General features: G+C 33.2%; 8 protein-coding genes, 3 long non-coding RNA genes and 1 pseudogene across 31 annotated transcripts in view; 8 read left to right on the forward strand and 4 right to left on the reverse strand.

Annotated features, from left to right (window-relative positions):
- The window catches only part of LOC143253559 (uncharacterized), a 26,271-nt gene extending 20,967 nt beyond the window's left edge, over positions 1–5,304 (forward strand). For 4 of the 5 annotated variants that reach the window (XM_076507621.1, XM_076507619.1, XM_076507622.1 and 1 more), the window contains one exon: positions 3,186–5,304. In XM_076507621.1, coding sequence (XP_076363736.1) covers positions 3,186–3,665 — 480 coding nt within the window. In that variant the 3' untranslated portion in view covers positions 3,666–5,304. The remainder of the gene's footprint in view (positions 1–3,185) is intronic. The other variant, XM_076507623.1, reaches the window with a different exon arrangement.
- Positions 5,305–11,052: 5,748 nt separating this feature from the next.
- LOC143251714 (beta carbonic anhydrase 1 pseudogene) lies at positions 11,053–14,315 on the forward strand (annotated as a pseudogene).
- Positions 14,316–19,000: 4,685 nt separating this feature from the next.
- On the forward strand, positions 19,001–31,676 carry LOC143253560 (beta carbonic anhydrase 1-like). 3 transcript variants are annotated; one of them, XM_076507625.1, is made up of 5 exons: positions 19,001–19,495; positions 20,827–21,022; positions 25,642–25,866; positions 28,720–28,950; positions 29,211–31,676. In XM_076507625.1, exons 3-5 carry the CDS (start codon positions 25,666–25,668, stop codon positions 29,433–29,435), a joined length of 657 nt encoding a protein of 218 aa, XP_076363740.1. In that variant the 5' UTR covers positions 19,001–19,495; positions 20,827–21,022; positions 25,642–25,665; the 3' UTR covers positions 29,436–31,676. The 3 variants fall into 3 exon arrangements, with proteins under 3 accessions (XP_076363740.1, XP_076363739.1, XP_076363741.1); XM_076507624.1 differs by lacking the exon at positions 20,827–21,022 and having other exon boundaries at positions 19,001–19,025; positions 19,337–19,495; XM_076507626.1 differs by lacking the exon at positions 19,001–19,495 and adding an exon at positions 19,653–19,882.
- Positions 31,677–42,458: 10,782 nt separating this feature from the next.
- Positions 42,459–66,959, reverse strand: LOC143253562 (G2/mitotic-specific cyclin-B3-like). The gene is given in 10 exon segments (XM_076507627.1): positions 42,459–42,636; positions 43,139–43,269; positions 50,736–50,885; positions 51,918–51,974; positions 51,976–52,074; positions 52,710–52,940; positions 55,744–55,903; positions 56,270–56,583; positions 65,524–65,611; positions 66,828–66,959. Coding segments are annotated over 9 exon segments (1,245 nt in total). The 5' UTR covers positions 65,584–65,611; positions 66,828–66,959; the 3' UTR covers positions 42,459–42,593.
- An 11,410-nt stretch (positions 66,960–78,369) lies between these two features.
- LOC143253563 (amine oxidase [flavin-containing]-like) lies at positions 78,370–146,574 on the reverse strand. Of its 2 annotated transcripts, XM_076507628.1 has the most exons (16): positions 146,542–146,574; positions 117,312–117,402; positions 114,533–114,627; positions 111,628–111,765; positions 97,520–97,630; positions 94,590–94,681; positions 93,792–93,933; positions 93,110–93,170; positions 90,402–90,490; positions 88,495–88,654; positions 87,339–87,435; positions 83,011–83,122; positions 81,889–81,986; positions 81,099–81,210; positions 80,240–80,302; positions 78,370–78,747 (listed from the first exon to the last, which is right to left on the reverse strand). In XM_076507628.1, exons 1-16 carry the CDS (start codon positions 146,557–146,559, stop codon positions 78,601–78,603), a joined length of 1,626 nt encoding a protein of 541 aa, XP_076363743.1. In that variant the 5' UTR covers positions 146,560–146,574; the 3' UTR covers positions 78,370–78,600. The 2 variants fall into 2 exon arrangements, with proteins under 2 accessions (XP_076363743.1, XP_076363744.1); XM_076507629.1 differs by lacking the exons at positions 111,628–111,765; positions 114,533–114,627; positions 117,312–117,402; positions 146,542–146,574 and adding an exon at positions 108,221–108,282.
- On the forward strand, positions 113,542–119,104 carry LOC143253564 (uncharacterized). The gene is made up of 2 exons (XR_013029699.1): positions 113,542–113,945; positions 118,889–119,104. It is a non-coding gene; the product is annotated as an uncharacterized LOC143253564 (long non-coding RNA).
- Positions 146,575–151,462: 4,888 nt separating the features above from the next.
- Positions 151,463–190,239, forward strand: LOC143253565 (GTPase-activating protein skywalker-like). 7 transcript variants are annotated; one of them, XM_076507632.1, is made up of 13 exons: positions 151,463–151,485; positions 153,391–153,551; positions 155,565–155,706; positions 157,617–157,930; positions 158,219–158,326; positions 171,867–171,957; positions 174,479–174,511; positions 174,645–174,736; positions 176,967–177,119; positions 177,728–177,817; positions 184,763–184,921; positions 185,927–186,147; positions 187,847–190,239. In XM_076507632.1, exons 1-13 carry the CDS (start codon positions 151,482–151,484, stop codon positions 187,980–187,982), a joined length of 1,704 nt encoding a protein of 567 aa, XP_076363747.1. In that variant the 5' UTR covers positions 151,463–151,481; the 3' UTR covers positions 187,983–190,239. The 7 variants fall into 7 exon arrangements, with proteins under 7 accessions (XP_076363747.1, XP_076363749.1, XP_076363746.1 ...); XM_076507631.1 differs by having other exon boundaries at positions 151,465–151,485; positions 158,216–158,326; XM_076507635.1 differs by lacking the exon at positions 151,463–151,485 and adding an exon at positions 151,672–151,746 and having other exon boundaries at positions 158,216–158,326.
- Positions 190,240–197,394: 7,155 nt separating this feature from the next.
- On the reverse strand, positions 197,395–201,664 carry LOC143253566 (uncharacterized). The gene is made up of 2 exons (XR_013029700.1): positions 201,098–201,664; positions 197,395–200,235 (listed from the first exon to the last, which is right to left on the reverse strand). It is a non-coding gene; the product is annotated as an uncharacterized LOC143253566 (long non-coding RNA).
- Positions 201,665–203,771: 2,107 nt separating this feature from the next.
- LOC143253569 (ribonuclease H2 subunit B) lies at positions 203,772–221,369 on the forward strand. 6 transcript variants are annotated; one of them, XM_076507641.1, is made up of 12 exons: positions 203,777–204,146; positions 204,926–204,999; positions 210,068–210,178; positions 210,570–210,641; positions 211,389–211,496; positions 211,908–211,972; positions 212,864–212,975; positions 215,617–215,787; positions 219,168–219,249; positions 219,615–219,666; positions 219,751–219,831; positions 220,229–221,369. In XM_076507641.1, the coding sequence occupies exons 3-12, from the start codon at positions 210,103–210,105 to the stop codon at positions 220,319–220,321; spliced, it is 912 nt and encodes a 303-aa protein (XP_076363756.1). In that variant the 5' UTR covers positions 203,777–204,146; positions 204,926–204,999; positions 210,068–210,102; the 3' UTR covers positions 220,322–221,369. The 6 variants fall into 6 exon arrangements, with proteins under 6 accessions (XP_076363759.1, XP_076363758.1, XP_076363756.1 ...); XM_076507640.1 differs by lacking the exon at positions 204,926–204,999 and adding an exon at positions 205,429–205,721; XM_076507644.1 differs by lacking the exons at positions 204,926–204,999; positions 210,570–210,641 and adding an exon at positions 205,429–205,721 and having other exon boundaries at positions 203,772–204,146.
- Positions 221,370–223,108: 1,739 nt separating this feature from the next.
- On the reverse strand, positions 223,109–225,123 carry LOC143253567 (leukocyte elastase inhibitor-like). The gene is made up of 2 exons (XM_076507638.1): positions 224,963–225,123; positions 223,109–224,740 (listed from the first exon to the last, which is right to left on the reverse strand). Exon 2 carries the CDS (start codon positions 224,736–224,738, stop codon positions 223,467–223,469), a length of 1,272 nt encoding a protein of 423 aa, XP_076363753.1. The 5' UTR covers positions 224,739–224,740; positions 224,963–225,123; the 3' UTR covers positions 223,109–223,466.
- Positions 225,124–243,936: 18,813 nt separating this feature from the next.
- LOC143251447 (uncharacterized) lies at positions 243,937–253,140 on the forward strand. The gene is made up of 5 exons (XR_013028563.1): positions 243,937–244,088; positions 244,954–244,979; positions 250,473–250,529; positions 252,043–252,081; positions 252,961–253,140. It is a non-coding gene; the product is annotated as an uncharacterized LOC143251447 (long non-coding RNA).
- Positions 253,141–259,601: 6,461 nt separating this feature from the next.
- Positions 259,602–274,758, forward strand: LOC143253570 (uncharacterized). Of its 3 annotated transcripts, none has more exons than XM_076507645.1 (4): positions 259,602–260,646; positions 262,930–263,167; positions 265,905–266,027; positions 269,956–274,758. In XM_076507645.1, exons 1-4 carry the CDS (start codon positions 260,098–260,100, stop codon positions 270,327–270,329), a joined length of 1,284 nt encoding a protein of 427 aa, XP_076363760.1. In that variant the 5' UTR covers positions 259,602–260,097; the 3' UTR covers positions 270,330–274,758. The 3 variants fall into 3 exon arrangements, with proteins under 3 accessions (XP_076363760.1, XP_076363761.1, XP_076363762.1); XM_076507646.1 differs by having other exon boundaries at positions 259,608–260,646; positions 262,930–263,137; XM_076507647.1 differs by having other exon boundaries at positions 259,608–260,646; positions 262,930–263,113.
- The last annotated feature ends 13,600 nt before the right edge of the window (positions 274,759–288,358 follow it).

The raw sequence follows: 288,358 nt of genomic DNA on the forward strand, positions 1-288,358 counted from the left end.
TGTGGCTTGGACATCATTGGATCATCCAGCACAATAATGACCCTAAGCGCACATTGAAATATGTGCAATCCTGGTTGCAGCGGAACCATATAAGCATTCTGGAGTGGCCATCGCAGTCACCCGATCTGAACCCAATTCAAAACTTTTGGCATGAGTTGAAGATCAGGGTTCATCAGCATAATCCAAAAAACTTGCAAGAGTTGAAGGCCTTCTGTAAAGAAGAATGGAAGAAAATACCAATCGAGTACTGTCAAACAATCATGGAGGGCTATGAGGAGAGATTGCACCAAGTAATTCACCTGAAAGACTACACAACTGACCATTAAAGTAGATGCACAAATAGTTTATTTGTCATTCAATTTACATAACAGTTTATGTAGATGTGTGTTAGTATGATATTTATAATATTTTATACTTTCATTATCGTAATTGTGATACTTTTAAGTTATGAGCAAAACACTACTTGGGACGCAGGCGTACAAACACTTTCTGTCGTGGCTGTAGGTGCTATAGGAGAGTTTTCAAAATAGTGAGTGACATTACAGCTCTGTGGTTGCCCAAAAGGTGTCCATTTGTTATATTTGTGGATTTCATTTGAAGTGTTAGTTGTATTATAGATCTTTAATGGATTAGAGGGTGTGTGTGTGTGTATACACGTGCAGTATTGGTGACTTTGAATGGGCAAAAGGTGTATGAATGAGTGGTATTGATGACATCTAATAGTAAAAACAGGTGTGAATAAAGAATACTGTAAACCTTTAATAAATCAAAAAGGTAGATTTGAATAACATTTGACTTAATGATTGAAAAATGTATGAGTGAGGTGATATGGCTTACCTTTAAATGGAAGAAAATGAATACCATTGATGCTTAGCTAAAATTTTTAGATGTGTAGTCTTATTACTAAATTTTAAGATCTTTCCTGTTGCCTGACCAGGTATGCTTCTCAGTCAAGTCCCCCACTGTCAAGTCATGCTGACTGTTGAGATGGTGTGTTCTACAAGATAGGTTGTAGTTTGGCCTTGCTTCATGGATAAAAATGGAAGGGGATAGTTGTCCTTCCTTGCTATCACTTAGATTGAATAATAATTCATGCATGGTCTGCTTTTCAAAGTAAGGTTTATTTTGTCATCAGTTCCACTGTCTCTAGTTTTAACTTTCCTCTAGACTCTCCATTGCATTTTTTCTCTCCTTTACCTTTTATCTGCCATGGTGGTATCCTCATGAAAGGTTTAATGAAATGGATTATGAAACCAAAGAGTTGGGAGGAAGATGGCAATACTCCTTGGGTGTAGATGATGTAAAGTCCTCCAACATGAAATATAACAAATGGAGCAAGACATCAAAATTGCAGTTCCACCTTCTGGTGGGATCTCTCATCCTGCCCCACATGGAAGTCTGTTCCCAGCAGTTGGGTTTTGGATTCATAGATAGCCAGTCAGTGTAAGTCCTCTGTGTTTCTGGTTCTTCCATCTGTATTGTAGATCTTGAGGTACTTGCAGATTTATATGGTTTTTGTTCTTATGCTATACCTCAAGGATTTTATTATACATTCCACTGGAGATAGTTGCTGTCAGATCAGTTTTGGGTAAGATGGTTTTCATTACAAAGTCAACTTTATGATCATCCAGATATGAATCCTTACATTGGTCAATCACTTTCTAACATTAATATATGTTTTATTCATAGATTGGGGATACAAGATTCTCTCCAGTCTGCTGAATTAGAGGCCAAGATGGTATGATCCTCCTTCTGCCCCCCACCAGTTGACTGGATTTTGATGCAGTTGTTTTGCCGTGTATGGTCACTCTACACAGAGGACCACATCCTTTTCTTTTCATCCACATTCCAGTACTTATTGGGGTTGATGTTTATTATATGGTGATTTGGATCTCTATCCCACCATTGTTCTCTCCTATAGAGATGTGCTCCTTACTTTTCTCTGCCCATGTCTGTACACCCCATTCCAAACTGGACAAATAGTGTACCTGATACAGAAATGGTGTGGTTTCCTATGTGTGATCCTTTAATGCAAGAATCTCCTCTTTTAAGGCATTCTTTAGATGCTTTCAAGGAAAGGACCAGTCCTTCAACCTGTTCAAAGTGGGATTCTAACTATATGAATGAAGTTAATGTACAGTATCAGAAAGTATAATTTTCCTACACTGAACATATATTTCTAATAATTACTTGCCTTTTCTTACACTTCTGACCCTTCCTGCTCTATGAAAACCTGTACATCCAGTTTCTATCAGAGCTGAATAAAAATAGAGTTGAATAAAGGGAGTTGTCCATCAGGAGAGTGTTTTGCACTCTTATTGGTGAAGGATGTCACATGATAGATTTACATATGAGATTCTGTTGAACCACTTGATTGTTAGATATTTGGAGCTCTATACTTATGGCATGTAAAACAAAGTATTCCATATAGAGGATAGCACTGAATGAGAATAGCTATTTAAATGAGAGGACATAAGTACTCATTGGAGATATTTTAAGTATAGGAAAATTGCAACTTTCACTTGAAAAACTACTGCACACAGAACAATCAGAGTCCATATATTCATTGACAAATTTATAGACAAAAATATTTAATACTTTTATTTCTTTAATACATGAAAGACTCTAGGTTTTCTGTAACAAATTTTGTGAAAACAACCAAAACATTAAGAGTTGTAGTATGGAAACAAATGGCTACTTTAGGGTCACATGGTTGTTTGAATTGACCAAGCTCATAAGAATGATATTGTTGAGAGAAATAAGTCGTCTTCAGCAAGATACTAGCTACGTGAAAGATGTCTTATCTTCATGGAGAAAATTATATAACTTTTATAACATTAACAGTAATTGTGTTTTAGTGAATCAATTGGGAATATACATTGGGTAGTGGTAGATAACAAGACAAGATGCTACTAGTTAAAATTTTGGACATACAACTTGCACACATTTACTGAAATAATCTCCTAGTGTGTAAAAAACACCTACACATTGAACTCATTTTAATCTTAAAGATATTTACATTATGTATTTATTTCATACCTGTAGTAATAAGTATGAGTAATGTTTTATTTCTGTCAGCTAGTACAGTAACAATATTGTGGGTTTTATCTTAATGCTAGGTTATTTAAATCTTTTTGATATAAATGTGTTGCTTTCAATATATCTCTTTTTTTTTTTTTTTACAGAGGTCATGTGGTCATGCAGATATCGAACCCCACTGGTGCACTTGCCTGTCTTGGGAAGACATGTTTGTCGGTGAACCAATAGCAAAGGAGGTAGCACAAGCTGTTATTGATTTTATCAATGACTACACCAGAGAGAAAAGACATTTATGTGCTAAACTTTCACTGGATAAAGTCACTGTTTGTGAACGACTTCTTCCAAATAAAGCATTGTTGAAATTTAAGAAAAGCAGTGATAAAGATGGCTTCGTTGCTGATCTGAGTGACAACACTGTCATATCTGAAGCCACATATCAAGTACAGTTCCGTGCATTTCCATCTGGTGGAATCTTTGAAGCTTCTGTGAAACATGATATATCACGTGGGACTTTTCACGTTCGTGAACAGGAAATAAGCCGTGTGAATATTTATGGTCCACAATCACATTGCGTGCAAGACAGCTACCCGCAGTTTCGCAAGTATTGTTACTGCAAAGTTCAGTAGCAGTGCTTCCTTTGTAAAAGGATGACACATAAAAGTAGAGATCATACAGAATTTAAACAGGTATTAGGTAAAAAAGAACATGCAAGTAATCTAAAAATTGAACACATCAGTGCAATAGTAGTTGAAGGTTACACATAAATCAACTACAATCTACACACTAGAACAAAAGTAATACATTGGAAGTACAATAGAGCTGTATATATTTTTGGTGTGCTTATGTTTGCTAGTCATAAGGTTTGTTTTGTTTTGTTTTTTTGTTTAGTGCTAAGTTTTTGAATATTTTAAAAGTCTACAATGGGTAGGTATTCAGTAAATATTTTTAAGTTGACAATTTATTAGGATGGCATGTGTTGAATGTAAGAGAAGTAATTTTAAAGAACAATTGAAAACTTAAATGTTAGAATTAATAAGGTTAAATCATGAATGGTAACAATAGGTATTGACTATGTTCCCACATTTCACATCTACTTACCTTTAATTTTTTGATCATTTTTATAATCTTACTTTTTGGACATATATGTATTTAAGATGTGAAACCTCACAAATCAGGTGTTTAATATATTCTATTATTTTTTGTTATTAGTGATTGTATTTTACACGATCTTTGTTTCAATACCCTAAAATCAAGATAAAGGGTTTATTTCACTTCAATCAAGTACTAAAAGGTGCCATCTTGTGGTTCCTTAAAGAAAGTAAATTAGGTATTAGAAAAAATGTATTGTTTCATGTTAAATAAGCTTAGGTTTTATACTTCAAGTTTTACCACTTTTATATTATAAACTCAAAGATTTAACACTACCTCAGCTGCTATTTCCAAATAAAGAACCACATCAAGCTAACATAATAATAGGTAGGCAACATGGGAAGGATATGCTACTTAATTATACGGAGTTCTTAAAGATGTTAAGACCCAGTGTCACAGTTTTCACACACAAAATATAATTGAACAGTTGTTAATGTGAAAAAAAGATAAAGCTAACACCAATGTATACAGGAAACTCCATTTTGTCACCATAAGATCTAATTACCTCTCACCACATAACACACTTCACCTGCATCAGTTGTGCTACACTTATACCTTTCATCTAAATAAAAAGACTATTCGAATTCCATTTGTGCCAGAAATGGCAAACTTTTTGAATACCTTTAGCATAGTATAGAAACTATCCAAATCTTCAAATAAATTTCCAACTTAATAAGGCATTTAGTATTCCAGGTGAAAGTCAAAATAAATATGTAGGACACAAAGAACATGTGTAGAGTTGAATTCCAGATATCGACTTTAACATATTAGTAATTTGAAACAGGTCACAAAGTACTTTGTGATAATTCTCATACATCAATCTAAAACTAACAAAGAGACTGTTTAGAAATTATTAAAAAAATAAATCACCAAAGTAAACCGTGATAATCAGCTGTATTTGGTCTATTCATCGTTCACACATTTGAACTTTTTCTGTATCTTGCCAACAGTTTTTGTTTCTCCCCTATCACACTTGATCGCTGTGTATCGATTCTCTGTTCCAGTACATAAATACTGTATTGCTTAGGACTGATCATAAGTGAAGAAGATACACCAATGTTCTGTAGAAACATCTAGTATGTTCAACTATCAATAAAGCTTTCTTATGCTTATAAATTGCTGTTTGCATACTCATTTTCTTTCCTAAAGTTTACATTGTCAATACATTTAAATCTGATATTAGGTGCATTGCGACAAAGGTCCAATGTGTTTTTACACTGGTGAGACATATCTCTAGTACCTCCAATTTTTATATACTCTGTTGAGGCTTGGATTCTCGTTCAATTCACCCAGAAGCCAGAACTGAATCATCTCAGAAAGCGGTATTTAAATACTCTATTTGAGACGCACTCTTGGGAGAATGTTTTACGTCTTAAGTTATTTCTATTACCATTCTTTTAAATCCAATTTTCTTCTCCAACATATTTTATTATAAAAACTTCCAAAGCAATCCAGCTGCTTCTCATGGTTTGTGTGTGCGCGCGTGACTTGAGCAAGGAAAGCCAGACACAGACCAAGTTAAGATAACATTAAATTACAGTAAGTATTTTAATAATAGCCTGCTTTTATAACATTTGTTGGAATTGTTTCTTACAAGTACAGTTTTTCTAAGAAACTTAGCATATTTTGAAACTCGATGTAGAGTTGCTGGACATTTGTATCCCTGGGTTGGATAGGTTTTATTTAGTGTTGAAGCAAGGTTAGATTTCAGTAACACTAATAGTAAAAAATAAAAAAATCAACCTCTAAGACAGCGTACAAAAACAATTTTTTTTTTAAATAAATCGTTAAAAATTTGTTTACAGAGTTACTCAGACCTACGGTTAGATTATGTGCTGCACATTAAGTGTATTTTGGATGTAGTACTTTGAACATGTGAATACAAATTCTTTTGTGGGTCCATGAAATTGGTTTACAAGATTGATTGTATTATTCTTATTCTTAAAATGATTCATGGAATTTAATTTGTGTTGGAGTGCATGTTTGGAGCTGATTGAAAGGAGATGCATGGACATGAAGGTTAAATTAGCTTCCCATTCTACGATCATGAAATTCCTGTGCACTACATGGCAATTACCACACTAGAAGTTGAACTTCCAGTGAAAACAGAAACGATGGTCATGAGTTCCAAGGAAAAGTAATCTACTGATACCAGCTAATAGTTCTTCATTCACTGATTGGACTGCAAAAGAACCAAAGAATTGATGAATGGAAGAGCTTTCATGGATATAAAGAATAAGGATGTCTGGAAACCTTAAATCATCCAATATTGCATTATTAAGTCAGTATCTTATTAGAGGTGGTTTCGTATTTTAGAGAATTACATTGGTATGTAATAAACTAGGGAAGGATAGGCATTTCAGGCACAAGTTAATTCACTGTATTCATATTTAGAAGCATGAGTTTAGTTTGGTTTGAATATTGCGTAAAGTTATTCGAGGGCTACCTGCACCAGTCATACCTAATTTAGCAACGAAATACTGAAGGGAAGGCAGCTAGTTATCGCCACCCATTGCCAACTTTGGGGTTACTCTTTTTACCAACGAATAGTGGAATTTGCCATCACTATTAACTCCCCACGGCTGAAGAGGCAAGCATGTTTGGTGGGCGGGGATTCGAACCCGCGACCCTAAAGTTCCACTAACCACCTGACCGTTCCAGACCCATTGAAAGCATGTTAGCGAGAAATTACCAATTGGGTTACTATAAAGAATAACCTGTTGGTGGAATATCAATTTGTGGATTGGATTAGAGCTCCTCTCAAGACTACTTCCATAGAATCATGGCGCAGATAGCCTAGTTGCTTTGAGCCATAAAACACCAAACCAACCACAGAATCTTTAAGAATGGAGCTGTAAATGGACTCACTCAAGCACAAGGCAATCAGTAACAAAAGATGAAACATCGTTGGGTCTCTTACATACCATGATCTTCGAAAGAGTAAACCATCAAACATTTCGTGAAATGGACAGTTTAGAGTTTTGTTTATTTAATTATTGTATTAGGGCTATTTATCGGACTTCACAATCCACAATATGGGGAAATCATAAGCGTTATTTGTAAGTATTAAAGAGAGAAAGAGAGATGGGGATCATAATGACTAAGTTAAGATCAAATACATCTAGAACGTTCTAGGGAATTTGACATCAGATTTTCTAGCATATTTGAGGATAGGTTAAACATAACTTTAGGATAACAGAGTTGTTTCGAGATGGTAGAGTGAGCCAATCAGTGTGGTTTTGTTTCCACCTAAAATGATATAAATGAATTAATTCTTCACATTAATGTAGTAAACTCATTGTCATTTGTAAACGTGGTGCACAAATTCCACAATGCTCAACCTTTTAAAAACGTTAAGAAAGAAATAAAATAAATGTGCTAGCGTTTACTAGATATTGGATTATTTTAAAGTACCCAGTAACGACATGCACAACATTATTTTAAATTTGTTCAGTGAAACGTATGCCAAAGCTTCAATAATAAATTTTCCACAAGACAACTTACGCACCTAAACACTTTAAATAGTAAATCCCGTGAAAAAGAAATCACGATTACCATATTCAAATATATTATATATGTATACCTGAAAGATGTGGGTGGTTTGTTTCAAATATCATGCAAACCTGTAAGAAGGTTATTTGCCTTAGTCGTTCATAATTTAGTAGTGACAGACTAGAAGGGAAGTAGCTAATTAACTGCAATTCTCGAAATACCTTATAAAGCGCCCACGGTAGAATAAGCAAGCATGTTGGGTGACGGAATTCGCAATTCTCAGATTGCAAGTCGAGTGCCTTAACCGATAGACCGCACATGGCGATGTGATCTTCTAGAGCTTAATAAATACATATAAATATTGAAATATACATACACATTACTGTAAATTGAGATTTTAAACATATTTAAAAGTTTAAAATATGTCTATAATAACAAATTCCTTAGAATTTTCTGTTGTACCCGTTTCCAGACTATGATGGAAAAGCCGACGTGGCGCTCGTATGTTACGAAGAATTATAGCCTGATGTCTAAAAGTAAAAAAAGTTATAATGATAAATAAATAATGCTAATGAATTACATATAACAAACAAGCTTCTTTTGGGTTTTTTTCATTTACATATTTTTCCGAGTGGTGGCGCGATTTCGAAAGTCGTCACTCCTTAGAAAATAAATTGACACGTAATTTTATTGTTTCACGTTTTTCTATTTCCAACCGAGTGACTATTGGTTGTGTGAATTTATAAGTCCGTATTTATACACCTGTTATCCCGAAGGGATGCGAGGCTAAAAGTTGGAACATATTTAAAATAGAGTTTGATTTGCAAATAACATATACTCTTCAACTAGCACTACAAGCTACAAATTCAGAAAGTGTAATTTCTAAATCTCACTCGAATGTTTCATACATATATGCATGTATAAAATCAAAGCAGTCATAAATTACATAATTTTAACAGAAATCATAAGCAGATACAACTTAATAGATATTTTAGCTGTACGTAGGATTTATCAGAAATGCGCTTAGTAATAAAGCATAGTCGTGTGTATTATAAGGGTAGTTCAATTGATATATCAGTATTTACTTAATTAATATACAGCTTTTTAAGAAAATTGAATTTGACTAGACATTAATTTTTCCCTACTCACAATTTATAATAAACACAATAAAGAATATTGTGTGTATACACATATGTATTAATTTGTTATAATTTATGAACAAGCCAAACCAAAAATAAACAGACACGCTGTACTAACTGAAAATATGCAAGGGTACAAGCTATAATGAGAGATTATAAAATGTACCTTAGGTTCTGGAGGTGGCAAAGAAAGTAGGACCCACATTAGGATGGGGATACAGCGTCTATTAGTCTTAACCTCAGTTCACCGGGTCTCACATATGAAATAAAAAAGTGTAGCAATAGATTTAGAAATTGAAATTAGGAAAGTTCAAGCTCGCAACGTTCCGCATCTATTTCATCCTTCACTGCCTGCAAACAGTTGTGAGAAGATGGTTACTCTCCCAAGTAATGAAGCAAAAAAATAAAATAAAATAAAAACAAGAAAAGAAAGTACTACCATTTTGCGGTAAGTAAGTTGAAAAAATTAGCATTCCAGCCCCCAATATGGTAGAAAGGCATAACTAACAGCACAGCAAACGGATTATACCAGTATGAAAGTCCTATTCAAACACATTAATATAATTCCCAACCACTTCCTGTTCACAACACCTAATATGACTATTATGTTCAAAACAAGCCTTTATATGCGGCAAGATGTACATCCGAATAAAGTACGGCCTTATTCATAACTAAAAATAATTATTAGAAATTGTAAGTAAAATTTGTCGAATTTTTATTTCATTATATTTATTACAGAATAATTTAATAATTTTATTTATAGTTCCTTTATTAAATCCATAAACTATTCATTTTTGTATCACTATTTCAACATTACTGATAGAATATTCTAATTTATTACAAATTTTACAAAAAATAAATACTTGGGAACATATAACATTTATAACAGAATGGTATGGTACATTACTATTAAAATAGGGTAAACCATAAATTGAATGAAAAATTTTTTTTCTTTTGTCAAAAATATTTACATTGATGTCATTATCAATTATTTTAATTTCTAAATCTAAATAATGTGTATCTGTATTAGATACTGAATTCTGCTGAATAAATAGTGTTGACAACATTATTTATTTCAGGATTATTTATACGAATTAAATCATCTATATATCTGTAAGTAAGGATTAAAAACATATGGATTTGTCTAGTTTTCAATAAATATATTTTTATAATAGTAAAGATGCAAACCTGCTTCCACAGTCACCTCCAAAACCTAAAGTACATTTTTTATCCCACATTATAGTTTGTACCCTGGGATCTTCACGATTATTTCATCGTTTTTTTGTTTTAAATCCTTTTGTTTCAGCTTCTTATTTTAAGTTATTACGAACTAATATAATTAGTCAGAGGTTTGGATTTGCAGTTTTTTTACGCAGTTCTTCCTTGTGATTAAAATGTATTAATTTTCACTAAAATATATACTACTATATGACCAAAAGTATGTGGACACCCGACACCCGTATGTGCTTGTTGAACATCTCATTCCAAAACCATGGGCATGAATATGAAGTTGGTCCTCCCTCTGCTATTATAACAGCTTCCACTCTTATGGGAAGGTTTTTCACTAGATTTTGGAACACAGCTGCGGAGACTCGCTCTTATTCAGCCACAAGAGCATTAGTGAGGCCCCCCGCTAGTACAGCGGTATGTCTCCGGATTTACAACGCTAAAATCAGGGGTTCGATTCCCCTCGATGGGCTGAGCAGATAGCCCTTTGTGGCTTTGCTATACCAAAAACACACAAACACACACGCATTAGTGAGGTCGGACGAGAAGGCCTGGTTCGCAGTCGACGTTCCAGTTCATCCCAAGAGTGTTCGATAGGGTTGCAGTCAGAACTTTGTGCAGGTCAGTCAAGTTCTTCTACAGTAACCTCGGCAAACCATTTCTTTATGGACCTTGCTTTGTGCACGGGGACAATGTCATGCTGAAACGTAAAAGGGCCTTGCCCAAACTGTTGCCACAAAGTTGGAAGCACACAATTCTCTAGAATGTCATTGCATGCTGTAGCATTAAGACCTCTCTTTACTGGAACTAAAGAGCCTAACACAAACCATGAGAAACAGCACCAGACCATTATTCCTCCCTCACAAAATTTTACAGTTGGCACTATGCATTCAGGCAGGTAGCGTTCGTCTGGCATCCGTCAAACCCAGATTCATCCGTCAGACTGTCAGATAGTGAAGCGTAATTCATTACTCCAAAGAACGCGTTTCTACTACACTAGAGTCCAATGGCGGCGTGCTTTACACCAATCCATTCGGCGCTTGGCATTGCACCGAATGATGATCTTAGGCTTGTGTGTAGCTGCTTGGCCATAGAAACCCATTTCATGAAGCTTCTAACGAACAGTTCTTGTGCTTATGTTACTTCCAGAGGCAGTTTGGTACTCGGTGAGTGTTGCAACTGTGGACAGACGATTTTTGCGCAGCAGTCGGCGGTCCCGTTCCGTGAGCTTCTGTGGTCTACCGCTTCGTGGCTGAGCTGTTGTTGCTCCTAGACCTTTCAACTTCACAATAACAGCACTTACAGTTGACCGGAACAGCTCTAGCAAGGCAGATATTTGACGAACTGACTTGTTGGAAAGGTGGCATCCTATGACTCCCACGTTGAAAGTCACATAGCTCTTCAGTACAACACATTCTTCTGCTAATGTTTGTTTATTGAGATTGCATGGCTGTATGTTTGATTTTATGCACCTGTTAGCACTGGGTGTGGCTGAAATATCCGAACCCATAATTAGAAGTGGTGTCCACATACTTTTCACCATGTAGTGTATTTATATTAAAACATATTAGCAGGTGTAAACTTGTATGTGTATCGGTTATATATATATAATTGTGTATATATCTATATCTATCTCACTTTATATAAGACATGTTATATATATAATGTCTATATATCTATATCTACCTCTCTATATATAAGACATATTCACAGGTATAAACATATATATTTATCACTTATATATGTATATATAATGACTATATATCTATATCTAACTATATATACATAAATATATACACACAAGACATTCACAGGTATAAACGTGTATATTTCTTGGTTACATATGTATATATAACGTCTGTATATCTATATCTATCTATCTATATATACATACACTGCTGACCAAAATCGTAAGGCCAATGATCATAAAGAAAAAATATGCATTTTGCGTTGTTAGATTCAACCACTCATTTGAGTAGAGCTTCGAAAGATGAAAATAAGAAAAGGGAAAAAAAAATTAGCATTTAATAGGGAAAATGTGAACGTCATGAAATTAGCCTAAATACTAGCTCGTCAACCACCAAGAAACCCAGTAAAGAACACATACAACATGTATCTAGAAAATATACATCTATATTTTCTAGGTGATCTTTAATATTCTCACTAGAGGATTTGATGAGCTTAGGCATAAAAGATACAGATGGTGATTAACAATCGAAAACCTTGGATGAGTTCAGTTTTCATTTGGCCATAGGTGTGGTAATGCTTTTACATACTTTAGGACTTGATTAATGAGAAATCATCACAATCTAGGTGTGTCGGTATTCTTCTTACTAGGACCACCAAACACTTTACGATGCCATCTGAGAGAATCTAGCCTTCTTATGTACTTGGTGTGTTTGATGGCTTATGACTGTAGCCGAGATCATTAAAAAATATTACCCTTTCTTCCACGTGCTGTTTCTTCATACCCAGACCACAAGGTAGGACTGTTTAACTTGTGATCATTTTACCTCTTCAGTCATCTGGCCTCTAAATTAGTACGGTATTAAGTTTGGACAAAACTCAGTGGGTTTCATGCTCATCATAGTGATTGGAACTATAAATGAATGTTGTTGTAGTACCTACACACATTTAAGATATTGTCACCTATTACTCAGAAAAAACCCATGTTTCTGGTCTAAGATTAGATGAATATGTTACCTAGCTGTGACATGTCTATAGTGGCTCAGAGTGAGGAATGGATGGTTGTGTCACTGAGCTGTGATATTCTTATACTAGTTCTAGATTAGGAATGGATGACTATACCATTTAGCTGTGACATCAGTATATTGGTTCTGAGTTAAGTATGGGTATTATAGATCTGAAATAATTGTACCTGTACTATTATATATGTTCAGGTGCTTTTCCACACCATATAATACCTATTCAGGACATTTATTAAATTTTAATCTATAAGGCAGGGAAATCTGCCGATATCACTTACTTGAGAGGAATCTTGGCCACCTTGCTTTCATAGAGATTATCACTCACTCTAGTCATTGCGAGTCAAGCAAGTGTGGGCTAAACCGTGTACTTATAGCACTCTGTAACCTGTTTTAGAGCCATGTAATAAAGCAGCATGTAGGCTTTGGCATATTTGAAGCTTAAAGTAGAAGCATTTCTATTGAACGTGAGGGGAATTGGCAGATTACCAGTCCGTAACTAACCAGTTTGTGTAAATAGCTCATATAATTAACATTACAGCACACTTATTTTATTACCAGTGAAGATTAAATTTATAAAACTGTGTGCATGTTTCTTTACGCCCTTGCCAACCACGTGGAAGATCACATGACATGAAATATGGAGTTAGAAAAGCCTTCATTTTCCATCCTGTATTATTATTCAGGATTGTACTATTATTAGAAATTTGCAATTTGTCTATTCTGTACTATTATTCAGAATAATAATAAGTTATCAACAAGTTATATATGGTTAGTGATATATATACTGGTGAAGAGTTTCCTGGTTCTCTATATATAATACATTGTGGGTAGCGTTACTTCCACTGCACAATTTTCTTTCAATATACAGCATTAAGATGTTATTATCAGTCAGTTATATGTAATTACTTTTACATTCACTAGCAATATTGCATAACTTTTTATAAAAATAAAATGTTTTTAACAACATATTTGTGGTTACTATCTTCCCACCAAGTTTTAAAATGATAATATAGCACCTACTCATTTTTAAAATTCTAGCTGTAGCATCCACCCAGTTTTAAGATATTAATTCAGCACCCACTCAATTCTAAAATATATGATATGCTACCCACCCAGTTTTAAAATACATGATGTAACACCCACTAAGTTTTAAAATGGTTGATACAGTTATACTTCTAATTATGGAATGGTTGTATTTGTAATTAACTGACCTCTTCACCAGCTTATCTTAAATACTGTACATATGTGTATTTTGTATACTACAACCATATAATACTACAAAGTATTGCTACATTTCATTAAAATTATTATATATCTTTTTCAGCCTTCAGCAATATTTGTCACCTGTATGGACAGTCGAATATCACCTTCTCAGTTCACACAAACAGAGGTCGGAGACATGTTTGTTGTTCGAAATGCAGGAAATCTGGTTCCCAGTTCCAGTCATCAATCAAAAAACTACTTCAGCAGTGAACCTGCAGCAATGGAACTAGCCTGTGTCTTGACTAATGTTAGACACGTTGTGATATGCGGTCATTCTGATCGTAAGGTATTCAAATGATTATTATATGAACATGTTATATCATGATTATAACTGTATGGTATACATTGCTAGTATATCTACACAGTAAGTGGTCATCATTATAAAATGTAGTGTATACATTACTATTGTATCTACATAGTATGTGGTTATCATTATAACTGTAGGGTACAGATATCTAGTATATCTACACGGTATGTGGTCATCACACTATTAAAAAAAATAAAATATGTTAGTTTAATCAAAATTATTGAATTTCAATTAACCTTCAATGTGAAAATTGGTGGGGGTTTTCATCAACAAGTTTCGTGAAATAGGCTTAATATCTACGCTCGATGAGCATCTTAGTTCTGCCTCTAAATTTATGTAAGTAAGCAGTGATCTGTATCTAGACCTCGGAAAATCTAGCGTAGCAAATGTTAACTCGCACACCCACATGGAAAATAATTTTGAAATTGCTGTCTTTAAATGTGGAATACTCATTTATCAGAATAGCGAGCCACAATCTCTCTGATAGAACTTTTTTGTTTACCTTTTTCTTAGCATCTTCACTTTCATGAGCGTTGTTAGTTCTGGAGAATAGGCAGTCTTTGGACCTCGTCTTTATTCTGTGCTGCTTTGATCTACTATTAATCTACAGGTACTTACCGGTGACTGTGGATTTCGTGTGGAATATAAAGATCATTGCACGTATCAATGGTATATTTCTTCTGTTTTCTGTTTCTTTCGTGAATTACTTTGCTAGATGTTACTTGTTCAGAAGATTCATTAATTATACAATATTGTCTGTAATATGTGCTATATTATGAATGTAACACGGATTATTTTTTACTAACATGTGAGATATTGATCCAATCCACTGGGAACATGGTATACACAATTCTGCAGACTACAGCATCCTACGAGTTACTTTGAAGTTAAATCACAGTGATGCCATTATGGTTCTACTAAAGTGGTTTTCTAATCGTGTTGATAGTGTAGGAATAAAACATTAAAATTATCCGTTTATCAAATTGTGCAACTAGACTTGTTATTATAATTACTTTTATATAATACAAACTAATAAAACACGAGACCTTTTTTACGCACAACCTACCATCGACAGTCGATAAAGCAGACACTTGAAAGATGCGTCGCCGGTGCCAAAAATTATCCAGAGTCACCATTATTTGCGGACTGAGGTTCGATTGGTCTTGGTCTAATAAATGCGCTCGTCCCGTGAAGTCGGAGCTTTGTTGCATGTATTAGCTCTAGAATTACCACAGTTATTCAAGTAGGAAAGTACGATCTAAGGAACAACGGCTGGATAATGAGCCATTCGCGGTTTCACCTTATTTCGGCATGTACTTAGACATGCATGGCTTAATCTATGGGACAAGCATATGACTACTGGCAGAATCAACCAGGTACTTTTTGTCTTTCGGCGTACTTTTCCTGCTCCTACGGCGAGTAGAAATACCTTTCTCTACGCTAATGCGTGGCTAGAGACACACCTGCCGTTTACGGTCTACTTCGTGCACCATTGCCGAGACAGCACTTTCACATTCTGCAGTTTCTATAAATCGAAACTACCTACGTCTTTTATGATCTATCAAGAACAACCAACCTTCGTAGAACAGCTCAACCCACACTAGAGTAAGTGACATTCAATGCATTTTCCGATGTTTCGATGTAGTTACCTGACAGGGTAAGCATCTCGTCTTCTAATCCACACTTACCAAAGACAGAAAAAATGTAATTTTCTTACTGAAATTTCCAAAGTCAAATTGAAATGGATCATGCAAAAATTCAAATATCAATTTCAATTTTTTGAATTCGGAGAAACGCGATTTAAATTTTTGACATAGATTTTTGATCCAGTTTACATAGAGATCATCTTTAGCATCAGAGAAATCATAGTCTTTTTTTCAACTTTGCAAAATGTGTCAAATCATTCTTTTGTAATTGTTCCACAAGAAGGTTTGGCTTTAATTGAAATTCATGAATAGACTGTGACTGCTCGCTTGTTATTTTACCTCTTTCCTAAAGCTTTGTATTTAAATTATTCAAGTGAGCCATCATGTTGCACAAAAAGTACAAAGAACATTGTCATGACAAAGTTTCGATTTCAGGGAGATTTTCAATGTTACCTTTTTCAACAAGATACTCTTTTATTTGAGAAAATAATGAAGTAAATCATTCCAAGACTTTTCCTCTACTTAACTACCTTACGTTTGCAAAATTAGTAAGATCATTAAAAGTACAGTCATTGCTCTTCTTCAGAGACTCAACAAAGTATCAATGGATGAGAGAGCTTCCACTTCTAATATAATTCACAATTTTTACAGCAATATCCATCAGATTTTTCTTTTCATCACTTTTGGACATCTGAGCACATAAACTTTCCTGATGCAAAATGCAATGGAAAGATGGCAGCATGGAATTCACATTATTTTCAATTAAATGCTGTTTCAAAAGAGAAACAAATCCTAATTTCACCCCATTCATGGCAGGAGCACCATCTGTTGTGACATAAACTAGTTTGTTTAAATCGATATTGAATTTTTTGACATTTCAAGAAACGTTTCAATGATCTTTTTTCCACACGTTCGATCTTGTAATCCACAAAGGCCAAGTATTTCTTCCCTCACTTGAAGATCTGAAGTTACATATCTAACCCAAAATATCAACTGTGCAGTGTCACTAACGTGTGTTGACTCATCTAGTCCTAAAGAAAAATACAGTCTTTTAGTTGTTCAAGCAACTGATTTTCTATATCTTTCCCTAACTCTAGCATTCTGCGGACAATTGTTCTTCGACTTAATTGCAAATTATTTACCTTTTGAAAAATATCATAATTCTCCAACAGAGTTTCAATGACCGTAATCAATATTTCTTTTGCTAGTTTAGCATCAGAAAATGATTTTTTTTTAGCTAGAATCTAAGATGTTTTATAGCTAGCTTAATTGACTAGTTCTATTGATGATAAAAATCTTTTTAAGCCTTTGTTTTGTTCATGAAGTCATGTTTTCAGAAGGCTAATTTCATTTATACGATTTTTGCTATCAGCTGGACATTTTACATGAAATTCGTTGTGAAAATTGTTAAAGTGTTGCTTAAGGTTGTTTACTTTATTATTCCTAAACACTTTGTTAAACAAAAGACACGTTATTAATTATTTACTTCAATCGCTGCAAATTTCAACTCCCAACTTACATTAAATTCTCGTTTCACGTTTTCCAGTCACGCGCCATTATCTTTTCGGCGGTAATGACAGAATCAGTTTAATTGTATTTATTTTCTGAGTGTTGACCATCATCTGGATTCTTCCGTTTTCGAATTATCCACTTATCCATATTATGAGATTAAAAACAAAATATATTTAAACACTTGAAAGTTGCACAATAAATATATGTTTGCAAGCGCATGCAAAACAACGAGCACTCGATATCAAACATCTGAACTAGACTGACATTACAAAATGAGCGGAGTCTGTGGCAGTGATGAAACTTGCGACATTAACGATGACGTGAGGCAGTGCGGTTGCTGATAACCAAATCTGTGATAAAAAATAAATGATGGAAAAAGTTGATTTCTAAACTCGAGCTGGCCACAAATGTGCTATCTACTGTCCACGGAGTTACCCACCCCTGTTCTAAATAGTAAATACCCTGAAAGAGAAATTATGATTACCACATTCAAACATATTATATGTATATCCGAAATACGAAGATAGATGAGGGTGGTCTGTTTCAAATATCATGAAAACCTATAAGAAGGTTATTTGCACTAGTCGTACATAATTTAGCAGTGACAGACTAGAAGGAAAGTAGCTAATTAACACCGCCATTCTTGAAATAACTTATAAAGCGTCCACGGCAGAATAGGTAAGCATGTTGGGTGACTGAACTTCCAACTCACTACTCTCAGATTGCGAGTCGCGCGGTGTGGCCAGGTGGTTAAAGCACTTGACTCGTAATCCAAGGTTCGCGGGTTCAAATTCCCGTCACACCAAACATGCTTGCCCTTTCAGCCGTACGGGCGTTATAATGTTACCGTCAATCCCCTATTCGTTGGTGAAAGAGTAGTCCAAGAGTTGGCGGTGGGTGGTGATGACTAGCTGCCTTCCCTCTAGTCTTACACTGCTAAATTAGGGACGGTTAGCGTAGATAGCCCTTGAGTAGCTTTGCGCGAAATTCAGACCAAACCAAACAAACCAGATTGCAAGTCGAGTGCCTTAATCAACAGGCTACATATGACAATGTGATCTTCTAAAGAATTAATAAATACATATAAATATTTAAATATACATACACATAATTGCAAATTGAGATTTTAAATACATTTAAGAGTTTTAAAATGTCTGTAATAATAACAACAAGAACAGATTCCTTGAAATTTTCTGTTGTGCCTGTTTCCAACCATGATGAAATTGCCCAAGAGGTGTTCCTATGTTCGGAAGCCAACTATACTGTGATGTCCAAAAGTAAAATTTATTATGATAAATAAATAGTACTAATGAATTACATATACAAATATGTGGAATAATAGTTTCTTCTGTTTTTTTTTTCTTTTTTACACATTTTCTGACTGGCTACGCGATTTCGAAGGTCATCACTCTTTAGAATATAAATTTACGGGTAATTTTATGGATATTTGTCGTGACTTTTATTATTTCGCGTTTTCATATTTCCAACCGAGTGACTACTGGTTGTGTGAATTGTATTACTCTGAAGGGATTTGAGGCTGAAAGTGGAGTATATTTTAAGTTGTGTTCCGTAATTTGTGTTTCAAAGAATATTTTTTCTCCAACAAGCACTAAAAATGATAAATTAGGGAAGTGTATTCTAAAGTTAAAGTGAAATTTTTAACTCTCACTCTAATATTTCATGTATCTATATATATGTATATAATCAAAGCTATCACTATAAATCATATAATTTTGATAGAAACACAAGTGGATACCACTTGGTTGATATCTTTCTTAGCTGTACGTTTGTGGAATAAATTAAACCAATATGCCTAATGTTGTAGTTTGATCAGTAATACTACTTGTATTTCAGTATTGGTAACTGTTAATTGTGAAAAACTGCAGAAACATTTTCGTCATGGGATTGGAAACGATACTTCGTGGCATTGTAAAATATCGTAAAAGCTCATGTCATTCTAGTATGCTACAAAAATTTCAGCACATAAAAGAAGTGTATAATTCATCCCCACGTGTAAGTATCTATTTAAAAATTATGGTTTGTTTTTTTTTAACTTAAAGAATTTTGACGTTATATAGGATTTATTAGAAATGCACGATTAGCAATAAAGCATAGTCGTGTGTTTTATAATGGTTTTGTTTGTTTGTTTGTTTGGGAATTTCTCACAAAGCTACTCGAGGGCTATCTGTGCTAGCAGTGTAAGACAGCTAGTCATCACCACCCACCGCCAACTCTTGGGCTACTCTTTAACCAACGAATAGTGGGATTGACCGTCACATTATACACCCCAACGGCTGGAAGGGCGAGCATGTTTAGCGCGACGCGGGCTCGAACCCGCGACCCTCAGATTACGAGTCGCACGCCTTACGCGCTAGGCCATGCCGGGCCACATTTATAATGGTAATTGCATTTGTATATTAATATTTACTAAGTTAATTAATATACAGCTTTTTAAGAAATTTTGATTGGATTGGAAATTAATTTTTCTCGACTCGTAACTTATGGTAAACACAGTATGAAATATTATGCAAAACATTAACAGGTGTAAACTTGTTTGTGTATTGGTTATGTATATACAGGGTAGCTCGTAAGTCCCTACCCATCCCTGTATCTTATGTATACAGTGTATCTGTGTGGTGTCACCAGTATTCTTGCGCTCATGTATCCATGTACTTGTCACAATACGCTCTTCACGTGTAAATGAGCTTACATCGGCCATATTTCTCTGAAAAAAAAAAAAAAAAAAAAATTTATAATACATGAGTAATTGAATGTAACATAACATATGGATGGGTAGGGACTTACGGGCCACCCTGTATATATGGCATTCACAGGTATAAGCTTGTATGTGTATTGGTTATATATGTATATATAATGTGTGTGTATATATTTTCTGTTTTATTTTATCAATTCACTCTTCTAATTTCATATTTATGGTTGTGTTTATAAAAGTATAATACAGAAAAGTCCATTTGATGTTAGTATAGTTATATTAATTACTGTTTTACACATTGTAAATTTTTAAGATACCAGAAAATGAATGTGGGAAGTTCTTTTAGAAGTATCCTTAGCAAAGGTTATTACAAGTAAATATAAGAAGTTGTTTCCAGGAGAGTTACATAACTCTTAGGGTAAAAATAACTGAAAAAAAAAACACTTATGGAAAATTTAAATTAAAAAAAATACCTTTCAAAAGAACAGAATATACCCAAATAACTTTAAAGATATTTGGAGGGATAAGTTACTGTAAAGAATAGTATTCTTTCTGTGATGTATGATTATCATATATAAACATCTTAGTGTGAAGATAACTTTGGAAAGGAACATAATTTCATTTTTCACAGCTTGTGAAAACTAGTGGGCTTCTGTTGGCATTGATGGTGGTGACCTCCTGACTAGAAGAAAGTCAGCCATGGCCACCCTTTTATTTTTAGATGGTGGGGAGCTGTAGACTGAAGGGAAAGTCGACTATGACAACACCTGCTACTTATCTTTTTTTTTTACCTTACTTTTGATGACAAACTACTGACCAGTGTGAAGGTAATTTGCTGATAGCACTTGTCACTATCCTTTTTTGCTTCCTTGTTGCGAAAACTAGGGCTAGAGGAATACTGTATAGTTGATGAGTAAATAATGGAGCCATTAATTGCCATATATCTTTATTTAACAATAGTTTTTCTTAACCTAAAAATATAACAAACATTTTAGTTACATCATGACAGCCTGTAAAATGGCTCCGAGTATTTCTTAGCCACATCATAACACCTTGTAGAACTGCTCTGAATGTTTTTCAGCTACATTGTAACAGCCTGTAGAAAGGCTCTGAGTATTTCTTAGCCACATTATAACACCTTGTAGAAAGGCTCTGAGTATTGTAACGGATCATAGAATGGCTCTGAATTTCTTTGTTATCTCATAGCAATTTATAGAATGGCTCTGATTTTTTTTTTCAGGTATAAACTTTTAACTCTTTATCTCTCTGTTTTCACTGGTTTGAAATATAATTACAGCCTTGCCTTTTCAGGATTTCCTCATGTTTCAAGTAGAAAAACAGACATTTAGACATAAAACGTAAACTATGGTGTAGGAATCTGAATGAGCTAGTTGTAATTTTAACTGTACAAACTCAACCACCAAGAAACCCAGTAAAGAACACATACAACATGTATCTAGAAAATATGAACACAAGGTGATCTTTAATATTCTCACTAGAGGATTTGATGAGCTTAGGCATAAAAGATACAGATGGTGATTAACAATCGAAAACCTTGGATGAGTTCAGTTTTCATTTGGCCATAGGTGTGGTAATGCTTTTACATACTTTAGGACTTGATTAATGAGAAATCATCACAATCTAGGTGTGTCGTTATTCTTCTTACTAGGACCACCAAACACTTTACGATGCCATCTGATAGAATCTAGCCTTCTAATGTACTTGGTGTGTTTGATGGCTTATGACTGTAGCCTAGATCATTAAAAAATATTACCCTTCCTTCCACGTGCTGTTTCTTCATACCCAGACCACAAGGTAGGACTGTTTAACTTGTGATCATTTTACCTCTTCAGTCATCTGGCCTCTAAATTAGTACGGTATTAAGTTTGAACAAAACTCAGTGGGTTTCATGCTCATCATAGTGATTGGAACTATAAATGAATGTTGTTGTAGTACCTACACACTTTTAAGATATTGTCACCTATTACTCAGAAAAAACCCATGTTTCTGGTCTAAGATTAGATGAATATGTTACCTAGCTGTGACATGTCTATAGTGGCTCAGAGTGAGGAATGGATGGTTGTGTCACTGAGCTGTGATATTCTTATACTAGTTCTAGATTAGGAATGGATGACTAAATGATGTCATTTAGCTGTGACATCAGTAAACTGGTTCTGAGTTAAGTATGGGTATTATAGATCTGAAATAATTGTACATGTACTATTATATATGTTCAGGTGCTTTTCCACACCATATAATACCTATTCAGGACATTTATTAAATTTTAATCTATAAGGCAGGGAAATCTGCCGATATCACTTACTTGAGAGGAATCTTGGCCACCTTGCTTTCATAGAGATTATCACTCACTCTAGTCACTGCGAGTCAAGCAAGTGTGGGCTAAACCGTGTACTTATAGCACTCTGTAACCTGTCTAGAGCCATGTCATAAAGCAACATGTAGGCTTTGGCATATTTGAAGCTTAAAGTAAAAGCATTTCTATTGAACGTGAGGGGAATTGGCAGATTACCAGTCCGTAACTAACCACTTTGTGTAAATAGCTCATATAATTAACATTACAGCACATTTATTTTATTACCAGTGAAGATTAAATTTATAAAACTGTGTGCATGTTTCTTTACGCCCTTGCCAACCACGTGGAAGATCACATGACATGAAATATGGAGTTAGAAAAGCCTCCATTTTCCATCCTGTATTATTATTCAGGATTGTACTATTATTAGAAATTTGCAATTTGTCTATTCTGTACTATTATTCAGGGCCCTATCATTATTTGGAATCTTATAGTATTTTTGTCAATGAGCTGCGACATGCCTACATGGTTCTGCATTAGGAGTGAATAACTGTGACGAGCATACACTGGTTCTGCATTAGGAGTGAATAACTTTGACGAGCATACACTGGTTCTGCATTAGGAGTGAATAACTTTGTCGAGCATACACTGGTTCTGCATTAGGAGTGAATAACTTTGTGAGCATACACTGGTTCTGCATTAGGAGTGAATAACTTTGTGAGCATACACTGGTTCTGCATTAGGGTGAATAGCTTTGACGAGCATACACTGGTTCTGCATTAGGAGTGAATAGCTTTGACGAGCATACACTGGTTCTGCATTAGGAGTGAATAACTTTGTCGAGCATACACTGGTTCTGCATTAGGAGTGAATAGCTTTGACGAGCATACACTGGTTCTGCATTAGGAGTGAATAGCTTTGACGAGCATACACTGGTTCTGCATTAGGAGTGAATAGCTTTGACGAGCATACACTGGTTCTGCATTAGGAGTGAATAGCTTTGTGAGCATACACTGGTTCTGCATTAGGAGTGAATAGCTTTGTGAGCATACACTGGTTCTGCATTAGGAGTGAATAGCTTTGTCGAGCATACACTGGTTCTGCATTAGGAGTGAATAGCTTTGACGAGCATACACTGGTTCTGCATCAGGAGTGAATAGCTGTGACGAGCATACACTGGTTCTGCATCAGGAGTGAATAGCTGTGACGAGCATACACTGGTTCTGCATCAGGAGTGAATAGCTGTGACGAGCATACACTGGTTCTGCATCAGGAGTGAATAGCTGTGACGAGCATACACTGGTTCTGCATCAGGAGTGAATAGCTGTGACGAGCATACACTGGTTCTGCATCAGGAGTGAATAGCTGTGACGAGCATACACTGGTTCTGCATCAGGAGTGAATAGCTGTGACGAGCATACACTGGTTCTGCATCAGGAGTGAATAGCTGTGAGCGAGCATACACTGGTTCTGCATCAGGAGTGAATAGCTGTGACGAGCATACACTGGTTCTGCATCAGGAGTGAATAGCTGTGACGAGCATACACTGGTTCTGCATCAGGAGTGAATAGCTGTGACGAGCATACACTGGTTCTGCATCAGGAGTGAATAGCTGTGACGAGCATACACTGGTTCTGCATCAGGAGTGAATAGCTGTGAGCATACACTGAGCATACACTGGTTCTGCATCAGGAGTGAATAGCTTTGTGGTTCTGCAGCATACACTGGTTCTGCATCAGGAGTGAATAGCTGTGACGAGCATACACTGGTTCTGCATCAGGAGTGAATAGCTGTGACGAGCATACACTGGTTCTGCATCAGGAGTGAATAGCTGTGACGAGCATACACTGGTTCTGCATCAGGAGCGAATAGCTGTGACGAGCATACACTGGTTCTGCATCAGGAGCGAATAGCTGTGACGTGCATACAAACTGGTTCTGCATCAGGAGCGAATAGTTGTGACGTGCGTACACACTGGTTCTGCATCAGGAACAAAAAACCATAGAATGACTATTCTTTGTGTTCATAAAATTCACAATCCTGTCGTAACTACTTCCATTCTACTGGAAGAGATGTTAGTTTTGAGTCAGTCAAGCTTCTTTCGTCACTATGAGAACACATCTAGTGCTGAGAGTAAAGACAATATTTATGTTGTTTTAGTTGTTCAGTTGATTATGAAGTTTTCTTATTGAACCGAGAGCAGATATAGTAGCTGAGACTTAGCTGTGACTTGCAGGTTAATTGTTTAGTCCATGGAAGACACACTGGAAACAGTGGTTTGCATTTTATATATAGTAGCAGTTAGCTGTGGTTTTAGTCCATTGGAAACAGTTTTGCTTGGGTTAATTGTTAGTTATTTTATTCTGTAGGATCATAGCACTCATGTTTTTATTTTCTCTGTTACTTTATAATGAATGTATTTATAATATCTGCAGCAGAGATGGTACTTGAAAGCCTTTTGCTGGTATAGTTGATTATAATTTTGTTGAGTAGATACATTACTAAACTTGGGAGATGTTTCTTACACGTGCATGAAAAAGATGTTATCAACAAGTTACATGTGGTTAGTGATATATATACTGGTGAAGAGTTTCCTGGTTCTCTATATATAATACATCACTGGTATTATTTATAACTGGTATAACCTACTGTGCAATTTTCTTTCAATATACAGCATTAAGTTGTTATTATCAGTCAATTATATGTAATTACTTTTACATTCACTAGCAATATTGCATAACTTTTTATAAAAATAAAATGTTTTCAACAACATATTTGTGGTTACTATCTTCCCATCAAATTTTAAAATGATAATATAGCACCTACTCATTTTTAAAATTCTAGCTGTAGCATCCACCCAATTTTAAGATATTAATTCAGCACCCACTCAATTCTAAAATATATGATATGCTACCCACCCAGTTTTAAAATACATGATGCAACACCCACCAAGTTTTAAAATGGTTGATACAGTTATACTTCTAATTATGGAATGGTTGTATTTGTAATTAACAGACCTCTTCACCAGTTTATCTTAAATACTATATATATGTGTGTATTTTGTATACTACAACCATATAATACTACAAAGTATTGCTACATTTCATTGAAATTATTATATATCTTTTTCAGCCTTCAGCAATATTTGTCACCTGTATGGACAGTCGAATATCACCTTCTCAGTTCACACAAACAGAGGTCGGAGACATGTTTGTTGTTCGAAATGCAGGAAATCTGGTTCCCAGTTCCAGTCATCAATCAAAAAACAACTTCAGCAGTGAACCTGCAGCAATGGAACTAGCCTGTGTCTTGACTAATGTTAGACACGTTGTGATATGCGGTCATTCTGATTGTAAGGTATTCAAATGATTATTATATGAACATGTTATATCATGATTATAACTGTATGGTATACATAGCTAGTATATCTACACAATAAGTGGTCATCATTATAAAATGTAGTGTATACATTACTAGTATATCTACACAGTAAGTGGTCATCATTATAAAATGTAGTGTATACATTACTAGTATATCTACACAGTAAGTGGTCATCATTATAAAATGTAGTGTATACATTACTAGTATATCTACATAGTATGTGGTCACCATTATAACTGTAAGTTATAGATAGCTAGTATATCTACACAGTATGTGGTCACCAATTTAACTGTAGGGTGTAGATAGCTAGTATATCTACACAGTATGTGGTCACCATTATAACTGTAGAGTATAGATAGCTAGTAAATCTACACGGTATGTGGTCATCATTATAACTGTAGGGTTTAGATGGCTAGTAAATCTACACGGTATGTGGTCATCATTATAACTGTAGGGTATAGATGGCTAGTAAATCTACACGGTATGTGGTCATCATTATAACTGTAGGGTATAGATGGCTAGTAAATCTACACGGTATGTGGTCATCATTATAACTGTAGGGTATAGATGGCTAGTAAATCTACACGGTATGTGGTCATCATTATAACTGTAGGGTATAGATGGCTAGTAAATCTACATGTGGTCATCATTATAACTGGTATGTGGTCATCATTATAACTGTAGGGTATAGATGGCTAGTAAATCTACGGGTATGTGGTCATCATTATAACTGTAGGGTATAGATGGCTAGTAAATCTACGCGGTATGTGGTCATCATTATAACTGTAGGGTATAGATGGCTAGTAAATCTACACGGTATGTGGTGTCATCATTATAACTGTAGGGTATAGATAGCTAGTAAATCTACACGGTATGTGGTCATCATTATAACTGTAGGGTATAGATAGCTAGTAAGTCTACACGGTATGTGGTGTCATCATTATAACTGTAGGGTATAGATAGCTAGTATATCTACACGGTATGTGGTCATCATTATAACTGTAGGGTATAGATATCTAGTATATCTACACTGTTGATGATGCCATGGAGTTTCAAAACATATTCTGAATAGAGCTGAGAATTAAGACACCTTATAAAAGACAAACGTTGGATTAAAACAATCAACCAACAAAAAGTTACTCAATATTCAGCTTCTAAATGTCATTGTGAGAATTCTGACATTTACTTGTGGACAACTTAATACATGTGTTTGAATGTTTTCAGTATTACCTGTTCACCAAGTTCTAGTCATCAAATGTTTTAAATCAGTTGTACATTTTCACTATTAGCTGTTTTTTTTCAGTATTGATTTGTTATTGTAACAAATGGCTTAAATAAGTAACTTTCCAACCACTACTGTGTTTGCTTTGTCTCAACTGGCCAGAAGTGTTTTGTTTTGAGTGAAATGTGTGAACAGTGGATACAGTAAACATAGTGTTGTTGAAATACATTTATTACAGACCTTTATAATTCTCAAAAGTCCATAAAAAACTATATAAAAATGTAGTGTTACACAAAATTAAAAATAGACCTCTATTTTTAATTTTATATGACAACTATAATTAATTTAAACAAGATTCTATTTGTTGAAAGTTGTTAGTATCATAACCCTTAGCATATTTTATGTATTTATATTTACATTTAAAACTTAATTAAATTACTTTGATATCAAGGTATATTTATGAATTTGACACCAAACATGGTTCATATTTCAAGTTTAGTATTATATATGTTAATTTTTTCAGCATCAACAGGAAATAATTCAATAAATTGTCATTCTCCAGCTGTGTATACCATGTTACTTCATTCGAAGTTGGCAGCCATTTTAATGTTCTTCCTCCTATCATACCTTGGAAATTTAAACTTATACAATGGATTTCTTTAACTTAAAATTTCTATTTGTAACCACCAGGCTTCTGAATTACATAGATATATCTAATAAGCACATCCTATTCTCAGAAATGTTCCTTACCATATACTGGATTACTTTTCACCAATAGACAGAGAATATTGCATAATACTGAATATAATTACACTACACAACCAGTTTCAAAGTCTTGTTATCACTTGATTAAATGCATGGATCATTTAGTTCAATCTTGACTTTTTAGAAAGTCAAATAAATGAAATTAATTTTAGAACATTCTTTTTTGTATTTTAAATTGGATATTAAAATTTCTGAAACCATGTTTCAAAAATTTAGACAAAGGCTTACATCATTAAAGTACAAACATTTATAAAAACAAGGTTTCAATGGAACCACATCTTTCTTGTTATGTATATTTTTACTTATTGTTAAAAAATCATTAAAATATATAAAAACAAGAAACAGGTTAGTTACGGAAATGTTTGTAATCAAAATAATCAAGTTAACTGGATACATTGCAAGCATAACTATGTAATTTGGCAAGTATTTCTTGACAACTTTCTCCATGAAGTCAGAAGAATTAACCAGTACAAGTACACTTAGTTTTAAGTAGAGAAAATGAAAGATAAAATATAAAGTTTTACTGAAACAACAATAATATTCACATTGGATGCTCTAGAGTTATACAAATATTGTAAGAGGAAGTAAGAAATGCCAAATAGTTGTACTTCTGGTGCAGTCCATCATGAGCTTACGTCAGCTGTGATTGTCACAGGACATGCTTATTTGCATATTAAAAAATAATTTATTACAACGTACTTAATTATTAGTAGTTGGACTCTATGGACTCTGATATATAACATCCAATTACTTGTTGTTTATTGAAAGCATTCTCACACATGAATGTGTTTTGACCAATAAGAATGTAATCTGTATTCTATAGATCAGTTGCTTATTTATAGGCAATGAATAGGTTGTACAGAATGTATGAAGAGGAGACACTTGTGAAGCCCAAAGGTTTACTAGATGGATGGCTGTGTCAGCATGGAGAGGATTCATTACAGAGGTATATAGAGCTGGAGAAGAACAGTTTTAAAAAACCTTTAGAATTTTTTGACAAAAATACAAGAAAGAAATTTAGAGCATTCATTGATCCAGACGACAGGTTTCGTCTTGCTGACAAGTTATCTCAGGTATCTTCTACATTCTCTGTTCAGCTTCTCTTATGAATACTGTATAATAATAACAAATACATAATTATTATTATTTCTACTGTTAAAATATTTCTAATTGTGCATTATTGAGTTTCAAAGTAGTGATTCTTTCTCTATGGACTCTGTTGTTTTACAGTATTTATTATGTTGTTAAAATAGTTTAAACTGGTTTACCACTCACTTTTTACACTGTTTAATTTACTTTACAGTGGTAATAATAAGATGGTAATTGTTTTCAGGTAAATTGTTTACAGCAACTTGAAAATGTCACTTCACATGCATTTCTGACACCATTACTGCTACAAGACAAGATAAGGCTTCACGCAATTTGGTTTGATGTAAACACAGGTGAAGTGCACTTCTTTAGCAAAAAAATGGAGCAGTTTGTAGAAATTAATGACCACAGTGTGGAAGGATTATTGGAGGAGAGTGACCAAAATATTTTTTCTGGTCCAAATATGTAAATCACTTTATTACCTTACAAGTTTTGATTTCAAGACAGTGAATATAAATAATTAACATTTTCTATACTATCCGTTATAATCTTAAATGTGTGTATAATTTACTAACTTATAGTGGTTTTAGTGTATAATGTTAATATAGAGAAATTATATCAATCTTGGACTGTTACTGATTACTTATAATGGTGTTTGTTTGTAATATTAACATACAGAATAGTTGTATGTATCTTGGACTGTTACTGGTTATGTATAATGATGTTTGTAATATTAACATATAAAATAGTTGTATGAATCTTGGACTGTTACTGATTACTTTTATAATGATGTTTGTGTGCAGTATTAACATACAGGACAGTTGTATCAATGTTGGATTATTACTGAGTACTTATAATGATGTTTGTCTCTAATATTAACATACAGAACAGTTGTATGAATCTTGGACTGTTACTGATTGCTCATAATGATGTTTGTCTATAATGTTAATATACAGAACAGCTGTATCAATCTTGGACTGTTACTGATTACTTGTAGTGATGTTTGTTTGTAATATTAAGAAAGGATTTTTTTTTAATAAAGTAACTATTTAATTAGTAATATTTTACTTATATCCTATACTTGATAATACTAGGTTTGACAACACTAGTTCATGTCTGCAATATTCAAAACGTCTTAGCTGTAAAAGAAAATTTGAACAAAAAAACATTTTGTGTAAATTAGTAGATTCAGTTGATGTGAGAAAAGGAATATTAAATTGTTTACAGTTAACAGATGTTTGTTCAGATCACTTCAAGGTTACAGATTCTGTCAAGCATCAGTTATACCTTCAAGGTACCAGAGGTGCTGATTTGCTTACATGCAGCAGTTGTGTGTTGAAGCCATAAGATGGCATGTGATGGAACTTTTATTAGCATACAGAACAGTTGTATCACTCTTGGACTGTTACTGGTTACTTATAATGATGTTTGTCTCTAATATCAACATACAGAACAGTTGTATCAATCTTGGACTATTACTGATTACTTGTAATGATGTTGTCTCTAATATCAACATACAGAACAGTTGTATCAATCTTGGACTATTACTGATTACTTGTAATGATGTTGTCTCTAATATCAACATACATAACAGTTGTATCAACTCCAGAAGAATTGAGATGTTATCTTGCAACAGTTGCATATTCAAATGAGTAGAGGGCTTAAGGTGCTGATGGATAATAGTTATGGCTCTTTGGTGTTACAGGATACTTCTGTAGTTGCCAGTTTTACTGTTGTAGCTTTATTTCTATAAAGGTTTTAACCATTAATTCATTGCAAACAATTTTGTAGATGTTAACGTAGCATGGTGAAGTTTCTTATATGTGTCAATCAGCATAATTCTTAAATCTGTTTGTTAAATTTTAAGTGTATTAACTGATTTTTATTAATATTTAACTAATGTTACCATGTTGTATTGTATTTATTATTTTTTTTCTCTTATTAGCCCACGTAGTTTTGTAATTGCTATACTTGCAGTTATTACCGCTTGCAAACATCAGCTCTAAAGTACAGGTCTCCTCACCTAAAGAAATTGTTTGTTTAGCTTTCAAATTGTTATACCTTGCAGTTAATGTATACTTTCAGATTTTTACAAGTTTTTCCATTTAAACAACTTGATGAACTTTATTTATGTTCAAGTATATCCTATTGCTTGTATGTTGCTATTTACCGTAACTAACTAAAATTTATCCCTTCCCTCAACTAGTGGTTTTCACCAGCAGAAATTTGTTGTTCAGTTTATTTATGCATGCATTATGTGTTAAGTGAATAAAGAATGACTGACATATTATTATAAACCAGTATTATTCCTTCAGTTTTTGTCATAAGTAGATGGCCATTGTTCCACAGAATTAATTTGGAGATCTATGTGAATGTAGGAACTCAGATACTGTAATTAATATTGTCACATAATTAAGCCAGAAAATAAAATTTAACTTTATTTCTAAACCTAAATTTTTATCCTTGGGAAAACCAATCACATAACTGTTCTACTCTCTTGGATAATGTGATCTGTTAGACAACTTTTGGCAAATGTATGAAATGTACAAAGTCCTTTTCACTCACCTTTGACATAAAATTTGTATAATTACTTCAGAATAATGTGAGACAAACTTTATTTTCTCAAGTGAGATTTAGTTACTTTAACTAAGCCTAAAGGATGTTATTGTTATTTCAAGCAAGGAGTTTAATAAATTTTGTTACACCTAAATAATTTTGTTGCTTTAGTAGTGTTGTACATTATAACATATAATGAAATAGGCTTCCCATTGATGCAGTGACAAAAATACTGAAATGAAATTTCATTCACTTGTAGGAGATTACAAGTGTAAAGTTACACATCCCCAAGTATTAATTTTTTATTTGATCCATGCAATGTTTTCACTTTCATTGGTCATACACAAAGAAGTACAGATAGATCTTGAATTCCCAACTGAGAAATCCAACCACAAAATGAAATTCCTTAAACAAAGTTAAATTCCTCAGGAATGTAATATTTTGATCCCTTTAATGAGTTCATTAGAAGGAGAAGAAACATAGGCCTGATTTCAAAATTATAGATTAATTACAAGAAAATTGGTGTAAATAGTTTGAACTAACATGACTTAAGTTTTCTTACACCAAGAAAAGTAAATTTTAGAAAATCTTTTCTGATGAATACATTTCGGTTACCACGAACCGTTTATTAGTTGTGCTTATATCAACGTTGTTATTCACTTGAAATCTACTATTTCTAGGTATATAAACCAAAAGGTTATTATTTATTTGAAATCAACTATTACTAGATGTGTAATTATCAAAAGGTTATTCAGGTTATTTCTTGGTGTGTGTTTATCGAAAGGTTGTTATTCACTTGACATCAAGTATTTCTTCCTGAAGTCATATAAGAATGTGATTAGTATTCTGTTTTCTCCAAAAATTACATCATTTTTAGAACACTAGTCTGATGATATTCCAAATGATGGAGTCTGTTAATATTCCTACAAGTGTATCATGATAATATATGAAAACTACTGACACATAAACTATAGTTGTTATTATTTGGTATTTATTGGCACAAAGCAACTAGGCTATCTGTGCCAAAACAACTGGTTAAAATGGTAAAAAGAAAAGAAAAGTAATATAAAAAGTGGAAAAAATAAATTAACAGTGTCTAAAATTCAGGTAAAAAGACCTAAATATATATAAGAATGCCATTGGTCCATAAAAAGTTAAAAACACGAAGGAAGCTGGACACTATCCAACAGAAAAGACAAAAATGGTGCTATCTCTCACAGTCATAATAGTAAAAAATGTAAAACTATTGTGACTTGAGTGTCACAAAGGTCATGCATTGGTGGATTAGTTTCAGATAAAAGAAAATGATAAGTTAAAAAATTGTGGCCAATGCATAGTCTAGTTAGGACAATTTCATCCTGGTGATTCTTAAGGAAATGAGACAACCAAAGAACAACAAAAGGTTTGACCTGGAAAATCTTGTTACAATACTGCTTACTGCAAGTCTGCTGCCAAATAGTGAGAAATTGAGCCTTCAATACAGGAATGTAGTCTATATATAAGATAGATGCAGCTGTAACACAACCAGAGCAGACAGGCTTAGCCATGGTGTCAGCGAATTTCTTCCTATGGATACCAAGATAGTCTGGTATCCAGAAAAAAAACGAATATAAACAAAAGATAAGGAAAAATGGGCCAGTCGTTTCAGAATAGCAACAAGAACAGTTCAAGAACTAAAGCTAAGCAATTCCAGGACCAGTAGAGAGATAAGAGATAAGTAGTACAACTGATATACTGCATAGCTTTTACATGAGTCTGTGTCAGAGAAATGGCATACATCTTGGCAGTGAACACGGAAACTGTACAGAGGATCCAAGTCACAACAAACCATGGCTGTGCCCACAAAGTTATCTGATTTCAAACCACAAGTATAAGTGGAACTAGAAGAATGATTTAAAAGATATTTGGCAAAAAGAAGACAATATTTTCAATAGTCTCCCTATGATGACTCAAAGGAAGGCCACAGGTGGGAAGGTAATAAGCTGTGGTGGAATGGGCTGACCTGTGGAGACAGCAACATCATCCAATGACAGACCTAACACAGCCAATTGCGTTTAGACGTGAAGGCCAAAGGAAAGAATGGCAGACTGTCTATTCTGAAAGAGCTTAGCCCACTGAGGAAGAAAGGTGCAATAGCAGATGGGCTGCTGTGGTAAGATATGAAGTTTGACAGCATACTGCAAAGAGAGTTGTAAATGATGGAGGTGAAGAGGAAGACTGTATACCAACTTTGAACTGTAGAAGTGTGGAAAGCCCCTGTGCAGAGTCAAACTCCCAGATGGTGAATATGGTCCACCATCCTCGAGGTCCTGCCAGAATGAGAGACCCATAGTCCAGTTTGAAGTGAATGAAGGCACCATAGATCCTGAGCATAGAACATTGATCTAATACCCAAGAAATGGAAGAGATGAAACAAAGGATATTTAGTGCCTTTGTACACTTGACACTTAGCTGCTTGGTGTGAGGGGTGAAAGCTTACAGACAGAAGATATGCCCCAAGAATTCAGGCACCACAGGAAAAAAACATCACTGAAAAGGAGTTCGGGATGCAGTACCTCCATCTAGTGTTCTAACCTTCTCAAGGTCAAAGAACACAGAAACAAGATGTTCTGTCTTGAGGAATGCTTCCCTGATTGATGTTTCAAGTTGAACTAGATGGTCCACAGTGAAACACTGTAGACAGAATCCACACTGGGTGGGCAAGAGAAGGTTGGTTGATTTGAAGAACCAAACAAGATTGGCATTAACCATCCTCTTTAAGACCTAAGAGACAGCTGGTCAAAGATATTAGACAATAGTTAGAAGGAATCTTGGAATTATTCCCAGGCTTAGGGAAAGGGAGGACAATAGCCTAGACCAAGTATCAGGAAAAATACTTTCGTGCTAGATTCAGTTAAAAACTACCCAAAGAGTAGCAAAATAGGTTGGAGAGTGTGATGGTTCAGCATCTCATAACGAATATCATCGGATTCATTTGACGTAAATCAAGACTGATGAAGAGCAATCTCAAGCTCCACCAGTGTAAAGGTGTGATTATAGTTCAAGAAACGATCAGCCCGAAGGGAAAGTGGTGATCTCTGCATGAAACTTGATGGTCGAAAATGTGGGAGAAGAAACATAAGCGCTAGATGCATGAGAATAGCTCACACCATAAGTATTGACAAATGTCTAGATATCAGCACCTTCCTGGTCATTGAAGAGCAAGGTGAAAAGTATACTTCCAACTGACCTTCTGAATCTTGCCTCGTATGATTCTTTTACTGGTAGTAAGAAGAGATGCTAGTTGTGTATTTAAATCAATATTCCTTTTGGCTTATGGCCAGGTGGTTAAGACGTTTGAATCATATTTTGAGGGTCGCTGATTCGAATCCCCATCACATTAAACATGCTTGCCCTTTCAGCCATGGGGGTGTTATAATGTTACAGTCACTCCCACTATTTGTTAGTGAAAGAGTAGTCCAAAAGTTGGCAGTGGGTGTGGATGACTACCTGCCTTCTCTCTAGTCTTACACTGCTAAATTAGGGATGGCTAGCACAGATAGCCCTCGAGTAGCTTTGTGCAAAATTCAAAAAATCAAACTTTTTTTCTAAGCCTACGTTTGTCTTTTTATGTGGAATTTATCTAGCTCATATTTTTTGGCTATTTCTGTAGTCTCAATCTCATGAAATATTGTATTTGTTTTACCTTCATTATGAAAAGCACTAGAGAAGGGATATTTTAGCAAGTCAAGTAATCTACAATGAAATTGTAAGACTTCTACATTTTCAATCCTACAGCTGTAAGTGGTCTTTGTAAGCATTTTAAATCATACTTTTATATCGTGCCTCAAAAGAAACTAGTTTTGATGTGGAAGTATCATCTGTCTAACTTCACATCTTATAATGTACCATCGAGAGTCAATTTCGGTTTCGTGGTCTATTTTGTTTTATGGTCTTAATGATAACTGTTAGTTTTTTGATTTGCAATTTTTTTCTAATTACCAATCCTTTAGGACTTACTAGAATGTTCAATTTTACTATGACCCAATCTCTAAATGTATTCCTAGTATGTTCTGATCATACACGTTACAATAACTGATCTTCTTATTGTCACTAAAAGTTCAGACTCTGGTGTAGTAATTGCTATATAGTGTACAGGGATTTTATCATCATCGACTGCAAAGGTATTTCAACCTATCCTAACCCCACATCCTTGGTTTTATTAACAGTTGTTAACATTTACAACTGTAGAAACGTTGTTTCCCACACTTCCCTTTTTCTGATATTTTGCAGTTCCTTGCATAAAAAAAAATGCACTGTGGTTATATTATGTTTTAATACTCTGATCATTCCAGAAGTTCTAGATGGTGCTTTTAGTTATTTGTGATTTTAATGGATGTAATTTTCATTACTCTGAAACCTTTCGTTGTTTTTACCTAATTTGTATATCCTTCTGCTATGACATCTATAATATGGTTACGTGCTTATAGATACATGATTTCATGTGGAGCTTTCACAAAAAATAACTGGGCAAAACTTGCAAATATTGACCAAGTTTCGGTAAGGTCCTCTCCTTCCTCTATATCCTACTCTGAAACTTTCTTTTAAATACTTTCTTGTTTACAGTATGTTAAAACATTCAACACTTATTGGATGAAGCAGTTATCAATGTTTGATGTCTGTTACATTTATTTGGAAAATTACTTGATATCATCAAGTCTGGTCCTTTTAAATGGTCATCAGTATAACTTGTTCACTATTCTCTAAAGAAGTTATTTCAAATTGAAATTGGTATGCCTCCCATCATTATCTACCATTTTCTCCATTGGGAAATGACGATTCGTTGGCCAGCTGAATTTTGTTACTGGATTAAATAGTGACATTTTCTCCATTGGGAAATGACGATTCCTTGGCCAGCTGAATTTTGTTACTGGATTAAATAGTGACATAGCTATAGTAATTTATGGGTGTCTTACATTTATAGATGACACAAAAGTAGATTTGTTTGTTTAAAGTTAAGTACAAAGTTACACAATGAGCAATCCATAGGTGTCGACGCCCAGTTTCTAGCGTTGTAAGTACATAAAAATACCAATGTGCCACTGGGGAAGCAAAGCAGTAGAAATAAGTATGTAGAACAAATACTCATTTTCCATATTTCATAATAAATGTTATATCAAGTTGAAATTATTTGCCAGATAAAGAGATGACTGTTTTAAGTAGTCAAATCTTTCGAAAAAAACTTTTATCTACAACTAAATCTGTTTTGAATTTCACGCAAAGCTACACGAGGGCTATATGTGATAGCCGTCCCTAATTTTACAGTGCAAGACTAGAGGGAAGGCAGCTAGTCATCACCACACACCTCCAACTCTTGGGCTACTGTTTTACCAACAAATAGCAGAATTGGCTGTGACGTTATAACACCCCACAGCTGAAAGGGTATGTTGATGTGATGGGGATTCAAAGCCGCAACCCTCAGATTACAAGTCGAGTGCCTCGACCACCTGGCTAATTAAGTGTTCAGTTCCTTTGACTTACATGAACTCAGCATTTAAACTGAATAATATGAAATTCTACAATGGCTAATTCCCATGCGATTGTAACATTGAGTCGGTGGCTACTTACGTATGAAGGTGTATTCATCCCTACTTTGTTTCTATAATTTTTGGCATTGTCATCCTTTCATTATTTTTTGTTTCCCCTCTGTTTTAAATATCAGTGAATGTCTGTTGCTACGACTGCAGTAATTTTAGCTTGATATCTCAAGTTGTCATGATGAACATTAAATGCTGAAGTCAGTAAAACGCTAAGTTAAAATGTAACGTGTTTGTACATAAATCACCCAACAACTAGAAACACTGGTGAACTAGCCATTTTGACGTCATAATAAGGTGTGATTGTTGTTACTAGCTGGTTCCCTACATTAGGAAGATAAGCTGAAGGTTTTAATAGCTTTTGAAAACCTAAGTCTGGTGTTTATAAAAGCTTCCGATTGTTAAAAGACAGATTTGAGACCATGATGAGCAAAACACTTTTTCCCCGACCCATTCTTACATACTAGCAAGGTGAACCTAAGTTGCTTTAAATTTCATCCTCCATTTACTAAAAAAACTGTACTGTTTTTCTAGCTTATTGGTTACAAGTTAACTTATGAGAAGTAAGAGTTAAAAAATAAATGTACAAGACTGCATATAATTATAAAAAGTTTAAATTCGATAAGTAGGGTTAACCTTTCGAGCTATGATTACATTTTATATGTATGCAAATATTTTCATGTCGTGACATAAATGAATATGTTTTATCACCAATTACATCCAAACAAGCCTACAAAACCAAAAATGTATTTGTTTTGAAAGGGTTAGGTGTTTGACTTAATCTCCCATCACTTGCCCTACAGTCAGGTGAGGTAAACATTGCTGGTGAGTAGTATAAAAGTAACATGTATTTAATGGACCTTCACTTTACAAAATCAAAAAGTTAATGTTAAAACAAGTTCTTGTGGATACGTTTTGTTTACCAGAGAAGTTCACCTTATAAACCAAAGTAATTCAAAGCTCATCAATAGTGTTATTGAAAGGATAATCGTTGATCGAGATATTCGCCATGTAAAGTGGTAAACGTACATAATACAATATTTATTACAAATATAAAAGGGATACTCGCCATGTAAATAACCTAGAACTCGTCAATACGATTAGCAAAAGGTTAAATCCATATTGTCCAAAGAAACTCACCTTGTAAACTCGGGTAATGTACATGAGAAACTAGTTGTATATATTTCAAAAACAGTAACTTATCCACTGAAATTCGTTTCATAAATTGCATTAATACTGGCAATCCAAAACACGTTATTCAGTCTATGAATATTTTCATATGCACTCCATCGCTATATGTAACCTAATCTTATTTTTTCGATTTGACCCTGCCCAAGGTTACTGGTGAGGGTTGGAATATCACTAAAACCAGTAAACTGTGCGATTGACTGGAGTTTCACATTTATTTTAAAAGGATAACTACTCCAATAAACTAGATTAAAAGACACTTAATAATTGCACAAGTTTTTCAGTGTTGAGACAAAAATGACTCAGTAGCAATACTGTTTTAATGACCAGATTTAGAGCATCTAGAGATTTAGTATAATGACATTAATAATGCCCTGCTCAAGGCCTCTTGAGAAAAAACTGAAATGACCAAATTCAACATTATGTACTTGAAAATATGTGGCTTCAAGTTCTAATATCAATTTTAACAACTCAACCAAAACACTTCATTTGTAACATGGAATATGCAAAGTTAACCAAAACATCACTTCTTTTGTAGCAGGGAATACATGAAGTCAACCAAAACACTTCTTTTGCAACCTCTCATTGAAACTAAGGTGCCTATACCCTCAACTACATACTTCTGTTGTTTGCTTTACATCTGTATCAACTGTAAGGTGTTACTAAATATATTAAACTGATTACTACACAACTAGTGTAAAACATTTCTTAGTGACACTTGTAAACCATATTATTACATTATGGAGGGTTTTCTTCTCTTTGTAACACTAAAACAGTGATATATTAGAGATTGTCTTTTATCACTAACACATGTAAACAGTACTACATTACAGAGATCATTTTCTTTCAGTAACAACTGTAAAAAGTGTTATATTAAACATTATCTTCTCTCAGTAACACTTGTAAGATGATCACAAAATGGTTGAAGAGAAATGGAATTTATCATAGAGACACCATTTGACTGCTAACTGAAGTTGGGACCACTAACAGATTGTCAACAATTTTGGGGGGTAAGAAACATTGAACAAGAATGAGGATCAAACAAATACAAGTTCATTTATGATAAGAAACCCACTTGAAATAAAAATGTATTATCAAGATGGCAGATATGGGTATTTAAACTAATTAAAATAAAGTACAGAACAATGTCTGACCTTTATGTAATCTTCAACAAGTACAAGAAAATGTGATCACATGAACAATTCTAAAACCCCAGATATCCAGAAAAGAGATTTTTTTGTGTGTATGGAACCATTATATAAATCCACCCAAAGAAAAGGAGTAGGATGTATTTGATCCAAGTTGGACTCATAAGAAGCCAGTTTAGTAAAAAAAGATATCAGAAAACAACAAGAGTCCAAATTCTCCACAGAATAACCATGATCAAAGACAACTTCAGAAGCCTAGGAAAAAACACACCAGGCTAATGTATGCCTCCATCTCCCAATTCATCAAAACACAGACAGCTCCAACTGAAAATGAACCCCTCTGTCCATAGAGGCACTAGATAAAAAGGATGAATAGGAGAAGTCTAATTAGCCCCTCTCCCTACAACAGCAATATGGGAGTTCATACCTGCAATTTTTTTTTTTTTTTTTTAATTGGAGGAATTTATAATTATATGGAAATCCACCAGGTGGTGTGAAATCTTAATCCATAACATGACAACGAGCAACACTATCAGAGAAAACTGAGACCATTGCTTTGTTGAGGAAAGGTGATTACCTCACCTAAGCGAGGTGGTTCTATGTAGTACCAGGATAGAGGGTATATTGATGTGGGTGGAGAGATTTACAAATTAATTATGAAGTAGATCTAAGTGGGGTTTAAAAGATTGAAGTGTGTAAGACTAAAGCCTAGATTGACAAAACTGATGTTGAAGAGTAGTCAAATTGAGCTGATGGTAAGTTTTGGAATAGGTAAGCCAACATTTGGAGAGTTTATCAGCATTTAGTCAGTGCAGTATTACACAGTTTGATCATGTTTAATCATAAGCCACAGCATTAACAACCATACACACTACACACAACTTAAATAAGCTTAATCATAAGTCACAACATTACAAAACATATTTAAAAATCAGAGATAGAACATAAGTTTTAAACTTCCCTATTTTAAAATTTAATAATTATATATATGTCATCAGTTTTCAACATCTTGAAGCCTAATTCAAAGTATTACAATTATTATAATAATTAGCACAAGTTTTTCACTCCAATGAGTAGTGTTACCCTATAAAATGAGACCTGTGCAAGTAAAGGATGAATGCATAATTTGGCTAACAGAAACCAAATCAGTGGTTGTGGTGCAGTTTAATTACATAAATCAGTACAAAGCTAATATCAACAATAATAGATGATATACCAGATCTAGAAATAATGCCTAAATAAATGATATGCCATGATAGTATCAAAAATAACAGATGACACACCATAACACAATTATAACAGCAAAGCAGATGACATATCTATTACCAATAAAAGATGACACCATACCTAAAATAACAATTAAACGTATACTACTACACCTACTTTTAGAGTTAAATGTGCTAATAAAACAGGGCTAGAACTATTTATTAAACTTTTACTTCGAAGTTTTACAATTACTTGTCTAACCCATACAGTTCATACAGAAAACAAGAAAAACGTGTGTTGGCAATAAAACACAGTCGGTAAAGAGTCTACTTACAATTTGTATTATATAAACAAAAATATACTAAACTCACTCAAAACATTTCATAGCCAATGGTACGTAACAAATGATTAATATATTAGACAGTTATCTAATTCTAGATGAACTGTAAACAATGAAATGTCCACTTACCAAAGAAGAAATATCCAAAAATGTAAATTGTTAAGAAAAATTAAGAGCTCTACATCTTAGTGACACCCTTCACCAAGGTATGTAACTAAGGCCATCATATCGTAAAGACACTCCTAACCATATGTAACCCAAGGCTCCCAGCTCTTAATCACACTCCCAACCAGATTGAACACACACCATCTAGATATTGACACCCTTAAGAATAACATGTTAACTCTTATGGACACTCCCAACTAGATCTAACCAATGATTCCCAGCTCTTAATGACACTTCCAACCAGATGTAACCTAAAGCCTCCAGATATTGATACCCTTAACCATAACATGTTAACTCAAGGTTTCCAGCTCTTATTGACACTCCTAACCATGATCTCTACAAACAATAAACAAACTTTCAAGAGGCCACTGTAAAAATAAGTATTTGAAGGTTATTGTCTAAACTTACAGAGCAAATTGTTTCACAAACCCAAGTATTATTAGTGTGTTTCAAACACAGTAATAATGAATATGTGACTAATAATAAAAGTGAAATTCTATGCCCATCTGTAAAACTTGATGAAATCCCATTACTTTATCTGCAATGACAGACTTTACCATGCAAGTTCAGATAATGCTTATATTGCTATAAATCAAAACCATTGTATTTATCAATCTATGTTGGATCTTTATATTAATATCATTAATACAGTATTTAAACTTTTGTGGTATTCTATTGTTATTTTTAAAGGGCTTTTTGGTTTAGTTTGAACACATATAAGGATGATAAAGAGGTCTTTATAAATTTCATTGAGAGGCATGAATAACCCAACACCTCTATAAACAGTAACACATGACATTATGCACAATTACATAGTAACTGACAGACAGAATGTTAAAAACATGGACACTGCAAATGACAACAGAATTCCAAATGTACACAATATGCAGCAAACATTCTGTACGGTATTTTCTTCAAGATTTCTCTAACAAACCTGTCCATGTAAACTAATACACTTGCAATAATTATTTAACTTAAAAGCAAGATTTACCACTTTCAGAAAATCTCAAATACATCACTGAAAAAAATTAAATTTCACACTTCAAATTTCATTTTGTAAAAAAAAAAAGTTCTTTATCTATTAAAACCACACACATGTAAAAAGACATAAAAACAGTAAATATGCTTTAAAATGTGTTTAAAATACTTCAAATATAGTTATTAAAAGTACTCCAGAAAAGAAACTACACACATTTTAGGCCATCACTAATTCTTTAAGGTAACATATTCCAAATTCTTGATCCTACGGCTATTATCTTTTCCGTCAGTGATGACCAAAGTTGTGTTTCAAATGTTATTACAAAAATATACATAAAAAAGAAACACAACATAATACACATCCACTAATAAAACAAATCAAACAATATTTTCAGTTGAAATCTTAGTTCTTCATCAGTCAAACTTGTTGTTTACACAAAGTTTCTGAATATGGTAATAAAACTTGTATTTCACGTTTCCAATGGAGGTATCTTAGCAACTTCAAAAAATACCCTGCATAAGAAGCACAATATCAAAAGTAGTTTTATACATATTATATACAATACAATAATAAACTAGTTCAAGGTATGGTTGTATTATCCAAACAACAGATACAAAATAATAATAATAAACTAGTACATAATATGGTTGTTTTATTCAAACAACAGATACAAAATAATAATAACAAACTAATACTTAATATGGCTGTATTATCCAAACAGATACAAAATAATAACAAACTAGTACACAATATGGTTTTAATATGCAAACAACAGATACAAAATAATAAACTAGTACACAATATGGTTGTAATATGCAAACAACAGATACAAAATAGTAATAACAGAAGCAAGCACAAAGTAAAACTATCTTATCCATGCTTCATGTAAATTAACAAGAGCTTTATAGAAAGAAAAAGATATGAATGACCCTCTCAACTGGTTCCTTACCTAGATTTGTCAACATGTTATATTAAAAGAATCATCTTGTATAAATGTGTAATAAAAAGGCTTACTTGTGAGAGTACTTCGTTCGAACTGTTTGGAGGTTTTTGTGCAGTGGAGTTGAAATTAGCTTATTCAAGTGAAGAACAAGCTTCTCCAAGTCCGAACTTTTATAGCACGAATAATACTCCAAGGTTGGACTCTATGGAAGAAAGCAAGAGATCTGTAGGGCACATTAAACCTAAATACGTACAATATGCATAACATTCTGGAGATAAAAACATATTTAACTTTGTATCATTTAACACCACCAGATGTCTATTTGAAATCAAAGAAGCTTAGAGTAGCTAGAAAACAAATCAACTTGTCAAAAACCTTTTTAATTTTATAAACTAAAAGGTCAATTTGCCAAAATTTATAACAATTACTTAGTAATACTGTTCTTATAATAACCAGATGTTTTAGTAGTTTCTACCAACTCTTTATAGAGTTTATAACAAAAGTTCAGCAGATGGATAGATGATAATAAGTAACTGATTAAACTTTCATTTTAGTAATTAAAAACATTCAACTGCCCAACAGTGTCTGTCAAGAGTAGCTCTTGTAGATAATATCCAATTACATGAACTGATAATTATAATGATCTGTAATGTCATATTATCTACCAAAAATAGATTTTTGCACATAATACACATTTATTAGAATAATGCAATTATAATGGTCTGAAATATTAGATTGACTAGTATCTAATAAAAATTGCTTTTTATAGATAACACCCATTTAACAGAACAATCTTAATTATGATGGTCCAGAATTTCAGACTGACCAGTGTATACCAAAAGTATATTTTTAGCCACAACATAGCAGCTTGTAGAATGACTCCTAGTTCTCTCCCCTTTTTTTTTCGCCTTTCTAAAATATAAATATTTAGCTCATAGCTCTGTTATCTCTTGACCAATTTGAGATCTAATTACAGTTTTGGACTCAGAAGGTCAATCCTTTTTGGCTAATGTATTTGATCATGCTCAAAGTCTTATAGAATGATATACTGAATCCTGCCTAAAAACATTTCAATTTGAGGTTAGGCTGGTAAGGATCCTGATGAGTAATGAAATCAGGTTTGTGCAAAAATATAGCTAATAAAAAGAGGCTCAGATTAACTCCTGTGTGAAAGAATTGCAAGTCCCCAGTTATTGAGGTTTCCTTTTGTAGATAATACCCATTTATTGGAACAGATGTAATTATAATGGTTCAAAACAGAATGTTCAAGTGACCAGTGTGTAAAAAGGGGTTAGCAAAAAACAAATTGAGCATGCATCTTAATGGAATGAAATCATAATTGTCAACCAAATTGACAGCTACATTTATAGCATTGACAAGTTTGCAACAAATATTTATTTATTAGTTACTTATTGTTATTTATTAGGTATCATGAATTTTTGTCACTATACGCCAACAAATCAGAGTAAACAAGAAAGTGGCATGACAGCAACCAATATTAGGCTTAGGATTGCAATGCTATTATTTGAAACAGATCTATACTTTGCAAAGCCAATGTATGGCCTCTCTAAAACAGTTAATAATTACCTTTATATTAATCCCATGGAATCTAGAATAACAGTTTCTTGCCATCACCCATACAATTCTTTTGAAAACTTGAGCTAGAAACTACAAACCAAGTTTGGTTGGCCTAATCAATAACTTACATACTTGTACATCCTTTCACTTCATAGTTGTGCTGCTCTAAATCAGATGTCTTTAATTTAAACGATAAAGAAAGTCCACCTTTCTTCTCAGATGAAACTTTTGTAAAAATTTCAGACTGATAGCTCGTGACTTTTTACATAGGCACGTGCAAAAGTTTTTAGTCAATTCAGCATTTTTTGATGAGTAACTTTGTACATGTGGCTTATATTCAGATCACCCTGTAGGATGGTAAAGACCTGTCAGTGTACCAAACTTGAACAAAATTTATAAAAGTTAAGTATGTTTAACTATCAAGTACATTTCCATACTTTTGGTACATAGAAAAAGAAATGGAAGAAATTTAATCAAAATTTGAGACTTTATAAATCGTGTGTTTCTTAATGGCTTGCCTTGAAATTTGGTATATAAAATAAGGGTCCAGAGAATATCCAAAGAAAATATATAACAATCTGGATTACTATAGTCTGAACTACAGAAAGTGAAAGATTGGTAAGCTCTCACTCTTGTTAATAACCCATTGTGTGTCCTGCCAGTTCTTGTAGCCACACAACACACTACCATGTGTCTTGGTCATTCCTTCATCCAATTCTTTCTTGACTGTATGAATGGGAAAGATATCATTTGCTATTAAAAGATAAAAGAAATATCTGCTTGCTAGTTTTTTATGCAATGTACTGAAAGTGTTCCTTGATATAATGAGAAGAGAATTAAATGCCAAATGGTTGTGTGTCCAAATGTTAGATCATAACAGTACTGCCATAAACAAGATGTAGAACTGAAATCACAAGATGAATGAGAAACATGAGGAAGTTTTAAATTTTCTATATTGAAAACGTATTTCCAAAAGATACTTCTCCTCACATTACCTATTCTTGTCCACTCTTGCTCTCTGTATGCAACCTTTATTCTTTATACATGCCACAAGCATTCTGTTCCCCCTATTGTAACTGAATGATGCCAAAATGCTTCTCATGCAAATCATCATGGATTACTTCTCACCAATAGGAGCATGATGTACTTACATGATGCACATGATCCCTAAGTACATCTATGCCAAACTATCATTTCAAAGTTTGACATATCTGAAAATTAGAGTGTCAGGTCCAAAGATTTGATAAGGGGAACCATACCACTTCTGAACTAAGTATACTTTTGCCCATCCATCAAATATGTGGGAGATAAGGGTGGCAAAAGAGAAAAGCACAACCACATTGAAAAAGAACTGTGGTAAGATAGTAATATCAATTAAGAAATGTATATGGAACTCAAACCCACATATTATAAAAGTGGGTAAATCAATGATGTGTCCCTAGGTGTACAGTGGCTAAGGCAAGATGTGTATTACTTAGTAAGTCACTTAACCTAAAACCTATGCTGCTGGAAATCAACATCCACATGGAGGTACAATCATACTGTGTTTACCAAGTTTAAAAGATCAGAAGAAAATTAGAATCACTCCATTTCCTGAGCATGACATGATATCTTAGATCTGTTGATTCAGAGATCAGACAGACATCTGGTATTAAAAGGATGTCTATATAATAAAAATAAACTTTTCCAACAGCAAAACTAACTGGAACCATTTAAAAATCAAAAACACCCTTGGCAACAAAGAACAGCAAAAAGAATAGAGCAATCCCACTCAACTCCACTGTGACGCACAATAGAGGAACATAATTGGCACAGTAATATATGACAATCCTAAACACATGTGAAGGCTTATGTTGATTGGCTCTACCCTAAATCCAACACATAGCCATGGGGTACTGACATCCACATGGGAGTAGAATGAGGACTCCCAATCAAAGGGTGAACTACAATTTGAAATTTCACTCCTATGTGATTTTATAACACACAAAGGAGGATAAAATGTCATCTACATCACTCTACACTGCATTTAGTGATAGTTTTTTTTTTATTTATGTGGAACCCATTCAGTAGGCTGCTTACATGGTTGACTACCCTAGTAGCTCAGAATTGGAAGTGTTAAAGACTTTCATACTCCACTTGATGAAAACGGGTGTGGATGGTTGGTTGATTTGGTGTTTTATGGTGCAAAGCAACTAGGCTATCTACACCAAACATCCAGTAAAAAGATAAAATTTTAGTAAAATTCATAAAAGGAAATTAAGATAAAATGAAACAGTTTAATTTTTGAATTAAAAAACAACACTAAAACCAATTTCTACAGCAGTAGGATAAAAACTACAGTAATACAAGTTGTAAAGGGCTTTCTGTACCATAACTGTAATTATTATAACTCACCAAGAAGACTAACAAGTACAAAAACTACTGTCCGTCACCTGAAGTTGGCCTTTCCAGTCCTAGTTTTGAGTTATTTGACATTTTCTAATTTCAAATTGCACTAGATGTGCTTTGTTTCTGAAAAGGGAATTACATTAAAAAAGGTATAATGTATAAATTAGAAAAACTTAAATAGCATTAAAAATATCAATGGCCTTTAAAAAACTAAAAACATTTCCAAGGTGCACAGTGTCACCATCGCCAACGACACTAGCTACCATTATGGTTAAACTTTGGAACAGAACATGTTTAAAATATTGCTGTTGTTTAGAGTCAAAATGATGGCAAAACAGTAAAATGTGGCTTATTGTGACCCAAGTATTACACAAACAACACATTGATGCGTCAGTCCCATATAAAAGAAAACAATGAGTTAAACTGTGACCAATGCATAGTCAAGTGAAGACAACTTTCTCTTTCCAATTCTTATGGAAACAAGATACCCAAAGTCCAATAGAGGGTTTTATTTGGAAAAGCTTGTTTTCAAATTGCTCATTCCAAGTCAACTGCCAACTGATATGTACCTGAGCCTTGAATACAGGACCACAGTCCATGTATCGAACAGGCACAGCTGTGATAGTGCCATTGCAGATAGATTTAGCTGTGGTGTCGTCGAGCTCATTCTCACAAATACCAACATGGCCCGGTAGCACGAAAAACTGGATAGAAGTAGATGTTAAAGAGAAATGAGCCAGTTGGTTTTGAATATCAGCAAGAACAGGGTGTAAACTAACGTGAAGTGATTCCAGGGCCAGTAGAGAACTAAGCAAGTCAATATAAATAGTGCAGTTTGAGTACTGCTTAGCTTCCATGTGATTCAGGGAAAGAGAAATAGCATACAGTTCAGCAGTGAACACAGAAGATGTCGAGGGGATTCTGCATGCAACCACAAAACCACAACAAACCATGGCAGAGCCCACACAGTCACCTGATTTCGAACCATCTGCATAAATAGGAATGGAAGGATGGTTCGAAAGATGTTCAGCAAATAGCAGACAGTATTTCCAATCAGGAATGTCTACTTTTCTCAGATGACTTAAAGACAGGTCACAGTTGGGGACTGTAAGAAAGCCATGGTGAGATGGGCTGACCATTGGATACAGCAATGTTATCCAACAACAGACCCAATTCATCCAACTGCACCTGGATACAAAGGCCAAAATGAGCAATGGCAGATCGTCTGTTCTGAAAAAGTATAGCTTACTGAGGAAGGGAACACACAACCCCAGGTGGGATGTTTTGGTTAGGAACGAAGTTTTGAAGCATATAGTAAAGATAGTTGCAAATGGTGGAGGTGCAAAGAAGGTTCATGAGACTATGTATAAGCTCTGAACTTCAGAAGTGCGGAAAGCCCCAGTGCAGAACTAAAATCGTTGATAATAAATGGGGTCCAGCGTCTTTAAGGCCGAGGTCCTGCCAAAGCCATTGACCAGTGATCCATAGTCAAGTTTTGGGCGAATAACAGCATGATAAATTTTTAGCATAGAACATTGATCTGCTCCCTAAGTAGTGGAAGAGACGACACGGAGGATGTTCAGTGCTCTTGTTCATTTGACTCGTAGCTGCTTGATGTGTGGCATAAAGGTCAACTTAGGTCAAAGAAAAGCCCCAAGAACTTTGTCTCAGGGACCACAAGCAGTACAACTTCACTAATTTAAGGGTGGGAATCTTATAAAGTATAGTAATATAGGATGGCCTACTTCTACTGTAAGAAAACTTCTGCTTATTTGTTGGAGCAATATGCCCTTTTTTGTACATCTTATAACATCAAAAAATGGTGGGGGTTTGGGAATTTCTCTTGTAGGAATTTAGGGTGGTTTATCTCTATTTTAAGGTTATATCTAAATATACAAGGTAACTACCTTTCCACAACTGGCCGCAGACAGCAAAAGGAAGTCAGAATTAAAACAGTGTAGGTGCAAGCATTCAACTTTTAACTGATTCTACATAGATAGATATTATATCCACAAACATTTTCTGCCGAGTTAATAATAGCAAGGGCTGGTAATAGAAAAGAATTTGATCTTTTTAAGTTTCATTCTGAATGTTTTCTATTTGAATACATATGTATATACAACATACATACCAATCACAATTGTACAAATATTAAACATTTTAATTTCATAACTAAAATTAACAAATGGAATTTAATTTTTCTGGCATTTTTCATGTATGCTAAATGTTTACATTATTCTTGTAAAATCAAAATAAATGATGCAAAACATATCACGAACTCTAGGCCTTCTACATTTCCTAGACTCTATTTGTCATGTCTGTCTGACATTAGTCTTAGACCTATACATATTTAATCCAATGGTGATCAGTGTTCTAACTGCAATGAAAAATATTCTGAGTTTGATTTAGTAAAACCGTTATCATTTACATTCATTCCTACCAAAGTTTTTGGGGTAAGAAGTTAAGAAAGCCAGATTAGTTTCATTATCCTAATCACCTATACTAAAAATTAATCTCACTAAATATTCTTGTTATTGGCTTTCCTCTATGTTGTGAATTCCAGTCTGTCTATATATTTGCATGATACAATATGTGGTATGTAAATAATTGAGCTGTGAATACTGTTATTGTATATTTCCTTACACATTCAGAGTCACATTATCTTGTACTAAATACAGTATTTTTTACACAAAAATATGGGCTCAAAGATATTTGCTGTGAAGGTTTAAGTTTGTAGTCAAGAAATTTATCAATTATTCTGGTTGAGGATCACAGTCAACATTACTTGTCTAGTGTGAGCATAGATAAGTATACAATAAACTGCAACACCCTACTCAATAAAGATCTATTCCAGGGCAGTAGTCATCTGTCAGATAACATGGAGATCTAAGCTGGTCATAAGATAAACTCAAGCCCTATTATTACAAATACAACATTATACTTCAGTACTATGCGATTCCAAGTATACAGGCATAATGAACTCTGTACTGACTTTATAGAGGGTTGATCAGTTAGAATGACTGAAGCCACAGTAAATATATTGTCATTTGTTTCTTTATAGAATGACTGCAAATTGTAACAAACAACCACAGTTCCTTATTCTAAATGGCTAAAAGCTCAAATTATGTATATTCATAAAATCGTTTGTTTTATTGACTTTTGAACTGTGTCAAACATAATATAAAAATCTGCTATGCAAGTTACAAATTATGTGGTGCATATACAGCTTACATTACCTTATCAAATAGCATAAAACTGGCCACCAAAGTAGAAATGCCAATCTTACTACTAGCATGCCAGTATTTTGTAAACACTAACATTTTGGTTACCATACATTACGCTAGGTGTGTGTGTATTAAATTTTTCAAATAAATTCTGAAATTTCAGTTGCTTTCTTAAAACAAAACAATAAAAATTAAGTTGTGTATGCATGTTTTAAACATTTAAGAAACAGCTTAACTATTACATAGCCTTGCAAACTTCAAACTGATGTTTCTAACTGACCCATAAAACTTCACATTTAGAGTTCAAAGGTCAAATGTGTTTATAAAGTTAATAGTTTCACCTTATGAACTATAGTATCAAACAGGTCATGACTTTCAACACAGCAATAAAGTATTGCAAGTGTCACATCGACCACACTTTCAAACAGAATAAATAAAGATCCAAGAGTAAGACTTAATAATTTGCATGAAAACTTACCCATTCAGTAATGTTCTTCATATTGAGGGCTAAAAAGAGGGCTGCTGCAGCAAGCAATGAATCTCTTACATCAACTAAATCATAGTCCATTAAAGCTGTCTCCAGTATATATCTGGCCAAAGTCAACATTTCCATACTTATCTTAGCACACTGGAGACAGAAATGAAAGTTTAGCCTGTAAACGTCTAAGTACTTAAATTGTAGATGAAACATTCTAACCATAAGTAAACAGGGGATTTACCATTAAAACCTGTATTCAGTTTCTAAGTAGTTTTTCTTTACAATTTTATGTTAATCACACAGTGTAAAAAATAGCTAAGTTTCCTCTAGACAGTTTTGACACATATGCAATCTTGTAACTACCCGAAACTATACTGTAGTTCATTAGGTTAGCTTTTATCATGTCTGTACTTATGTGATAAGGAATAATAAGAAAATCAAACTAATCAGTAAGAACCTCTTCAGTTAAGAAAAAATAATTCAAAAAGTAAGCTAGTTCACTATTTTCTATAAAAGTTTTAGAAATAAAATACTGAGACCAGGCACAATTGAAACAGTGACTTCTTACCGGATGACTAATTACACCCACAATCGTTGGCAAGTCGGCTGGTTGCACCCAAGAGTATTGACCAGATGGCTCATAAAACACATGCCAACTTACCAAACAACTGATTACACCCATGAGTACTTACCAAATGGTTGGTAACACCCACCAGCACTTACAAGACACCTGCTAACCTACAACTATTTAGCAAACAGTTCCTAGACCATGACTACTTAGCAAACAGCTGGTAACCTATGAATACTTGCCAGACAGCTGCTAATCAACAACTCTTTCCCAAAGAGATACTTACTCATAACTACTTGCCCAACAGTTGCTAATCTGTGATTGATTTCCAGATACCTTCCACTTCTCTAATGCTAAAAAATCTGTTTTTCACTTGCACATTTTTATGGATAGAACTCAACCATTCTTCAGCAATCCTATATGTTCCTTTACTATATGTTCCTTTATAGTTCAAAGTGCTGACTTAAAGTATTTTATAATTTTTAAAAAGAACACACTATAAATTCTAAAAAAGTAAAATCAATCAATTTAATTATTCAAACTTATTATATAAATACTATTTCTAATTTCATACACTACACAACTGGGATAAAAGTCAATGCAAACTATCTCACCCGAGCATAACGCCTTAAAAATCTGTATGAAAGTGGAATACCAAGATCAAAATTAATGTTTTTTAAGAAGTCTAATCTCCATCTGCAGAAGTTCCTTGCGGCTGTAGGCATCATCACAGATATATAGAAATTCATCAACCACTGGAGGAATCCGCTCCTAAAATGTATTAAATCAAAACACTTAAACTGAATACTGGTGAAAACTGTGTAAATTAATCAGTGAGTGTATGTCATAACATTAGTGAATACTAGTAATTGAAAGGTGTGTAACACAGCTGAGACTGAATAGTGAATACTGCTCTTAAGTAAAAGGCATAACAGTATGACTTAGAAAAAAATGAGACTTCACTACTTTAGTAATGAAATAGGTTATTTTAATGGTGAGACTGATTAACAGATATACTACTTGCTGATTCAGTTGGCTAAACACTTGCAGGAGAACTCAATGAATCTTAGCACTGATTGAAGAGCATGTTCCTATTATATTAGTATTAATGGTAAGATCAACTAATAACTTTAGTTCTTTAATACAATTTGAAGGTACATGGGTCATTATCATTAATATTTTGTGATTTAAAAGTTTTTATTGTCCTTCATAATTACTTGTATTATGAAAACAAGTATTTTCTTATAATTTATGTCTCCAGTTTGATCATCTTAGAGAAGAATGTAAAATAACAGCTGAGCATGACATTTCTTGGTTAATTTATGTAATTATGAAGACATAATAATGATTACAGATGCATGTGCATTTCAAAAATTTTTAATTTTAACTATATGTAATGTACTTACATCAAATTTACATGCAATAAAAATTGCCGTAGCTCCAACAAGTTGAAGTGATGCCTTTGGAACAGGATTGTTCATCAGGTAATGGTCGACAAGCTTTACTGCCAGGTACAAAGTTTCATGGTTCAATTCAAATGATTCTTGAACTTCCACCATCCAGTCCACCAGGATAGCTCTCATAGACTTGGATATTTCAGGCTGCTTACTCAGATACTTTTCAACATGGAACATCAACTGTTGTAAATATTAAAGATTAGTATCTACTGCCTGCTGTAGACAAGTTAATCAATACAAAACCACTGTATTATTATAACTAAGTTTCTTCCTGATAGCATGGTACAGAGGTTAGTAACTATTGTCTGCTATAGACAAGTTAATTAATACAAAACTACTGTATTATTATAACTAAGTTTCTTCCCAGGGTTATGAACAACGTGTATTATCTTGTATACAGCTCCACCAGTGAGATGTAACAGTGCTAAACAGTAGTTCAAGAAACTGAAATATTACATTTCTGAGGAATTTCATATTTTTAGTTGGTTTTCCCAATTGGGAATGTATAACCCATTTGTACTCCTTTAGTTACGAGCAGTTACAGTGAACATATTGCATAAAATAAATCAAATACAAATTCCTCACAAAATACAACTTTACATCTCTAAATGTAATCTTATTTCATTATTTTTATCCCCGTGTTCACACATTAATTTTAATTGACTTGCATACACCTTATGTACACAACTGGATGTCAAACTGTGCATGTCATAACATTTTAAAGAGCTACACTGAATGTTAATCAAACAACTTTATTATCAAGTTATATCAATAAACTTGATATGAAAACAGTTAGTAAATCATATTTTAATTTCTTGATTTCAAACAGAAATATTTCAATAGTGTTAATCTTTACTTTCATCATGTGACACTTGTTCACTCATTTAAACATTCTATTTGAGCTTCTGACTTTTAATTCAAATTACATATAAATACTGCTAAGACATAACCTAATCTTACATCACCTAATTTAGAGATAAAATAAATCCTACTTGGTAAACCCTTTTATCACATACTATATTATTTGTAACCAAAAGAAAAAGATTTTAATTTGATTTCCAAGTAAATGTAGTTCATTCTAACAACAGTTTTTGAATTATTTTGCTTACAATCTCATTCTGACTATGATAAGATCAGCTTGACCAAGTAAAAGAATTATTTTAATGCAAGTGCAGAAGGTCTTGGTTCTGCTACCCACAGAAAACAACAAACTCACCCTGCAGTTAAAACAACCTTTAGAAGTGGTCAACAAAATTAATCTCTAACATCCCAATCTCTTGAAAAGGTACTTCAGCAGGGAAAAAGATATAAGCTAGTAAGGCATGCATCTATTGCAGGTGTGTCTGCCATAGACACTGAATAATAAGATGGTCATTTTCTCATAAAATATATAGACTTGTTAGATCTAAGAATGCAGGGTGTAGAGGAGACATACAAATACATCTACATCAGTGAAGAACTGAATGACAAGCACAAGAAAGTAATAAGATACAATATGCTACTGCTTAGATATCTTCAAAGGCAGACCAAGTTAAAAAAAATCTTATACAACACAAAATTAAGACCATGATTATGGATTCAGTCAAGATGAAACCCTACCAGTTGCCCTACATGATAAGAGACCTGATCAAGCAAGAAGTTGAGGTAATGTTAGAAGTTGGAATCACTGTTCACCAGTGGTAATTGTGAAGAAGAGAGATGTAACACCTTGCATCTCCATAGATTTCTAGAAACTGAACATTGCAATAAAGTTCAACTCCAAACTTGTGGTCATCCCAGAGGTTATCATGGCAAAACTGGATGAAGCAGTTTTTCACCAAAACTGACCTCAGTAAAGGTCACCTGGCAAATCTCAATGGAAGCAGAAGCTAAACAGAAGACAACCTTCATGACAACAGGTAGATTCTACCAGTTCAAGAGAATGCCATTTGGATCAGTCAACTCAGCAACATTCAATCACATGATGAGGAAGATGTTTCACACCAACATCAAGCATTATGTGGATGACATTCTGATCTATGCAGCCAGATGAGAAGATCAATTAGAGAGTTGTTCAAGGTCTAACCACCAAACCCACTAAGAGCTACACCAGAGAGACACAGAAGAGAAAAATGTAACTCACATAAGATGCACCAGCTCTGATGACCATACAGCAAACAGATCCTTCCTGGGGTTATAGCAGGATGCTATAGCAAGTTCACCCCAAACTATACTGAAGTAGAAACAACCAATGGCATTCCAGAAGTTAAAGAACATTTTAAGAAGTTTGACAACCCTTAGAATGCCAGATTTCAACAAACTATTCATTGTTCATGTCAGTGCTATAGACATTGGAATTAAAATGGGGTACTTCTGCAAGAACATATCAACAAACTCCATGACGAGAAAACCCACTTGTAGAGAAAATTATACATGTAAAAATGGCTGGTATGGATAGAGAAAGCACTATGTAGAGGAGCAAACAACGTATGATATATATACTTTCTAACAATGTAAAGCATACCATGTTAAAGTTCTACTTTTCAACAAAGTAAAGGAGCCATGTTACAAATCCTACTTTCTAACAATGTAAAACACACCACATTACCAAAAGTTCTGTTCTCTTACAATATAAGGGCATACCATGATACAATAAGCCTTATTCTCTAAAAATTTAAAGCTTTAATATTAAAAAAAAAACAGCCAACACTACCATAAAACATTTCTCTTTCATTTATTAAAGAATGACTTTAAATATGCTTTATATACATGTAACTACCATTAAGGTAAACAGAAAACAAGTAAACTTAAATGACCTTTGTTCAATACTTTTTAATGCAGAATATACAGTACTTACATGACAAGTAACAATAATTGCATGTAGATTTCAATTCATTTTGTTTAATATATTTTAACTCAGAATACACAATATCTTTACATGACATGTATGGACTTGCAAGTAGATCTATTGCTCAGTATGTTTAAAACTTAGCAGGAATCTTACCTCTCTTTCTCTGTAGTAGCTAAATATGTCCTTTGCATATACAGCCTCAGCAAAAGGGTCTTCAAGGCATTCCTGATCAAAATCAAAGACCCCAGATGGAACAACTTGGGAAACAAAGGTTGTAATTTCACATTCAGGTTTCTTGTATTCTGATTCAGTACTAATGGAGAGAAAATATTTTGCTAGAAAACAATAATGTTTAAACTCACTTCTATTAAACAAATACGAATAGTAAAACTAATTAATAAAGGTATAAAAGTTCTTACAAAGAGTGCTACAGTTCACCATCTCGAGAGACTATTTAAACTTACCTTCTGGTAAGTTAAGAAAAATGAGGAAAGGTTAAGGTTATTTCTTAACATAAAACAATATACTTAAATAATAACAAAACAAAGGAAATATAAATTACCAAAGTTTTCACTTATCAAAATGTTTACAAAAATGAACAATAATTTTTAATCATACTGAATCTCAAGAAGTTAGTCAATTCCACAACAAACTACATTAGCACGTAACCAGTACCAACCATTGTTCCTCAACCGCTGTAATATACAAGGTAGTATCTTCCCCCTGTTCCTGGCTACTTCTAACAGTATCTTCAGAGTACATGTTGTCCCCATTCTGTTCTTCCAAATTATCTTGTATTTGTTCAGACTGCTGTGCTTTCTTCTGTTTTTTTGAAAATCTGATGCCAACTTTCTTTATTTCTTGACCAAACACTTTCTTATGTCCACCTACCAGGGCATTAGTAATATCTCCAAATACTGATCGTTTCTTGGGAATATCTTCTGGAGAATTCTCAGCTGATCTTTTAGAAATATTGTTTACTAGCTTTTCATTCTGTCGAAGGAAAAATGGTTGCTTTGAAAATTCAGTTTATTTCACTTGTCTTATACAACATTAATATTTGTAGGTCACTGTTTTAATTCCGAAATCCAGCAAAGTAATAAAACCAATAACCATAATAATGGTGATAAATATCACATTATGTAGTGTTACTGTTTTAAATGTCAAAAGCTGGGAATTAGTAAATACAATAAGCCTAATAATAGTGATAAAAAATCACCCAAATGCCTAACAGTAGTAATTAAAATTACATTAGATTTTCCACATTCTTTAATAGTTTACATTTCAAATTACAGGCATAGAAAAACATTTTAACATGCAAGTTTTGTTCAACAGCAGAGTTTGCTAGCTGACCTGCACATGGTAAGAAACATCCGTTACAAAATGCAGAAATAAATAAAAAAGAACTCATATACTATATTATACATACTAGACCACAAGGGACTGCAAAATCATATTACTTTACAGAAACCCTTAAAGATTTCTACTGAAGAAACAAATAAAGGTCATTACAGAGGACAAAAGAGTTTGCAGTAATCAACACTGAAATACATCAGCGATTAGAAAATACTGCTTACCACCTCTTTAACACATTAAAGGAAATAAATCCAGTATCAAAAGTCTTAACTCTTTGTAGACATCCACCACCAACAACAACAACAACAAAAAGGAGAGAGAGAGAGAGAGAAAGAAGTGGTAAATAGTATGTTTTTATTTTAACAACACTTATTCAGCTTCAAACCCTAATATTTCCTGGTATATAAAGTAAAACTTCAAAATTAAAAAAATACTCAGCTATCACAAACTAAATTAACAATCAGTTAAACTGGAAAAAGAAGCAACTGAAAAAGGTTGCCATAAAAAATTTTTCAGTTAATGTACTTTTTTTTTTAATAGTACATTGTTTTTAACCTGTAGAAAGCCAAGGTTTTCATCTATCAAATGATGCATCGCATTACATCTTTTCCATTCAGAAAATAATTTTTCTTTCAGTGCAAGCTTCATTTCCATGGAAAAACATCAACTGCCTTGGATAAATTTGTAATAGCTCTTATTGCATAGTTATAAAGCCATAAAAATAATGATACTTGTAGAACATTGTCTGATTTGTAAATGTGTTTGCTACTACCATTTGTAAAAAAAATAGGTTTAAGTGTCACTGACATTCAAAAGCAAAAAACCTGTACTTCTTATTTTTCATAGTCTTTGTTATTTATTATTATAAAAGTAATAAATGCAAAGAGAAAACTTTTACATCAGATTAGTCAAAGTAAATAACACATTTTAACAAGGCATGTATGCAAGCACTTTAAAATCATTCATGAATAATGCAATTGAATAGTGACATAACACATACATTACTTAAGTGATTTACATTTAGAACTTGGATCTGTGAAAATAGTACTAGTAATAGCATTTACACATGGTTCAAAGATACTTAGAATGAACAAATGTAGCTTCACAAAACAATTTAACATCAATCTAGAAATAGTGTAACTCAGATTTATCTAATTTTATTTGGTGGTTACAAAATTGGTCAACTTGATCAACCTTGTGCAGAGTTAGCATAAAAAAAAGCTTATAAAAATAAAAAATGTTTCAAATATTTACAGTGTTTTAGAGATTACACAAATGGCATTTTTAAGTTAATATGAAAATAACTTTGCACTTAAACTGGTTAAAAAAAAAGACTATTAATCAAAATATCTTTAGAAAAACTACACAGCTGAAAACTGTTTTTGTACAGAAACAATTTGTAATGTTTATAACTGTCTATCAAATTTTTGAAGATATACAAACTATAGTAAGTTATAGTATTAAAACTATATACAAGTAAAAAAATGGTCACATAATTGGTCCTTGGGACCAGGCATATATTGAGTTTGTAACTAGTTCAGTGCTAAATATGCAGAGCATGTGGTGTATCTGTCTAGAATACATAAAGAGTAATGAAACAAAATGTGTTATAACTGTTGCTTTTAAAATAATTAACTTTTAACACACCTATTATCAAAACTAAACAATCATTAAATACTATATCACCAAATAACTCTTAAGCTAAACAGTCCTGCATATCTAACATACATATTCATGTAAAACAGAGTATTGTGTGTGTGTGTGTGTGTGTGTGTGTGTGTGTGTGTGTGTGTGTGTGTGTCACGTCAAGGTTATAAAAAAACTCATCACAATGGTGTTCTATATGTGAACATAAACATCATGTAAGACACTGCGTGTCTAGTCAAGGACATCAGAATACATCACAACTGTGTTCTACATATCCATGTAAACAGACAAACTTTGGCTCAAACTGAGCTTTAAGAGGACAATTAAACTGGGATCAAGATCAAACTAGAATAGTTTTTTTGTAATATTGAAAGAAAATAGTTCAGAGGTCATAAATTTCTTAACATCTAAAAAACAGTCCCAGAACACAACTAAAATGTTTATTTTTTCTATAGTTCAAGAATACTTTTGGCAGGTCTCAGTATGAATGTCCACAAAAGATTTTTTTAAAATAAAAACACAGAATAATCAAGCACTCAATCTTTGAGATAATAATTAGGTAGCTGACAATTAAGACTGAAAGGACAGTTGGTCATTAAAATTTAAGACTTTTAATAAAATGGAATGAATGAGTCTTCAAAAAAAAAACCAACCTTTGGTTGGTTGGGCATTTTATGGCACAAAGCAACTAGACTATCTGCACCAAACATCCATTAAAAAGCTAAATTAAAATTATTAAAATTTGTAAAAAGGAATCAGGGTAAAAAAACCAGTAGTTTTTGAATTAAAAACTTAGAGTTAAATCCAATTTGTATATATAGTTTACAGCAGTAAGAGAAATTACAGTTATATTAGTTTTAAAGGACTTTCTACAGCATAATTTCAATGGTAATAACTTGCCAGGATGACTAACAGGTAAGTTCAAACATCAGCATTAGTCACTTAAAGCTGGCCTTTCCAGTCCTAGCTTCAAGTTATCTGATATTACGACCATTTTCTTATTTCATATTGAACTACTTATACTTCAAAAAGGAATCATAAAAAAAGGTTATTTTATGAATTAAAAACTTAAAATGTTAAAAAGGTCAATGACCTTTAACAAACTAAAAATATTTAAGGTGGACAGTGTCACCATTGTCAATCACATTGTCCAACATTATGGATAAACCTTAAGATAAAACATGCTTAAAATAGTGCCATCATTGAGAGTCGTAACAATGGTAAGACAGTAAAATGTAGCTTACTTTGACCTGAGTATCACACAGACTACATACTTGTGCATCAGTTCCATATAAAAGAAAACAATGAGTTAAAAAACTATGACCAATGCATAGTCTAGTTATGACAACTTCCTCTTTCCAACTCTTATGGAAACAAGATGCCCAAAGTCCAATAGTGGGTTTTATTTGGAAAGCTTATTTTCATGTTGCTCACTCCAAGTCAACTCTCAACTGGCAGGATCCGAGCCTTGAATACAGGACCATAGTCCATGCATGGAACAGGCACAGCAGTAATAGTGCCAGAGCAGACCAACTTAGCAGGAGTACCTGCTTTTCTCTTTGGGGATTGTAATAAGCCATGGTTGGACTGGCTGACCAGTAGATACAGCAGTATTAACCAAGAACAGACCCAATTCATCTAACTGTACTGGATATGAAGGCCAAAAGGAACAATGGCAGATCATCTGTTCTGAAAAAACATGGCCCACAGAGAAAGGAAAACACAACCCCAGGTGGGATGTTGTGGTAAGAATTGAAGGTTTGAAGCATACATTAAAGACAGCTGCAAATGACAAAGGTATAGATGGGATTCATGGGACTCCAGTACAAACTCTGGACTAAAGAAGTGAAGAAGGCCCCTGTGCAGAACTGAAGCCCCTGATGGTGAACAGGTTCTGACATTTTCAAGGCTAAAGTCTTGACAGAGACACAGACCAGAGACCCATAATCTAGTTTTGATTGAGTAAAGGGATAATAGATTTTTAGCATGGAACATAGATCCACCCCCAAAGAGGTGGAATACAGGATAAAGATGATATTCAGTGCCCTTGTACACTTGACACTTAGCTGCTTGATGTGTGGAATAAAGGTCAGCTTATGATCAAATACAAGCCTCAAGGAACTTTGCCTCAGGAAACACAACTTTACCAATAAAGAGTTCAGGATCAGGATGAATACTCTGTTGATGACAAAAGTGCATGCAAACAGTTTTGGAGAGAAAAAGGTTGAACTCATTTGCTGTGGTCCTCTTCAGTAAATGACTGAGGGCAGTATGTAGCTGCCACTCAATATACCTCATATTTGACAATTGACACGAGATGTGGAAGTCATTGACAAAGAGACCATATGCAACCGTAGGGGGTAGTTGTCAACTGATGCCGTTAATCTTTATAATGAAAAGTGTGACACTCAAGACACAGCCTTGAGGGACTCCAAGTTCCTGTGGGAAAGAATGGGAAAGTGTCAAACCCACATAGCCCTGGAATTGCAGATTCATAAAAAATGTTGAATAAAAATCACTAAATTGCCTTGCAACCCATATGAGTGGAGATCTCGCAAGATACCATACCTCCATGCTGCATCATAAGCTTTCTCAAGGTAAAAAAATACAAAAACAAGATGTTGCCACATGAGAAAGGCTTCCCTCATTGATGTTTCAAGTTGAGTCAGTAGTCCATGGTGGAGTGCTGTCTTTAGAACCCACACTGAGTGGGTGAGAGGAGGTTGTTTGATTTGAGGAACCAAACAAGATGAGCATTAACCATCCTCTCTAAGAACAGCTTGCCAAAGCAATTGGACGGTAGTTCAAAGGAATCTTGGGATTCTTCCCAGGTTTAGGAAAAGGGAGTACAATAGCATGGCATCAAGTATCGGGAAAAACATTCTCCTGCCAGATTCGGTTAAAAACAATCAGAATAGCGAGAGAGGCATCTATTAATGAATATCATCAGGTCCAACTGATGTACTGCCAGACCTATGAATAGCAAGTTTATGTTCCACCAGTGTAAGGGGGCAATTACAGTCATAGAGATGATCAGCCCGAAAGGAAAGAGACGATTGTTCTATCCGTGTTTTAATGGCTAAGAAGATGGGAATGAAGCAGAAGTGCTTGTGAGAAAAGCTTTCACCGAGAGTATTGCCGATGCTCTAGGTATCAGCAGCTTCCTAACCATCAGAAAACAAGATCAAAAGAGAAGCAGAAGTGTACTGGCCACTAACCTTTCAAGTTTTGTCCCATACAACTTTGGAACTGGTGATAGAAGAAATGCTAGATATGTATTTAATCCAAGATTCCTTCAGGGTTTGACATCTGACCATGTGCAGGGGCCTGCTAAAATGCAATGCAGTTTAAAAATGTGGGATACCTGTGAAAGGTATCCGAAGCCCATTTATAATTTTTTTTTTTTGTCATGTGGCAGACAGGATTCCACCAAGGACAAGGATACTGTGGGAAACGTGCTGAGGTTTTAGGAATACACTTAGTAGCTGTCTGTATAATACAGTCAGTTACTGCTGCAACACAGTCATCTATCAATGGCTTACACACAATGGCAGGATCAGGTTTTGAAAGAGTGGTGAAGGCTAGTTAGCCTGGTTCAACTTCCATGGCCAGTCTCTCTCAAAATGATCACTGCCTGATGAATTACTGTCAACTCTCCAAGAAAAGTGAAAAGTGAATAGGAGCAGATAGAAAAATCTATAGCACTAAGAGACTGATGAGGTGTATGAAAACATGTATAAGAACCAATACTGAAGAGAGATAAGTTGTGGTACAAGAGCATATGCTCCATAGTACAATCCTTCCCATCAATACTAGCACCACCTGAGAGGGGATTATGTCCATTAAGATCCCCTTGTAGTAAAAATGGAAATGGTAACTGCTCAATGAAGGCATCAAGGTCTGATTAATTCTAGATCTCTTCAGGAGGCAGGTAGAGAGAACAAATAGTAATGGTACAACCCAAAGAAACAAAGTAATGCCTCCAAGGGTAATCAAGTGACAGTTACAGGGTAGGCACATGCTAGTCAAACAGCAATGCCACCCTACCATGCACTCATTCATCAGATGTCCTTTTGTTTCTATGTTTCTATACAAGGAAAATTGCATAAGTGTGAGTGTATCAGCAGGTTTCAGAAACTTCTTATAAGGAGAGACACACAGGATGGCAAGAATCAATCAAATCCTTAATGTCATCTAAATTTGATCAAAAACCTCAACAGTTCCACTGGATCAGAGTGGCCAGATCTTCTGTTTGCTATCTCGTTTTCTTTCTTTATTGGACGAACATCTATCAACCTCCATGGATCCTGCCCTAGGTCAGGTATACAGGTCTCTGTTTGTGGAAAAATATTCCAATGACTGAGGGCGTGAACTAATGTTTGATTTACTTTTTGGGGCTGCAGAAGAGAATAGACCCGAGGAAACATTTGAACCTAAAGGAAGTGAAACTCAGCAGTCACTGGAAGGAGTGGTAGGGATAGAGATGGAAGTAGACATTAATGTATCAACTTTTTTAATTATGGAGAGTGCAAGATTCTTAAGATGTTTTGCAACAACTCTGTTGGAGGTACAGAAAGATTTGTCTTCACTCCTACTGTGGTAGTGGAATGGAATGCAGCAGCATATGCCTGAAATGGAGTTGGGGACAATAATTTCCGAGCCTCTGAGTAGATGATATTATTAACAGTCTGTAAGCATTGCACCTCTTTCTCTTCTACCCATTTAGGGTAAGAAATAGAGTTAGGGTGTGAGCCACTACAGTTAACACAATATGGTTCCAGATTGCACTTGTAAGCATCGTGGCCTTTACCACCACCACGAGCACATACCAAAGACCCATGACATGATGTTTTTGAGTGACCAAACCACGGACACTGGAAATATCCGAGAGGGTTGGGAATGTAATGCTGTACCTTGCAGTTCAGATAACCTGCTTTGACTGTGGCAGGTGGATGAGTTGATGTAAATGTTAATATCAGAACATTGGTAGGTCTATAATTCCGTCTTTACGAGTGAAGATTCAGCGTATAGTAGTAACGCCTTGGCTGAAGAAACCAGTGTAGATTTCTGATGCAGAAATATTCTTCAAATCCTTTTCAACTATAACTCCTTTGGAAGAATTCAAAGTCATATGGAAAATTACCTCAATGGGTAAATCCCAAATGGCTTTTGATTTCAAGAGGAGTTTGGTATGTTTCCTTCAAAACGTCTCCAGAGCACAACTCCTTTACTGACTTTGGAGAATCAGCAAGACCCTCTAATGTCTTCTGAATGAAAAATGGAGACATCTGCCCCAAAGATTTCTCAGATAAGAAATGGATAATCAGAAACCAAAGTGTAGAATCTGGCTGTAATATTGACTGTACAACAGTTATCCATGCTTGGTTGTCTTCCAATGATCTGTTGCATTTTTTTTGTTTTTTTTTCATTTTTATTCATTTTGTCAGAAAGAGGAATATCCATAATAAAGAAGCTACACTTCAGCTCCCAATGACCCCACCCACCACAGTACCCTTTGAGGGGACAAACTACAGTGCCAAACAAGGACACTGCAGCAATGCAAGGGTTTCGTGAACACTATACCCAAACACCAACATCAGATACAATGTCCACAACACCTGTTGAGAATAACCTAGTATTTGGTTAACCCTAGTCCAAGTGAACCAATTGATTGACCCTGGGGGGGGCCATCCGTCTACAGGAATTCAAGGCCAAAGTGATGTGTTAGGGTTGGACCCCTCAACCACAAGGATCCTCTCCTCTCCTTCACAGGTCATCATACATGGCCTTAGATCTTAGAGAAAGTAAACTGAAAGAAAATAACCTTCCCCAGGAGGTCCATGACGACAAGAAAACCCACTTGTAGAGAAAAATAAACATGTAAAAACAGTTGGTATGGATTGAGAAAATTCTATGTAGAGGAGCAAACAATGTTTCGACCTTCTTTAGTCATCATCATGTTCACAAAGAAAGAAAGGTAACTGGTTGTGAAAAAGACGGTTGAAACGTTCGCTCTTCTACGTAGAATTTTTCTCAACCCATACGAGCCATTTTACATATACATTCTTCCCCCAGGAGGTCCCCTCACCATGTATATGAATCCACACAGAGAGGACCAACCTTTGCTGGATTCATTTTAACATCTGCCAGACAAACCAGCACAGCGTCTTGACATGAATCAAAAAATATGGGTCCCTCCAGAAAGTTCAGAGTTATTTTAATTAGACAAAATAAAGAAATATGGCATTATTTAAGGTTTAGATCATTGGACTAGCCCTGTGATCATGACAGCCAACTTAAAATGCAAAGTAAAATGATGAATCAATGAACCATGCTTGAAATGTTTCAAATGGGGTTGTTAATGTGATATCTTAAGTGTAACAAATTAAACTAAATCATGGGTCCAGATTGAACAAAGGAAGATGTTATTCAAAAGGTATCCCAATACATTTGACCTCAGAATTAAATCAAAGATTCATCAATTGATTACTTCATAGACAGTCAAACAAAAAATTAACACATTATCTTTATCTTCTAAAAGGGGAATAGCATCACAAAAATATGTTACACAAATGGCATTATAAAACCAAAGGATGGCAGTATTGAAGTTGGAGCAGATGTATTACAAGGTGATATCCCTAACTATTATCAAATTAAAAGTACCATTTCCACAATGAAGAGTAAATACAAGAAAGATGATATAATGCTCAGTACAGTATAATTATAGATATTTCATCATTGCATATTTCTGTTCAAATTTAGCTTCATTTGTTTTAAAAGTTGTGCTAAGCTTCATTTATTAATCACCAGTTTCTCGAGTTAAACCAATTCTACATCATTAGCCTTATCAATGTATTAGACAAATTACCATATTAGAAGACATGCTGGTTTCACTTTAGACTGAAAGTATAATATTAAATTACCCCTTACCTTTAGTCCTTCTTCTTTTGCTTTATGACCAGGTCCTTTAAGAACATTTACAGAAGTCATTGTTGGAGGTGACAACTAGCAAGTTCACCTGAAATAAAGTAAAAAAAAAGGTTGGAAACTATCTCAAGATATTTTTTCAGCCTTATATGAATTTTCAATTAAAAGCTGATGCCAGGACTCTCTTTCATAATCATTATTAAGCAACAGTGATGAGTTAATATTTTCTTAACCACACAATTTTTTCTATAAATCTGTTTAAAGGCACTGACTCTCATCATTGTCCTTAACACTAAAATGTTCTTTACCTAAAATTATCTCATTTTATTCCACATAGTAAAATCATACATTAAATATTATCTTAAAGGTTTTTAGTTTCACTGTATAAAACAATTTTTTTTTATATTATATAATATAATTAAACAAAGAAGAACCATATTATTTTAATGGATCAAATAAGGCATACAACATCCTAGAGTTCTCTACCTTACAAATATAAAATTAACAGAAAAAGTATAACTTTACTCACATGTATTAAAACTAAATTAATACACATAATTTTTACTACTTGTGTTTCTGTACAATTGTTTACCATGGTGATTGTTAACTCATTAAAGATCACATCATTAACACAGTTACTTCATTACTTTCTTTATCCTAGTATCACATATTCCAACATCTAGTCAGAATTGTCCATATAGTGAATAAGATAATGTTTGCACTTATGCAATTTAAATTAAATAAAACATATATTTACTTAATTAAAGGTAATTATAATGTTAGATATAAGGTTAAACTAACTAAAAAGCAATCAACATATTGATCAAATATGAAAGTGGTATATGTGATAAACAGCTAGCTGAAACAATACTCAACTGTTGGATGAAAACAGAGTGATCATACAGAGTTTTTAAGGTTTGTCCATTATTCATAATTAAGATTGTCATTTTGAAAATGTTAATAACTCTTACGGTATATATGAGAAATAGCCATGCTTAAAATACAACAAAATATTGTGAAAACGTAAACCCAAATTTGGTTACAGGAGTACTAGGTACTACTGTGATACTAACTGTAACACAAACATAAATAAGAAACTGTAGTGTGAATACTAAATAATACTATTACCATTATAATTAATAATACTAATTACTACTAGTATTGATAATGGCATTAGCAGTAGTAGTACTGATAGTACTATTACTAGAACTAGTACTAACTCGTCAACAATGTTAACGATAATAACACTACACCATTAGCCTGAAGTTTGAAACAATTCATATTAAACTACTATGAAACATAAGTACCTCGTGCTAATTTCAATTCAAAGTTTTATCAAACTGCTGCAGCTCAAGCCGTTTACAAAAGTAGACTCTCGTTTTAAACTTTAGTCTAGCGTCACAAAAGCATAATTCATTCCCACCACTCTTCGAAATTTGCACCATAATCTAAAACTATACGTGATTGGTGCACACTTTATAGACTTAGCCAATCAAATAGCAGATTTAAAGAAAACACTTTAAAATAATTAATTTCTTTCACTTATCAGCGACTTTCTAAAAAGAAGAAAAAATTGCACATTATTTTTTATGTTTTATTGTACATGTATTGCATTGATAAATTGTGTTTCACTTCACTGTTATTATTTCATGTAATTTAATCAACAATACATGCAACAAGATAGAGAGAAAAGGTTTGGTTTGGTTTGAATTTTCGCTATCCGTCCCTAATTTTGCAGTGTAAGACTAGAGGGAAGGGAGCTAGTCATCACCACCCACTGTCCACTCTTGGGCTACTCTTTCACCAACAAATAATGAGATTGACCGTATATTACAACGCTCCCACGGCTGGGGATGCAAGCATGTTTGGTGTGACGGGATTTGAACCCGCGACTCTTGGATTACCTGGCCAGGTAAAGTTAAGAAAAATGTACAACAAAAAATAAAACACGCTATGTCTTGTATCCAGTGCATACAATGTCTTTCGTGCTTCTTTTTGTATATTCAAGAGCAAAGCCACATTTGGCTATTTCCTTTGTCCACTGTTGTAACTCTATAAACTTACCTGTGTCTCATCAGGTTGTGGTTCACGTGTAATTACGAAGTTCACCAGCAATCTGAGATAGGACACACACAATTTTTAATTTGTTGAGTAATGAACGAAGTTCATGTTCTGTTCTTTACCTCTTCAGTTACGAAAATGCAAAGGAAAAAAACATTAAATTCAGTCGTTGTATGGTATTACAAGATAAAAAACAAAATTAAAGAGCTTTAGTGTGATATATTTGTGGAATGGACTGTCAAAGATTTTATATTAAAAAAGACACTCAGAAATTAACTGATCGACTAAATTTAACTAGTTAGATGCTTCCTTAGTTCTTGTTTTCACTATATGTGATAGGTTTTTCATTTTTCCCGTGTAAGATATGGTGCAGGCACGTATTAATATTCGTTAAGGTATAAAATAAAAACATTTTTTTTTTCTCTAAGATTAAGTGGAGTTTTCAAACTCCTAGCGATCATCTTCAGTCATACAAACATAATAAATATTCTAAATGTCACATCTACTAACCAGTCATTACCGCTGTGTAGTAATCCAGTAGCTATCATCAACTATCCTGTACAGATCTTTCAGTTATTCTAATTCAGCCAAAATTTGGAGGTCATAATTGTCATGTCAACACATCATCAAAACTGTCATGTTGCTTCTCAACAGGCGTTCTTTGGTGTAACTGTTGTCAGACAGTCAGACATGTCAGCATTTTCTCTTGAATTACTCAAGTAGTGACCCTTGCATACAGATTCAGCATCGTACATTTAAAAAGCGTATCTGAAATATTTTCATAAAAGTGATTCATCTCTTCCTTCGATGTGCATTTAAATGTTGGAAGGATAAATCTGCTTAGCCTCGATCACAAAGCCTTTCTCCTGTGGAGTCTCAGCCAACACCGCGCTAAGGTGCCACAAACGTTGGGGTAAATTGTAATAGGCATGTTCAGAAAACACTATATTTGAATAAGTATTTGATCACTGCTTATAAAAATAATTGCCTATGAATTATCATCTTTGTGCCAGTTGGTGTTTGATGTCTCACCTGCCAGTGAAACAGATCAGATCAAGTTGTACCCTCAGTCTCTCTTGACTGGATTCAAAAGGCAACGACCAGAAATGGGATTAGGATATTCCTTTCTCCAGATGCTTGGAAGTCCTGTAGAAACCATGTCATTAAGTGCAAGATTTGCCAAACTGCAAATAATCATGACAATCCTCAGTCACCCATCAGTGAGATCAATTTTCGATAGTGTGTACCAGATTCCGACAGTTTCCTTCTTGAGTCTGTTTTGCAAATGTAAGTAATTTGGTTAGCTGGCATATCGGGAATATTTTGTTTGTTGTGTTCAAGTGATGAAGTCCACTGAAAAAAGTATCTTCATAATCAATGAGCTAATCATTAATCTCTGATAGCAATCAGCTCTGAGACCTATTCAGCTCTAGTCTTAAAGCTCTTGCAAGTGAAGTAGCAAGCTGTCCATATGTGAAGATGTAAGATCAGACTTGCTATTTATTAGTCTATTCATTTATTCTGGAAATTATCGTGAACTAAGCTTGATATGCTTTCCAATATAACTTTCCTGATGGCAAGAAACTCATTTGAAATAAAAATGTATCTCAGCCATTCTGAGATACATAATGAAGCAATGTTGTTGTATTAACCAGTTCAATTATTAAACTGGACTTAATCGTGATATGGCTGGATTAGTATAAGAAGATCCTGTCCTGCACTTGACACAGCAGTAGTGGTACTACTTGTCGATTTGCTCTTAATAACTCCTTGTATGAATCTTTCTGTTCTTGGTGGTACAACGAACACTGTCCCTGAAATCATCCAAGTTGAGTAACAGTATCTTGTGTTTAATATTTAAGCAAGTACATACCATATTTTTGTGTGTAATTAAATTGGTGCATGTACGAGGGCTGTTCAAAAAATACGCGGACTGTTTGAATTGCGCGGCTCCAGTTGGTTCCAGGGGAATCCGCTTGGTGTCGCTAGGTTTGCACAGATCAGCTGATTACGACGCCATTTCCCGATTGCAGATATCTTCATTTGTGTATTAGCTACGCGGTTTTAAGTGAAGTGCGATTTTTTCGTTTGGCAGATTTCAGAATGAATGACCGGAAGGAGCAACGACTCGCTGTGTAATTTTGTGTTAAACTTGGAAAATCTGCGACTGAGACTTTTGCTATGCTTAACACGGCTTACGGTGATGTTGCTATGAAGCGTACGGCATGTTTCAAGTGGCATGAACGTTTTAAGGATAGTCGACAGTCCATTGAAAATGATGAGCGTCCTGGACGTCCTTCCACGTCAACTGACGACCCACATATCGACAAAATCAACACCCTGGTGCGGGCAAATCGACGTCTGAGTGTCAGGGAGCTTGCTGAAGAGTGTCGGATATCAGTTGGATCTTGTTACGAGATTTTGACCGAAAAATTGAAGATGCACCGCGTTGCTGCGAAATTGAGCCCTCAGAACTCGTGAGTTTTTGGCCAAACACTCGATCACTGTTCTTCCCCACCCCCACCCCTACTCACCTGACCTTGCTCCTTGCGATGTTTTCTTGTTCCTCAAACTCAAAAGACTCTTGAAAGGAAGAAGATTTGAGACGATTCCCGAGATTAAGGCAAATGCGACGAAGGAGCTGGAGGACATTACAAAAGAAGCGTACCAGGACTGTTTCAACAAGTGGAAACACCGTTGGGATAAGTGTGTGCTTTGGGGAGGAGAGTACTTTGAAGGGGTTCCAGACCTGTAACTTCTAAATAAAGTACATTTTGTTTTATGACGTCAGTCCGCGTATTTTTTTTAACAGACCTCGTATGCATATAATCTATGCTGTTGGCGTTACATGGCTTGTTTGTTTCTTGAATTTCACGCAAAGCTACACTAAGGCTATCTGCGCTAGCCGTCCCTAATTTAGCAGTGTTAGACTAGAGTGAAGGCAGCTAGTCATCACCACCCACCGCCAACTCTTGGGCTACTCTTTTACCAACGAATAGTGGGATTGACCGTCAAATTACAACGCCCTCACAACTGAAAGGGTGAGGATGTTTGGTGCGACTGGGATTCGAACCCTCGACTCACCGATTAGGAGTCCAACGCCTTAACCGACCTGGCCATGCCGGGCCAACGTTACATGACTTATCTTACAATGATCTCAGCAGATTGCAAGAATATCTTCATTGATAAGTTCGTAGAAGGGCTTCTTAGCAAGGCAATATGGCATCACCTCGATGTGAGAACCATCCCACCATTATTGAGGTAGTTTTTATTATGACGTGGTATTAAATGGAAATTTCAAGCTAGTTGCAAAAACGAATGAAGCATCTAGCATCAGTTGCAGCGGTTGCACTTTGAACAAACAGAATTCAGCCAAAGGTCAAACAACACCCACACATCCTAGTATTGAAGTGCAACCACAATGGTATTCAGTGAATGGACAGGACTATCCAGGTAATCCCGTAGTGTATATGTTACAACGTAATTCACCATTGTCTCAGCCTGTGAAATATTACGTAACGTGTGCAGTTGATAAACTGACTTTCTTCTTGATGACGAGAAACCCACTCGAAATAAAAATATATCCCAGAACAGCTGGTATGGGTCTTAACACTTTTACTGACAAGGAGAGAACAGCGTTTCGACCTTCCTAGGTCATCCTATCAGTAAAAGTGTTAATACCCATATCAGCCGTTCTGAGATACAAACTGACTTTTTGCTGTAGAGTTATTCCATGTCAGTCAAATCAACCTAAGAATAATAGAATGCACTTGAAAAAAGAAGTTACAGTACCTCCATATACACAAGTGATATTTTAAGGCCAACTATAAATAACATCTGTGTCAGATTACAGGTTTACAATTCATATGATCTATCTAGCGAAACAAAAGTATAAATAAGACACGATTATGTCTTACAACTCACTCATAAAGATGGCGTTGTAATATCTAAACATGTAGAATCAACTTCTTAGTGGTAATATATTGACCTTGATTAAAATGTCGTTAATTGTTTGCTTATTTTAACGTTGTGTGTTATTTGTTGTTTTAACATTATACACAAGTGCCAAGAAATAATACTCGTGTTATTACATATGCTTGTTACATGCTTATGGCTCCTGAATGCAGATCTTGTATGATAAAAAAGAATTGTTTGTAGTTCTTGGTTTCATAAAATATTTTCAGTACTATTTGTGTAACAGAAGGATCATTACTGAAGTAGTTGATGGTAGACTGGATAATAATGTTAAAAAATTATTCTTTGATCATACATGAGACGTTGTGCATTTGTTGAATGCGTAGATCCCGGACAGTAAGTGAGAGTTGAGATCATTCCTGCTATAATGATAACAAGACACAAAGTAAGAGATTCAACTAATGTAAAAATGCACAGTCAACAATTTGATAGATTAGAGAGGAGCAGATTAAGGACTTTAACCCTAGTATGGGCAGAACAAGATGAAGTCCATCTGGCTCAGATTGTGAAACGTATCACGGATATTTACAAGAAGTTACAAGAGTAGGATGGTGTACTGTGGCACTGTTTTCAGTGGTATTCTGTTTGTGTTACAACTAGTAGTTCCTAATTAATTAAAGCATGAGATTCTTCAGACTTGAATAACAGAAAGATGAAGGATATGTGCCCTTATACTAATGTTCAGTGGTGGTTCTCCTGGTTAAAATGTTCGTATACCAGAAGAGATGCAATAATAAAACCCTGTATGATGTACCAAAGTGAACACTGGGTAGGGTCTTGGTATATGGCAGTAGCATGGAAGCCTCTTGGCTCTGGTTTGACATGAGCTCATTTTATGATCTGACATGATACTCTTATAGTACGAATCATGCGGTCAAGGTGTACAGAGAAACACTTAATACACACAGATCAGCTGCATACATATGTGATCAAGAGTCAGAAGGAGAGGTAATTGAATGAGACAAATATGAAATCATTGTTTTATCTCACTCCCACTCTGAATATGTTATTCAAAGTTATTCAGATGAGGAAATACCATGTCTAGAAGCATGATGCAACATTGATAGTTTACAAAACCATCAATCACGACTTCTTAATGGATATGGTTAGATTAGAAACCGAAGAAAATTAAGGCAGTCATTTGGTCAAAAACCGCTGATTGAAATTAAATAACATTCTTTTTTTCCAAGCTATCAGATAGTATTGTAAGGTACAGCGTAGGCTACGCATTCTGTGGTTGGCATTTTCTCGTCTGAAATTAGGAAGGCTTAATTATTACAATAATAATGGGACTAAAACGTTTTTTTGACCCTTCTTCCTGAGCTGTTAAGCAGAGTTTATCTGTAAGAAATATTCATCTTATGTTGAATGACAGCTGCTTCATTAATGTATACAGCTTAGGATGACTGGTGCCAGTAGATGTAATACTTAGTGCATCACAAGTTTGCATAAATGAAGATGTTAGCTAGGTGTTTGATAAAGAAATTTGAGCGGGAACCACAAGCAATAGATGGAAAGCCATTAGTGTATGCAACAAAACGTAATGAAGATAAATGTCTATGGCCGTATATGTTTACAATGCATGTAAGAATAAATACATTTTTGTGGTTGTACATGTATGTAGAAATATTGTATGAAGTCATTCAAAAGTGTGTATTATACTCGAATAAATCAGTGACATAATACAAACACAATGAATTAGCCACGGTGAGTATAAATATATAATTTGATCTTGATGTTAGGCTGACGTGAGGTTAAACATAATTATTGACTTGGAAGATATTATTAGAAAATACAATGTGTCAGTTATTATCATTAATTCACATGAGAGATTGTTTTAACGCATACATTGAAATATTCGGTAAGTAGTAAGTTTTCATGGAAAGATAAGAGCAACAGAGATAACCACACAAGAATTGAGAGAAAACGCAGATTGTTTTTTTGATAAGAGAAGGCAATATATTTTGCTTGTTTTGAATCAAAATATTTGTGGGCTGGTGAAATTATCAACATTATACGAAATTTACCAACAGTAGTTTAAATAACAAAACAAATACAAACTTTGTGTGTGTTGATTCAGGTTGAAATAGTTTATACACAATTTCCTAAATAGTTTCTTAACATTGTTTCAGTACAAGATGCCACATAAGAGACATAAAAATGTAGGTTGTAAGTGTTGCAGAAAGTAACCTTTATACGAGGAAACTTTGTAAAGTACAAGCACGTTAGTATTAAACTTATAACTGGAAGAAGATAAGGAACGTTGGTAGATCCCAAAGGTCAAAAGCTAAAACTAGCATTTCTTATTTAGAGTCAGGTCACGTGTGTAGGGTCCGGTTATTTTCCTAGTGAACTGACTACTGTTTATGTAAGAATGAAATGCTAATAGAAGGAATGAATCTCGGTCAAAGGGCAAACATAGGTCAAGTCAAAACTCAAAAAGGTTTGTGGAGCGAAACGTTCACAGGTGCTAAGGACATATATATATATATATATATATATATATATGCTGTGGGATATTAGAACATGAACACATATTAATCTTGTAGAAATGTCAATTGACTGATGGAACTTGTTTATTTCTCTGGTGGAGATAATGTAACTAGAATATTCCTTCAGCCTAATTGTCTAACCTTGATTAAATGGAACTCAAGAGATTTTAATGTGGAATTTTGTTAAATATCTAATCCCGTACTTGATGTTTCTAGTGCTATTTTCTAAATAGTTGCTATTGAAAGTTGTATCCAAACTCATGTACCGCAGTATTCCATCAATTACAAGGTCGATTATGGCCAAAGAGAAGACAGTTGAAAGGTATCACCATTCAGCAGAAACCTTTATTATACATTTTCCTTGAGGTCCCAAGACTTAAAATGTGAGGTCGATAGTGTTAAAAAGGTTTTCAATTACTCTAATGTAATGCGCCATGTTACATACGATTTATTTTCGTTTTTCACTAATGATTACTTGGTTACTCAAAATGGAATTAATTCCAAAAACATTCAAATAAAAAGTTATCACTTTTCATTTATAAGTGTTCTATCGCGTTTTTTTAACAAAAAAGGAAAGTATAGCTTCTTGTTGTTAATTTTCTAGTCCTTTCTATAACTTTTAGGAACTTGAACTGAGGTATACTCATTTGTAGTTTTTATGATTAATGTACAATGTTAGGTCTACTGCATATATGTCATTTTTTTATGTATCTTTCGTTACTCTATGGTAAATGTTCTTTTATTTTGTTGTATGTTTATAACATGTGTCCAAATAGTTTTCTACTTATCTTCTCATTCTTCAATACCAGACATTTGTGATAAAAGATATGCCTGTGCTGTTTTAACTTATATGATTCTTTGCTACATATTGTTGTTTTGTTTAACATCCATGATATTAGTTATGACACTCAGGCTTTACTTCATGTTGAGCATTTTAAAGGGTTTTTATTTTGATGGTGTATCATGTATTGACATTTAATTTTATATCTGTATATGTGTTAGACTGCTTCCTTCCTAGAGAAGTGAGGCCTGGCATGACCAGCTGGTTAAGGCACTCAACTTGTAATCCGAGGGTTGCAGGTTCGAATCCCCATCACACAAAACATGCTCGCCGTTTCAGCCATGGGGGCGTTATAATGTGACGGTCAATCCCCCCTTCATTGGTAAAAGAGTAGCCCAAGAGTTGGCAGTGGGTGGTAATGACTAACTGCCTTCCCTCTAGTCTTACACTGCTAAATTAGGGACAGCTAAGGCAGATAGCCCTTGTGTAGCTTTGCACGAAATTTAAAACAAACCAAACCTAAAGGGGTGAGGAAACATTGAACGATTTAACCCATTCAGTGCAGCTAGGGCATATATTTCCCAGTTCTCTCATCTACTCACACTGCAGGCTGGAATAAATAGTTCTCATTGTCGTTGCTGTTTATGTTTTCCTCTGTTGGATCTCGGTTCATCATCTTAACTATCATCACTAGGTGGAAAGCTAGCATCACCATATCTCATTACTGCTTCATCATCACACATTTGAACACAACTTGCCTCACTTTCAATATTTTCTAAACTATCTGGGTGAAGAGCATCAATGATATTGAAATAGTAATTGGAATTACAACTTGCCACTCTAACAACATGGGCATGTTTGGCACAAGTTGTTGTACATGTCATTTAGGCATCTTTTTGGTTACTGAAGAGCTGAGTGGAAAACATTGAGGGAAACCACATATCAACATCAGGTGGAATGCCAGTAAAAAGTAACAACTCATTTTACTCCCATATATCACACAAGGCAATTCTTAACAATAATGGGAAACATGAGTTATCCCATTCACAGTTAAAGGGTTAAATTCGTTTTCACTGTAAGCTTTATGTTAGTGTATGTAGTGTTGTATTTGCATCAGACTTATTGCTTGAAGTAGAGTGAAAGGAAGTATGGTATACAAATATACCATAGGTTTATGCGTGTTCATAATATCTTATTTTTTCTGTATAAACAGGCAAGAAAGCTCTTAAGTTGATCTAGTTCTAAGCAATCCTTGTTTTTATCGAAGGGAGAATATTGTTCATCACGACACACGATGATGGGATATTGACACCAATAGTAATTAAATGATTATTCAGGTGATAGTTATGGGTTACTGATCCACCCATGTTGTAACAAGAAAAGCAAGTAATTTAGGTAAGGCAAGTCACTCTCAGTAAATGTGAGGTTTCGTGAGAACTATAGAATGTTGTAATTATTATGCAATGTCATCTTGAGTGAGTTGAGTCTAAATGATATCTGGATGGGTAAATAACTGAAGGTAGCCAGGCAGATTGATGGTCTATTGTGTTTAATATTCAAGCAAGTACACACAACTGAAGGTGGCAAGGAAGAGTGATGGTCTGTTGTGTTTAATATAAAAGCAAATACACACATTGCATTTGTGTTAATGTACAATAAGTGATATATACAGACTTGTTATTTAATTTCACTGGTTAGACAGAATCCATATTTATATATGATTGGAAGATTGACATGACCAGCTTCTTCTCCTGAATTTTTCAGAAGAGTTAAGTGAAATTCTACAAATATGTATGGTGCTCAGTTTGCTTCTTGTAACCGAGTTACACAGGTTTTATGGAACTCCAGGGTAGCGTCTAGTAGCTCTATTGAATAACTTTTTGCTAAACCTTGTGTTTAATTTGCTGTCATATTAACTTACTTTGGTATAAACAAGTCTGCTACTAGTTGAACAAAGATACGTTTCAATAAAATAATTAGAACTGTTACACGACTAATATTACATGTACAAGTATGATTTAGAAACAAATTTGCAATTTGTACTTACATTTATAACATTAATAATTATTTCATAAAAATTCTATAAGTTTAAACCTACAGAAATATTAAAAAATAAATATAATAATTGCATGTTACTTCCTACAACATGTATTTTCTCTGTATGCTAACTAGAACTAGATATTTTAGTCTTATAAGATGAAATCTGTTTGTCCTATCCAAGAGAAGCTCAGTGTTAGTGGCAATGAAAATATTTATCAAAGTAAACAATAATTTTGACATCAGGTGGCTGTATATTCTTAATAAATAAAATTAACGGTTCCACTGATCATTTAGACATAAGCTATTATTTTTCTTGTGTACAGCTGTGAAGCTTGGTACATTTCCCACAAGTCTCTGGATGTGGCAAGTTATTATCTTTCTTGTATACAACTGTGAAGTTTGACACATTTTCCACAAGTCTACAGATGTGGTAAGTTATTATCTTTCTTGTGTACAGCTGTGAAGCTTGGTACATTTCCCACAAGTCTCTGGATGTGGCAAGTTATTATCTTTCTTGTATACAACTGTGAAGTTTGACACATTTTCCACAAGTCTACAGATGTGGTAAGTTATTATCTTTCTTGTGTACAGCTGTGAAGCTTGGTACATTTCCCACAAGTCTCTGGATGTGGCAAGTTATTATCTTTCTTGTGTACAGCTGTGAAGTTTGATACATTTCCCACAAGTCTCTGGATGTGGCAAGTTATTATCTTTCTTGTGTACAGCTGTGAAGTTTGATACATTTCCCACAAGTCTATAAATGTGGCAAGTTATTATCTTTCTTGTGTACAGCTGTGAAGTTTGATACATTTCCCACAAGTCTATAAATGTGGCAAGTTATTATCTTTCTTGTGTACAGCTGTGAAATTTGATACATTTCCCACAAGTCTCTAGATATGGCAAGTTATTATCTTTCTTGTGCACAGTTGTGAAGATTGGTATGTTTCCCACAAGTCTATAGATGTGGTAAGTTATTATCTTTCTTGTATATATTCTTAGAAACATTTCATATGTATACTTCAAGTATCTATAAACCTGCAATAAGTTTTTATGTAAAGTAAGCTTTACATTTACTTACAATGAGTGATAAGTTATTGAAATGAGGAATATTTGTGTAATCACGTCCGAAACATCCAGTCTATGTCATTAATGTGAAATAGAATTGTTACATGCATTTTAAACATACACTCTTTAGAAAAACACTGAATCTATTACAACTGCTTCAAATTTCAGTTAGTTTTTATTTGTATTATTTGTAACAGTTAGATATTGCAAATTATAAATTGTCTCTGTTTCTACAATTATAGTTAAACAAGTACCCAGTGTTTAGTTGAAATATATGGTCTTTGTTTCAAAGATTAAAACTGTATAACTGCCCTCAGTTTCAACTCACTTTTGAAATTGAAACAAATTTCTATTTCAATCTGAATAGGTTCCAACTTTCATAAAAAAGTTCATTATTTGATTAAATATGTCAAAAATAATTAGAAATAAATCAGATTTAAAAATCAAAATGTCTATTTTTATAAAAGGTACAATATTAAGTAAATGAATAATGACTGATAGGTCAAGAAGCAAGTAAAATACACACAGAACAAGGCAAGATCATAATCTTAAATCATCAAAATTTCATGATTTATATAGGTGTCTACAGTTAGTCAGCGACATTAATAGTTGAGAAGTCAATAAGCATCAGAGATGTATGCAAAGCAAAGTAACAATATCATCAGTTCATGACTTATTCAGATATCTATAAAGGAAAAAACATGTTGCACTAATACATCCAGCAGTTGAAAGGCTAATAAAACTTATGATGGTTCTAAAAGATGGAGGATGGCGTTCAATAAATGATAATTGGAATGGCTTTGCTGGCACTTCCTGTTGATGAAGAGACAAAATAAATGTTAATAGTGTAATAGTAGTACTTTTTTAGTTACTAAATATTGAACACTACCTAATTATTTTGAAGTTCTGAAACAGAAAACAGAAATTGCTTCAATACTCTAGAAAAGTATCTCACATATAAATGTTACTAGTTTTGGTTTCCTACCTGTATCAAGGGTAATTAATATTTCTCTCATTGTGGAAAAGTTGTGAAATTTAAAATAATGTACAATAAAATTATGAGATCAAAACAACAATACTAACATCTCTTATGAGTAACACTTTAGCTTCTTAAGGGCTACATATTTGAAACATTAATGATATATTTATATTTAATTTTTTATTACTTAATTATTTACTGAGCCAAGAAAATTTCTTTAAAAATATGTATTAATCAACATCTCTGTTAATCTAAACATGTGAATTTAAAGTAATTTTTTTTCTTACAAGATATTCTGCTTATTGTAATGAAAAAATTATTCCTATACAGGTAATAATTTCAGTAAATGGAATCCTCATAACACAGAAAGACAAACTTGATGTTTAAAATAAAAATATTAATTAAAATCTTATGTTAAGAGTAACATGGATGTTTCTAAATTATGTAAGATTAACACAACTTTTATAACAAGAAAACAAAAACAATTTCTTTGTGAATTCTATCACTGGATGGAATCTTGTAATTAAATTATTAAATACATATTCCAGTGCATGTAACAATGATATATTTGTATGTTTTTTCTAAATGTTTTCTACAAATTGCTATTACTTGTACATAGTTGTACTTGTAGTCTTAAGTTCATAAATAGTTTCTCACCTTCAACAGAAATTTACTAAGTAATGGTTCTATGAGACATGTACAAATAAACTTGCCCATACCATTTTACATCTAATTGATTAAGTAACTGAATATACATAATAATTAATTCTGATTTAAATAATTTGCTAACATCTAAATTAATGAAGGAATTGAAATTAAATAGTTCACTGAATGACTGGCACTCTCATATGACTAACTAGTTACTCGTATATATAAATGTATTTTTGTTTATTGATAGTTTGCAAAGTCTCTCAATCATAAGATCATTAATCTAGTTATATTTTAAACTGAAATACTAAAAATACACGTCACAAAAATACATATAATAACATGTTTTAAAAATGTTAATTTGTATTCATGTTGTCTGCAGGCATCAATCATTGCCTGCTCAGGTCAGTGTTTACATGATCCAAATCATTTCAAAGAAATTTCTAGGTGTTATGCCCCTACTTTCACAACCTCCCTCTAGTCAAACACCAATTTATAACAAATGTTTGTGTTAAGAAACACATTATGCTTACAATAATATTTATGTGAGAGATGTTAAGGCAATAAGGTATTTATATTAGTACCCTCAGAGGACTACTACATTATATAAATTATCAGTTGATATCACAAGACAAAATATTTCAACATTAGCATAATATGCCCATGAACATACTGTACCTTGATCTCTGGTTCCTCCTTCCAAATACTAGAATAAGAAGTAAGACCCATGGCATAAAGAACCTGTTAATACAAGTAACTCAATGAATCTGTTAAGAGAAACTTTTGTTTTAAACACTTCAGTACAGATGAATATCAGATTTATTTTTTAAATAAGACAAGTTGAGAAAATGTTTATAGATTCTGGACTATAGGTAACATATTTCATCATATTAGATTCACAGTTGTAATAATAATAGATGTTAAACATGTTGAAGAAAGTTGTATAGATTCTGGACTCTGAACAACATATTTCACCATATTAGATTTACACTTGTTATAACAATAGATATTAAACATATTAAGAAAATATGTATAGATGATTAAGAACTATGGGTAACCTATTTCACAATATTGGATTTACATTTGTTATAATAATCTTAAGAAAATTTGTATAAATTTCAGGCTATAGGTAACATACTTCACAATATAAGATTCATGTGTGTTATAGTAATAGATACTAAACTTGTTGAGAAAATATTTATAAATATTGAAGTGTAGATAACATATTTCACAACATTAGACTTAGATTTATTGTAATGACAGATATTAACCAGTTTAGGAACCTTTTACATATTGTGGACTGTGAGTAATATATTCCACAAGGTATTAATACAAAAGTTAGCAGTTGAAGAACTAAGGGTCAGCATATGTTAAACACAACTCACCTGTAAATATTTGCACCTTAAAATGTGCTCATTAAGTGAATAAGAAGTTCAAATAGTAGTACAGCATGAACACAAAAAAATGAAACAATCTTACATTTTTTGTTCTAATAACTTCAATTTGTTTTTGTGGAAAGATTATAATAATTACTGACCTCTCGTGCAGCTCTCTCGCCTGCTTGTACTGCACCATTCATGTAACCAGGCCATGATGTTGCAGTCTCTGTTCCGCCAAAGTAGACCAAGTTGAAAGGTTTTCTTATTGTCCTAAAAGTTTTTATATATCAACGATTTCCATGTTGTTTCTCATTCAAAATTACATATTACTCAAGGAACTACATAAATGTTCCACACGGCTTACATATTTGACAAATGGCAGGCTATACTTAACTATGTTTTGTTTTTTAATGAATATAACCTTAAATGTTTAAATGACTGAATCATAGTTAACTATACATACAAAGATAAAAATGGAATATATTACAAGAATGTATTACAATGAACTTCAGAACTGAGAAAATGCTTTTATTCAAAAAAAAATATATATATATATTTTTCAATGTTAAAATCTTCAGATTAATGTACTTTATTTACAAACGACCTTTATTTTGCTTTCTTATTTATAACTTTTGAATGCTATGTAGCTACCTTTGCAGCTAACTTATGAAAAGACACAATCACATCAGAAGATCAAACATAACCTAACATTTTAAATACATTTTTATGAACATTTATGAAATTAAAAAAGTATAAATATTTATCCTCTCAAATATGTTATCCTATTGACATTCAGGCACAAGTATAAATAATTAATTACATCTACATCTTTCACCTTCAACATAACAATGCAAACACTAATGATGAAATAATTCCTCTATAAAAATAATATAAAAAAATAATTTCTTTATATTCTTCATCTCTTACATGAGCTACTAGCTTGTTTACCTCCCATATCTGCTGAGAACACCTGGAGGAAAAGTTGACACATAACACCCTCCTGAGTACTGTTCTTCTAGCCAGTTTTTCTCTTCATAATGGATTGGCTATTAAATAGGATAACAAGAAACAGACAGGAAATGTCAGTGCAGAGTCTTCTGAACAAATTATTTTTAGTAGTATAAGATATTTATGTTGATTTTATGAACTTAAAATGCAATTTTAGGTTAAATTACAGACAGTTGTATACTTTCTCTGTAGATTGGCTGTAGTCTCTTCATATTTCAAACACTTAAAACATCAATTTTTTTCTTATATTTCTGAACATTTTTCAATTGTAAGTGAAAACTTTAGTTATTTTTTAATCCTGAAATTTATGTTACAGAATCTTCTTGAGTTACCCTATAGAAGTAAGTCACTATAATAATTTTTATATAGTCTGCTTCATATGAACAAGTATTTACTATAACTTGCCATATACTATAGTCTGCTTCATATGAACAAGTATTTACTATAACTTGCCATGTACTATAGTCTGCTTCATATGAACAAGTATTTACTATAACTTGCCAAGTACTATAGTCTGCTTTATATGAACAAGTATTTACTATAACTTGCCAAGTACTATAGTCTGCTTTATATGAAAAAGTATTTACTATAACTTGCCATGTGCTATAGTCTGCTTTATATGAAAAAGTATTTACTATAACTTGCCATGTGCTATAGTCTGCTTTATATGAAAAAGTATTTACTATAACTTGCCATGTGCTATAGTCTGCTTTATATGAACAAGTATTTACTATAACTTGCCATGTATTATTGTTCATCATCTAATAAAAAAAAAAGTTATGTTAAAAACAAAAACTTTTCTTATAATTTGAAGAAAACTTACACTACAACATTATTTGAAATTCTTGCTTTAAATTCCCAATTAATAAATGTAACAAGGTCCTCAAATCAACACATGATTCAAGGTACCAACATTAAAATAAAAATAACTTCATAAGTTCTATATAGTTAAAACAGAACCTGTAAGCTTTCATCACATCCATAAGCCTCAGATCTTAATAAAACAGTCTCTGTAAGTTCTCATCACATCCATAAGCCTTAATTAGGTCTTAATAAAACTACCTGTAAGCACTCGTCACATCCATAAGCCTTAGCTAGATCTTGTGTTATGATTTTCATTCTTTCTTCTTTTGAAAGATCTTGCATCTCAATAGCATGGTCACCAAACACAAATCTATAATATTACAGACCCCAAAAACCATAAGAAGGAGAAAGTAATTGCAAAAATATGTGTCAGTTGAGAAATACATTTACACTATCAACATTACTACTTGTTTTGTTTACTGAAAATTGTATGAATTTTGCCAAAGAACAGTACTTTATTAAACTAATTCTTACCTTCAAACTTATTAAACTAGAAAAGGTAAAATGCAATTCATAAGTCTTATGTAGTAAAACTTCAAGTGAGCAGTGATTTGAAGTTATTTTTAAAAGTGTCTGAATCTTCAATACCCAAAAGAGTGAAATTATTTAAAGGATTTGTTTTTGTTGTGCTACTCAATAGATGGCATAATGTGTCCAAGTTGGTTTCTTTTGAATTTTGCAGAAAACAACACGAATTCTATCTGCACTAGCTATCTCTCACTTAACAGTGAAAGACTAGAAGGAAGGGTGGTGATGACTAGGTCATCCCCCACTACCAACTCTTTTTACCAATGATAGGGGGATTTACTGTCACATCTTAACATGCCCATGAGTGAAAGAACAAGCACAGTTAGTGAGATGGCAATTGAAACATGTGATCACAAGTCAAAAACCCTAATCTTCTGGCCATGTTAGGCCACATTTCTTGTATTTTAGAGCAATGTTTCTTTAGGATCCTTCATTTATAAGTTTAAAACACACCATAAGAATTCAGAAGTCTTTAGTCAGTCAAGAGTTCATCCTTGCACCAATGTTAAAAATATTTGATGTTTAAAGACTTTCTGTAGTTTTGGTTATATACATAGATATTGACATACATGCTAAGTGCAGTACAGTATGAATATGGAACAAAGCAGTGAGTGAAACAATGTGTTTGAATTCAACTATTATTACTATAAACCAAAATACTGAAACATGATCAAGTCACAATTCACTTATTAATAACATGAAACATGAAAACATGTCTGGATTCAGCTCTTAATAGTATAAAGCAAGTACTAAGCCATTCAAACATGTCTGAAACTAATCTTGAAAACACTGAATTATGTTAGTTAATTAAAGTCCTAATGGAAAGACCCCTAGAGAGTTGATAACTCAACAGCCTTTCTATCAATCAGATGTTTTTATTGTTAACCATGACCACCACACAAACAGAACTTTCCTGAAGATGGCAACAGATCAGCAGTCAAGAAGTAAGTTGTGTATAATACAATGATGATAGCTAGCATCCACAACCTTACCACAAGTACTATGCGAAACAGTAACAAATGATATCTAAACACCAAAACCTTACCACAAGTACTATGCGAAACAGTAACAAATGATATCTAAACACCACAACCTTACCACAAGCACTATGCGAAACAGTAACAAATGATATCTAAACACCACAACCTTACCACAAGTACCATGCGAAACAGTAACAAATGATATCTAAACACCACAACCTTACCACAAGTACCATGCGAAACAGTAACAAATGATATCTAAACACCACAACCTTACCACAAGTACCATGCGAAACAGTAACAAATGATATCTAAACACCACAACCTTACCACAAGCACTATGCGAAACAGTAACAAATGATATCTAAACACCACAACCTTACCACAAGCACTATGCGAAACAGTAACAGATATCTAAACACCACAACCTGATATCTAAACACCACAACCTTACCACAAGTACTATGCAAATGATATCTAAACACCACAACCTTACCACAAGAAACAGTAACAAATGATATCTAAACACCACAACCTTACCACAAGTACTATGCGAAACAGTAACAAATGATATCTAAACACCACAACCTTACCACAAGTACTATGCGAAACAGTAACAAATGATATCTAAACACGACAACCTTACCACAAGTACTATGCAAAACAGTAACAAATGATATCTAAACACGACAACCTTACCACAAGTACTATGCGAAACAGTAACAAATGATATCTAAACACGACAACCTTACCACAAGTACTATGCGAAACAGTAACAAATGATATCTAAACACGACAACCTTACAACAAGTACTATGCGAAACAGTAACAAATGATATCTAAACACCACAACCTTACCACAAGTACTATGCGAAACAGTAACAAATGATATCTAAACACCACAACCTTACCACAAGTACTATGCGAAACAGTAACAAATGATATCTAAACACCACAACCTTACCACAAGTACTATGCGAAACAGTAACAAATGATATCTAAACACCACAACCTTACCACAAGTACTATGCGAAACAGTAACAAATGATATCTAAACACCACAACCTTACCACAAGTACTATGCGAAACAGTAACAAATGATATCTAAACACCACAACCTTACCACACGTACTATGTGAAATAATAACAAATTATATCTAAACACCACAACCTTACCACAAGTACTATGCGAAATAGTAACAAATGATATCTAAACACCACAACCTTACCACAAGTACTATGCGAAACAGTAACAAATGATATCTAAACACAACCTTACCACAAGCACTATGCGAAACAGTAACAAATGATATCTAAACACCACAACCTTACCACAAGTACTATGCGAAACAGTAACAAATGATATCTAAACACCACAACCTTACCACAAGTACTATGCGAAACAGTAACAAATGATATCTAAACACCACAACCTTACCACAAGTACTATGCAAAACAGTAACAAATGATATCTAAACACCACAACCTTACCACAAGTACTATGCGAAACAGTAACAAATGATATCTAAACACCACAACCTTACCACAAGTACTATGCGAAACAGTAACAAATGATATCTAAACACCACAACCTTACCACAAGTACTATGCGAAACAGTAACAAATGATATCTAAACACCACAACCTTACCACAAGTACTATGCGAAACAGTAACAAATGATATCTAAACACCACAACCTTACCACAAGTACAATGCGAAACAGTAACAAACGATATCTAAACACCACAACCTTACCACAAGTACAATGCGAAACAGTAACAAATGATATCTAAACACCACAACCTTACCACAAGTACAATGCGAAACAGTAACAAATGATATCTAAACACCACAACCTTACCACAAAGAAATGATATCTAAACACCACAACCTTACCACAAGTACAATGCGAAACAGTAACAAATGATATCTAAACACCACAACCTTACCACAAGTACAATGCGAAACAGTAACAAATAATATCTAATCACCACAACCTTACCATAAGTACTATGTGAAATAATAACAAATTATATCTAAACACCACAACCTTACCACAAGTACAATGCGAAACAGTAACAAATGATATCTAAACACCACAACCTTACCACAAGTACAATGCGAAACAGTAACAAATAATATCTAAACACCACAACCTTACCACAAGAACAATGCGAAACAGTAACAAATATCTAAACACCACAACCTTACCACAAGTACAATGCGAAACAGTAACAAATGATATCTAAACACCACAACCTTACCACAAGTACAATGCGAAACAGTAACAAATGATATCTAAACACCACAACCTTACCACACGTACTATGTGAAATAATAACAAATTATATCTAATCACCACAACCTTACCATAAGTACTATGTGAAATTATAACAAATTATATCTAAATACCACAACCTTACCACAAGTACTATGTGAAATAATAACAAATTATATCTAAATACCACAACCTTACCACAAGTACTATGTGAAATAATAACAAATAATATCTAAATACCACAACCTTACCACAAGTACTATGTGAAATAATAACAAATCATATCTAATCACCACAACCTTACCATAAGTACTATGTAATAAAACTCATTTTACAGCAGCTTTGACATACCTTTCTTTCACAATAACTGTGACTTAAGGGATTTTCTACAGATTTGATTAAAACGTTTTACGACAATTCTAAGTTAACAGTTTTTGCAGTAAATGTTGGAATATAGTTATTATATGACCACTGACACTAAATTAGAAATACCTAAAGTCTTCCAAAGAAGAAATGGGTAACTTTTGATACACAGCTTTCAACTATGATGAAAAAGTTTAATACACTCTTATGTAGAAGTAAATCAAACTGTATGCTATTTGGCTCTAACAACTGCTGTCAGAAACAAATGTATAAAACAAAAACCTGAATAACATTGAATTCTAGTTCTCTTAGATAAAATTAACCTTTGTCTGTACAGAGTAGTTGCTTATGAAGTATTTTAATAAGTTTCACTAACACAGTGAGTGCAGCCAATGGGAAGTTATCTCTGCAATCATCCAACACATTACCCAATACCAGTTGTCCATCCCGACATGCCACAAATCCATTGAAACCTGAAAACAAAATTGTGCATTTACTGTTTGAACATCACTTTCACTCTCTATACACTTTAACTATACAGATAAAATTTATGATTCCTAAAACATTAAGATCTACTTTTTAATTTGAGTTTACCATGGTATCGGATATATATTACAAATTCCCTTCCAAAATAATAGGAAATTTGATAATATTTTAAAGTTGTTATTAAAAAGCAACATATCTAGCTGTTATTCACAGATTCTTTGCAGCCTATATTACTTACAGTAATCTCACACAATTTTGTCTTTTCATCAGTCAGCCAGTCTATATCGTACACAGTAGTTTCACACAGTTTTGTATGTTTGTCAGTCAGCCAGTCTATGTTGTACACAATAGTTTCACACAGTATAATCTGTTCATCAATCAGCCAGTCTATGTTATACATTTCATCAGTCAGCCAGCCTGTGTTATATACACAAGTAGTTGTCATCACATTTACAGTAGCCGTGTAATTATGAAGTAGTTAGTTAGATGTTCTCATCTTTACATCCTGTAATTTATGTGCCACACAACACAAGGCCAAATGTTATGATCACTGTATTGATTCTCCTGATCATTTTAGTGTAATGTATGTTAATGTCTATCTAATATACTACACTGGTCAATGTGCTCCTTTATATGTCATGAATGGTAAATACATAAAGACATTTCTGAACACATTTTGATGAAACATGTTTCAGACCACTGACTTACAATTTCCAATTCACATAATAATGAAATGGGATTTGTAAGTGACAATATATTTTATCACAGTCATAACTGAAAGTTCCAAATAATTTTTTAATTTTTTATGCAGTTTATTTTAAAACTGCAAACTGTTGATAGGTGTCAACAGGTCTCAAAGAGGTTTTAGTAAAGTTACTATGAACAAATATTCAACATTGTTTTAAACATTCAGTTACATGATAAATTGTGTTCTGTAAAATTAAACATTTATCACAAAATTATTTACTGACACAAAGAATTAACTCACGCTCAAATACCCAGAAAGTTTCCACTGTTTTAGTATAACACATTTATTTAAAACACACCTTTTACTCTCCAAAATGGTTTCTTATAGTAAACAATGGCTTTTATTACACATCCTACTGGAGCTCTCTGGATTAGCTGGTTTCTTAGAGGTGGTAGAGGTGGATCATAGTGTAGCTTCATTTGTAATGGAAGGGGTATAGCCATAATCAAGTATTTTGCCTGAAAATAAAATTATTTTTTAACTTGCTTGTTTTTTGTAGTTATACACAATGGGCTATCTGTGCTCTGCCCATCATGGGTAATAAAACTTGATTTCTAGCATTGTAAGTCTGCAGACATACTGCTGAGCCATGAGGGGGCTTAATTTGCTTAAAAAAAGAAACTGTACAAAATATACTATCATTTGTTTCCAAGTAGTTATATACAGGTAATAAAATAAAGAAATAACTGTTTTATGGAAAATTTACAAAGTTATATAGAAATTATGATATTCAGGCTTTATTACATTTTTCAGCCAAACAGGATTATCAAACCCTTTACTGTAAATTAATTATTAAAAGTTATTAAAAACTAGAAACCAGTTTATTTTCAGAAAATATACATTCTAATACATCCAGTACCTTTTCATTGTATGCAAATGGTACATCAAGGACTTAATGACTTCTCTGACAAAATATGAAAAACTATTACTGAACCAAAGTTCATACTGGTCAGATGGGTGCTATAATAAGCTAAACTGTTGCTAAACCAAAGTTCATACTGGTCAGATGGGTGCTATAATAAGCTAAACTATCACTGAGCCAAAGTTCATACTAGTCAGATGGGTGCTATAATAAGCTAAACTATTACTGAGCCAAAGTTCATACTAGTCAGATGGGTGCTATAATAAGCTAAACTATTAATGAATCAAAGTTCATACTAGTCAGATGGGTGCTATAATATGCTGAACTGTCCCTGAATCAAAGTTCCTACCAACCAGAAGGATGTTGCAATGAGATGAAACATTACTAATCCAAAGTTCCTAGTACTCAGATGAGTGAAATAATTAGCTAAACTATTGTTGATCCACTGTTCCTTCTAAGCAGATGGGTGCTATAATCAGCTAAACTGTTGCTAAACCAAAGTTCCTAGTACTCAGATGAGTGAAATAATTAGCTAAACTATTGTTGATCCACTGTTCCTTCTAAGCAGATGGGTGCTAAAATCAGCTAAACTGTTGCTAAACTAAAGTTCCTACTAACAAGATGGGTGTTCCATTACAAAACCAAGGTTTTGACTAAAATAACTTATTGTTGCTATTCTTCTGCTCAGCTTAAGTTCATTGCTTTCAGAAACATACTTAATTTTTGATAAGTTCTTTTGATATACCAAACTTCCTGTGGATTAATGTGATATCTGAGTGATTTATTTAGATTCTGTGTACAGAATTGCTTAAATAATTTGAAATGGTTTTTCAAAAATTATAAAATATAAAAATTTAGAAATCTTATAATTATTATGTTATTTATATTATATACATATCTTTTTTCTACAGCACACACCCAATTAAATTATGTTCAAGTTCTATATACCAACCAAAAACATGGCTGAGAACTTTCAAGAATAAAGAACAAATACAATAGTATATGCCACCATCTATGTGTTGCAAAACTTGATAGAACTGTATATCACATTGTCAAAAAAAACAAAAAACTTTATATTCAGTGTCCTCGTGTATTAAAACTCCATAAACTTCCCAAACAAACAAATTTTTAATTACTCAAATAGTGTACACATAACCCAAACCTTCCTAACATCTGAAAAAAAGTTGTTAATAAATCAATAAATACTCAACATAAAAACAACTCAAAATTTCCAAGCTTCCCAACTCAAATTGGTAGTAAATCTATAAACACTTAAGTTTTTATATTCCTTACATATTACAGATATTCTATACTTCTGTTGTTTACATTAAAGGTTTTCTTACTCTGTATGACCTGCCATCTGTTGTTGTTATTGTCACATCAGTATCTGACTGCTTCAGTTCGTATACTTGCGAGTTTAATAACACCTTTTCTACAGTAAAAAAGAGAATTACGTAACTCACAAGTTAAATAAAACAATGTGAAATTCCATTTATACAAAGAAACTATCATTACCATAATTTGGATAACAGATTTATCATTTGCATATGAAATGGACATCATAAAAAGTTACTTTGAAACAACAGTTAATAGAGAATGGTTTTGTTCATCAAGAAACACATTCTTTTTTTTGGTTATTAAAAGGTGTGCTTTGAAACAGCAGTTATATTTGCAAAGAATAAGCTTGTGTTTTTTTATTAGTAATAGAAATTTTGGAAGAAGAAAACTTTATTCTAAGATTCTATAACAGTTCAAGTTATTTTACCATGTACATGTATTGACTAAAGATGTTTCTTCAGTCTAACATCCTTTAGAAGGACTTCTTATTCTATACAGGTTTTTGTCTGCATTCCTTGGCAATGACCTTCCAACTTACAATTGAAAAACTATTGTTTAACCTATCCTTTCAGGTCTTCTAGGCTATCAATGGTGCAAGTTAAAATTTTAATATAACTTTATCTGACAATCCTATAGCTTCAAGACAATATATTTAGTTGTTAATCCATGACCTTAAAATTCCATCACCAGCTGCATTCCTTCATTTAAGGATGTACTCCTACCTTGTTCCAACTTATCCTCGTCTATTATAACATCTATAAATTGGTCACATGCCAACAAATCCTCCATTTTACAAGGAGTATTCAAGTAAGATGATGGGTGTATGTGAAATGCCAAGTTTACTGCAGGTTTGGTTAAGTTTTCTCTTTTATCATTCATATCCTCTTCTGGAACTTTGCTTTTTTCTGGTTCAACACTTCAAGCCTGTTGGCCCTATGCAATCACCTAAGCTATGAGCTGGAAGACTACTTAATGTTGTCTTTTTAAACAGGCAACAAGATGAATAACTTCTTGTTCACTATTTCACCTGTTTATTCTGAAAATGTAATTCAAACTGAAACTGGTATGATTCCCCTATACCTTCCCATCATAGTCCATTGGTTTCTTGATTGGCTGATGTTGAATTGGTCACTCAACTTCAGGAATTTGCTTTGGTAGTTTCACAGCTGGAGTAGTCTGGGAAATCCTTCAATAACAGCAACAATGGTAATAAGTGTACATTAAATATAAATAAGTTCTCCTATTTGATATATTATTGCACACCACATTACAGGATAAAACGTTTGAGTCAGCACAAAAACAGGTATAACTGGTATAATATTTACACTAAATAATTAACTTTTTTCTTTTCTACCTTGTTGATGTTCTTCTCTACTTCATTTGTTGTCTTTTTTTCAAACCTTCAATTTTATTGTCATAGCCATTTTACACTTCTTTGTTGTCCTTCTGCATTTATTAAAATTTGTCATTGTAATTTCTTGAGAAGGCCACTACAGCTTTATCAGTCTTGTATTATATCAGGTCTATTTTTTATTTTAATTCATCTTTAAATAGTACACCCACTTTATTTTATCCCATCTTTAAATTATTGTCAAGTCATCATAACTTTCCGTTTCTTTCATCCTGATCTTATTCTTCCTGAAGACGAGAAACCCTCTTGAAGTAAAAATGTAATCTCAAGACAGCTAGTATGGGTATCTGTAAATATACAGATTCTGTATATACTTGTTCTCAGCTGTCTTGAGAATACATGGGTCTTGTTCTATTAATTTCATTATCTCCAAAAATTCTTGAATTTCACTAATTGACCTCATGGTTACCATCATCAAGAGCTGAAACTGTGTATAAATTTCCACTTTATTTTCATTAAAATAATCCCACTCCTGACACTGTAATTGTATATACTATGCTTTAATTTGTGGGTTCTTTTACATTACCTGATAAAAATAATTCAAAATACAGTAAAAGTAAATGATAACAAGTTTAGTTTATTTCTTCCCTACTGTGTTTACAAGATTATGCACATCATACCTTGTAAGACATATTTACAAATGATGCTAATTGCATTGATGTAAAGCATGAAAGTATTTGTAGCACTTCATGAATGAAACAAAAACACAGCGAATAATTCACACTACAGGGTCAAAACAGCTCTATAGTCCTATCGATGTTTCTCTGAAACTTATATCTATAATGTAACTTAAAACATACTAGAAAATTTAATTTCAATATTCTAGGTCTACTCCCAAACACTTATATGATCTTAAAGTCATGCATCTATAGATAACAAGCAATTTAACTCATCAGAAATTTAACTAATAACACTGTACATGACAAAACAGCTGTTGTAAGCTTTGGTTTCTATGGTCACTATCTTGTGAAACCACTAACAGATAATTTATTAACAAACTGGTAATTCACTTGTAGAAAGCTATACCCAAACACTTCTATAGAAAATCTTTCAGTTGAAAATGCCCATACTACAACTATCTGTGAATTTCTTTTACATATTTGTAGGCCTAGATGTTCATTCTTTTCTTATTTTGATAACATAACAATAAACTTGACAAATCATTGTTTCATTTCCAAAAACTAATGTGTAAGAAAAAGTTAATACATATAATAGAAAACTGGTTCCCTTTTATGAGACTACTGGAGCCATCAATGATGAGAATTATGAATGGAACTGAAAACTGGATTAAGCTAGTCATACCTTTTAAATGTTCGACCAGTGCTTCACTGATACACACAGCTCCACCCCAGAATTTTCTTTCCTGAAATGAGTATATACTTGAAGTACTGTTGTAACATTTTTCTTTCATTAGGTGTTTTTTCTCTACAAATTATTTTGGGGAACTAATGGCAAGACAAGTCTGCATAAGTATAATAAATTAGTTTATTTCTTCCTTTACATCTTACAAGCCTGTACAAAAGTTGCACTTATAGGGCTATGTTTATACACACTGTTTAAGTTAAAATACCACACTAAGAGAAACACAAAATTTAAAAATAAACTTACTTGTTAATCAACTTGTTAATTGTTAACTTGCTAATCAATTGATTAACTGAATATATGTAATAACAAATATCTCACTGAATCCAACACTTTACTTCTCACCTACTCTCATACATATAATGAAGCCTTGTTTCTAAGACACTTTAAAATGTCTCTCGAGCACTATACTCCCAAATGTTCTAGGCATTACAGGACTAATTCAACATCATGCACTCTTCTAGCTAACACTAAAAGCATAGCTTACAACAGTAATTTTGCCATCAATTTTTACACAAACTTAATTATTACATCAACTGATTAATGAAAATTCTAGAAACAGGTATTATTAATTCTAACTGTTTTTATTTATCAGAAAAACTAAATACAGCTTCTGTTGTACCTGAGCTCCATTTTCTACATTCCATATTCTTCGTTGTCCATCACAACATTTTACATACCAAAGTGACCATAAGAGTGATACCTGAGATGGATCAGCTGACAGGTTTGCTTGCATTACAGCTTTTATAAACTCCTTGCCATACCTTTCAACAGTGAAACAAACAAGTAACAAAAGGTTCTCATCACATCATTTGACAATAAACAAATCATCAATGGTTCTCATCATGTCACCTGACAATAGTGAAACAAATTAACAAATAACAAAAGGTTCTCATCACATCATTTGACAATAAACAAATCAGCAATGGTTCTGATCATGTCATCTAACAATAGTGAAACAAGTTAATAAGTAACAATGGTTCTCATCACATCACTTGATAATAGCAAAATAAATAAACAAATAGTTTAAAAGTAACAATACTTCCATACCCTTTACCATACCTGGCAAACACTGATCCTCAAGTATAAACAAACAAAACACTAATCCCCAAGTTTGAACAAACCAAACACTGATCCTAAAATTTGGACAAATGAAACACTGTGGCTCAATTTTAAACAAAACAATTGTTTTTCAGATTTAAACCAAATAAATAGTGATCTTCAGGTTTGGAGAAAACATATTGTTTCAGGTTTAGATGAAACAAATAACTAGCTTTCAAGACTTGAGAAAACAAACTACAGATTTTTAAGGTAAAACTACAAAACAAAAAGTATAATTGTGCAATAGTGAACTAAATTTCCCAAACTGAATTTTTTACGAAAATTTTGATGAATTCACTTACAGTTACAATAAACTTACTTTGTCCAACATTCCTTTTCAAGAAAAGAGTTCAAAGTAATATCATCCCACTCCTGAGCAAACTGACACATCCATGGTTCTTCTCTTGGAATCTAAAATTATTAGACAAAAAGGTAAAAAATATTTTTTTTAAAACACAGTATGTTCAAATTTCTCTAAGGAATATTTATATTCATAACACAAGTCTTTTATTGAGAAGTGTCCCTCTCTACTTGTCTAGTTATTTTTAACTGCAAAATTATAACAGTAGTTTGAAATGGCAAATTATTTTCTATAAAAAACAAAATTCTGAAACTAAACTGCTTAGACACCAAAAGAAGATCCAGTGGCAAAAGCTATCTAGTTTTATTTTTGCACAATTTTGATAAATAAAACTACCACAGGTACACACTGCAGCATAACTGATTTCTTTACTGCTGTATATTAAAAACTACTCAATTATTATAGAAATCTTTTCAAGATCATATGTAACACCTCTTTTCTTCTTTATTTGACCTCACTCTCATCTAGTTTTGGTGTCAACTGTTACAGTAATCTGAAGTAGCTAGTGGCTGGTCTTAAAAGCAATCTTAGAAAAGAAGCATGTTTTTCTGTGATGGGGATTTGAAACTGCAAGTTGCAAGTGTAGCCTCGTAACCATCATGTCATGTAAGACCTCAAAGTTTGTAATACTCATAGGTTGTAAAAATGCATATTTTCCTTACATCATTCTTTCACTGGACAGATTCTGTTAAATTATTTGGTAAAACTAATTCAACATTCAGTTCACCTAAGGATAACAATTTCTTTCTTTTTTAACATTTCTACACTTTACACTGTTGAGATTCTTAAGTTGTAAGTCTAAAACTATAGATGATGTTCAAACAAATATCTCACTAATTCCAGAATGGTATTGTGACTAACTTAAGAATAAGTTTACTTGTATAATTTCATAGTTAACTGGTTAAATAAATGAATTATTGATATAACTGACATTGATCTGAATATTTCACAGAATGACTGATATTCTACTGATTGGAAAAATGTGATTAAATATTCCACTAACCTTCATACTTAACAAGAAACCAGAGCTATAAGAGAAGTTAATGATATACATAAATTTTACGACTCCATCAGTGAGGTTTAAAATGTGGTAGAAGTAATAATCTAAGAATGGAAAGGATTCTACAAGATACTTCATTAGTCCTGAATAATCTCTGGCAATGATAGGGATCAACATGAATTGTTATTTGACAAGTAATATACAGAAATTGAGGATAGTAGAAGTCATTGTTCCACAGGTAAAACAATGTAGATATGAACCATATGAGTAATTGTTCCACTGCTAAAATGTTGTAAGCCATCAATTATTTCATAAAGCACAGAGTGGACTTTCCTATTCAAACAATACAGTAATGATGGACCTTAACTAGTCTGAATTGCAAAGGACAAGAAACAAACATAAGCAGATTTAAAAGAATTTCCTTTGTGTTCTTTGATGACTATGCTTCCATAATAAAAGGACACAAGAGTCTTCTAATCAATGAAGGTATTTATACTGAAGGTACTCATAAGACACAAGGAATAGTCAGTGAGACTTCAGAAAACTTGGTTCAGGCATGATGTGCAAATATAAAACAAAGTATATCAGAAGTGGTAAAAATTTTAAAAGAAATTGTAATGGAAACAATGAAAAAATAAATATTTTCACTTGATATTCAAGGGTCACATCAGGTAAGTCAAACCTGCAGTTTATAAAGAGAAGGTAACAAAACAGTATGTAAAAATGAATCCAATAACTGGATGATTAAAGTTACAATAACAGCAAAACAGTCAATTCAAGGTGAAACCAGTTTGTATGGAAGAGTTTGCCATCAAATGATATCACATAACCTCCATAAATATTCAAATTTACACTAAACATCTGAGTTCATGTTAAGAGGTATAAAGACAATGCAATAAATAATACAGTGTACTAAAGTAAAAAGTAAAGAACTAGAACTTGCAACTAACAGACGTTTCAAAGAAAATGTATGAGAATTTACAATATTCTCTAAACAATAAAAACTGTTCCAAGTGATCCAAAGAATTAGTGTAAAAAAACTTGGGTAGTAAGAGGAAAAAAAAAACAAAAAACACTTCAATGGAGAAAAGGTAAAAAGAGACAAAGTCAAAACCTTTTTCTCTAGGTCTGTCAAACCTGGAGAACCCAGAAGAAAAAAATAGATAAAAGAAACTACAGAAACCCAATTGGTAATGAATTGTTTTAAAACAGTCCTGATGTTCATGAAAGAAGAAGTGCCCAATGAAATATAAAAAAAAGGGTCATGGTTAAACTTGCAGAGTTCAAAAGTATCAAAGCTACAACTTAAAACAAGTTTAAAAATGAACTGATATGAGTTTTATAGTATTAATTTAGTTGCTAATTTAAAGTTTATACAATTTAAGGTATAATGTACAGAGTGAATAACCTGAAATTCCAAAGGGGTAGCATTATATATAACAATAATCAAAAATGAAAGAACATAGAGGAATAAAATGAGAGCATAGCCAAGAAGAGCACTTACCAAATGACTATGTTGGTGGAACTGAAAAATAGCAAACACTTGTATAATAAATCAAAACCTTTGTAATAAACGTTTCTAAATAAAACTGGTTTTAAATTTTTACTAAGTCATAGGAAATTAATCTGCAAGTACAAAATAATGTATTTCTAACATGGGGAACATTCATTTCACTTGATATCAATTTAATAATTATTTGTACGTTGATAGAAAAATGTTCATTATGAAATATTATACAATGTATGAAGTCATCACTGTAGTAGCTTTATTGTGAAATACTATACTGTGTATAAAGTCATCACTGTAGTAACTTTGTTATGAAATGAATACAAAATTTCAAAGCATCATTTGTTCTCCATCTTGTCATATAGAATTTGTTATCTTTACCTGCTCCATTATTTTGTCCATTTTTTTCATGACATAAGTGATGTCCAACCATGCTAATGGACTACGTAGTCCAAACTTTGCCCACTGACTGCTGTAAGGAAATTGTGCTCCCTAAAGAATGGACATATAATATTAGTGTTAAATTAGTTCAAGTAGTTATAGTGACTTGATTACATATCACTTATATATGTGTACAAATATTCAAAACAATTTGTTTTAATCAAAACATTCCAAGCCACAGAAAGATAGATATAAAGAACAATTTGTTTTAATCAAAACATTCCAAGCCACAGATAGATAGATATAAAGAACAATTTGTTTTAATCAAAACATTCCAAGCCACAGATAGATAGATATAAAGAACAATTTGTTTTAATCAAAACATTCCAAGCCACAGATAGATAGATATAAAGTATTAGAAACTATACAAAAACCTCTTTTAACAATTATTTCATATAATTGAAATAAATAAGGAATCTTAAGATTGATATTACATTTTGAAAATCTGTATATGGACACTATAATACATTATATCTTATAAAATGTAATATTTTTCTCCAAGAATGTTTCCATTATTAATATTTCCTTCAGCCCAAACTTCTACTGTAACCTCAACTACAACATTTGATACCACCCCAGGTGTGCACTAACCAGAGCTTTAGATATCATTCCACATAAATCATCTTATGACATCCAAATTACAGCATATGATACCATTGTGATTGTGATTCCAATATATAAACTACAGCACCTGATGTCATTGTGATTATAGCATCTAAACTACCCCATCTTATGTCATTGTGGTTCCAGCAGTTGATATTCCAACAACTGTTTATGATATTATGCTTAGACTAATCTTTCTTATACAATTCTGATATTTCAAAATTACTTTGGTTAAACTATTTGATAGTTAAAAATTCATTTTTACTTCATTCATTGAAGTTGTGAAATATTAAAAGTTTCAATCAATGACCATTTTATATTTTGGTGTTTCAATTTTAAAAATGGATGCTTTCAAGTGAAGCATTGAGAAGAGGATAATACATTACATTCTGAAAACATCACATGTATAGATTCTTGAAGTTTTTGGCTTGTACTTGAAGAAATGTTTAAAATTTGAAAAGACTGTACTGAATTTTCCTTCAAATGTTTTCTTTTGTATACACTGAAAATATTAGATATTATTTAAGCTATCACAGCTTAATTCTTATGTAAGTAGTTTTGAATCAAAGCAGTTTTAACAACCAAATTATTATTTAAGCACTCTCTAATCTTTATTAAAAGTTGTCAAAATACTTTCCAAATATGTTCTTGGAAATATTATTCTAAAACATTATAAAAGGAACTAAAGATGCCCCTTGGAATTTTAGACAGAAGTTGTTGATGTTGTTTTAGAATTAAGCACAAAGCAACACAATGGACTATCTGTGCTCTGCCTACCACAAATATTGAAACCTAGTTTTTTGCATTGCAAGTCTGTAGATATACCTCTGTGCCACTGGGGAGCTACACAGAAATAACAGAGTGATGTTTTTCTATACTTCGTACAACTATAAATTAGAAGTTTCTCTTAAAACTGTGTTTTTTAGTTAAGCACAAAGGCACACAGACAATCTGTGTTGTGCTTACCATGGGTATCAAAACTGTTTCTACTGTTATAGTATACAAACTTACTGATGTGCTACTGGGGATGGTGGTTTCTTTCAAGAAATTGTATATTTCTAAAGGAATAGACACAATGCAAAAGAAACTAAATTCACATGAGGAATTACAGAAAGTGTTGAGAATGTCCTATTGTAGTTTCATTTGTTAATGACCATTACATTGTCAGCATCACAATGGAACACATTATAAAAAAAAATTCACAAGTGTACAAAAATCTGAAAAGTTTCCTTCAGTTAAATGATTTTCAGTGTTGAGTTTTTTTAATAAACTGTTAAATGTAATTTCACACACAATGATAAATGGATGCTCTATATCCAGCAAGTAGAAAATTTATCCAAAAACAAAATCATGTGCACAAATCCGATATATTCCAAAAGGACCAAACTGTAGCAGAATAGAAACAGAATTAACAATGTACATTCCCAATCTCAGGTGGACAAACATTTCACAACTTAACCTCAAGTTGAGGATGAAAAACTGTAACATCAACAGTACAGTTATGGCATGTGAACAATGTTGCACTTATTCATTAACCCAAACTGTATGTAGACCATGTTTCATATATTCATCAACTCCAACTGTATGTGGACCATGTTATATACAGTCATGTGAAAAAGTTAGGACACCCTATGAAAGCCTGTGTATTTGTGTAACATTTTTGGATATATAGATATTTAATCTCAATTTTAACAATACTGAGAGATAATAGGAATATAACTAAACAATTAAAACTGAAGAAAAGATTTTTCAAGATCTATAAATGTAATTCTACAAAAATGCATATTCTAACGGAGGAAAAAGTTAGGACACCCCCACATTTATTCCCACTTAAAATGGTTCAACTCACAAACAGGTGTATCACACCAGGTGCACATGATTAGAAGATAGTTACTCAACATTTTGAATGAGGCTTGCCCTGTTTAAACCTCTGGCATTAAGTTTGGTGTGCTCCTGACTGTTGAAGCGAGAGTGAGCACCATGGTGAGAGCAAAAGAGCTGTCCGAAGCCTTCAGAAAGAAAATTGTAGTAGCTTATGAGTTTCGTAAGGGATTTAAAAAGATCCCAAAAAATTTTGGAATCAGCCACTCCACTGTCCGGAAAATAGTCAACAAGTGGAGGGCTTTCAAAACAACTGCTAACGTGCCCAGGTCTGGTCGTCCAAGCAAGTTCACCCCGAGAGCAGAGCCCCTAACTTTTTCACATGACTGTATACCTATCAACCCCAACTGTAAATAAACATAGTGCATACATCAATCAACCACAATTATTAAGAAGAAGTGAGCTTTTGATCAAAAGCAGACAAACTCTCATAACACCAGTGGGACCAAGAAGTAGAATAACTTGAAGCCAGCATAACAGCATTGTAGCATTGCCTCAATTCACCCATAAGGACAGGTTAATAGCTCTAACCAGTATTACAGACAAAATCATAATTCACCCAACCATGAATGCAAGGAAAAACATCCTGCATCCAGAATTACCAGGACATGGTACATTTGTCTAACTGTAGGAAGAGTGTGTATACTCTGTAGCCAGTACTATCAGGAAGACAAATTCTCCAGAACTCAACCATAGGAGCAGGGAAAGAACTTCTTGCAACCAGAACTAGAGAGTTGTTTATTTCACACAACCGTAGGAACAGGACACTGTTATCTCCAACCCAGCATTATCAGGAGAATTCCATGTAAGCTGTACACACTCCAACTGACACGCATCTACCTGGGAAAAAGAATACATTGGAAATGAAGCGAGGGAAACCAGAACTACAATCTTCCCACAACTACGAGTAGGTATGAGAGAGGAAATTCAAAACTCACTCAGGAGGTTGATTGATTGATTTAGTGTTTTATGGCACAAAGCAGCTAGGCTATCTGCACCAAACATCTGGTAAAAAGGTAAAAACAAATTAAATGTAGTAAAATACAGAAAAGGAAATGAAGGTAAAACAAAACATCATTGAAAAATAAAAAAAGCATAAAACCAATGTTGACACCTAGTTTACAATGGTAAGAGAGAAAGCAGAGTAAGAGAAGTTGTAAAGTACTTACTCTAGCAAAATGGTAATGATCATAACCCATCAGGAAGACTAACAGGTAAGTACAAGAACCACCGTCAGTCACCTGAAGTTGGTCTTTCCAGTCCTGGTTCCGGATTATGTGTCATTATGGCCAGTACCAAAGGGTAAAATAATAAAAGTTTAAAAGACATGCAGCAAAATTGGAATAACAACTCGCCAAGATGACTAATGGGCAGTTCAAACAGCAGCGTTAGTCACCTGATGTTGGCCTTTCCAGTCCTGGTGTCGAGTTATTTAATGCTCTGGCCATTTTTCAATGTCAAATTAAACTAGAGAGAATGAAACAGTGAAAAGGAAACGACAACTAAAAAGGTGTAATGAATATATATCCAACACTTAAATGAGATTAAAAAGATTTATGGCCATTAAAAAACTAAAAACTTTATCAAGGTGGACAGTGTTACCATCACCAATAACACTGTCCAATGTTACAGATAAACCCTGGGAAAAAACATGTTTAAAATATTGTCATCGTTGAAAATCATAACGATGGCGAGAAAGTAAAATGTGGCTGATAGTGATTTGAGTGTTACACAAACTAGACACTGGTTCATCAGTTCCAGATAAAAGAAAACAATGAGTTAAAAAACTGTGACCAATCCGTAGTCTAGTCAGAACAACTTCCTCCTTCCGAACCTTAAGGAAACTAGGTGGCCAAATCCCAATATAGGATTTTATTTGAAAAAGCTTGTTGTCCCGGTGCTCACTACAAGTGAACTGCCAGCTGGCACGGAACCGAGCCTTGAATACAAGACCATCGTTCCATGTACGGAATAGGCACAGTGGTGATAGTGCTGGAGCAGATAGATTTAGCTGCCGTGTCTGCAAGCTCATTCCCGCGAATACCAACATGGCCTGGTATCCAGAAAAACTGGATAGAAGTAGCAGTTAATGAGAAATGGGCCAGATGGTTTTAAATATCAGCGAGAACAGGGTGTGAGCCAACGTGAAGTGATTCCAGGGCTAGTATAGAACTAAGCGAGTCAGTATAAATAGTGCAGTTGGAATACTGCTCAGCTTCAATATGATCCAGGGCAAGAGATATGGCATACAGTTCAGCAGCGAACACAGAAGCTGTAGAGGGGATTCTGCCTGCAACCACCGAAACGCAGCAAACCATAGCAGAGCCCACTGAATTACCTGATTTGGAACCATCTGTATAAATGGGAACAGAATGATTGTTTGAAAGATGTTCATTAAATAAATGACCGTACTTCCAATCTGGAGTATCTGCCTTTTTCAGATGACTGAAAGAAAGGTCACATCTAGGGGCTGTAATAAGCCATGGTGGGATGGGCTGACCTGTGGAATCTGCAATGTTATCCAAGGACAGACCCAAGTCATCCAATTGTGCCTGGATGCGAAGGCCAAACGGAGCAATGGCAGATAGTCTGTTTTGAAAAAGTACGGCCCACTGAGGAAAGAAAACACATCCCCAAGTGGGATGCTTTGTTAAGGAACAAAGTTTCGAAGAATATAGTAAAGATAGTTGCTAACGGCAAAGGTGCAGAGAAGGTTCATGAGATTCAACGTATAAGCGTTGAACTGGAGAGGTGCAAAAAGCCCCAGTGCAGAGTTGAAGTCCTTGGTGATGAATGGGGTCTAGCATCTGTAAGGCCGAGGGTCTGGCAGAGCCATAGACCATTGATCCATAGTCGAGTTTTGATCGAATAAGAGCACGATATACCTTTAACAAAGAACATCAATCTGCTCCTCAACTGGTAGTAGAGAGGACACGGAGGATGTTCAGTGCTCTTGTGCATTTGACCAGTAGCTGCTTTAAGTGTGGTATAAAGGTCAGCTTATGGTCAAAGATAAGCCCCAAGAACTTGGTCTCAGGGACCATTGGCAGCGAAACTTAACCGATATTGGGTTCAGGATCAGGGTGAATATCCTGTTGGCGGCAAAAGTGCATGCAAACGGACCCCATTAAAGACAAATTGACATGTGTACAAATCTCATTGGAGTTAGGCAATATATACAAGAGAAAGAAACAATCATATCATGCAGATAATGAGTGATGAACAAATTAAAGAGTAGTCCACATTCCAGTCTGGATGATCTCCTCAAATGGATATTGAAGGCGAGAAGACTAAGATAAGATTATATAGTGAATATGTGAAAAAACACTGAAAATGAAGACCTAATTAGTTAACAAACCTAACTAGTTAATATAATAGAAAATAGATCATGGGAAGTAAAAGGGTTGCAGAAAATAAAAATTGGGAACTTGAACAGAGAATGACATAGAACACCATAAAAAGCACATTGGACACAGAAGCCAATCAGGATCAGATTGGGAGTACCAATGAGAGATGGAAGTTAAGGAAATGAATGTGAAAGTTAAACAGCCTTCACAGGCAGCATAGATCTGAGAAAGGAAAGGCCAATGGTGATATAGTAGGGTGTAAGAGTGATGACAGAGGAAGCATGTAACATTAAAATGAAAATATCCGATTGACAATGTTCACAAGCTAGAATAAAAAGGAAAAAGAGGTCTTAAGGGGGAGATGGTAGATGGTACATGAAGACAAAGATTCAAAGGAAGGATAAGAAAGATATGAAGGACCAGGCAAGTCAATGGAATGTTAAGGATGTGTGACTTAAAGCAGGTGGGAAAAAGGAAGAAAAGGGAAAGACAAAAACAGAAGAAACCTAAAGAAATGGAAGGTCTTAACAAGGCTGCCTAACAGCTAGACACAATCAAAGTGGACAAATCTTTATCAAACAACCAAGTGAATAATAAGGAAAGAAGAAAATGAAAGGGTGAAAAGAACAGAAACCACATTAAAGTGAACAAAGGCAGACAGTATGCAATTGTCTGTAGTAAATGGACATAAAAGAAATTCAAATGGATCAGGAATGGAAAGATGGGACACAAGGAGTCAGTCTCCGAGATGATGGACCTGACAAAAACCGTGTGTGAAAACAGAGTGTGGTGACATCTGTGAAATGAGGAATCACTCCATGAGGAGAATCTTGTTAAGAAAAGATAACTGTTCCATCAACAAATTAAAGGAGCTAAGAAAATGTCAAGTTAAGACCACAGAGTGATGACTGTGAACCCATAAAGGAGATCCAGGGTACGCAAGACTTATAAGTGGTAACTTCTGGCTACGCAACAATAATGTACCATAATCATACACACACACACATCCTGCTGAAGCAACATGAAGATAAATGAATCTCTACCAAAGTGAATAATGTGGTGGCACACCAACAGGTGAAAACTCCTGAAGAGTAGAGGGTGGCACATAAAAAAAAGAGGGTCTAGATTGTCTTCTCATTCATCAAATTCTTCCTCAGAAACATTACCACATTGAGAAGATGAAAAACTCCCTGGACCAACATATAAATCTATCTTCCTGTGAAATAAAGAAAGGTTGAACTCATACAAGTAATACTAACAGTACTATTTATTACTGTGACGGGAATTTCCATAGGTGATACACTTTGACTGTAAATTCATGCTGAGATCAAAAACAAAAATAGTTGAAACAAGTGAATACAAACGTAACAAATAAAACTGTTGAAGAAAAACTGAAATGGCAAATGGTAGCAACATGCTTAAATTATGACGTACCAATCGAGAAAGAGGATTAAGCTGGAATAACAGATGAAACTAACTGCACCATATATAGGTGGCACAATGCTACTGATAGAAAGTAGCCACAAGATATGTATATACTCAAAAATGGCATGAAATTGATGGGATATATAGGAAACCAGAATTATCACACTCTAAATCGCCCTAAACTTTGCATGAATGACATGGTATACTCCTCGAAAAGACAACATCAGCTAAATTCTTTGGTCTGATCTATAATCAAAAGGTAATATTGATTAAACATATTAGTAACATAAAAGCAAAAGTTTGGCAATGTACGAACTATGAAAGTTGTCTAACAGGTAAAAAACATGAAACATTAGCTAACGACATACTCTGCCCATTTATAGAACATTATGTTAAGCTTTGATTAATACAAACACATACACATAAGAAAACTATAAACAATACCGAATGTCATACTTACAGCAATCAACTAAGTACCAAGATCTACATCACCATCCTTTCTACACATACAAATATTGCAGAGTTCTCTAAATTACTTTTTAAAAAGTGGTATGAAAATGACATCTTTTGTGATTAGACCATTTTTCTATACTCGACAAAATTATCCCAAAGTAGCTCTCATCATTTAATTTCTATATTAGGAATAAAATATAAATTAAGGCCACTTTTAGCCAAGATTATATCCATACTCAGAGAGTATTGAAAAATAATATTTTATGTACAACATTTTCACAGTAATTAAACTAATTACCAGTGGTGTAGTGGTATTGGAACACACAGGAATGATGTTCCCTCACTTTACTTTTAGTTATTAGTTTTTTTTAAACAGGAACACTTTTATTTCCCTCACTATGTTAAATGAATCCAACCTGACAAATTTTAAAATTAAAGTTTTGCTCATGCCTAGAAGAAGGAATCATTAACCCTTTCATCAGGTTGTAGGCAAGTTATCAAAGTATAACGAAAGAAATATGGCAAAGTAAGATATGTACGTCTGTTAGTGTTTATCACAAAGTTCCAGATACTTTATAGACAGACTTTCTACTTCTACGTATTTTTCACTTATTTTCTGTATGTATTATATTGTCATACCGAACATGCTTGCCCTTTCAGCCGTGGCGGTGTGATAATGTTCGGTCAATCCCACTATTTGTTGATAAAAGAGAAGCCCAAGAGTTAGCGGTGGGCAGTGATGACTAGCTAGCTGCCTTCCCTCTTGCCTTACACTGCTAAATTAGGGGCGGCTAGCACAGATAGCACTCGTGTAGCTTTGCGGGAAATTCAAAAAACAAATATTGTTAGCAGCTGACTTAGAAAAGCCCCCGCTAGCACAGCAGTATGTCTTCAGGTTTACAACGCTAAAAATCAGGGGTTTGATTCCCCTCGTCGGGCTCAGTAGATAGCCCGATGTGGCTTTGCTATAAGAAAATACACGCTAAAACGTGATAATAGATAAAACGAGAATAATTTCACTTTTATAAAAGGATCCTGCTCTTGGAGAGAGACGAGTAAGGTTGTACCTATTCAGGCTCACAAGCTCTACGTGCTCTATTACTTTTTACCTTTTACCAATTTTTTCGTGTTGCGACTACTTTCCCTGAGCTACACACCTGTAGATAAGGAGAATAAGGCCATTTGGACAGCAGCACAGCTACAATACCAGTGCTACGAAGTTAAGCGGGCCTACAAGCTTAACTTCATCGAAGCAGCTGCGCGTCATGCCGGCCAGGGAGTCGGAGCGGTCAGACACCGTGACTAATGCAATGGCGTCGACAATAGAGGGAACAAGTCCGTGTTTAACAGGGACTAAAAGTAAGTCTAGTGTTGGTGGCCATATTCTAGACGATAATGTAAAATTAAAAACACTACTATTTGTTGCAAAGGGAGAACTAAAAGCTAAACTCACTCCAGTAAAAGATCCCAATGTTAGAACTAGGAAAAAAGAAAACTCACTAAAGACAATATAACTTCAACTTCCTTGCAGTTAAGACTACGTTATCAGATAATGAAAATCCTACTACTAGTAGCTTAAATATTCAAAACTCCACCCTGGATATTCAAATAAACACAAATTCAGAACGAGACGATGTTATTTCTGGCGACGAAGGCTTCACGCGAGTAAAGACTCGAAGTCAGATAAAACAACTAAAACAAACGCCTACAAATCCAGAAACACACAAAAACCGCACCTAACTTACCTAAAAACGCCATTATTATACAAGGAATACCTGGTAGTTTTAACCAGCCACAACTTTCTATGGAAATATACAGGTGCAAACCCACGGCAAATATTATGAATATTAAGCGTCCACCTCGCGGCGGAGTCCTTGTTAAAGGACAGGAACCCGCTGGCTTAAATCGATTATTGAATGCATGGCCTTCTGACATTTTTAAAACAGGACATAACAATACACTTGCCTGGATCTAGACCAACACCCAAATCATTCGTGATCCGGGGGGTGCACTACTCAATAGACATAGATGACATTAAGGATGCATTAAGTGCACAAACCATAAAACACGTTTCCGTAAAACGAATAATTTCAAACATCGCAAAAAAACCAACAAATTTAATTAAAGTAGTAACTGACAATAGCCAAGATATAACCCAGTTAATTAATAATGGTATCACAATGTGGTACCAAAGGTACACGGTATAACAAACTAAAACACCAGCAGCGGTTGTCACACAGTGTTACCAATGCCAAAGGTTTAAACAGGTAGCAGCAGCATGTCAAGCAACTGCGCGTTGTGTGGGCTGTGGGGAAAATCACCATATTTCACAATGCACCAAACAAAACCCCAAACCAAAATGCTGCAATTGTGGGGAAGAACATACGGCAAACTATAAAGGATGCCTTAAATACAGATCTATTATATGAAATTAAAAATCCAAACACGAACAATCCACCACCACACAAAATCAACGAACCATTACACCTACCTACCACTCCAGCACCAGAAAACACAAACTCTTATGCTGCAGTGGTCAAGAAATCATCACTCAGGCAGGAAAAACCATCACCAAGTAATGAAGATTCACCCACACTAACTCAAGACAAAGATCAAACCACGCCAACGAATACTGAAAACGCATTAACAAATGCCATTACTTCCACCTCTGAAATTATGGCAGAATATACTAATCCAAATAATACCAACAGTCTCACAGACATAATTATTAAAATCATTATGAAAAACATCCAACAATTCCTACCGCAAATTTTAACCTCCATCATAAACTCCACTAAACATGGATAAATTCACGGTACTTCACATCAATATCCAGGGTGCTATTGCTTCCAAGAAACATGAGATTGAAGATATAACAAACTCCTTGAAACCGGATATTATTGTAATTAGTGAAACTGCCCTCTATACCTACCATAGACTCAAAATAAAAGGAGACTCCATCATCAGACACGACAGGAAGGATACTAGAGATCCCAGCCGAGGAATTTTATTATTGTACAGAACTGAACGTATAGTTCAGGAACTTAACCTACCTTCCCCTAACGAACCCTTAGTTATCAACATAAAAACGCATAATAATACTGACGTCACTGTGGCGGGGGATTTATTGCTCGCCTGGTAGAGTATTAGATGCAAATCGTTTGCATTCAATATATAATAAAAATCCCAATATAATCATTACAGGAGATTTAAATAGTAAACATACAGCATTCAACTGTCGAAGTAAAAACGAAAATGGCAAAATACTTTATCAATTTCTAGCTGAAACTAATTTGATATTATTAAACGATGCAACACCGACACATATCTCGTACGCACACGGCACCAGTGAAATACTGAACCTATGCCTGTGTTCGTATAATATGAGTCGTAAATTTGTAAACTTTCATGTTGGTCACGATTTGGACAGTGACCACCTCCCAGTTTGATGTATCTTCAATCTCACCCCCCACTTAAACAAAATTAAAGTTAAAGATAAACTGAATTATAAAAAAGCTAATTGGCCAATTTTTCAAACAATCTTAAATCATCAGACCTTACCACCTGAAGTACTCCTTATTGCTGCGGACGCTTCCGATATAGAGGCGTATAGTCATATAATCTCCGAGTGTCTCGTACATGTAGCCAACAGCTCTATACCGAAACAAAAACACTTCACAACAACTAGCTCGTGGCAACCACATCAAGATATAATACACTTAATAAAAGACAGCAGAAAGTTACCAAGACAGTACATACGAAATCGCAACCCCACACTAAAAACTCAGACAAACACTATAAGGAATAAGATAAGACATCTAATCCGACAATAAAAACAAGATAACTGGGACACCTTCTGTTCAGAACTAAATAACAAAACAGATCCAAAACAATTCTGGACACACTTAAAAAGATTTACGAATACAGGAACAACGAACACAAAATACCCACCACTCGAACTAGATTGAGAAACAGCGTACACTAACATAGAAAAAGCTGAGATCTTTATAAAACACCTAAAAAACACGTTCAAAACACATCATGAACCAGACATGAAGAGATACTTTTATAATACAGTCAATAACTTCACTGATTACAACAAAAACGTATACACACCTATATTCCCATTATCACAATCAGAGAAAACAACAGACTGGAGCACTCATCAATTAATGAAAGATATCACAGTAACGGAAGTAGAAACAGCTATCAAAAACACAAAAAACAAAGCTCCTGAAGAAAATGATATCCAAGCTATCCTCCTAAAACACGGCACTTAAAGATTATATGAGAACCTAACAGCCTTATTTAACCTATCATTACCCGCTGGATATATCCCCGTTTCTTGGAAGGAAGCAATAATATCAATGTTCCAGAAAGAAGGAAAGCTAACGAATAAACCAAACAACTACCGCTCAATTAGCTTAACCAGTTGTATCGGCAAAATTTTAGAAAGAATAATTAGTAATCGTCTTTGCATATACTTAGAAGTAAACTCAAAATTACCCGAAATTCAAAACGGATTTCGAAAATACACACAAACTACAGACCACGTGATTAGACTAACAGAATCAATTACAGACAGTTTCAATAAAAATGAATGCACTGTAGCTTGCTTTCTCGACATTGAGAAAGCTTTTGACACAGTGTGGCATAATGGTTTGCGTCACAGATCACATGAAATAACTTTACCCCAGGGAATTATTCGCTGGCTGTCCAACTTTCTGGAAAACAGAATGTGCAAAGTAGATGTGAATGGGGCTTACTCAGGGTCCTTTTCACTCGAGGCAGGAGTCCCACAAAGAGGTGTAGTTATCCCGATATTTTTTATCATGTATGTGAGTAATATGCCACTGTCAGACCTAAAATTAGGTTTTGCATCACAATTTGCAGTCTGGAAAAGTGCCCCAACTCCTTTAATAGCAGCAACAAACCTCCAACCAGTCAAGCTAGTTGAGTGCCTAACCACCTGGTCATGCCAGGCCAATATTTTAGGTAACATCTTTTAGTAACTAATACACAAACAAAAGTAGCCAACTCCAAGGAACTCACTATGGACCAAGCTTGGAAGTTCTGTTAATAAGCTATCCAGGAATTCAAAAGTTCAAGGTGAGAGAAAAATTATTTCTTTATCGTAACATTTTCAAATGTGTATTTCAATTGTCATAACAATTTGCAGATACTATTTCTGAAATATGCGTTTTTATGTATTAGTGACGAAATAAATTTTAACCATAGTAAGACTTTCAAAACATGTTCCCTCATTTCTTTATGGCTCTGCATGGCCAAGTGGGTTAAGGCGTTTCACTCATAAGCCAAGGGTCACAGGTTCGAATCCCGGTCGCACTTGCTCTTTCAGCCGTGGGGGCGTTATAATGTTATGGTCAATCCCACTATTCGTTGGTAAAAAAGTAGCCTAAGAGTTGGTGGTGGGTGGTGATGACTAGCTGCCTTCCCTCTAGTCTTATGCTAATAAATTAGGGACGGATAGCGCACATGACCCTATGAGCGAAATTAAAAAAAACAAAACACTTCTTTATTTAGCACTGCACCACTGCTAATGACAAATATGTAAAATAAAATTGGAACTGTTCACGGTGGGTGTGACGTAAGAAATACCAAACAATGAGAAAGTGTGTTCCTCTTATCAAATATTTTGCCCCATGCTAGTACAGTGGTATGCCTTCGGATTTACAATGTTAAAATCAGCGGTTCGATTCCCATCGGTGGGCTCAGCAGATATACCAATGTGGCTTTGCTATAAGAAAACACACACACATCAAATATTTTCTTGATTACCATACCTGCACATGACCACTGGCGTGATCTCTGATCCTTGTCATATTATAATTAAAATAACATTCTACTATAAATTAACAAATGTAGGGGGAGAAATATGTCCAGGCAAACCTGACTCTCCCATGTTTACAAAGATCTAAATCTCACTGTCAACTGGAGTAACTGGTAAGGAAGTATTTTAGTAGTGCTTAGAGGGCATATGAAAATTAAAATAGCTTCATGTGAGTACCAGTGAGACAATACTGAAATTATAGCGTATCTCATATACTTTCTCAAAATATAAACTTCGTAATTTAAAACTTTCAAGAAGTTTTTAATCAAAGATAACACTAACTGTTAAAAACTCTTTGGCTAAAATACAATACATATCTAATTGTCCATTTTTTTTAAAAAAGGAATGTTTTGATACGTAAAATAGTGCCATCTGTAAAAAAACAATAATGTTTTAAAATTCTTTTGAGAGTACCTTGTGCAAAATACATATAAAAAAGCCCTAACCGTAAATATACCACAATCAGATATATGAATAAATTTACTTACTTTGCTGTACTGTATGCTTTTCAGGTCAGAAAACACTTTATAGGTCTGAACTCCCAATTCTTTAGCCAGTCGAAGAATGTGGTTTTGGGTTGGACCAACATAGGCGCCTCCCAAGTCAACCCATTCTACAATATCATTCTTGGTAATAGCAGAAAGAAAATTAAAAAGGATGATTTTAACAGTAAATATCCAAATATGATAACTATCACAAACTGTTATAAAGACATTATTTACATTCAGTAGCTTACAGGTTCCAGTTTTACAGTATTGTTACTTACAACGAAGTTATAACGGCATATACAGTTCAATGATTTTATAAAGTAAAGATCAGAACGTACTTTATGAAAATAATGAAAATGGAGTAATTCCCATCCTTGTCATTTTGAACTCGATGTTGAGTATTACCAGATGAATATTTTCCAAATTTCACTGTAAATGATGTCAATATTATTAGTAATAATACACGAGGTACACTGGTGATAAGGTGTTTAAATGTTTGATACCAATAATACTGTTAATACTAAAAACACTGGAGTATTTAAAAACATAATTAATGTTAAAAACAACGTTTTATTACCATTCGCTTGGCCTACCCTACTACTTCTCAAGCAGACGAAAATCACATGATGCAATTACACATGCGTAATAATAGGCTTATTTGAATAAATGTGGATTATTTTATTTATATTTGAGTCGGCCCGGCATGGCCAAGCGCGTAAGGCGCGCGACTCGTAATCTGAGGTGGGTGGTGATGACTAGCAGCCTTCCCTCTAGTCTTACAGTGCTAAATTAGGGATGGCTAGCACAGATAGCCCTCGAGTAGCTTTGTGCGAAATTCCAAAACAAACAAATATATTTGACTCTCAGTTATGAAGAAATACGTCTTTTTTAGAAAAGACACGAGAAGTTTTACTTATCTGCTTGAAAACGTGGGATGATGATTTTAAATATTTCTTTACTCTGTTATTTAATTCTCCAACGAGTTTGCCCTACGAAAAAATACTCAGTAATTGCATGTAGATATATAAATACATCCAAACAGTGGCATAAGTTTAGCGTTGCTGCAGGTGGCAGAGGGTTGACAAAACAAAGAATTACCCACAAGAGAAATAAATGTATGGGGCCCAATTACTTTTTATCATTCCTCCGACACCTGAAGTGACGGAGATTATGTTCTCACCACGTTTGTGTATGTTATATGGATTTCTCCACAACGCCTGAATAAGTTTGGACAAACGTCGGTGTACATTTGAACTATAACTCAACTTAGAAGCGATTAGTTATGCAGAATCAAAGTAACGAAAATAAAAATTCTTATCTATTAACATGAAGACCGATTTTTCACATCATGTTGCTCTATAATTTGGTAAAAAATAACCGTATTTTGATGAAACCTGATAAACATATGAAGAATGTTATTTCTCGTCGATAACGACAGACAGTATTTCGTCTTCTTTAAAAGCTTTATATGATTGACGCTTCATAGTGAATATATGCACTTTATCAAAAAACCCTCTAGTTTAATACTGTTCCTCCAGTCTACAGCAGCAATGGCTGTGAGTATTGTAATAAAACTTGGTCAATAATCTAAACGCATCATTGCACATTATGTAGAGTACTAAGTTTATTTGGCAACCTATCAAAAAACCGGCTATGTAACTGTTGATTCTCAAAAGTATGGTGTATATGGAGCCTCATGCATTCGTACATACATGCGTGCAGGCGTTGGATGTAATGTTTATATGGTAGGCCTAATATATCTATCATAGCGATTAATTACTATTTTTGGAATTGGATTGATGTTATTTATATATGTATAGGGTCCCTGCCCTTTAGAATACGACACTGCTGATAGGACCTTTTTTATTTTATTTTTCTTGTACAACGCGCTCGTTTTTCGGTCACATTAAACACAGCTGCATAAAACCTTACACAAACGTCTAGCCTGTCTCTTACAGTAGAAATACTTAAACCACAGTTTGAAAAACTCAGTTTCGAGAATTGGATCATAAGTCACGTGATTGCTGTTGGTGACGAATTATACCCAACACTCCTCGGTTGCGAATTTTATAGATACTACTTATGCAGTAACCATCTTTAAAGCCGACTACAAGGGTGACCAAGAAATTATGAAAATTATGGCGATACTAAGCGAAAGTGAGGCGGAAATTGTGTAGCTGCATATTTTATTTAGAAACTATTTAGTTTCAGATAAATTATGTAGCAGAGATGGTCCATCAGAGTCCAGAGTCGACACAGTGGAAGATGGTGATAGAAGGTGTCAAGACCAACCTCCATCAAAAATAGAGAGAGAAAAGGTATATTAATAATACACAATCAATTTATAAATATTAATTAACACGTTTCATACCTTGTACATTGTACAAAATTTCGCTAAGAGAAAATCCTGCCAGCTGCCTCAAAACTATATACACGACTTTAGAACTTAAAACATTATAAAGCTAGTATACATAGATATTGACATAAATACTATTTTCTCATGTTATAAATACCTATTTTGACTCCATGTTGTGATATGTTTGTTTTGTTGTTTTCTGGTGGGGATCAAATGTTCACTTCCTATCTTGTTTCTATGTTTAAAATCTATTCTCCCTTTATAAGTTAGCATTTTAAAATAATATTGTGGATAACACTTCTCAATATTATGGAATGCACGTAGTTTGTGATGAAATTTCATAATTATTTATAACAAATGGCATCAGCTATGCTTTTAAAGAGTAGCTTGAAAATGTACCACATTCACATTTCAAAATGTCATTGGTTATCATTTTTCATCACTTTTTAGATTAGTTATCTGGATGATCTTATAGTAAACGATTTACACAGTACAAATCAAAATTTAATTCATTTTATTTGTAAATAAGAGACAAATAAAAGGCCCTACTCTGACGGTAAAAGTTCGGCCACCCACACGATCACGTGCTTCCAATACAACCACATTTAACCCTTTTTCTGTAAGAAGTTTTGCTGCTGAGAGCCCTGAAAAATTGATAAACAAGAAATTAATTTATAAACACTGAGTTAACACCTTGTATATTACAAACATAATCTTGACTGAATAAGTCTCATTAAAGTTGAGCAATCCCACATAAAGTAATTTTAACAATTAAGAAATGTTTTACCGCTACCTATTCTATAGAACTTGAATTTTACCTATGCTGATTATATACACAAAAATGTCATAGGAACTACAAGGAACTATTTTATGGCATTTCCCATAATTCCCAAATTAAAAACATTTTGCTTAGTCTGGACACATGTCTAAGGGGCATTATTTCTAATTTTACAATTTTTCTTTTCATTATATTTGATGAGTTTTCTACAGACTGAAGATTCAAGTAATAAACGTAATAACAGAAAAAAAAAAGTTTACTGAAAAAGTTACATTTTCATTTAAGGTATTCTAGTGGTTATGTAAGTGAAATATGATATTTTTGAGACATTTTTAATTTCAAAATAAATATCACTTTGCTCTCGTACTAGTTAAAAAGAGTCGACAATTTCATAAACAAATATTAATAAAAGTATTTCATTAACAAATCTGAATTGTCATGTGAAAAAGCCTTGTAATGTTTACTAAAAGTCTACTAAATTTTGTGAAGATACACTTAATATATTAGAAGTTACTAGTACGTAAACTGTAACGAGTACTAATCGTTATGAGTCAGGTCCGATGGGCCAAGGCAGTGACTGTATATTTAAACAAAATGTTTGCAGTATTCATAAATAAGACCTTTTGAGTGAAAGTTATAAGGAGTTTATATAGTTTTAATAGTGTTATTCTGCTCGATCTAGTGTCGACAAGATATCTTGTTCATGAACGGACTTAAGTCTAAATTTCTGGTGAGGTAAAAAGGATGGAGGGTCTATTCAAATGAATATCGTACACCAAACGAAAGCAAATTGGAGCCGGCCAGGCTTACCTTTTAATCCACTCCAACTTCTTATTAGCCAGAAAGCGTCACACTATTTAATAGTGCTATCCAGTCAGCTTCTTTCATTTCTATGTTTCTGATAGATGTAAAATTTGTCTCTATACCCATCAGTTTAATGTCTTCAATAGAATGTCCAGGATGTTAGTGTTTTGTGACCGAAAGTTCTTTGTTTGTTAAATTGTGGTTTATAAAACGTTCCCGCATGTTGTTGTTTTTTGGTTGGACTCACACGTTGGAAATTTTTGTAGAGCATGTTATAAGTTTAACGATTTTTAATTGCTTTTAGTTGTCTTTATCGGTTTGTTTGTTTGAAGCACAAAGCAACACAATGAGCGATGAGCCCTGCCCACGATGGGTATCGAAATTCGAATTATAGCGTTGTAAGTCCACAGATATGCCACTGTGCCACTGGGGCGTCTATATCGAAAACTTTGTCCATTTCCGGCATGAACTTACAGATTTGACATTGCTATTGCAAAGACAACTTCTACCTCATATAAATTTAACGTTTACGTTAGTGTGAATACAAAGCTTTATTTTTTCCTGAAAGAAACGACAGGAACTTCCAGACAAAATAAATATACAGGAACATTTATATAAGACCATTCCGCGACCTTCAGATTACGATCGAGCGCCCTGGCCACCTGGTGGTCTAACTGAAAAGAACAGCGATATCGTAGCTTCTTGATTACTACTTGTAATTTTTGTATATTATTGTTTGATACTCTGCTAATGGTTTGTTTTGTTTTGAATTTCGCGCAAAGCTACTCGAAGGCTATCTGCGCTAGCTGTCCCTAATTTTGCAGCGTAAGACTAGAGGAAAGGCAGCTAGTCATCACCACCCTACGCCAACTCTTGGGCTATTCTTTTACCAACGAATAGTGGGATTGACCATCACTTTATAATGCCCCCACGGCTGAAAGGGTGAGCATGTTTGGTGTGACGGGGATTCGAACCCGCGACTCTCGGACTCTACCAATGTACTTGCTATATATTTATACCTCAATTCAGTTACACTAATATCAAATTATTATTAGAGTTGTATAAAATGGTGATTAAAATTTTGTCGACAAATATCATTACACACTTTTTGTAACTTCTAATAGTAAATCAGTGGCGAAAGTTTTTTCTTGATAGTGTTCAACTTTACAACTTCCACCCTGTTCTAATTTACACGCGGCGAGTTAAAAGGTTGGGTGACACAGTATCACGTGTGATGGTATTTCACTTCTCCACCGAGGAAACTAAGCAAATAATTTCAGTCTAATTATAACTATAAAAGTATGAGTTATATAACACCAATCATGGGGTTAGGCCTTCCTTTAGTATTGAATTACAATTAATCATCTGTCATATAAAGTAAACTGTTCTCTAAGCCTCTCACAGATCTGACTGCTCCAATCGAATAAAGAAAGAAAGTCAATTAAAGTTCGTGTTTAAAAAAAAAACAACTTTATTTTTAAACAAACATTTGCAGTTTTTAGTATATGAAAATAATCTTGTAATTGTTTCCCTCTGTTAATATGAACAGTTTTTCTATTCCTTATATATCATAACAAAAACGTTTGGAAATATCACTGTCGTTACTTAACATTTGGTTATGAATGTGAAAACAAAAAAATTTTATAGTACGCAGAACATAAATCATTTTGTGTGCAGTCACATTATAATTTTATAGTGTCAGAACTGAAGTGAAAATATAACTAAAATAAACACATAATTACGAACCACTCAGTCCGGCTCCTACGATGACAACATCGGTTTCATTTCCTTCTGAAGTCCCAATCATTCCACTTTTCATAGACATCTGAAGTGGTATCTAACGTTTGTAATAAATGCATTAGAATACTGAGTCTGCGCTATATATACGTGTACCCTCTCAGAAAAACAGAGCCTGCATGGGGTCGAGGGTATATAACCAGCTTTAGACTGAAAACTGTATCTGGTGGAGTTACGTTTATCGAGGTCGTTTAGATTACTCCTAAAGAATATTATTCTTTCTATTCTCAAGACAGCTGCAATGGGTATTAAAACTTTAATTAGGATAAAGTACAGAAAAAACGTTTCGACCTGAAGATGACACCCAAGAAGGCGGAAACGTTATTCTGTACTTTATTTTAAATAAAGTTTAATACCAACACCAGCCGTCTTGAGAATACTATTTTACTTCGTGTTTCTCTTCAGCACGAATATTGTTCTTTGTTTGGTTTGTTTTGAATTTGCGCAAAGCTTCGAGGGCTATCTGCGCTAGCCGTCCCTAATTTTGGAGTGTAAGACTAGAGGGAAGGCAACTACTCATCACCACCCACCGCCAACTCGTGGGCTACTCTTCTACCAACGAATAGTGGGATTGACTCTCACATTATAACTTCACTACGGCTGAAAGAGCGAGCAATTTTGGTGTGACGGATATTTGAACCCACGACCCTCAGATTACGAGTCGAGTACCTTAACCACCTAGCCATGTCAAGCTCTTTGCTTTTTTATAAAGTGACTTTATTTTTGCTGTAGAAAATATCAAATTACCAATTATCTCTTAATAATACCCAAATTTATCAAAATATTCGTACATACAACTGTATGTAAAATGAAAGACGAATAGATCATTTGATTGTTTACAAGCAATGCATGATGGGAATTTATGAAAGTTTTTTTCGCAATATGCCAGCGTCAGTAAGAAATTGTTTGTTGTAAATTTCACGAAAGCTAAATGAGAGATATCTGCTCTAGCCTTCCCTAATTTATGCTTCAAGAGAAAACTACAAAACTATTGCGAAAGAATTATCTTCATTCAAGCTACTTCGTTATATTCTCTGTAAGAAAATTTTCTCATTCCGAATTCCTTAATAAAATGGTAAGCCAACTTTCAGAAATAAAACAGTAACATATAAATATTCAAAATATATCCAAGATATTTTCATCCTGTTTAAGAGTTATCTCCTTGTAGAGGAAACAAATTATCAAACTGTGATAATAATCCATGATGACGAGAAAACCCACTTGCAGAGAAAAATATATATGTAAAAACGGCTGGTAAGGATAGAGAAAATTGTATGTAGAGGAAGGAACAACGTTTCGACCTTCTTCAATCATCGTCAGGTTCAGGTTCTTCGCTCCTTCACATAAAATTTTCTCTATTCATACCACCCGTCTTATATATACATATTAAACTGCCAAACTCTTCAACATACAAGTGAAAACTGTTAAACATTCGTCCTAAGAGAGTTATTTTCAAGCACAGTGAAATAGGAAACTGACGAATCACTTTTATATAAAGAAAACAAATGATTCCATTCATGTTACAGGAGGAACTGTACAGTGTCAGTCTTAGTGGTAAGCAACCTTAAGCAACGTACTGTGGAATCCGAAAAACTGCAAACTAGGACAAGAAGGGTGTGTTTCAACAGGCATGTTTACATAAGTGAACAACTACAAGAGCGTATCTTTTCACAGCTGTATATGTGTCTTTAACTATACTGGAAAATTTACACAAGTAAACAAATAAAAACTATATCTTTTCATACTTGTTTCCGTGTCTTTAGCTACACTGGGAGGTTTACATAAATATGTGTCTTTAACTGTATTGGCAGGTTTACATCAGTAACCAAATAAAACTATAATTTTTCTTCGTTGTATATTTGCCTTTTACTACACTGGAAGGTTTACATACGTAAACAAATAAAACTGCACATCTTTTCACAGTTGTATATGTGTGTTTAACTGTTCTGGTAGGTTTACATAAATAAACAAATAAAACTGTCCATCTTTTCACAGTTGTATCTGTGTCTTCAAATATACTGCTAAGTTTACATAAGTAAACAATTAGAACTGTATATCTTTTCACAGTAGTATACGTGTATTTAATTATACTGGTAGGCTTACATGAATAAACGAATAAATCTGTACATCTTTTCACAGTTGTATATGTGTCTTTAACTGTAGTTGTAGGTTTACACAAGTAAACCAGTAAAACGGTATTTTTTCACAGTTATATATGTGTATTTAACTGTTCTGGTAGGTTTACGTAAGTAGACAAATAAAACTGGCCATCTTTTCACAGTTGTATCTGTGCCTTTAAATATACTGCTAGGTTTACACAAGTAAAGAAATAAAACTGTATATCTTTTCACAGTAGTATACGTGTCTTTAACAATACTGTTAGTCTTACATGAGTAAACGAATAAAACTGTTTATCTTTTCACAGTTGTATATTTGCCTTTTACTATACTGGTAAATTTACATAAGTAAACAAATAAAACTGTACATCTTTTCACAGTTGTATATGTATCTTTAACTGGACTGATAGGTTTACATAAGTAAAGAAATAAAACTGTACATCTCTCCACGGTAGTATACGTATCTTTAAATGTACTGGTAGATTTACATAAGTAAACAAATAAAACTGTACATATTCTCACAATTGTATATGAGTCTTTAACTACACTGGTAGGCTTGCATAAATAAACGAATAAAACTGTATATTTTTTCACAGTTGCATATGTGTCTTTAACTGTACTGAAAGGTTTAAATAAGTAAACAAATAAAACTGTATAACTTTTCATAGTTGTATGTTTGCCTTTTACTATACTGGCAGGTTTACATCAGTAAACAAATAAAACTGTATCTCTTTTCACAGTTGTAAATGTGTCATTAACTGTATTGGTAGGTTTACGTAAGTAAACAAATAAAACTGTACATTATTTCACAGTTGAATATGTGTCTTTAACTGTACTGGTAGGTTTACATACGGAAACAAATAAAGCTGTATAGCTTTTGACAGTTATATACGTGTTTCTATCTGTACTGGTAGGTTTACATCAGGAAACAAATAAAACTGTATTTTTTCACAGTTGTATTTGTGTTTTTAACTGTACTGGTAGGTTTACAAAAGTAAAGAAATAAAACTGTTTATCTTTTCACAATTGTATATTTGCGTTTTACTATACTGGTAAATTTAAATAAATAAACAAATAAAACTGTACATCTTTTCACACTTGTATATGTGTCTTTAACTGTACTTGTAGGTTTACATTAGCTAAAGAAATAAAACTGTATATCTTTTCACAGTTGTATATGTTGCTTTTAACTATACTGGAAAATTTACATAAGTAAACATATAAAATTACATCTTTTCGTAGTTGTTTACATATCTTTAGCTATACTGGCAGGTTTACATAAGTAAACAAAGAAAACTGTACAGCTTTACACAGTTGTATATGTGGCTTTGACTGTACTGGTGGAATTACATAAGTAAACAAATAAAACTGTATGTCTTTTCACAGTAGTATGCATGTCTTTACCTACACTGTTAGGTTTACATAAGTAAACAAAGAAAAACTATATATTTTCGTACTTGTTTACGTGTCTTTAGCTACACTGGGAGGTTTACATAAGTAAACAAATAAAACTGTCCATCTTTTCACAGTTGTATCTGTGTCTTTAAATATACTGCTAGGTTTACATAAGAAAACAAATCAAAATGTATATTTTTTCTCAGTTGTATATGTGTGTTTCACTGTTCTGGTAGGTTTACATAAGTAAACAAATAAAACTGTCCATCTTTTCACAGTAGTATACGTGTATTTAATTATACTGGCAAACTTACATGAATAAACGAATAAATCTGTACATCTTTTCACGGTTGTATATGTGTCTTTAACTGTACTGAAACGTTTACATAAGTAAACAAATAAAACTGTATATTTTTTGACAGTTGTATATTTTCCTTTTACTATACTGGCAGGTTTACATAAGTAAACAAATAAAACTGTACATATTCTCACACTTGTATACGTGTACTTAACTATACTAATAGGCTTGCATAAATAAACGAATAAAACTGTAAATTTTTTCACAGTTGCATATGTGTCTTTAACTGTACTGAAAGGTTTACATAAGTAAAGAAATAAAAATGTATATCATTCCAGAGTTGCTTACGTGTCTTTAACAATACTGGTAGGTTTACATACGAAAACAAATAAAGGTGTATGTATAGCTTTTGACAGTAGTATACGTGTATTTAATTATACTTGTAAACTTACATGAATAAACGAATAAAACTTTACATCTTTTCACTGTTGTATATATGTCTTTAACTGTACTGGTAGGTTTACATAAGTAAACAAATAAAACTGTACATCTTTTCACGGTTGTATATATGACTTTAACTCTACTGGTAAGTTTAGAAAAGTAAACAAATAAAACTGTATGTCTTTTCACTGTAGTATGCGTGTCTTTAACGATACTGTTAGGCTTACATGAGTAAACGAATAAATCTGTACATATTCTCACACTTGTATACGTGTCTTTAGCTATACTGGTAGGCTTGCATAAATAAACGAATAAAACTGTATATTTTTTCACAGTTGCATATGTGTCTTTAACTGTACTGAAAGGTTTACATAAGTAAACAAATAAAAATGTATATCATTCCAAAGTTGCTTACGTGTCTTTAACAATACTGGTAGGTTTACATACGAAAACAAATAAAGGTGTATAGCTTTTGACAGTAGTATACGTGTATTTAATTATACTTGTAAACTTACATGAATAAACGAATAAAACTTTACATCTTTTCACGGTTGTATATATGTCTTTAACTGTACTGGTAGGTTTACATAAGTGAACGAATAAAACTTTATTGTTTTTCACAGTTGTATACGTGTCTTTAATTGTTCTGGTAGATTTACATAAATAAACAAATGAAATCGTACATCTTTTCACAGTTGAATATGAGTCTAACTATACTGGTAGGTTTACATAAGTAAACAAATAAAACTGTACATCTTTTCATAGTGTTATGTTTGCCTTTTACTATACTGGCAGGTTTACATAAGTAAACAAATAAAACTGTATTGTTTTTCACAGTTGTATATGTATCTCTAACTGTACTGGTAGGTTTACATAAATAAACAAATAAAAATGTACATCTTTTCACAGTAGAATATGTGTCTAACTATATTGGTAGGTTTACATGAGTAAACGAATAAATCTGTACATCTTTTCATAGTTGTATATTTGCCTTTACTATACTGGCAGGTTTACATAAGTAAACAAATAAAACTATACATCTTTTCACAGTTGTTTCTGTGTCTTTAACTGTACTGGTAGGATAACATAAGTAAACGAATAAAACTGTATAGCTTTTGACGGTTGTATATGTGTTTCTAACTCTGTTGGTAGGTTTACATAAGGAAACAAATAAAACTATATTTTTTCACAGTTGTATATGTGTCTTTAACTGTACTGGTAGGTTTACATAAATAAACAAATGAAACTGTACATCTGTTCACAGTTGAATATGTGTCTAACAATTATGGTAGGTTTACATGAGAAAACGAATAAATCCGTACATCTTTTTAGAGTTGTATACGTATCTATAACTGGACTGATAGGTTTACATAAGTAAAGAAATAAAACTGTGCATCTCTCTACAGTAGTATCTATAACTGGACTGATAGGTTTACATAAGTAAAGAAATAAAACTGTGCATCTCTCTACAGTAGTATATATGTCTTTAACTGTACCGAAAGGTTTACATAAGTAAACAAATAAAACTGTATACTTTTCTCAGTTGTATATATGTTTTTAACTGTACTGGTAGTTTACATAAATAAACAAATCAAACTGTATATTTTTTTCTCAGTTGTGTATGTGTGTTTAAGTATACTGCTAGGTTTACATAAGTAAACAAATAAAACTGTACATCTTTTCACGGTTGTATATATGTCTTTAACTGTACTGTTATGTTTTCATGAGTGAACAAATAAAACTGTATATTTCTTTACAGTAGTATATATGTCTTTAACTGTACTGGTAGGTTTACATAAGTAAACAAATAAAACTGTATTGTTTTTCGCAGTTGTATATGTATCCCTAACTGTACTGGTAGGTTTACATAAATAAACAAATAAAAATGTACATCTTTTCACTGTAGTATACGTGTCTTTAACGATACTGTTAGGCTTACATGAGTAAACGAATAAATCTGTACATCTTTTCACACTTGTATATGTGTCTTTAACTGTACTCAAACGTTTACATAAGTAAACAAATAAAAATGTATATCATTCCAGAGTTGCTTACGTGTCTAACAATACTGGTAGGTTTACATACGAAAACAAATAAAGGTGTATAGCTGTTCACAGTAGTATACGTGTATTTAATTATACTTGTAAACTTACATGAATAAACGAATAAAACTTTACATCTTTTCACGGTTGTATATATGTCTTTAACTGTACTGGTAGGTTTACATAAGTAAACAAATAAAACTGTACAATTTTTCAGGGTTGTATATATGACTTTAACTCTACTGGTAAGTTTACAAAAGTAAACAAATAAAACTGTATGTCTTTTCACTGTAGTATACGTGTCTTTAACGATACTGTTAGGCTTACATGAGTAAACGAATAAATCTGTACATCTTTTCATAGTTGTATGTTTGCCTTTTACTATACTGGCAGGTTTACATAAGTAAAGAAATAAAACTGTACATCTCTCCACGGTAGTATACGTATCTTTAAATGTACTGGTAGATTTACATAAGTAAACAAATAAAACTGTACATATTCTCACAATTGTATATGAGTCTTTAACTACACTGGTAGGCCTGCATAAATAAACGAATAAAACTGTATATTTTTTCACAGTTGCATATGTGTCTTTAACTGTACTGAAAGGTTTAAATAAGTACACAAATAAAACTGTATAACTTTTCATAGTTGTATGTTTGCCTTTTACTATACTGGCAGGTTTACATCAGTAAACAAATAAAACTGTATCTCTTTTCACAGTTGTAAATGTGTCATTAACTGTATTGGTAGGTTTACGTAAGTAAACAAATAAAACTGTACATTATTTCACAGTTGAATATGTGTCTTTAACTGTACTGGTAGGTTTACATACGAAAACAAATAAAGCTGTATAGCTTTTGACAGTTATATATGTGTTTCTATCTGTACTGGTAGGTTTACATCAGGAAACAAATAAAACTGTATTTTTTCACAGTTGTATTTGTGTTTTTAACTGTACTGGTAGGTTTACAAAAGTAAAGAAATAAAACTGTTTATCTTTTCACAATTGTATATTTGCGTTTTACTATACTGGTAAATTTAAATAAATAAACAAATAAAACTGTACATCTTTTCACACTTGTATATGTGTCTTTAACTGTACTTGTAGGTTTACATTAGCTAAAGAAATAAAACTGTATATCTTTTCACAGTTGTATATGTTGCTTTTAACTATACTGGAAAATTTACATAAGTAAACATATAAAATTACATCTTTTCGTAGTTGTTTACATATCTTTAGCTATACTGGCAGGTTTACATAAGTAAACAAAGAAAACTGTACAGCTTTACACAGTTGTATATGTGGCTTTGACTGTACTGGTGGAATTACATAAGTAAACAAATAAAACTGTATGTCTTTTCACAGTAGTATGCATGTCTTTACCTACACTGTTAGGTTTACATAAGTAAACAAAGAAAACTATATATTTTCATTACTTGTTTACGTGTCTTTAGCTACACTGGGAGGTTTACATAAGTAAACAAATAAAACTGTCCATCTTTTCACAGTTGTATCTGTGTCTTTAAATATACTGCTAGGTTTACATAAGAAAACAAATCAAAATGTATATTTTTTCTCAGTTGTATATGTGTGTTTCACTGTTCTGGTAGGTTTACATAAGTAAACAAATAAATCTGTACATCTTTTCACGGTTGTATATGTGTCTTTAACTGTACTGAAACGTTTACATAAGTAAACAAATAAAACTGTATATTTTTTGACAGTTGTATATTTTCCTTTTACTATACTGGCAGGTTTACATAAGTAAACAAATAAAACTGTACATATTCTCACACTTGTATACGTGTACTTAACTATACTAATAGGCTTGCATAAATAAACGAATAAAACTGTAAATTTTTTCACAGTTGCATATGTGTCTTTAACTGTACTGAAAGGTTTACATAAGTAAACAAATAAAAATGTATATCATTCCAGTGTTGCTTACGTGTCTTTAACAATACTGGTAGGTTTACATACGAAAACAAATAAAGGTGTATGTATAGCTTTTGACAGTAGTATACGTGTATTTAATTATACTTGTAAACTTACATGAATAAACGAATAAAACTTTACATCTTTTCACTGTTGTATATATGTCTTTAACTGTACTGGTAGGTTTACATAAGTAAACAAATAAAACTGTACATCTTTTCACGGTTGTATATATGACTTTAACTCTACTGGTAAGTTTACAAAAGTAAACAAATAAAACTGTATGTCTTTTCACTGTAGTATGCGTGTCTTTAACGATACTGTTAGGCTTACATGAGTAAACGAATAAATCTGTACATCTTTTCACACTTGTATATGTGTCTTTAACTGTACTGAAACGTTTACATAAGTAAACAAATAAAACTGTATATTTTCTCACAGTTGTATATTTTCCTTTTACTATACTGGCAGGTTTACATAAGTAAACAAATAAAACTGTACATATTCTCACACTTGTATACGTGTCTTTAGCTATACTGGTAGGCTTGCATAAATAAACGAATAAAACTGTATATTTTTTCACAGTTGCATATGTGTCTTTAACTGTACTGAAAGGTTTACATAAGTAAACAAATAAAACTGTATATCATTCCAAAGTTGCTTACGTGTCTTTAACAATACTGGTAGGTTTACATACGAAAACAAATAAAGGTGTATAGCTTTTGACAGTAGTATACGTGTATTTAATTATACTTGTAAACTTACATGAATAAACGAATAAAACTTTACATCTTTTCACGGTTGTATATATGTCTTTAACTGTACTGGTAGGTTTACATAAGTGAACGAATAAAACTTTATTGTTTTTCACAGTTGTATACGTGTCTTTAATTGTTCTGGTAGATTTACATAAATAAACAAATGAAATCGTACATCTTTTCACAGTTGAATATGAGTCTAACTATACTGGTAGGTTTACATAAGTAAACAAATAAAACTGTACATCTTTTCATAGTGTTATGTTTGCCTTTTACTATACTGGCAGGTTTACATAAGTAAACAAATAAAACTGTATTGTTTTTCACAATTGTATATGTATCTCTAACTGTACTGGTAGGTTTACATAAATAAACAAATAAAAATGTACATCTTTTCACAGTAGAATATGTGTCTAACTATATTGGTAGGTTTACATGAGTAAACGAATAAATCTGTACATCTTTTCATAGTTGTATATTTGCCTTTTACTATACTGGCAGGTTTACATAAGTAAACAAATAAAACTATACATCTTTTCACAGTTGTTTCTGTGTCTTTAACTGTACTGGTAGGATAACATAAGTAAACGAATAAAACTGTATAGCTTTTGACGGTTGTATATGTGTTTCTAACTCTGTTGGTAGGTTTACATAAGGAAACAAATAAAACTATATTTTTTCACAGTTGTATATGTGTCTTTAACTGTACTGGTAGGTTTACATAAATAAACAAATGAAACTGTACATCTGTTCACAGTTGAATATGTGTCTAACAATTATGGTAGGTTTACATGAGAAAACGAATAAATCCGTACATCTTTTTAGAGTTGTATACGTATCTATAACTGGACTGATAGGTTTACATAAGTAAAGAAATAAAACTGTGCATCTCTCTACAGTAGTATCTATAACTGGACTGATAGGTTTACATAAGTAAAGAAATAAAACTGTGCATCTCTCTACAGTAGTATATATGTCTTTAACTGTACCGAAAGGTTTACATAAGTAAACAAATAAAACTGTATACTTTTTCTCAGTTGTATATATGTTTTTAACTGTACTGGTAGTTTACATAAATAAACAAATCAAACTGTATATTTTTTTCTCAGTTGTGTATGTGTGTTTAAGTATACTGCTAGGTTTACATAAGTAAACAAATAAAACTGTACATCTTTTCACGGTTGTATATATGTCTTTAACTGTACTGTTATGTTTACATGAGTGAACAAATAAAACTGTATATTTCTTTACAGTAGTATATATGTCTTTAACTGTACTGGTAGGTTTACATAAGTAAACAAATAAAACTGTATTGTTTTTCGCAGTTGTATATGTATCCCTAACTGTACTGGTAGGTTTACATAAATAAACAAATAAAAATGTACATCTTTTCACTGTAGTATACGTGTCTTTAACGATACTGTTAGGCTTACATGAGTAAACGAATAAATCTGTACATCTTCTCACACTTGTATATGTGTCTTTAACTGTACTGAAACGTTTACATAAGTAAACAAATAAAAATGTATATCATTCCAGAGTTGCTTACGTGTCTAACAATACTGGTAGGTTTACATACGAAAACAAATAAAGGTGTATAGCTGTTCACAGTAGTATACGTGTATTTAATTATACTTGTAAACTTACATGAATAAACGAATAAAACTTTACATCTTTTCACGGTTGTATATATGTCTTTAACTGTACTGGTAGGTTTACATAAGTAAACAAATAAAACTGTACAATTTTTCACGGTTGTATATATGACTTTAACTCTACTGGTAAGTTTACAAAAGTAAACAAATAAAACTGTATGTCTTTTCACTGTAGTATACGTGTCTTTAACGATACTGTTAGGCTTACATGAGTAAACGAATAAATCTGTACATCTTTTCACACTTGTATATGTGTCTTTAACTGTACTGAAACGTTTACATAAGTAAACAAATAAAACTGTATATTTTTTTCACAGTTGTATATTTTCCTTTTACTATACTGGCAGGTTTACATAAGTAAACAAATAAAACTGTACATATTCTCACACTTGTATACGTGTCTTTAACTATACTGGTAGGCTTGCATAAATAAATGAATAAAACTGTATATTTTTTCACAGTTGCATATGTGTCTTTAACTGTACTGAAAGGTTTACATAAGTAAACAAATAAAAATGTATATCATTCCAGAGTTGCTTATGTGTCTTTAACAATACTGGTAGGTTTACATAAGTAAACAAAGAAAACTGTATGTCTTTTCACAGTAGTACACATGTCTTTACCTACACTGTTAGGTTTACATAAGTAAACAAAGAAAAACTATATATTTTCGTACTTGTTTACGTGTCTTTAGCTACACTGGGAGGTTTACATAAGTAAACAAAGAAAACTATATTTTTTCTTCGTTGTATATGTGTCTTTTACTGTACTGGTAGGTTTACATAAGTAAACAATTAAAACTGTCCATCTTTTCACAGTTGTATCTGTGTCTTTAAATATACTGGTAAACTTACATGAATAAACGAATAAAACTGTACATCTTTTCACGGTTGTATATATGACTTTAACTCTACTGGTAGGTTTACAAAAGTAAACAAATAAAACTGTATGTCTTTTCACTGTAGTATACGTGTCTTTAACGATACTGTTAGGCTTACATGAGTAAACGAATAAATCTGTACATCTTTTCACACTTGTATATGTGTCTTTAACTGTACTGAAACGTTTACATAAGTAAACAAATAAAACTGTATATTTTTTCACAGTTGTTTCTGTGTCTTTAACTGTACTGGTAGGTTTACATAAGTAAACAAATAAAACTGTATTGTTTTTCACAGCTGTATACGTGTCTTTAACGATACTGTTAGGCTTATATGAGTAAACGAATACATCTGTACATCTTTTCACACTTGTCTACATATCTTTAACTGGACTGAAAGGTTTACATAAGTAAACAAATAAAACTATACATCTTTTCACAGTTGTTTCTGTGTCTTTAACTGTACTGGTAGGTTAACATAAGTAAACGAATAAAACTGTATAGCTTTTGACAGTTGTATATGTGTTTCTAACTCTATTGGTAGGTTTACATAAGGAAACAAATAAATCCGTACATCATTTTAGAGTTGTATACGTATCTTTAACTGGACTAATAGGTTTAGATCTGGAAACAAATAAAACTGTACATTTCTTCACAGTTCTATATATGTCTTTAACTGTACTGGTAAGTTTACATAAATAAACAAATGAAACTGTACATCTGTTCACAGTTGAATATGTGTCTAACTATTATGGTAGGTTTACATGAGAAAAGGAATAAATCCGTACATCTTTTTAGAGTTGTATACGTATCTTTAACTGGACTGATAGGTTTACATAAGTAAAGAAATAAAACTGTGAATCTCTCCACAGTAGTATATATATCTTTAACTGTACCGAAAGGTTTACATAAGTAAACAAATAAAACACTATGTCTTTTTACTGTAGTATACGTGTCTTTACCAATACTGGTAGGTTTAGATCTGTAAACAAATAAAACTGTACATATTTTTCAGTTGAATATGAGTCTAACTATACTGGTAGGTTTACATAAGTAAATAAATAAAACTGTACATCTTTTCACAAGTGTATACGTGTCTTTAACTGTACTGAAAGTTTCACATAATTAAACAAATAAAACTGTATATTTTTTCGCAGTTGTATCTTTTCATTTTACTATACTGTTAGGCTTACATGAGTAAACGAATAAATCTGTACATCATTTCACAGTTGTATACGTATATTTAACTCGACTGGTAGGTTTACATAAGTAAAGAAATAAAACTGTACATCTTTCTACAGTAGTATATATGTCTTTAACTGTACTGGTAGGTTTACATAAGTAATCAAATAAAACTGTATTGTTTTTCACAGTTGTATATGTTTCTTTAACTGTACTGGTAGGTTTACATGAATAAACAAATGAAACTGTGCATCTTTTCAATGTTGAATATGTGTCTAACTACACTGAAAGGTTTACATATGTAAACAAATAAAATTGTCTATCTCTTCACAGTTGTATATTTGCCTTTTACTGTACTGGCAGGTTTACATAAGTAAAGAAATAAAACTGTAGATCTTTTCACAGTTGTAAATGTGTCTTTGACTGTACTGGTAGGTTTACAAAAGTAAACAAATAAAACTGTATGTCTTTTTACTGTAGTATACGTGTCTTTAACGATACTGGTAGGTTTAGATCTGTAAACAAATAAAACTGTACATATTTTTCAGTTGTATATGTGTCTTTATTTGTACTGGTAGGTTTAGATAAGTAAACAAATAAAACTATATTTTTTCACAGTTGTATACGTGTCTTTAACTGTACTGTTAGGTTTACATAAGTGAACGAATAAAACTTTATTGTTTTTCACAGTTGTATACGTGTCTTTAATTGTTCTGGTAGATTTACATAAATAAACAAATGAAATCGTACATCTTTTCACAGTTGAATATGAGTCTAACTATACTGGTAGGTTTACATAAGTAAACAAATAAAACTGTACATCTTTTCACAGTTGTATACGTGTCTTTAACTGTACCGAAAGTTTCACATAATTAAACAAATAAAACTGTATATTTTTTCGCAGTTGTATCTTTTCCTTTTACTATACTCTTAGGCTTACATGAGTAAACGAATAAATCTGTACATCTTTTCACAGTTGTATACGTATATTTAACTGTACTGAAACGTTTACATAAGTAAACAAATAAAACTGTATATTTTCTCACAGTTGTATATTTTCCTTTTACTATACTGGCAGGTTTACATAAGTAAACAAATAAAACTGTACATATTCTCACACTTGTATACGTGTCTTTAGCTATACTGGTAGGCTTGCATAAATAAACGAATAAAACTGTATATTTTTTCACAGTTGCATATGTGTCTTTAACTGTACTGAAAGGTTTACATAAGTAAACAAATAAAAATGTATATCATTCCAAAGTTGCTTACGTGTCTTTAACAATACTGGTAGGTTTACATACGAAAACAAATAAAGGTGTATAGCTTTTGACAGTAGTATACGTGTATTTAATTATACTTGTAAACTTACATGAATAAACGAATAAAACTTTACATCTTTTCACGGTTGTATATATGTCTTTAACTGTACTGGTAGGTTTACATAAGTGAACGAATAAAACTTTATTGTTTTTCACAGTTGTATACGTGTCTTTAATTGTTCTGGTAGATTTACATAAATAAACAAATGAAATCGTACATCTTTTCACAGTAGAATATGTGTCTAACTATATTGGTAGGTTTACATGAGTAAACGAATAAAACTTTACATCTTTTCACGGTTGTATATATGTCTTTAACTATACTGGTAGGTTTACATAAGTAAACAAATAAAACTGTACATCTTTTCATAGTGTTATGTTTGCCTTTTACTATACTGGCAGGTTTACATAAGTAAACAAATAAAACTGTATTGTTTTTCACAATTGTATATGTATCTCTAACTGTACTGGTAGGTTTACATAAATAAACAAATAAAAATGTACATCTTTTCACAGTAGAATATGTGTCTAACTATATTGGTAGGTTTACATGAGTAAACGAATAAATGAGTACATCTTTTCATAGTTGTATATTTGCCTTTTACTATACTGGCAGGTTTACATAAGTAAACAAATAAAACTATACATCTTTTCACAGTTGTTTCTGTGTCTTTAACTGTACTGGTAGGATAACATAAGTAAACGAATAAAACTGTATAGCTTTTGACGGTTGTATATGTGTTTCTAACTCTGTTGGTAGGTTTACATAAGGAAACAAATAAAACTATATTTTTTCACAGTTGTATATGTGTCTTTAACTGTACTGGTAGGTTTACATAAATAAACAAATGAAACTGTACATCTGTTCACAGTTGAATATGTGTCTAACAATTATGGTAGGTTTACATGAGAAAACGAATAAATCCGTACATCTTTTTAGAGTTGTATACGTATCTATAACTGGACTGATAGGTTTACATAAGTAAAGAAATAAAACTGTGCATCTCTACAGTAGTATCTATAACTGGACTGATAGGTTTACATAAGTAAAGAAATAAAACTGTGCATCTCTCTACAGTAGTATATATGTCTTTAACTGTACCGAAAGGTTTACATAAGTAAACAAATAAAACTGTATACTTTTCTCAGTTGTATATATGTTTTTAACTGTACTGGTAGTTTACATAAATAAACAAATCAAACTGTATATTTTTTTCTCAGTTGTGTATGTGTGTTTAAGTATACTGCTAGGTTTACATAAGTAAACAAATAAAACTGTACATCTTTTCACGGTTGTATATATGTCTTTAACTGTTCTGTTATGTTTACATGAGTGAACAAATAAAACTGTATATTTCTTTACAGTAGTATATATGTCTTTAACTGTACTGGTAGGTTTACATAAGTAAACAAATAAAACTGTATTGTTTTTCGCAGTTGTATATGTATCCCTAACTGTACTGGTAGGTTTACATAAATAAACAAATAAAAATGTACATCTTTTCACTGTAGTATACGTGTCTTTAACGATACTGTTAGGCTTACATGAGTAAACGAATAAATCTGTACATCTTCTCACACTTGTATATGTGTCTTTAACTGTACTGAAACGTTTACATAAGTAAACAAATAAAATGTATATCATTCCAGAGTTGCTTACGTGTCTAACAATACTGGTAGGTTTACATACGAAAACAAATAAAGGTGTATAGCTGTTCACAGTAGTATACGTGTATTTAATTATACTTGTAAACTTACATGAATAAACGAATAAAACTTTACATCTTTTCACGGTTGTATATATGTCTTTAACTGTACTGGTAGTTTTACATAAGTAAACAAATAAAACTGTACAATTTTTCACGGTTGTATATATGACTTTAACTCTACTGGTAAGTTTACAAAAGTAAAGAAATAAAACTGTATGTCTTTTCACTGTAGTATACGTGTCTTTAACGATACTGTTAGGCTTACATGAGTAAACGAATAAATCTGTACATCTTTTCACACTTGTATATGTGTCTTTAACTGTACTGAAACGTTTACATAAGTAAACAAATAAAACTGTATATTTTTTTCACAGTTGTATATTTTCCTTTTACTATACTGGCAGGTTTACATAAGTAAACAAATAAAACTGTACATATTCTCACACTTGTATACGTGTCTTTAACTATACTGGTAGGCTTGCATAAATAAATGAATAAAACTGTATATTTTTTCACAGTTGCATATGTGTCTTTAACTGTACTGAAAGGTTTACATAAGTAAACAAATAAAAATGTATATCATTCCAGAGTTGCTTATGTGTCTTTAACAATACTGGTAGGTTTACATACGAAAACAAATAAAGGTGTATAGCTTTTGACAGTTGTATACGTGTATTTAATTATACTTGTAAACTTACATGAATAAACGAATAAAACTTTACATCTTTTCACGGTTGTATATATGTCTTTAACTGTACTGGTAGGTTTACATAAGTAAACAAATAAAACTGTACAATTTTTCACGGTTGTATATATGACTTTAACTCTACTGGTAAGTTTACAAAAGTAAACAAATAAAACTGTATGTCTTTTCACTGTAGTATACGTGTCTTTAACGATACTGTTAGGCTTACATGAGTAAACGAATAAATCTGTACATCTTTTCACACTTGTATATGTGTCTTTAACTGTACTGAAACGTTTACATAAGTAAACAAATAAAAATGTATATCATTCCAGAGTTGCTTACGTGTCTAACAATACTGGTAGGTTTACATACGAAAACAAATAAAGGTGTATAGCTGTTCACAGTAGTATACGTGTATTTAATTATACTTGTAAACTTACATGAATAAACGAATAAAACTTTACATCTTTTCACGGTTGTATATATGTCTTTAACTGTACTGGTAAGTTTACAAAAGTAAACAAATAAAACTGTATGTCTTTTCACTGTAGTATACGTGTCTTTAACGATACTGTTAGGCTTACATGAGTAAACGAATAAATCTGTACATCTTTTCACACTTGTATATGTGTCTTTAACTGTACTGAAACGTTTACATAAGTAAACAAATAAAACTGTATATTTTTTTCACAGTTGTATATTTTCCTTTTACTATACTGGCAGGTTTACATAAGTAAACAAATAAAACTGTACATATTCTCACACTTGTATACGTGTCTTTAACTATACTGGTAGGTTTGCATAAATAAATGAATAAAACTGTATATTTTTTCACAGTTGCATATGTGTCTTTAACTGTACTGAAAGGTTTACATAAGTAAACAAATAAAAATGTATATCATTCCAGAGTTGCTTACGTGTCTTTAACAATACTGGTAGGTTTACATACGAAAACAAATAAAGGTGTATAGCTTTTGACAGTTGTATACGTGTATTTAATTATACTTGTAAACTTACATGAATAAACGAATAAAACTTTACATCTTTTCACGGTTGTATATATGTCTTTAACTGTACTGGTAGATTTACGTAAGTGAATGAATAAAACTTTATTGTTTTTCACAGTTGTATACGTGTCTTTAATTCTTCTGGTAGATTTACATAAATAAACAAATGAAATCGTACATCTTTTCACAGTTGAATATGAGTCTAACTATACTGGTAGGTTTACATAAGTAAACAAATAAAACTGTACATCTTTTCATAGTGTTATGTTTGCCTTTTACTATACTGGCAGGTTTACATAAGTAAACAAATAAAACTGTATTGTTTTTCACAGTTGTATATGTATCTCTAACTGTACTGGTAGGTTTACATAAATAAACAAATAAAAATGTACATCTTTTCACAGTAGAATATGTGTCTAACTATATTGGTAGGTTTACATGAGTAAACGAATAAATCTGTACATCTTTTCACAGTAGTATATTTGCCTTTTACTATACTGGTAGGTTAACATAAGTAAACGAATAAAACTGTATAGCTTTTGACGTTTGTATATGTGTTTCTAACTCTGTTGGTAGGTTTACATAAGGAAACAAATAAAACTATATTTTTTCACAGTTCTATATATGTCTTTAACTGTACTGGTAAGTTTACATAAATAAACAAATGAAACTGTACATCTGTTCACAGTTGAATATGTGTCTAACTATTATGGTAGGTTTACATGAGAAAACGAATAATCCGTACATCTTTTTAGAGTTGTATACGTATCTTTAACTGGACTGATAGGTTTACATAAGTAAAGAAATAAAACTGTGCATCTCTCCACAGTAGTATATATGTCTTTAACTGTACCGAAAGATTTACATAAGTAAACAAATAAAACTGTATACTTTTTTTCAGTTGTATATATGTTTTTAACTGTACTGGTAGTTTACATAAATAAACAAATCAAACTGTATATTTTTTTCTCAGTTGTGTATGTGTGTTTAAGTATACTGCTAGGTTTACATAAGTAAACAAATAAAACTGTACATCTTTTCACGGTTGTATATATGTCTTTAACTGTACTGTTATGTTTACATGAGTGAACAAATAAAACGGTATATTTCTTTACAGTAGTATATATGTCTTTAACTGTACTGGTAGGCTTACATAAGTAAACAAATAAATTTGTATTGTTTTTCGCAGTTGTATATGTATCTCTAACTGTACTGGTAGGTTTACATAAATAAACAAATAAAAATGTACATCTTTTCACAGTAGAATATGTGTCTAACTATATTGGTAGGTTTACATGAGTAAACGAATAAATCTGTACATCTTTTCACAGTTGTATATTTGCATTTTACTATACTGGCAGGTTTACATAATTAAACAAATAAAACTATACATCTTTTCACAGTTGTTTCTGTGTCTTTAACTGTACTGGTAGGTTTACATACGAAAACAAATAAAGCTGTATAGCTTTGGACAGTTATATATGTGTTTCTATCTGTACTGGTAGGTTTACATCAGGAAAGAAATAAAACTATATTTTTTCACAGTTGTATTTGTGTTTTTAACTGTACTGGTAGGTTTACAAAAGTAAAGAAATAAAACTGTTTATCTTTTCACAATTGTATATTTGCGTTTTACTATACTGGTAAATTTAAATAAATAAACAAATAAAACTGTACATCTTTTCACACTTGTATATGTGTCTTTAACTGTACTTGTAAGTTTACATAAGTAAACAAACAAAACTGTATATCTTTTCACAGTTGTATATGTTGTTTTTAACTATACTGGAAAATTTACATAAGTAAACATATAAAATTACATCTTTTCGTAGTTGTTTACATATCTTTAGCTATACTGGCAGGTTTACCTAAGTAAACAAAGAAAACTGTACAGCTTTACACAGTTGTATATGTGGCTTTAACTGTACTGGTGGATTTACATAAGTAAACAAATAAAACTGTATGTCTTTTCACAGTAGCATACATGTCTTTACCTACACTGTTAGGTTTACATAAGTAAACAAAGAAAAACTATATATTTTCGTACTTGTTTCCGTGTCTTTAGCTACACTGGGAGGTTTACATAAGTAAACAAATAAAACTGTTTATCTTTTCAAAGTTGTATCTGTGTCTTCAAATATACTGCTAAGTTTACATAAGTAAACAATTAGAACTGTATATCTTTTCACAATAGTATACGTGTATTTAATTATACTGGTAGGCTTACATGAATAAACGAATAAATCTGTACATCTTTTCACAGTTGCATATGTGTCTTTAACTGTAGTTGTAGGTTTACACAAGTAAACCAGTAAAACGGTATTTTTTTACAGTTGTATATGTGTCTTTCACTGTACTGGTAGGTTTACCTGAAAAAAAAAACTGTATATTTTTTCTCAGTTGTATATGTGTATTTAACTGTTCTGGTAGGTTTACATAAGTAGACAAATAAAACTGGCCATCTTTTCACAGTTGTATCTGTGTCTTTAAATATACTGCTAGGTTTACACAAGTAAAGAAATAAAACTGTATATCTTTTCACAGTAGTATACGTGTCTTTAACAATACTGTTAGTCTTACATGAGTAAACGAATAAAACTGTTTATCTTTTCACAGTTGTATATTTGCCTTTTACTATACTGGTAAATTTACATAAGTAAACAAATAAAACTGTACATCTTTTCACAGTTGTATATGTATCTTTAACTGGACTGGTAGATTTACATAAGTAAACGAAAAAAACTGTATGTTTTTTCACAGTTGCATATGTGTCTTTAACTGTACTGAAAGGTTTAAATAAGTAAACAAATAAAACTGTATATCTTTTCATAGTTGTATGTTTGCCTTTTACTATACTGGCAGGTTTACATAAGTAAACAAATAAAACTGTACATTATTTCACAGTTGAATATGTGTCTTTAACTGTACTGGTAGGTTTACATACGAAAACAAATAAAGCTGTATAGCTTTCGACAGTTATATATGTGTTTCTATCTGTACTGGTGGATTTACATCAGGAAACAAATAAACTGTATTTTTTCACAGTTGTATTATTTTTAACTGTACTGGTAGGTTTACAAAAGTAAAGAAATAAAACTGTTTATCTTTTCACAATTGTATATGTTGCTTTTAACTATACTGGAAAATTTAAATAAGTAAACATATAAAATTACATCTTTTCGTAGTTGTTTACATATCTTTAGCTATACTGGCAGGTTTACATAAGTAAACAAAGAAAACTGTATGTCTTTTCACAGTAGTACACATGTCTTTACCTACACTGTTAGGTTTACATAAGTAAACAAAGAAAAACTATATATTTTCGTACTTGTTTACGTGTCTTTTGCTACACTGGGAGGTTTACATAAGTAAACAAAGAAAACTATATTTTTTCTTCGTTGTATATGTGTCTTTTACTGTACTGGTAGGTTTACATAAGTAAACAATTAAAACTGTCCATCTTTTCACAGTTTTATCTGTGTCTTTAAATATACTGGTAAACTTACATGAATAAACGAATAAAACTGTACATCTTTTCACGGTTGTATATATGACTTTAACTCTACTGGTAGGTTTACAAAAGTAAACAAATAAAACTGTATGTCTTTTCACTGTAGTATACGTGTCTTTAACGATACTGTTAGGCTTACATGAGTAAACGAATAAATCTGTACATCTTTTCACACTTGTATATGTGTCTTTAACTGTACTGAAACGTTTACATAAGTAAACAAATAAAACTGTATATTTTTTCACAGTTGTTTCTGTGTCTTTAACTGTACTGGTAGGTTTACATAAGTAAACAAATAAAACTGTATTGTTTTTCACAGTTGTATACGTGTCTTTAACGATACTGTTAGGCTTATATGAGTAAACGAATACATCTGTACATCTTTTCACACTTGTCTACGTATCTTTAACTGGACTGAAAGGTTTACATAAGTAAACAAATAAAACTATACATCTTTTCACAGTTGTTTCTGTGTCTTTAACTGTACTGGTAGGTTAACATAAGTAAACGAATAAAACTGTATAGCTTTTGACAGTTGTATATGTGTTTCTAACTCTATTGGTAGGTTTACATAAGGAAACAAATAAATCCGTACATATTTTAGAGTTGTATACGTATCTTTAACTGGACTAATAGGTTTAGATCTGGAAACAAATAAAACTGTACATTTCTTCACAGTTCTATATATGTCTTTAACTGTACTGGTAAGTTTACATAAATAAACAAATGAAACTGTACATCTGTTCACAGTTGAATATGTGTCTAACTATTATGGTAGGTTTACATGAGAAAAGGAATAAATCCGTACATCTTTTTAGAGTTGTATACGTATCTTTAACTGGACTGATAGGTTTACATAAGTAAAGAAATAAAACTGTGAATCTCTCCACAGTAGTATATATATCTTTAACTGTACCGAAAGGTTTACATAAGTAAACAAATAAAACACCATGTCTTTTTACTGTAGTATACGTGTCTTTACCAATACTGGTAGGTTTAGATCTGTAAACAAATATAACTGTACATATTTTTCAGTTGAATATGAGTCTAACTATACTGGTAGGTTTACATAAGTAAATAAATAAAACTGTACATCTTTTCACAAGTGTATACGTGTCTTTAACTGTACTGAAAGTTTCACATAATTAAACAAATAAAACTGTATATTTTTTCGCAGTTGTATCTTTTCATTTTACTATACTGTTAGGCTTACATGAGTAAACGAATAAATCTGTACATCTTTTCACAGTTGTATACGTATATTTAACTCGACTGGTAGGTTTACATAAGTAAAGAAATAAAACTGTACATCTTTCTACAGTAGTATATATGTCTTTAACTGTACTGGTAGGTTTACATAAGTAATCAAATAAAACTGTATTGTTTTTCACAGTTGTATATGTTTCTTTAACTGTACTGGTAGGTTTACATGAATAAACAAATGAAACTGTGCATCTTTTCAATGTTGAATATGTGTCTAACTACACTGAAAGGTTTACATATGTAAACAAATAAAATTGTCTATCTCTTCACAGTTGTATATTTGCCTTTTACTGTACTGGCAGGTTTACATAAGTAAAGAAATAAAACTGTAGATCTTTTCACAGTTGTAAATGTGTCTTTGACTGTACTGGTAGGTTTACAAAAGTAAACAAATAAAACTGTATGTCTTTTTACTGTAGTATACGTGTCTTTAACGATACTGGTAGGTTTAGATCTGTAAACAAATAAAACTGTACATATTTTTCAGTTGTATATGTGTCTTTATTTGTACTGGTAGGTTTAGATAAGTAAACAAATAAAACTATATTTTTTCACAGTTGTATACGTGTCTTTAACTGTACTGTTAGGTTTACATAAGTGAACGAATAAAACTTTATTGTTTTTCACAGTTGTATACGTGTCTTTAATTGTTCTGGTAGATTTACATAAATAAACAAATGAAATCGTACATCTTTTCACAGTTGAATATGAGTCTAACTATACTGGTAGGTTTACATAAGTAAACAAATAAAACTGTACATCTTTTCACAGTTGTATACGTGTCTTTAACTGTACCGAAAGTTTCACATAATTAAACAAATAAAACTGTATATTTTTTCGCAGTTGTATCTTTTCCTTTTACTATACTCTTAGGCTTACATGAGTAAACGAATAAATCTGTACATCTTTTCACAGTTGTATACGTATATTTAACTGTACTGGTAGGTTTACATAAGTAAAGAAATAAAACTGTACATCTTTCCACAGTAGTATATATGTCTTTAACTGTACTGGTAGGTTTACATAAGTAATCAAATAAAACTATATTGTTTTTCACAGTTGTATATGTATCTCTAACTGTACTGGTAGGTTTACATCAATAAACAAATAAAAATGTACATCGTTTCACGGTTGTATATATGTCTTTAACTGTACTGAAAGGTTTACATAGGTAAACAAATAAAACTGTACATCTTTTCACAGTTGTAAATGTGTCTTTAACTGTAGTGGTAGGTTTACAAAAGTAAACAAATAAAACTGTATGTCTTTTCACTGTAGTATACGTGTCTTTATCGATACTGGTAGGTTTAGATCTGTATACAAATAAAACTGTACATATTTTTGAGTTGTATATGTGTCTTTATTTGTTCTGGTAGATTTACATAAATAAACAAATGAAATCGTACATCTTTTCACAGTTGAATATGAGTCTAACTATACTGGTAGGTTTACATAAGTAAACAAATAAAACTTTACATCTTTTCACAGTTGTATACGTGTCTTTAACTGTACTGGTAGGTTTACATAAGTAATCAAATAAAACTGTATTGTTTTTCACAGTTGTATATGTATCTCTAAGTGTACTGGTAGATTTACATAAATAAACAAATAAAAATGTACATCTTTTCACGGTTGTATATATGTCTTTAACTGTACTGAAAGGTTTACATAGGTAAACAAATAAAACTGTACATCTTTTCACGGTTGTATATATGTCTTTAACTGTACTGGTAGGTTTACATAAGTAAACAAATAAAACTGTATTGTTTTTCACAGTTGTATATGTTTCTTTAACTGTACTGGTAGGTTTACATGAATAAAGAAATAAAAATGTACATTTTTTCACGGTTGTATATATGTCTTTAACTGTACTGAAATGTTTACATGAATAAACAAATGAAACTGTGCATCTTTTCAATGTTGAATATGTGTCTTTGACTGTACTGGTAGGTTTACAAAAGTAAACAAATAAAACTGTATGTCTTTTTACTGTAGTATACGTGTCTTTAACGATACTGGTAGGTTTAGATCTGTAAACAAATAAAACTGTATTTTTTCACAGTTGTATACGTGTCTTTAACTGTACTGGTAGGTTTACAAAAGTAAAGAAATAAAACTGTAAATCTTTTCACAGTAGTATATGTGTCTTTAACAATACTGTTAGTCTTACATGAGTAAACGAATAAAACTGTTTATCTTTTTACAGTTGTATATTTGCCTTTTACTACACTGGTAAATTTACATAAGTAAAGAAATAAAACTGTACATCTCTCCACAGTATTATACGTATCATTAACTATACTGGTAGATTTACATAAGTAAACAAATAAAACTGTACATATTCTCACACTTGTATACGTGTCTTTAATTATACTGGTAGGCTTGCATGAGTAAACGAATAAAACTGTATAGTTTTCACACTTGTATATGTATATTTAACTGTACTGCTAGGTTTATAAAAGTAAACAAATTAAACTGCATTTTTTCACACTTGTATATTTATCATTTTCTCTACTGTTATGTTTACATGAGTGAACAAATAAATCTGTATATTTATTTACAGTTGTATATGTGTCTTTAACTGTACTGATAGTTTTATATACGTAAAGAAATAAAATTGTATATCTTTTCACAGTAGTGTTCGTGTCTTTGACTATAATGGTATATTTACATAAGTAAAGAATAAAAACTCTACATCTTTTTACTGTTGGATATGTGTCTTTAACTGTACTGGAAGGTTTCATAAGTAAACAAAGAAAACTATATATTTTTTCACAGTTGAATATGTGTCTTTAATTGTACTGGTAAATTTACATTTGTAAACAAATAAAACTGTATATGTTTTCACAGTTGCACACATGTCTTTAACTATACTTTTACTTTGACATATGTAAAGAAATAAAACTGTATTCTTTTTCTCAGTTATATATGTGTTTTTAACTGTACTGGTAGTTTACATAAGTAACAAATAAAACTGTCTATCTCTTCACAGTTGTATATTTGCCTTTTACTATACTGGCAGATTTACATAAGTAAAGAAATAAAACTGTATGTCTTCTCACACTTGTATATGTGTCTTTGACGATACTGGTAGGCTTACATGTGTAAACGAATGAATCTGTACATTTTTTAACAGTTGTATACGTGTCTTTAACTGTACTGCTAGGTTTGTATAAGTAAACAAATTAAACTGTATTTTTTCATACTTGTGTTTTTATCTTTTTCTGTACTGTTATGTTTACATGAGTGAACAAATAAAATTGTATATTTCTTTACAGTTGTATATGTGTCTTTAACTGTACTGGAAGGTTTATATAAGGAATGAAATAAAACTGTCCATCTTTTCTCGCTTGTATATGTGTCTTTTAATATACTGCTAGGTTTACATAAGTAAACAATTAAAACTGTATATCTTTTCACAGTAGTATACGTGTCTTTATTTGTACTGGTAGGCTTACATAAGTAAACGAATAAAACTGTACATATTTTTCAGTTGTATATGTGTCTTTATTTGTACTGGTAGGTTTACATAAGTAAACTAGTAAAACTGTACATCTTTTCATAGTTGTGTGTTTGCCTTTTACTATACTGGCAGGTTTACATAAGTAAACAAATAAAACTGTATCTCTTTTCACAGTTGTAAATGTGTCTTTAACTGTATTGGTAGGTTTACATAAGTAAACAAATAAAACTGTTTATCTTTTCACAGTTGTATATTTGCCTTTTACTATACTGGTAAATTTACATAAGTAAACAAATAAAACTGTACATCTTTTCACAGTTGTATATGTATCTTTAACTGGACTGATAGGTTTACATAAGTAAAGAAATAAAACTGTACATATTCTCACACTTGTATATGAGTCTTTAACTGTACTGAAACGTTTACATAAGTAAACAAATAAAACTGTATATTTTTTCACAGTTGTTTCTGTGTGTTTAACTGTACTGGTAGGTTTACATAAGTAAACAAATAAAACTGTATTGTTTTTCACAGTTGTATACGTGTCTTTAACGATACTGTTAGGCTTACATGAGTAAACGAATAATCTGTACATCTTTTCACACTTGTCTACGTATCTTAAACTGGACTGAAAGGTTTAAATAAGTAAACAAATAAAACTGTCTATCTCTTCACAGTTGTATATTTGCCTTTTACTATACTGGCAGGTTTACATAAGTAAAGAAATAAAACTGTTTGTTTTCTCACACTTGTATATGTGTCTTTGACGATACTGGTAGGCTTACATGTGTAAACGAATGAATCTGTACATTTTTTCACAGTTGTATACGTGTCTTTAACTGTACTGGAAGGTTTACATAAGGAATGAAATAAAACTGTCCATCTTTTTACGCTTGTATATGTGTCTTTTAATATACTGCTAGGTTTACATAAGTAAACAATTAAAACTGTATACCTTTTCACAGTAGTATACGTGTCTTTATTTGTACTGGTAGGTTTAAATAAGTAAACAATTAAAACTGTATATCTTTTCACAGTAGTATACGTGTCTGTAATTATACTGGTAGGCTTACATAAGTAAACGAATAAAACTGTACATATTTTTCAGTTGTATATGTGTCTTTATTTGTACTGGTAGGTTTACATAAGTAAACTAATAAAACTGTACATCTTTTCACAGTAGTATACATGTCTTTAACAACACTGGTAGGCTTACATAAGTAAACGAATAAAATTTTTAATTTTTTCACAGTTGTATATTTGTCAAATAAACAAATAAACCAGTATGTGTTTCCCAGTAGTATATTCGTTTTTATTTATTGTGGAAGATTTATGTTCCATCTGCTCGGTTGAAGAAAAGGCTTTCAATGAAGAGCACTATTCAAAGGAACAGTTACCACAAACCATTCTTTTAAGTCAGGCTAACAGGGCCCACGGTGGGTAGCTGTAATTATTCGGATTTACCAAGCTAAAATCAGGGGTTCGACTTTCGTTGGTGGATACAGCAGATAGCCCGACTTGTCTTTGCTATTTGAGAAAAATAGACAGAGAGAAACTAACAGTCTTAATGCAGTATCTACAATGTTTTGGTTACCTACACCAATGATCATTTGAAAGAGTTGTATACAAGTGAAATATATCTCTTGTACAAGTCTCTTTGTGACCTACCGCCCTTAAAGTGAGCATATTGCCAGTCTAGGAAGCCGAAAGTAATTAGATAAAGAAATTCACTCTGAAAGATTTATTAGGCTTAATGCTGATGTCACATGACAAATATAATTAATTGTAATCATATTTGACTACTGTGTAAAATGTTTCGCACCTGAACAATACATTATCTTATCTTATAGTTGGCAAAGAAGTAATAATAGCAAAATTTGACACCAAGAGTATTTTATAACGTAGCTTTAATAATAAAGTTTTCTTTGAAACTTAGAAACAGTGAATATTGTGTATCTATTTGTATAAACTACGAAATAAAAGTGGGGACATTATTGCTACATTTGTCTCTAATAATTTTCTCTTTTATTCTGATGGTTTCTGTTTGCTGTTTCTTATAACCATGGCAATAAACATCTTCCTTTTTTTTTGTAACCACCGCAATAAACATTTTCCTTTTTCTTTTAACCACTGCAGCATAAACATTGTTTGTTTGTTTTGTTTTTAAACTTCGCACAAAGCTTCTCGAGGGCTATCTGTGCTAGCCGTCCCTAATTTAGCAGTGAAAGACTAGAGGGAAGGCAGCTAGTCATCACCACCCACCGCCAACTCTTGGGCTACTCTTTTTACCAACGAATAGTGGGATTGACAGTCACATTATAACGCCCCCACGGCTGGGAGGGCGAGCATGTTTGGCGCGACGCGGGCGCGAACCCGCGACCCTCGGATTACGAGTCGCACGCCTTTCGCGCTAGGCCATGCCAGGCCCCCAGCATAAACATATTTCAGTTTATTGTAATTGTTGTGATTAACATTTGTTCGGCTACTAGGTGTATATTTATTTACTAGGCTAGAATATCTACTTACTTTTTAAATATGAGTATTACACATTTGTTTTCTAATAAACCGCTAGAAATTAATAATATTTATATATTATTTATAGTTTGGTTTGTTTGGAATTTTGCGCAAAGCTACACAAGGGCTGTCTGCGCTAGCTGTTCCTAACTCAGTAGTGTAAGACTGGAGGGAAGGAAGCTAATAATCACCACCCACCGTCAACTCTTGAGCTATTCTTTTACTAACGAATAGTGGGGTTGACTGTCACATTATAACGCCCCCACCACGACTCTCAGATTACGAATCGAGTGCCTTAACCACCTGACCATGCTGGGCCTAAATTATTTATAGCACAAATACATTCTACTTAAAAAGTGTCTGGTTTCACCATGCTCCGATTAAACACTACCGTTTCTCGTTTCGTCTAATTGGAATGTCTGTTTCCTCAGTTCCACGATGGGGCATTCGTGGTGCGATTCTCTGCGGTAGACACAACTCTCTACCTAATATGTGTTTGTTCTCAAACAAACAGACAAACTATTTTTTGTTAGTATACATCCGGTTTCCAGTTAGAAGTTGAGTGATTAGAGATTCGTTTTATTTTGAAGTATGTTATAGACTTTTGGTTTGTTTTGGTTTTTTTTGCGTTGCAAGTTAATTAGTTTTTTTGTTTTGTTTGTTCTTAGGTTTTTGGGCAAGTGTAGCATGGTGATATCCAAAATATTAAGCGTTAAAACGTAAATACCATTTTGTATTGTACTTGCTTGCACTATTAGACTATATGTATGTTTGTTTCTACTTAAAATAAAAGCAGTATTTCGACTACAGTTGTCACCATTTGTGGTATTCATATAGTTGAGTTTGTTTGCGTGATGAGATTACTAATGGTAAACGTTGATGTAACAATATAATGTTAAAATACTTAACAATACGATAATATTGTATGTTTCATTAGTATCTTAGGCATATAGAAACTATACAGGTCTTTAGATCTTCATAAAATGTATACTTACAAGTTGTTTTTGCGACATTTCAAGAAATGACGTAGTTTCTTCAGTTAAATTTAATGGTCTGAAATAATCACAAATGTTATAGATGGCACTGTTATTATGTGCCCGATGAAACGGGTCAAGAATTTAGTACACAACATATTTAATTGCAGTTCATGTGAAGCTAAACTAATTTTATGCCAAGGATCAGGAGATGTAACAACATTCGAAGGTCACACTACAGGGTGGCCCGTGAGTCTCTACCCATTCATATATCCCATGTTTCCCGTGTGCCTGTGTAGTGTCACCAGTATTTTTGCACTCATGTACCCACGTACTTGTCACAATACGCTCTTCAAGTGTAAATTGGCCTACATCGGCCATATTTCTCTGAAAAAAAAAAGAAACAAATTTATAATACATGCGTGATTGAATATAACATTATAACATATGGATGGGTAGGGACTTACGGGCCACCCTCTAGTTTTGGAGAATAACCTGCTATCTCGGTTCATTTTTTTTAAACAAAGGGTATAAAATATGTTTTGTTTTCTTGTTAAAATATGATACAAAAAGTTGTTCGTCTTTTTTGTATGTGGAGGCTCTCCTGTGCATATAAAAATAACTTTCAAGGTTAAGTTTCATAATCGTGTCAACCAAACGTGATAGTGAAAAATACAACATCAACAAGCAATATAAATATAATTTATATAATAAAAAAATAATTGTATTTACTTAGCAAAGTATACTTTTTATTCATGGAAAAGAAACGTTCAAGTATAATTATACCATAATTTAATGCAGGAAAAGCAAACGTGTCTTTCAACTATTTCAAGTCGAGCATCGTCAGGTAGTCAGGGTGCCTAAATCGAAATATGAGGGGCGAGTGTTCGAATCCCCATCACACCAAACATCCTCGCCCTTTCAGGCGCGGAGGTGTAATGATGTGACGGTCAATCCCACAATTTGTAGATAAAATAGTGGCCCTTTGAACAATCATAGGTAAGAATCTGAAGCATGCTCAACATATTAAGGCGTGCGACTCGTAATCTGAGGGTCGCGGGTTCGCATCCCTGTCGCGCCAAACATGCTCGCCCTTTTAGCCGTGGGGGCGTTATAATTTGCGAATCAATCCCACTATTCGTTGGTAAAAGAGTAGCCCAGGAGTTCGCGGTGGGTGGTGATGACTAGCTGCCTTCCCTCTAGTCTTACACTGCTAAATTAGGGACGGCTAGCACAGATAGCCCTCGAATAGCTTTGTGCGAAATTCAAAAAAAACAAAAAACAAAATAAACTCAACATATTTGTGTCTCGAACCCTGGACTCTTATATTCACAGTTCGAAACCTTAAAAACAACAATCTAGTTCTAATGATTTATATAGGTAAAGGCGAACACGTGTTTTAATAATACTGACCATAGTGTAATATTATAAAGAGGAAAGCGAAAATATTATTAATCACGTTTACTGTAACATACGATTATTAAAAGTAAATCTAACGGTCTCCCAATCACATTTACTAACGTACTACTCTAAAGAACGAAGAAGTAACAGTATGTTGTAATTACATTTATCGATGTATTCATATAGATTTCATAGGGAGTAAACCAATGACACCGCGTGTAGGTTTATACATTCTGGTGTAAACATCCCTGTCCAAGGCCAGGAATAACATTCAATTACTGATAATGAAAGATACTTTTGATTGGTGATGCGTATTTCAACATATTCATAAACTTCTGAGCAACTTATTCTACCAACAACCATTTCAAATCATACATTGTAGCACAACTTTATTACATTTTCATTTAACAGGAAAACAACGTGCAGCCATTGACACCTTTTTTCACAATATTTTATTAATTTGTAATGAGGTAGGCCATTTTAAGACTCCAAAGACATCATTATTTTATGGTCGTTCTATATAAGTTACCAAAATAGTTTTTAATCCCTCGAACGATAACATCACAGCATTTTCAGTGCAAGGGCAAAAATAAAATAAAATAAAAAATTATTGACTGGTGTAAAAACATTTTATAAGCTGCCCAAGTATGATGATAATAGTTATACTTGTTATAAGATGTTGGTATTAGGCCTAAGGGAATAAATACTAAATTTAGTTTTAAAAATAAAATAGGCCTAGGGCTAAAGCTTTATGACAATTATTATTAATACAAATATATTCAAGCAGTGTTAGCCTTCACCATAAGGTGGCCCTCTATGTCTGTTATAAATAACTACATCAGAACATTGATTTTTTTTTTGTTTCTGAAATCAAGCAAATTTCAATGACAAACTTAGCTTGACCGTTAACGAAATAAGCACAGTTATTAGTAGTTGGTGACGAACCAGTTAATATGCAACAAAATAAGTATATTAAAAATCATCTAGTGTCCTGTGACAATGCTGTTGAACATAGAAATAATGAAAAAATGTCGTGATTTGTGTTAAATTATTATCATCGAGGAAAACTAACAGATATTAACAGCACTAATTCAGTTATAAATAAACACGAATATAGCTGTTGTACTCTAGGCTACTGATATGTCCTTTGTGAAACAACGTAACAGCTTAAAATGAATGTGTCAATATTTCACTACTTTTATTGAATTAAACAAGGAAAAGGAGAAAAGTAGTTCACGAGCATTAATTTAATACTGACATATAGTACTACTGACACTTAACTGTACGTAGCATTGGAAAATTTCCAACTCTAACTCATGAACGATACTTCGATATTGACATATGGTCCTATTGACACTTAACATAGCACTGGAAAATTAGTTGATGCCATTCAGTAACAACACTTCCATATTCACATATGGTTCTATTGAGACTTAACATGGCACTGGAAAATTATCTACTGTCACTGAGGAACAATACTTTGATATTGACATATGGTTCTACTGACACTTAACTGAACGTAGCAATGAAAAAATAACTACTGTCACCCAGGAACAACACCTACTTATTGATATATGGTCCTACTGACACTTAACTAAACGCGGCATTGAAACATTAGCTACTGTCACTCAGGATCAACTCTTCGATATTGGCATATGGTTCTACTGACACTTAAGTGAACGTGGCATTGAAAAATTAGCTATTGTCACTTAGGAACAACACTTTTATATTGATTTACGGTTCTACCGACAATTAATTTATCGTAGCAGCGTCAAATGAGATTAGCTGTCCTTCAGATGCAACATTTAAGTCATACCTTTCTTTTCTACTGACACGTAACTCATTTTAGCACTGATGTGGTTCTACTGACAAATAACAGATTAAGTTAGCTTTACTGTCATTCTAGAGCAAAACTTTAATACTTACATACGATTATACTGACACTTTATTGAACGTAGCAGGGACAAGTGAACTTAGCTAGCATTTACGTTTGTTTGTTTGATTTTGGAATTTCGCACAAAGCTATTCGAGGGCTATCTGAGCTAGCCGTCCCTAATTTAGCAGTGTAAGACTAGAGAGAAGGCAGCTAGTCATCACCGCCCACCGCCAACACTTGGACTACTCTTTTACCAACGAATAGTGAGATTGACCTCACATTATAACGTCCCCACGGCTAAAAGGGCGAGCATGTTTGGTGCGACGGGAATTGGAACCCACGACTTTCAGATTACGAGTCGAACACCTTAACCCACATGGCCATGCCGAGCCCTCAGAGAAGTATTCTATTGATAAAACTCTAAACAAAATTCGGACAAAACCTCTTAGGAACTTCTGGACGTTACTTTACACTAATATTTTATAAAAAACCACTAAACGTGCTTTAATATTTCACATCATTATGCTGTGAGTTGGCATATTTTTGCTCTGATAACTTCAAAACAAAACGAAAATCTCGTCTATAAGTCGAGGAAAACCTTTGAGTTTTCGTGTCCACACAAATCAAACAATAATGGGCCTCATCTTATTTCGAGCTCAAGCATATTTTTACACAGAATTTACACTGAGTAAAGCGAAACTGCTATGTACTGTCTTAAAGCTTATTATTCATATGGGATGCAACTTAATTCATGTTTAGAAAAATGAGGCTTGCTGATATGGTAAAATTCTAAAAGGGCTTTTGAGATAGTCTACAGATGTCGACTGTAAGTGGTGGACTCCGCGTTTGCTTCACTCACCGTCTAATTAAAACAAAGCTTGAATAACTCACTGATGTAGACTTTGGCTTTTATTGAGAAATAAGGGTATGCTTTTTTCTTAGATTGTAGAATGTTACACATGGTTAGTGTTAACTCAAGGTAAGCTTTTTGGGCGTACCATGACCTAATAATTCGGGCGCTTGATTCGCAAGTTAGGGATTGGGAGTTCGAATCCCCGTTACCAAACATGGTAGTTCTTTCAGTCGTACAGCTTTGTGCGAAATTCAAACCAAACCACATCGAAGGTGTTTGTTTGTTTTATCTACTTCTTTCATTTGCTGCGGTTGTCTTAGCTCTAAGAAACTTATATTCATGCATTCCAAGCTTAACCTTTGACGAAACTATTTTTCCAACAAGTTTTAAATTAATGTAAATATCCTAATTTACTGGTGCAGATTATCTTTCAAATATTAGTTGACTTCATTATTAATTTTTTAAAATCAGATATTCGATACAGGAAGTCTAGTTTGTGAACATTCCACCTTATTAGATATTAAGACGACGTCTGTTCATTACTGATGACTTGTTTGTTTATTTTGTCATTAAGCCAAAAGCTACATGTTTTGCCTACTACTGCTATCGAAACCCGATTTTAAGAGTCGAAAGCCTAACTGATGACGTCTTTAATTGGAAGTATTGCAAAGAAAATCGGTTAGGGTCATCATCTATTATTAATTTACTATATATGATTTCTTTTATGAATAATATTCATCTTGCCTTCATAACTTTTTTTCATCTCACCTGAATAGTTAGCCAAAAGAACATATGAACAAACTACTTTACAGTTTGAAAATACCAAATATCATGGGTTAGTAATAAAAACATTTTGTCCCAAGTGTTTGTTTATTCCTTTGATTTGGTTTTGATACTGATATAAAGGTGTTAAAATAATTTAATGTTACATGCTAATATAGTTTATATATATATATAAAATTTAACGATCTATTCAAGTTTTAACAAAATCGTTGATATTGTTTTTCAATTTGATTTCTTCATAAGATGTCGCTTTAGTTAAATTGTGGAAAGGCGTTTTTGGTTGAGATTGTAAACAATAATGTGTGTTACTCTGGTAATTTGTTATTAATTATTTTCATTTTTATTTGATCTAGATGTGAACGTTTTGTCATGAGACAAAGAGTGCTTCTATTGTAATTAATTACAAATCAAAAGTTGAAAGCCTCGCGTTAAGTCTAACTTTTAATGAAGTCAATCGGAGTTTCGACAAGTTTGTGAATATTGTACATGGAGAGGAGGAACTGGAAGCTAAAATACGCTTATATTGTTACAGTCTTAATTTGCAAATTTTAAAACATACTCAAACAGATATATTCGTAAAGGGCCGAAAGTAACACAAACAAAAACATTGATTTTATGCATGTTATTTAAACTTAATTTCAAATTCAATTTACATTTAAAAGTAACTTAAGACCTAAATAAATACCTATAACTTGACAAATTTTAAACTTCATATACACTACTTATGATAGGGTTGGCATCAAAGTAGTGAATTTCTGTTTCATTTATTGAAATGGTATTACATGAAGACAAGCTGTAAATGCTTATTAAATATTACATTAGGGATGTGGGTAGCATTGGATATGCAAGTTAGACTTTACCAGTTAATTTTTGTAATTAATGAAGATGTAAATTAAATAGTATATTTACATGAACTATTCTGGTTTTGTAATTTTTATTTTAGGTATGAGTCTTAATTTTAAAAACTTAACCTCCAGTTAAGAGGTAGGGCCTGACATGCTAGTTATGTTGCTTGTCTGAGGATCATCAGATCAGGTCTCTGCTGTTTAACAAATGCATCCTATATGATTGCTTTTGGCAACTGCCCTAAACAAAAGGCAATTAAGTTATTTGTGGGAAAGAAGTTGTTAAGAGTTGTAATATATATATATATGTATACACAACCTTTTTTAGAAAAATAATAATTATAATAGGTAGGAAAGTCATTTTCAACATTATGTTTTTCAAAGGTAAAGGATATTCTCCAGGACATTTTATTACCTGCTACTGATGGAAAATTAAAGTAGCTCGAGATCACTAGTAAGCATGTGATTGTGTAGTGATTGACTACTGTAAATGTTTAATGACATGGTATTTAGGAGCTAGCATTTTCAATGCCATCCTTACAGGGATTAGAAGCATTTAATGAAAATTAGGCAGTTACATTTTAACCAATCAGAATTTTCATTGTCTAAAATTTAAACCTAACAAATTATTAAATAGATTAAAGCACTAAATAGTGGTGTGATTTCTTTATTTGTTCGTGTTATTTGTTTTGTTTAAGGCTATTTGAATGATTATTTCAAAGATACTGTAATTTCTTTTTTACATATAATATTTTCGAATATACAAGATTTTAAAAACTGCAAAGTTTAAACATGTTTTTCACCTTTTTAATAATTTTACTAAAATACTTATAAGAAATTAATCTGTTTCTGTAATTTTGTATACTTTTGAGGTTGTTTTAAATTGAATTACACAAAAATATTAAAATTATTCTATAAACTATGTACCATTTCATGGATTCAAATGTGTGATCTGCATTTCATTTCTATAATGTATTTTTGGAATTATTTAAAATTTATCCTTCAAGTTTATGACAATGTGATTGTATGCTATTTGATATTCAAAAAGTTTATTGAGTAAAAATACCTGACTTTTGTTAGTAGTACACAGAACTAACGAAATCTTTATACAGGAGTAAAGATGGAAGAATTATCTGGTAATGATGTTTTCAGAGAGCATGTTAACAAAAGAGACCTTCCAAAAGTTCAACCACTGACGCCATCGAAATCTAAGTATTTAACTGACACCATCCAGGAGCTAGAAAGGCTTTTAAAGGAAGGACATAATCAACAAGTATTATATTGTTTTGATTCTTTTGTGAACTGTTCATGTCATGTGTGATACTGTTAAGACTGTCTGTAAAATGCTTGTGTGGTTTTTACTGCCCTTTTCAAAGGTTTCATGTGACAGATTGATTCTGATAGGTATTCAAGTGTTTGAGATATTTAATTCTTGTATTATGTATGTAGGTTTGTGAAATGTTTACTGCAAACATTTTGAAATTGTTTTATGTCTTTGTAAAATTATAATTATTTAATTTTAATATTAAGAATGAGATTTTAACTCTTACTGTACTTAACTCAAGTTCAGTAATGAAACTATAAAGCTTGAATTTAATATCTTTTTATGTAGTTGTATCTTTTTATGTATTGTAGTATATTTTTGTGTGGCTATAGTATCTTTATTTAGTTGTAATATCTTTTTATGTAGTTGTATTTTTTATTAAGCTGTAATACCTGTTTGTGTAGTTATAGTACCTTTAGATATAGTATCTTTAAGTAGCTGTATATTTTTATGTAGCTGTGATATCTTTTTATGCAGCTGCAGTATCTTTAAGTAACTATCCTATGTAACTGTAATATCTTTTTATGTAGCTGTAATATTTTATGCAATTGTAGTATCTTTATTTAGTTGTAATATCTTTTTATGTAGCTATAGTATCTTTTTATGTAGATGTAATTTCTTGTTATGTAGTTGTTGTATCTTCATGTACCTGTAGTATATTTTTATCTAGTTGTAATATCTTTTTATGTAGTTGTATCTTGTTATGTAGATGTAGTATCTTTTATGTATATGTAATTTCTTGTTATGTAGTTTAGTTTCTTTATATAGCTCAGGTATATTTTATGTTGCTGTAGTATCTTTTATGTAGCTGTAATATCTTTAAGTAGCTGTATCTTATGTAGTTGTAGTATCTTTATATAGCTATAGTATATTTTTATCTAGTTGTAGTATCTATATAGCTGTAGTATATCTTTATCAAGTTGTATTATCTTTATGTAGCTGAAGTATCTTTATATAACTGTAATATATTTTTAGGTAACTTTAATATCTTTTTATATAGCTGTAATATCATTTTATATAATTGTAGTATCTTTATTTAGCTGTAATATCTTTTCATGTAACTGCAGTATCTTTTTATGTACATGTAGCTGTAATATTGTTTTACATAGATGCAGTATCTTTTATGTATCTGTAATATCTTTTTGTGTAGTTGTAGTATCATTTTTGTAGTGTAGTGTCTTTTTATGTAGCTGTAGTTATAGTATCCTTATGTAACTGTAGTATTTTATGTAGTTGTAGTATCTTTATAAACTTGTAGTATCTTTTTTATGTAGATGTAATATCTTTATGTAGCTGTAGTATCTTTTTATGTAATTGTAATATCTTTTTGTGCAGTTGTAGTATTCTTTATGTAGAGTAGTATCTTTTTATCTAGTTGTAATATCTTTTTATGTAACTAATATATTTTTGTCTACTTGTAGTACCTATTTATGCAGCTGTAGTGTCTTTTATTACATGTGCTATATTTTTATATAGCTATATCTTTTTATTTAGTTGTAGTATCTTTATATGTAGCTATAGTATTGTTTATGTAGTTGTAGTATCTTTTTATGTAACTAATGTATCTTTTTGTGTAGTTGTGGTATCTTTTAATGTAACTAATGTATCTTTTAATGTAACTAATGTATCTTTTTGTATAGTTGTAGTATCTTTTCTTTCAGTGTAATGGCTAGGTGTATATCATACTGGTTAAAAGATAGATTTTTATTATAATCTTTCTTTTTTCCTTTTTTTTCATGAAAGGTAAACCTAATGATAACCCCAAAGTTGTCTTTGTAATACTTATAGAGGGAAAACTAAATATCGTATAAAAAAATCAAGCATATGATGCGTGTTTAAGTTTTGTGTAAATAAGGAAGGACAGAAAGAACACAGCTTAGAGAAGTGATGCTACAAAACTCACTGTATTATAATGTTAACCAATACAAGTATATGTATGTATTTTTTTATTTTCTTTTATAGGTAAAAGAAATAGTACGATTCTGCCACTGGCAGATTAACCATCCCATCAGACGGAATTTATGGGTGACAATATGTAATTATCACAATAACAAAAATGAACATGAAGAAGGATATTACTGTAGTAAACGGAATGAACTATTAGGTGAGTGTTTCAAAGGAATACAGAGCTGTTTACATCAGTCAAAAAATTATTTGATAAATTGTGTAGAGCAATGCAGAACCTTTTCATACCATTCAAAATATTTAATAGATGAATTGTTTAATGGAAATTAGAGCTTTTTACCTATATAAAAAATTACAAGGGCACGTGAACAAATGAAGTTCAAACTGGAAAAAAATATCTTGTTCAGAATAACAGTTATAATGAGATCCTTCAAAAGAAAATCTACAAAAGTGACTTGGAAGAAAAGGAAGATGTTTTGTAAGTTTCATGTTTTGTCTACAAATAACATTGAGTTATCCTGTTGCAGCCCATGCCACCTTCATTTCACATCATGAATACTTTGCATAAACCATCTATGTGAAAACACTGAGCAAATTATTTCTTTGTGAGAAATTGAAGCTCTTTACAACATCCAAAATAATTAGTAAAGAAGTTTCTGAAAAGGAGGTTGAAGTGTGCTATATCATCCAAAATAATTATTACGAGTTGTTTAAAAGGAGGTTGAAGTGTGTTTAGTCATCTAATATAATTATTAGGTGACTTGTTTAAGGGAAGGTTGAAGTGTGTTACATCATTCAATATTATTATTAGATGAGTTGTTTAAGAAGGTTGAAGTGTGTTACATCATTCAATATTATTATTAGATGAGTTGTTTAAAGAAGAGTTGAAATGTGTTACATCATCCAGTATTATTATTAGATGAGTTTTTCCAAAGAAGGTTGAAGTGTGTTACATCATCCAATATAATTATTAGATGAGTTGTTTAAAGAAAGGTTGGAGAATGTTATATCATCCAGTATTTTTATTAGATGAGTTGTTTAAGAAACAGTTGAAATGTGTTACATCATCCAATATAGGTATTAGATGACTTGTTTAAAGATAGTTTGTAGTGTGTTACATCATCCAATACAATTATTAGGTGAGTTTTTCCAAAGAAGGTTGAAGTGTGTTACATCATCCAATATAATTATTAGATGAGTTGTTTAAAGAAAGGTTGGAGAATGTTATATCATCCAGTATTTTTATTAGATGAGCTGTTTAAAAAAAAGGTTCAAGTGTGTTACATTAATCAATATAGTTATTAGATGAGTTGTTTAAAGGAAGGTTGAAGTGTGTTACATCATTCAACATTATTATTAGATGAGTTGTTTAAAAGAAGGTTGAAATGTGTTACATCATCCAACATTATTATTAGATAAGCTGTTTAAAGAAAGGTTGATGTGTGTTGTATCATCCAACATTATTACTAGGTGAGGTTTTCAAAAGAAGGTTGAAGCTCATTACATCCCCCAAAATAGTGTAAAAAAAGTTTAGAGTGTATTACATCATCCAGTATAATTATTAGTTCAGTTGTTTAAAAGTAGTGTGAAGTTTTTTTTAACATTATCTGATGTAATTAGTTTTTATTGATCCTAATGTTGGTAACCAAATGTATATTATTGGAATAGGTTACAGATGTGTCTTGATCAACCCTTACAACCTGATCTTTCCACCTTGGTTATAGCTGTGTTTTGATCAGTCTTTACAATAGGAACGTTCTGCTTTTATTAAAGCTGTGTTTTTGCCAGATACTAGCTCCTTCACTTCAAATTAAACAAGTTCTATGTACCCTTTTATTTGTAGGAATAATAGTATTGCTTAAATCTATAGCTACTATAAGGTATATCACCTATGAGACAAAACTACAGTGGAACCCTTCTAAAGCAGCCACCTTTGGGACTGAGACAAACTGGCCTGATTAGAGGGGTTTCGCTGTACATAGTTAGGTATTATGTAAAGAAAAAAAGAGACTGTGATTGAATGACTGTTTTCAAGGGGTGACCGAATCTGAGGGGTGGCTGCTTAGAGGGGTTCCACTGTACATACATACTGATTAATTTTATTTTTAGGAGAACTGAAGATACCACCAAGCCTACCACCATTTGTTGATCCAGCCTTTTGCATGTACTATTTCCTGAACAAGTCTGGACAACAGGCAGTAGAACGAGTCTTGTACATACTGGCTGATCTTAGTCCATTCATAATGTATTGTCCACTAGCTTACCCCCTAGCAGGTATCTTCATGCACTACCTTTCTGAAGAGGAGGTCTTCTGGGCTTTATATAAATTGATGACTTCAAAAAGAGAAAAGTTTCTTAGTTGCACCCGAATGGACCATGAGGTTAAATGTCATGCCCTGGTCCAACTCACAAGAAAGTTTGCTGTAAGTGAATTGTTATAACCTGAATTATGTATTGTGTTTCTAGATAAGTGTTGAGATTATGAAATTGTCATGACTTGAGGTCTTTATTGGGGTTCCAGCTAAGTTAATCTGTTGTGTGGATCACAAAGTTATGTGCCATGATCTGAAATGTCTATTAGAATTATAATTAAGTGTGATATGTTGTGTGGATTGTGAAGTTAAGTATCATACTGTGATATTTCATTTTGTAAATTTGTATTGTGTTTAGAGATAACAAACATAAAATGTAGATATTTTTATTTCTAGAAGGAGGCTTACACACATCTCAAGAAAGGCTTAAAAGAGAGGGAAAACCTGGCCTTGCTCTTTTTGGGTTGGCAATGGTGGATTTTTAAAGCTCTGCCTTTTCATTATCTTGTAAGTTTGTTCTTGGAACTGTTAACTGGATTATATGATATTTTCATTACATTATAAGTTTTTTATTGTAGCTATTAACTGGATTATTTGAACTTTTCATTATCTAGTTAGTTTGTTCTTGGAAATATTAACTGGATTATTTGACCTTTTCATTATATTGTTAGTTTATTCTTGGAACTATTAACTGGATTATTTGACCTTTTCATTACATTGTAAGTTTATTCTTGGAACTATTAACTGGATTATTTGACCTTTTCATTACATTGTAAGTTTATTCTTGGAACTGTTAAGTGGATTATATGATATTTTCATTACATTATAAGTTTTTTATTGTAGCTATTAACTGGATTATTTGAACTTTTCATTATCTAGTTAGTTTGTTCTTGGAAATATTAACTGGATTATTTGACCTTTTCATTATCTTGTAAGTTTATTCTTGGAACTGTTAACTGGATTATATGATATTTTCATTATATTATAAGTTTTTTATTGTAGCTATTAACTGGATTATTTGAACTTTTCATTATCTAGTTAGTTTGTTCTTGGAAATATTAACTGGATTATTTGACCTTTTCATTATATTGTTAGTTTATTCTTGGAACTATTAACTGGATTATTTGACCTTTTCATTACATTGTAAGTTTATTCTTGGAACTGTTAAGTGGATTATTTGACCTTGTCATTACATTGTAAGTTTATTCTTGGAACTATAAACTGGATTATTTGACCTTTTGATTACATTATAAGTATTCTTAGAACTATTAACTGGATTATTTGACCTTTTCATTGCATTGTAAGTTTATTCTTGGAACTATTAACTGGATTATATGACCTTTTCATTGCATTGTAAATTTATTCTTTGAACTATTAACTGGATTATCATATCTTTGCATTACATTGTAAGTTTGTTATTGTAGTTATTACTTGTCACTTAACATATCAGACATAGTTTTGTTTGTCAGTTTAATGAAGTTTGTTATGTTAAGGGAACTGAATATCTTTTTTTTCCCTTCAAACTATGAACACTAATTCATGTACCATCTTGTATTACTTACATGAGTGACTAAGTTTCTCATACAGGTTGAGTAGTAATGATAACTTATGGAGGGAAATCCACTGGTGGTCATTGTCAGTAGTATAGTGGGTGCTTGACTGGGACCTTGGTGCCATCCTGCATGAAAACAAAGATCTATTACTTATGCTGCCTTCTCTTCAAAACATATTCTTTCATCTTCTTGCTTTTGGTCACAGTTATTCTCTTTATGTTAGTGACTTGCTTTTTCTGTACCCTTTCCATTATCCTCATATTCATGATTGGTTTTTCTTTGGTATGTAGCCACTTGGTAACAAGATCTCTACTCTTCTCACCTCTTTCTTCCTTCTGTTTTTCTCTTCTTTGCTTGTTTGGACCTGGACAGACCTTTCTTTTTCTGTTCATACTGTTTGTTGCAACTTGGTTTGTACTTCTCATTTTTGAGATATTTGTCTCCATTCCACAGGATTCCCTTTCTTCCTGAGACATATCTTCCTCTGCTCCTATTTTATGGTCTCTCACATTCTTTGTTTGGTCTCCTCTTTAGAACCCACTGTTCACACTGAAAGTCTGCATTTAATCTTGTCAATTCTCTTACCTCTATAATTTGCTAATTGTTTCCTACTGCCACTGGACAAGATCAGTCATACTGGAATGTGTACTACCTTACATAATTTCATCATCCACTCTCTTCTTCATATTGGCTACTTTGTCTCCTGAGGGTTACCATATGCCTTTGTTTGCTGCCTTTATTATATCCACCATCTTTACACTGGTGTGTACATTTTTTTTTTTTGGTTTGTAACCTTTGCTTGCAGGATCCTGCTAGGTGGTTGGTGGTGTCTGTCATGGTGAATTTATTTTTATAAAACCAGCATCTAGCCTGAAAGATGGAAAGTGCTTATACTATTTGTCCTTGCTCCATATGTGCCCACTATTGAGATGGGGTATTCTGCAAATTTACTTGAAGTATCATTGTGTTATCTTTCTACTGTTTAGTTCAGACCGTATTTATTCCATGTACTATTATTATGGAAAAAGCCAGTGTCAGAGGGTTTCCTGTCTGCTTCCCCAGCTTTTCAACATAGCTTTACATGGTTGTTCAGTCTCCAGTCAAAGATCTTTCTGGCAGACACTTTCTCCAGATTTTCTTATCATGAGTTCTTCGAGGGAAGAGAGGGAGACCCCTCCCACTTACCAGTTTCTAGCCACTTGAATGGTGGACCATGTAGAACTGTCACTAATGGGGATGTAATAACTTGGGGTTGAACAAATGGTGCCAACTGGTGGGAAGTTGGGCAGTGGTGATGCTGTCATATAATTATACTCATAACATGTCAGCATCCACAATCCAATTGCTGCCTGGATGTCAGTTTGTAGGTGGTGTGGTGTGGTGTTGATTGATGTAGGACCAACCAACATAGTCTTCAGATTTGTGGTTGGTAATGTGAATCCAGTGAAAAATTCTAGAGATGATCCATCACATTTGCTTTCCCCCATGCTACTGTTGCTTGGAGTTGGTTGTGTACTCAGTTTGATTGGGTTGTTGGAATGGAAATTACTTTGCTTTTCTGATTACTGGTCATGAGGTGAAAATAGTTGGAACCCTTCTCCTACCATGGACTAGAAGACATACTTGTTTCTTCCTTACTTCCAATGTGGGTGAAAGGTGTAGCCTAAGATCAATGAAGTGTTACCATATGTAAGTGTTCATCATTGAGTGTCCCACATTAGAATATTTCATCAGGAGTTTCCTAGAAAGAGCTTATTTAAGCATCATTTCCAGAGGTATTTCCACTATATCAGTGTAGGACTTTAAGCTTTCATGTGAAAAGGTATGTTTCACAAGGCTCACATTGAACTTTTTAATTATGGAGCCAGTGAGACTCCCAGATGTTTGATAATTTGAAATGTATGTATCACAAGGTTCATGTTTAACTTTTTGTTACGGAGCCAACCAGACTCCCAGATGATAGATAATTTAAAATGATACTAAGAACATCAACATCACTGAGTTAAATAGTTGATATTAGGTAATTTGAAATGATACTAACGATATCGACATTACTGAATTAAATAGTTGATATTAGGTAATTTGAAATGATACCAAGAACATCAACATCACTAAATTGATAGTTGATATTAGGTAATTTGAAATAATACTAGGGAAATCAATATCACTGAATTAAATAGTTGATATTAGGTAATTTGAAATGATACTGATGATATCAACATTACTGAATTAAATAGTTGATATTAGGTAATTTGAAATGATACCAAGAACATCAACATCACTAAATTGATAGTTGATATTAAGTAATTTGAAATAATACTAGGGAAATCAATATCACTGAATTAAATAGTTGATATTAGGTAATTTGAAATAATACAAGGGAAACCAATATTGTTGAATTAAATAGTTGATATTACGTAATTTGAAATGATACTAAGAACATCAGCATCACTAAATTGATAGTTGATATTAGGTAATTTGAAATAATACTAGGGAAATCAACATCACTGAATTAAATAGTTGATATTAGGTAATTTGAAATAATACTAGGGAAATCAACATCACTGAATTAAATAGTTGATATTAGGTAATTTGAAATAATACTAGGGAAATCAACTGAATTAAATAGTTGATATTAGGTAATTTGAAATAATACTAGGAAAATCAATATCACTGAATTAAATAGTTGATATTAGGTGATTTGAAATGATACTAGGGAAATCAATATCACTGAATTAAATAGTTGATATCAGGTAATTTGAAATGATACTAGGGAAATCAGTATCACTGAATTAAATAGTTGTTATCAGGTAATTTGAAATGATACTAGGGAAATCAATATCACTGAATTAAATAGTTTATATCAGGTAATTTGAAGTATTACTAAGGACATCAACATCGCTACATTTGTTTTGAATTCATATTTCAGGAAAAAAAAACAATTCAAACTTTTTTTTCTGACTATTAAATACTTTTTATTTATATGTGTAAGAGGCTAATGTCCATTTGCCCACAAAACCCATCCACAGATTGAAGTCCAATTTGGATGAGTCTTCACATGATTTTATAGTAGTTTTTCTTAAATCACTATGTATTAGCTGATTGTTTGGGGAGGTGCGTGGGGACAACAGACTGATTAGGAATTTGGAAAGTCCTATTACCTTCCAGTAGGGGATTTTGTTAAATGTATGAATTGAGCATGCCACTGTTGAAAATGTTATTATAAGTTCAAAGTGATAAACAGGTATATGCACATACTTAAAAATTACCAAACCTTTTTGACAGCTATGGAACATTCTGTTTCATAATTTTACATTCTATATATAAATATTTCCAAGAATCTGTGGGTTTGACAGATGTGACTACTGATTCGTTGGATTGCTTCTGAATGAGAAAAACTAGATATTTTCAGTTTTTTAGGCAGGAGGTAATTGGTTGAAAAACAAGATCATGAAGGTGATCAGCTGTTGTAACACACAACCTGTTGTGCCTGAAACTACGAGGGGAGTTTACCTCAGAGGAAACCCATTCCATTATTTTTTGGCATATCTTTGACAATGGCGTTTGTCATCTGAAACGTTATGGCTGAATTTTATGCATTTTATTGCCAGTGAAACTAGTTTCTCTCCTCGAATGTAACTATTACAGACATTCCTATCTAACAGTATACCAATCTACAGGGTCGTAACTGTGCACAATCATGGCATCTAATATTTTCTCCCATTTTATTCATGTGTGTGGACTTGCTGAATAAAACTCCAATTTAGTATGGTTCTAGACTCTTGGAAGTCCATTTTCACATTTTTTGAGTTTGAAATCAAACTTCATTTCTATGATTTTAACAGTGGATTCAAGACTCTTCATGTTTTCTCAGGAATGTAGCATTGCAGTTGTACAACAACTTACTAATTTCAGGTTGTTTTGTTTTTCTTCATTCTCTCAATTTAACAAATCAATATGTATGTTTCGACTCAGATGGAACCAAAGGTAGGTATTTCAAGTGATTGTTAACATAATGTGATTGATAGCATGCACTTATTGCTGTGAAAATAAATATAGTCCCTATTTCCTCATACAAAAAGTAGTGAATTTAGGCACACCAAAAGGCCTTTGCTTATCATTATACTTGTTCTGAAACACCCCTCGGTGTGGATTCCTGTAAGTGGTGAGGGACCTCCCAGGGAAGGTTCTATTCTTTCAGTTTACCTCATCTGGGATTTAAACATCCACCCACGTGTTCGCCATGTGTGGCTACCCGTGAAGGGGAGGAGAGGATCCTGGTGGTTGAGGGGTCCAACCCTAACACACCACTTTGACCTTGAATTCCTGTAGACGGGCGGCCATTGGGTGGTCCCCCTTGGGTCAGTCGGCTGGTCCACTTGGGCTAGAGTCAACCAAGTACCAGTGTTGGAAGTTCTCAATGGGTGTTGTGGACAATTGTGTCTAATGCTGGTGTTTGGGTATAGTGCTCACGAAACCCTGGTGTTACTGCAATGTCCTTGTATGACATTGTAGTGCGTTCCCTTATAGGGCTCCATGGTGGGTGGTGTCAGTGGGTACAGAAATTTTCCTTTTTTCCTATGGATCCTCCAATAAAAAATTTAAATAAAATAGTGAAAAAACAGTAAATTGGTAAATGACCACGTCTTGAAGACTCTGAGCAGCAATCTTCAACATCTGTAACACTTGTACCCCATTTTCTTATATTACATTCTCTTTCAGAAAACCCTTTAGGGCAAATGTCCCCCTTTTTTATTCAGAAGGGACTCGAGGGACTTGCTGGCTCTCCAAAGTCAGTAAAGAAGCTTTGATCTGGAGACATATTGGTTGAAACATCCACATCCCAACACAGTGAACTCCTCTTGAATTTAACAGCAATTGGGGATATACCTATTGAGGTTACCCCTCATGCAACCTTGAATTCATCACGAGGAGTTATTGTTGAGAGGGACTTGAAGAACGTCCCCGAGTCAGAGATTCTCGCTGGTCTCTCCACTCAAGGCGTTTCTGCAGTGAGGCGCATCTCCACTCGCAAAGAAGGAGTTACACTGCCAACAGATATCCTTGTTTTGACATTTACATCACCATGTGCACCTGCCACCATCAAGGGAGGTTATCTAAATTGTAGGATACGGTCGTACATTCCAAACCCTCTCCGATGTTTCCAATGTCAGAGGTTTGGCCACTCAAAGACGTCATGTCGTGGTTCCCTGACGTGCTCGTTGTGGTGACAAAGACCACAATGCCTATGAGTGTGACACGGACCAACATTGTGTCAACTGCAATAGTTCTCACCCTTCCAACTTTTGTTCTTGCCCAAAATGGTTGAAGGAAAAAAGAGTTGCAGCATTTGAAAACAATTGATAACATTACTTATCCTGAGGTTCGGAAATTGCTGTCCACCACTTCGTCTCGGACATATGCTGCTGCACTTCATCCCACAACTACAATGGGAGTGCAGACAGGTCTCTCTGTGCCTCCAAGAGAATTGTTTTCAAAACAAATGAAAAGCCCATTGACCTCCATGGTTAAAAAGGTTGATGAATCAACTTCTACACCCATCGTTGTTCCTCCCATACATTCCAACAAACCCCAATATCCACATCCTTCGGTTTCAAATACAGGCATTTCTTCAGATACGTCTTTTTTTTCCACCCTAAGATGCAAAACAATCATTTGTTTGCATCCTCAGTCACAGGAATTCCCTTCCAACAAAAAAACCTGCCCAATTGACCCAGGGCAGGATCCATGGAGGTTGATAGACCTACTCCGAATAAGGACAGTAAGGAAAAAAGACATGGTTGTAAACAGAAGGGTTCTCCAGCCACTTCACCTACCTGTCATTAAAAATGGCCACCTTGATACAATGGAACTGTCGAGGTTTACGTTCTAATCTGGATGACAACAAAACACTGATTGCTTCCTACCATTCTGTATGTCTTTCCTAACAGGAAACATTTCTAAAACCTGCCGATACAGTCACCTTTTGGCAGTTTTCTCTGTACAGAATTGACAGGCTGTGTGATGGACAATTACATGGAGGGTTGACACTGTTGGTTGATCAGCATGTGCCCACCCTGTCTTTGTCACTCAACACACCCTTGGAGGCCGTAGCCATCCGTGTTTCCTTGGGTCATACCATCACTATTTGTTCTCTCTACCTGTCCCCTGGAGTGACATGATCAATCAGACCTTGATGCTCTCATTCAACAGTTGCTGTCTCCATTTCTAATCCTGGGGGATTTAATGGACATCATCCCCTCTGGGGAAGTGCTGTAATTGACAGGAGGGGTTGCTCTCTGATCACAATCTTTCTCTTTTCAATACTGGTTCTTCCACTTATTTTCATGCACCTAGTCAGTCCTTTACTGATATTGATCTCTCAGTTTGCTCCCCTTCATTATTTTCCCATTTTTCATGGAGGGTTGAGAAAAATCCACTAGGCAGTGATCATTTTCCTATACTTTTGAGAGAGACTGGCCGTGGTCGATGCCACCCTATCCGCGTGCCCCGGTGGAAGCTGGATCAGGCAGACTGGTACACTTTCTCTGCTCTCACAGAACTTGATCCTGCTATCATGAATGAACCATCAATAGACGACTGTGTAGCAACGGTAACTGACTGTAATATACAAGCAGCTGCTCAGTGTATTCCTAAAACCTCGACATGTTTTCCACGATATCCTCGTCTGTGGTGGAATCCTGCTTGCCACTTGGCACGGAAAGCTCAAAAACGGGCCTGGGATACTTTCAGTAGATATCCCACACTTTCGAACTGCATCGCTTTTCAATGGGCCTGTGCACATGCTAGGTGGGTAAGATGTCAAAGCCATCGGTCTGGCAGTACATCTGTTGGACCTGATGATGTACACTATGATATGCTATGCTATTTCTCTCCTGCTTCTCTTGATATTCTTCTAATTGTTTTTAACCAGATCTGGCAGGAGAATGTTTTTCCTGATGCCTGGTGCCAGGGTATTATCTTACCTTTCTCTAAACCTGGGAAATATCCCAAGATTCCTTCACACTACCGTCCAATTGCTTTGACGAGCTGTCTCTGTAAGACCTTAGAGAGGATTGTTAATGCTCATCTTGTTTGGTTCCTTGAATCAAACAACCTTCTCTTGCCCACTCAGTGTGGGTTCCGACGACAGCATTCCACCACGGACCACCTAATGTGACTTGAAACATCAATTAGAGAAGCCTTTCTCAAACACCAACATCTTGTTTCAATATTCTTTGACATTAAGAAGGTTTATGACACAACATGGAGGTATGGCATTTTGCGAGACATCCATATATATGGGTTACGTGGCCATTTACCTATGTTTATTAAAAAATTTTTAATGGATTTCAAGTTCATGTGGGTTTGACACTTTCCTGTTCATTTGTACAGGAACTTGGAGTCCCTCAGTGCTGTGTTTTGAGTGTCACACTTTTCAGTACAAAGATAAATGCCATCACTGAACAACTCCCTCTCACTATTGCAAACGGGCTCTGCGTTGACAACTTTCACATCTCGTGTCAGTCGTTGAACCTGAGATATATTGAGCGGCAACTACAAACTGCCCTCAATCGTGTACTGAAGTGGACTACAGCGAACAGCTTTAATTTTTTTCTCTCTAAAACCATTTGCATGCAATTTTGCCGCCAACGGAGTATCCACCCTGATCCTGAACTCCGCATTGGTGAAGTTTCGCTGCCTAGTGGTCCCTGAGACCAAGTTCTTGGGGCTTATCTTTGACCGTAAGCTGACTTTTATACCACACTTAAAGCAGCTACGGGTCAAAATTCACAAGAGCACTGAACATCCTCTGTGTCCTCTCTACTGCCAGTTGGTGAGCAGATCGATGTTCTATGTTAAAGATATATCATGCTCTTATTCATTCAAAACTCAACTATGGATCAATGGTCTATGGCTCTGCCAGACCCTTGGCCTTAAAGATGCTGGAGCCCATTCATCATCAAGGACTTCGACTCTGCACTGGGACTTTCTGCACCTCTCCAGTTCAGAGCTTATATGTGGAGTCTCACGAACCTTCTCTGCACCTTCACTGTTTGCAACTGTCTTTACTGTATTCTTCGAAACTTCACTCCTTACCAAAGCATCCCACTTTGGGATGTGTTTTCCTTCCTCAGTGGGCCTTACTTTTTCAAAACAGATGATCTACCATTGCTCCTTTTGGCTTTCGCATCCAGGCTCAATTGGATGAATTGGGTCTGTCCTTGGAAAACATTACAGAATCCACTGGTCAACCCATTTTCCCATGGCTTATTACAGCTCCCAAATCTGACCTTTCTTTAAGTCATCTGAAAAAGGCAGATACTCCCGATTGGAAGTACCGTCTTTTATTTACTGAACATCTTTCGAACAACCTTTCTATTCCAATTTATACGGATGGTTCAAAATCAGGTGACTCTGTGGGCTCTGCCATGGTTTGTTGTGGTTCGGTGGTTGTGCGTAGAATCCCCTTTACAGCTTCTGGGTTCACTGCTGTACTGTACGCCATATCTCTTCACCTGGATCATATTGAAGCTGAGCAATATTCCGACTGCACTATTTAAACTGACTCCCTTAGTCCTCTGCTGGCCTTGGAATTGCTTCACGTTGGCTCACACCCTGTTCTCACTGATATTCACAACCGACTGGCCCATTTCTCATTAACATATACTTTTATCCAGTTTGTCTGGATACCAGACCACGTTGGTATTTGTGGGAATGCACTTGCAGACATGGCAGCTAAATCTGTCTGCCCTGGCACTATCACCACTGTGCCTATTCTGTACATGGACTATGGTCCTGTATTCAAGGCTCTGCTCCATGCCACTTGGAGTGAGCAACGTGACAACAAGCTTTTTCAAATGAAACCTTATATTGGGCTTTGGTCGTCTAGCTTCCGTAAGGTTCAGAAGGAGGAAGTCGTTTTAACTAGACTACGCATTGGTCACAGTTTTTTAACTCATTGTTTTCTTTTATCTGGAACTGATGCACCAGTGTGTAGTTTGTGTAACACTCAAATCACTGTAAGCCACATTTTACTTTCCTGCCATCGTTACGACTCTCAACGATGGCACTATTTTAAACATGTTCTGTCCCAGGGTTTATCTGTAACATTGGACAGTGTTATTGGTGATGGTGACACTGTCCACCTTGATAAAGTTCTTAGTTTTTTAATGGCCATTAATCTTTTTAATCTCATTTAAGTGTTTGATATTTATTCATTACACCTTTTTATTTGTGGTTCCCTTTTCAGAATCTCAATCTCTCTTGTTCAATTTTACATTGGAAAATGGCCAGAACATTAAATAACTTGACACCAGGACTGGAAAGGCCAACTTCAGGTGACTCACACTGCTGTTTGAACTATCTGTTTTAACTACCCGTTAGTTTTCCTGGCAAGTTGTTATTACACTTTTGCTGCATATCTTTTAACACTTTTATTACTTTACCTTTTGGTACTGGCCATAATGACACATTACCCGGAACCAGGACTGGAAAGACCAACTTCAGGTGACTGACGGTGGTTCTTGTACTTACCTGTTATTCTTCCTGGTGGGTTATGATCATTACCATTGTGCTAGAGAAAGTCCTTTACAACTTTGTAGACTGGATGTCAACATTGGTTTTACGCCATTTTATGTTTTGTTTATTCCTTTGTTTCCTTTTATAAATTTTACTACATTTACTTTACTTTTATCTTTTTACAGGACATTTGGCTAATTTTTATTACGATTTTGCTGTATGTCTTTTAACACTTTTCTTATTTTACCTTTTGATAATGGCTGTTATGACAACATAACCCGGAACCAGGACTAAAAAGGCCAACTTCAGGTGACTGACGGTGGTTCTTGTACTTACCTGTTAGTCTTCCTGGTGCGTTATGATCATTTCCATTTTGCTAGAGAAAGTTCTTTACAACTTCTCTTACTCTGCTTTCTCTCTTAACATTGTAGACTAGGTGTCAACATTGGTTTTATACTTTTTCTGTTTTTCAATGATGTTTTGTTTTACCTTCATTCCCTTTTATGTATTTTACTACATTTAATTTATTTTTACCTTTTTACTGGACATTTGGCGCAGATAACCCAGCTGCTTTGTGCCATAAAACACTAAATCAATCAATCAATTTGTTCTGAAACAACCTGCTCGGCTTATCAATATTAAAGTGATAATTTTCACTTCTTTAATTGCAAGAATCCACTGAAGCTATAGGTATTTAGCCTGCTATTTTAATAATTGCATATATTGAAGTTTGACTTTAATATATGTTATATGATAAAGTTTAATAATGAAACCTTTCTTTTTTAGTGTAAAGCTGTATGTCTTGTACTATAACCACACAATTGACAAAATATTTTCTATAACTTTTCTATATCAGACATGGGTCCTAAGTTTTTGGGTTTGCTTCTAGATCTGATAATATTTATTAAGTGCAAATGTAGGTTACATTGTAGAATACTCATATGGTAAGATATTTAAAATGACATCAACAATACATATTCAAAGATTGCCCTATCATGAATACACAAGTGTTACATGACACATACAAACTACTGGTGCATTATACAGATATTATTGCAGAACAAATTCTTGAGTTTGTTGTGGTTGTTTTGTTAATATGTTAATAATTATATCCGTATGTATCTTTGTTAATTACATGTAAATAGCATGCTTTTCTATAATTAATCTATTCTTTTGCTGCAATTTCATTAAAAAATCTTTATGATAATTTTACTGTGACCATCTATATAAGAAAGACAAAACTGTTATGATCATTTTACTGTGACCGTCTATGTAACAAAGACAGAACTGTCATGATAATTTTACTGTGACATTCTATATAAGAAAGACAGAACTGTCATGATCACTTTACTGTGACCATACATGTAAGAAAGACAGAACTATCATGGTAATTTTACTGTGACCATACATGTAAGAAAGACAGAACTGTCATGGTAATTTTACTGTGACGTTCTATATAAGAAAGACAGAACTGTCATGATCACTTTACTGTGACCATATATGTAAGAAAGACAGAACTGTCATGGTAATTTTGCTGTGACCATACATGTAAGAAAGACAGAAGTATAATGGTAATTTTACTGTGACCATACATGTAAGAAAGACAGAACTGTCATGATAATTTTGCTGTGACCATACATGTAAGAAAGACAGAAGTATAATGGTAATTTTACTGTGACCATATATGTAAGAAAGACAGAACTTTCATGATCATTTTACTGTGATCATAAATGTAAGAAAGACAGAACTGTCATGGTAATTTTGCTGTGACCATACATGTAAGAAAGACAGAACTATCATGGTAATTTTACTGTCATTGGCAGGTATTTTTTGGCAGGAAAATTTAGAAGGAATAGAATTATAGTAATTACAGAAAACATATGATATATTTATTTTCAACTTGTAAGGTGCATATTACAAAGAAATAAATACAAACATATATAAATAAATATTGCCATGCAGCAATTTATTCTACTTAGTTAATAGTCAGGTATAAGTAAATAATGATAATTATGCACAGCAGAAAATACAAAGAAATCAAACAATATTCCAATAGGTGAAGAAAGATAACAGTTAACCAACAGTAATTTATTTATCCAGCTCTTCAATTAAAACTTAAAGATTTAGTGGTCAGACTACTGTCAGTGATTCAGCTAATTGATCAGTTATTTAATTAATAAATAAATATTTAGTTGTCAAACACTATCAGTGATTCCACTAGTTGTTCAGTTATTTTATTAAACTATAAAGATTTAGTAGTCAGACTATCAGTTATTGAACCAATTTTCCCTTTCAACTGTTCAAATGTCAATGTTTAGTAGTCAGACTATTTTTATTAAATTATAAAATTCTATTAAAGTTTAAAGATTGTTAATCAGATTGATTCTTCCTATTTCAATAATTTCTCAGCTTTACTATTATAATGTAAGGAATCAGCAACTAGATTTTCCTATCATTCCACCAATCTTCATGATCTGGAGTTAAAGTGTAAAGATTTAGTATTCCCAGTCTTACCCTGAAGAAGGAAGGTCCACCTTTCAAAAGCTCTCAGGTCATAGTACTTTGTATCAAAACTTCTTGAACATAAGTGTTTTTCCAACATCATGAATGATATACAGCATGTCGTTAATAAACTTACAATTAAAGCTTATGTAGGACCTTATCTAGAGACTTTTGTAATGTGTTTGTGATTGAAATTTCTGACTTTAAAAGAAACATATTTCACACCATAGATAATTTTGTGAATTGTAAGTGAACTTTTATATTGTAACACTTCTGTATAAATAACACATTGTTACAGACAGTCTTGTTTCATGACTTCTGTTAATGTTTAATGTGATCTCTTTAAACTTCATGCTTTCAAGAAAACACAGAAGTTGACCCACCAGAAGATATTTTCTTGTTAATTGGTCTATAGCTTGAAGGTATATTAAGGTGACTCTGACTTCACTGAGTTTTCCTTCTTGTATCAGGTTCGAGTTGTAGACTGTTTTGTTTTTGAAGGAAGTAAAGTACTTTTTCGTGTTGCTCTGGGTATTCTCATTCTCTACAGCAAACATTCAGGTTAGTCTTTAGATATTCTACACTAAGTAAATAAAACATATTGTGTTCATATTTTACAAATTTAATGTTAGTGAGTTTAAATTTGTATATTTGATATTCAGTTTTTAGAAATGGTATAAATTACCAGTGTTTTCATAAATATGCTTGTAAATAAACTATAGGAATAGAGCTTATTTCATATAGTATTTAGGTATTTAGTGAGTTTAAATTTGTATATTTGATATTCAGTTTTTAGAAATGGTATATATTACCAGTGTTTTCATAAATATGCTTGTAAATAAACTATAAGAATAGAGCTTATTTCATATAGTATTTAGGTAACCATGAAAAATGGTGACTTAGTAACCCTTCTTAATTTGTAGTAGTTTTGTAGCAGCTAGTGATCGTACATTGTTTATAAGTGTTATATTACTTCACATCAGTCATAGTTAAAAAGTTTAAAGTATTTACTGATATCAAAACATACCAACTACAAACATGTTAAAAATTGATAAAACTAGATAATTGGCCTGTCTTGTTATGTATGCTGCTTTCACAATAACATGTTCAAAATGTTACTCTGTTTTTGAAATATTAATGTTGGGGGGGACACATCAGTGATCATGTAGGTGGCTACTAGTATAAACCTTGAACTCTAAACAAAATAATAAATAAATAAATATGGAGAGAAAAACAATACAAACTAAATCAATTTGTGATTAAAATGTGAAAAAATCTTGGTATAGTCATTACATTACAAACATGACCAGAACAACATTATGTAGTCATTTTAATTTGAGAAGTATCCTGAATGTGAACAGTCCAACGATCTTTAAAGATGTCTGTAGTGGTAATTCTTTTAATTTTGCATCATTATGTTTTAAATTGCTATTTATATGTTAAAATCTGGTTAATGTACTATTAGTACTTTGTATAATATTTATTATATTGTTTAGAAATGTACGCAATAGGATACTTGTCTGGATTCTACTCCTATTTTTTCTTCAATCTGGCCTAATTAAGGTAATAATTGAAAAGCAGTGCTCTACAGGGTGAGGCACCTTTATCAGTGTCTGTATAGACTCAAACTATTCTGATTTTGAAGGAATAATTCCAGTTTTTTTTTCTCTAGATTATGTCATTATAATTGTATCCTGTAAATTCATACTTTTTACATTTTACAGATATGTTATAACTTCATATGGTTTATGTTTTATTGGTGTGAAATAAAACCATCACACCATAGCAGTTCAATAGTTTATATTTGTAAGCCCATACCAAAACAAGACTCACTAAGTAAAATATTCTGGTAGTTCGATATACTGGTAGTCAACCCATTCAGATGGTGGAACAGCCATATTAGTATCCTGAAAACAAAACCCATGTAGCAAAAAATGTTTATTGGAGAAACACATTAATAGATACATACCATTCTTCCAAAATGAAATCATAGTGGGTTTATTATGTAACTGATATCCACACAATAAAGAAATAAATCAACTACAACAGTAAAATAAATACAATGTGAGTACAAATTACATTCTCTTACAGAACCTAGCTGTACTGGGACATAACCCTTTCATTAGAAGTTAAAATACAAAACTACAAAAAAAACAAATGTTGGGTAGGTTTAATAATATTCATAAAGTAAAAATAAAAACATTAACCACAAAAATTGCAGACAACATACTGGTACTGAACTCTCACCAAGCTGTTGTGGAACTGTAGGTCTGAATATACTTCTGATAGGCTGTGCATTAAGTAATCCAATATAATAAATGAAAACTATATGTTTTGTACTCATGGCAGAAGAACAATTGCAGAAATTAAATCATTTCCACTTTACTGTTCAGATTTAAATTTCATTAGACTGGCATTCTTGTTTTACATCAGCTGGGCTGGTTCCTCTCTGAAGGAAGTATTTGTGACAAAATTCACTGTTAACTTAGAACTGGAAAATTGTAATGACTAATAACACTTTGTTTTTTATCATTTCTAATTTAGGAGATTATATTGTTTTTGGCTAAAGAGAGTTTTCGTGTTATGTGATGAGCATGTTGTAATGGGTAGATACTTCTTGAAAACTAAAGGTTCTGCCAGTACAAAAATTAGAATTATGCTAAAGTAGATGTCAAATAGTAATTTATTCGGTTTTCCTTGTTTAACTAGTTTCTCTATTGCTATTGGCCAGTTGGTCACTTCAGATTCGTTAAAACTAAGTATGTGTTTTGATAAAGTAATAAGAAATATGAAAAGGTGACATAAGTTTAACTGAATTATTTGATCTTGATGTCTGCTGTGAACTTTGGCCTGTCAATTAACAGCAGTTAAGCTAACTTATAAGTTGAAAAACCAAGGTTTCATTAACATTAAGAATATTGGACTTTGCTTTCATTGTTTTACTAAACAGTCTGATAAGAATATACCTAACAGTAGAAACTGTTACTTAGAACAATATTTACATTTCATAGTGTTATAAGTCTAGAATATAATTCCTCGTTTTCATGAATACTTGTATCAGTTATTTTGTTGTCATTTACAGAGAAAGAAGGCTTTTCACTAGAAAGTAGTTCTGGTGAGTTTGAAAGTATTTTATTTTGTTGACTTATGTAATGTGATAGTTCTGGTGAGTTTGAAAGTGTTTTGTTTTGTTTCCTAATATAATACAGTAATTATGAGTGTTTTTTTTATTTCATTGGTTTTGTTAGGAAATGATTCTGATGAAGAAGGAGGAGGTACCCTACAGAAAATATTACAGTTTTGTCAGGATATTCCTGTTGAAGTTGAAAAACTTTTAAAGGTAATTTTCTCTTTTATTCTTAAATGTTATTGTCATAGCAATATTGTAATATGATGTTTCCAAATGAGCAAACATACAACTTTTTTTTATTGAAATTTAAAGTAACAAGTTTGTCTCTTTATTGTAATTGTTTACCTAATATAAAGTGTAAAACACTTATAAACACTTTGTATTGGAAGTACTTTAGCAGATTATGTAAAGAATAGTTGATTTTGAAACTATCAGGTTGCATTAATAATATTTATGGCAATAATTATTATTAACTGCTTTATCAAGTTACATTAAGAGCACTTTTTGCTTTAGAACTACTTTTTTAGGTTGTATTAATAACACTTTTGGCATTATAACTGTTTTTCAGGTCACATTAAGAACACTCTTTGCTTTGAAACTACTATCAGGTTGCTCTAACCCTTGCACTATAAGTTGGTAAATAATCCTGATAGCCCCAAATTGACCTTTTATAATTTTAATACTGTAACTTCTGATTTTCTTTGTGTCTTCACAGATTTTGCAGGCTTTGTTGTATGATGTACAAGAAAAAATAAAATTGAGATAAGAATGTTGACTAAAAGTCCATCCACAAATATATGGAGCTGGAATATTGACTGCTTTGGTTGCAAACTGATTTTCATGTTAAAATTCAAAATAATTTTCTTGATCTAAAAATTATCAGGTTTAATTTATGTAATTTCTAAAACATCCTAAATAAATATAAAGTGTTTTTGTTGTTTTTTTCAGTAAAACTATACCTGTTGTTTTCCTCACAGCTTGCCAGTGGCACAGTGATATGTCTGTGAACTTATGGTGCTAGAAACTGGATTTCAATACCTATGTTGGACAGAACACAAATAATTTATTGTGCAGCTTTGTGCTTAATTAACAAACAAACAACATCAACAATATTTTCTTTACCATTACTATATACCCATTTGGTTGATTTGACCAACTTTCTAACCACCATAAAAGGAAAAAACTTAAATCAGTCTTTCTTTCTGGAATGACTGCAAATTGTAACACATAACTGCAGTTATTTATTATAAATAGCTTAAAGCTCATAACAGTTTACATTTATTTACACCTTGTTTTGTAATGTTATTGTTCTTTGACCCACAGTAACTAATAATCCTGCTACACAAGTTGTAAACTGCTTAGCAAACATGTAGCTCACATTACTATATCAAATTATGAGCTGGCAATGAGCATATCATTTAAATAATTTTGTTATTATTTTTCATTATCTTACCTAATTTAACCTTACCTGACCTAATACAATTCTGATTTTTTCAAATTTAGCTACTTTATAATAATAATTAAAAAACAATGTTAAATGAAAACAAGAAATATATCACTTACCTTTGACTTCTTATTTTCTTGCTATCAGTTCCCAATGATTTTTAAGCCTACTTTTTATACTAATGGTTGTAGTACACTAAATTTCTTTTCACTTAGGTGATGCACCTAAGGACACAAAACAGTAATGCATGAAGCAAACAATGTTCTATAACTATTATAATATACCTGACTTTCTAACTTTGACATAAGAATCTTTGTATTTTACCTTAAGCTTGTTAACCTAAAAGGTGAAACAGAAAATATCAAATGGAAAATGAAACTGACAATTCTCTCTACTGTAAGTAGTGTAATATAATATGCCATTTGGTTGATTAAAACCTTAGCTTTTTGTTGGTTATAAATAATACAGTATTATATGTCACAGAGAACTATATGCAATTTGTGAAAGAAAGCATGTGACAGGTGAACATGACAAGTGGGTCTGAATTGTCTAGTTTATGACAAATTTGATTGAAGACTATGAAAGTTATGCTTTGCCTTGGTAATAGCTATTTAATATTAAGTAAATTAAGTTAAATTGTGAAGAGAAGAGTGAAGATCTTGAGAACAAATATCACAATCCTTATATTGGGGATTGAGGATTTTTTATAGAAAATTAAAATTAGAACTTGTATTAAAATTTGGTTCATTAAATATGTTTTGACAACAGGTTTATTCATAGACAATAATATTAAAGTAGGTTAATTACAGTTTGAATTTATCTCCTTGAAAAAGATTGTAATTTACAAACATTGACCTATCAGTGGTAAGAGGGTTAAAACACTTCTAGCATTGAAACTATATGAATGTGTTTGTTATTGCAATTGTGTAAGACGTTGTATTAAATATTATATTAAGTTGTATTAAGAATACTTTTGATATTGGAACTATTTTTAAGGTTGCATTTGGCATTAGAGGTTTAAGTCGAAAAGAAATAGCTAAACAGTTGTTGAAGGCAGAAATGTTTTTGAAGAGTCAGCCTGCTCGTGGGCGATCTGCTTCTATGGATGGATCATCTCCTGAGTCAGTATTGCATCTTGGTGTGAATGAGGTAAGAAGATATCCTTGTCTTTAAATAAACTTTTGGGGATTAAAGCTCAGAACTCGCATAACAAATAAGAACTAATAACTAACCACCAATTTTAGTATCACATGATTGGTCAAATAAAACCTACATCCAACTGTACCCATCATGAAACCTTTAAATTGGCATATAGTGTATCAAGCTGAAAATGGTTTTCATAATTTATAATGAGTGTATAAGTCCTTTTCACTCACCATTTGAATTAACTTACTGTGGTAGTTCACCAAGTTATTATTTAGTATTATAAAGTTGATCAACTGTTTGATGGTATTCATGATAGTAAACATTTTGTGGTATTACCCTCTTGAAAATATGTTCTACTTCCATGTACATATTGTCTGTTGAAGGGTTTCATGACAGTAAACACTTTGTGGTACTATGTCCCTGGAAATATATTGTACTTCCTTGTACATACATTGTTAAATAATTTTGGACAACGATTATTGCACACTTAAATATTTTTATTTGTTACATGATCAGCAAAATGAAAAGTGTTATGTTACTTTTATAGTCACACTTTTGATACTTTAAAATTTAGATATTTTCAGAAATTAATTACAACTGCTTATATTTAGCCTAACAGATTGAAGAGTGATACCAGGGCTTTATCTGTAGGAATGGTACCTCTAGGAAGTTTCAAATCATGCATCTTATCTCCTGAACATGTAAGTATATTTCTAAATTTGAAATAATTGTTTTGTTTTTATCACTTCAGAAAGATTCAGGTATCATAGTGCACACTGTAGTGTGAACACATTTTATGAAAAGAAACAGCTAGTATTTAGTGAAAATTCTTTACTTCTTCAGTGTTTCAGCTTAGCCTTTATCAAATGATTAACTTCTTAGTGAACACAAGCCCATCTTAACAGTTCTATTTCTCATTCCTGAGAAACCTTCCTTTAAAGCTGTGCTTGTATTTAGTAGGGATGTTGACCCCTTCATAAAGCCATTAGGTCAAGTATTGAAAAATAATATAATTTTAGTTACATTTTCATTATTCCTTTTCTTTTATTTCATTTTTAAGAATCTACAATTTATCAAACACCTCATAGATCCTGCCCATTATAAATTTTTGTAGCCAAACTTTTAGTCAACAAGCATTTCCTTTAGCAATATTTGACTGTTAACAGTTACAATATAGATATTTGTCTAAATTTATCAAGGATTCTTCCTAATATTTGAGAGAAATCAAATTGTGGAGATTTGAACCCTGTGTATGCCCTTTATGATCCAGAGAAATGCCCAATTTTTAGGAAAAAAGATATATTTAAGTCGTGCATTCTGTTTTGAACTGTCTTCTATTTGAAAGTAAAAATATAACCAGATGAAAAAAGTAACGAATATTGTCATCATCTAGTTTAAACACTTAGGAAAAGTTATCAGGCTAAAATTGTGAGCAATTATCATTTCTCTATATTTCTTGAAAACATTCAGTCTGTTTAATTCTGAAAATGTAAAAATTACATTGCTGTTTTGTCAAACACTCAAAACTTAGAGAATTGCTCCATTAAATATATTTTCTGACATTTATTTATCATTGTCAGTTATTATTATCATTGGCTGTGAAAGTGGGTTTTCTCTGGGTACTCCCATTTCCCCCACACACCTAAATCTCAGGCATTAGATTTTAAGATCCCAGCCAAGGCAATATCCTTGCCCAGTCCTGAATCATGCCATTTGAGTTTATGTTTCGTCTCGTCTGCCATCTGGCTACTTGGGCTTCAGGCTCCAGCTTGGCCTACATCACTTGTGCTGCCTTTGTCTCGCTCTCCTTTCTCACCTGTCATTTTCATGCTATTTTACTTCACTTCATGACCTTAAACAAACCAAATCAAGATACAGAAGAATTCCCACATAAAGGTAAATAATCTTCCATGAGTGGGGACAAAGAAGAACTACAACGTTTCTGAACACCCATGTTGGAGAGAGAATTCATCAGACTTCTCTCTCTCTAAACTAAGCCCCTGCCAAGGTTTTGTTTCATTTTGTATCGTTGTCAAAGAATCCTATACAATAACCTTCCTAGTTTTCAGTTATGAATATAACTCTGGGAATGATGTTTTGCACAAATAAAGAATAGCAGAAGGAAAATGTTTTCTGGTGGAAAAGTCTTTTACATGTCTAAATCTGTCACCTACTGCACAATGTTAATACCAGAAACATATGTCCAATTTGCTATTACCTCTGTCACATATAGCTTTCCTAGTTCACTGGCTCCACTTATCATGTTTTTTTTTTCTTTGCCATTAACCTTTATATCAGTGTTTTCTCTAGGCTGTGCATCCATACAACAACCTATCAAGTGCCATGCACATCCTCAGTAATGGTGAGGAGTTTCAACACATTGTTGCCCTTAATGATCCTAGCATTTGATAGGCCTAAAGCCTGAATAACCAATTAGTAGCATTGCAAAGCAGCCTAATGATCCATTAGGTTTGATGGTCTTAAAAAACCCTCCCTAAAAAAAAATTAAAATGAGTGAGAAAAAGGGCCCTGAACTAAGTGCAAAATAAATATATTTTGGCAAGAAGGATGTTTCTCTTCAAAAAATCCCAGTGACAAAGTAACCAAGTGAGAAGAGATAAGGCCAAAGAAAAAATGTACCAACATAAAAAAAGGTAAAAGTGTCTAAAGGAGAGGTAATGTAAAATGGTAATTAGGGTGAAACCAATGGAGAAACTGAGCTTGAGAAAGACTAACAGAATGCAAGGGATCAGGACCTCAAGACTGAAGAAGAAACCCCCAGTAGGTTTCAGTTCAGTTATATATGTTGTATAGACAAAGGAGGAAATACATGGTATCCTGAAGGGAAAAAGAATAATAATAATAATAAATAGTGAATGGAATAAACATATCTGAGAATAAAACTTGTGGAGGGATGCATAACGTTGAGATAGATTCACATTTGAACTAGAAGATTTGTTTTCAAATTTAGGTAGCTGGCAGAAACTGCTTGAAATCCATATCTCATGGACAGGAGCCATATCAAGGCCTGAGAAAGGCCCAAGCCACATACATGAGCTTACCACCTAACAGATAGTGACTGTCATGTCCCCTGACAGATAAAAAAAAAACCAACTGATATCATTTTCATTGACAATGTAAAGGGACCAAAGTCTAAGTGCTCAAACCCAGACAGTGTGGAAATAACCATTTCTGTATAGTCAATGTTGTGGAAAAAAATATCTGCAATGTTTGGAAAGACAGAATTATTATTTGAAATTAACACCTGCCACATAAGCCAGCTTGGCATCTTAATATGTATAAAATAAATTAATTCCAGAAAGATTTGGGCTGTTTCGATTAAACAAAAAAACGTTTGCACTGTCATTGAGGCTGAAGTCAGTGGATCAGACCTGATACCACAACAGCCCGTGGAGAAGTTAACTTGTAAGTGTAAAGTAAAATGACATAGCAATGAAACACGCTTGCAATACCTAGATGTGGTTTTGAATGTGATGGTGTAAGTGTAGTGATTAAGCTTAACTGTGCATCAGTTGAGGGAAGAAATTATTTAAAGACACCTTAATGAATTTGATCTACCAGTTGAATCACAGATTTATCAATTGATTATTGCATTGATTGCAAAACATAAAACAATGAGTACAACACTGTCGTTATCTTCAAAAAGGGGTAATTGAAATCATGTGAAATAATTTGTAAGTTTTAATATTTTGTGAAAATAAAGACACAGTAAAGCCCAAAGATGCAACACTGAAGTTGAAGCAGATACATGATACTTTACAAAAGGATTTTCCCAGCAATTCCTAAAGTAAAAATACCATTTCTGTAATGAAGAGTAAATATAAGAATAATGTTATCGTACTGAGTATGGTACCACCATAGTATAATTTATACAGATTTCATCATGTCATACGTTTTTTAATGTTTATTGCTGTTTTTGTTCCAGAAGTTGTGCTGTGCTTAATTCATTGAAATGTGTTGAAATAACCTTAAACAACCAGTTTCTAGAATGATTCAATGTTGATCACCTTAGGCTTGGTACTCAAAGATGCTGGGTTGGCTTGTGTGGTGGGTGTTAAAAACAAATATTTCCACAAAAAATATTTTTATAGTTACTTCACAAAAATTTGTTGAAAAGCCTCATACAGTCATGTCTGACCACATGTATATTAAATTGAGAAGCAGTGATTGAACAATTGGTATAGAGAGAGTCAGCTGCACTAGGAGGTGCCAAATTGTTATTAGTTAACAGATGTCACATGTTCATTTGTATACAACAGCATAGCTATACCATGTGAGATTAGGTGGCAGCCTATAAACTAGTGTGAAAGAAAATGTTTGCACATAGAGGACAGTACTGAATCAGGAATGTAATATTTTATATATCACATTGGAATTGTGGTCCTTGCAACCTTTCATATATATTGGTGAAACAGGTTCTGAAGCAAGTGAGAAATTTTATAAATGCAAATATTTTGTCAGTAGTATTGATGATTCAGACTCATGCCATTTTACAATGAGCAAAACAATCTTTCATTGTTATGTTTTGAATATGGGCTGGAATTCTTTTACAGTAGGTGTCTGCAACTTTTTGGTGATAAATTCGAATAATTAACAGACAGCACACAATCCACATGTTTTAAAATAATGTATTCAAAACAAGAGAAACTTGTGTATGAAAATTCTTTTAGCTATAGAATATCACAGTTATATTTAGAACTAAATTATTTACTCTTCTTGTCAAAAGTCAACACAAACTGATTCAGCCATCCTGAAATACAATTTTACTTCAAGTGGGTTTATTGTCATCATTATTTACTGTACCCTGTTTCTCATCATACAGTCTGTGATAAGTTCTCTTAATTTACTCCGTGGGTTAGCTCAGTTGTATTCAGAACTTTTAGTAACTGTTTCCTTTTCATTGGAGCTCACACAAATGAGTTCAATTACTTTAGAACACCATTTGACAAAATAAATTACTTCTCCTTATCTCTATTGAACTGTGAAACTCACTTTAAAATGCTGTTCATTATGATTAACCTAACAGGCAAGCAGTCTTAGCTTTCAGTTACTTAACTTGCTTGTGTATACTTGTTTGCATATACACATATGCCCATTGCCCAACTGAGACCTAGAACTTTCTACGAGAGATGCTATGATGTAACAATACTCATTGAAAGCAACGAGAAAAATACATAAGGTTTAAGTAATGTGATGCCAACAGTACTATAACAATTGAACCACACACATAACATGACTCTTATTGAGTTATGTGACAAAATCTGTCATAAGTATTGCCTTTAAAGTAATTACTTTTAACCATCTTGTTTTGAAAACTAAACAATTATTAAATATTAAATCACTGAATGGAATAAATAATAACTCTTACATGAAACAATCTTGTATATCCAAAAGTCATATCTAAGACTTGCTGTCTGAAGTTTACTTCAGAGGAACATTCCTCATGTGAAAGCAAGAAACAGCATCTGTTTATATAAAACAGACCATTTTCTCTTCAGGATTAAAAAAAAAGTCTTTCACATAATATTCCATTCTGACTGCTGTTTTTTCTTATTGTCATTTAATGTTACACACATTTTTACAACCCTATGTGTTCTCACATTTTTTCTTACCATATTGCTTTTCACTAATGGTTTAGTGCACAAAGAAAGGAAGTTTGTGGTGTTTTCTTTCATTTATTTTCAATTACTCTGTACTGTTCTTTAACTTCCATATATTTTAATTTATTGTGTATCACTTAACTAGATTGTTTTTTACATGTACAATTTTTAATGTACATGCTACATGGGCTCTGTCCAGCTTCTCTCCCTTAGGGCCCCAGGGGAGCTTTGTTAGCAATTTATCATATTTTCAACTGCCCACACCTACATGGGCCCTGATGCAATGTGATGTATATTTATTTTGTTATTGTCATTGGAATGTTTCTTGTTTGGTTACTATAATGATTTTGGGTGGCACATGATAAAGAGCTTTGCTTGGTGTACAACATTACCATCATATCCATTTATTGTTGCTTATTTTAGAGAAATAACGTATAGACATAAGTTGTTTAGAAATGAACACTTCCTAACATTGAAAGGTTACAATTTAAACACCATTTTATCAATTTAACAAAAAATAGTTTTGATTTTATACCCATTTTTGATCATAAGAGCCTTATAAAATCAATCATAAAAATCACTTACCGTAATAAACGAATTCTCCACTAGTCTTAATAATGTGCCTATATAAATATATATTATTGCAGTTCTGTTTAAAAGTTCCTTGAACTTATTATATGGTATTAACTCTAAAACTGTTTTTTAAGTATTCAAAAGGTAAATTACAAGTAATATTTTAATGAAATTTTTGGACTTTCCTGTATGCTGGTGAAAAGGCAAATTAAGAAAATACTTCAAAAAACATACACACATCCATGCCATTTTGATAATAGCAAATGTAAATACATATCTTAATTTATAAACTCAAGATATTACGTTGATTTTGTTAAATTTTAACTTTTATTCCCTTGGTTTTCAAATTTATTTTAAAATACATGTAGTTTTATATGAATACAGTTAAATCTGAACCAGTTAACTGAAATTCACTAACCTTTCCCTGCAAATGTCATGCTGAATTATGCATAAACTTAGACTTTGCAAAATAAAAGTCAAAATAATTCAGCCTTGCAATAAAAGTTTCTATTTTAATATTTTAAAGAAATATTTCACTCAGCAGTTTCAGATATAGGGCTAAAATCTAAAAGAAGTTCTAGTTGTAATGTTAATGACAGTTTTTACTCAAAATTTGAGATACTTTTTGATTGGGTTAGAATAATTTAATACTGTATTTTCTTAACATTCAGAGGCCATAACTGTTTCCTGATTTGAGGCAGATATGTATTTTCTGTAATAATCACTATCACCTTTAAATTTTACACAATTAATATGATAAACCAAAAGAATGTTTTATTAAAACATTGTTAGTGTGTACAACAACAGTTTTTCAACAGTGATTCTGCAACTGAAACAAATAATCTGTACAAACTTACAAAAGAAATTTAAATTAAAACAAAATTGATACTAGAAGCAGTCTGTAGTGTTTTCTTATGGAAATCACTTAATTTTCTCTATTTGTATTTCATGGGAACATTTCACATCAAGTAGTTTAATATGGAAAACTGTTAATTTGAATGTTACTCAGTAGTAGAACGAGCCTTATGGACTTTCATCTAATAAGCAAAGTTCCTTGTGAACACTTTTCTTTGGCAGAGTGTATTTAGTGAATTGTATTTATTGGTGGGGATGAATACTATTGGAAGTTTGTTGTTGTTAAGAAGGGTTTTGTTATGTTATGATTGAGACCTGTTTTTTCTTAATTTCTGATTTTTGATGTAAAAAGGAAAATATAATTTAAATGAATATAATATATTTTAAATAAATTATCAGTCACAATGGTACTTTTAATACAACTAGGCTATGCAATCATATATGTACACAATTTCTTTCTTGCTTGCTCTTAAAATAATAACTTAATGCAAATCTAATTCAGAATTTTTTGTATAACACATTTTGACAAGAAATGTAAGATAAAAAGTTTTAGTTGTTGATAGATTTCTAACTTTTTTCCTGTGTCTGATGTTTCAGTTGACTCAGCTATGGGGTTGGTTGCCTGCAAGGATTACTATGTCTCAACCAATTGTTATATTTTCCACCAATGAACATGGTAGCAGTCTGATATCTTTCTTTATGAAAGTAGAAGAGTGGGAACCAACTGTTTTGGTGATCAAAGCTGATAATGATGAGGTATTCATGAAATAAGAATTTGTATTACAGTTAAAATAATAGACCACACCTAGCATAACTTGTGTTGGAGTTAATATAGACCACACCTAACATAACTTGCGTTGCAGTTAATATAGACCACACTTGACATAACTTGTGTTGCAGTTAATATAGACCACACCTGACATAACTTGTGTTGCAGTTAATATAGACCACACTCAACATACTTTTTAGAGTTAATATAGATCATAACTAATTCAACTTGTATTACAGTTAATATAGATCATAACTAATATACCTTGCATTACAGTTAATATAGATCATAACTAACTCAACTTCTATTACAGCTAATACAGACTATACCTAATATAACTTCCAGTGCAGTTAATATAGATCATAACTAATACAACTTGTGTTGCAGGTAATATAGACCACACCTAACATACCTTGTATTACAGTTAATATACAACACCTAATATAACTTGTATTACAGTTAATATAAACTACATTAAATACTGAGATAAGTTTCAAGTACCATTTCATCACTAAAAGAGTAAAAATGTGTTTTTGTTTGTGTCTGTTGCTCATCATTTTGTGTTCTGCTTTGGGACACTGATAAATTTACAGTATTAATTTTATCAATAAAAGTGTTTTTTTTTACTTGTGGTTTCATATTTTTATGCTTTTAAAATATGTCCTGTTAACATACATTAATGATTTGATCATTTAAACAATTATGCCTTTGGGAATAAGCAACTTGGACCTTGTTTCTCTTCTAAACAGTTAATGGTTTAACTGCTGTGTGTCTTGTACTCTCATCTCTTCAGTATAATCTTTGAATGTCATACTTAGTTAATGTCCCGTACGTTTAAAATGCTGGTAATGTATTCAAGTATTGATAAGTACTTTTTTTGTACTAGTTACTAAACACTAGTGTTTTTTGTGTCATTCACATTTTTTTTAATGATAAAGTTTAACGGTAAAATGTTGTGTTAAAGATACGTATTTACAAAGCATTCATTACAGGTGTTTGGTGCCTATTGTTCTGTGACATGGTCTGAAAGAAACAGACAAGATGAAACTGGGAAAAAAAAAATTTACTTTGGTACTGGTGAGACATTTTTGTTTACTATTTCACCTGAATTTCATCAGTATATGTGGGTTGGTCTGTCTTCATCGACTAAAGTTTCCTGTTCTGCCAATTTATTCATGGTAGCTGACAAGACAATGATTGGTGTTGGAGGAGGGTAGGTATCTTGTTAAATTTGTAGTTGATTAGTAATGTACATTGGTAGAAATGTGTGTGTAGAGATTTACACAGTAAAATAGTATAATATCTTCATGTTTTATCAGTATGATGCCTGAGTTAGTGACGGAAAAGAGAGGACACTTAAAAACGTGTGAAACAAACTGGTATGAAACAATGTTTACCAGGTCAGGTGTGGTTCAGAGCATATTGGACTGTTAATATGATGGGTTTGCATCCTGTTGTTGTAACTTTAAGTCTTTCACGGTGGGCTCATTATTCTGTTGTAGTAACTGAAATGGTAGTGATAGGTGCTGTTAACTAACTCCATTCCCTCTAGTCAAGTGCTTCCAAAACGTTTCTTTGTTTATGCTATATATTTCCAATCATTGATGTAAGCCATTGGCATACAACTAACAGTCTCTAAGAATCTTAAATAACTTTCTTGCTGTGATTTATCTGTTGTTTACAGTTTCCTTAGTTGAGTGGTTTGATTTTGACTTATGTTTAGACATTTTGTGGTTTAATAGTTAGTTTGACTTATATTTACAGATCTTATGACAGAATGATTATCTTTTTGGTTATCTGACCTATATAAAAGGCAGTTATGTCACGTTACATCACACTTGATTTCTCAAAATAGGAAAACTAATTTTAAACAAAATATATTTATTCAGATAGAATAGTTCAATTATTGTCTTCCCATTAAGGTTTTAGAGATGGGGGTGAGGTGGCATGAAACCTTAAGTGTAGTGAGTGTTGGTATAATAAACTTAATATGAAGATGTTGTGTGGAATCATCTGGCCTAGAGCCAAGTGCATAACATTGATCATGAAACTAAAAATATCGATTCAATTTTAAACTTAACATATTTTTTAAATAATCTATTTTTTTTATTTCACCAATATTTTTAATAAAAAAACAAACCTCTTTAATTAACATAGCCTCTAAATTAAGAAATCAACAAATAGTGATTTGTTTTGTTGTCTGTACATTTAATTTCATACTTTCTGTACATTGAATAACAACAAAATAAGATACTTTTGTTGATATGCAACGTGATATAAAAGCCATTGTTGAAGCTTAGTTCCACCAAAATGATTCAACTTTTCTACACATTAGAAGTTGTAAATCTGATTATTTACTGGTAATTATAGATTTATAGTTCAGTTGTTAGTTGACTTGTATTTACAGTTTTGTAACTTATATTTATAGATTGTTTTCATGTTATATTGATTAGTTTGGGCTAATGTTTAGAGGTTTTATAATTTAGTTTTAGTTTGAATGTATTTATAGGTTTTTAATTTTTTTTTATAGATTGCTTTTATGCTATTGATTAGTTTGGTCTGATGCTTAGAGGTTTCATAGTTTTGTAACTTATGTTTGTCGGTTGTTTTTATGTTATTGATTAGCTTGGGCTAATGTTAAGAGGTTAAAAGTTTAGTTTTATTTTGACTTGTGTTTATAGATTTTTAGGTTATTGATTAGTTTGGGCTAATGTTTAGAGGTTTCGTAGTTTAGTTGTTAGTTTGACTTGTATTTACAGGTTTTTCAGTTTAACGATTAGTTTTGTTTATTTGTAAATATTTAGTAGTTAAATGGCTAATTTATGTTTATAGGTTTTATTTAGTTTAATGGTTAGAGTTTGGTTCATACTAGCAGGTTTTATAGTTTAAAATGATAGTGTTATTTCTTACAGAAATGGCCAAGCTCTTTGGCTGGACCAGTCTCTCTATCAAGGAAAAACAGAACATTGTGATACATTTAACAATCCACCATTGTGCAGCAAGAGTGATTTCACTTGTAAGGCACTTGAGGTGATTGGATTTAAATAAGACCACCACCATAGTATTTAATATGTTTTGACAATACAGTTCTAATATTATATAAATGTATATGTGCACCATTTAAAAGAAATTATAAAGGTTGTAACTAGTACATTTCATGTAAGATTGTGGACAATTACAGTACTTTATTGAATTTTTTTCCAAAGGGTCATCAAATGTCATGCATAATTTAAGTAATTTGAAGTCAGTGTGATAACCATGATAAACTAAGTAAATATTTGTATATTGCATGAATCTAGTTATTTATCATTTGTTGATTATATGATTGATTCATAAATTATTTGGAAATTTTGGTGTTAAAAACAAGTGAATTGTCTATTTGATTCTATAGAATATAGTTACTTATACTTAGTTTGTATATGGTCAAGCTAGTCATTCCATTTCAGTCACAATGTGTGCCATTCTTTGATATCTAGGTTTCAAATTCAACAATGATGAATATTCTATTGGAAATTTCAGTTTATAATACAGTGGAGTGCCGTTAAGCCTCAATATTTGGGGGGTCAACCTGCTTAACCGCGGCTTAAACCTTTGTGACTGAAAAGCCCAAGTCGCCAACAGCTCTGCCGAGGAGCCTCATCCGGGCCATTGTGTGATCATTATAATATTAATGTATAGACTATTCAGATACAATTGACAAGTGCCGTTTTAACACAAACGACCAATGCATTGTATTGGTTCGCTTTTCCCTGTAAAATTTCGTCTTCCCGTGCTACATGCAGGCTGCCATGCCAATATGATATGCTCACTATTAATTCAGAAACTGAAGTAATTTCTATTGGGTTTGTGGCCAATATTTATACAATTCCATAAAAATATCAGATTATCAAATTAAAAATAATTCTTTACTTATTGATCACTTTTTTCACGGATTTACTGCGGATTAATGTATGGAGAGGTGTGATTCGGTAACAATGGCAACCTCCATAAAGCTGACATAGAGAGTGGATAAGGTAGATTAATGGTCGATTTCTATTGTAATATATTTTATTTATTTCCCAAATTAAAGCAAATCCTTTTTAAATATCCCCTTGAAGTTATAAAGACAAGGAGAGTGTGAGAAACTTTAAAAAGCCAGATGGTAGATTTAATACATCAAAAATTTTGGGACAAGAATTGCTACAGCTGCTTAAGCGATTTCGCGGTTTACTGGTCCGCGGCTTAATGGCGCTCCACTGTACTAAGTTTGTAATAATTGTAGAAGTTTTCTTAAATGCACACCATAAGATACTTAAGTTTATGCTGCTAACTTGTAAATACCCTAAATTAATAATCTTCATGCCAATTTGTGTATGATTTTCATGATAGAAACCACAATAATTTTGAGCTCATCTGGTGAAAAAGTTCATGAAAAGCTGTATGCCTTAGGTTATAAGAAACAATGCTAAATCTTTTCTTCTCTGTGTTACAAATACACAGAATATAAGCATGTTCACTGTTAACCAGACTATTCACCAGTACGTTACTTTATCTGTACCAGTAACTCTATTAACCAGACAATCCACCAATATGTTTTTTGTCATTATGTTCTGAATACCCCTGCCAACAAGTTATATCTTGCTACTCTGTAACAATTCCCTCCAGCAATAAATAGCACTTGGTTATATTTATATCAAAACATCTGGTAGTAAGTACTGTATCTCAATAACTTAACCTCACTAGCTAATACACAATGATATATTGTATCAAAACATCTTGTAGTACTGTATTTCAGTAACTTTCTCTCCAGCTAATATACAGTGATACATACATCAGAACATCTGGCAGTAAGTACTGTATCAATTAATTAACCTCACGAGCTAATATTCAATGAAATTTATTTGAGAGTATGTCAGTAATGTGACATGTCTAAGTTCTGTACATAACAATGTTTATTTTTAAATGTACTGTAGGTCCTCCTCTGGTTTAGTAGCATGTTTGATGGATTATTGTGGTAAAATAAGTTCCATATGACAGATACAGTACAGATATCCCATTGTGTACCTTTGTGATTAAAAATACTCAAAGAAATAACAAAGTATATTTGAAAGCACAATTTATCTCACTAATTTATACTCAATGGTATTATATTGATTCAAGAACCTAACAGAATAGGTAAAGTGTAGTTTTTGTTTTGAAGTTCATAAAAACTTGAATATTTTTGTTTGAAAATACTTAAATTGTAGTTAGTAATTGATTGTGAATATTATTTGCTGTAAACAAGTGAGCTGCAGGTCAGAGTTGATTAAATTGTTCAGAAAACAAACATTTGTGTGTGTGTTTGGGTTTATTCCTACTATACATTTTAGATTGTATCAGAACGTTGTTTTTCTTTCATTACACATCTTGAACTCTATTAGAACATTTGGATTTATTTTTCCTAGACTTTTCTTATCCTGTCACAATTTCATACATTACTATAAGCCATGCTATCCTGTCACTATTTTATGTTACCGTAAACCAAGATTATCCTGTCACAGTTTCAAATATTACCGTAAACCATGTTATCCTGTCACAGTTTCAAATATTACTGTTGGTTAATTTGGTGTTTTATGGCACAAACATCTAGTAAAGAGTTAAAATTAAAGTTTTTAGCAAAATTCATAAAAGGAAATTAATGTAAAACAAAACAAAGTTAAAAAATAGCATTAAAACCAATGTTTACATCTAGTCTACAGTGGTAAGAGAAGAACTACAATAATACATATTGTAAAGAACTTTCTATAGCATAATTGTAATTATCATAACTCACCAGGAAGACCTAACAGGTAATTTCAAAAACCACCATCTGTCACATGAAGTTGGCCTTTCCAGTCCTGGTTCCAAGTTATTTGATGTTATGGCCATTTTCAGAACATAAAGTAATAAAGTTTTAAAAGACTTGAAGCAAAATTTTAATTATAACTTGCCAGAATGACAAACAGATAGTTCAAACATCAGTGTTAGTCACCAGAAGTTGGCCTTTCTAGTCCTGGTTTCAAGTTATTTGATGTTACAGCCATTTTCTAATTTCAAATTGAACTAGGTGGACTTTGATTCTTAAAATGGAATCACATTAAAAAATGTCTAATGTATAAATTAAAAAACTTAAATTACATTGAAAAGATTAATGGCCTTTAAAAACTAAAAACATTTCCATGGTAGGCAGTGTCACCATCACCAATAACACTGTCTGACATTATAGATAAACCTTGGGACAGAACATGTTTAAAATGGTGCCGTCATTGAGAATCATAACGACAGCAAGACAGTAAAATGTGACTTATTGTGACCTGAGTGTCACACAGACGACACATTGGTGCATCAGTTCCAGATAAAATAAAACGATGAGTTAAAAAACTGTGACGAACATGTAGTCTACTTATAACAACTTCCTCTTTCTGATCCTTACGGAAACAAGGCAGCCAAAGTCCAATATACAGTTTTATTTAGAAAAGCTTGTTTTCACGCTGCTCACTCCAAGTATGGAACAAGCACAGTGGTGATAGTGCCAGAGCAGATAGATTTAGCTGCAGTGTCAGCAAGCTCATTCCCACAAATACTAACGTGGCCCAGAAAAACTGGATAGAAGTAGATGTTAAAGAGTTGATTGATTTAGTGTTTTATGGCACAAAGCAGCGAGGCTATCTGCGCCAGATGTTAAAGAGAATGAGTCAGTCAGTTTAGAATACCGGCAAGAACAGGATGTGAACTAACATGAAGCAATTCTAGGGCCAGTAGAGAACTAAGCGAGTCAGTATAAATAGTGCAGTTTGAGTATTGCTTAGCTCCTATGTGATCCAGGGCAAGAGAAATAACGTACAGTTCACCAGTGAACACAGAAGCTATAGAGGGTATTCTGTGTGCAACCACCAAACCACGGCAGAGCCTACAGAGTCACCTGATTTTGAACCATCTGTAAAAATAGAAATGGAAGGATTGTTTGAAAAATGTTCAGCAAATAACAGAGAGTATTTCCAATTGGGAGTATCTGCTCTTCTCAGATGACTTAAAGATAGGTCACATTTGGGGACTGTAAGAAGCCATGGGTGAATGGGCTGACCAGTGGATACAGCAGTTATTCAAGGACAGACCCAATTCATCCAATTGCACCTGGATATGAAAGCCAAAAGGAGCAATGGCAGATCATCTGTTCTGAAAAAAGTATGGCCCACCGAGGAAGGAAAACACAACCCTGTGTGCGATGCTTTGGTAAGGAATAAATATTGAAGCATGTAGTAAAGACAGTTGCAAATAGCACAGGAGCAAATAAGGTTCATGAGACTATGTATAAGCTCTGAACTGGGGGAAGTCCAGAAAGCCCCACTGCAGAACCGAAATCCTTGATAATAAATGGGGTCCAGCATCTTTAAGACCGAGGTCCTGGCAGAGCCACAGATCAGTGATCCATAGTCGAGCACAATATATCTTTAGCACAGAACATTGATCTGCTCCCCAAGTGGTGGAAGAGAAGATGTTCAGTGCTCTTGTACATTTGACCTGTAGCTGCTTGATATGTGGTATAAAGGTCAGCTTACGTTCAAAGATAAGCCCCAAGAACTTTGTCTCAGGAACTACAGATAGCACATCTTCATCAATATGGAGTTCAGGATCAGGGTGAATACCCCATTAGTGGCAAAAGTGCATGCAAATGGTTTTAGAGAGAGAGAAGTTAAAGCCATTTGCTGTGGTCCACTTCAGTAAACAATTGAGAGCAGTCTGGATTCTCTGGGTATGAGATGAGCTACTTCCTGGTCATCAGAGAGCAAGATTGAGAGGGTAACAGAATTATAATGCCCACTGACCTTTTGAATCTTGTCCCATATGGCTTTGGAACTAGTGGTAGAAGATATGCTGGTTGTGAACTTAATCCAAGATTCCTTCTGGCTATATTGTCTTACCCACCGAGCACGTGCACAGGCATGCTGGAAAGTGATGTGGTGCAAGAGTGTGGAATACCTATGAAAAGTATCCCAGGCCCATTTTTGAGCCTTCCATGTCATGTGGCAGGCAGGATTTTCACCATGGACGAAAATATTGAGGAAAACATGTTTTAGGAATACACTGAGCAGCTGCTTGTATAATACAGTCAGTTACTGCTGCCACACAGTTGTCTATTGATGGCAGGATCAAGTTCTGTGAGAGTAGTGAAAGAGGGCCAGTTTGCTTGATCCAGCTTCCACCAGGGAAAGAGGGTCAAATGGCATTGACCACAACCAGTCTCTCTCAAAATTATAAGAAAATGATCACTGCCTCTGGATTATTGTCCACCCTCCATAAAAAATGGGAGAATAGTGAAGGGGAGCAAACTGAGAGATCAATAGCAGTAAAAAACTAAGTATATGAAAATAAGTAGAAGAACTGCTATTGAAAAGAGAAAGTTTGTGATCAGAGGGCATACTCTCTACAGAGTGACCCCTTCCATAAATATCAGCACTTCCCCAGAGGTGATGATATCCAATTAAAGTCCCCCAGGATTAAAAAGGGAGATGGCAACTGTTCAATGAGAGCATCGAGGTCTGATTGATCACAGGTCTTTCCAGACAACAGAACAAACAGTGATGGTATGATCCAAGGAAACACAGATGGCTACAGCCTCCACTGGTTTGTCAAGTGGCAAAAACAAAGTGGGCACATGCTAATCAACCAACAGTGCCACTCCTCCATCACACAGCTTGTCATTTCTGTGCAAAGAAAACTGCTGGAAGGTGACTGTACTGGTAGGGTTCAGAAATGTTTCCTGTAAAGAGAAACATACAGGATGGTAGGAAGCAATCAGTGTTTTTATGTCATCCGGATCAGAACATAAACCTCGACAGTTCCATTGTATCAAGGTGGCCATTTTTATTTATGTGTAGGCAAATTGGGTGGAGAACCCTCCTGTTTATGACCATGTCTTTTTTTGAGGAAGGTCTATTGACTTCCATGAATCCTGCTCTGGGTCGATTGAGTAGATCTTTGCTGTTGGAAGAGGATTCCAACAATGGAGGACATGAACAAATGATCATTTTGCATCTTGGGGTGCGAGAAGATGTACCGGAGGAAATTTCCATACCCAGAACCAAAGGAAGTGGACCTTGGGATTTGCTGGAATGTATGCTAGGGACAGAGGTGGGTGTTGAAGTTGATTCATCAACTTTTTAACCATGGAGTTCAAAAGACTTTTCATTTGGTTTGAGAACGATTTTTTTGGAGGCACAGAGAGATCCGTCTGCAGACCTACTGTAATAGTGGAATGAAGTACAGCAGCGTACGTCCAAGATGAAGTGGTGGGCAGCAACTTTCAAGCCTCAGGATAAATAATGTTTTGAATTGTTTTCAAATGCTGCACCTCTTTTTCTTCCAACTGTTTAGGGCAAGAACTAAAGTAGGATGGGTGAGAGCCATTGCCAAACAAGGGCACTGCAGCAACACCAGGGTTTTGTGAGCACTATACCCAAACACCACCATCAGATACAATGTCACAACACCTGTTGAGAACATTCAATACTGGTACTTAGTTGATCCTAGCCCAAGTGGACCATCCAATTGACCCACAGGGGGCCACTCCAAGGCCAACCGTCTACAGGAATTCAAGGCCAAAGTGGTGTTAGGGTTGGACCCCTCACCCACCAGGATCCTCTCCTCCCCTTCACAGGTCACCACACACGGCAAACACGTGGGTGGATGTTTAGATCCCAGAAGAAGTAAACTGTAAGAACAGAACCTTCCCTGGGAGGTCCCATCACCACATACAGGAATCCATACCGAGGGGTATATTACTGTAAACCATGTCATCTTGTCACAATTTTATATATTACTGTAAACCAATGTACCTTGTCACAATTTTATATATTGCTGTAAACCATGTTATCCTGTTACAATTTTATATACACCCTTGTGCAAATTAATTGAAACAAAAGGTCATTTTACAATATTTTCAGCATGGCAGCCAGTGTAGGTTCGCTGGACCTGCTGATTTCCTTTAATAGTCATTTTTTCACACACTTGACGTAATTAGCTGTGTTTTGCAGTACAATTGATTTATTTTTGGGATGTATGATAAAATTTTGAGAAATATTACATCAATCGAAATTGCGTTAGAAGGGAAAGGAGACAAATCAAAAAACAACTTCTTACCAACTCAATGAAGAAAAAACATTATCAATAGGGTCTGAAATACAAAATCTGGATGCAAGAACAATGGAGGAAGGTGTTATTCAGTAAAGAGACTCATTTCTTCATACAGGGTCAAAGAAGTCTGCATGTTTGCAGATCTCCAGGTGAGAAACTTCGAGAATCTCACATCAATCAATTCATAAAACATCCCTTGAAGAAGATGTTTTGGGGCTTTTTCAGCTACTATGGCATAGGAGGCTTACATATCGCAGAAGGTACGATGCGAGGACCACAGTACATTGAAGTTTTGCAGAGAAGAGTCATTCCAGAATTCAAAAAGACTTCCAGATGGATCTGGCATTTATCAGCAAGATCTGGCTTCATGCCACACATTGAAACTTATGAAGAATTTTATGACTACAATGCAAATAAAGGTACTGGACTGACCTGGAAACTCTCCAGACATAAATCCTATTGAAAATCTTTGGGCGATTTGTAAAGAAAGACTTCGAGGAAAAGACTGTACTACGAAAGATAAGCTAATTAAGGTAATAATTGAGGTATGGTACCACAATCCAATAATTAGTAAAGATTGCAATCAACTTGTGGACTCGATGCCAAAGCGGATTAATGATCTTCTTAAAAATAAACGCAGTCATGTCATGTATTAATTTGTGAGTAATTTTTGGATTCTCAGAAATAAAATGCAAAAAATTGAAAAAAAATCATAATTTTCTGTCTTGTTTCAATTAATTTGCACAAGGGTGCATTACTGTGAACCATATTATCCTGACATATATTTTAAAATTTCACTGTAAACCAGGTTTTATTGTTGCAGTTTCAAATACTACCATGAACCATGTTTTCCTGTTGCAATTTCAGATATCACTGCAAACCATGGTTTGCTGTTGCAGTTTCAAATATTACTGTAACCTATGTTATCCTTCTACATTTTAGATATCACTGTAAATCATGCTATTCTATCACAGTTTCAAATATTACTGTGAAACATGCTATCATGCTACAGTGTCAAACTGTCTGTTGAATGTTAGGATCCCGGAAAGAGCATTGAATTGCCAAATCATGCACTAAGAGATCCACCAGCGGGTGGATGGCACAGTTAACACTGGAATTTCTGGAAACAACCAACTGATGATCCAGTTAATGCAAAATGAAGCATGCAGTTTAGACTAAGGAATGCACCATTGTAATCTATGGCACTTGTAGGGCCAGTTATGTGCACAGAAAAGTTTACTGCACCATTGTAATTGACCAAAAAGTAGTGGTTCTCATCTTGTTTAACAAGTGATGGCCCCCAGAGCTTTAAGGTATGAGATTCTCTAGATGTGCTTGTTACAAAGTATTAAGGACATCAATGTGCTACATGAATTTGTGCTAAAATTTAATAGGGTTTTTCTGTCAGAAATGTTAAGTGCAGTTATCAACACTGTATAGTGTATTCCAGCCAAAGAAAGAGCTGACTTCAATTAAGAAATGTTGGTTCTTCTCTACAGGGTATAGCCCTGGATATTACTGGTACAGTCCCACAGACACAAAAGGATCACCTTGTACACTCATGGTCACTGACTGCTTCAGAAGTTTGTTAAGGTTTATCCATTATTGATATATCTGCACATTCTGTGGTTGATATTCATTGCTTCATTGATCCCGTATGGATCAGGGGACTAAACAACTAAACTTGTTAACTTCACTAAAACAGGCTGTGATGAACACTCTATATCCTAATGGTATGCTGCATAAATAAATAAAAAAAAAAGCCAACAGGTTGTTCTCTGAATATGCTAAAAGTTAACAGCTAGGAAAGGCTGCTACATGACAGAAGAGGTGCTAAAATAGAATAGTGAAAAAATGCATGTATCAAAATGGAGAATGGGTTTGCCTTTCACATGTGCTAATACAGGGCTAGATTAAGAGAAACTGATGCCCTAAGCACATCCCAACAATGGTGACCCCCTCAGCCCCTCCACTGCTTAATTAACAAGACATTAAGACTCAATAAGTGCTAAAAGTGAAATAAAAGTTTGAAAATTTATAACCCTTCAGTTTTCTTCCAGGTCAGACCCCACAACTGTATTAAATAAAAACTTTATTTTATTTATCTAACAGATTGGGCATGGATCAAACTCAAACAATGACTGAAGCTTTTATTTAGAAATGACAAGATAAATCAGTTATTTGATTGATGATAATTAAAAAGAATTATTTTTATTATATTTGTTTTCAATCTGAACTAACAATTCTCATTTTGATGTTAACAAATTCACAGTGATGTTAAAAATTCTCACTGAGGCTTTTATTTAGAAATGACAAGATAAATCAGTTATTTGATTGATGATAATTAAAAAGAATTATTTTTATTATATTTGTTTTCAATCTGAATTAACAATTCTCATTTTGATGTTAACAAATTCACAGTGATGTTAAAAATTCTCACTCTGATGTTAACAAAAATGACAAATTTACTCAAAACCATTTTATTCAAAAAATTCTCACTTTGAACATAAAACCCTGTAAGGAAATTATTTATTATACCTTAATACTTATTTAAATTTTAAAACGTTTTATTCTAGATTTTTTAATTGGAAAGTCTTTGATCAAGTCCTCAAAACTAATTTGGTGTAACAAATCTGCTTCTATACTTAGCAGAGACAAGGCATCCACCCTGTCTTGTCACAGTTATTCTTTTGGGATTTTTTAATATGCCCAAGTTGAGAAAATGAACATTCAGCTGTGAAATTTGTGACCACTAATGTTAAAAATACACAATGCAATGTCTACATTTGGAAACACACACTCAGTTTTGTCTTCGAAAATTATTTTTATAAACTTCATCATGACTGAATCTAGTTTTTACAATTTTTGTAGCACTGAATTTATTGTGCACAAGAGTGAAACTGCTGAAGCTTGGTAGAGAGATTAATGTCCAAGTCATCTGAGTAAGCATCAATTAGCTTTCTGGAACACAGATTACCTTTCAGTTTCAACAGATGAAGTGACATCATTTGGCACATCACTTAGGAAAGAAAATCTGTTTGTTATTTCTTTGTACACCTCTCCTCTTCTCGTCAACAACTGTGTAGAAGGTGGTGATACGAAATTTATTTCTGACATTTAGATCTACATCTTGTGCATTTCCATCACTGAGTACATTCTTTCTGACATGTTTGTGAGTTTGAGCTGTATTGTAATCAACATCTGGTGGTATTTCCTTTGCAACTGCTTAAAATCTTTCAAAGTTTTCCCTTAAAGTGCATAGTTAGTCAGCTAATGACCCATACAGATCTGTACAGGTTTTCAAGTTAACATCTTCATTCTGCAGAACTTGACTTGCTTTATGAAACTTTTCCAAAATCTCATCCCACGTGATCAACATAAAAACAAATTACAGCTCGTGCATCTTATTTGTAATATTGTTTACTTCTCTTCTAACGTCTCCCTTTTGTAACAGGTCTTCAACTAGACATTCTTAAGATTCCAAAATCTTAGAAAAAAGACTTCAAAACTACTGTTATTGCCATAGCATGTGCCTCCCATCTGGTATCAGAGAAGGATTTTAACACACTTTCATTTCCAAGACAAGCTTTAAGAATTTTCCACTGGCTGGATGAGGTTGAAAAAAAAGGTATGGAACAAATACACTGTAGAGAAACAACTAATGCCACTTGACAGCAGTCAACAGCACTTCACCCTACCAGATTTAGTGAATGAGTTGCACAGAGCACATATATGGCAAACTTATTTTCTTCTAAATTCTTTTGCTGCATCCCCTTATGACACCCAGACATGTTAACAGTATTGTTGTAAGACTGACCGCTACATTTGAAAAATTAAGTTTACAAACTTCATGTAAGTACTGCAATACCTGGTTTGCCATTTCCTTGCTGGTGTGGTTTTTCAGTTCCAGAAAGGTTAAAAAGCATTCAATAAACTATCCATCTTTTAAGTATCGAAGTACAACACTTAACTGATCGATATGTGATAGATCTAGCATCGAGTCAACTGACAAGCTAAAATAACCAGAAGAATTTACTTCATCAACAACGAATGTGTGGACCTTCTGAACTATTGGTTCAACGAGTTCTTCAAAGGTGGTTTTGGACAAGTAAGAAGGATTTCCATATTTCGATATGTGCTATACTAAAAATGGATCAAACGGACTTATGAGCTCAAGCAGCCCTAAACAATTCCCATTCTGCAGTGAACCAAAGTTTTCATCTCTTCCTCAAAAAGCAAGGCCACATTCAGCTAACGTACAAACAACAGCTATTACATGCTCCAAGACATGCTGATTGCACTCGTCATTAATTTGTTTTTCCAACTCTTGTCGCAAGCCTAAACCTTGTCTGTGAGTTAAATATGTTAGCATAGAGTCTCGGTGAGTAGTGCTTCTTTCATGTTGATCAATTACAATAGTATTTTGCCAGTCACTGAACCCTTCTCTTTCAACAAAATGTGAGGAAGCTTTAGGGGCAAAACGTTTACAAATAAAGCAGTTAACTGACCCTGTTGTTGGTAAATACAACAACCACTCCCTTTGGAATTGCTCAAAATTGACTGTTACCCCAGAGAAAAATTTTTGAGAACAGTATCTCATTGGTTTGCCACTACTGAAAGTCTAGCCAGATTTGCCATATGGCCCATTGTGGTGTTGACAGTCAGTGGATCCACAAGCAATCCAATAAGCCATATTCATCAGCAGAGAAATCAAGTCACAATCACGGATCTTTTGTAGACTGAAGCATTTTACTATAGTCCAGTAGATTTTTATTTTCAGACTATCTTGTACAACAACTTGCATCAACATTAACACAAGAGATATCAGGAGAACTTACAGGCAAAATGAGATCAGTTGCGAGACTTGTGCCAGTTGAGCCAGCCTGTGACACCTTAATGTTATCATGATGTTCTGACCTTCAAGTGGAGAAAGTGGTACTTGTAGATGTGGAGCTTGGTTCAATTTCAATCTTGTCAGAATCAGATGCAGTACAAGTGACTTTTGATGGCAAAGATGGGTTTTGATTTGGAAGATCATGTTGTGTAAGTTGAGTGAAAAAATTAGTCAGCTTTCCAGTCTTGGCCATTAAATCCAAAGCCTTTTGTTGGTTCGTTTTTGCCAGTTTTCTCTTTTGTGCACCACTTAATTGAACACATTTCATCTTGCAGTCTGAAAAATACAAAAATAAAAATAAAAACACAAAAGAATATGAATCATATATAGTTACAATGATTAGAAAAGCACTGAAATTCATAAAGATAAACATAGGAACAACAGTCAAACATACTCAACTCTTGGTCTACATTTAGACAAAGATTGTCAGAAAGTTATCCTAAGACCTAACCACATCCATCAGCACATAAGCATAAATACCTTTACTGAGTTGCTGCATTCTGATTGGTTGAAAAGCATTTGAGACTGACTTCAATCAATTTTAGGTTATTTACAGTTATTGCAAAAGTTTCATTAAGGTTGTAGCTGTGTTAGCTGTATGCAAGAAGCAATGTCAATAGTAATATACAAATCCATTCTGAGCCAAAGAGTATTCCAAAATAATTTGTAATCAACAACACATACTGTAGTAGCCTGTATGCACAGTGATCATTCTGTACTGGTACACATACATAACATAAACAATTATAAACTGCACTGCACATTTCACTATTAAATACTGGGTTAGGCCTAAGCTAAAGTACCTTAAACCTTATCAAATATCTGAAGAATGAGTTGTAAACTCAACTTTAGGGACTTCAGATGAGCCAACAAACAATACATCAACAAAATAGGATTACGTCTGAAACTTCTTCTGGATTCGAAGGCAAATTAAAAACAACGGCCTTAAATTGGGAATAGTCCACTTCTTTATTCCACGTTACAGTAGCGTTTCCACCGTACTTACACTAAACTACTTACAGTATTTAGACTTAACGTTACTGTCACTCAGTTCTCAGATAACAACACTAACGTTAGGCCTAATGCTAATACATTATAACTGAGGCCGCTAACGTTAAGTCTAGTACTCAATACTAACCTTGTTCTTATGAATTTGTTCAATTCACGCTCTTTTTCAAACAATCCTAAATTGATTTTGTTGATCTGTCAGTTCTTTAGAATATCTTTGTACTACCACGGTGCCAGAGTACTGCACTACTGCTACACGTAACAACGTTAAAAATAATGTTGTCGTACCTGTCGAAGATTTACGCAATTTGACCTAAAAAGACTTCTCCGATCAGTCAATTGTTTTCCTAGCTTTTCAGAAATGTAATAGAACACATACTGATCTGAATTTATAGTCGCAAAATAGTCGAATTACACCTAGAAGTTGTACTCGTTGTCTCTTCTGTTTCTATTTTGGATTTTTCGTTCGTCTCATAAGAAAATATCACCAGAGAACAGGGTTGGGTCATTATGACGTCAGGATAGGATCAAGGAAGAAGGGAAGAGAATGTAACTGTGATCTCCATTTTTTGTACTGAAAGTAGCATATCTTACAAAAAAATTTTTGGCTATTTATAAATGGGGATTAAAACAACAGTGGTCGGTCTTAAAATTTCAGCTTCAGATCTGTTTATATTATTACATAATCACAAGGGAATACATACATACCCAAATACTCTTATAGGTCACATGTAATCTATGAACGGTGGCATCGCTACAGTGGTATTCCTTTCAAGATTTTTTCTTGTACTCACACACAAAGTAGTTTTTTGTTGTTTTTTTACAGCAAATTATTCGAAGCGAAAAAATTACGGCTCAGTAAAAGCTTCAATGAGAAACACTTATAAAAATATTACAAAACACACATGAATAATGCAATACTAACGCAAATAAAACTAAAACAAACGAGACAATAACCCAAACATAACGTACGAAAACAGAAGCCGAAAAAACATAAAACTCGCCACGTCTCTGTACACAAGTCTCGTTTGACTTGTGTTTCCATGATATTACACTCTTGTTTTTCTGTAGATGTGACTGAATAAAGCATTAAAAAGTAAAACAAAACAGTTCCACTGTCTATAATTTCTTATAAATAGCCACAACAGAAGGAAAGATTGAGAAAAATATTTCATCTTCAAGGTCAGACATCATAACATACGATCATTTTTACCTGAAGTTTTAATAATATTTTGTACTGCTCTTTGCAGTAATCTTTCGCAAATCAATGACTTCTTACTTCAAATATAGTTTAGTAGTTTCTCGAAACTTTAGTCACTCACCGAGCCAAAGAAAACGTTTTTTTAACAATGCAGAGTAAAGTCAAACACGACAGATAAAAACAATTACAAAAAAAATCGACTAAAGTTGAGTGTGGCAGTGAAAGAGTTAAGGGGATAACAGCAAGGTGAAAAACTCTGTAGCGCCCCCTTCCCTTGGTGCCCAAAGCACATGCTTATTTTGCTTAATGGTTAATCTAGAGCTGTGCCAATGGAAAAGAAGCCTTTTGGGTCTGACTGGTTCAGAAGACCCGATTAACATACGTATGAAAGAACATGCATAAGCGCGCAGTATACATCAATAAAAATGTGGCGGTCTTTTTCAAAACTATTGATATATGTAACAACAAAACATGAAAACAAATTTTAAACTTTGTGACATGCAGTTGAATATGATTACTGACCTAAAAGGTCTTATTTCAAGATGCAGTGTGTCTGTTCTTGTCATCAATACTCTTGATAAGGTGTTTCAATATTTTCATTCTAACAGCAAAATTGTTTGTCTGTTTTTGGAATTTCGCACAAAGCTACTCGAGGGCTATCTGTGCTAGCCGTCCCTAATTTAACAGTGTAAGACTAGAGGGAAGGCAGCTAGTCATCACCACCCACCGCCAACTCTTGGGCTACTCTTTTACCAACGAATAGTGGGATTGACCGTAACATTATAACGCCCCCACGGCTGGGAGGGCGAGCATGTTTGGCGCGACTCGGGCGCGAACCCGTGACCCTCAGATTACGAAGCGCACGCCTTAACGCGCCAGGCCATGCCAGGCCCTTATTGGATCCATGGGCAGATGTGTACAAATTTTCACTTTTACACTTTTCCGTGTTTATAAGCGTTTCTGAATTTTATATTGCTATTTCACTTACTGTTGATGAATCCTAACCAAATTTGCACGTTCCCAGCTAGTACAGCGGTAAGTCTCCAGATTTACAATGCTGAAATCAGGGGTTCCATCTCCTCAGTGGACTCAGCAGATAACTCAGTGTGACTTTGCTATAAAAAAACAAACACACACATCAAACATGCGATAAAGTTTGTGGGTAACACGGAGAGATACTAAAATTTCAATTTTGCGGTTTATGTGGGCCTTTTTTAAAAAATATAAGTGCATATATTGGAAGAGATTTTTTTCATGTCTTAGGATAACCTTTCTTTAATCATGAATTTACATAATTTCCTACCACGGAACGGATACTCTAGCTGTCTTCAAAATTTATTTTCTAAAAAGTGGGTTCTCTTTCTAATGGATGAAATGTACCTAATTTATTTATTGGTTCTCCACAGTATTAGTTCTGAAAAACAGTAATATGAAAAGAAAGACATAAAAGCAATTATTATACATCTTTTTGTTGTTGTTAAGTTTGTTCTTTTATTATCTATACTTCATTTGCCCTATGAAACAAATAATTATTACTTAATTATGTTAAATAGTCTACACAGGAGGTTTCAGATTTGTTTTTTATCTTATCGGTGTGTTAGTTATTGCTAATCCTTCTATGTATTGTGCTCATAAATCAGTATTTGTCCCAAAAATAAATGATTAAAAATGTCCGTTGATTCGGGTATCAAAAACAACAAGAAAAAAGATTTGGCGGGAACTATACGGCGCTGGCGTGTGACCAAAACATCACTTCAGTGACACATTATTGTTTTATCCTAGTGACAATTATGTTGTAAGATTAAATGTGCAAGTGGCTTATGTAAACTTAATATCATTCTGGTAGTATCAGGTATTTTAGCTAACCAGCGCAAAAGTTTCTCACATTGTGTTATTTTTTGTTTAGAAGTAAGAATATTATTTTTTTAATTTTTAACGCATTTGACGTTACTTTCCGAGTTCCGTGTCGAAATAACAGGTAAGTAAGCCTATTACTATAGTAGTATAGTACAGTTCTCATCCTTGTTTAAAATAACGTCTTTCGAATATTATGCAGTTGTAAATTTGTTGACTTTGTTTCTATGTTATTGTTTTGACACTTCGAAGTTCTATTATCAGTGTATTGCGTTGTAGTTATAAATCATTTAAAAGTTTATTTATGGAATGTGATCAAATTTAAATTAAAGTTTTCGGTAATATTAAAAGCATTCCAGTTAAATTCTCAATAATTATATAATGCGAACGTTGAAGTAATGTTATTGTTTTTCAACAAAATTATTTATCAATAAATAGGCAAATTTATTCATTATGTCAGAAAAAACATGTAGATTCAAGAAGTCTTGATACAAAAGCATAAAAACATTATAAGTGTAACCCGATACCTTTTGAAAGGTGGACATTTCTTCACGGGCACTGGGGAGGGTAGTGTAGCGGATTGAGTGATATATAAATGGAGTTGAGTGATATCATGGAAGTCGTCCACTTTTGCAGGAAATGTTTAGTATGTTTTCTAGGTACTGTTGTAGCTGTCTCATTTCTAGTAAAATGTAGTGGGTGATGAGAGCATTACGTAAAAAAGTGTTAGGGATATTTAGTTTTTAAATTGGCTAAAAATATAAAACTGTACTTAAGTGTACAAGTAAAATAAAGATGACACTTGGAGACTAGTTGAAAAATAGATGTCAAGCAAATTAATTTAGGAAAGTTGGGGTTTACAATACATGAAAGAAATAATGAATAAAAATTACTTTCTGACAGAGATGAAGGCAGTGATTGGAGGTCACTGACACCAGGATTCTACAAGGTTAAACAGGCTACAGAAGATACACCAGGTATCTGAATCTTTGTTAGAAAGAGGATATAAAGATATCAGAATCAACAGAGATTAAAAAGGCTAACAACATTCATTGTAAAACATCCTAAATCAGAGTAATACTAAACTTTCAACTAGAATTACTCTCATTATTGCTTATAAGTTTAAACTCAGAAGCATTTCATGATCATGGATTCTGAAAAGACATTTTCATCTGCTATAACTTAACAATCACCTTAAATTCCTGTTGTCTCCTTCTAAAAAGAAATAGAACTCTAAAATATATCCTAGTCCACACAAAAGTGAATTTTATGTCCAATAAAGAATGGTTGTGATCCAGGTGTAAAGCTTGTCCAACTTACAAGTTAATAAGAATTACTGACAAGATCAATTTTAGATATTCAAAGAAGTCACTTGTGTAACACAAAACATCATTTTCCTTATACAGTGTGAAAATGTAATCACTAATGTGTAGAATATACACATACAACTCTTGGAGAATATTTCAACAATGATAAATCTTCTATTGACACTGAAAAGCAGATAGAGAAATAAAAGAAACTAACTGGATTGCTTGTCTAAACACTGCTTAACCTTGTGGAATCAACCTAGAAGAGTTAGAAGGCATATGATTTAAGTGTTTAAGATTGTAAAAGGACTTGATAACAGATGCATCAACATTTTTCCGACTTAACAGTGAGAATTATAGAACTAGGAGACACAAATACAGGTTTAAACAAGGTAGGAGCTGTCTTCAGCTAAGACAATTTTATTTTTCAAATTGGCTGGTTGGTCTTATAGAATGGATTGTTTTTGGATGTTGTGGAGGCAGTAAATTTGAGCAAGTTTAAAAGAAAGATTGATAAGTATATGAATGATAAAAGCTGGCTTTAATTTTATTTATTTAATAGTTTTAGTTTCACTTGGAGGATGGGACAGTCAAGATGGACCAACAAGTCCCTTGTTGTCACTAAACATTGTTATGTCAGAGAAATTATTATTCTTTGCTTATTTCTATTATGTTTATATGACCCATAACTTTCTTAAATCTTGCTATTTATTTAAGATAATTTTCCAAATCTGTTTGTATAAATTGATTAACTTAACATCTATTTTTCAACTGGTCACCAGGTGTCACTTTTATTTTACTTAAACACTCAAGTACAGTTTTATCTGTATAGCCGATTCTAAAATGAAATTTATGTGGTGTCTTGTTGCTGGTTACACTATACCAGAAATGAAACACTTGCAACAGGACATAGGAAAGTTTATTATATTTTGTATCAAGGAATCTCAATATATATTTCTCTACAAGTGGGTTTTCTCAACATCACTGAATCTCAATATAGCCTGCATTTGCTTCCAAATAATAGTGAAGATAGAACAGGGGTGGGCAATGCCATGGCCACTGACCACATGTGGCCAGCTCGAGATTATGAATTAACTTTTTCTATCATTTATTTTTTATTGTAAATTTGATAATCAGCAACTGCACTGTGTTACATCATTGCTAATGTCTCATGCTTTATTACTCCTACAGACTCTATCCATTTTGTAACGTCAGTCTGGTTCAGATGTTTGTAATTGAGTGTGGATTGTTTTGCATGCACTTGCTAATGTATTTTTGTTGTGCAACTAATATATTTTGTTTTTAATCCCATAATATTGATAAGTGGATAATTCAAAAATGGAAGAATCCAGATGATTCTTAGAAAATAAATAAAATTTAATTGGTTCTGTCATTACTGATGAAAATAGAATGATGTGTGACTGGAATAACGTGAAACAAGAATTTAATGTAAGATGAGAGTTAAAGTTTACAATGATTGAAGTAAATAATAAACCAGTGTGTCTTTTGTGTAACAAAGTCTTTAGGAATAATAAATTATACAACTTTAAGCAACACTGACAATTTTCACAATGAATTTGATGTAAAATTTCCAGTTGATAAAAATTGTATGAATGAAATTAGCCTTCTGAAAGCACGACTTCATGAACAAAAGGGAAGCCTAAAAAGATTTTTATCATCAATAGAACTAATTATGTTAGTTAGCTATAAAGTAGCTTGGATTCTAGCTTAAAGGAAAATCATTTTCTGATGCTGAATTAGTAAATAAAAGAAATATTGATTGTAGTCATTGAAACCCTCTTGGAGAATTATGATTCAAAAATAAAAGATGATATTCTTCTAGAGGTAAATAATTTTCATTTAAGCCAAAGAACAATTGTCTGCAGAATGCTAGACTTAGGGAAAGATAAAGAAAATCAGTTGCTTGAACAACTAAAAGACTGTATTTTTCTTTAGTACTAGATGAGTCAACAGATGTTAGTAACACTGCACAGTTGATACTTTGGGTTCTATATGTAACTTAAAATCTTGAAGTGAGGGAACAAATGCTTGGCCTTTGTGGAGTATAAGATTGAACATGTGGAAAAAACATCTTTGAAAAGTTTCTTGAAATGTCAAAAAATTTCAATCTCAATTTAAAAAAACTGATTTCTGTCACAACAGATGTTCTTACCACAACTGGGGGGAAATTACGATTTGTTTCTCTTTTGAAACAGCATTTAATTGAAAATAATGTGAAGTCCACACTACCATCTTACCATTGCATTTTGCATTAGGAAAATTTATGTGCTCAGATGTCTAAAAGTGATGGGCTGAAAAATTTGATGGACATTGTTGTAAAAGTTGTGAATTATATTAGAAGTGGAAGCTCTCTTATCCATTGATAGTTTGTTGAGTCTTTGAAGAAGAGCAATGACTATACTTTTGATGATCTTACTGATTTTGCAAACGTAAGATGGTTAAGTGGAGGAAAAGTCTTGGAATGATTTACTTTCTTATTTCCTCAAATAAAAGAGTATCTTGTTGAAAAAGGTAGGATTGAAAATTTCCCTGAAATTGAAATATGACAGTGTGATTTGCACTTTCTGTGCAACATGATGGCTCACTTGAATAATTTGAATACAAAGCTTCAGGGAAGAGGTAAAATAACAAGCGAGCAGTCACAATCTATTCATGAATTTCAAATAAAGCTAAACATCCTTGTGGAACAATTACAAAACATGATTTCATACATTTTGCAAAGTTGAATAGTTTTCTAGAAAATAATGACTATGATTTCTCTGATGCTAAAGATGATCTCTGTGTTAATTGGATCAAAAACCTAACTCAATAATTTCAATCACGTTTCTCCAAATTTAAAAATTTGAATTGGTATTTGAATTTTTGGATGATTCATTTCAATTTGACTTAGGAAATGACATTTCTTTTTGTCTTTGGATAAGTGTGGATTTGAAGACGAGATGCTTACCCTGAAAGTGTAGAACACACAAAAGGTAAACAGAAATGTTCTATCAGAGAAATGTTGTTCCCTATTCTGATAAATGAGTCTTCCAAACTTAAAGATAGCAATTTCAAAATTATTTTCCATATTTGGATCAACATGAGTGTGCGAGTCAACATTTGCTATGCTAGATTTTCTCAAGTCTAGATACAGATCTCTGCTTACTTACATAAATTTAGAGGCAGAGCTAAGATGCTCATTGAGCATAGGTATTAAGCCAAATTTCTTGAAACTTTCTAATGAAACCCCCATCAATTTTCGCATTGAAAGTTAGTTGAAATGCAATTATTTTGATCAAACTAACATCTTTCAAACCATTTTTTTTAAATTGTGTTGCCACCTTAGTGGTTACAACTACGGCTAATGAAAACATTGAAAAATAAGTTGCCCACCCCTGAAATAGAAGAATGATGGTATGGAAGTAAACTTTCATAAAAGTAGTTGATTATGCATTACTAGAAATTAATTTATAAGTTCACATATAATGGTACATTTCCAAAGAGGACACTTGACATCACTGGAATATGTAACCAAAATTAATCTTATATTACCTAAATATTGAGAGAAGTTGATTATTCCAAAATTATGTGAGGATTTCTAGATATTTAGTTTTAACATGTGTTGCTCGTATTGTAACATTTTCTGCAAAACTGCTAGTTATGCCTTGGTAAACATACTGTAATGGAACTCTTGCTTACATGATACTGGAAAACTTTATTATTTTGTCATGTGCAACCCCCAACTTTGTGAAATTTTTATCATGTATACATGTAGATTTGCAATAGTGGTAATGATTTTCCTGTTTTGTCTCCATTTCCCATCATGGAGAACTTTATTTTTCTCTATTCTCAAAGTGCAGATATGATCCCAAGGATGTGTCTTGCAGAGATCTAATGCACTAGTGCCATCTATATAAATATAATTGTACTGTACGTTGTATGTCCATGTAAATACTTTGCAGGGTATGGATATACGAGTATTTTTGCAGATTTTTTTCTCATCCACTAGTTTGTCCCTGTCCATGGATCTTCACCAAATTTGGCATGGAGATTTGTTTGATTCATGAGGAGATACATTGAAACTTGCACTTTTACATTTTGTGTTTTGATGTTTTTATGGGCATTTTGTTTTTGTTTTTTTTTAATTATATATAAAGGAAACAACTTTTCATGTCATAGGATAACCTTTCATTAATCATGAATTTACGTAACTTCCATCCAGGGTACAGGTACCCCAGCTAGTTTTTATAAATTTCTTCAAGCATTTGACATCTTGGACTAAATTATCTCTATATAAAGTGAATATTAATATTCAATTTTAACTTCTGATCAGAACAAACTTTGAACTTAGAGCTAAATTCAAAATCAATCTAGCATTCAGTATAGCCAATTAAGTATATTTATGTTTATCCGTATAAAGATTAGAATGTATTGTTTCCTCAGTTGGTTATATTTGCTGATATTAATATTTTTTTAGAGTAATTCCAATATCTTATGATGTGTGACTAGCCTAGAAGGTTTAGGTTATTCCTAAAAATATATATTAACCTGAAAATAAAATAAAAATAGGAAGTAATGAGGTTTGGTTTATTAAGTTTAGAATGCTGTTTATGAAAGTAACAATAAGTAAATTAATATTGTATACTTGTGAAACACTAGCTGTTAGCTTAAACTGCTGTCATAGTGATTACGTATTAGCATGTTATCTTGTCACAAATGTTTTTGAATTTGTTTCCAGGAGTAAGATAGTGACTGTGACTTTTATTAGGATATATGGCTGTGATGAAACAAATAGAAGGAATGAAGAATAATGATTCCTCAACTCAGCACAAAATAATATTACTTCCAGGTAGAATAAATACAGATTGAATTATCTGATACATAACATTTTCTTGGCTTTATTCTGGTAGAGAGTCCACAATCTTGAAATTTATGCCGTGGTACTTAAATTAAGAAAATAAATTAATATACACATTCTTTTTGTGAGACAGTTGGTACATTAAACAGTTTAAGGATATTTGAAAACATTCAGAACCAGACTTGTAGGATTTGTTTATTCTTTTAATAAAAATAGTGTATAGTAAAAATAATGAAAAACCTACTTTTTTGAGCAAATAAGCATTTTTTTAAAATATTTTCTGGATATTGAAATAATTTTCTTTTGGAAACTTCTTTAAGTCATGTTAGATGTTAGTTCTATACAAGAAAAATGTGTAATTTGGCCCAGTTTATGTTAACAGAAAACTTGCTGAACAGAAGTATAGAAAGAGAGCAGGATATCTCATTTGTGACACTCCGACATCCTCGGACAGGTGTGTTTTAATATGTACTGTAATATACAGTGTAATGGTTTTGTACCGTGTTACAAAATTGTATTCTTGCGTTAATAAGTCATAAGATGGGTGTATTTGATTATGTACTGTAATATTCAATGTTATATGATTCTAATCATGTTACAAAGTGTATTCGTAATTCTAATTTTAGTAAGTACTCAGACGCGTAATTTTTTATTAGTTAGTTAATTTTAATTTTGATGTTAAATACTTTACTCAACTGAGGATTTTACAGTCAGTAGGTGAACCCTTGGTTTTTATGCCAAACAAGATCTAATTAAAACAAATTGAATAGCTTGGTGATAGCTAAGAGGATTTCACTTACTCATACTATACATTGTATGTAATGTTTTCTCTTTGGTTGGATAAACTGGACTTGTGTGGAAGCCTTGTAGGTCACAAAAGTTGTCAGGCATGCTGAAGAAAATAATTTAATCTTGTAAAAGGTGAACAAATAGCTATTTTAATATTATGCTACGTGCTTGGTATTGGAACTTTTACTTATAAAACACCATTCTGTATGTGACTTCTAGGTAATAATTTGATTTAGGACAATTAAATAAAACTACACTGAACTCTGCTAAACAATTCATTCCACTTACGCATCTTACAGCAAAGCTGTTTTCATAGTATGACATGGTTCTAACTTTGAACTGTTTTTGAAATAAGTCACTGTAAGATTGTTTACAAACATTATTTTTAATAAAATCTTCTTCTACTTTTTAGGGTCAGGAGCTTTGTTTGGATTTGGTCCCAATGATTCTTCAGTATACGAACTGACACAGTTTTCTGAAGAATACAGATCATGGTTTATAGGAGAGTGTGTAGAACAAGGTGTGTAGTTATCCTCAGTAATGAATGAAGATAGCTTTTAGTTAACTGCTTAGTTTTTTCCAAGTTGGTATATAAAAAAGTTACCATTGTAGTATCCACTGGGGAAACTATGAAACCAAGCTACCATCTACTGCTGGTCAGGCAGGTTAAAACAAAGCTACTGTCTACTGTTGGTCAGGCAGACAGTGATAAAATATAATTTAATAGTGCTTAGTTAAACTAAAAGAAAATCAGGATACAGTATGTTGGTAAATGTTACTTGACCAAAACTGTTGTTAATCTAGGGAAGAAAGGTTGAAATGATTTATTCTTTTACTTTTGTGTTAAAAATTATTGTTGTGTAATGATTTGTTGATATGAAGATATGAGTTGACAAAGAATTTTTAAATGTTGAAATATTTACTGTTTCAGATGGAATCTTGTTCATGATGACCCCTTTTGATCCCTTGTTTCTTGTCTTACCTTATCTCAAACAGGTATGTCTGTTTTTGTTCATCGTTTCTTCTCTACCTTATCTCTAGCAGACATGCCTCTTTTGATCCCTTGTTTCTTGTCTTACCTTATCTCAAACAGGTATGTCTGTTTTTGTTCATCATTTCTTCTCTACCTTATCTTTAGCAGACATGCCTCTTTTGATCCATTGTTTTTTTCTTTTACCTGAACTCAAGTAGGCATGTCTTAAACATTGTTTTTTCTGTACTACATGAATAAAATCAATTGTTCTACTATTGATAATAAGTAGGAAAGCAAAGAATATTTTGATTTATTGAATGCTACACAGTCTTACAAGATAATTTTGTAAGTAGAGAAATGTAGCATTTCTTGTGTAAAAGATGACTAAGTACTTGTAAGAGAGATATGACAGTTTTTTTAAAGAAATGTGAGATGTGAAATGTATTTACATGTTCAAATATTATATTGTTAATATTACTCTCAGGAATTGTCTTGCACAATTGAAGGTTAAATCGAACATTTACTTGTTAATTAAGGCCATGGTGAGTTGTCTAGCATGATGGCCTTCTCTAAAGCTAGGGAAATTGGAAACTGTGGTCTTCCATTAGTTATTTAGCTTAATTGAGTTCTTTGATGTGTTGGTCACATTTGAATAAGAGTTTAATTGGTATTATTTCTTAAATGTTTTGTCTCTATAATAATAATAATAATGACCATCGTAACATGAATTTTTGTCTCTATAATAATAATAATAATGACCATCGTAACATGAACTTTTGTCTCTATAATAATAATAATGACCATCTTTTGTCTAATTGTTTCTACAGAGCTGGATATTTAGATAACAGTAACCATTATTTATTACTCTGATTTGTCTGTTGTGTTATTTAAATTTATTTTTTTTACCTTTTCAGAATAGAAGTTATTCTCCTCTAGATCAGGTTTTGAGAGATGAAACTTACCCTGAATGTAAACGTCTACTCAGTTGTATAGAAGACAATGCTTTTCAACTCTGTGACGTGAAAGGTATTTGTAAAGATTTATATGATTTATGTATTTAGTGTATTAAGTTTATTATTGCAATATAATGCTGATATTTACCCAGAATCAATAATCAATGTGTGACATATTTACATGGAGGTGGGGGATAATGATTGGTTTTACCTAAACTATTGGTGTAGGCTTGAAGATTGCTGAGTTTTAAGTGAATTTCTCCTATATCTGTGACTACTTTCATATTTTTGTATTGCAAGTATTGTGAATTCAGGTAGAAATGTATCTAATGAGTTTACTTTTATTCCTTTTGTCACACACACACATTCACTTAAAAACATTAGATATTTTGATTTGCAGTTGTTAGCTTCATCATGTGGAAAATATTTTTTACCACATATAAAGTAATATAACATTTACATACATTTATATATTCTTCTCTTTCATTACTGTTGTGTGTTTTTAGACAGAAATCTTCCCAGGTTGTTTGTCACTGTCATGTGTTTTTAGGAAGAAGTCTTTCCGGGTTCATTGTCACTGTCGTGTGTTTTTAGATAGAAGTCTTCCTGGGTTCATTGTCACTGTTGTGTGTTTTTAGATAGAAGTCTTCCTGGGTTCATTGTCACTGTTGTGTGTATTTAGAGAGAAGTTTTCCCGAGTTCATCGTCACTGTTGTGTGTTTTAAGATAGAAGTCTTCCTGAATTCATCGTCACTGTTGTGTGTATTTAGAAAGAAGTTTTCCCGGGTTCATCGTCACTGTTGTGTGTTTTAAGATAGAAGTCTTCCTGAATTCATCGTCACTGTTGTGTATTTTTAGACAGAAATCTTCCCCTTCCCAATTCTTCACAGTTGTGTGTTTTAGAAATTTTAAAGGCTCATCAACCTATGTGTAGCAACAACTAAGTACAAAGGTCATAGCCAGGATAGGCAATTGTTCACTTTACTTTTTTATTTATTGTTCTATATTTTAAGAAAAATAAGTTTAATAATGTATTTCTAAACAGTAATTATCTACTAATTGAAATGTAATTGTGTATTAGAAAATACTAGTCTGCTGAAACACAGCTAAGACAGGGAAAACTAAAGGTCAGTTTTATATTACTGGATATGTAACATAAGTGTACATGCACCACATCAATGCAAGTTGGGTAATGTTAGGTAGGCATGACTGGAAGGCTAATATTAAGCATATATATATATATATATATATATATATATATATATATGCTTAGATGAAACGTATCTTTGTGTTATAACATGTAGTCATTCTAGCATATAAAAGCATACTTTATATTTGTTTCCTTTTTTTTTTTTAAGATGTTTATGAAGTTGGTTAAGTGATAAGACCCCACATAATTGGAGTATAGAAAATAACAAAAACTATAGTCTTAACTGAAAACAAACATTTTAAATGTATTCAATAGGTTTAGATATTACTCAAATAATGTGAGATTTTTGGGATGAAGAATAGTTTTTTTTTAATCATAACATAAAATCACTCTGCACTCAGACTAGTAACAAAACAGACTATATTTACAAACAATAAGACTATTTCATTACAAAACCTGATTTTTTAATACAAAATACTTAAAACCTTTACTGAAAGTTTATTAAATTTTGTGAAGATACACTTGCTGTATCAAAAGTTAGAGTGGAAATGTGTAGATGTACTTGTGTATATTGTACCAAACCTTTAGTAATGGGGTTAATGTAACAGAACATTACAGTGTTTAACAATTTGATAACATGCAAGTGATAAACTTACAGCAGAGAGCTTGTTGCATCAGATGATTTATACGTGCATACAGTTATAACAAATATTGGAAACAAAGGATTACAAGTATTAAAAAAAACAAGGTAAAGAGGGGAACATACTGCAAATAAATATAATCAGTTGCCATCACAACACATATAACTGTCTCAAAATAGTAAACTGGAATTTTAGTACACATTTCATTGATGTGTTTTCTGATCAATCCAGAAGAAGAAATTAATTAGGATAAAACTGAGGTTATTGATAATTATCCAAACACTCCTAGAAGGGGAGTAAAAAAAAGCCATGCTCTTTCAAATGAACCCTGGACTAAGTCAGCTTGAGTGATGACTGTGTTAGAATACCCATTAACAAATTATGGACTAATACAGCTTTAGTGATGACTGGACTGTGATAGAATACCTATCAAACAGTTCTGGACTAAACCAGCTTGTGGTAGAATACCCATCAGCAAATTATGGACTAAGTCAGCTTGTGTGATGACTGTGGAAGAACACTTGTTTGTTGTCATATCATTATGGCTTACTTCCATGCATGCTTTGTAACATTTTATAATTTTGTAGTGTGCCTGTGATCTTGTTAGCTTTACATATGTTTTCTTTGTTATTTTCAATGTAATTAGATGTGTATATAATTTTGTATGAAGTTTCTGTTATAGTAGATTGTGTGTGTGTAAATATAATTATTCTTTCACAAATTTTATTACCCAATGTAAACTTCTCTCTTGTGAAATGGTTAGTTGTTACACATTGTTTTGTGTAAAAGTTCACTGATTGTAAATGAGCTTATATATCATGGAGTTAGCTATAGTTATACAACATAAAGTTTATATAAATCAAAGTTTTACAGTAAGGTTCTTGGGTATTTAATACGAATTTTTCATTATTTAAATATTTCAGAAGTTGGAGGCCTCACAGCTCTTCGATATAATACCAACAAGGCTCTGATGTGGCTTGAACAAAAAGTAGAAAATTTAGTGAGAGAACTGAAAGTGCAAAATGTCTGTGTGTCTGTAGGATCAAGAGCAGCTACATATATCCCAAGTAACAAGGAGGTGGAACCTTCTAATGGTAATATAAATGTTGCTGAAAAGTACATTTAGTTACATCATAACTAACCTCATGAGGTCTGGCAAAGTACTATGTTATAGATTTTGAACAGAATTCTGATATCTTTATTAAATTGGATACATGATTTAGCAGGTCCTCTGAAGTATGTTTTAGCTAGATATGTCAAAATGAAATAATACAGCACTGCATTTTCTTTTAATCACCTTTGAATGATGAGGATGGTTTTTTATTGATGAGAGGAAGACATGATAATGAAAGATTTTGAGGCTGAAAAGTTAGTTTAAAGTTGGATCATCAGAAAATTTGGCCTGATGTAGAACTATATGAGGTCAGAAGGTGTTACACTGGCTGATTTGGGCTTTGTAAATCAGTACTTTTTGGCTGTTTGACTTTCTTTTGCTATTCTTTCAAGATTTCTCTGTATGGCGCTAGAACGTTGTTAAACCTTCTTTTAAATTTTAATTCTTCTCTTCATTATGAGAGTTGTTTCTATAGCTATTTCTGTGATTTCATGTACCTTGTATAGAAAATTGGACACAGCCTTTACTGTGAGGACAGGTTTAGCTGGTTCTGTCCCTTCAGCATATTCTTTACTGTTGCTATCGGCACATCAAGTTTTTCATTTGTTGGTTCTTAGTAATGGGATTCCAGCATCTCAACCAACTCCTCATCCCTTATATTACCAAACTACTATCCTCTGATTTCTTTAGCGAATCTCACAATAGTGGCAATTTCCTTCTCAACCATCACTACTTCAGGACAAAGATGATGCCATCATACATTTGTGACACTCTTTTTACCTTGTGCCATGACATTTTGGTGATATCAACACAGTGTTTAATGCTATAAGCTTTTCAAAACACCAGAACCTATAGCACAGATTGGACATCAGGAGACATTTCTTTTTTCTTAATGAATTCAAGGGACTGTGTGTAACTGTCTGCTGACCCAGTTTCATGTTAAACTGGTTAAAGTATTAATGTGGTTTAAAGATAGCTGGTATGGTATTAAAATTTTAATTAAAATAAAGTACCGAACAACATTTCAACCTTCTTAAGTTATCTTCAGGTTTACAAAGAGAGTTTGCAACTGACCGTCGCTGAGTACGTGACATAAGTATGAGATTATAGGGGGCATTGCAGTTAATGTAGGAATAAAGGTTTTTCTTTGTACTTTTTCAATTTTAGTTTAAGTTTTTATATGAATAGGGTTACTTTAATTTTTGGATTTGTTGGTACTTGTTTACCAACTTAGTATGTTGGTGTTTTTTATGGTCATGTTGTGCTTATTTGATTTGCAGTGCTCAAAAATGTGCTAAGGTGTTTTTTTGTGTGTGTTTTGTATCTTGTTTTCATTTATTTGCTTGCTTCACCAATATAGAAGTTGTGGCAGTTGTTGAACTGTATTTTTTAAATAATGCTTGTGTTGTATTTGTCAGTATAGTTATTACATAATATGGACTTCAGTTTTATACCTGATTTTTGAATAAATTTAGTGTTTACTGGAATGTTGTGTTTTCCAAATGTTGGTGATTTTGTTACTAATATAGTTGTTGTTTTATATTTTATTTGTTGTTGGCCATGTTGTTGGATTTAGGTGTGTGTGAGTATCTGTGTGTAATTTTTTCAATGGTTTTTGAAAGAAATTTATTATTGTTGTGTTTTATTTTGTTAGTTTCATCATTTATTGTATTGGGTGAGCATAGTGTTGTGGCAGTGTTTATTAGGTTTATTAATATGTTGAGTTTTTGTTTTGTTTTATATGCTGCATCCCAGGAAATGTATAATCCACTTTGGGTGATTTTTCTTTGGATTTCTGTTTTCAACTATGTAATTGGCTCTTGTGATCTTCAGGTTGAGAAATGTTATTTTGTTAATTTTCTTGTGTTCACAGGTGAACTTATGCTGGGATGTATTGAGTTAATGTGATTGAAAAAACTAAGTGTGTGTTCTGTAGATGTGGATCCAGCAATTGTATCATCAACATACTTGTGCCAGTACAGTGGTGGGTGTAAATCTGAATTGATTGCTTGTGATTCAATCTGTGTCATAAAAATGTAGGCTAGAACTGGTTACACGGGATTCCCCATACTTAGGTCATTTATTTGTAAGTAGTTTTCGTTATTGAGTGTAAAATTAGTTTTGGTTATGGTGAATTCTACAGTAGTTGTTAATATGTTGCTGGGGGTGTGTATTAATGGCTTGGGGTTTTGGATGTAAAGTTCTAAAGCTATCTTAGAGTTTGGTTGTTGGGACTTCTGTGACGAGGGAGATTACATCAAAGGGACCATTGAGGCTTTATGGTTCAGTTGATTAAGAAAAGATTTAAAGATCAGAGACTTTGAGAAAGGAGCTGACTGATGTTACATATTTATAAAATACCCACACTGTGTATTTCCAAAGTTTATAGTTGAATGAATCAGGCGGTTGAAGTACTGCTTAAAGTTGGCAAATTGGCCATTACTTGCCTGAAACGCACTGGCATCGACAGTACTTCCATCTTGATAAGAAACTACATATCCATATAGACTGTTTCCTCATGTATAGATATGCTATGAACAATGGACTCTTGTTTACAGATCCACACATTCAGTAATTTCTCCATTTTTTCCAAGAATGGATTCCTCGTGAGAACTTAAAAAACCTTAGCACTTATAAGAATGGAAATCTTAACACTTGCACAGATCTCTTTGTTCCTTCCAGTCATTTTAATGAAAGAGTCTTCCATGTAATATCCCTAGACTTTGGATAATACACTTGTCCTGCTTTGTAACTTACCAAGGATCAGAATGTTTCAGCTAATTTCATTAACTTTGTGGCTTTTCTTTGCCTCATTAACAGTTTAAGGTGCTTTGTTCTTTTTCCATACTGCTATCTAAGAATAAAGTCCAGTTACTTAGACTGATGGTGGGGGTGGAGTGAGAATTGGAAAGCTGAAGATTATTTCTGTCCTTTACTGCACATGTCACAAAACTTTTGTCTTACATTCAAAGATTTTATTAAACTATTATTTGTTTATGTCATACCAATTAGTATAGCATTAATTCATAGCTAATAATCCATATTTTAATGGAATACAAGTTTTAAGTTCTTAATTCTACAAGGCAATGTTTTAATAAATCCAGGTTTCCTCTAGTGTTACATTTTCATGAAGTATATTCTCTATTATATCCACCTCCCATGGTAATGATGAAGTAAAACATAAATTACTCAACATAAAATATTTATAGGTCAGACAAACCATAGTTTTTTATAGCCTTCACTTTTGCTAGGATACAGAGCTATCAAGGAATGTGCCTTCAGTATGCTTAACGATTTACTGAATACTTTCGTGATGAATCATATTTAAAGTTGACAGACCTATGTTAATTATGTTTTCAGGAATGTACCTTCAGTATGTATATGAACTACTTTCTGAGTATCTTTCTGAAGATATTGACTTTCAACTCAAGTCTCATTTAGGGTAAGTTCTGTATTCGTTGCTGATGTGTTTTGAAGCTATTGTGTGTGATATAGTTTTATGAAAGCTATGTTTGAAAGTGCTTTTATTACCTGTAATGAAGAAGGTTGTCTGTTATGCATGTTATTTCTGCAGAAACTACATCTGATTGATATTCAGGTGTCAGGTATTTGGTTCTATGCTTTCATGTCCATCATGCAGCATCAAGATTTTTGTTCTAGATTTTTATTTTCCTTATTACATATGTCCAGTTTTTAATTATAGATTCTCTTTATCTTAACCTTAGGGATGTGAAGGTTTTGGTTCTATACTTCTATTTTTAGCTTCTAGATACCAAGTTTTTAATTCTAGACTTTTTGTACTTACAGCTTGGAGAGTAATAAGACTGAAGAAAGATCAGCAGATGAGCCACCACAGAAGGTTAGTTTGTATCATATATTAAACATTCTGGTAATGAAATTGTTATTCTATTACTCTGATTAACTATTTCTTATTTCATTTTAGCGTGCTAAAATGAATGATGCCGTAGAACCTGAAGAAGATTACAGTGTATCTGTGACCTTAGAAAGCAAGATAAAGACCAAGGTTTGTAGAGTTGCAAATATTAATTTTACTTTGACTGAAATGAATATATGATATACTGTAGGAACTTGATATGAATGTCTCCAAACTTGAAAAAAAAAATCAAATAATGTATAATAATTTTTAAAATACAGAAATTAACTTGTTTGACAAATATTTGATTGTTGTGATACTTGCTATGTCCACTTATGCCACCAGCAGATTTCTTCTCATTGGAAACATCAGTAAGTACATTATACAGTTAACAATATTGTTTAGAAAGTGCTAGAAATGATTTGTTTCAGACTTTCTGCTATACTCTGAAACAAGCTAATTTCATTGTGATAAAATTTCTAAATATAAGAATAGAGAGAATTGGTATCTATTATTGTTTTTATTGTATTGTATTTTCTTTTATCAGGAACACAAGTTAACAACTTCACAGAAACGATTGATGAAGGTAGATAAAACAGGAATGAAAAGCATACAGTCCTTCTTCACGAAGACCAGCTAGTGTTAAACTTGTGTGATTAAATGTTTTAAATAACTGAAAATTATTATGTGAAGGAATAAACTGGTTTGTTTAATAAACAGTGAAAAAATGATACTGCTTGAACAGAAATATAGTTTAAAGGTGTGACCAGAGGTGGAAGTTTATCATTTATTAACTGTTAAAACTTACCACTGCTATAAAGTACAGAATGTTCATGATTAAGTTAATACTTTCTGCAACTTTCCACCAAAAAGAAACAATAAACTAATGTTTTTCAAGCCATGCTGCTAATATTAATTAATTAATAAATTCAGCCATTGTATTACAATTCTGTACAGTAATTTAGTTGATAAACAACCATCAAATGTTCAGAATTAATAACTTTTTATTATGAAACTAATAACTACAGCATAACCTGAAAAATTCCTTCAGTTCTTATATCCAAACAAACAAGTAAGGTAATATGTATTGTTTGTACAATTAACAAAGACTATAATATAATAATTAACTAGTGACTGTGTTATGTAGCATGGTGTTACAACAGAATTCAACATAATTAATGACTGTAATATAATGTGTTATGTTTGACAAAAAGTGGTAGTAAGGAAATCCTGTGAAGGTTTTACTTTAGATTATCTTTCCACAGTTTCCTGTGTTTTCTACTGGAACTACAACTGTCAGAAGTATTATACAGATCACAAGAAATGGGTCACTTTCATTTCCTAAATAATTTATTTGAGAAACTATTATAATTTAAGGAGTGAGCATATCAAATCCATTTCAAATATTGACATTTTATGGCTCCTTATAAACAGATCATTTCATTATATTTACAGGGAAGATTTTTGTTAATTAATCAGTGGTAAATCTTCTATATCATGCATGATCTGTACTGTAACCATGTTGATAAATGTTTCTATGTTACAAGCTATTGCTACTCTTTGTTATTCAGTGGAAGTCACTGAACAGAGATTTCTGGTTAATCACATCATTGTACTACCATCCATATAATGTTCAGCATTTCCCCTGAGTCGAATGTATTAATTAATAAATTACTTTTTCCTGTAAACCATTCACTTTAGTCAGTTATAGTTATTGGGGTATTCACTGAATTCTCACATCTTCTGGTTTCTCACGAGTTAATTTTAAAAAGAAACAAACCAGTCTAAGTTACTTGATTAAACTAATGTTACTTTAATTCTCACTAACAACACTAGGAGGCCAGAACTTCTTTCTCACCACCGATGCAAAGCTAACAGGTTTATAATTACCAGGATAATCTTTATCATAATGGATATAAGGTTAACAGGTTTATAATTACCAAAATAATTTTTACCACCACTGACATAAGATTAACAGGTTTATAATTACCAGGAAAATCTTTACCACCACTGATGTAAGACTAATAGGTTTATAATTACCAGGATAATTTTTATCACCTTGAAAATAGAAGTACCTTTAGTCAACATTCAGCTCTTTGGCACATGCCTACTGTTCATGGTCTTACAAAAAATAATTGCAAGTGGGTCGCATATCTATTCCTTAACCTCATTTAAATCCTTGGGGTGAATTATTTGGCCCAGGAGGTATATCATTCTTTAAACTTTAAGCTAAGAATTAGTGTTTATTTTGTTTCCTTCCTGTAACTGTTTAAATCTGTCGTAAAAAAAAACAAAAAAAACTCAGTGACCAGTTATTCTCATGATCAAGTACGAGCCTTCCTTTCTAATTGCTCAAGAGCTCTATTCTTATTTCTATGGTTTACCTTACTCGTAATGGTTTTTAAATCATTCTTTGATTAATTTTTACATTTTGAGCCAAGAATTCTATATTCTAATATACTGTTTAAGCAACTCTCCTTGTTTTACAAGTTTCAAGTCAACTTAAACTTCTTAAATATATTAATACTGCTGTTCAGATTTTCCCTTATATCTTTGTCAGCCAACTTGCTTTTGTTTTCAGCTACTTTTTCTTCTTCAAGTGACATAAACATCTTTAATATTTAAAAACACTTTGACATTTGGTCAGCATTTCCAGTTAATTCACCTGTCCGATTCATAAACAGATAATTAGTGAAATCTGCTACCAAATTTGTTTAATTCTGATTTCTGTAAGCAGCACATCAAATCTGCACTCATGCGTTTTGGTTTAACATTTCCCAATCTGTGAGCATAGTATTGAAATAACCTATAATTACCGCCTCATTAATAGCAGAATTCTTCACTTCACTTTAGTTTCTCAGTTTCATGTAGTTTGTAACAAGTCCCAAAACAACGTTTTCCCCTACAGCCACTAAGAGAAACCCACACCTAACTACAATGTAAGTTAGTTACTGTCTAGTTGTATGGGATTCAATTAGTCATCGTATCTGTTACCAATTAATTACCGAGGAAGTTCTACAAGTAAGTTTATATGTAAATTAGTCATACATGTGTAACACGTTAGACCTACAGATGAAGGTAAACCTGTAGCAAGTGTTATAGAATAAATAGGTTAAATCATTATAGTTCCGTTAAATTATCTTTACCAACTAATCATTAACAGCCCCCATAAAGATAGCACATATTTAAAAGATACGTTTTTATTACGATGTTGGGTTGTATTTATTTTGTTGATTGAGAACACTATTGTAACCTTAAAGCTATTATCTTACAAGTGTATTTTATTACTTTGATCTGTTTAATACTTCATTTTATAAGTTTCTGACGGTAAACAAAGAACATGCGATGGAATGTCAACCAAACTGTGTCTGCCTTACAAGGCCTATCACTCACCACCTCGGTATGAATGACGTAAGATTGGCTCTAATGCTGTGAGGTATATTAAGTATATTGTGACTATTGCCAATTTTATTTGTCTTTCGTAAGTTACAATAAAGCTTATTAACACAGGTTTAGTGGTGGTATAAGATATTCTGCGCTAAACGTTTTATTTACAGACACTTGTGATTATAATATACTTAAAACGTTTTAATTGTAATACCTGTCTGGGTGTTTTTGATATTAATACATTATAAAAGTTTTACTTATATCTGATGGGCATACGAGCTTTCTGTAGAGAACGGAATCTATCAATGGTTTAACATAAAGTTGCTTGAATTAGTAATAAATATAATAGCAGCTTGAACTATACAAGTGTTCTTCCGTGGCCTAGTACATATATTACTTCATCTGTTTTTGAATTTCTGTGGAGGGTTCTTTACAACTCCCATGAATAATATCACTTTGATTCTGTTGTCGCGAATATAGAAAAAGAAAGGGTGGTTAACTTTGAAAAGTGCAGGTCCTACGGGTCGACGCGATCGCGACACCAACAACCCGGTAGCCGCGGCTGCCTCTGTGCCTTCTTCATTAACGACTACAGAAGCCTTATGCCTTACGGTGTCAATTGTGATGTCATGATGTCCAGTGAAACCAGACAGGTCAGCATAGGTGGGGTTGAAGATGTCTCCAAGTCCAAGAGTTTCCAAAAGGCTCCGTAATTCAAATTCGTCTTCTAAATGGAACTTAGGTAGATGCAGTATTACGTCTCGGGGTCTCATTGTATACAAGAGGTCGTTCAACCGACCAGGAGTGATTAATTGAGCGAGCCTGTTTATTCCTTTGGTATAAGATCCACGAGGAAGAAGAATGACCATGCTCAGCTCGTGTCTGACGTAAGGAAGTTCCATTGCATAGCAGTCAAGGATCTTACTAAACCCATAGGGAAAGATGTCCCGTACGAACATCATTTCAACCGGCTCTAGTTGTCCTGGACCAGTCAGAAAACTAGAATTCCGAGTAAACTTAGCGTCAAACTGCTTCAACCACGTTCCTTTGAAATATACGGCATTTGCTATAACAAGCTTGGTTTCTGGGCCTACGCTGGATGGTGGCAGAAGGTCTTTTATTTTATAATTGGTTTGTTCCTCGACCCAGTGGTTAATGTATCGTCGGGAACCTTCTGGATCAGTCCGGAAGGCAACACGCTCAAGGTTTGCTCCGAAATATTCTAACATACACTTCCGTAAGGAGGCTTCTTTGTGGAAGAATAGCTTATAAGCGAGGCGGGATGTGTTGTTTCTGTTGCTGGAGGCCAGATACCGTAACCGTAGACTGTTGTAAGTCCTGGCTGAAAGGTCTTTGGTTACTTCTTGGACACCTAAGACGTTGCTAATTGATTGCTCTGTTTGACCCTTGGCACCCATAAAAGTAAGCATGAGAGTGGACCAAACGCTGAATGGACTAAAAAGTAACCCTGGCGAATTATGACTTTCACTCTGATAATGAAGCAGTCGGAACATATCAAGGCCAAACTGTACAGAACCGTTCACTAAAGTTTCTAGAGCTTTATCGACGTCATTGTTGACAGTCTGAGAATTGTGTTGTGATAAGCACTGGTTCCAAGTCTCACGAAAGACGGTGTTGACAAGTATAAGCAGGATAAGTGCTCTATTCATTTCTAACAAAGAAAAACAATATCTCTTTGGTTTGTAAAACGACTTCTACGTTTTATAATAAAGGGTCTAACACGCACCATTCATTTAAAATAAACCTGAGTTACAGTAGTTTCAAACATTAAAAAATCAAAAAACACACCACTTATCTCGTGAATAAAAATACAGTTTATCATATAAAACAAACTACTGATAACATTTATTATGACCAAACGTAACATAATTACCCGACTTCAAGCTTGTAGACTACCACTAGCTTTGTATCACACTTTGTTAAAAAAAAAATCTTTTCGAAGTTCTGCAAAGTGAATATCATGACTGAATAGTTCATCACGCGCATGAATATTATACACGCCAGAAAACAAGTTACGTAATATTTATTGTAATACTTTCTTATGACGTCATAGCTACTTCACCAAATCCGTAAACGAAGAGGAAGGGCGACAAATCTTGTCCGATCCAACTGGTTGCATATATACCGGATGCTTGTTAATAAAAAAGAAAACACAGGCGAAGATAAACTCCTTTTACAACACCCGTTACAAAACACGGAAAGAAATTACACACCGGAGGTATAGTTTACAATCTGTTCCAACTCAGTTAACCACGTGCTGTAAAAGTAAAACAATAATGTTTATAACAATAAATCACACGTATGGTTAGTTAATCCACAATCTGTTCCAACTCAGTTAACCACGTGCTATAAAAGTAAAACAATAATGTTTATAACAATAAATCACACGTATGGTTAGTTAATCCACAATCTGTTCCAACTCAGTTAACCACGTGCTATAAAAGTAAAACAATAATGTTTATAACAATAAATAACACGTATGGTTAGTTAATCCACAATCTGTTCCAACTCAGTTAACCACGTGCTATAAAGTAAAACACTTGTTTATAATAATAAGTCACAGAAGACTAATTACGTATCTCAGATTTGTTTGTTTGTTTTGGAATTTCGCACAAAGCTACTCGAGGGATATCTGTGCTAGTCGTCCCTAATTTAGCAGTGTAAGACTAGAGGGAAGGCAGCTAGTCATCACCACCCACCGCCAACTCTTGGGCTACTCTTTTACCAACGAATAGTGGGATTGACCGTTACATTATAACGCCCCCACGGCTGGGAGGGCGAGCATGTTTGGCGCGAACCCGCGACCCTCAGATTACGAAGCGCACGCCTTAACGCGCTAGGCCATGCCGGGCCCGCGTATCTCAGAACGGCTCGTATGGGTATTGACAAGCAAAAAACAACGTTTCGACCTTCCTTAGACGTTTTTATTTGAATTAGGTTTCTTGTCATCAAGAAATATTGTTAGTTAATAATTTCTTCCAACTCACTTTACCACGTGTAATAAAAGTAAAATAGTGTTTTTTACAATAAATCAAAGAAAATATGGTATGAAAGAGGTGCAAAATTAAGTTATCCCAAATATTTATAAACATTGGTATAATATTAAATATTCAGCTTTTGAAAAACGTATTCACAATATGTCGTAAAGAGGATGTTTTGTTTTTTAAACAATGAATTGTGGATTGCTTTTCAGTTTAATTTTGAACACCAAAATAATGAAATGTGTTGGGTATGAAATGTTGAAAACGATACATCTACTCCAAGCGCCAGATATCTTCTACACTTCACGACCAAGAAACATCTAAACATTGATCTCTCAGTGTGCTCCTCTTCACTATTCTCCCACTTTTCATGGAGGGTTTACAATAACCCACGAGGCAGTGATAATTTTCTTATAATTTTGGAAGATACTGGCTGTGGTCAATGTCACCCGACCCGCGTGACCCACTGGAAGCTGGATCAAGCCAACTGGTCTTCCTTCATTGCTCCTGCAGAACTTGATCATGCCATCGTGGCAGCAGTAACTAACTGTATTATACAGGCAACTGTTCAATGTATTCCTAAAACCTCGACACGTTTTCCACGATATCCTTATCCGTGGTGGAATCCTGCCTACCACATGGCAAGGAAGGCTCAAAAATGGGCCTGGAATACTTTTTATAGGTATCCCACATTCTCGACCTGCATCGCTTTTCAATAGGCCCGTGCACATGCTCGGCGGGTAAGACGTCAAAGTCAGAAGGAATCTGAATCTTGAATTAAGTTCACAACCAGCATAACTTCTACCACCAGTTCTAAAGTCATATGGGACAAGATTCGAAAGGTCAGCGAGCCATATAATTCTGTCCCCATCTCGATTTTGCTCTCTGATAGCCAGGAAGTAACTGATACCCGGTGCATCGCTGATACTCTCAGTGAAAGCTTTTGCCAGGTATCTTGCACTTCTGCTTCATCCTCTACCTCCTTAGCCATCAAGACTCAGGTAGAGCGATCACATCTTTCCTTTTAAGCTGATTGTCTCTGTGACTATAATCGCCCCTTTACACTGGTGGAACGCAAACTGGCTCTTTATCGATCTAGCAGTACATCAGTCGGACCTAATGATGTATACTACGAGATGCTGCACTATCTGCTAATTTTCTGACTGTTTTTAACTGGATTTGGCAGGAGAATGTTTTTCCTGATGCCTGGCACCAGGCTATTGTTCTACCTTTCTCTAAATCTGGGAAGGATCCCAAGATTTCTTCAAACTGTCGTCAAATTGCTTTGACAAGCTGTGTCTGTAAGACCTAAGAGAGGATGGTTAATGCTCGCCTTGTTTGGTTCCTCGAATCAAACAACCTCCTCTCGCCCATCCAGTGTGGGTTCATACGACAGCACTCCACCATGAACCACCTGATTCGACTTGAAATGTCAATCAGAGAAGCCTTTCTCAAACGACAATATCTCATATCAATATTCTTTGATCTTGAGAAGGCTTATGATACTACATTAAGGTATGGCATTTTGCGAGACCTTCATTTATATGAGTTGCGTGGTAATTTGACTATTTTTATTAATTTTTTTAATGGACAGGCGATTCCAAGTTCGTGTGGGTTCGACGCTTTCCCGTTCTTTTCTACAGGAACTTGGAGTCCCCAGGGCTGTGTTTTGAATGTCACACTTTTTAGTATAAAAATTAACGCCATCACTGAACAACTACCTCTTACTGTTGCAAACGGGCTTTATGTCGACGACTTTACCATCTCGTCGAAACATGAGGTATATTGAGCAGCAAACAGTTTTAAGTTCTCTCTCTCTAAAACCATTTGCATGCACTTTTTGCGGTAACAGGGTATTCACCCTTATCTTGAACTCCATATTGGTGAAGTTCTTGAAAGACAAAGTTCTTGAAGCTTATCTTTGACAGTAAGCTGATTTTTATACCACACATCAAGCAGCTACGAGTCAAATGTCCGCTTTACAAATGTTCTTTGTTTTTTTAAAGGACATTAACCTTTTTAATGCTATTTAAGTTTTTAATTTATAAATGAGACATTTTCTTAATGTGATTCCTTTTTAAGAATTAATGATCAACTAGTTCGACTTGAAATTAGAAAATGGCCGTAACGTCAAATAACTGGAAACCAGGACCGAAAAGGCCAACTTCAGAAGACTAACGTTGATGTTTGAACTTCCCGTTAGTTATCCTGGCGAGTTATAATAATTGAAATTGTGCTACAGTAAATTCTTTACAACTTTGTATTACTGTAGTTTTTCTCTTACTGTTGTAAACTAGATATAAAAATTCTATTTAATGCTATTTATGTTTTTAATTCAAAAATTAAACCTTGTTTTATTTTACATTAATTTCCTTTTCACGAATTTTAATAATTTTACTTTAATTTTATCTTTTTATTGGATGTTTGGTGCAGATAGCCTAGTTGCTTTGTACCATAAAATGCCAAATAAACCAACTAATAAAATAATAGAATTCTCAATATACATGTATATGAGTATCTGACACTCAGGAATACTGGAAGCAAAGCTGTGTGGAAGTGTAGAGAAACAGTTTAGTAAAACAAGCAACGTTTTTGAAAACTTCCATTACGTTTCTTGCGTTTTTCTTATAACAAAACCACATCGGGCTATCTGCTGAGCCCACCGAGGGGAATTGAACCCCTGATTGTAGCGTTGTAAATCCGTAGACTTACCGCTGTACTAGCGGGGGGCGAAAACTTCGCTTAATTGAATTTTAAAACTCACGTAAATAGCATTCAGTAAGTCACTACTACATATGGGGTATTTGGAAACATCCTGTCTAAATATCAAAGTTAAAGGTATTTAGAAACATATTGCTTGAATACTAAAGTAAAGAATATTTGGAAACATGCTGTCTAAATATCAAAGTTAAAGGTATTTAGAAACATATTGCTTGAATACTAAAGTAAAGAATATTTGGAAACATGCTGTCTAAATATCAAAGTTAAAGGTATTTAGAAACAAATTGCTTGAATATTAAAGTAAAGAATATTTGGAAACATGCTGTCTAAATATCAAAGTTAAAGGTATTTAGAAACATATTGCTTGAATACTAAAGTAAAGAATATTTGGAAACATGCTGTCTAAATATCAAAGTTAAAGGTATTTAGAAACATATTGCTTGAATATTAAAGTAAAGAATATTTGGAAACATGCTGTCTAAATATCAAAGTTAAAGGTATTTAGAAACATATTGCTTGAATACTAAAGTAAAGAATATTTGGAAACATGCTGTCTAAATATCAAAGTTAAAGGTATTTAGAAACATATTGCTTGAATATTAAAGTAAAGAATATTTGGAAACATGCTGTCTAAATATCAAAGTTAAAGGTATTTAGAAACATATTGCTTGAATACTAAAGTAAAGAATATTTGGAAACATGCTGTCTAAATATCAAAGTAAAGAGTATTTGAAAACTTTCTGTCTCAATATAAACATAAAGGGTATGTGGAAACACATTGCCTGAATATTAAAGTAAAGAATATTTGGAAACATGCTGTCTGAATATCAACATAAAAGGTATTTAGAAACATACTATCTGACATTCAAGCATAAAGGGTATTTGGAAACATATTGTCTGAAGTTCACACCTAAAGGGTATTTGGAAACATACTATTTGAAATTCATATATAAAGGGTATTTAGAAACACTCTGAAATTCATACATAAAGGGTATATTTGGAAACATGCTGTCTGGAAATCAATATAAATGTTTGTAAACAAAATTTCAGAAGCTCAATAGAAATGTTTTTCTCACTGTATTACAAATCTCTAACATGAGAAATATGTTAACACTTCAAAACATAAATTACAGTCGTTTTAATGGTGAGTGTAAAGTCGTTTTAATAACGCTAAGAATGTGTTGTTTCTGTTATACGATTTTTAGCTATGAACGTGCTGAATTGTTATATTACATCTTGCTATGAATGTTGTAGTTCGTGTCATATGACGTCTAGCTGAAAATGTGTCGCAACCTGTCATGTGTCAAGAACGTGGAGACCAGTCAGATGTGGTAATGTTTTCGTGGAACTTCCTACATTACCAGTCAAGTTCATTAGCATGTCTATCTAAAAGTTCTGTGATCCCGACAAGCCCAAATCCTGTTAACGCATAAGGTCTACGTGATTTGTTACAAAAATAAGGAGAGTGGTAACAGGAAATAGGTGTAAATTTTAGGACTGACAAAATTGATATCGTCTGGTTTTGAATAGCAGAGTTTACATAAATCTGATTTTAAATTAAAAATAAGGTAAAAATGTAACCTTCCTACGTAGGAGGAGTTTCGTCCATGAAATTGGAAAAAAAATATTTAACTTAAAAAATAATAATTCTTAAAAATTAAAGTATTAAAATTTTGCCAAGGTTTAGCACCTCCAGAAGTCACTTTTTACTGAACTGGCACCAGCAGAATACCCCCATTTAATACAACGATTTACTGGCTAATTTATTTAGGTAATAGATCAAACTGAAAATGTCGTTGTGCTGAAACTAGTATTTTTGTTCAAGTTTTCTGCTACGCCCGATATGGCCAGGTGTGTTAAGATGTTCGACTCGTAATCTGAGCGTCGCGGGTTCGAATCCCCGTGGCACCAAACATGCTCGCCCTTTCAGCCGTGGGGGCGTTATAATATCACGGACAATCCCACTATATGTTGGTAAAAGAGCAGCCCAAAAGTTGGCGGTGGGTGATGATGATTACCTGCCTTCCCTTTAGTCTCACACTGCAAAATTAGGGACGGCTAGCGCAGATAGTCCTCGTGTAGCTTTGCGCGAAATTCAAAAACAAACAAACAAGTCTTCTGCGACACTGTAGTTTGTTCTAGAGGTGTTTTTGTTTACTTTTCACACTACGTGGCGTTCTATCAAATTCTATTTCTGCTCGTTTTAATTAAATAATTTATCATAATTTTTTTTCAAAATCACATAGATTGAAAATTTTAATTAAATAATTAAAATATCCTTTTAGTTTATTCTTCAAAAGTGCGATAGTGTATCTTACTACATTAACTTACGTTGAAACAGCTGGTAGACTCTTTTTATCTATACAGTACTTACATTGGCATATCTTGGCCAATGGTTTTGGTTTATAACACTTATAGATTGTGTATATATATTTTATAATGAACAAAACAGCCCCAAAGAAAAATGAAAAAGATGTTGCACAAATCAAAAGACCCCCCCCACCCAGGGTACAGGCTATAATGTGGGATATAAAATGTACTACAAGTTCAGGAGATGAAGTAGGACCAATATTACGGTGTGGATACACCATCTATCAGTTTTAACATCTGTTCACCAGTTTCACATGAAGGAATTCATGATAATAATCTATAATAATAAATAATCAAAATTAAATAGAAATTAGGAGCGCGAGATACGAGTGCTCAAACTCACACCTATACCACCCTTCACTATCTACTCTCCAAAGCAAAGAATAAGAAAAAGGAAAAAAAAAAAAAGACACGAAATAACGCTCTACCACATAAGGCACTAACACTTGGAGGCAAGTACGATAAACTTACCTGCTGAAATTGGCCATTCAGTCCCCCATTATAGCTGTAAAAGTACTGTGCTGCTAATTAGTGCTGTTACCTAGTGGTAGTGCCTTATTTCGTCTTAACAGTACTGTTTGTTTGTTTTTGGATTTCGCGCAAAGCTACACAAGGACTATCTGCGCTAGCCGTCCCTAGTTTAACAGTGTTAGACTAGAGAGAAGGCAGATAGTCATCACCACCCACCGCCAACTCTGGGGTTACTCTTTTACCAACGAATAGTGGGATTGACTAAACACCAAACATGCTCGCCCTTTCAGTCGATTACGGATTACGAGTCAAGTGCTTGAGCCATCTGGCTGTGCCGGGCCGGTTTACAGTACCGTGCTGCTAATCAGTGTGCTTACCAAGTGGTAGTGCCTTATTTCGTCTTTACAGTACTGTGATGCTAATTAGTGTGTTTAGTAAGTGGTAGCGCCTTATTTCGTCTTTACAGTACTGTGATGCTAATTAGTGTGTTTAGTAAGTGGTAGTGCCTTATTTCGTCTTCACAGTACTGTGATGCTAATTAGTGTGTTTACCAAGTGGTAGTGCCTTATTTCGTCTTCACAGTACTGTGATGCTAATTAGTGTGTTTACCAAGTGGTAGTGCCTTATTTCGTCTTCACAGTACTGTGATGCAAATTAGTGTGTTTAGCAAGTGGTAGTGCCTTATTTCGTCTTCACAGTACTGTGATGCTAATTAGTGTGTTTACCAATTGGTAGTGCCTTATTTCGTCTTTACAGTACTGTGATGCTAATTAGTGTGTTTAGCAAGTGGTAGTGCCTTATTTCGTCTTTACAGTACTGTGATGCTAATTAGTGTGTTTAGCAAGTGGTAGTGCCTTATTTCGTCTTCACAGTACTGTGATGCTAATTAGTGTGCTTAGCAAGTGGTAGTGCCTTATTTCATCTTTACAGTACTGTGATGTAATTAGTGTGTTTAGCAAGTGGTAGTGCCTTATTTCATCTTTACAGTACTGTGATGTAATTAGTGTGTTTACCAAGTGGTAGTGCCTTATTTCGTCTTCACAGTACTGTGATGCAAATTAGTGTGTTAGCAAGTGGTAGTGCCTTATTTCGTCTCTCACAGCACTGTGATGCTAATTAGTGTGTTTACCAACTGGTAGTGCCTTATTTCGTCTTTACAGCACTGTGATGCTAATTAGTGTGTTTAGCAAGTGGTAGTGCCTTATTTCGTCTCACAGCACTGTGATGCTAATTAGTGTGCTTAGCAAGTGGTAGTGCCTTATTTCATCTTTACAGTACTGTGATGTAATTAGTGTGTTTAGCAAGTGGTAGTGCCTTATTTCGTCTTTACAGTACTGTGATGCAAATTAGTGTGTTTAGCAAGTGGTAGTGCCTTATTTCATCTTTACAGTACTGTGATGTAATTAGTGTGTTTAGCAAGTGGTAGTGCCTTATTTCATCTTTACAGTACTGTGATGTAATTAGTGTGTTTAGCAAGTGGTAGTGCCTTATTTCATCTTTACAGTACTGTGATGTAATTAGTGTGTTTAGCAAGTGGTAGTGCCTTATTTCGTCTTTACAGTACTGTGATGCTAATTAGTGTGTTTACCAATTGGTAGTGCCTTATTTCATCTTTACAGTACTGTGATGTAATTAGTGTGTTTAGCAAGTGGTAGTGCCTTATTTCGTCTTTTTTTGTTTTTCTTCTTCTTTAATTTGAAGAGTAGACACCTTCTCACAACTGTCTGCAGGTAGTAAAGGTTGATATAGGTGTGAGACATTGTGGGTTTGAGCACCCTTTTATCATTCTCCCATTTTCTATTTATTCGGTTATTTTATTATGATTATTTAATTTTACGCATTTCTTCGTGTGAGACTGGTGAACAGAGATTTATACTAATAAATGTTGTATCTCCACCGCAATGTGAATCCTACAATCACAGTCACCTCCAAAACCTAGAATACATTTTATATCCCACATTATAGTTTGTAGCCTGAGGGGTTCTTTTAATTTATATCAGCATTTTTTTATCTTTATTTATCACAAAATACCGTTAGTCAGCGGTTTAGATTTGCTATTTTTAACGCAGTCTTGCTTTGTGATTTTGTGTTGTTTGACTGTTGAGTATTAATCTTCTGTTGTGTGTGCATACGTATACTTGTATAACTATAATCAAAACATATAAAATATCCAAAATCATCATTAAATGTAAGTAAATAAAAATAAATTAGCATTTACCAAAATAAATAATACTAAATTAGCGTCACCTGGCATTTATCACCCTACTTTGCAACGCAATCATGAGTGGTATATCAGGTCATCCCTTAAGTAATGTCCGATTTTAGGTTCAGAAAAAGAGAAATTATTTCAAACGCTTTTAATGTTGTTTAATGAATAATGTATGTTCTAACATTATTAATTACACCATGCTAATGATTCACAAGCTTCTGAATGCCACTTCTATAACATTCTTGGGGTTTGGAGGAAAAGAATGTAGAGAGGGTAGTTTTGACACCTTCATGTGTTCCAAGCTCTTTTCCATCAAGATTGTTCTGCAAACTTCGGAATAAATGATAATCAGATGGAGCAAGATCTAGAGAATAAGGAAAATATGGAAGTTTTTCCCAGTCTAGCTCTTCAATCTTTGCAGATGTGATCCTTGCTGTATGGGGTTGTGCATTATCCTGGTGTAACACAACACCTTTACGATTGATCAAAGCAGGCCTCTTTTCATTCAGTACAACATTCAAATACTCTAATGTTGGCAATAGATGTCAGAGTAATCGTTTCATTGAGTGGCAGCAACTCAAAGTGGATAACACAAACAATATCCCACCAAATGCTTAACAACTTTCCTAGGGTGGAGGTCCATTTTAAGCTTTGCTTTAGCCAGTTTACCTGCACTGAGCCATTATATACGGCGCTTAACATTTTTATAAAGTATCCATTTTTCATGTTCAGTCACTAACCTGTCCAAAAAAGGTGAGTTACGTTCATGAGGAGAGTGCAGAGAAGTGTAAATGTCCATCTTGCTCTGAGCTTGGCTTCTGTAAAATCATGAGGGACTCATTTTCCAAGCTTTTACACCTTTCGAAGCTCTTAAACTGTTGAATGTGTTGAATTATGATTCTGTGCTAGTTCCTCAACTGTTACAGCAGAATATTCATCAAGTGCAGCCAGCAACAAGTGATCATTAAACTCAACAAGATGACCTGAACGTGGAGCATCACTCAAGCTGTAATCACCTGATCTGAACTTCTGAAACCACCTTCAACATTTTCTTTAATTGAGAGACTCCGCACCATAAACACCTTGAATGTTTCATGTAGTTTCTGCTGCACTGTTGCCTTTTTGATACTCATAAAGCATCATATGCCTAACGTGCTCCTCAGATACATCCATCTTTTTGTATTAATGATCTGAAAAAGTGGAGTTGGTTAAGTTTCTTTTATCTGTCTGAACATTGTTATACACGTCCTACTATTTTTTTAGTCATTAAAGTCTTCTACAAAGACAGAAATGATGATGCACTTTCTATATTAAATTTTCGGACATTACTTATATGACCTGTATTTTCAGTTTCAAGGTGTTTAGCCTACTGTGATAACCAAAACTAGTACTCAAAATGAGTACTCGCACAATCACTCCGGTCAATACCCGGCAAGGCCAGGTAATTAGAGTGCTCAACACGTAATGTGAGGATCGCGGGTTCGAATCCCCGTCACATCAAACATGCTCGTCGTTTCATCTGTGGGAGCGTTATAATGGAACGGTTCGTCCCACTATTCGTAATATAAAAAGTACCTCAAGAGTTAGCTAGTTAGGACTAAATTAGGGATGGCAAAATTCGAAAATAAACACACACTATGGTCAACCATGCCTTTTTCTCGTGTAAATAATATCTTGTGTCACAACCTTTTCAAAACTGCATACTTATGCTAGTAATGGATGAGATTCGGATATTTTTATATTGACTAAGACACTATGTTTTATTATTTTAATTCTCTTAAGACTGACTTATTGCTGCTAAATGTGGTAATACGGAAAATACGCCACTGGATAACTAGTCTATATGTTTCTTTTCAAAGTTTGTTTTTTGATAACCAAAAGTAGGCTTACATTTTTAGAAGAATGACAATAGTTAATGTAAACATGATAGAAAACACACGTAGGTTATAGAAGTCTTAATAGAAAAGAAATAGAAACCCTATAACCCGAGCGCTTTCGATAGGTGGACCTTTCATCTTCAGGGACAAACTGGGAATGCTACAGTTAGTATGCTAAAATCCTGAGAAGCTTTATAATTGTGATTAACAAGTATTAGTCAGGAAACTACAGGTACTTGACCAGGAACATTAACTGCAGATGTTGGTATTTCTTGGTTTGTTTTGAATTTTGCACAAAGCTACAAGAGGGCTATTTGCGCTAGCTGTCTCTAATTTCGCAGTATAAGACTAGATGGAAGACAGCTAGTCATAACCGACCACCGCCAACTCTTGGGTTATTCTTTTGCCAACGAATAGTGGGATTGAATATCACATTATAACGTCCCTACGGCTGAAAGGGCAGGCATGTTTGGTGCGACAGGGATTGGAACCCGCAACCCTCGGATTACGAGTCGAACGCCTTAACCCACCTGCCCATGACAGTCCGAGATGTTAGTATTTCTGCGAGAATATTAGATATTTTCGTCGGAGAAAGTCAGCTTCTAAACGACGTGAAACCAGCAAAGAATAGAGCTCCGTTAAGTGAACTGCACTGATATCAACTCAAAACTAATTCGCTCATCGTGAACCACAGATAAAATATTTAGTTCCAAACTAGATAGAAAACTTAATATTATTTGCAAAACTTTTGTACATAAATCATTATAAATACTATTGTTGCAGTATATATTTTTAAAATATAATTGTGTTAAGATTATAAATTGCGTGTATCAATCTTGTCGGCAAATATAAATCTGATACATTTTGACATTCAATTAGCTTCTAAATTAAAGCTGAAGTTTCAGGCTAAATGAAATCGTAATACGTAATATAATAAATCAGAGACAAGTTGTATAATCTATGTTTGATGTACGACAGGAGACACGAGATGAAATGCCATCATATAATCCATGTTTGATACACAACGAAAGGTAGTATATGAAATGCTCAGCATGATGTCTAAGTTTGATGAACGAGAGGAGGCAGTGCATGAAATACCAACCATACAGTCTATGTTTAATATACCAAACTTACAATAAAACAGTACATGAAATACCAACCATACAATGAAACAGTACATGAGACACCAATCATACAATGAAGCAGTACATGAAATACCAACCATACAATGAAACAGTACATGAAATACCAGCCATACAATTAATGTTTGATATATCACAGGAGGCACTAAATGAAAAAATAAAGGGCTGATAAATGTTTACCAAGAAGCTATAGCAAACTACACATGTTTTGTCATGTTAGATATTTTATTTACACACATAAGCCTATCTATGTTATTGTTAAATCCTCAAATACTGAAAAACAAAACTGTTTTTATATCAGGATTATTTTACAAATAAAGATATACATATATAAAGATATACATATATAAAGATATACATGTATAAAGATATACATGTATAAAGATATACATATCTCATACCATAACATAAATGTTTTATCGCCATTTATTAATTCAGCCAGGCAGTTGAATTTTAGCCATAAATATGAAGTAGATAAGATGGTTAAGTTTGAATTACTGCACTGTGTAAAAAAAATTTACTTTTTCATGTTCCTGGGAAGAAAGTGCTAGTTCCTAGTTGCTTATGCCTAAAGTAAATGGTAAAGACCTATTTTTATCTTCAAACTTTGCTTTTGTGACCTGGGTAATGAAATGTTCATATTTACCCATTTTTCAGTGTATTCCAGGTAATTCAGTGCTAAGTAGCTGATAGAGAATTTTCTAGAACTTTCCACAGTAATATATATACAGGAGCTTACAACTCACGACTTACGTTTAGTTCTAGTTGCCTAAGTGAACACATATACCTATTTGATTTTATCAGAGATGGCATCAACAAGCTGCAAGCACTCTCCAGACGCATTCTGCTAGATATGTGGCCAATTTATCAAGACGTACTCTGGACAGCATCTGCTAAAATGTGTGAAGCCTACAAGGCATATTTCGGCATGTCTGTTGGAGATCAAGACAAACTCTGGGCATCTCATTTCACTTGTGAGCACTGCATAAAAACTCTAGAAGGTAAGACGGACAATTTTTGCTTGCTTGAATTATACAAATTTTAGACCATTTAAAATGTAAATATCTCTTTATTTTTTAAATCTCCAATAACATAGAAAAAATATCATATATAAAATATTTTGCATGAATATCTTACACATTACTTGTGATGAAATAAATTTATTCTTCATAATAACAATTTTATTTTGCTCTTTTGCGGGATAGTACAGAGGGGAAAAGAGAGCCATGAAGTTTCCTATTCCAAGAATTTTCAAGAACCCACTGACCATTCAAGTAATTGCTACTTCTGCATGGTTCACCCTTCCAAACGTCGGCCTGGCAAGAATGCATCTCCCTGCACCCACTCCGCCTGAGAGAAAACAGCCTTCCTCAGAAGAGAGCAGAAAATCAGAAGAGGAGGTAGACGTTGAAGATCCAAATTACAATTTCAGAGGTGCAGCTGGTGAGAGAAACCCATACTACCTCAATCAAAGAGACTTCAATGACTTGATCATAGATCGTGGTCTAACAAAGTCGAATGCCAAGATTTTGACATCTAGGCTCAAGGACTAGGATTTGTTAGATGAAAGTGTTTAAGTCGCAAGTCAGAGGAAGCGTCACTGACATTTTACAAACTTCTTCACTCGTCAAGATGAGCTCTGCTTCTGTCACAATGTATCCGATCTGTGCGAGACAATTGGAATTGCCTGTAATCCGAACGAGTGGAACCTCTTCATTGATATCTCACCCAGAAGTCTTAAAGCTGTGCTGCTCCATAATGGGAATAAGTATCTGTCTGTTCCCCTGGCTCATTCGGTGCATTTCAAAGAGGAATACAACAGCGTCAAGATCTTGCTAGAAGCCTTGAAGTATGATGAGTATGGCTAGGATGTTATTGGAGACTTCAAAATTGTGGCATCCCTGATGGGTCTCCAAGGAAATTTTATCAAATATTTCTGTTATCTTTGCCTCTGGAACAGCAGGGACACTGCAGCGCACTACAACAGGAAGCACTGGTTACAACGGACCGAGCTTTCTGTGAGGAGGCACAATGTCAAGTGTGAGCCACTAGTGGATCTCCAGAAGGTGTTGTTCTTACCATTGCACATACAATTGGCTCTTATGAAACAACTCTTGATAAGGAGTCTGCAGCTTTCAAGTACCTTCGAGACTTCTTCCCTAAGCTGCCTGAGGCAAAGGTCAAAGCTTTGTTTGTTTGTTTTTGAATTTCGCACAAAGCTACTCGAGGGGTATCTGTGCTAGCCGTCCCTAATTTAGCAGTGTAAGACTAGAGGGAAGGCAGCTAGTCATCACCACCCACCGCCAACTCTTGAACCACTCTTTTGCCAACGAATAGTGGGATTGACCGTCACATTATAACGCCTCCACGGCTGAAAGGGCGAGCATGTTTAGCGCGACGGGGATGCGAACCCTCGACCCTCGGATTACAAGTCGCACGCCTTAACACGCTTGGCCATGCCTGGCCCAGATCAAAGCTGGTGTCTTCGTTGTACCACAAATAAAGAAGATTCTGGAGTACACAGGATTCCCCAAGAAGCTCAGTAGGAAGAAAAAAAAGCTTGGGGTACCTTTGTCGCAGTGGTTTGAGGCTTTATGGGCAATCACTAGGCCGAAAATTATGTGGAACTGGCTGAGGCTCTGGTGAAGAACTAAGGTAAAATGGGCTGCAGGATGTCCCTGAAAGTCCATATCTTTGACGCTTGTCTTGATAAATTCAAGGAGAACATGGGAGCATACTTAGAGGAGCAAGGCGAGTGCTTCCACCAAGATATACTGGACTTTAAACGCTGCTACCAAGGAGCATATAACAAAAACATGATGGGAGACTTTGTTTGGAGGCTGATACGTAAAAGTGATTTACATTACAGTCGCAAATCTCGAAAAACTACTCACTTCTAAACATTTTTGTTCATTTTTGTACAACTTTAGAAAAATACATGTAAATCTTGATTCATATGCTGTTTTATTCAGACCTTATGTAAATGAAAATGTGCAAATTTGCCCGTTTTTACATATCAAATAGGTTAATTTTTAAATTTCGTTATCCAGGTCACAAAAGCAAAGTTTGAAGGGAATAACGGCCATTTTCTGTACTTTTACAACAAAAGCAATTAAGAAATAACACGTACTATCCAGGAACAAAATTTGTGTTACATAGTGTTATGGTATATAAAATATACAGTAGACATGATAGTTAAGTATGAGTTATTATGGTATATAAAATATACAGTAGACATGATAGTTAAGTATGAGTTATTATGGTATATAAAATATACAGTAGACATGATAGTTAAGTATGAGTTATTATGGTATATAAAATATACAGTAGACGTGATAGTTAAGTATGAGTTATTATGGTATATAAAATATACAGTAGACATGATAGTTAAGTATGAGTTATTATGGTATATAAAATATACAGTAGACATGATAGTTAAGTATGAGTTATTATGGTATATAAAATATACAGTAGACATGATAGTTAAGTATGAGTTATTATGGTATATAAAATATACAGTAGACATGATAGTATGAGACAGTGACATGATAGTTAAGTATGAGTTATTATGGTATATAAAATATACAGTAGACATGATAGTTAAGTATGAGTTATTATGGTATATAAAATATACAGTAGACATGATAGTTAAGTATGAGTTATTATGGTATATAAAATATATGTTGAATAAGTGAAGATTCCATGAGAGGAGGTCGCGATGCTTATGAGTTTTTCAACTGAGCGATAAAACAAGAGTATATCGATAAACTATTGATATGGTTGATTTACTATATAATGGTGTAGGTGTAGATTTTTTATAGAATTCGAAGCACGTGCAGAATGGTAGTATTATAAAATTTGTCCTAATCTAGTTATAATAAGAGTAAAAAAAAACACAACAGAATCAAACAGAACGGACTGAGAACAAAAGAACAAATAGAAGATAGGCACACAGGCTGTGTTTGTTCTCCAAACTATACAGCATTGTCAGATTCAAAGAACAATACTTAGGTTTATTAAACCTCAGTTTCAGTTTCAACTCATTTTGACTATAGTAGGCGAATAATATCTGGTGTGTTTTACTAACGGTTAACTGCTGGTTGTTTTTCCTAAAGGCTAAATTGGTATATTTTATTAATGGGTTAATATTTAGTGTGTTTATTAAAGATTAACTTCTGGTATATTTTACTAATGGGCTAATTTATGGTGTGATTTATAATAAGATAATTAATGATCTAATATTTGGTTTATTGTACTTAAGATATAATTAGTGGGCTAATATTTGTTTTGTTGTACTAAAGGGATAATTAGTGGGCTAGTATGTAGTTTGTTGTACTAAAGGGATATTTAGTGAGCTAATATTTGGTTTGTTGTAATAAATGGATAATTAGTGGGGTAATATTTGTATTGTTGTAATAAAGGGATAATTAGTGGGCTAATATTTGTTTTGTTGTACAAAATGGATAATTAGTGGGCTAATATTTGGTTTGTTGTACTAAAGGGATAATTAGTGAGCTAATATTTGGTTTGTTGTACCAAAGATGACATTGCTTATCAACCTACAACAGACATTTAAAAAACATACAATATTACAACAATAATTTAGTAACACAACAATGTATAAATAGTCTTATTGACTACTGACAATGGTGATTTAGTAACAGAAAAACATACAAATAGTTTTATTGACTAAACATTGATGGACCATCTAATAATATCATCTAGTTTAAACTTTGAGTCCAATACAGTAATAAAGTTTTAAAACTAAAGAAGTGAGTCATGTCAGTTTAAACTTAAGTCAAAGTTAAAATAAGACACTGAAGTTTTCTTTTCGCAGAAATCATTTGAAATATCAATCTTCACTTTTTTAAAATGTGTTTTTAAGTTTTTTATTGTTTAATAAAACCATGATACTAGATTTTTATTATATCGTTAATACAATCTTTAACAGCTGTAGAGTGAGGCCAGGCATGGCCAGGTGCGTTAAGGCGTTAGACTCATAATCTGAGGATCGCGGGTTCGAATCCCAATCGTACTAAACCTGCTCACCCTTTTAGCCGTGAGGACGTTATATTGTGATGGTCAATTCCACTATTTGTTGGTAAAATAGTAGCTCAAGAGTTGGCGGTGAGTGGTGATGATTAGCTGCCTTCCCTCTAGTCTCACAGTGCTAAATTAGGGACTGCTAGCGCAGATAGCTGTTGTGTAGCTTTACGCGAAATTTAAAAAATAAACAAACAAACTGTAGAGTGGATAATCTTGAATTTATTAATATTTTACTAATAACCCAACGTAAGATGCAAAAATCGTTTAATCATTAAAATATTTCTTGTTTCCATGTAAGTTCCAGTATCGTTTGATCAATAAAGTGTTTCTTGTTTCCATGTAAGTTCCAGTATCGTTTAATCAATAAAGTGTCTTTCATTTCCGTGTAAGTTCCAGTATCGTTTGATCAACAAAGTGTTTTTTGTTTCCATGTAAGTTCCAGTATCGTTTGATCAATGAAGTGTTTCTTGTTTCCGTGTAAGTTCCAGTATCGTTTGATCAATAAAGTGTTTCTTGTTTCCATGTAAGTTCCAGTATCGTTTGATCAATAAAGTGTTTCTTGTTTCCATGTAAGTTCCAGTATCGTTTAATCAATAAAGTGTCTTTCATTTCCGTGTAAGTTCCAGTATCGTTTGATCAACAAAGTGTTTTTTGTTTCCATGTAAGTTCCAGTATCGTTTGATCAATGAAGTGTTTCTTGTTTCCGTGTAAGTTCCAGTATCGTTTGATCAATAAAGTGTTTCTTGTTTCCGTGTAAGTTCCAGTATTGTTTGATTAATAAAGTGTTTTTTGTTTTCATGTAAGTTCCAGTATCGTTTGATCAATAAAGTGTTTCTTGTTTCCATGTAAGTTCCAGTATCGTTTGATCAATAAAGTGTTTCTTGTTTCCATGTAAGTTTCAGTATCGTTTGATCAATAAAGTGTTTCTTGTTTCCGTGTAAGTTCCAGTATCGTTTGATCAATAAAGTGTTTCTTGTTTCTACACATTATGTCTCCCGATGGGATAGCGGCAAGTCTTGGATTTTCAACGCTGAAATCAATGGCTCGATTACCCGATGTGGCTTTACGATGATAAAACAAACACGTAGTAATTATACATTACTAAAGGAACAATCAATAGCTTCGATACTTCTGTTACACAGCGTTTATCACATCAGACCCTAAAAAATAAAATCTGTTCTTCGTTATCAAAGAACACCGACGATTTTTAATGAGACGATAAATAAAATGACTTCCACCAGTAATGGCTGCCAAGAGTAATTCCACCACGTACTGAATTAGCTGACTGAATACAGTTTATATATTTTCTCAGCAGGTTTTTTGACGTTCAACCTCATTCACACATAACAGTGTTAAGTTTGATTGTTAGAGGCTTGAACAAAAACAAGTTATTTATAAATAATTTACATCACTTGTATTTCATTAAAATGTGACATTGGTAGTAGTGGTAAATTTTTGTAAGGGTCTATAAATATATCAGAATTGAAACCAATCTTGCATAATCACAAGTATTTAATATTGTAAATTAATACATCAAACTGAAACCTATCATTATTAATTAATTACTAGTATTTTTAGCTTTTATTCAAATAACATTTCACGAGTTACAATATGAATTGGATGAGAAGTTTGTCGTGTGGCCCAAACTACATACAGAATACACTGTGTTATAAACGAATAAACGAATTTTTATCTTGCTTAATAACAGATTTGGAAATTAATTTCAGTATTTTATGTTAATGAAGAGATATATAACACGTGTTTCTAGACGAAAGTAGAGCGGGAAATGTAAATAAAAAGATTGTAACACGTGTTTCTAGAGCGGGAAAAATTAGTTTCAATTGTTGTTCACGAATAGAAGAAACCCATTGGTTTCACAAACAATGAGAAACACACTTGCACACACTTGTCACTTTTGTGTAACACAATGGACAAAATATTAGCTATTGAGGTTTCATTCTCTCTTTTTAACCGGGGAAGAATAGGAACATACTGTTTGTTTTTCTGTATGTGTGCCAAACCCACCCACCCACATACATAGATATACATATATATATACAGCTTCTGTTTCAAGAAGAAACAGACTACCAAAACCCCTCAAAAGAAGCCCTACAATCAGCAGTCATGAAAGTTCTTGTTGTTGGTACATGTTTTCTTTTGATTCTGGTGACTTTTTGTCAAGGTAATAATTTCTGAATTTACATCTTTCTGTTCTGACCTTTGTTTATTGTAAATGGTTTTCACTTTTAAAATTGTTTAATAAGTTTTCATGTTTTAGTTTTAAATTATTCAACCCAGTTCTTAGTTAATTTTATTTTCATATTTTAACTATGTTTGAACGTGTCTAAAAATTGTTTACAAGGTAAAATAATGGAAAGTACTAACCGTAGAGAATGGACAATTAAATGCGAATAGTACTTGGTCCATACGATAATTTCCCAATTAGAACTTGAAACTGTATTCAAGCCTTGCTGCCTTCTATACTAGGTTCACCGAGCTTGTTTTCAGTATTTTTTGTATGTTGTTCATACCGTATTATGTTGCTATTCGACGAGACGAATTATTACAGACATTTATTTATAACAGAGTATTACAGGAATAGTGTTACAGAGTTATTATTCCTTTTTTGTTTCTCCAAAATTCTGACGTCCATTTTTTCAAACTTTTTAAAACGCAAAAGCGCAAATAAGTGACTACGTTTTTACTTACCTGTATTAGACAGACCAAGATATTTCCTGGACACCTTATAATTTCATTTGTTAACTAACCTGTATTAAACAGACTAAGACATTTCTTGGATATCTTATAATTTCATATTTAACTAAGCTGTATCAGACAGACCAAGATATTTATTGGATATCTTACACTTTCATTTTCTCACTAACGTATTCTAAAAGACGGAGAGAAACTTGAAGAATATTTTAACATTTTTAAACAGTCAATAAATTATGTCAATATTTTTGAACAAATGATGAACAGATTTGTTGCTTGTTGTTTACCATAGTAGCAAATAATATTTTTTCTCCTTTTCTTTGTCAAACGAGCAGGTGAAGTTTCGAAGACTTCCAGCGAGGTAAGATAGTAACATTTTATTAACATGATTATGACACAAGAAGGTAGAAACGTTATTACTTGATTTGTGTTTTTAAATACACGTTTTTCATACTCATATCAACTGTCTCTATTGCAAGTGATAAAAATGTTTTGTAAATGTAAACTAATTTAGGTATGGCAGTGACAAAAATAACGTGAACAAGAGTAATAGGGTTTTACATATTTGTTTTGAATTTCGCACAAAGCTACTCGAGGGCTATCTGTGCTAGCCGTCCCTCATTCAGCAGTGTAAGACTAGAGGGAAGTCAGTTGTCATAGTCATCAACACCCACCGCCAACTCTTGGGCAACTCTTCTACCAACGAATAGTGGGATTGACCGTCACATTATAACGCTTCCACGGCTGAAAGGGCGAGTATATTTGGTGCGACAGGGGATGCGAACCCGCGCCCCTCAGATTAGGAGTCGAACGCCTTAACCCACTTGGCCATGCCGGGCCGGTTTTACATAGATTATTCAAAGACGACTTTAAATATTAAAATTTAATGTTACACCATGGATTGCATACTTTACTTTAATGTTACAGCAGTTAGAAATTATACATTACTGACTGTTGGTATGCAGTTTGCTTGTCATATTATCATAATCATCTCAGGGTAGGCATCAGTGTAGTATTACTAAGAGCTAAGGACTTATGTACAAGGAAAACAAAGTTGAGTCAAATTGACTGATCTTGTAACCATTTTGTAACATCAAATTTTAATATTGAATGTCATATAGGGATGGTCTATGTATGGCTGTATCATCCTTATATTTTTGTTTGTATTCTTTTTGTCTCTGCAATCCCAAGATCATTTTAAATTTACAAAATGCTTTATCACTTGTTTTGTGAAGTTTTCCATGACTAAACGTTAGTGTATTCTATTAAAGTGTAATAAAATAACACATTTTATGATATTTCTTTTTATTTCTTCACTTCACTTTATATGTATTACGAACCCTGGTGTCTGTCAGAGCGTTCGTTTGTCTTCCGTTTTAAAAGCTGCGCACGCAGGTAAATCTCAACACTCAGTTTTAAAGTGACGGGATAACAGGTGTGGATAATATTGATGTCAAATTTTATTTCACAAGCAGGATATTCTACATTAAACTGTTAGGAATTAACCTCACTATCATTCACACTTCAGAATATTACGTGACTTAAAAACAAAAATGTAGATTTAAGTCTTGATATAAAATGATAAATACGTCCGGCTTATAGATTTACTATACTATTATTGAGCGGCTGTTAGCATGACTGAAACGCTGAACTATTATTTTTCACGGTGTGGCACAGATAGCCCTCGAGTAGCTTTGTGCGAAATTCGAAAACAAACAAACAAACAGAGTTCTGGCTGTGAGTGAAACACGATTAACCTTTTAAAAATCCTTGAAATAAGTTAAATTGATAGATTATTTTTTCCCGTCCCTGGAAACAAGTACTTTTGCTTATACATAATATAAGGATTATCTCCCTAAAAGACGCCATTTATATAGTGTACATAGCGTTAAGTATTCAAAGTGCTACAATCATCTAATGTTTATCTATTATTTGCTTGTAATTCTACTTTCATTCTGTATTTGAGATTTTTAAATGAACAACCAGCAAACTTTAATAAGTTATAACATTATCTATACCAGAATTAGGATTTTTGTTAAAATTACTACTTGTTACTACGATTAAAAATGACATTGTGTACTGCCCAGAAACATTTAAAGTGGATTTAGGTTTAAACTGACATTATTGATAAAGTAGTTCTAGAGTTCTCTAAACAAGAAGAAAGATAAACAATTTGATCCCTTCTTGGTCGGGTTCGAAACCCTGCCACATCAAACGTGCTCGTCCTTTCAGCTGTGGGGGCATTATAATGTGACATCCAATCCCACTATTCGTTGGTAAAAGAGTAGCCCAAGAGTTGGCGGTCGATGGTGATGACTAGTTACCTTAGTTCTAGTCTTACACTGGTAAATTAGAGACGGCTAGTGCAGATAGCCCTTGTGCCGCTTTGCGCAAAATTCAAACAAACCAAAACCGTTTTGGGTTTGATATCTCAGTAATGGCTTCTTATCTCGTTGGGTACAGAAACAAATTAAATTTTTCTTAGTAGAACTGTTTGAATATTTATATCATTCCTGTTGACCGTTACTGCAGAGATGTATTTATTAACTTCATGTTTGTTCCTTGTCATAGGCAGTAATATTTAATAACACAATGTAACACAAATTTTGTTCCTCGATAATATTTGTTATTTCTTAATTGCTTATGCTGTAAAAGTACAGAAAATGGTCGCTATTCCCTTCAAACTTTGCTTTTGTGACCTGGATAATGAAATTCAGAAATTAAACTATTTTCTGTGTAAAAACAGGCAAATTTGCACATTTTCAATCACATAAGGTTTGAATAAAACAACATATGAATCAAGATTTACATGTATTTATACTAAAGCTATACAAAATGAATAGTTTTTCGAGACTTACGAGTGTAATGTAAATCATTTTCACGTATCAGCCTCCAAACAAAGCCTTCCATCATGTTCTCGTTATACGCTCCTTAGTAGCAGCGTTCAAAGTCCAGTATATCTTGGTGGAAGCGCTCGCCTTGCTCCTCTGAGTATGCTCCCATGTTCTCTTTGAAGTTATCAAGATGAGCGTCAAGGATATGAACTTTCAGGGACACCTTCAGCCCATTTTGCCGTAGTTTTTTACCAGAGCCTCAACCAGTTCCACATAATTTTCGGCCTTGTTATTGTCTATAAAGCCCCGAACCACTGCGACAAAGGTACCCAAAGCTTTTTTTCTTCCTACTGTGCTTCTTGTGAAATCCTGTGCACTCCAGAATCTTCTTTATTTGTGGTACAACGAAGACACCAGCTTTGACCTTTGCCTCAGGCAGCTTAGGGAAGAAGTCTCGAAGGTACTTGAAAGCTGCAGACTCCTTATCAAGAGTTGTTTCATAAGACACAATTGTATGTGCAATGGTAGGAACAACACCTTCTGGAGATCCACTAGTGGCTCACACTTGACATTGTGCCTCCTCACAGAGCTCGGTCCGTTGTAACCAGTGCTTCCTGTTGTAGTGCGCTGCAGTGTCCCTGCTGTTTCAGAGGCAAAGATAACAGAAAAATTTGATAAAATCTCCTTGGAGACCCATCAGGGATGCCACAATTTTGAAGTCTCCAATAACATCCTAGCCATACTCATCATACTTCAAGGCTTCTAGCAAGGTCTTGACGCTGTTGTATTCCTCTTTGAGATGCACCGAATGAGCCAGGGAAACAGACAGATACTTATTCTCGTTATGGAGCAGCACAGCTTTAAGACTTCTGGGTGAGATATCAATGAAGAGGTTCCACTCGTTCGGATTACAGGCAATTCCAATTGTCTCGCACAAATCGAATACATTGTGACAGAAGCAGAGCTCATCTTGACGAGTGAAGAAGTTTGTAAAATGTCAGTGACGCTTCCTCTGACTTGCGACTTAAACACTTTCATCTAACAAATCCTAGTCCTTGAGCCTAGATGTCAAAAGCTCGGCATTCGACTTTGTTAGACCACGATCTCTGATCAAGTCATTGAAGTCTCTTTGATTGAAGTAGTATGGGTTTCTCTCACCAGCTGCACCTCTGAAATTGTAATTTGTATCTTCAACGCCTACCTCCTCTTCTGATTTGCTGCTCTCTTCTGAGGATGGCTGCTTTCTCTCTCTGGCAGAGTGGGTACAGAGAGCTCAGGGCAGTATGGCATTGGGGCGATGTATAATAGAAGGTCCACATACATGATAGCAGATGCATTCTTGCCAAGCCGACGTTTGGAAGGGTTCACCATGCAGAAGTAGCAATTACTTGAGTGGTCAGTGGGTTCTTGAAAATTCTTGGAATAGGAAACTTCATGGCTCTCTTTTCCCCTCTGTACCATCCTGCAAAAGAGCAAAATAAAATTATTATGAAAAATAAATTTATTTCATCACAACTGATGTGTAAGAGATTCATGCAAAATATTTTATATGTGATATTTTTTCTACACTCTTGGATATTACAAAAAAAAATAAAATAAATTAAATTATATTTAAATTTTAAAAGGTCTAAAATTTGTATAATATAAAACTTTACTTTTCAAGCAAGCAAAAAATGTCCGTCTTGCCTTCTAGAATTTTTTGCAGTGCTTGCAGATAAAATGAGGTGCACAGAGTTTGTCTTGATCCTTGCCAGGCATGTTGAAATATACCTTGTAGGCTTCACACATTTTAGCAAATGCTGTCACAGGGTGCTTTTTCGTTCTTGTCTTGATAAATTGGCCACATACGTTGGAGAATGCTTGCAGCTTTTTGATGCCATCTCTGGTGAGTGGTGAGTCCCTGTATATACATTACTATGAAAAGTTCTAGAAAAGAACCTTCCATCTACTTGGAAGGTTCTGGAAAATGGATAAATTTGAAAATTTTATTACCCAGGTCACAAAAGCAAAGTTTGAAGATAAAAATAGGTCTTTACCATTTACTTTATGCATAAACAATTGGAAAATAACACTTTCTTCCCAGGAACAAAAAAAAAAGTAAACATTTTGTTACTTAGTGTTATTTGAAAAGTACAGAGATGTGTATATTTACTTCATGTTTTTCTCCTCGTAATAATCTGTAACACTTAATTATTTGAAAAGTACAGAGATGCATATATTTACTTCATGTTTGTTTCTCGCCATAATCAGTAGCATTTATTTCATATTTACTTTAAGTCAAATTTTATCAGTGCTCTATATACAAAATTAATCTAAATATTATTTTATCAGTGTTGTATTTAAATGACTAATCTAAATAGCGTCATAACTGTTTAGAATAGTTCTATTAGGTTGAGGAATAATTCGTGAGCGTTTTTAAATAATTTCATTCAAGCATTACATGCAAGACTATACAATACTTCAATGCATGAACACATTACACCCAAAACATTTATTATGATACTTTATTTCATGTAATACCTAGGTATATAGTATGCATTGTTTTAAACGAAATTGCAAGAAATTAAATGCGAAAAGCAGATGGTGTCGAAAATGCTCGATTTTGTCAAACACACCATCTATTAGAGCAAAAAATTATCTACCAAATGACATGAAATATTTTGCGAAAGCGTTTCATTTATGAATATATTTTTTTAACTTGAAAAAACGCTCACGAATTATTCCTCAACCCAATACATTATTATTGATACTAAAATTCAAAAACTAAATAACAATTTTGAAACATTGTATACTTTTCATCCATCAACTGGTATATCCAGGTGTATCTATCTTTCATCCATCAACTGGTATATCCAGGTGTATCTATCTTTCATCCATCAACTGGTATATCCAGGCGTATCTATCTTTCATCCATCAACTGGTATATCCAGGCGTATCTATCTTTCATCCATCAACTGGTATATCCAGGCGTATCTATCTTTTCAAATATGGAGTTGATATTTGCCCTTTTTTCACTTTAGTGTCGAGTAGATCTCATAAAGTGTCTGGATGAAGCAGAAAATACAATGACGGTACAGGTTAGTTAATCCATCATTAAATACTTATGTAATGCATAATTACTGACCTCAGTGTTAAGTTAATCAGTCATTTAAAACTTGTGTAAATTCTAAGTGTTGAAACACTTATACCATAATCTCAGTTATTATCTGTTATTCTGTTGAACTAATGAAGTAAAATAATCTTTCCTACGTGAGTTCAATACTAGAATCTCTAGCAGGTTTCATGAGATTGTTAGCTTCGTGAACGCACGTTTGCAACATCAGTTAAGTATTTCAGTCTACTACTCGCATACAAGTCCACTGTGATTACTGAGTTCTTGAAATAAACTTATATTATCCACACATGGAAAACTTTAAACACGATGCGAAATGAAGCAACACATTTGACATTAAAAATATCAATCAGGATATTAATTATTATCATTACGTTTATTATGTTTGTGGTGCTTGATGTAGTTGGATTTCATGGATAAACAAGAAACTCTTCAGTAGAAGACGTCAGTTTCCTTAAAGTAGATGAAGAACGATAAACACCTACATAATAGAACGAAGAATCATCGTTTCTTCCACATGGAAGGGGCTTAGTTCAATATGAAAAAAGGAATCCCACTGCATATTATTTGTTCCATGTAGAAGGATCTTGATTTGATGTGAAGCAATGAATTAAACTGTTCACTTCTGTTCCAAGTAGAAGATACTTAGTTTTATGTGGGTTAATGAATCACATTGATCATTATTTGGTACAGGTGGAATGGACTTAGTTTAATGTGAAGCAATGAATCAACCTGTTCAGTTTTCGCTCCAGATTGAAGAGACTTGGGTTGCATTAACTTGGACAACACTTGACAAATCACTGTCTCATTTATTACAAACATTAGGAATGATGAGAATTATTACTATTGTGTGGGTAGCCATGGGACGATGATAATAGCTAAAGAAGTAATAACTACCATGTCATGTTGTGACATCTGAGACAATACTGATGATTATAGATAGATGAGAATAGTATTATTGTGTGGAATTTGTGGAGGATAACATTATGGACTTGAGCCAGTGGAAAAGAATCCCTGACTACCTTATCAAATTGTTATACCCTATAGAATGCAACATTAATGAAACTCAAAGACCACATTTACAATTTGTGGTGATATACTAGATATGGATACTTTCCTCATCCTAAACTCTTCTGCAATGTTTGTAGAGACCTTAAAATCTCACTACATTTGAGTCAGACTACTGGCGATTTATTTCATACCCTCGTGTGCACCAACAGTCGGTAACAAGTGTTATGATGAACGTGAAAAGAGAGATTATTCCCAATTACGATATTGCACCATCAGTGGTGTAACATGGCTCAGGATGTTTATTTTGATAGTGTGAAATGTGATGAACTTCTTATAATCTTAATAGAATCTAATATTTAGAATTCGTCTGGTAGCTTGAATAATATGCATCGAAAGTATAATATAAAACAATGCTTTCTTAAGCTCTCCTTTATATTTTAATACCATTCTCTCGATTTTCTTCACAGACTCCAGACACCTATACTTGCTGTGACCAGTATAGCTTGGTAAGGAATATCTGATTTTTTTTTTTTTTTTACGTTTTCGTTCTCTTCTCGCTCCAGTGAAGTATGTCATGTAATATAAGAAAAATAGAAATAAGGTTTAAAAACTTGAACATAAGTAACATGGTGGAGAGAGTTGGACAGTGTTCATTTAATATTTATGAAGTAACATGGTGGACAGAGTTAAACAGTGTTTATCTAATATTTATAAAGTAACATGGTGAATAGAGTAAGACAGTGTTAATCTAATATTTAAAAAGTAACATGGTGGCTAGAGTTAGGCAGTGTTAATCTAATATTCATAAGGTAATATGGTCAACAGAGCTAAGCAGTGTTAATCTAATATTTAGAAAGTAAAATGGTGGCTAGAGTTAATAAGTGTTAATCTAATATTTAGAAAGTAAAATGGTGGCTAGAGTTAATAAGTATTCTTCTAATGTTTATAAAGCAACATGGTGTCTAGAGTTAGGCAGTGTTCATCTAATATTTGTAAATTAACGTGGTATATCTAGTTGAATAATGCTCCTTTAACATTCAAAGTGTAACTTTGACCTGGAGTTAAAGGATGTTTCTCTTGTATTTTGAAAGTAACGTAATGTATCTAGTTGAATAGTGTTGCTCTAATATTTAATGTGTAACGGGAGACTAAGATTTAATAGTGGACCTCTTTATTTTAAATTAATCATCGGCGAAGCTATCTATCATGTGGTTTGGATGACAGACAGAGGGTCTCTAGAGTCTCTTCCATTTTCCAAACATTATTAATAGTGTAAATCTCTCAGCGAGCTTCATAAAGTATAGTTCGGTTAGAGAATGTAAATTGAGCACTAGAGTTAAACTGTATTATTCACACTGAGTTTATGATGTTTCTTTCATTTACAGTGTCTACACAAAAGTCCTGGAATTCACAAACCGTAAGAACAACGGCGACTTGGATAAAGCTTCTCTGAAAATGGAAACGTCTTAGTGTTTGTTAATTAAATATTCTTTAAGATATAATTAAATTCTGAAGTTTTCGAGCTTTCATACGTGAGTAAAATAAAAATAAAAGTGAGAAATAAATATCTTCCAACTTATTATTAACCATCGATATAACACACACACACACACTAACAGACCCGACATGACGAGGTGGTTATAATAAATATCTTCCAACTTATTATACACCAACGATACAACACACACACACACACTAACAGACCCGACATTACGAGGTGGTTATAATAAATATCTTCCAACTTATTATACACCAACGATACAACACACACACACACACTAACAGACCCGACATGACGAGGTGGTTATAATAAATATCTTCCAACTTATTCTTCACCAACGATACAACACACACACACTTAAACAGACCCGACATTACGAGGTGGTTATAATAAATATCTTCCAACTTATTATTGACTAAAGATACAACCCAGACAAACTTAAACAGGCCAGACATCAACAGGTGGTTATAATAAATATCTTCCAACTTATTATTCTCCAATAATATAACCAACACACACTTAAATCGGACCGACATGACCAGGTGGTTCTAATAATTATTTTCGAAGTTACTAAACGATATAACTAAGACACACTTAAAAAAGCGCGGCATGACCAGATGGTTATACTAAATATCTTCAAACTAATTATTAACAAACGATACAACCCATAAACATTTAAACAGACCTGACATAACCAGGTGGTTATAATAAATATCTTCCAACTTATTATTTATCAACGATATAACCCAGACACACTTAAAAAGTCTGGATATGACCAGGTGGTAATAATAAATATCTTTTATCTTATATTTCACCAACGATATAACCTGGACACACTTAAACAGGCCCAACATGAACAGATGGCTATAAAAAATACTTTAGAAGTTACTAACCTATATAACCAAGACACACCTAAAGAGGCCAGACAAGACAAGGTAGTTATAATAAATATCTTCCAACTTATTACTATTTACTAACGATACAACCCAAATACACTTAAACAGGCCTGACATGATTAAGTGGTTATAAAAAATATTTTCCAACTCTTATTCAGCAACAATATAACCAAGACACACTTAAACAAACACGACATGATCAGGTGGTTATAATAAATATCTTCCAACTTATTATTCACCAACGATACTACACAGGCACACGTAAAAAGGCCCGACATGACCAGGTGGTTATGATAAATATCTTCCAACTTATTATTAACCATCGATATAACCCACACACATTTAAAAAGGTCCGACATGGCCAAAAGGATATAATAAAAATGTTCCAACTCATTATTCGCCAATGATACAGCTCAGACACGCTTAAAGAGATCCAACATTACTTGGTAGTCTTAATAAATATTTTCCAACTTATTATTCACCAACGATACAACCCAGACATACGTAAACAGGTCTGATATGTGTATTAGTGTGTTTTCTAATAGCAAAGCCATATCAGGCTATCTGCTGAGTCCACGGGGCAGATATGACCAGGTGGTTATAATAAATATCTTCAAACTAATTATTAACAAACGATACAACCCAGAAACATTTAAACAGACCTTACATGACCAGGTGGTTATAATAACTATCTTCCAACTTATTAGTCACCAACGATAAAACCCAAGCACACTTACAGACTGAACAACCATAGGAATGTCTGTCAGACTAAACAACTACTACCATCAACATTAGGTAAGGAATGTCTGAGAGACTAAACAACTAGTACCATCAACATTAGGTAAGGAATGTCTGAGAGACTAAACAACTAGTACCATCAACATTAGGTAAGGAATGTCTGATAGATTGAACAACTAGTACCATCAACATTATGTAAGGAATGTCTGACAGATTGAACAACTAGTACCATCAACATTATGTAAGGAATGTCTGACAGATTGAACAACTAGTACCATCAACATTATGTAAGGAATGTCTAACAGATTTAACAACTAGTACCATCAACATTATGTAAGGAATGCCTGACAGATTGAACAACTAGTACCATCAACATTATGTAAGAAATGTCTGACAGATTGAACAACTAGTACCATCAACATTATGTAAGGAATGTCTGACAGATTGAACAACTAGTACCATCAACATTATGTAAGGAATGTCTGATAGATTGAACAACTAGTACCATCAACATTATGTGAGGAATGTCTGACAGATTGAACAACTAGTACCATCAAAATTATGTAAGAAATGTCTGATAGATTGAACAACTAGTACCATCAACATTATGTAAGGAATGTCTGACAGATTGAACAACTAGTACCATCAACATTATGTAAGGAATGTCTGATAGATTGAACAACTAGTACCATCAACATTATGTAAGGAATGTCTGACAGATTGAACAACTAGTACCATCAACATTATGTAAGGAATGTCTGATAGATTGAACAACTAGTACCATCAACATTATGTAAGAAATGTCTGATAGATTGAACAACTAGTACCATCAACATTATGTAAGAAATGTCTGATAGATTGAACAACTAGTACCATCAACATTATGTAAGAAATGTCTGATAGATTGAACAACTAGTACCATCAACATTATGTAAGGAATGTCTGACAGATTGAACAACTAGTACCATCAACATTATGTAAGGAATGTCTGACAGATTGAACAACTAGTACCATCAACATTATGTAAGGAATGTCTGATAGATTGAACAACTAGTACCATCAACATTATGTGAGGAATGTCTAACAGATTGAACAACTAGTACCATCAACATTATGTAAGGGATGCCTGATAGATTGAACAACTAGTACCATCAACATTATGTAAGGGATGCCTGATAGATTGAACAACTAGTACCATCAACATTATGTAAGGAATGCCTGATAGATTGAACAACTAGTACCATCAACATTATGTAAGGAATGTCTAACAGGTTGATAAACTCCTACCATCAACATTAGTTAAAAAATGCTTGATAGTTTGATCCATTTTTGCCACAATTATAAGGTTGTCATCACCGAAACTTGGATGAACACTGCTGAATTTGCTTCTGATATATGAGACTTATACGAAGTTAGTCATTAAGTCATATATGTGTTTCCCGAAGTGGATAATGGAACTTGAAACAAGACGCAACCACTTCTTTATAGGATGATAAAATATGCACAGTTATGGGTAGCACTCCTGTCACAACGAAGTTTTACGCATTCAACAACAGATATGATGATGATGACAAACCTGTGTGGGCATTGATATGTCCCTGGAAGTAACAACGAAGCACTTGGGGTTAAACTTTGATGTACAACTTTACTTAGTAAGTTCTGTTTATATTATCGTAACAAGAGCTAATAAAGACATCAAAGTGACAGCATGAAATAAAGCTGATTGAGTCATTTGTTTATATCTTATATACTATACCTTGAATACTGATTTACACAGACAGATGAGGTTTAAAACATCTATTTAAGACTGGTAACGCCCATAACAAGCAGTGTTATACATCCCAACATTCAGTAACATCAATAAAGTTTAAAAGAAAATCTCGAAGTTTAAAGACCTTGCGTTTCAACATGAAGCTGCTGTTTTTTTTTCAGTTGAAAATTTCTAGTTCCATTGAGAATAACGGAGTAGATTGAAAGGAGCCACAAGAGACAGTCATTGGTGGAAAATTATCGGAGAGATGATTTAACTTTGCCAGATCTCAAATAATCCTATGTGGATTATCTGTAGTAGTAGTATGGGACTAGTATATATGAATCATATATTTCTAGTAGTGGTACCAGACAGGGGCGTAGATCTGGGTGGGATGGGGGATAATCCACCCCTTCATTTTAGGTGGGGATATGGTGCATACAATAATCTCCCCCTACAGTTTGGTCTGTTGAATTGTTTTATTGTATCACAGGCCTACAAATTGTTTGTTCTTGTGATTCTCGTGTTCTTACCAATCGAATTACATAATTAGGCTTAGATGTAGGCTTTTTCAGTAGCCGAAATATACATCTTTAATATAGGCGTGCTTCTAAGCTTTTCGATCTAAGTTATAGTTTGTAAGTACCAGTCAGTAGGCCTAAGTATATATACAACTATCGTAGCAACAAGATTACTCTGTGGCTGCATGCTTACATCTTTCAGGTTCACGTAATCAGAGATTACCAATTTGCAAATTGAACAGTCCACATAAGTGGTTGCAAAAATCATCCCCCCCCCATCGGGTGTAAAAAATCTACGCCCCTGGTACCAGATTAGTATATATGAATCTTGTATCTCTAGTAGTGGTACCAGATTAGTATATACGAATCCTATATCTCTAGTAGTGCTACCAGATTAGTATATATGAATCTTGTATCTCTAGTAGTGCTACCAGATTAGTATATACGAATCCTATATTTCTAGTAGTGGTACCAGATTAGTATATATATGAATCTTGTATCTCTAATAGTGGTATCGGATTAATAAACGAGTCTCTTTACAGTTATATAAGGTTTGAAATGTGGAGAATATCAGCATTGTTGTTATCTGATCAGAATGTAAGAATTTTACTGTAATTATGATATTCCCTTAAACTCATTTAGAATATGAAATATGTTGTAAGTATTTTACTGTAATTATGATATTCCCTTAAACTCATTTAGAATATGAAATATGTTGTAAGTATTTTACTGTAATTATGATATTCCCTTAAGCTCATTTAGAATATGAAATATGTTGTAAGTATTTTACTGTAATTATAGTATTCCCTTAAACTCATTTAGAATATGAAATATGTTAAGTACATTTTTATTTTATAGGCGTGTTTCTTTTATTTAGAGCAAATTCATTTTGGTTTATCTGATGCGAGTAATAAAAGTCAGGATTTTAGCGTTGTAAGCTCATAGACTCACCACTTTCCCGCCAGGAGACATTTTACAGGCTTCGCAGATATGTAAACGTCTTATGGAGAGTTTTTGAAAACAATATCGAGTTTTAGTTAACTTTGTAACGGATTTAATATTATTTTAATATCTATGTGTGTCACAGTTTAATATATATTTAGAAATGTATGTAATTTTTATTGTTATTTAACAACGCAAGTATTACGCAAGTAACGCCTGTTACATAAATTTGTAGAATATTCTCGAGTATAAGAATGAACAAAATATGCTTTACATGGTTGCCTACTGAACTTTCAAGAACTTCGCCTAAAGATTATAAATCGACGCGCCAAGAGACAGTTTAAGAATATTGTTGGTTAGATACAGTCTGTATATTATAAATCTCGGAAGCTATAATTGTGATTAACGTTTATTAATTGGAATTAATTTCAGCAGGAACATTTATAGATTTCGAATATTATAAACCATTCAACTTCTGATAATCAACTTTGTAACTTACTATTTCTGCGAGGACATTAAATATTTATCTTCCTCGGTGAAAAGTGAGCTTATAAACCGCGTGAGGCCAACCAAGAATAAAGATAGTTGTAATTCTCGTCAAAAGCAGTATAAAATATCAACTCCGAATTAATTTGTTCATCGTGAACCCAAGCCCATCATGGCTTGGTAGTTAAGGCGCTCGACTCGTAATCCGAGGATCACGGGTTCGTATCCACGTCACACCAAATATGCTCGTGGAGGCGTTATAATGTGATAGTCAATTCCACTATTCGTTGGTAAAAAGAGTAGCCCAAGAGTTGGCAGTGAGTGGTGATGACTAGTTGCCTTCCCTCTAGTCTTGCACTGCGAAAGTAGGGACGGCTAGCGCAGATAGCCCTCGCGTAGTTTCGCGCAAAATTCAAAAAACAAAACAATCGTCGTGGATATGGATGGTCGATTTAATATTCGGTTTCAGACTAGATAAAAGACTGACTATTCTTTGTGAGTTTGTATATGAATCATTATTTGTAATCGATTTAATATTCGGTTTCAGACTAGATAGAAGACTGACTATTCTTTGTGAGTTTGTATATGAATCATTATTTGTAATAACTGTAATTATAAATTATATTGTTGTTTGTATATTAAAATATATTTGCATTACGAAAGAGAATTTCGTGTATCAATCGTGTTGGCTAATATAATAAATTTACCACATATCGACATTCAATTAACTTCTAAATTCAAATTCCCATTTCCAGTTACTTGAAATTATAACACGTCACAACATTTAAAACAGCTAATAGTGAATCTCACGAAAACTGTAACACGTGTTTAAAACTACGTGTTGTTTAACACTCCTACGAAAAGTGGGGCCTAATAGGCCCCAGAGCAACTTGAAAGGTTATTAATATTAGGCTAATAATTTGTATTTAAATGAAATTGCCAGTTGAAATCAAATGAAATGGCAATTTCATTTAAATACAAATTTATTAGCCTAATATTAATAACCTTTCAAGTTGCTCTGGGGCCTATTAGGCCCCACTTTTCGTAGGAGTGTTAAACAATTTTAGAATGTACACAGATTACTACAAATTACATACTAGTAAATTTCTGTGTTGTGAGCTTGTTCAAAAACGTATTTTTCTCTTTTCTCAAAAAACAAAACAAAACACCTAGATCTTTAATTACGAGCTCTATCGCTTGATGGTGCTGAGATAGTTTCTACTTTATTATCGACCTCTTGTTCATGCGTCATCGTAGTGCGCAGCTGCGAAACGTTGAGGTAGTAAGGGTTAACAACAGAAATACTAAAATACAAATCAAGAAATTCAATAGATTAAGAACCACTACAGAATACAAAATATTAAACTGGCGATGGTGAGACTTTTGTTTCATTGGCTCTGAGCCAGCACATCAACATGTGAGGAAACAAATAGAAGGTGACGTCTGTAGAGATGACTCTCTCCGTTGATGGTGATAAAATATTCTAGAGAATAGTATCCATGTAGAGGTCCTGTGAAATGTTATGGAAGTATGCTGTGTTGGTAATGAATTTTCTTACTGAAGTGGACATCTGTAGTAAGGTATTGGAACGAAATCGAGTGAGAATAAAGTAATAGTTCATCGGTTATAACTTACAGTCGATAGGACGTTAAGCAGTTGTTCAGTGCGAACACAGTCGTTAACGTTGTATGGCGACTTCAAACAAACACCTCACTACTCACCTTTATCTTCAGATGGACTGGCTGTCGAGACATAAATCAGCGAGTGGGCTAAACATCTCTCGACAACAAAGTTTTACGGAAAAGACACGAAATACAGAGAATACTCCGCTTCTTAATGTTAAACCTAACCAGTCTCTAGACAGTCAAACTGGTAAACCAAGACTTGGGAAAAAAATGGTAAGAGAACAGGACGACAATTCTAGTAAAACTGCGACTTCAGAAGTAGCTATTAAAGAGAAGTGCAAACGTAAATTATGGCGTTCGTCCAAAGTGAAATACGACATGAAGTATGAAGATTTCCTGAAGCCATTGAATTACTGGAATATACAACCGCCTTTAGAAGAAGAGCGACCATTAGATCGAAGACGGACCCAGGGAAAAAGTATCAGAACAAAGGAGGGAGCTAAGGAACTGAAACGGTCATCGTCTGCTGCGTGTTCGAGTGAAACTCCTAAGCAGCAACACTGTTTTATTGTTCCTTCACATTCTGTAGATCGTTTCATGCCGTTTCGGGCGGTAAGATATAAATTTTATGCAGTTGTTTGTTTTCTCGCTAGAGTAAAATATTGTATCTAATAGACAGAACTTTTAAAGTTAAACTCACAACCATTACACAGTTCTCTCTCAAGCTAAATGTGATATTTCGGCTTTCAGTATTTTTAATTAATTGACAGAAAGCCAGATTTTTTTAATCTATTGTTTTTACGCAGTGTTTAGAAATTAACTGTTTTTTTAATTATTACCACTAAGGTGTTGTATTAGCTTTATATAAACATTACATACAATCAGTAGAGGTAGTAAGTAAGCTATATCCCAAGTACATGGCGTAACAAAACGTGCTGTAAAGTCATGGTAACTTATCGCTCAGAGGGAACTCTAATATATAGTATTAAAATGTTTTGAAAGCAGATAAAAAACGGCAGAAATCGGTGACATGTAAAGGTATGTGAAAATTAACATTTCGTAAACAGAGAAAGCGACTAGAGAGAGTATCTTAAGGTATATAACATCTAACGTTTAAAGTTCTATTTAAATGAAAGAAGTGACATAAAGTTCGTAAAGAAATTCGCTATTGATAACAATGAATGTTTAGATTGTTCACACAGTAGATATTTCGTCACTTCCGCCAATAAAGCATTTAATATCTTTGTTTCATTAGTAAAACGTTTTACAAGTACGTAAAGAACGAGAGTTTAAAATAAAAGATTTAAAAACTCAGGGTAAAGAGATATATAGATACTTTAAAATATCATTAATGAAATATATTTTAGTTTTATTAAACTTAGGTGCAGGCTATTTTGGGTTCACATATTACATACAAATACTGTACAAATACAAGTTCATTTGCGGTAAAAAATGATTTCAAAATGCCAATACATGTATCTCTGGCATATATTGAAGATTTTCTATAATATTATCAAAGAGAAAAGTAAGTTTAATCCATCTATCGACGTCAGTAATTTCAGTGAATATAGAGACAATTATAGGCTAACAGCAATATTTATCTAAAGTCTCCCTGTCGACAACATAAAAAAAAAAAGAGTATTTTGTCAATAATTATCCAGTTCCTGATTTAAATATCCCAAATATATTGTGTAATGCTGTCACTGTATTGGATACAATAGAATTTATTTAACATTACAAGACTTGGATATAGAATTCGTAAAGACCGTACACATTTCATTCAGTTTTGATATTCTTGCTGCCAGTTGCAGTTAAACTGCTTTAGTGTATTATCTAACTTACATTAGTTACAGTTATGTGTAGTTAATTCTAGCTAGTAACAGTTCCGTGTAATTATGATAGAACTTCCTTAGTGCGTTCCTTTTTAATTATGTGTAGTTAATTCTAGCTAGTGACAGTTCCTTGTATGGTATCATAAAACTTCCTTGGTAAGTTCCTTTCTATTTACATGTAGTTAATTCTAGCTAGTAACAGTTCCGTGTATGGCATGATAGGACTTCCTTAGTAAGTTCCTTTGGAAATCTGTTATTGTCATTGAACCTTTCCAAGGTTGTCTTCCCCGAGTGTTTTGTTATGTGAGAGAGGTTACCCATCTAGGATAATTGAACTGTGTCCAAAGGGTATCGAAACCGGGGTTTTAGCACTGTAAAATTTAGAAATACCACTGTGCCACTAGGGAAGAGGGCGTTCAAATGGGAATGGATGTGTTATACGCTGCTTACTTCTGTTTAACTTATTGTTCACACATCTGTAAACTGTACAAGTAAACTTTGTTAAGATTTCAACATTTATAAATTACAGAAGTAAACAGCGTTAAGGTTTATAAATCTATAAACTGTATAAGTAAACTTTGTTAAGATTTCAACATTTATAAATTACAGAAGTAAACAGCGTTAAGGTTTATAAATCTATAAACTGTATAAGTAAACTGTGGTAAGATTTCAACATTTATAAATTATGATAGTCTACTTGCTGTTAGACGCAAATGGGTATACCTAAACCCTATTTGTACCAGGATGCCACTGTGGAAGCTAAGAACAGAAAGTACGTTTATTCATTGTATGTTTATCTTACTGATTAAATCTAAAGGTTCTAAACACCAAGTAACTGTTATACTGATCACGTCTTTATCTTGTTCATTAAACCTAAAGGTTCTAAACACCGCAGTAACTGTTATACTGATCACGTCTTTATCTTATTCATTAAACTTCTTTCCATGATTTTCCTCTGATGTATAACATTTTGTATTTTATCTCAGGTACTGTGTAAAGTCTACTTATTTAAAAAATAGTTTACTATTGTTTCATAACGTTTTTTTCTAACTTATGTATTTAGGATAGTGAAGACTTGAAGATAATCGAAGTACAAAATCAAAAAATGAGAATTGTTTTCGACTTTGGAGAAAACGCAGCTTTATCTACACATGATTGTATTTCCCCTGCTACTACATTGGTAACTCCAAGTAGAGAATGGATTTCTACCCAGCTGGACATTCAACGTCAAAAGTTCAACAGAGTTCGTGAGTCGAAAACAGCTACGGAAGGCATGCTTTTGATCAATGTAGAAAGATGCAGTATGTTATTGTATCAGTACTGATGTAGAATTGTATAATATGTTATTGTAACAATACTGATATGTAATTGTATAGCAGGTTGTTGTAACAATACTGATGAGGAATTATATAATAGGTTATTGTAACAATACTGATGTGGAATTCTATATTAGGTTATTGTTACAATACTGATGTAGAATTGTATATAGTAGGTTATTGTAACAGTACTGATGTGGAATTGTATAATAGGTTATTGTAACAATACTGATGTGGAATTATGTAATAGGCTATTGTAACAATTCTAATATCGAATTGTATTGTAGGTAATTGTAAAAATACTGATATGTAATTGTATAGTAGTTTATGGTAATAATACTAATGTTGTATTATATAATAGGTTGTTCTCCTACAGTAGGTTATTGTAACGATACTGATATGGAACTGTATAGTAACTTATTGTAACAATACTGATGTGGAATTATATAATAGGTTATTGTAAAAGTACTGATATGGAATTATACAATAGGTTATTTAACGTTAGTGATGTTGAATTGTGTAGTAGGTAATTGTAACAATACTGATGTGGAATTGTATGATAGGTTATTGTAATGATACTGATGTGTAATTGTATAGTAGTTTATTGTAATAATACTGATGTTATATCATATAATAGGTTGTTGTCCTATTACTGATGTGGAATTGTATGTTATTATATCAGTATTGATGAGTAATTACCTAAAAGGTTATTCTGACAATACTGATGTGAAATTGTATAGTTGATATTGTAACAATAGTGATGTGGAATTGTATAGTAGGTTATTTTAACAATACTGATGTGGAACTGTATAGCAGGTTGTTGTAACAATGCTGATGAGGAATTATATAATAGGTTATTGTAACAATACTGATGTGGAATTGTATAATACGTTATTGTTACAATACTGATGTGGTATTGTATATTAGGTTATTGTTACAATACTGATGTGGAATTGTATAGTAGGTTATTGTAACAATACTGATGTGGAATTATGTAGTAGGTTATTGTAACAGTACTGATGTGGAATTGTATAATAGGTTATTTTAACAATACTGATGTGGAACTGTATAATAGGGTGTTGTAACAATACTGATGTGGAATCTATAATACGTTATTGTTACAATACTGATGTGGTATTGTATATTAGGTTATTGTTACAATACTGATGTGGAATTGTATAGTAGGTTATTGTAACAATACTGATGTTGTATTATATAATAGGATATTGTTGGTGTATGTATATTTTTTTCCCACGGTTTTTAGAGGAAATTTGTTGATGTTGATGAAGTGTTGTTTTATTTTATTAATTTTATCAGGTGAACATAGTTTTGTGGCTGTGTTTATTTGGTTTCTTAATGTGTTGAGTTTTTGTTTTGTTTCGTGTGATGAGTCCCAGGGAATGTATAATCCAGTATGGGTGATTTTTCTGTGGATTTGTTTTGAATTGTGTATCAGTTCTAGCGATGTTGAGGTTAATACGATTTGGTTAGTTTTTTTCCTCTTCACAGGTGAACTTAATGTTAACGTTAGTAAACAACTTAGTGTGTGTATGTTGTAAGGTTTTGTCATCTACTGTAGAACCTCATTATCGAACATTTGTCTCTAACGGTTAAATAAAGGATGTAGTCAGTCGTTCTAAAATATGTAATTAATGTACTGTTTTAGGACATTCTATATTAATTAAATAATGTCGCTGTTTATTCCAGTTTAAGTAGAGAGAGTGAATAATAGGTTATTTATATATGATTTTAGTTTACGCTGTTGGTTGTATTAAGTAATATCATAATTGACTTGACCAAGTAAACTACTCTGAGTTCCATTGATCGATACAGTAAGTTATTATAACTATGGTAGTTAACCATTTTAAAAGGTGGGTCAAACTATGAGAGTTAACCTGTTTAAAAGGTGGGTCTAACTGTGTTAACTGAGACGGCATGTTATTATTTGCTAGTTAACTCGTGTAAAAGGTCGATCTAACTATGTTAACTGAAACATTGGGTTATTACATGTTATTTAAGTAAAAGTTCGGTCTAACTGTGTTAACTGAAACAGTAGGTTATTATGTTATTTAACTTAAGTAAAAGTTCGGTCTAACTGTGTTAACTGAAACAGTAGGTTATTATATGTTATTTAAGTAAAAGTTCGGTCTAACTGTGTTAACTGAAACAGTAGGTTTTTACATGTTATTTAAGTAAAAGGTCGGTCTAACTGTGTTAACTGAAACAGTAGGTTTTTACATGTTATTTAAGTAAAAGTTCGGTCTAACTGTGTTAACTGAAACAGTAGGTTTTTATATGTTATTTAAGTAAAAGTTCGGTCTAACTGTGTTAACTGAAACAGTGGGTTTTTATATGTTATTTATGTAAAAGGTCGGTCTAACTGTGTTAACTGAAACAGTAGGCTTTATATGTTATTTAAGTAAAAGGTCGGTCTAACTGTGTTAACTGAAACAGTTGGTTTTTACATGTTATTTAAGTAAAAGGTCGGTCTAACTGTGTTAACTTAAACAGTAGGTTTTTATATGTTATTTAAGTAAAAGGTCGGTCTAACTGTGTTAACTGAAACAGTAGGCTTTATATGTTATTTAAGTAAAAGGTCGGTCTAACTGTGTTAACTGAGATTGTTCTGATAGTGATAAATTAAACTTTAGAATCAGCTGTTTTCATGATGTTGATTTAGGTGAGTTTGGAATATTAATAAAAGGGTTTGATTTTCCTCTAGGTCAATTTCCGTTCATGACGTATCTAGTACTTAATACAAACGATGACGATCCCAAGCGGCTAGTACATCAACTGCAAGATTGTTTTACGACCTTTCAGAGCAAAGATCAGCTACAACACTTAGGTAAGAATTTGTTTTTTTAAACACAGAGTTATACATCCTAAGTTTTTGTTTGTGTTTTATTGTTGTACTTCCTGTGACACATGGATTAAGTTTCTCTTTAATAACTACCCAGGGTTAGTCATACATTTGAACCTGTAGGTATGGTACATAGTGAAAATTGGCAAACAACAATATTCTGTGTTAACATCCAATATAACAGTAGACACCACAACTAATTTCATCACCAGTAACCTTCAGATAGAACAATTAACCCACAAAACCACAGTCTTAATACCCATGGTTTGGCTGAAATATGTCGGTGTTACATTCATGAACTACTCTTGCATGAACGGTTTTTATAATGGCGAATTTTACCAATAAATAAAAAGTGTTACTGTGGGTGCTAAAGGGGGCCGCCTTAAACTTTGTTATTTGATAAATAGAAAATCAATTATTTTCCTCTTGACAAGGAAACGTTATATTGATGACGTTGTTGGAGCGACTAATATATTTTCATCTCTCTCGTTGTTTGGGTATATATGTGTATGTACCTAGGAGGGTGAGGTCCACTTGACCTCTTCTCCCTTCCTTTTCCTTGTTGGTATGAATTGCCTAGTATATTAACAATTATTACATGAAGGTCAGAGTTACCCACATTTACTCAGCCCCCTATCAGGCCAGTGGACATGTATTTTGCACCATCAGTTCCTTCACTAATGTCTAGCTGTTAGGTAGCCTGTTTTATTATAGTACTTAATTATTATTAATATATTATTTTTTAAATAATTTTATCTTAATGATCTAACATAAATTAATCGGAGAGAGGTGTTTAGGACTATCTTCATTATGTATACAGTATCTGTCAAGTTTGCATAATAGTTCATTTTATCTCCAATTTTTATCAAAATATTTTATTGTAGTATGTAGAAGTCCATCTGCTATTGTTTGTGTGTTTGAATATTTATGCATAAACTTTGAAGAGGTGGTTCTATGTACTCTATATGCTGTTGTAAGTAGTGTATTTTGTAATGACTAGTTTGGTTTTCAATTGTTCTTTGCTTACATTAATCCTTGCTGGATCTGCATAGTCTATTACATAACTTATATATATTGTTTTGTATATTTTGAGAATGTTTTCAGCTGTTGCTCCACTGTTTTTACCAGTTAGACTCCTAGCATAGTTTTTTCTTGGCCAAATTTTAGTTTTTACATTATTTACTTGGTTTGTTCATGTAATTTTAGAATCATACATTAGTCCTAGAAATTTTGCAGGTGTAGCAGTCTGGAGAAGTGCTCCATTCATGTAAATCTGTGGTTGTGCTTTTTGATATTTCATTGACTGTGTAAATATCACTATTTGGGTTTTTGCTGTGTTCATTTTGATTCTATATTTTAGGCAGTATTCACATATTCTGTTTAATTGTGGTTGTATGTTTGTGGCTGCTATAGCTGATGTTGGGGCACTTTTCTGGATTGCTACATCATCAGCAAACTGTTATGAGTATCCATGAATTGGATCTTTAAGTGGCATATTGTTCACATACATGAGGGCTAACCACCCCTCCTTGAGGGATGCCAGCTTCTGGAGCGAAGAACTCCGAGAAAGTTCCCTCTATGTTTACTCTACATTTTCTATTTTCCAAAAAGTTAGATAACCGGCAAATAATTCCACGTGGTAGACCCATTTTGTACATACGGAACCAGAGACCATTATGCTGTACAGTGTCAAATGCCTTGTCAATGTCGAGGAAGCAAGCGACATTGCATTCTTTTTTATTAAAGCTATCTATTATTGTTTCAGTTAGCCTAACTAAATGATCTTTCTACTATCTAAATTTTCTGAATACGTTATGTTCCTCAGGTTATTTTGATGTTATCCCCAAAAATGTGGAGAGTCTATTGTTTATTATTTGTTCAAGAATTCTGCCTACACAACTGGTCAGGCTGATTGGTTGATAAATCTTTGGTTTATTGGCTGACTTACCATCTTTATGGAATATTAGTATATTGGCTTGTTTCCAGGAAACTGGGATGTAGTCAGAGTAAAATGATAAATTAAAGATTGCTAATAGATGGTCAAATAATTTTGGAGTGCCTTTTTTGAGGAGAATTGCTTGTATGTCGTTATTTCTTGATGATTTGTTTTTTGAGTTCTTAACTGTTTGTTTGAGTTCTGTTAGTTTAATTTTTTTGGTAAGCAGTGTATGTAACACAGAGTTTGTTTCTGGATAGTATGTGTTATTTTTTAATTGCTTATGTTGTAAAAGTATAGAAAATGGCCATTATTCCCTTCAAACTTTGCTTTTGTGACTTGGATAATGAAACTTAGAAATTAACCTATTGTCTGTGTAAAAACGGAGAAATTTGCACATTTTCATTTACATAAGGTCTGAATAAAACAACATATGAATCAATATTTACATGTATTTATACTAAAGTTACACAAAAATGTTTAGAAGTGAGTTGTTTTTCGAGATTTGCGACTGCAATGTAAATCACTTTCATGTATCAGCCCCCAAATAGTCTCCCATCATGTTTTAGTTATATTGAGTTAAACGTCTCAATACATCATCAGAACTTTATAATACTATATAGTGTTTCCTTTTATAACTATATCTATGTAATGGTTGAGTCTCACATTCTGGTAATGTCTGTAGATATCATAGTAACAAATTTGAGTTTCTTGTGTTTATTTCTTATATTTCTTTTTTATTACACGAAAACTCAAAAACAAAACAATGGTGTCAACTACTTTCACTCAGGTGACAGAGTTTCAAACAGAGTTAACAATTTTATAAATATTATCATTAAATTGTGGTAATTCTAAAACATTCATAATTCTAGTGTTTTATTATTACCTAGCCCCCAAGTGACAGGTCTGCAAAATTATACTTTTAGAAATCAGGTTTCTAGCCCTTTATGCGTGTAGCTTTGTGCTTAATAATAAACAGCAGCGTTAGCACTACACCTTGAAGCTGACTTTCTTACAGAAATATGATATTCATTTGAAAAGATAAGTACAGGATAAAACGGGAATTACCAGCCAATAATGGAAAAACAAATAAATATTACTGTTGCAGGGTCGTTGTATTTAAAACTTGGTTATAAATACAACCTTCCTATGTCTATTGAAACACTGCATTATAAAGTCAGTCAAACAAAAATTTTTTCAAAGAATTGGTTTGTTTGTTTTGAATTTTGCACAAAGCTACTCGAGGGCTATCTGCACTAGTCGTCCCTAATTTAGCTGTGTAAGACTAAAGGGAAGGCAGCTAGTCATCACCACCCACCGCCAACTCTTGGGCTACTCTTTTTACCAACGAATAGTGGGATTGACTGTAACATTATAACACCCCCACGGCTGAAAGGGCAAGCACGTTTGGTGTGACGGGTATTCGAACCCACGACCCTCAGATTACTGAGTAGAGTGTCTTAACCACTTGGCCATGCTGGTCCCTTTTCAAAGAAAGGATGTATGGATGGATAATATTTATCATTCATGCACAAGACATCAGAGAGTGTACTTATGTTATGTAGAGATGATACAAATGCCATTCCTAGTATCTTGTTTTTGGAAGGATTAATATTAGCCAACCCTTGATGTACTTCCGTTTCTCAACTTTGTTTGTCATTACTTGTGTTAATGTGACGCATGCGTATAAAACCTCGCATATGTTAACACATGGAGTCATCCAAAACTTTGAATTCTGTATTTCCTGCATATATATATATATTTTTTTTAGAAGTCATGATTGCGTTTATCACTGTACTGATTGGAGTAGCGCAATAGTCTGTATGTTTGTATTCTTAATGCTAATTGGTTGAACGACAGTAAAACATCTCATAAAGTATCATTATGTGGCTGTACTTTTGACTTCTTTATGACATGTAAAACTTTCTCTCTAATGATTATGACAAATTGTTTATTTGTTGTTTCGTAAAACTACAGCCGAGTATGAAGAAGTTGTAACCATTGCTAGGCCTCCTTTTGACGTGTTACCAAAAATTCCAGCAACAAGTAAAACAGGATACATCGTCTCAACCTTCCGGGTTTTACCGGGTGAAGACAGAGAAAAGCTGGAACGTAACTGGCTAACGTGGACAGGGGCAAGCCACTTGTGCAAGAAACTACCCGGCAATCTGGGGCTGCGAAGAATTACTTTTCACAAAACAAAACAACCCCATCAGGGAATTACGTACGTTTTACTCTGCGAGTGTGGAGAACTGATGGATTACGTAACCGAGGCTTGTGTGTATGTCGACCAGCTTCGAGCAAGGTGTTGTGGATATACAGCGTTTTTTAAAGTGGTGGAAAAATTCTGAAACAATAATTATATCTCGGGTAAATTTAGTCACGTAGTTACTTATTCTAAAATACGAGATCCATCTAATATGAAATAACCATTAGAGTTTTCTTGATTTACGTTCAAAGTATTATAAACACCGATGTGCTAAAACACGGAGATAGAAAAGGAATATAAACACTTTGGTTGTTCCTAATTATTGAGATGGCAATGAGCCCGAACTTTCATTTTAAAGTTCATGTTATTTCAGGTGCTATTTTAACTTTTCAAATCTGTTTAAGTATTTAAAAATAACAGAAAGTGTGTAAACAAAAACTTACTAATCTCAAGAGATGCAGTCAAATATTTATAGAATAAATGCATTTCATACAAAAACACATTAAATCTTATGAAAGTGAAACTGTAAAATGGTATATACTGTAATAGCCCAAGGATAAGAGTTTTACATCAGTCCATCAAGTGAAGATTGGGTGCAACATGCAGACAAATGACAGATTAAATAAAAAGTTCAGTGTTTTCAATAGTAACCTGATCATCTGTGAAGGCAGACAGTGTTCTAATGTACAGTTTACATTTAGTGGTAATCTGATAAAACCAGTGTTCTAATGTACAATTTACATCTAGTGGTAATCTGAGAAAAACCAGTGTTCTAATGTACAATTTGCATCTAGTGGTCATCTGATATAATAAGATAGTGTTCCAATATACAATTTATATCTAGTAGTAATGTGACAAAACAAGACAGTGTTCCAATGTATAGTTTATACTAAGTAGTAATCTGACAAAACAAGACAGTGTTCCAATGTACAGTTTATACTAAGTAGTAATCTGACAAAACAAGACAGTGATCCAATGTACAGTTTATATCTAGTAGTAATCTGACAAAACAAGACAGTGTTCCAATGTACAGTTTATATCTAGTAGTAATCTGACAAAACAAGACAGTGTTCCAATGTACAGTTTATATCTAATAGTAATCTGAAAAAACAAGACAATGTTCTAATGTACAGTTTACATCTAATAGTAATCTGACAAAACAAGACAATGTTCTAATATACAGTTTACATCTAGTAGTAATCTGAAAAAACAAGACAATGTTCTAATGTACAGTTTACATCTAGTAGTAATCTGACAAAACAAGACAATGTTCTAATATACAGTTTACATCTAGTGGTAATCCCACAAAACAAGACAATGTTCTAATGTACAGTTTACATCTAGTGGTAATCCCACAAAACAAGACAATGTTCTAATATACAGTTTACATCTAGTGGTAATCCCACAAAACAAGACAATGTTCTAATATACAGTTTACATCTAGTGGTAATCCCACAAAACAAGACAATGTTCTAATATACAGTTTACATCTAGTGGTAATCCCACAAAACATCACCTTCAGTTTACATAAAACTACATTACATTTTCAGCACCATTTCCACCTCAAACACAGTCTCTTCAATCTTACATGCAGTGTTTACAAAGTAGATTACCAGTGTCTTGTTTCTTCTGCACCTGGACTCCCCAGTTTTTACTGATTCTCTAACATATAGTTTCCCACTTAAACTTAACCTGTGTCATCAGCATAACATTTTTATAGTGTGTAACATGAGATGTGCTTGCCAAATGTTTTTATAAAGTTGAATCATTCACTTTACCTTTGTCTGCATCATTTTTATGTTCCTTGTTTCCAAATTTCAAGTGTCTACATGTTTATCCAATAAAACTTGAGCACAGACAAAGGAAATCTTTAAATGCCATGTTTATCAACTTGTTCAACTTTATCTTTTATATCTGTGAGGTACTTATTTAACTTACAACATGGATAGAATATTACACTACAGTCTGTATAATGTTTTATTGATGCTTCTTTTTGTTGACTGATCTTCAGCATATTGCAAACAAACCCTTGTGTCACGAATGTTACCTTCTCCTTGTAATGTTTGTAATTTATTGCTATGCTTATTATACAACTCAATGGTGATTTTGAGATCTTTGTCTCTAGCTACATGTTTCAAGAAACTTAACTCTGAATTTAAGTTGCAATCAAAATATATAATACATCCATTTTAAATTAAAATAAAACTCGCATATCAGAGGAAACAATGGAAACAAGATAGCTGAATATTTAATGTTTTAAATTTATTTCCTACCTTGAAATGTGTTCAACATGCATTAGCAGGTCAGCTTAATAATTTTATTAACTTCCAACAGAAAGTGTAGTGCTTGTAATATATTCTCAAGGCTACTAATTAACCTCTTAAATTGGCACGTTTGTGAACAGAAACATAATATGAAAAGAAGCTGGTTTATTGGTAGATTCCAAATTTATCCTTCTGATCTCATTAATAACGTCAGATTAATTTTTTTTATCATGCTGGTTGAGAAAATGATTAGTCCCTATTATACACAAACAGATGCCAATTTTAAAGGTGTTAGATAAACCCTGGGTAAAGTGTACATTGAGGGAAGTAGGTTCTTCTCTTATTTAGGTGCCAAAGTAACACATATTTACTCTGTTGCAAACTAAAGTAGTAGAACCTGTTCATAAGAACCATCTTTAATAAATTCTTTAATTTTACAGAAAAACTTTTCTCTGAAATCACAATTTGACCTCCTTTGTTAATCACAATATTATTTTTTCATTGAGTGAAACTACTTTAATTCAACCTTTACTTAAGCCTCAATATCCAGTTCTTATTCAATAACTCATTGGCTGTTTCTGTTTTAAATAACATTGACATGAACATGATCTCTCAGGATTTCTCTTTGACTGACAAACTATTATTAAATAGTTAGGCCTATTTAGGACTATTATTAAATAGTCAATGCTTAAAAAACGTTAGGCCTTGACTTAAAATTTAATTTGCTCGGTTGACACAATTTAATTTAATAAGCTAACTAACTACCTTAGGGTTAGACATTAACTTATTGTATGAATTTTAAAGGCTCTGACCTCATTATTAAATATAAATTTTAATCTGTCCTGTGTTTTTTTAAATACATTATTAAAAATACCTTATTATTTACTATTTAACAAACTGCACAATTCCATTTTGTCACATAATACTGTTTCTAGTAAATTTTAAATGAAACTCAGAAAGCTTAGCTTCTGTTAATGCAGTACTAGAAGAATTATACCATTTTTTGTATATTAAATTTCACTTTTATATTTTTTAGGTTCTATTTAACTTGAATATCATTGGAGCAACTTTAAAATTATTAAAGTGAGTCTAAAAGCTTAACTAAGTAAGGTTTCCCTGATGTCATTTTCTGAGCTTATTAAACACAGTATTAAAGCTTCAAGTGGCTTCAGACATCCTGACCGTAAATTGTACAAAACTAGTACTCAACTGATATTGTTGTGCCGTCCAAGAACATGCACATCAATACGATGAATAGAAAACAACAATACCTTGAGGTTAGTTTATTCAACATTCAAATGAAAAGTTGAATTCAATCCATTCACCAACAATTCATTGTATAGTAGTTTATGGCACCATTTCACAAGTGAAATATTAAAAAAATATTGAATTGTTTCATAATACAAGTAGCCTTATTAAAAATAGAGCACAGCTTTAAAAACTATAAGTTTTGGCAGTGCTCTGTGTCATTACCATAAGGAGAAAGATTTAAGATCAGATACTGACTTGTATATCTAAAACATATAAACCTAAGCTCTTCACAGACAGTTATATTTGAGATAGATATGAAGCTTATGGTGTATGTAGTATAGGTTTATATAAACTGAAGGTGATGCAGGTATACAAGTCATAAACTGATTTGAAGTTTTACTGCTGGTTGTGTAGGGCACCAGTGAAATATGAAGTCATAATTATACATTTGTTGTTAACATTCTACCCATGGAGAAGGGTCATTTGATCTATCTATTTAAAACTGAAATGAGTTACATTTAGTTTATTTCTACGGGTAATCAGATAAAACAAAACAGTGTTCTAATGTACAGTTTATTTCTATTGCTAGTCAGATAAAATGAGACATTGTGCTAATGTACAGCTTATTTCTCCTGGTTATAAAGTAAACAAGACAGTGTTCCAAAATAGATTTTATTTATCCTTGTAAATCTTAAGTAAAACATTCTAATAAACAGTTTATTTCTCCTGGTTATAAAGTGAAAAAGACTTCCAATATATATTTTATTTATCCTTGTAAAGCATTGTTCTAATATATAGATTATTTCTCCTGGTAATAAGTTAAATGAGACAATGTTCTAATGTACAGTTTATTTCTACTAGTAATGTGATAAAACAAGGTGTTCTGAAAGTACAAGTTAAATGTAGTTACATGTAGTCAACTTACAGTTGATTTAATTAGAATTATAAAGTAAATTTCCTTATTCAATTTTTAACTTATAGTCAACTAGTGTAAAAACTGAAGAAAAATAAATCTGAATAGTAAACACCCGTGTGTTTGCTGTGGTTTATACTGTATTTTACGTGTTTTATTTGATCATGCGAAGAAGACAATGTGAATAAACCATATAAACCACTTTCAACCATTTAGGCTGCTTCAACTTGATTATACACCTCACTAATTGATACATTTATCTCAATAGTTACATAACTTTCCTCATGAAATATAACATTATTCTAGTTAACTTGTCTCATGTCATTCGACACAATACTGCGAAAGGTTTAAGTACAAGTTACTCTCGGACATTAACAACACAGCCAGATGTCGTTCTTGGGACACATTTACTAATGTAGCCAAATTCTGTAAAGTTAGGCTCTGTGATGATTAGGTTCAAGAAATGTTTTATACCTTCAAGATGATAAAAATATCACAATCATATATCTCGAACAGAATACAACGTTTAAGAATTCTAACTAAAAGAAAGCAAAGCAAATGATAATAATGGATCACAGAAATTTAAAAAAGAAACAAAAAACTTAATGAAAAATGCCGCCAAACCACGTTTGTTAACTTCAAACATTGTTAAATATTGGAATTCTGAAAAAACGATTTATTTAAAAATACAGTTGGCAAAGTCTCACACTAGTAATATTGTATAAATTAATACACTTGTCCATCGGTTACTGTTTTAATAAAGCTTCTTTACATGCTTACTATCGCCATAATAACTTACTTGTTATTGGCACTACAACAAAAAAGAATGCAAATGCAAAATGCTCATTTAAACATGCAGTCATCTACGCCAGTATCTTATTATTAAATACAAGTAAAGGGTGGAAAATTTCAAAGTGACCACAAGACGGCGAGTTATTAATGAGTAAGTAACAGTTTATATCATACAAATAGCTGGCCAGGTGGGTTAAGGCGTGCGACTCGTAATCTGAGGGTCACGGGTTCGCATCTCTGTCGCACCAAACATGCTCGCCCTTTCAACCGTAGGGGCGTTGTAATGTTCAGTCAATTCCACTATTCGTTGAAACAAGATTAGCCCAAGAGTTGGCGGTGGATGATGATGACTAGTTGCCTTCCCTCTAGTCTTACACTGCTAAATTAGGGACAGCTAGCGCAGATAGCCCTCATGTAGCTTTCAATAAACCATACTAAATCATTACCTGTCCATGTTAAACTATATTCAATAAAACTTTCATCATACTTTATTTTCTTTCTTGTGTCTGTACTTCTTGCATCATTCTGTATTGAAGTGCTTGCACACAACGATAACGCCGATGAATTCGTATTAGGCCTAGGAAGGTTTTTTTACTCGTATCAGATTTATAACTTATATTCAGCCACTTTTCCATTATAAGAGTGACAACTAATTATTAATTTGTCTAAAAACGTATTCTTATATCTTTGGCGCTTCAAAATTATTTTCACGGACACAAAATAGCTTCTTAATGAAAACTCATTCAAGCACTTGAGTTTTATGATCATACAATAGCATGCTGCCCTAAGATCAGTGTTGCCAATAATAACGATGTCAGAAATACAGATTTGTGGAAAAAAGGGTAGGCCGCTAGAATAATATATTTTTCATCGGTACCAAGTTTGTCGAATTAAACTACAACGAATCTAACGTAACCTAACAATTACCAATTTTAATTGTCATAAATATAATTACACTTTACATAAATATACTTTTAAATTGAAACAATTGATACTGCATCTAATTGCATCACAATGTTTCAAATTTGGACAAGTTTCAGCTGTGACGTCATGTTTCATTTCGTTCGAGATATAACCGCTAATCCAGATCCGGCTTTTAAAAGACAGTTGGCATCACTACTCAGTTTTGACCGATGTCAAAATTACTAGGCTACCCTGCACCTTCAATGACGCATGTGATCTTGAGATAGTTCCATATCTACTAGCAACCAGTGGTGCCACTGTTGAAGTTAATTGAGGTTATATTAACATTTTCACCGCGAGAACTTCCTCTAAGCTAAATAAAATCGTCTGGCATTAGGCAGAAGGCCCGGCATGGCCTAGCGCGTAAGGCGTGCGACTCGTTCGAGATATAACCGCTAATCCAGATCCGGCTTTTAAAAGACAGTTGGCATCACTACTCAGTTTTGACCGATGTCAAAATTACTAGGCTACCCTGCACCTTCAATGACGCATGTGATCTTGAGATAGTTCCATATCTACTAGCAACCAGTGGTGCCACTGTTGAAGTTAATTGAGGTTATATTAACATTTTCACCGCGAGAACTTCCTCTAAGCTAAATAAAATCGTCTGGCATTAGGCAGAAGGCCCGGCATGGCCTAGCGCGTAAGGCGTGCGACTCGTAATCCGAGGGTCGCGGGTTCGCGCCCGCGTCGCGCTAAACATGCTCGCTCTCCCAGCCGTGGGGGTGTATAATGTGACGGTCAATCCCACTATTCGTTGGTAAAGAGTAGCCCAAGAGTTGGCGGTGGGTGGTGATGACTAGCTGCCTTCCCTCTAGTCTTACACTGCTAAATTAGGGACGGCTAGCACAGATAGCCCTCGAGTAGCTTTGTGCGAAATTTCCAAACAAACCAAACAAAATTAGGCAGAATAAAATATTAAAAGGCCCAACAGGTGATAAACGTGTTATATTAAAAATATATTTTACTTTTTTGTACAGCGTATTGTGATTCAATTTTATTATTTTATGAAAAAATATTAACATTCTAAAATTTTTTCGCGGAGCCGAAGGGTTTTGTGGAGCAAAGTTTGAAAAACCATGGGGAAAGTAACCCAAAAGTTGGCTGTTGATGGTGGTGTCTAACTACTTTCTTATTAGTCTTTCAACATTAAGACAACTCAAGCATATCGTTTTGCTGTAGTTTTGCGTAAAATTAAAAAAAAAAGTTAATTATTGTTTATTTGCTTTTTAATTTCGCGCAAAGCTACTCTAGGGCTATCTGCGCTAGTCGTACTTAATTTAGCAGTGTAAGATGAGAGGGAAGGCAGCTAGTCATAACCACCCAGCGCCAACTCTTGGGCTACTCTTTTTCCAACGAATAGTGGGATTGACTGTAACATTATAACGCCCCCACGGCTGAATTACTCAGATTACGAGTCGCACGCCTTAACCCACCTGGCCATGCCGGGCCTCACGGCTGAAAGGACAAGTATGTTTGGTGCGACGGGGATTCAAACCCGCGGATTACGAATCGAACACCTTAACTCATTTGGCCATGCTGCGCCACGTTAATTATAAACGAGGTTATCTTGATAATATTTTAATATTTTATCATAGTAAAGTATTCAGTGTGTGATATATATATTTGACCTTGTTTATAGAGTTTTCTTAATTAAACTATTTAGCATACAAACCCGACTATTTATCTTCTGTATAACTTTTGGATTAATATGTATGTTTGTGATGTTCGTAATTCCAGATATTGGGAATTAATTTACCATTGGACAACCTGATTCCTCTTCTTTTTCAATAACTTTTGACATCAGGACTTCACTAGTGAATAGACAGATCATCTTTGTCTGTACAGTCTGTTTCTTTTCTTACAATAACCTTATTTAACGGTCTGTGTTTGTTTCTCCATTGATTTTTACAGTTTTTAAAAGGCATGTGTTCATACTTCAACTTCACAGAACTAAAGATAAAATTATGAGTAAAAATCAGAAGATAAGCGAGAAGGAAACCTTATTTTCCAAAGTAACTCGAAAAATATTATTTTTATAACATCTTTAACTAATAAAGCTATCACCAAGAAAATAAAAAATCTGAATTCTGATTAAAGTTATAGAATGGCCAGGTCCAATCCCAAAAACCAACTTTCAAAATTTCAGTATACTACCCTACAATATGATAAACCCACTCACTATCTTACAAAAACGTGTTTGCAATATGTAGACTGTTGGCTTGTCAACAATGTTGTTTACCAGCTTAGATTGACATCTACCATCGTACATATATAGGAAAAACTAGAAAATCCACATATTTACTCTCTTTATAAACAACAACAGGACAGAGACGTAGTTATAGATCATTTTAAACTAATCATGGACAAGCAACATCTGATTTGAAACAATCGTTTTTGTTTCTTTTTGTACAAGTCCTCATCAAAGCCACTAAGTACATTGAAAAAAAAAAATTCAAAGAAGTTCTTTTCATCGAATAGCTACGACCAAAGCTACGTCTATGATTTTAATTAATTTAACTTTTCTATCCTGTCCATTATTATTTAAATATGTAACTTTAAAAGAACGTTTGTTTACTACAGCTTACAGATAATAATTTCACCAGTTTATTACATAATATGTCAAACGAGCGCTGTAGATTCTATTATAATTTATTATTTAAACCATTCGAAACTATATTAAATTAGAGCTTTTACCAGCCATCTTGAGAGTACATTTACAGATTTATGCTGTCAGTTACGGTTTGTGTTTTAGTGGAATGGTTCGGAAGAACCTTTAAAATAAAACTTTGATTATCTAATTACAGAAAAACAACATTATAGTGTCAGCTGATCATTTATTTATACTATTTATTATAGGCTTAACCTTTTATTTACTTCAGATCTGTATAAATTAGTACTATAAAGTATAAATATTCAAACAATATTTGATTTAGGTCTAACGCAGAACTTACTTCGAAGTATAGACGCTACTATTATGGCGAACAGAGTACAGTATTTGCTTTAGGCCTAATATACTTAGCACTTTTTAAGTGTTAATGTTTTAAATGCACAGTTGGATTCCGAATTACATTCTATTCGATCATACCATTATAAGAAAACAACAACTTATTTTACAGTAAAATTGCTACTGATTTGTGATATTAAAAGGAAGGAACGTTTTCCTATTTTTCACGGAAGGTTATGAAACGTTAATTGGGAACAGAGAATATTAACATATTAACCAGATGTATGAAACATACTTTTAACAAGTAGCAGGGAAGTTATAAAACATGTTTGCAAAGAGTAACAAATGTTATGTAACATGTTATCTTGGAGAAAGAATCATAACATGTTAAGAGTAGAAGACGTTAAATAACATGTTAAATAGCAGCAACAATTTCTTTGACATTCCAATGATATATTTAATATGTATATGACTGATTTTATTTTGACATGAATAGTGACTATCGTTCTGCTCTTATAAGTTTTTTCTCACATTCCCTAACGTATTTACGACTGGTTTTAAAGATCACTACTTTCCTATATAATCTTTCTCTGATACGCGCATGTGACTTGTTTTTTAATGTAAAAATGATTTTGTGACTTAAAATCAAAACTAATTTTCTTGAAATATGTATCTAGGCTATATAAAGGCTATGACACGAAACTATTGATACCTCGTACAAAAACATAGTAATAAATTTAAAATGTCACAATGTACAAGTTTACAAAGAAATGGTAAAATTCATGACATGAGGGGTTGTTACATATTCGAGGTTATCTCAACAGGAACATAATTTAAAATATGTATAGTATGTTGTGAACATTCTCAGATCTGCTTCATAAAGTAAGCAGTATTTTTCACATGTTTAAAAGATAAAGTAAGTTCATAAATGTGGAAATTATAAGATTCCTTGTGTCTGTGGCTCAGTTTACATTGATCAAACGATCAGAAATGTAAGGATAAAAGAACCTTAAAGTACAGTAAGGAAATATAAAATAATAGAGTCAATCTTGACAGAAAACATCTCATGTATCAGACTGGAACAACTTTAAATTGATAGAACAGGTAGAGATGAAATGTGAATAAATATAAGAGAAACAATAAAAATAGAAAATAAAAACTAATGTATTGTGCTGAATAAAGAGGCTGATCAAATCTAAAAGAAATGAAGTATTAGAAATACATTTTATAAACTTAGGATGATTACGTCTAGATGGCGCCAATATATGAAATTACGAAGTAGTTTTATAATGCTTGACGAACCTTCAAGATTTACTGCTGAACATAAAAGCGATGAAAAGCCAAAACATGAAGAGACTTTTTAGTGCTAGTTCCTGTTTTTAATAAATCACCTAGTGAGCAATAATTATAACAATGTGTCTTTTAAATGTATATATATTGCAGATGTTATGTTTCGAAATATTTGTTTCAAGTAGTTTCCATATTTAGCTGTTTATCTTTGTTTCAAGTAATTCTGACATTCAGACGTTTGTTTCAAATAGTTTTCACAAGTAATTAACTTCTTAAAACAGTGTTATCAGTAACAATCACAGTGATACCTAAAACTACTTGAAAATCAAGTGTTCTAAAGTAGCTTGTAAAACAGTATTATCAGTAACATCTCGTGGACATACTATTTGGAAGTAATAATGTTCTAAAGTAGCTTGCAAAACTGTTATCAGTAACACTTATAGTGATGTATAACACAGGAAGAAAAATGTCCTAAAGTAACTTCTTGAAACAGTGTTATCAGTAACACTGTGATGTATAACACTCGAAGTGTAATGTTCTAAAGTAGCTTGTAAAACAGTGTTACCAGTAGCACTTATGATGTATGGCACTGGAAGTATAATGTTCTAAAGTAACTTGTAAAACTGTTATTAGTAACACTTATTGTTATGTATTACAATGGTTAAAAGTGTAATGTTCTAAAGTAGCTTGTAAAACTGTTATCATTAATACTTATTGCGATGCATAACACTGGAGGTATAGTGTTTTAAAGTAGTTTGTTTTAACAGAAAATCAGTAACATTTCATGTATAACATTGTTTGAAAGTATAAGTTCTAATGTAGCTTGTAAAACAGTGTTATCAATAACACTTATAGTGATGTATAACTCTACAAGTATAATGTTTTGAAGTAGCTTGTGAAACAGGGTTATCACTAACATTTAAAGTGATGTATGACACTGGAAGTATAATGTTCTAAAGTAGCTTTTAAAACAGTGTTATCAGGAAAATTTCATGTATAACACTGTTTGGAAGTATAATGTTCTAAACTCTAAAGTAACTTGTAAAAATGTGTTTTCAGTATCACCTATACTGATGTATAACACTATTTGGAAGTCTAACGTTCTAATGTATCTTGTAAAACTGTTATTATTTACATTTACAGTGATGTATAACACTGTTTGGAAGTATAATGTTCTAAAGTAGCTTGTAAAACAGTGTTATCAATAACATTTACAGTGATGTATAACACTGAAGGTATAATTTTTTGAAGTAGCTTGTGAAACAGTGTTATCAGTAATACTTAAAGTGATGAATAACACTGGAAGTATAATGTTCTAAAGTGGCTTGTAAAACAGTATTATCAGTTACACTTATAGTCATGTATGGCCCCTTTTGGAAGTATATTGTTCAAAAGTAGCTTGTAAAACAGTGTTACCAGTAACACTTAAAGTGATGTATAAAACTTGAAGTATGATGTTCTAAATTAGCTTGTAAAACAGTGTTATCAGTAAAATTTCTTATATAACACTGTTTGGAAGTATAATGTTCTAAAGTAGCTTATAAAAATGTGTTTTCAGTAACTCTTACAGTGATGTATAATTCTGGAAGGATAGTGTTCTAAAATAGCTTGTAAAACAGTGTTATCAGTAAAATTTCTTATATAACACTGTTTGGAAGTATAATGTTCTAAAGTAGCTTATAAAAATGTGTTTTCAGTAACTCTTACAGTGATGTATAATTCTGGAAGGATAATGTTCTAAAATAGCTTGTAAAACAGTGTTATCAGTAATATTTCATGTATAACACTTTATGTAAGCATAATGTTCTAAAATAGCTTGTAAAACAGTGTTATCAGTAACACTTACAGTTATATATAACACTGGGAGTATAATCTTTTAAAGTAGCTAGTGAAACAGTGTTATCAGTAACACTTAAAGTGATGTAAACCACTTGAAGTATAATGTTATAAAGTAGCTTGTAAAACAGTTTTATCATTAACACTAATAGTGACGTATGACACCTTTTGGAAGTATAATGTTCTAAAGTAGCTTGTTCAAACAGTGTTATCAGTTACACTTACTGCACATAACACTGTTTGAAAGCAAAGTTTAATATTTAGGCTACAAAATAATAGTAAATTAGTGTTTAGTTCTTAAATTGGAGGTATAAATAAGTGATTTATTATCCTACAGATTAAATGCTTCTGTAACGCGTTGTCCAAAGTAAATTACATTACTGATTGTTTTTAAGTTTCGCGTTCAATGTTTACTATACTAACTGGTCATTAACCCTAATGAGTTATTCAATGTATATCTCTGTCTACAACTATTTTATCTAACAATGAACTCTGTGAAGTGATGTTTGAGATTTTTGATCCAGCACTAAAACCCCTGGCGTTAATACTTTTATACAGACATTATGCCCAATAAGTTCCTTGATATAGATGCTTAAATAATTCTTGATCCAATTGTAACTCACTAGAGTAAATGCTTCAGTAATTGCTGAATCAATATTGAATTCTCTGACTAGATATTTCACTAATATTTCACCCAACATTGTGTATTTGTGTAACATTTTTGGATATATAGATATTTAATCTCAATTTCAACAAAACTGAGAGATTATAGGAATATAACTAAACAATTAAAACTGAAGAAAAGACTTTTCAAGATCTTCTGTAAATGTAATTCTATAAAAAGGAATTTTCTAACTGAGGAAAAAGTTAGGACATCCTACCCCTAATAGCTAGTGTTACCCCTCTGGCTGAAATAACTGCAGTGAGAAGCTTTTTGTAGCCATCTACCAGTCTCTGATATCGGTCTGAAGAAAGTTTGCTCCACTCCACAATGCAGAATTCTTTCAGCTGTGAGATGTTTGAGGGGTTTCTTGCATGTGCAGCCCGTTTCAAGTCACCCCACAGCATCTCAATGGGATTAAAACCTGGGCTTTGACTCCGCCATTCCAGAACTCTCCATTTATTAGTTTTCAGCCAGTCCTTGGTGGATTTACTGGTAATGTTTGGGTCATTGTCGTATTGCAGGGTCCAGTTCCACTTCAGTTTTAATTTGTGTACAGATGGTCTCACATGATCCTCAAGCACCCTCTGATACACAGTAGAATTCATGGTGGATTCTGTGATAGTGAGCTGTCCAGGTTCTGCTCCAGCAAAGCAGCTCCAAACCATCATGCTTCCACCTCCATGCTTCACAGCTGGTATGAGGTTCTTTTCCTGGAATGTTGTATTTGGTTTACGCCAAACATGGCCTCTGTTCTGGTGTCCAAATAATTCAATTTTGGACTCATCTGTCCAAAGAACATTATTCCAGAAGTCCTGGTATTTGTCTACATTCTCTTTGACAAACTTCAGTCTGGTCTTGATGTTTCTCTTAGAGAGCAAAGGTTTCCTCCTTGCACACCTCCCATGCAAGTTAAACTTGTGCAGTCTCTTTCTGATTGTAGAGGCATGCACTTTCACATCAACAGTAGCCAGAGCCTGCTGTAGGTCCCGTGATGACATGTTAGGGTGTTTGGAGACCTCTTTTAGCATCTTGCGGTCTGCTCTCGGGGTGAACTTGCTTGGACGACCAGACCTGGGCATGTTGGCAGTTGTTTTGAAAGCCCTCCACTTGTTGACTTTTTTCCGAACAGTGGAATGGCTGATTTCAAAATCTTTTGGGATCATTTCAAATCCCTTACCAGACTCATAAGCTGCTACAATTTTCTTTCTGAAGGCCTCAGACAGCTCTTTTGCTCTCACCATGGTGCTCACTCTAACTTCAACAGTCAGGAGCACACCAAACTAAATGTCTGAGGTTTAAATAGGGCAAGCCTCATTCAAAATGCTGAGTAACGATCTTCTAATCATGTACACCTGGTGTGATACACCTGTGTATGAGTTGAGCCATTTTAAGTGGGAATAAATGTGGGGGTGTTCTAATGTTTTCCTCAGTTAGAATATACATCTTTGTAAAATTACATTTACAGAAGATCTTGAAGACTTTTCTTCAGTTTTACTTGTTTAGTTATATTCCTATAATCTCTCAGTATTGTTAAAATTGAGATTAAATATCTATATATCCAAAAATGTTACAAAAATACACAGGGTGTCCTAACTTTTTCACATGACTGTATATAGATACTTCAGTATTTCTTCACCCAGTTATAACTGTTTGGAGTAAATCTTTCTACAAACTTTTAATCCAACAGTAAACTTATTAGAATAATTTTTAAAATTTAGTTAACGAAGCTCATGCGTTATGTTTCTCTTGTTTTAACGTTTAAAAAAATGTTTACGAGACTCCAATTTTGAATATTATCTTATGTTAATTTCTGATTTATATTTCTCACTTCTAACTTTGGTACCAAAACACAGGATGTATAGGAGTAAATTGCTTGTTGGAAGCAGTCTCGATTCAAAAGCTTGTGACAGTAAAGGTGGAGCTATTGTTAGCTGTGATAATGGATACAGTGTATGTTGTCTTGGTGTTTCAGAGGTTAGGAATTAAGACAAAGGAATTTATTAACATAAAGTTTATGAAAGTTTTAAACTTAATACGCTTGTTGTTGAGTGTTATTTCGTTCATTTTGGAAAGCTATATATATATATACATATCGGTATTTCTTTTGATAAATTGTCATTTACTCTAAAAGATAAATAAAGTTGTTATTGCTTTGTAACAAGCTAAATAACAGATCTGTTTTTTTTACAAGTTAGTGGTGTTTTACATTATGAAATTCCATCGTTTATTCCAATATAACGAATAGAACACACTTCTATAATTTCATCAGTTTCGACAAAACCTTCAGTACGTACTGATAAGTCTGCAACCCTTTACTGTATATACGTTGAAAAACTATTCTAAAGCCCAGGGAAGTCTAAACAGTCTACCTAGTGACAGCAGTAAGACTGAACGCTGTAAACCGGTTTTCGATACCCGTGGTGGACACAGCACATATAACCCGCAGTAGAGTTTTATGCTTGACGAGAAACAAACACACAGTTGTAGTCGTCACAGCTAGGTGAATCCTAGTTATTAGCATTCTAATTCGTAGACCAAGAGATCCAAGATTCGAGCCTTGATGTGCCACATGTTTCCAGCTATAATTGTATCAGCTAATCCCGCTATTTGGCTTATAATTGCTACGTGAGAACTACTGAATTATTGTATTCCTATAATTAATGTAGGGATGGCTAAGCCTGACCTTTAGAGGTCACTGTTCTGCCCGTTTAACCCATGAGTTTCTATTCAGGACCTAATTATGATTACTTTCTTCATAGCCTTGAAAATATAAGACAGTAATTGACTTGGGCAACAACTGTGAACAGTCCAGAAACATCATTATAGTTTTAACATGCTTAACTAAACTCATGGGATCCTAAAGAAACAAACAGCTCAAGTAGAATGGTAGTGACTTATGACCAGGAACTACATCACAACAGAGGAATTTATTTTGTGTCCTTGTAATGAAAACAGCAATTTTAAGGTTCAAGGTATCCTTTGTAAACTGTTCGAAAGCAAATGTCATATGGTTTGGCCAGCTGTAAATATTAACCTTTATATAAATGAGAGTTTTTCACAAATGAAACTTCTACAAAATGTGTATTGGGAATATGTTTTTACAAAATTTATCTTACCGATGGCAATATAGTGTTCACAATAGAATTGGTTAAGAAGTGTTTTAAAGGTTCACATGTGGGTGAAGCATAATGACAATGTTTATGAACTTCAGAATTTCAAGCTAATGCCTTAAGGGACTACGAAGTTCAGCACTACTGTAGAGGACAATATGAGACACTTTGAATAATATATCGCCAACATTTAAGAAAGTGTTCAAATGAGGCAAAACAGAAAACGATATATGAAGTCTCAGAGAAGAAACAGTTGTCATAAAACACCTTACTTTAATACATTACAGTAAACGCCACCACAATGTGATAACCTAAGGTTACGTATCATACAAGAATTACAATTGATTTCAGGTTATTTATTAAAATTTCAGCACCTACAACGTTGTGTGCAGATTCGATAACTACCGAAAATGGATAAGTTATTGTGTGTTTACTACAATTCCATCTCTCGAAACAGACATCTAACAGCTAGAAAAAGCTCTTACACTTGATTATAAAGGTCCTTTTACCGTAAGTCAACATCATAAAAAATACCAAAAATCACCTCACTTCGAAATGAGATTCAACTTTTCACTCCCTCACGTGTATTAAGTTCAAACAGAATTTGACTGTCAGCCTTCTAGTAGCAGTAACTATTGGAAGATTATATACAAATATTTTTTCTACTTACTTTGACTGAATCCTTAAACTTTATAAGAACATAACATTTTGATCATCGCAAATTATAGTATTGATCATATAAGAGTAGGAGCAAAGAGATCTTGGGAAAATTGAAAAAAAGAAAGAAATTCGCGCTGGGATCCGTGGTTTAATCTCTTTTTCAATTACACTGGAAAGTAAGAGGACTGACAAGAAACTTTTGAATCTAATATTGGATATTATACCTAAACTCATACGGTAACACAAACTGGTAATAAAAGAAACGGATATTACATTAAATGAACGTTTTAAACGTTAATGTGGACAAAACAAATTTTATTCGATTACTGGAGGAATGAAAAGTTTGTTTTTTTAGAACTTAACTATAAAGTGGACACACATATTAATATACAGCTTTAAATGTTGTAGTTCTTCAGAGTAAAACACCTGGAAGTTCCTGAAAAGTGTGTTAAGGTTTCATTTTACGAGAACACAGTTTGTTTAAGCACGACATTTTGTTCATTCGTTATTATATTCAGGTGTAATGAGGTTTCGTTTCTTATGGACAAATTATTGCATAAAATATAATATTTCGCTCACATAATTATATTCAGGTGTAATGAGGTTTTGTTTCTTAGGGACAAATTATGACATAAAATACAATGTTTCGTTCACATAATTATATTCAGGTGTAATGAGGTTTTTTTCTTAGGGACAGATTTTGATATAAAATATAGTGTTTCGTTCACTCGTGAGTACCTGTTGAGATTTGCGGAATAATCTGCATGTAATAACCTTTGAAAATGTTTATCTATGTTGTTATAATCTTTTACAATGTTTCTGTGTGCTATAATGACCTTTGACAATATTCCTCAGAGGTGTAATAAGTTTTGACAGTGTTCCTCTGTGTTATAATAACCTTTGACAGTGTTCCCCTGTGTTATAATAACCTTTTAGTGTTCCTCTGTGCTGTAATAATCTTTAACAGTGTTCCTTTTTGTTATAATAACCTTTGACAATTTTTCTGTGTGTTGTAATAACCTTTGACAGTATTCCTGTGTATCGTAATAACCTTTGACAGTATTTCCCTTTCAAATGCATATAAAGTAACTTGTAATATGTTCCTGCAATCTGCTCTCTTTAAATATGATCTAATCAGAAACAAATTAGGTGTGAAAAAGTATCATGTATGAATATTAATGGAATGAAATCATAATTGTCAACAAAACTGACAGCTACACTTATAACATTGACAAGTTTAGAACAAATGTTTATTTATTAGTAAGTCAGGATCTGATTTTGTTCAACTTATGGCATGATGGTGGGTAATACAATATATAGCCTGGCTAGAAAATGAATTAATATTTGCTGTATAATTCTTATCAGTGCTGCAAGTGTAGCTACCAGTTTGACCACCAAGTTTGATTTTACTGCTTTAAGTTGCATACCCAGTCTTTCTTGGCGACTGTTATTAATTAGGTATCATGAATTTTTGTCACTAT

This window comes from Tachypleus tridentatus, chromosome 6 (genome assembly GCF_004210375.1).
Source record: "Tachypleus tridentatus isolate NWPU-2018 chromosome 6, ASM421037v1, whole genome shotgun sequence".
Classification (NCBI taxonomy): domain Eukaryota; kingdom Metazoa; phylum Arthropoda; class Merostomata; order Xiphosura; family Limulidae; genus Tachypleus; species Tachypleus tridentatus.

What these genes read in the sequence shown, in the direction of transcription:
- LOC143253565 (XM_076507631.1), top strand. An exon ending in TAAACGGAATGAACTATTAG is followed by an intron (nt 155,707 to 157,616) that starts GTGAGTGTTTCA and finishes TTTTATTTTTAG; the next exon opens with GAGAACTGAAGATACCACCA. An exon ending in TCTCTACAGCAAACATTCAG is followed by an intron (nt 171,958 to 174,478) that starts GTTAGTCTTTAG and finishes TGTCATTTACAG; the next exon opens with AGAAAGAAGGCTTTTCACTA.
- LOC143253560 (XM_076507624.1), top strand. Translation starts at nt 19,382, where the DNA reads ATGGGATTGGAAACGATACTTCGTGGCATTGTAAAATATCGTAAAAGC. An exon ending in GCGGTCATTCTGATTGTAAG is followed by an intron (nt 25,867 to 28,719) that starts GTATTCAAATGA and finishes GCTTATTTATAG; the next exon opens with GCAATGAATAGGTTGTACAG. An exon ending in TTGCTGACAAGTTATCTCAG is followed by an intron (nt 28,951 to 29,210) that starts GTATCTTCTACA and finishes AATTGTTTTCAG; the next exon opens with GTAAATTGTTTACAGCAACT.
- LOC143253570 (XM_076507645.1), top strand. Translation starts at nt 260,098, where the DNA reads ATGGCGACTTCAAACAAACACCTCACTACTCACCTTTATCTTCAGATG. An exon ending in GTTTCATGCCGTTTCGGGCG is followed by an intron (nt 260,647 to 262,929) that starts GTAAGATATAAA and finishes TTATGTATTTAG; the next exon opens with GATAGTGAAGACTTGAAGAT. An exon ending in GATCAATGTAGAAAGATGCA is followed by an intron (nt 263,168 to 265,904) that starts GTATGTTATTGT and finishes ATTTTCCTCTAG; the next exon opens with GTCAATTTCCGTTCATGACG.
- LOC143253569 (XM_076507641.1), top strand. Translation starts at nt 210,103, where the DNA reads ATGGCTGTGATGAAACAAATAGAAGGAATGAAGAATAATGATTCCTCA. An exon ending in ACTCCGACATCCTCGGACAG is followed by an intron (nt 210,642 to 211,388) that starts GTGTGTTTTAAT and finishes TCTACTTTTTAG; the next exon opens with GGTCAGGAGCTTTGTTTGGA. An exon ending in CAGATGAGCCACCACAGAAG is followed by an intron (nt 219,667 to 219,750) that starts GTTAGTTTGTAT and finishes ATTTCATTTTAG; the next exon opens with CGTGCTAAAATGAATGATGC.
- LOC143253567 (XM_076507638.1), bottom strand. Translation starts at nt 224,738, where the DNA reads ATGAATAGAGCACTTATCCTGCTTATACTTGTCAACACCGTCTTTCGT.
- LOC143253563 (XM_076507628.1), bottom strand. An exon ending in TGGACAAAATAATGGAGCAG is followed by an intron (nt 94,682 to 97,519) that starts GTAAAGATAACA and finishes TAATAATTTTAG; the next exon opens with ATTCCAAGAGAAGAACCATG. An exon ending in ACCATTTTGGAGAGTAAAAG is followed by an intron (nt 87,436 to 88,494) that starts GTGTGTTTTAAA and finishes TTTTGTTTTCAG; the next exon opens with GTTTCAATGGATTTGTGGCA.